This window comes from Dendrobates tinctorius, unplaced genomic scaffold, assembly GCF_039654945.1.
Source record: "Dendrobates tinctorius isolate UK_male_01 unplaced genomic scaffold, ASM3965494v1 ptg000596c, whole genome shotgun sequence".
In the NCBI taxonomy this organism is placed as follows: domain Eukaryota; kingdom Metazoa; phylum Chordata; class Amphibia; order Anura; family Dendrobatidae; genus Dendrobates; species Dendrobates tinctorius.
In genome coordinates this window covers 1-210,192 of record NW_027362252.1, presented here as the reverse complement: position 1 = coordinate 210,192, position 210,192 = coordinate 1, and the positions used below count along the sequence as shown (strand labels likewise).

Here is a 210,192-nt window from a genome sequence, read left to right as displayed (position 1 = left end):
GGCAGGCCTTCGTGGGTGGAGCCTGCCACAAAGCGGTGAAGTGCCACGCGGGAAGAGCGCGCGAGAGGAGCTGAGGCCTATAGCCCGGAGCATCGGGCCTGCGAAGCGGCCGCCGGTGACCTCCTGCAACCCCCGGCCCTGGCTAACGTTCACTAGGGGGGGAGATGTCCGCGCCACAAGTCGACGCCGCCGCCAACCCTGCGGTCCCGCCAGGAGATGCACCCGCCGCAATGGTGCCCATTATGCCGCTGTCTATGCCCTACATATCGGGAGCGGCCTGGCTACGGCAGTACTCGGGTGAGTCGCACACCCTGAGTGAGTTCAAAGAGAGACTGTGCAGCTTGTTTAAAGTTTACCCCCTGTCTGAAAGCCAGAAAGTAAATATCCTGATTGGAGAGCTAATGGGTGCCGCCCTGAGAGAAGTGAAAGCCTGGCAGGACACGGATAAAGAGACTGTTGCAAAGGTCCTGGCCAAGCTGTAGAGCACTTTTGACACCCTCACTGCTGCTGAGATTAAAATGAGGTTCTTTGGCTGCAAGCAGAAAGCACAGGACAGTATCAGAGACTATGCCCTCAATCTACAGGAGGCGCTGCGAGTGGTTAGACAAGTGGATCCTGACAGCGTAAAGGAAGAAGATAAACTGTTGAAGGAGCAGTTCATTGCAGGACTCCTGTCCAGTACCCACAGAGGACAGTTGCGCATCATAACCCTGCAAGACCCTGATCTGGACTTTACTGATTTTAAGGACAGGGCTATCCGGGTACTGCAGGCGTCCACTGACAGCCGTCCAGCGCCCCCTAGACGCCCAGCGATCACCTATCATCAGGAAGCAACATCTTTTCCTTCCATCCCTGTGGAGGCCGATGCACAGACTTTGGACAAGGACCCCACCGAGGAGCTGCGTCTACAGGTCCAGGAGTTAACCAAGGGAATGGCTGCACTCACCAAAACCAAAGACAAGATCCAGCTTGCTTCCTGTCCAGAGGCTGTCCCGTGGCTCCGGAGGAGGAGAGCCCCGCCACTTCGAGGAAGGACCAACGATCGCTATGACCAGGACGGACGTCCCATCTGTCGTCGCTGTCAGAAGGCAGGTCATTTTGCCAGGTACTGTCCTTTAAACGAGCAACCCCTGGGGAAGAGGGCCAACCCCCAGGAGTAGGATCCCCAGGCCCAAAGAACTGGAGAGCCAAGTATGTGGGAGGGAGACCAATTCTTCCTGTGGTGATTGATGGTATCCCAATGAACGCTTTGCTGGACACTGGCTCCCAGGTGACCATTATGCCGTATATTTTGTACAAGAGGTACTGGGATGATTCTGAACTCACCCATAGCCCAACTGATGAACTAACAGTAGTTGCTAGTAATGGTCATACCTTGCCACAGATTGGATGCAAGGAAATTACTGTTAAAGTGGGGCGGGTGGAGATAAAATCACAAGGACTGATAATTGTTGATATTGATCGATGTGAATGTAATCCCATGATGACTCTTGGTACAAATGTAATTAAAAACTGTCTGTCCGAGGTTATTGTCTTGTTGCAACAGGTGGCTGAGACTGCTGGTTCCGTAGAGCAAAGAGTCCTGCAGAAAGAGATCCGAGCCCTGATGCAAAGGCAACAAGTGGAACTCGCTGGTGGTGAGATTGGCAGCGTCAGAGTGAGTGATGCCTTCCCCATTGCAATATCCCCCAGATGTGAAATGTTGGTATGGTGTCGGGCAGTCATAGGTCTTAGAGGGAGAGATTACCAGGCATTGGTAGAACCAGTATACTCCGAGAGTAGGCCCACTGTCCTGACAGCCAGAGGGGTGGTTGATGTCAAAAAAGGGAGAGTACCTGTACGTCTTCTGAATTGCGGGGAAGAGGAAGCCACAATACCTCGGTACGCCACAGTTGCTAAGCTTCTCACCGTTAACAACAACTCTTTGCAGGCAGCAGAGCCTTTGGTCTCATCTGATCAGGGGGAGGACAATGGTTCTGTGAAACAGCCGGAGGAGTGGTGTCAGCAACTGCAGGTGGAAACTGACTCTACACCTTCATACCAGAGAAATCGGGTCTACAGAGTGACACAAGAGTACGAGTGGGTACTCAACAAACACCCACTAAATTTTTTGGGCAGGCAAAAGGGGTCCAACATCATATCCACACAGGAGACCATCCACCCATAAAGGAGAGGTACAGACCAATACCCCCAACACAGTACCAGTGTGCTAAGAGTACTGTATGTTGAGGGAGATGAAGGAGGCTGGGGTTATCAGAGACAGTTGTAGCCCTTGGGCAGCTCTCATTGTGTTTGTAAAGAAAAAGGATGGTACCTTGAGAATGTGTGTTGATTACAGAAAAATTAATAGCATTACACATAAAGATGCCTACCCATTACCTAGAATTGAGGAATCCTTAGCTGCACTTAAAACTGCTAATTACTTTTCCACATTGGATCTCACCAGTGGGTATTGGCAGGTTGCCGTGGCAGAGGCAGATAAAGAGAAAACCGCATTTACCACTCCCATGGGTCTCTGTGAGTTCAATTGTATGCCATTTGGGCTCTGTACTGCCCCAGGAACATTTCAACGGCTGACGGAGAGCTGCCTGGGACACATGAACTTTGAAACAGTCCTGTTGTACCTGGATGATGTCATTGTTTTCTCCAAGACCTATGAAGAGCATCTGGAACACCTGGCTGAGGTGTTTGAAGCTTTGTCCAATTTTGGCCTGAAAGTGAAGCCCTCCAAATGTCACCTCCTGAAGCCCACGGTACAATACCTCGGTCATGTGGTCAGTGCAGAAGGTGTGGCACCAGATCCTGACAATATCACAGTCATCCAGGACTGGCCAAAGCCCAGCAACCTCCACGAGGTGCGCCAATTCTTTGGACTGGTAGGCTACTACCGGAGATTCATCAAAAGCTTTACTGAGATAGCTACCCCGAAGTAAAACCTTCTGGTGGGGCAGTCCAAGAAAGGCAAGCAGAAGAATTCCACGTTTGAATGGACTGAAGAATTGGAGAAGTCCTTCACCAGACTGAAGATGGCCCTCACTGGTGATGAAGTTTTGGCCTACCCAGACTATGAGAAACCCTTTGTGCTGTACACCAATGCCAGGAAGGTGGGACTAGGAGCGGCATTGCCTCAGGTACAGAATGGAAGAGAAAGAGTGATCTCCTACGCCAGCAGGAAGTTGCGTCCCACCGAAAGGAACCCTGATAACTACAGTTCTTTCAAGTTGGAGTTCCTTGCGATAGTCTGGGCTGTAAACGAAAGATTCAAGCATTACCTAGCCTCCGCCAAGTTTACAATCTTCACGAACAACAATCCGTTGACCCACTTGGACACTGCAAAGCTAGGTGCCATGGAGCAGCGATGGATGGCTCGGTTGTCCAATTATGAGTTCACTATCAAGTACCAAGCGGGGCACAAGAATGCCAATGCTGATGCGCTGTCCAGGATGCCGAACCTACCAGATGCAGGAGAAGATCCTGAGGCTCTTGAAGAGATAGAGCTACCTCCCTTCCACAGGCCACTGGTGGCCCAACGTGCTCAAGGAGTGAAAGACAGACGGTCTGGCTTGAAGGAGGTCACCCTGAATCCTTTGCCCCACCATGACTGGGCAGAAACGCAAGATAGTGACCCAGCAGTCCGCCTGGTGAAAGAGCTGTTGATACGAGCTGACTCGCGTTCGGAGTCGGATGCTCCTGAAGAAACCCAGCAGCTGTGGAAGGAGAGAGGCCGGCTGTTTATCTATGAAGGGAAGCTGTGTCGGAGGAGTATCAATGCCCGCACACATGAGCTGGTCTGGCAGGTAATAGTCCCGAGGAGAGAGGCATCAATGGTCCTGGAAGCATACCACCAAGGAGCTGGACACTTCGGATGGAAGAAGTTGGAAACATTGCTCCGAGAGAGGTTTTACTGGGCTGGTATGAGGAAAGCCATTGAGAGGTGGTGCCGAGAGTGTGGACGATGTAACCTGCGCTGAAAGGATCGAGACAATCAGAGAGCTCCCCTGCAACCAATCATTACCAAACAACCCCTCGAGTTGGTAGCCCTGGACCATGTGAAGATGGTTCCAAGCCGGTCAGGCTACAGCTATGCTCTCACCATTGTGGACCACTACTCAAGATTCCTGGTAGTGGTACCCATCAAATATCTCACTGCCAGAACAGCAGCCAGAGCCTTCCAGCAACACTTCTGTAGGTCGCATGGGTATCCTGAGAGAGTACTCACAGATCAAGGTTCAGCTTTCGAGGCGGAAGTGTTCCATGAGTTCTGCAACTTGTATGGTTGTAAGAAGATCCAGACAACACCTTATCACCCACAGACCAATAGCATGTGCGAGAAGATGAACCAGGTAGTAATTGACCTGCTGAAAACGCTGCCCTTGGAGGAGAGGAATCTGTGGCCTGAGAAGTTGCTAGATCTGGTAGACCTCTACAATCATATTCCAGTGAACTCTACTAACTGTACTCCAGCATACCTGATGAGAGCAAGAAGGAAGAAATACACCGACACTGGATATAGTATATATAAAAATTAAATGATACACTGATCAATCATTAATAATAATCATAAAATATACCACCAGTAGAGTTGAGCGAAAAAATTCAAAAGTCGCCGACTTTTGGCAAAGTCAGGTTTCATGAAACGAAACCCGACCCTAGGATGAGGTCGGCCACGAGGTCGGCGACTTACGCGCCAAAGTCACGTTTCAAAAGTTTGTTTTGCGCTCTTTTTTAGCCAATCAGGATCCACGGACACTGTGGGCAACGTGATGACATAGGCACGGGTCACCACCATCTTTCAGAAGGGCATGCAAGTGATTGGCTTGCTTTGGTGGGCGTCACAGGGGGTATAAAAGGGCGTGCACGCCGACCGCCATCTTACTTCTGCCGATCTTAGTATAGGGAAAGGTTGCTGCTGATTCTGTAGGGAGAGCGTTAGGCAGGGAAGAAGACAAAAAAACTGCTTCTGCTGCTAGCGATTTGGCCTGCACAACACACAAGTCACTGTGTGTGCAGTGCAAGGGGAGGCTATATTGTGGTGTATCAGTGGTGTTGGTTGTTGGGCTGCCTTTTAAGGCTTCCTGACACGCTGGCATTGCTGTTTACCCACTGCTCCGCAAACTGCTTTTTTAAAAGCAATCCAATCTCCCTTATCCTCTCGTCACTTTGGTCACAGGCAGCTGTGCCATCGAGCGTGTCACATAGCGCTCAGATATCAGTGGGCCGCACACAATCCACAAGTGTCCAGTGTCCAAAAGTGTACGCAGAGATTCAAAATCTCCATTATCCTCTCGTCACTTTGGTCACAGGCAGCTGTGCCATCGAGCGTGTCACATAGCGCTCAGATATCAGTGGGCCGCACACAATCCACAAGTGTCCACTGTCCACAAGTGTACGCAGAGATTCAAAATCTCCATTATCCTCTCGTCACTTTGGTCACAGGCAGCTGTGCCATCGAGCGTGTCACATAGCGCTCAGATATCAGTGGGCCGCACACGATCCACAAGTGTCCAGTGTCCAAAAGTGTACGCAGAGATTCAAAATCTCCATTATCCTCTCGTCACTTTGGTCACAGGCAGCTGTGCCATCGAGCGTGTCACATAGCGCTCAGATATCAGTGGGCCGCACACAATCCAGAAGTGTCCAGTGTCCAAAAGTGTACGCAGAGATTCAAAATCTCCATTATCCTCTCGTCACTTTGGTCACAGGCAGCTGTGCCATCGAGCGTGTCACATAGCGCTCAGATATCAGTGGGCCGCACACAATCCACAAGTGTCCAGTGTCCAAAAGTGTACGCAGAGATTCAAAATCTCCATTATCCTCTCGTTACTTTGGTCACAGGCAGCTGTGCCATCGAGCGTGTCACATAGCGCTCAGATATCAGTGGGCCGCACACAATCCACAAGTGTCCACTGTCCACAAGTGTACGCAGAGATTCAAAATCTCCATTATCCTCTCGTCACTTTGGTCACAGGCAGCTGTGCCATCGAGCGTGTCACATAGCGCTCAGATATCAGTGGGCCGCACACAATCCACAAGTGTCCAGTGTCCAAAAGTGTACGCAGAGATTCAAAATCTCCATTATCCTCTCGTCACTTTGGTCACAGGCAGCTGTGCCATCGAGCGTGTCACATAGCGCTCAGATATCAGTGGGCCGCACACAATCCACAAGTGTCCACTGTCCACAAGTGTACGCAGAGATTCAAAATCTCCATTATCCTCTCGTCACTTTGGTCACAGGCAGCTGTGCCATCGAGCGTGTCACATAGCGCTCAGATATCAGTGGGCCGCACACAATCCACAAGTGTCCACTGTCCACAAGTGTGTGCAGAAATTCTAAAACTCCCCTGTCCTATAGACACCTTGTACCTTGTTTTACATTACTATATAGTTTGTTGGATTTTGTCTACATTTCTACCAAAAATGAGGAAGGCTGGTGGAAGAGGCCGTGGAATTGGGCGGGGGTTGGCAGCTGGTAATGATGGTGTTGGTGGTGGATCTGATGGTAGTGGCAAGAGCAAAATAGGACCGAATGCAGGAGGTGCTGACCCTGTGTCATCGTCTGGCTACATAAGGACTCGAACGCTTAGTTTTCTAGGAGTTGGCAAACCGCTTTTAAAGGCAGAGCATCAGGAAAAAGTTTTGTCTTACATTGCTGACACAGCCTCCAGCTCTATCGCCTCCTCTTCTTCAGTTGTAAAAAGTAAAAGCACTGAGTCGTCATTGGAGGCTCATGTTCATGAACCACACCTTTCCTTGTGTCCTTCACCCCAACCAAGATTGAAGGATGACGCAGGCCATACTACTGATTACTCCATGGAGCTGTTTTCACATACCATGCCTGGATTATCAAGTCAAATGGTGAATTACCCAGGCCAAGATGAATCTGACATGGAGTGCACTGATGCACAGCCGCTGATGGATGATTCTGCTGGTACATTCACTCAGAGCACTACATTGTCCTCGCAGTGTACAGAGCCAGATTTTGACCCTGATGAGACTCAGGTGCCCCTTCCCGCACACTATACCACCATACACGGTGACACAGAGAAAGGTGCACATGACATAGAAGAGGAGGTGATGGATGACCCAGTTGTTGACCCAGATTGGCATCCATTGGGGGAAGAGGGTGCTGCTTCCAATAGCTCAGATGAGGAGCATCCACAGCAGACATCGACATTGCAACATCTGTTATCTGGCAGGCCCGGAGCACTCCAAAGACAGGTTCCAAACATCAAAAGAGTTGCTGGACAGCTTGTCCAGAGGGTCAAAAGATCACAGCGTGCTAGGCCGCAAAATGTCTGCCAAAGTAGGAAGAGTGCAGTGTGGCAGTTTTTTGAACAAAATCCTCATGATCAGGCCAAGGTTATCTGTAAGAAGTGCGCAAAGACCTTTAGCCGAGGGAAAAATCTGAAAAATTTGAATACCAGTTGCATGCTTAGACATTTAACCAGCATGCACTTGCAAGCGTGGACACAACACCAAACCTCAAGTGCCACATGTGCAACTGATCACAACGAAGGTAGTCAGCAACGCTACATTGTTTCCCCCCACTGTAAGCCCACCGGTTAGCACAGCAGCAAATGTTGAGGTGTCGTTGCAAGGCCACAGCAGTCAGGGAATCCCACTGTTATATCAACGAAAGACTGATTCTAGGCCATCAGAAAGAACAACAACTCCATCACCATCATCAACCCTGTCCACCGCTACTTCCACCATATGCAGCTCTCAAGTCCAGCTCACCGTCCCAGACACTATGAGTAGGTCAAGAAAGTACTCAGTCTCTCATCCGCGTACACTGGGTTTGAACGCCCACATTGCCAAACTAATCTCGTTTGAGATGATGCCCTTTCGGTTGGTGGAAAGCACAGCTTTCCGCGAACTCATGGCCTATGCAGTACCACGCTATGACCTACCCAGTCGCCACTTCTTCTCTCGCAAAGCCATCCCAGCCCTCCACCATCATGTGAAAGACCGCATTGTCCATGCACTCAAGCAGTCAGTGAGCGGAAAGGTGCACCTCACAACTGATGCATGGTCCAGTCGGCATGGCCAGGGCCGTTACGTGTCCATCACTGCGCACTGGGTTAATGTGGTGGATGCAGGGTCCACAGGGGACAGCGGTGGTGGGACAGTGCTGCCTAGCCCACGGTATAGGAAACAGTTGGCTGTAGGCGTTCGACCCTCCTCCTCCTCCTCCTCCTCCAGAAGCGACAGCTCGTCCACAGAGCGCAGTCGTACGAGCACTCCATCTGCAGCTGCCACTGTTGCACACGATGTGTCCCCCTATCGAGCAGCTAGTGGAAAGCGTCAGCAGGCTGTGTTGCAGATGATGTGTTTGGGCGACAGACACACCGCCGAGGTGCTGGCCGAGTACTTGAAGCGACAAACTGAGTCATGGCTGGGCAGTGTACATCTTGAGGCAGGCAAGGTAGTTAGTGATAACGGCCGTAATTTTGTGGCAGCCATAGCCCTTTCAAAACTCAGCCACATACCTTGCTTGGCTCACACCTTGAACCTGGTGGTGCAGTGCTTCCTCAAAAATTATCCGGAGTTAACAGCCCTGCTCCAAAAGGTGCGAAGACTGTGTGCGCACATCCGCCGGTCGCCTGTACACTCCGTTCGTATGCAGAAGCTGCAGCGATTGCTCCACCTTCCCAACCACCGCCTCATTATCGACATTGCAACAAGGTGGAACTCCACCCTGCACATGGTGGAGTGGCTGTGCGAGCAGAGGCAGGCCATAATGCATTTGTGGGAGGATACACGGCCAGGCACTTTGAGAGCAGACATGGAGTTGACAGGCGTGCAGTGGTCGAATCTGAAAGACCTTTGTAAAGTCCTTCAGTGTTTTGAGGAATGCACACGGCTGGTAAGCGCAGACGACGCCATCCTAAGCATGAGCATCCCACTTATGCGTCTGCTCATGCAAACTTTGACGCACCTTAAGGAGCAGGCGTCTGCAGCCAATGTTGATGAGGATTAAGAGGAGGAGGGAATCCTTGATGATATTCAGCCATTGTCTGCTCAGGGACCTCTCCTGGACGAGGTGGAGGAAGAAGAGGAGGAGGAGGAGGAGGAGGATGATGGGGATGATTACTTAGGGGAGGAGGATGCATCTCGTGGGGCAAGTGAAAATGTTGGCGTGGCAAGGTCTGGTACAGGGTTTGTGCGTGACTGGAGGGATGTGGATTTGCCAGAAAGTGCTCCTCCACCCAGCACTCGCAGTGCATCATTGACACCGGGAACATTGGCCCACATGTCAGATTATGCCTTGCGGATCCTAAAAAGGGACCCCCTCATTGCCAAAATGATGAACGATGACGACTACTGGTTGGCCAGCATCCTGGATCCACGCTATAAAGGCAAATTACAAAACATCATGCCACAGGAGAACCTTGACCTAATATTGGCTAATAAACAAGCAACTCTGGTAAATCGGTTGCTTGAGGCATTCCCAGCACACAGCAGCGGTGATGGTTCTCACACGAGCCGTACGGGCCGGGGTCAGCTTGGCAGAGGTGTTCGTGGTGCACACAGCAGAAGTGGCGTTGGAGACAGGGGTTTCATGACAATGTTGTGGACTGATTTTTCAAATACCGCTCACACAACTGGCAATACTGCATCGATGGAAAGTGACAGGAGACAGCAGTTGTCAACTATGGTTACAAACTACTTTTCCTCCCATATCGATGTTCTCCCACACAGGTCATTCCCCTTTGACTATTGGGCCGCTAAACTGGACACCTGGCCTGAATTGGCACAATATGCCTTACAGGAGCTCGCTTGCCCAGCTGCAAGTGTGCTATCGGAAAGAGTCTTCAGTGCAGCTGGATCAATCCTGACAGAAAAAAGGACCCGTCTGTCAACCCAAAATGTGGATGATCTAACCTTCATTAAAATGAACCACGCATGAGTTTCCAAGGATTTTGTCCCACCTTCCCCTGATGACACATAGGGTGACAGAAAAATGGCTTGCTTTGGTCCACCTCTTCCTGGTACTTCACCTATTTCGCCTTTTGCATCAGTTGAATGTCCAACATCAACATATGCCACTTTCTAAAACTCCCTAACTGTGCTGCCTCCCCCCCCATGGCCGGGGTCACCACCTAGCGCACGACACCGTGCGAGTGCCGTTGCCCTGGACAGGTGGGTAGGCCGACTCTTGGGCGCGGGCACTGGCACAGGGTCCCTCATAGTGCAATCAAGTGTCTCTGACGGTGGTGGTGCACACCCGCCGTCAGACACACCGCTGTACTATGAGGGGCCCGGTGCCAGTACCGACGCCCACGAGTGGGCCCCCCTTGCTTGGCCAGGGCCCCAGCATTTGCAATCTTTACCTCTCCCTGCTCCTCCGCTGTGTAATCTGGGCCGTCAAATCCATACTGTGCCTGACACCGTCTGAGCCTGCCTCCTGAGACATATATTTTGAATGTGTACGCTATCCATACATGTTATCCAGGGATACGGTACCCTTTCTAACCTTTGTGCAATGACGTGCAATCCATACTGGGCCTAACACCGTCTGAGCCTGCCTCATGCTGTATAAGTTATAATCACTGCTTGGTCCTTGGATTAACTCCTTGTGAACTTTGGACTGGAACAGCGCGATCCTGAAAGCCGGACTTCTCTCCTTCCCATATATGCAATTCTAGTGACCGGCTGATTGCTGCAGTTCATCGGATCCTACCCATTTGTGCTTATGGTTGTTGTGTTTCACACAACTGAACCAGGTGAGTGGATCCATATCTGTTGAAACGTTTATATCATTGGATAAGACCCTATTGTGCGCTTCTGTCTCCCCCTTTTTTAACCTTTGTGCAATGACGTGCAATCCATACTGGGCCTAACACCGTCTGAGCCTGCCTCATGCTGTATAGACATATATTTTGAATGTGTACGCTATCCATACATGTTATCCGGGGATACGGTACCCCTTCTAACCTTTGTGCAATGACGTGCAATCCATACTGGGCCTAACACCGTCTGAGCCTGCCTCATGCTGTATAGACATATATTTTGAATGTGTACGCTATCCATACATGTTATCCGGGGATACGGTACCCCTTCTAACCTTTGTGCAATGACGTGCAATCCAAACTGGGCCTAACACCGTCTGAGCCTGCCTCATGCTGTATAGACATATATTTTGAATGTGTACGCTATCCATACATGTTATCCGGGGATACGGTACCCCTTCTAACCTTTGTGCAATGACGTGCAATCCATACTGGGCCTAACACCATCTGAGCCTGCCTCATGCTGTATAGACATATATTTTGAATGTGTACGCTATCCATACATGTTATCCGGGGATACGGTACCCTTTCTAACCTTTGTGCAATGACGTGCAATCCATACTGGGCCTAACACCGACTGAGCCTGCCTCATGCTGTATAGACATATATTTTGAATGTGTACGCTATCCATACATGTTATCCGGGGATACGGTACCCCTTCTAACCTTTGTGCAATGACGTGCAATCCATACTGGGCCTAACACCGTCTGAGCCTGCCTCATGCTGTATAGACATATATTTTGAATGTGTACGCTATCCATACATGTTATCCACGGATACGGTACCCTTTCTAACCTTTGTGCAATCACCTTCAATCCATACTGGGCGTGAGAACGGCTTGCGAGCTGTTAAGCAAGCTACAGCACCTGTCCAGACAAGTACAGGGATTCCCTAGCGAGGAGACTTATTTGATTGTTTTCTATGTTGGGACAGCAATTTTTGGGGAGCACTATACTCTGGAGAATGATAGATGGGGCCCACCATACACTGGAACATTCCAAAGGTGGACATCAGACACTGGAGCAGCATTTACAGGGCCCATTATACACTAGAGCATTAGAAATGGGGCCCATTATGTTTGGAGCATTATTTGGGCCCATAAGACAGTGGAGCTTCATCCATGGGGACCAACATATACTGTAGCATTATGTGGAGCTCATCATATACTGTTTCAAACATTATATGGGACCAATGATTTTGTATGGAGAAATAGATGGGCCTCGTCATGAGATGTAAAAAGTGTGGTATTTTTCATTGTACTATACCGCTATTTCTCTGCCGTATCGGAGCATGATGAGTTGTGGTATGTGTTAAAGGGGCGCTCTTTCGCCCAGGGCACATGAAAACCTGCAGCCAGCCCTCCCCCCCACAAATTTAGCCAAATAACCCCCATTTTTCAGTGCGTAACTTGTATTATGAAGTTAATTAAGGTTGACAAGCTTAAGTAAGAAGAATTGATGCTTTTGGCATTCAAATGGGCACTGTAGGTGTGTTTCCTGTCCTCCTCTCACTGCCGACTTTTATTCCCCATTGACTTACATTGGGTTTCGTGTTTCGGGACGACCCCGACTTTTCCCTATAATCGGACGATCTTGCTCGACCCGACTTTTGGAAAAGTCGGGTTTCACGAAACGAAACGCGACCCTAAAAAACCAAAAGTCGCTCAACTCTAACCACCAGTGTACAGTGAAATTAGTGATTACACACTAGTTAAGATAGAATAAACCAACCAACCAATCATGAGACCTATTAACCATAGAACACCAGACAGGGTGTACTTAATTAATAATATTTTTATTGTACAAGTGGTTATATAAAAACAAATTAAAAACAAAAAGTGCACGTATTGGAACGATTTAACAAAATTGTAAAATAAAATTGGACCCAATTACATATAAAATATGCATACCTCATATATTATAAAGTGACCATTTTTCAAAAGGGGTTATATAATATATAAAAACAGCAGATATATAACATTAATTATAACACATTGACAAAATAAATCACAATCATAAAAAAGTGCAGTGTGCGTTGTGCAAAATCTACTAGGTAGAAGTAACTTGACTGCCATTAGGTACTGGGATGAGATCCTCAGATACTTTGTGAGACAATATGCAGGTGCAATGGGCCCTGGGTTCCTTTTGATGCATGACAATGCTAGACCTCATGTGGCTGAAGTGTGTCAGCAGTTCCTGCATGATGAAGGCATTGATGCTATGGACTGCCCTGCCCGTTCCCCTGACCTGAATCCAGTAGAGCACATCTGGGACATCATGTCTCGTTCCATTCATCAACGCCACATTGCACCAGAGAGTATTCAGGAGTCGACTGATATTTCAATCCGGGTCTGGGAGGAGATCCCTCAGGAGAAGATCAGCCGCCTCATCAGGAGCATGCCCAGACATTGTATGGAGGTCATAGAGGCACGTGGACACCATACACACAACTCAGCATCATTTCCTTGTCTTGAGGCATTCCACTGAAGTAGGATCAGCCTGCAATTTGATTTTCCACTTTGATTTTGAGTATCATTCCAAATCCAGGGCTCCATGGGATATTCATTTTGTTTGACATTGATCATTTTTATGCTTTATTGTTCTCAAGACATTCCACTATGTAATAAATAAAGAATTGCAACTTGAATATTTCATTCAGTGATATATAGGATGTGGTATTTTAGTGTTCCCTTTATTTTTTTGAGCAGTGTATATGCAGTGACACTAAGCATATGCTCCTAACATTGGGAAACAAAAAACTTGTGAAACTGTCATGACCTCATATTATGCGGCAACTCTAATCTCAACACCTAGGGTAAGCAGGTGTATAAAGCTGAGCCCTATTGTGTATAAATATAAGTGCACAGCATTCCTTGTGGAGGAAAAAGTAAGTCAACTTTAATTACATAAAAAAACTAGTTAAAGTTCTTTAAATACATTGAGCAATTCATTTGGATAATTTCATTATTGTGACATCTCCATTTAAAGTCTTCAGCTTCGCTTTTTTTCTTCAGTAATTTTGGTTGATGAGGTTCAACTAGCATCTATAGATGTGGAAGCCCTTATATTGCAGCATCTAAAAAACATTACTTTGAGTTGAGAGTGGTGAAATATTTTTTAAAAAGAACAGGTGTAAGTTTTGCACTACACAATGCCTTGATCCTCTAATGGACTGCACTAAAGCCCCCGTCTCACATAGCGAGATCACTAGCGAGATCGCTGTTGCGTCACCGATTTTGTGACACAACAGCGATCTCGCCTGCGATCTCACTACGTGTGACACATATCGGCGATCGGGCCCCTGCTGCGATGTCGCTGATCGTGCTCGAATGTCCTGGGCCATTTTTTGATTGCTGGTGTCCCGCTAGCCAGCATGCATCGCTGTGTTTTACAGGGGCAACGATGAATGACCTCAATACTATAGGTCTGAGAGACAGAGTCCCAACGACCGTCGTATCATTCTGTATCGTTGCTGCGTCGCTGTTGAGATCTGACTGTTTGACATCTCACCAGCGACCTTGTAGCGACGCACCAGCGATCCCTACTAGGTCGCATCATTGTTGGTGCGTCGCCAAGTGTGACGGTACCCTTACACATAGCCACTTCTAGTTCTACCACCAGCTCACAGGCACTGCATTGGGAAGCCTGTATGCCTCTGTGGCGCCCCTGAGGGTCCAGTCACCACAGAGGTACTGCACCTCACCCAGAGGTGTAGTATCCCACCTTTCAGGTAAGGTGGAAACACCTGCCTGCCTCTGACACAACACTTACATCCACCATGCACTAGGGCAGCAGGTGCTCCTAATCCCTGCTGGCTAGGAAAGGGTGTTAGAAGGTGGGTGGAGCTTGGGCTCAGAGCGGGAAAATAGAAGGGAAGTTAGAATCAGTCTTCCCGTAGGGAAAGAAAGGGAAGGATGTGCATAGGCATCCTTCCCATAGGTAAAGGAGGGAAGAGATACGATTGTGCAGCAGACCCCTGGTCTGAGGGGCTGCTGGTACAGACTGAAGGAAGCTCCCTGAAGGGGAAAAGGGATTTCCCAGAGGCACGGGTGGAGGGAGTGCTCCCCGTGGGGCTCGTTCCACGCTGATGGACAACAGGTGGGGGAAAATCCAGGTTGCAGAAGGGTCTCGGCCCCTAGCCTAGTGGAGTGGACAACAGGACTCAACTAGAAAGCCAACAGCTGTGGCAACTTTAGGGGCCACAGCCAACTACCACAGTTATCTTTTCTGGAAAGGCAGCCAGATAGGATCAAGGAAACACTTTGGGTCACATTATCTGACAGGATCCTTGGCAGCTGGTCTGGGACACTGACTGTGAGGTGCTGGAAGGGAAGGAAAGTGGAAATCAGCACTATGGAGACGGCCAGGGAAGGCATATACTGACAGGGAGTTCTGGAAAGGTGTTCTCTATCTGCCTGGAGGTTGGCTGGATTCCTGACCCGGAGGACGTAGCACCAATCGGGCATCTGTGTGCACCAGAACTGTGAGTAAAGCTTTGGAACTGCATTTAGCTGTGTCTTCTGCCTTCTTCCTGCGTCACCTACTCAGCACTGCTACATCCCTTGCTTCACACTACATCATCATCTCTCTCAACATCTTCCATCTGTCCTGTGACTAAGCTCTGCCTGTGGAGAGCTACTTCAACTTTGCTGCATCACACCATTAGTCCCAGAGGATCTCCATTGCAGCGCTGGTCGCCTCTGACCAGATACCACAGGTGGCGTCACAAACTTTTTACAAAAACTCTTATTCTTTCATCCCCTATAAATATATCCCCTTTTATTGGACTCCAAGAGCCACGGACCGCCGCTGTGACACTGTCCCTTTAAGAAAGCGGTCCGGTACCGAGTACCCCACAGCCTTGTTGGGCACTCCACCTCCACTTATGCTAACCTGCTTCTGGGCTGGTGTGAGGACATGCTTATCTTCCAGAGGAAGTTTTGTTATGGTGAAGCCCCCAGATATTATTGTAGGGGTGATATATAGATGATATCTTGGAACTGTGGTCAGTAACTAAAGGATCATTAAGGCACCTGCGGGCTCCTGTACTGCGCTGGTTTCGGAACTGTCGAGTTTGCATCCCAAGTTGTCCTGGGGAAAGAATAGGGGACCGGAGAGACCTTTTCACCCGAAAGCAGGGTTCATGGCAAACAAAAAAGTGCGCCGGCGGTGACAGAGCAGGTGTGTGCGCAGCGTGCTCTGCTTGGTGTGCAGCAGCGCTACAACGTACCACGGGCAGCTTCACACGGGCACACCATCGAGACCAGCAGCGGAGGAAGGGCCGTGGACTCCGTTATGCTGAGTGACGCACACGGGCATAGGATCGGGGCCGTGTTCAGGACTGTTTGTTGTGGCGCACTTTGCCAGACAGCACACCACAGACCTCCCTCGACAATAGATTGTACGTAGCTCCCTAGACTTTGGCTGCACAAGTTTAGGGACTATTGGCTCAACAGGTAAAACTGGAGACCGCCCAATGCCGCCAGAAGATATACTGTGAGCTGTGGAATCTCCTCTGAGGATTTTGCACCAGCCGCTGCTGGGACTACGACCCTCATCGGATCCTCTGCCGCCAAGCAAGCCACGAACACGATAAGTTTATTAAGTGGACTGCTATCACATTGTTATTGTCTATTTCCCTATCATTTGCAATTTAACTGGATCCTTCCTGCGAGGAGTATCTTTACTGTTCAATTAAATTGTTAACCCTTGCTCTACTTTTCTTGCGTCACTGCATCCATCAACCTGCTTACACTAGCACAGAGCGATCACTGACTGCTCAAGCCAGTGATTCAGCTGATCCCAGTAAACAGAGCAGCTCTTCTTTCAGGCGTGACTACTGATGTCATGCTGATTGACAGCTGGCTCCCCCAATTAAGCAGCGAGGAGTCGGCTGTGAATCAGCATGATGTCAGCAGTCCTGCACTGTCAACAGAGAAGAGTAGGAAAGAAGTGGCTGCTCTGTTGACGTGACGTCAGCAGAAGCAGCTGAATCATGAAGAATGGTGCTGAGTACAACAGCCAGGTAGAATGAAGTGTAGGAGGGAGAGCCCCACTGTGTATCCGGACCGGAACCAAGGGGACTGTCACCAAGGTTCCTAGGGAGACTGTTTCTGGGAGACATAATTAGAGGACGGTCGAGAGACAGTTCTAAAAGGAGTGGGGGCGGAGCAGGTATAAAAGGAGCTGAGAACGCCAGCAGGGGGCACACGACAGAGCGGGAAAAAAGGAGCAGCAAGCCTTGGTGGCGCCAGAGAGCCAGAGCCAGAAGGAGTGGGCGATGACCAGGGAGACTCACCACGGTCAGAGAGGAGACAGCCCCGAGCAGCCTAGCAGAGGAATGCTGACTGAGCGACCGTGCTCCCGCTCCCATCACTCCAGCCCGCGGTTGCGGCTTGCCTGCCGCCACCCGTGGCCGCCAATGCCCGATTCCAGCCCACGGTTGCGGCCTGCCCGCTGCCACCCGCGGCCGCCAGTGCCCGACTCCAGCCCGCGGTTGCGGCCTAGCCGCTGCCACCTGTGGCTGCCGCTGCCCGGTCCCAGCCAGTCGTAGTTCCTTGACCCGTAGTCGGCCAGACCACGGCCTCGTAGTGATCGGTTCCGACCGAGTAGTCATTGTGTTACCTGTGTACAGGGCCGGACAGAGACTAAAATTCAGCCCTGGCATTTGAAGTTACACAGGCCCACTAGTCACATGGTGACTATATAATATCTTTGTACACTTGTAGGTTACAAGAAGTGAGAGGAGATTAACACCACTATATAACATGTAGTCACAGCTGTGCCCAGTATTTCAGCTCAGTCCTATTTATTGCTTTTAGTTGCAGTACTCCTTCCAAAGCTCTGTCCCCTTTTGTACGCACGGTGACAGAATTCCTGGCAGAACTGCTATCCATTGGGCAACCAGACCCCCTGGTCATAGCTGTGACAGACTCGGCTTCTGCTGAACCCATCTTCCTATTTAGAGTGGACCCTCTGGGCCGTGGCACCCACCCACCTAGGGCGAGATGACCTAGTGAGAACCCACCCCCTGTACAGGGAGTGTCAGGGGCAAGACCAAGGGGGTGAGCCACCACGGCAGCTGGACCAGACGGCCAGCTCAAGGAGACACTATTGAGTGTCTGACAACAGGACGGACAGGATACCAAACATAAAGTGAAGTCACACAGTTTCTTCCTCAAACGTGGATTCACACTTTATTCAGGTGCAAGGCATAACAAGGGAATCAGGTGCAGGGCACAAACAGTGAAACACGGCAGGATGCGTGCAAGGGCACGCCAAATGTTCCAGGCATAACACGTGCACGAAAACATACCAGGGTCCAGGACAGGATACGTGATAGGGATCACACAAGAGTTCCTAGAAGGGATGCATGCTAGGACACGCCAGGATCCAAGACGGGGGTGCGATGGCATCGGACTCCGGACTACTGGCAACGACCGACAGGGTCCAGGCATCAGGCTGCGGACATCAGCTCCAGACAGCAGGCCGCAGTCATCTGGTTCCGGACCTCTGGCAATGGTCGACAGGTTTCGGGAATCCGGCAGGCAAGCCAGGGTTCAAGGCCGGGTGCGTGCTTGGTGCCACGCCAGGGTTCAAGGCAGGGTGCGTGCTTGGAGCCACGCCAGGGTTCAAGGCAGGGTGCGTGCTTGGAGCCACGCCAGGGTTCAAGGCAGGGTGCGTGCTTGGAGCCACACCAGGTTTCAAGGCAGGGTGCGTGCTTGGAGACACGCCAGGTTTCAAGGCAGGGTGTATGCTTGGAGACACGCCAAAGCACAAGGTAAGATAGAGTGCATGTGTAGAGACACGCCAAGGCACAAGGCAGAGTCCTGCGCGTGCAGAGAGGCACGCCAGAATCAGGCGAGGCAGAGTCCTGCGCGTGCAGAGAGGCACGCCAGGGTCAGGCGAGGCAGAGTCCTGCGCGTGCAGAGAGGCACACCAGGGATAGGGTTCCAGGACAGGTTTATGGCCTGTGCGTACAAGAGGGCATGACAGGGGAAATGGCAAGGCCTGCGCGTACTTTTAAAGAAGCACGGGGAGGTATGCCATGGGCAGGCGAGGCCTGCGCGTGCTATAGAGAGCACGTAGAGCACAGTGCAGAAACAGCGTGAGGTGCAAGGGAGCACAGAGAGCACGGCTGGGGCAATGGCTAGCTGATCGGGCTGCGGCACTGACAGACGGGCAAGACTCCAGCAAACCCGACTGAGGCATGGCAGGCGACACAGCTGTCACTGACCGATGAGCACGGCTGAGGCACAAGCAGGCGGGCACGGCTAGGGCGGGCACGGCTGAGGAACAAACAGGAGGCTAGGAAGGCCAGGCACATGCAAAGAGCATACGAAGAAACAGAGCAAGGGAAGACAAGACGAGAAACAAGGCAGGGCTTAAGCAGAGTACAGAACCAGGAACGGAAGCATAGGCAGAAACACGTAATCAGGTCAGAGCAAGAACAGAGCTAGCAGCGGAGCATAGGCCGAAGCCCAGAGCGGGCCATGGGAGAACCTTGGGACTAGCCTAGAAACATGCAAGAGAGCATAATAGGAAAGAATCTAGCAGCGGAGCGTAGGCGAAGCCCAGAGCCGGGCCAAGCCAGAGCCTTGGGACTAGACATGGAAAGGAGCACGAAAGGAAAGAAAGGAGGGATGGTGCGTGTGCCAGGGAGCACTACAGAGCACCATAGGAGAGAGCGAGGCAGAGCAAGCAAAGACTGAGACCATAGGGAGGAACAAGGCAGAGCAAGGCAAGGTACGAAACAAGGCATAGCGAAAACAGGCAAGGCAGAGAATAACAGAAGGACTACAAGTCTAAGCAGGACAAGGACGAACATGGCACAACGGACAAACATAGACAAGACACAAGTCAAGAGACAGAATATGAGCACGGAGTGTGTGCAGAGATGCACGACATAGCAGAGTGCAAGGGCACAGAATAGAGGGAGCGCCCCACAGACCAAGCAGCCATGCAGGGACACCACACAATACTCAGGCCCTGAGCATAAGAAGGGGTGGTCTAATATAGGGCATAGCACCTCCTCTTCCGGGTCAGGACCAGGGGAGAACTTCCTAGTTCAGATGCTCCAGGATCACAGAGCACAGTCACATGATCAAGGTTTCAGACATGAGGAGATGATTGCAGAACCAGACAGTGCAGGATCTTAGGAAAGGTCACATGATCAAGGCTTCAGACATGACGAGATGATTGCAGAACCAGACAGTGCAGGATCCTAGGAAAGACATGATCAGGGATTCCAGAAATGACGAGAAGATCACAGAAGGCAAAGCAGAAACGCAGGCATCTTGCAGCTCAGCAGACATGAGGTGAGTGTGCACACTGCTCTAGGGAACAAGCAGGATAGCAGACATGAGATGCGCGTGCATCATGAGGGTCATGAGGTAAAACAGACATGGCGGACATAACAGACATGGCGAGCATGACAATAGCCGCCCCTATTATAACTCCCAACTTTTGAAGAAGGGAAAGAGGGACAAAGACTGTGGTGCGCGCAGCGTGTCGCTGCAAATTTTAGGCCACCCATTTCACAACTAGTCACATCCATGTCCACGCCCAACCGCACCCATTTAGCACTGCTGATCACACTGACTGCTACTGAGGGCACAGTGGCTGGCATTATGGGCACATTTGCTGGTACTGTGGGCACACTGACTGGTACTAAGGAAGAGAGAAAACAAAGAGAGAGAAAAAAGAAAACAGAGAGAGCAAGAGAAGAAGAAAGAACAGAGAGAGAAAGAAAGAGGGGAAAGAAAGAAAGAAAGAACAGAGAGACAGAGAGCGAGAAAGAAAGAAGTAAAGAAAGAAAGAACAGAGAGAAAGAAAGAGAGGAAAGAAAAAGAAAAAGAAAGAAAGAGGGGTAAGAAAGAACAGAGAGAGAAAGAAAAAAGAAAGATTAGAGAGAGAAAGAACAGAGAGATAGAAAGAAAATGAGGGAAAGACAGAACAGAGAATGAGAAAGAAAGAACAGAGAAAGAAAGAAACAGAGAGAAAGAAATAAAGAAAGATTCTATAAAGATACTATAGCAGCCCGGCTCCCATTGTAGTGCCCACCTGAGCCTCCCGATGCAGGACATATCATGATCCGCTCACATGGCCGGCATCCCCGATTCCAAAGCGATCCTGCTGTCTGCGCTATCGGAGGACATGGTGATGGATCTGAAGCATTCCTAGTTCCGTCACAATCTCCTCATGAAATTATCTAATTTCTGGTCAGTTTCCAGCACATCACTTCCAGTGGAGCGTCATGTGCGAGTTTTAAAATGCTCCTCGGGGATCCGCTGTGTACTCCTGTGTCCGTGGGAAAAGCCTGCTTTGCATGCCTCGTACACACTTGGCTCTGCTCCGTACATCCCGTACACACACGGCTCCACTCCGCATACCCCATACACGCGCGGCTCCGTACATCGAGTACACACACGACTCCACTCCGCGTGGCTCCGCACGCCCTGTACACTGTGCACCTCGCACACGCGCGGCTCCGCTCCGTGCACCTCGCACACGCGCGGCTCCGCTCCGTGCACCTCGCACACGCGCGGCTCCGCTTCATACACTTCGTAAACACGGCTCTGCTACATCCCCCCGGTAAACCCCTCCTCACCCCACACAGAAAATTACCCGCATCCAGCAGTGCACCATGACAACCAGCATGGCAGTCCTGCATACACAAGGCTCCTGATCATGTGACCCCTGACTCCTCCCCTCCTGTGACCTCATCACAGGTACTGTGCGCACAGATCAGGCAATTGCAGCCTGAGAATGGAGCTGCCTGCGGAGGGGTTAGAAGTGCCGTGCAGCGTCTCATCTCGTCATTGCAGGAGGGGGACCCTGCATTTGCGTGTAGTGCTGTGACGGACTCAGCTCCTGCTGAGCCCATTTTTTGAGTGGACCCTCTGGGTCGTGGTACCCACCCGCCGAGGGCGAGCTGACCTTGTGAGAATCCACCCCCTATACAGGGAGTGTCAGGGGCAAGACCAAGGGGGTGAGCCACCACGACTGCTGGGACCAGACGGCTGGCTCAGGGGGACACTATGGGAGTGTCTGATAACCAGAGACAAGCAGGAACAAGACAAGAGGTAAGTGCAAGGTATCTTCATTAAGATCTTCAGGATCACATTCAGTGCAAACATGAAAACAAGCAAAACGTGCAAGGTGCGCGCATGGGCACGCCAAGGTCCATAGCATAGTACGTGCCAGGTGGCACACCTAGGTAAAGGCACAATGGCATCGGACTCCGGACCGCTGGTGACGATCGACATGATCTAAACATCAGGCTGCGGACATCAGCTCCGGACATCAGGCCGCAGTCATCCAGCTTACGATCTCTGGCAGCGATCGGCAGGTTCCGGGCATCCGGCAGGCAAACCAGGGTTCAGGAAAGGAGGCACGACAGCTATCCAGGCATGGTGCATGTTAGGGAACACGCCAAGGTCCAAGGCTAGGTGCGTGTGTAGGGGACACGCCAGGGTTCAAGGCTAGGTGCGTGTGTAGGGGACACACCAGGGTTCAAAGCTAGGTGCAAGGCAAAACGAGACAGGGTGCATGTGTAGAGACACGCCAAAGCACAAGGTACAAGACAGAGTGCGTGTGTAGAGACACGCCAAAGCACAAGGTACAAGACAGAGTGCGTGTGTAGAGACACGCCAAGGCACAAGACAGAGTGCGTGTGTAGAGACACGCCAAGGTCAGGGTTCAAGGCAGGGTGCGTGCTAGGAGCCACGCCAGGGTTCAAGGCAGGGTGCGTGCTAGGAGCCACGCGGGACACACACCTCACTGGCCAGTGCACACGGCTGTAACGCCAGCACGAGGCACGACCTTGGCACAGGAGGCGGGCAAAGGAACCTTCGTGCTAGGAGCCACGCCAGGTTCACGGCAGGGTGCGTGCTAGGAGCCATGCCAGGGTTCAAGGCAGGGTGCATGCTAAGAGCCACGCCAGGGTTCAAGGCAGGGTGCGTGCTAGGAGCCACGCAGGAGGCACGCCACACTGGCCAGTGCACACGGCTGTACACAAACACGAGGCACTAACCACGGCACAGGAGACGGCCAAGGGGAACCCACGCCGGGGTTCAAGGCAAGGACAAGGCAAGACTAGGCAAGAAACAAGGTACGGAACACGGAGCGGAACATAGGCAGAAACAGAGCCAGGTCAGAGCGAGGACAGAGTCTAGCAGCGGAGCGTAGGCTGAAACCCAGAGCCGGGCCAATGGAGAACCTTGGGACTAGACTTGGAAATGTGCAAGAGAGCACCAGAGGACAGAGTGTGGAAAACCAGGCTGAGACAAGAACATGAGAAATACTACAAGGCTCAGAATAGCAAAGACCAGACATGGCGAAACAGGCAAGGCAGAGAACAGAGGAAGGACTACAAGTCAAAGAATAGCTAAGGCGAGACATAGCAAAACAGACTAAGACAGAGAACAGCAGAAGGACTACAAGGCAAAGACAAACATGGCACAAGAGACAACACAAGACATGGCACAAGACAAGAGACAGAATACGAGCACGGAGCGTGTGCAGAGACGCACTACAGAGCAAAGTGCAAGGGCACAGAATAGAGGGAGCAACCCCACAGACCAAGAGCCATGCAGGGAAACAACACAATAATCAGGCCCTGAACATAGGAAGGAGCGGTCTAATATAGGGCATAGCACCTCCTCTTCTGGGTCACAACCAGGGTTCAACTTCCAGTTCAGATGCTCCAGGATCACAGAGCGTAGTCACATGATCAAGGTTTCAGACATGACGAGATGATCACCGAACCAGACAGTGCAGGATCCTAGGAAGGACGCATGATCAGGGATTCTAGACATGACGAGATGATTGCAGAACCAGACAGTGCAGGACCCTAGGAAAGGTCACCTGATCAGAGTTTCAGACATGACAAGATGATTGCAGAACCAGACAGTGCAGTATCCTAGGAAAGGTCACATGATCAGAGTTTCAGACATGACGAGATGATTGCAGAACCAGACAGTGCAGGATCTTAGGAAACGTCACATGATCAAGGTTTCAGACATGACGAGAAGATCACAGAAGGCAAAGCAGAAATGCAGGCATCTTGCAGCTCAGCAGACATGAGGTGAGTGTGCACACTGCTCTAGGGAACAAGCAGGATAGCAGACACAAGGTGCGCGTGCACACCTCTCCAGGGGTTCATGAGGCAAAACAGACATGGCGGACATGGCGGACGTGACAAGTGCCCTGGAAGCAGGAACGGATCGAGCGGCCCACTACAGGCACCGGCCCTTCTGGCATTTGCCAGAAGTGCCTGATGGTCAGTCCGGCCCTACCTGTGTATTATTGTTCTGATCCCTGCGAGGATAACTGTTGTTAGCTTGTTGGTTACTCGAGATAGCTCCTATAGATATATAAATATATATGTATATAAAAGTTACCTTCTCCGTTCACTCCGGCTCCCGTCTCATCACTGCATCCCGCGTACCTGCGATTACTACAGAAGCATATAAAATTGCTATGTCCAGAGACAGACTCTGCTGAGTCCCCAGGAATTGACCAACAATATTCAAATAATACAAGTAAAGGTTCGGGGAGACGACCATATTTTGGGACAGAGTGTGATCTGACAAAGCATTGGATCACAATCAGACCAATGTTATTCTATGGGACTGTGCACATGACAGATTTTTAATCAGACATGTGCAGGGTCACATAGAATCACTGACATTTGAGTGCAGTCTGATTTTCATGAACTGCCAGAATGGAGAAGATGGAGATTTGTTGTCCATCTTCTTCACATGTGAGAAAATTAGATAACACGGTAATCAAACTCAAATCAGAATGTGATCAGAGAGTGTGATTAACATAATTGGCCCTATTCTCTTCTATGAGAGAAAATATAGTGGCGTGACCTTAGCCTAAGTGGATCTTTTGATGACAGGTCACATGAGATGAATAAAATCTTGAATCATTGTGGCATCCTTAACCCCTTCACCCCCAAGGGTGGTTTGCATGTTCATGACCGGGCCAATTTTTACAATTCTGACCACTGTACCTTTATGAGGTCATAACTCTGGAACGCTTCCATGGATCCCGGTGATTCTGACATTGTTTTCTCGTGACATATTGTACTTCATGTTAGTCGTAACATTTCATTCAAATAACTTGCGTTTATTTGTGAAAAAAATGGAAATTTGGCAAAAATTTTGAAAATTTCGCAATTTTCCAACTTTGAATTTTTATGCCCTTAAATCACAGAGATACGGCACACAAAAAACTTGATAAGTAACATTTCCCACATGTTTACTTTACATCAGCACAATTTTGGAACCAAAATTTTTTTTTGTTAGGAAGTTATAAGGGTTAAAAGTTGACCAGCGATTTCTCATTTTTACAACACCATTTTATGTTTAGGACCACATCACATTTGAAGCCACTTTGAGGGGTCTATATGATAGAAAATACCCAAAAGTGACACCATTCTAAAAACTGAACCCCTTAAGGTGCTCAAAACCACATTCAAGAAGTTTATTAACCCATTAGGTGCGTCACAGGAATTTTTTTGAATATTTAAAAAGAAATGAACATCTAACTTTTTTTCACAAAAAAAATACTTCAGGTTCAATTTTTTTTATTTTACCAAGGGTAACAGGAGAAATTGGACTGCAAAAGTTATTGTGCAATTTGTCCTGAGTACGCTGATACCTGATTTGTGGGGGGGAACGACTGTTTCGGCGCATGGCAGAGCTCAGAATGGAAGGAGCGCCGTTTGACTTTTTCAATGCAAAATTGGCTGGAATTGAGATCGGACATCATGTCACGTTTGGAGAGTCCCTGATGTACCTAAACAGTGGAAACCCCCCACAAGTGACCCCATTTTGGAAACTAGACCCCCCAAGGAACTTATCTAGATATGTGGTGAGAACTTTGAACCCACAAGGGCTTTACAGAAGTTTATAACGTACAGCGGTACAATTAAAAAATCATATTTTTTCCACAAAAATGATCTTTTCACCCCAATTTTTATTTTCCCAAGGGTAACAGGACCGTAAAAGTTATTGTGCAATTTGTCCTGAGTACGCTGATACCCCACATGTGGGGGTAAACCACTATTTGGGCGCATGGCAGAGCTCGGAAGGGAAGCAGTGCCATTTGACGTTTTTGGCTGGAATTGAGATCGGACACCATGTCGCGTTTGGAAAACCCCTGATGTACCAAAACAGTGAAAACCCCCCACAAATGACACCATTTTGGAAACTAGACCCCCTAAGGAACTTATCTAGATGTGTGGTGAGAACTTTGAACCCCCATGGGCTTCACAGAAGTTTATAACATAAAGCCATACAATTAAAAAATCATATTTTTTCCACAAAAATGATCTTTTCACCCTCAATTCTTATTTTTCCAAGGGTAACAGGACCCTAAAAGTTATTGTGCAATTTGTCCTGAGTACGCTGATACCCCACATGTGGGGGTAAACCACTATTTGGGCGCATGGCAGAGCTCGGAAGGGAAGCAGCACCATTTGACGTTTTTGGCTGGAATTGAGATCGGACACCATGTTGCGTTTGGAAAACCCCTGATGTACCAAAACAGTGGAAATCCCCCACAAATGACACCATTTTGGAAACTAGACCCCCTAAGGAACTTATCTAGATGTGTGGTGAGCACTTTGACCCCCCCAGTGCTTCACAGAAGTTTATAATGCCGGGCGTGAAAATAAATAATTCGTATTTTTTCCACAAACATGATCTTTTAGTCACCATTTTTTTATTTTCCCAAGGGTACCAGGAGAAATTGGACCCCAAAAGTTGTTGTCCAATTTGTCCTGAGTATGCTGATACCCCATATGTGGGAGAAAACTACTGTATGGGCACACGTCGGGGCTCGGAAGGGAAGTAGTGACGTTTTGGAATGCAGACTTTGATGGAATGGTCTGCGGGTGTCATGTTGCCTTTGGAGAGCCCCTAATGTACCTAAACAGTGGAAACCCCCCACAAATGACACCATTTTGTAAACTAGACCCCCCAAGGAACTTATCTAGATGTGTGGTGAGCACTTTGAACCCCCCAGTGCTTCACAGAAGTTTATAACGCCCGGGCGTGAAAATAAAAAATTCGTATTTTTTCCACAAACATGATCTTTTAGTCACCATTTTTTTATTTTCCCAAGGGTACCAGGAGAAATTGGACCCCAAAAGTTGTTGTCCAATTTGTCCTGAGTATGCTGATACCCCATATGTGGGAGAAAACTACTGTATGGGCACACGTCGGGGCTCGGAAGGGAAGTAGTGACGTTTTGGAATGCAGACTTTGATGGAATGGTCTGCGGGTGTCATGTTGCCTTTGGAGAGCCCCTAATGTACCTAAACAGTGGAAACCCCCCACAAATGACACCATTTTGTAAACTAGACCCCCCAAGGAACTTATCTAGATGTGTGGTGAGCACTTTGAACCCCCCAGTGCTTCACAGAAGTTTATAACGCCCGGGCGTGAAAATAAAAAATTCGTATTTTTTCCACAAACATGATCTTTTAGTCACCATTTTTTTATTTTCCCAAGGGTACCAGGAGAAATTGGACCCCAAAAGTTGTTGTCCAATTTGTCCTGAGTATGCTGATACCCCATATGTGGGAGAAAACTACTGTATGGGCACACGTCGGGGCTCGGAAGGGAAGTAGTGACGTTTTGGAATGCAGACTTTGATGGAATGGTCTGCGGGTGTCATGTTGCCTTTGGAGAGCCCCTAATGTACCTAAACAGTGGAAACCCCCCACAAATGACCCCATTTTGAAAACTAGACCCACTAAGGAACTTATCTAGATGTGAGGTGAGCACTTTGAACCCCCAAGGGCTTCACTGAAGTTTATAATGCCAGGGCATGAAAATAAAAAAATCGTATTTTTTCCAGAAACATGATCAATTAGTCCCCAATTTTTTCATTTTCCCAAGGGTAACAGGAGAAATTGGACCCCCAAAAGTTGTTGTCCAATTTGGCCTGAGTACGCTGACACCCCATATGTGGGAGAAAACTACTGTATGGACACGCATCGGGGCTCGGAAGGGAAGCAGTGACGTTTTGGAATGCAGACTTTGATGGAATGGTCTGCGGGTGTCATGTGCGTTTGGAGAGCCCCTGATGTACCTAAACTATTGAAACTCCCCACAATTGACCCCATTTTGGACACTAGACCCCCCACGGAACTTATCTAGATGTGTGGTGAGCACTTTGAACCCCCAAGTGCTTCACAGAAGTTTATAACACTCGGACGTGAAAATAAAAAAATCATTTTTTTCCACAAAAATAATATTTTTGCCCCCAATTTTTTATTTTCCTAAGGGTAACAGGAGAAATTGGACCCCAAAAATTGTTTTGCAATTTGTCCTGAGTAGGATGATACCCTACATGTGGGGGTAAAACACTGTTTGGGCACATGGCAGAGCTTGGAAGGGAAGGAGCACCATTTGACTTTTTCAACTCAGAATTGGCTGGAATTGAGATCAGACGCCATGTTGCATTTGGAGAGCCCCTGATGTGCCCAAACAGTGGAAACCCCCAATTATAACTCCAACCCTAACCCCAACACACCCCTAACCCTAATCTGAGCCCTAGCCCTAGCCCTAACCCTAAGGCTGTGTGCACACGCTGCGGATTTTGCTGCGGTTCCGCAGCGGTTTTGGCTGCTGCGGACCCGCAGCAGTTTCTGCTGCGGTGTACAGTACCATGATTCCCTATGGGAATCAAAAACCGCAGTGCAGACGGTGCGGAATTTTCCGCGCGGATTATCTGCGGTTTTCAATCCGCAGAAAGAATTGACATGTCGATTCTTTCTGCGGATTCTCCTGCGGTTTGCCATCTCCTCTATTGAGGAGATGAAAAACCGCAGGACAAAACCGCAGAGCAATCCGCAGGTAAAACCGCAGGTCTTTTGACCTGTGGTTTCACCTGCGGATTTTACAAAATCCGCGCGGATGAATCCGCACCTAATCCGCAGCGTGTGCACACAGCCTTACCCTAACGGGAAAATGGAGATAAATACTTTTTTTTTAGTTTTATTATTTTTCCCTAACTAAGGGGGTGATAACGGGGAGTTTGATTTACTATTTATGGCGGTTTTTATGTTTGGCGGCTGTCACATGCTAAAAGACGCTTTTTATTGTAAAATAGTTTTTGCATCACCACATTTTGAGAGCTATAATTTTTCCGTATTTTGACCCACCGAGTCATGTGAGGTCTTGTTTTTTGCGGGACGAGTTGACGTTTTTATTGGTACCATTTTCGGGCACGTGACATTTTTTGATCGCTTTTTATTCCTATTTTTGGGACGCAGAGTGAACAAAAACCAGCGTTTCATGAATTTCTTTTGGGGGGTGCGTTTACACCGTTCCGCGTGCGGCAAAATTGATAAAGCGGTTTTATTCTTCGGGTCAGTACGGTTACAGCGATACCTCATTTAGGTCGTTTTTTTATTTTTGCATCGCTTTATTCTGCGAGCTATAACTTTTTTATTTTTTCGCTGATGATGCTGTGTGGCGGCTCGTTTTTTGCGGGACAAGATGACGTTTTCAGCGGTACCATGGATATTTATATGCGTCTTTTTGATCGCGCGTTATTACACTTTTTGTTTGGCGGTATGATAATAAATCATTATTTTTTGCTTCGTTTTTTATTTTTATTTTTTAAGGGGTTCGCTAAAAGGGTTAACTAATGGGACAGTTTTATAGGGCGGGTCATTACGGACGTGGCGATACCTAATATGTGTACTTTTATTGTTTTTTTTTTTATTATTTCCAAAAAATGGATTTATTGAGGGAATTTTTTTTTTTTTTCTAATTTATTTGGCGATTTTAAATTTATTTTTACATTTTTTTTTTAATTTTTTTTTTACTTTATTACATAGTCCCAGGTGGGACATCACTGTCCTGTGACAGATCGCTGATCTGTCACATCACAGATCACTGTGACAGATCAGCAATCTGTCACAGGCATTGAAGAAGACTTCCTCTTGCCTGCGCTTTGCAGGCACTGAGGAAGCCAGCTTCCTCAGGTCCCCGAAGGCCCCCGTCGCCATCTTGGATCCGGGGGCCTGGAGGATAGGAGCCCCCCGCAGCAGCGCTGCACATTGCGCTGCCGTGGGGGGCTCAGGGAAGCACGGAGGGAGCCCCCTCCCTGCCGATGCTTCCCTTTAACTCCTGGTACACCGCGATCATGTTTGATCACGGTGTGCAAGGGGTTAACGTGTCGGGGGCGGTCCGTGACCGCCCCTGACACATAGTGCCGGGTGTCAGCTGTGATAATCAGCTGACACCCGGCCGCGATCAGCGGCGCTCACCACGTAGGCGCCGCTGATCGCGGTAGACGTACTATCCCGTCCACGGTCATTCGGGCCCGGGTACCGTGGACGGGATAGTACGTCTCATGTCAGGAAGGGGTTAAAGGGAATCTGTCACCTCATTTTTGGCCTATGAGATGCGGCTACAGCCATCGCGGTCCGGTCCGGCGCGTCCCATCTTCTAGCAATGACGTCCTCCTTCTTACTTCTTCTGTGCAGGCGTACTTCATATGCCCTTTTGAGGTGCAAAAATTAAAGATGTGTCTGACAGGATATCAGGAGTCTTCAGACCTACTGATGACTACCCATTCCTGCTAATATCTGGTTTGTCCAGTGTGGAAGGTCCCGCTGAGATGGGGCTTCTTGCCTGACAGCATGTGTGGACGCTGTGAGTAATGGCTGCAAGTGCCTGAGAGTTCCCTGGAGGGAATGAATGTCTGCAGTATGGAGAAGCAGCCATGAGAGAACCCTGACGGGGTGAGATATAACTGTGAGGCTGAAAAGCCTGCATATTGGACATTGCTAACAGAGTGAAGCTCTGTCATGGACGCTATGCCATTTATATATTGCTGGTCATGGTTTATGATGTTTAATAAACCGCATGGACTATACTGGTTTATGGAAAACCTGTGCCGGATCTGATTTTGTGGCTGCTGAGCGAGTATCCCCTACTTGAATGACAACACTACCTCACAGAGGAAAGAACAAAGACAAAAAAATCTAAATAATAAAAATATTGGAAAAAGTGAAACCAATCACAAACTAAAATGTTTCTACACTAATGCACAAAGCATGGGCAACAAACAAGGAGAATTGGAACTACTAACGCAGGAAAAGAAATATGATGTCATTGGAATCACAGAAACTTGGTGGGAAAATACACATGATTGGAATACAAGGCTAGAAGGATACAACTTATTTGCAAGAAACAGACTTGATAAACGAGGAGGAGGTGTCGCATTATTTTAGCGACACGCTAGGCAAGGTGGGAAACCCGGAGTGGACCCTCTGGACCGTGGCACCGAGGGGCCCCGGACGAGCAACCTGCTGGAACCGACACCTATACAGTGACCGCTAGGAGCAGGTCCAGGGGTTCGAATGCCACGGTAGCCGGAACCAAGAGGGGCGGCTCGGAGTGAACTACAGTAACCGAGATGGTTAGGCAGGACTGGAGCAGGACCAGGCATGGTTAGGCAGGACTGGGGTGGGACTGCAGGAACAGACAAGAGTAGGCAGGACCGGAGCAGGAACAGACACGGTTAGGCAGGACTGGAGTAGGACTGCAGGAACAGACACGGGTAGGCAGGACCAGAGCAGGAACAGACACGGTTAAGCAGGACTGGAGTAGGACTGCAGGAACAGACATGGGTACGCAGGACCGGAGCAGGAACAGACACGGTTAGGCAGGGCTGGAGCAGGACTGCAGGAACAGACACGGTTAGGCAGGGCTGGAGCAGGACTGCAAGGAAGCACAAGACAGAGTGAGGATGGAAGCCGTATACAGGGCAAACCAAGGGGACCCAGAGTGCTGATATAACATCAACGATCAGGCACCTCCACTAAGGGAGGGCGGCCTGATATTGGCGAGGATCTGCCCCCATTGGTCCGGCGGTGCTACCGGGTTAGGGCACCGTCGGAGTATAAGATCCAGCAGGGAGAGCCGGCCACAGCCTTGGGCGCATGTGCAGGAGTCGGTCAGAGAAGGACACAGCCGCCGACGTTGGAGTGAGAGGGGCTGCGGTGCTGGCAGGTAAGTATGAGAGCGCGCGGCAGGGTGCATGGTGGGGGCCATGGCATGGCGCGCGGTGGGGGCCGTGACAGTACCCTCCCCCTTAAGCCACCCCCTACTGTGATTGGCAAAAAAATCTCTTGAGAATGCGGGGAGCGTTGATGTTCTCCCGGGGCTCCCAGGATCTCTCCTCAGGACCAAAACCCCTCCAGTCAATAAGGAAAAAGGTCCTTCCTCTAACTTTTCTCATGGCGAGAATATCTCTTACCTCGAAGGTGTTGTCAGAACCCACCGGCCGAGGAGCAGGACATGGTGAGGGATGGAACTAATTTAGCACCACAGGTTTCAGGAGAGAGACGTGGAAGGTGTTCGGGATACGGAGCGAAGCAGGCAACCTCAGCTTGTAGGCGACTTCATTGATACGTTCCAGAATCTCAAAAGGACCGATGTACCAGGAACCCAGCGTGTAAGAGGGTAATTTTAACCGGATATACCTGGATGAGAGCCAGACCTTGTTCCCGATGTGAAATGGTGGGGGATCTAACCTCCTCTTGTCTGCGTGTCTCTTCATCCGCTCACTGGTCCTTTTGAGGGCCGTGTTGGTCTCGGACCAGATTTCAGAAAATTCTTGGGACAAGAAGTTGGCTGCAGGAACCTCGGAAACTGGGACTACTGGAAGAGGCATGCTAGGATGTTTGCCAAACACCACAAAAAACGGCGACTTGGTTGAGGATTCGCCGGCATGATTGTTGCAGGCGAACTCCGCTCAAGGAAGCTGATCCACCTAGTCATTTTGGTGGGCGTTGGAGAAATGATGAAGAAATGCAATCAACGACTGGTTAGTTTGCTCTACTTGCCCATTGGTCTGCGGATGGTAGGCTGAAGAGAAGTCCAGGGATATATCCAGGAGCCTGCACAGCGCTCTCCAAAACTTGGACGTAAACTGGACTCCGCGGTCGGACACAATGCGACGGGGTAGGCCGTGAAGCCTAAAAATTTGATGGACGAAGATCTTGGCTAATTCAGGCGCAGATGGAAGGCCGCTCAGAGGAATAAAATGTGCCATTTTGGAAAAGCGGTCCACTACCACTAGAATCACTGTACAGCCGGAAAAGCAGGGCAAATCGGTGATAAAGTCCATGGCAATACTTTCCCAAGGGGATGTAGGCGCCGGCAAAGGAAGCAGCAGACGTGGCATTTTATTCCTAGCGCAGGAGGAACAGGAGGCAACGAAGTCTGCTACATCTTGGCGGAGAGTTTGCCACCAATAGTGCCGGGATATGAGAGCAAGGGTCTTCTGAATTCCGGCATGGCCAGCCAATTTGGAGGAATGCCCCCACAGCAGAGCTCTTCTTTTGGCACTCTCTGGCACGAGAGTCTTGCCCGGCGGTGGAGAAAGCAAACTCAACGGAGCCACGATGATCATCTTTGTGGGCTCGATGAAGTGAGACGGTTCCTCCCTAGCCTCGGACGGCTGAAAGGCTCGGGACAGGGCATCGGCTTTGGTGTTTCTGTCTCCAGGGCGAAAATGGAGCTCAAAGTCAAAGCGAGCGAAGAACAAGGACCACCTGGCCTGTCGGGGATTAAGTCTCTGAGCGGTCTGCAGGTAAGCCAGGTTCTTGTGGTCCGAGTAAATAACAAACGGGTGGACAGCTCCCTCCAGAAGATGACGCCACTCCTCCAATGCCAACTTGATGGCCAAGAGCTCACGGTCGCCAATCGAGTAATTGCACTCAGATGCGGAGAAGGCTTTGGAAAAGAAAAGAATCCACAACGGTGTAAGCGACCAGAAGGGGTTTTTTGAGACAAAACAGCTCCAGCACCTGTCATCGAAGATGTGTCCACTTCCAGCACGAAGGGTTTGCTGCTCTCAGGACGAGACAACACTGGAGCCGTGGAAAAAGCCCGTTTTAGCGACTGGAAGGCCTTCTCAGCCTCTGGTGGCCAGGAGTTATAACTGACCCCTTACGGGTAAGGGCAGAGATCGGCTTGGAGAGTGACGAGAAGTGCGAAATAAACTGCCTGTAATAGTTGGCGAATCCGAGGAATCGCTGGATAGCCTTTATGCCGACGGGGCGGGGCCATTTAAGAATGGCGGACAGTTTCTCGGGATCCATCTGCAACCTGGCGCCGGAGACGATGTAGCCCAGAAATGGTAGTGAGGTCTGCCCGAACAGGCATTTCTCCATCTTGGCATACAAACGATTCTCCCGGAGACGCTGAAGAACCAGGCGGACAGTCCTCCTATGAGACGGAAGATCCGAGGAGAAGACAAGGATGTCATCCAAGTACACCACGACACTGGAGTACAGAAGGTCCCGGAAGACCTCATTAACAAATTCCTGAAACACAGCCGGAGCGTTGCACAGACCAAAGGGCATAACCAGGTACTCATAGTGACCGTCACGGGTGTTAAAGGCGGTCTTCCATTCATCGCCGGCCCGGATGCGGATAAGATTGTAAGCTCCCCTGAGATCCAACTTGGAGAAGATCCGTGCCCCTCTGAGGCGGTCAAACAGCTCCGGGATGAGAGGAAGAGAGTACCGATTTTTGATAGTGATGTTGTTTAAGCCCCTGTAGTCGATGCATGGGTGCAGCGAACCGTCCCTCTTCTTAACGAAGAAGAAACCGGCTCCTGCCGGAGAGGAAGACTTCCGAATAAAACCTTTGGCGAGATTCTCCTGGACGTACTCGGACATAGCTGCGGTCTCTGTGGGAGACTGTGGGTAAATCCTAACCCTAGGAGGGGTGGAACCAGGGATTAACTCGATAGGACAATCGAAAGACCGATGCGGTGGAAGGACCTCCGCCTCCTTTTTGTCAAAGACGTCCGCATAGGACCAATAGGCCGAAGGAAACCCCAAGAGTTCTAGAGGTGGGCGTGCGGAGACAATAGGATGAATAGAGCTCAGACACCGGCCTTGACATGGGTCACCCCAGCGCAAAACCTCCCCGGACGACCAGTTGAGGACCGGCTGATGAGTCAGTAGCCACGGAAGACCGAGCAGAATAGCGTGAGACAAATCGGGCAACACGTAGAAGGCCACCTTTTCCCGGTGGAGAGCACCTCCTCTGTGACCATGGAAATGGGTTTCTGTAGCGGTCTGCCGTCAACGGAGGCAATCCACCAAGCATTCTTTAGAGCAACCATGGGAATCCGATATTTATCCACCACTTCACGCCGGATGAAGTTGCCTGCAGAGCCTAAATCTACGTAGGCCACCTCGGACCCACGCCTCTCCCCTGAAAGCAAAAGAACAGATAACGTGAGGGCTTGAGAGGAATCATTATCACCTAGGGAGGCCTCTCTTACCTGGCCTAGGTGGAAGAGTGTCCCAGTCTCTCAGGGCAAGAACGGATGAAATGCGATGCTCCTCCACCATAAAGACATAGACCCTGCGCCTGTCTCTCTCTGACGTGTCTCAGCCATCCGGACCCAGTCTACCTGCATGGGCTCGGGAGGAGGAGTGTGGGCAGAACCTGCTGGTCGGGAACTAAAGGACCGATCAGTGGATGGGGCTGGCCTGCTGGCTCTCCTATCCCTAGCAGACTCCTGCATGCGCTCCTGGAACCGGAGGTCTATGCGAGTAGCCAGGGAGATGAGGTCCTCGAGAGTGGAAGGAGTATCCCGACCCGCCAATTCATCCTTTATCCTGCCCGACAGCCCACGCCAAAAGGCTCCCACCAATGCCGCATTATTCCAACCCAATACAGAAGATAATGTGCAGAACCGGATGGCATACTGACCGACCGTCAGGGCGCCCTGGTGGAGGTTGAAAAGTGACTCGGTAAGAGAGGCTACCCGTCCTGGCTCATCAAATACCTTACGAAAGGTATCCAAAAAGACCTGAATATTTAAAACCATGGGATCATCCCTCTCCCAGAGAGGATTGACCCAAGACAGGGCCTCTCCCTCCAGATGGGACATGATAAAGGCCACCTTGGCCCTATCGGAAGGATACTGGTGAGGCAGAAGCTCGAAGTGCAGGCTACATTGGTTTAAGAACCCTCTACACTGCTTGGGATCGCCACTGTATCGGGGTGGTTTGGCAAGGCGAGGAGAGGGAAACGACACGGGATCGGGGGAGCGACAGAAGCCGCAGCGGCGGACTGGAGAGCCACCAAGTGGTTGTCTACGGAGGCCATATAGGTCAGAATATGGGACTGGGCATCACGCTGCTGGCCCAGCTCCTGCTGGAGACTGGCCAGTTGGGCAGCATTCCCCAGATCGGCGGCCTGAAGGGCTGACAGACTTGACTCCATAGACTTCATTACGGACATGATCCACCCCTGGTTCTCCCGCAAAAAGAGCAACTCCTTCTGAGCGGGAGCAGAAGCACTGGCGGGATCCATGGCCTGATCGTACTGTTAGCGACACGCTAGGCAAGGTGGGAAACCCGGAGGGGACCCTCTGGACCGTGGCATCGAGGCGCCCCAGACGAGCAACCTGCTGGAACCGACACCTATACAGGGACCGTTAGGAGCAGGTCCAGGGGTTCGAATGCCACGGTAGCCGGAACCAAGAGGGGCAGCTCGGAGTGAACTACAGTAACCGAGTCGGTTAGGCAGTACTGGAGCAGGACCAGGCACGGTTAGGCAGGACTGGAGTAGGACTGCAGGAACAGACATGGGTAGGCAGGACCGGAGCAGGAACAGACACGGTTAGGCAGGACTGGAGTAGGACTGCAGGAACAGACACGGGTTGGCAGGACCAGAGCAGGAACAGACATGGTTAGGCAGGGCTGGAGCAGGACTGCAGGAACAGACACGGTTAGGCAGGTCTGGAGCAGGACTGCAAGGAAGCACAAGGCAGAGTGAGGATTGAAGCCGTATACAGGGCAAACCACGGGGACCCAGAGTGCTGATATAACATCAACGATCAGGCGCCTCCACTAAGGGAGGGCGGCCTGATATAGGCGAGGATCTGCCCCCATTGGTCCGGCGATGCTACTACCGGGTTAGGGCACCGCCGGAGTATAAGATCCAGCAGGGAGAGCCGGCCGCGGCCTAGGGCGCATGCGCAGGAGTCGCAGTAACGTCACAGGCCACAGGCCGGTCAGAGAAGTATGCCGCCGCCGCCGCTGGAGTGAGAGGGGCTGCGGTGCTGGCAGGTAAGGATGAGAGCGCGTGGCAGGGTGCGCAGTGGGGGCCGTGACACATTGTATGTTAGAAACACGTATATCTGCACAGAGATTGAAGCTTCAGAGACTGGGAGTTCTGTGGAAACTGTTTGGGTAAGAATACAAGGACAGAACAATGGAAAGGACACCATTGTAGGCATTTACTACAGGCCGCCTGTGCAAGCTGAAGATATGGATAAACTCTTTATGCATCAAATGCCTGAGTTCTCTAAACAATATGACATCGTTGTCATGGGAGATTTCAACTATCCAGACATTTGTTGGGAATCTCTCTCAGGCAAAACTAACAGGTCAAGGAAATTCTTATCCTCTCTTGCTGACAACTTTATCTTCCAAAAGGTAGGGGAGAAAACAAGGGGAACTGCTACCTTGCATCTAATCCTTATAAACAAGGAGGAAATGGTTGAGGAGGTAAAAGTGGCTGGGACCCTAGGAGGTAGCGACCATGCTATTTTAGAATTTTGGATAACTAGAGGAGGAAGACCTGTGAAGACTCAGACGTCAAGGTTAGATTTCAGAAAGGCAGATTTTATGGGATTCAGAAGGAGAATTGGAGGGATCCAATGGCTGGGTATCCTTAAGGACAAAAATATCCAGGAAGGATGTGAAATCTTGAAAAAAAAATTCTCAAAGCGCAATCGTTAACAATTCTGAAAAGAGGGAAGAATAGGAAGCATTTAAGGAAACCAGGATGGATGAACACAGAACTTAAGCACATGCTAAAAAGGAAGAAAGAAATGTTTATAAAATGGAAAGAGGGAGGCATATCTAAAGAAGAATATAATGCTGTCTGCAGAACCTGCTGGGCATGAATCAGATTATCTAAAGCTGACAATGAATTGAGGCTTGCAAGAGACGTCAAAAGCAATAATAAAGGATTTTGGGGATATGTCAAAAGTAAAAGAAATGTTGGGGATATGTCAAAAGTAAAAGAAATGTCAAAGATGCTATAGGATTTTTACAGGATGAAAATGATGAAATGGTAAGACAAGATGTTGAGAAGGCTGAACTTTTAAATTCCTATTTTGCATCTGTTTTCTCTCAGAAAGGAAATATAACATCAACTATTCTTCACTGTCCTATTAAGGGAATAGAAGAATCCAGTATATCTATAAACAGTAATATAGTGAGGAAACACTTAGCTAACCTAAATGAATTCAAGTCTCCAGGTCCAGATGAATTACACCCCAGAGTATTGAAGGAGAATGCAAAAGAAATTTTTTAACCGCTCTCCATAATCTTTGAAAATTCGTGGAGAACAGGAGAAGTTCCAGAACACTGGAGAAGAGCAAATGTTGTTCCTAGCTTCAAAAAGGGGAAGAAGGTGGACCCAGGCAACTATAGGCCGGTGAGTCTGACTTTCTATACCAGGAAAGATCTTTGAACAAATTATTAAACAACATGTATGTCAGTACCTGTTAGGAACGGCGGAACGCGCTAAATAAAATAAATAATAAAGTGCATTCGCCGCTCGGGGTCCACCATGCAGAAGGTGTTATAACTGCTGCTAAGTAATGGCAGACGTGCTATATGGCGGTATAATGCGCACAGGTTCAACTTCACCCGAAGTGCGCAAAGCGGACTCTGTTAACTCACAGAGGTGCTGTAACATAAACATACAAAAAGCTGAGCCTGTTAGTGTCACAGGCCTCAGGTAAATGCACACACGGTATCTGGTCACAGGAGCAGGACCCAAGGCAGAGGAGCTGCATCCATCTAGACCTACCGTGTGTGCGGCGTCGCTACTGCGGACGCCAAGGAGGAAGCAAAGAAGCAGGCGCAATGTCGGATGCTAGCACTGTGGATGATGGTGTAGTGACTTGAGGCTTGCCACGCGCTGGCGCTGACTCTAATCTAAGTCCCTGTACACATTCGTAATATCAGAGGGAGGGGATCTTAATGAGTCATTCGCAGGTTCATACATCCATCATCATTCACACAGTAGCAACTAGAGACTATACTAGCACCTGGTCGAACGGTCATGCTCGCTTTTTATAGCCGGGACCTTCCGGAAGCTTCCAGATCTCCGAAATGGACCAATGAGATCTAGAGCAGGACCTGGGCACATGACTCCCGATCTCCAATGGGAGATCATCTCGTGAGCATGCCCAGTAGGAGGACAGAGAGACTTAGTCTCTGGAGAGATTTGCTGCAGAGCAATCTCCTCTGCGGTAGATAAACAGTAGGAGACCGCAGAATGTGAGGCTCTGGATTCCTGCAGAGCAGATGCAGAAACCCGACGCCTAACAGTACCTGGATAAGAATGAAGTGATTAAACAGAGTCAGCATGGGTTTGTAACTAATAAGTCATGTCAGACTAACTTAATTTCCTTCCATGACAGAATCACTGATTGGGTGGATCAGGGAAATGCTGTAGATATAGCATATCTTGACTTCAGCAAAGCATTTGACAAAGTATCTCACACAATCCCTGTTAGGTGGATTCATAACTGGCTTAGTGATCAGACCCAAAGAGTGGTCATAAATGGCTGCACATCCAGTTGGAAGAATGTCTCGAGTGGAGTATTGTTCAACTTCTTTATCAACGATTTAGATGAAGGAATTGAGGGAAAACTGATTAAATTTGCTGTTGACACAAAGCTAGGAGGGATAGCTAATACTAGACAAGAGAGAGAGAAGATTCAAAAAGATATAAATAAACTGGAGCAGTGGGCAGCAACTAACAGAAAGGTTTTTAACAGGGAAAAATGCAAAGTACTACATCTGGGCAATAAAAATGAAAATAGCATATACAGAATCGGAGGAATAGGGCTAAGCAACAGCACATGTGAAAAAGACTTGGGTATACTAATAGATCACAGGCTGAATATGAGTCTACAGTGTGATTCAGCAGAAAAAAAGGCAAATGCAATTCTAGGATGTATTAACAGAAGCATACAGTCTAGCTCACGTGAAGTCATTATTGCCCTCTACTCCTCTTTGGTCAGACTTCATCTGGAACACTGTGTCCAGTTTTGGGCACCACATTTTAAAAAAGACATCAACAAACTGGAGCAAGTTCAGAAAAGAGCGACCAGAATGGTGACCGGTCTGCAAACCCTGTCTTATGAGGAAAGGTTGCAGGATTTGGGAATGTTTAGCCTGCAAAAGAGAAGACTGAGAAGGAGACTTAATAGCTGCCTACAAATATCTAAAGGGCTGTCACATTGTAGAAGGATCATCTTTATTCTCATTTGCACAAGGAAAGACTAGAAGCAATGGGATGAAACTGAATGGGAGGAGACACAGATTAGATATTAGAAAAAACTTTTTGACAGTTAGAGTGATCAATGAGTGGAACAGGCTGCCACGAGAGGTGGTGAGTTCTCCTTCAATAGAGGTCTTCAAACAGAGGCTGGACAGATATCTGTCTGGGATGATTTAGAGAATCCTGCTTTGAGCAGGGGGTTGGACCAGATGGCCCAGGAGGTCTTTTCCAACTCTACGATTCTATGAGTACTGTAGTGCGCAGGTGCCGGACTTCTCTGACCTTTTCCGGCGCCTGCGCACTGCAGTACTTTACTCTGTCCTCAATAGGGCAGATATAGTATGTCTGTCCAGGAGGCGCATCAGAAGTAAGAAGGAGGACGTCATCGCTAGAAGATGGGAGGCGCCAGACCGGACCGCGACACCCATCGGACCGGACCCCCGGGTGAGTATAATCTAACTTGTTTTTCTTATCTTTCAGGTTACATCGGGGACTTAGATAAGCCCCTGATGGCGGTGGCCGCATCTCATAGGCCTAAAATGAGGTGACAGATTCTCTTCAACCCCTTTCTGTCATGTGATGTACTATCCCGTCCATGTGCCCTGGGACTTAATTCCCAGGGATGGGATAGTACGTCACAGTGATCAGCGGCGCCCACGTGGTGAGCGCCGCTGATCGCGGCTGGGTGTCAGCTGATTATCACAGCTGACACCCAGCACAATGTGTCAGGGGCGGTCACGGACCGCCCCCGACACGTTAACCCCGCGGTGTACCGGGGGTTAAAGGGAAACATCGGCAGGGAGGGGACTCCCTCCGTGCTTCCCTGAGCCCCCCACATCAGCGCAATGTGCAGCGCTGCTGCGGGGGGCTCTTTCCCTGCAGGTCCCCGGATCCAAGATGGCGACAGGGACCTTCGGGGGCCTGCAGGGAGCTGGCTTCCTCAGTGCCTGCAAAGCGCAGGCAAGGAGGAAACCTGCACACTGCCTGTGACAGATTGCTGATCTGTCACAGTGATCTGTGATGTGACAGATCAGCGATCTCTCACAGGACAGGTATGTCCCACCTGGGACAATGTAATAAAGTAAAAAAAAAAAAAAAAGTGTAAAAATAATTTTAAAAAAATCGCTAAATAAAAAGAAAAAAAAAATATTCCCTAATAAAATCATTTTTTGGAAATAAAAAAAAAACAATAAAAGTACACATATTTGGTATCGCCGCATCCGTAACGACCCGCCCTATAAAACTGTCCCGTTAGTTAACCCCTTTAGCGAACCCCTTAAAAAATAAAAAGCGAAGCCAAAAATAATGATTTATTATCATACCGCCGAACAAAAAGTGCAATAACATGCGATCAAAAAGACGCATATAAATATTCATGGTACCACTGAAAACGTCATCTTGTCCCGCAAAAAACGAGCTGCCACACAGCGTCATCCGCAAAAAAATAAAAAGTTATAGCTCACAGAATAAAGCGATGCAAAAATAATTATTTTTTATATAAAATTGTTTTCAATGCATAAAAGCGCCAAAACATAAAAAAAGATCTAAATGAGGTATCGCTGTAACCGTACTGACCCGAAGAATAAAACCTCTTTATCAATTTTACCGCTCGCGGAACGGTGTAAACGCACCCCCCAAAAGAAATTCATGAAACGCTTGTTTTTGTTCGTTCTGCTTCCCAAAAATCGGAATAAAAAGCGATCAAAAGATGTCACGTGCCCGAACATGATACCAATATAAGCGTCAACTCGTCCCACAAAAAATAAGACCTCACATGACTCAGTGGGTCAAAATATAGAAATATTATAGCTCTCAATATGTGCTGATGCAAAAACTATTTTTACAATAAAAAGCGTCTTTTAGTGTGCTACAGCTGCCAAATATAAAAACCACCATAAATGGTAAATCAAACCCCCCGTTTTCACCCCCTTAGTTAGGGAAAAACAATAAAATTAAAAAAATGTATTTATTTCCATTTTCCCATTAGGGTTAGGGTTAGGGCTAGGGTTAGGGCTGAGATTAGGGTTAGGGGTGTGTTGGGGTTCGGGTTGGAGTTAGAATTGGGGGTTTCCACTGTTTGGGCACATCAGGTGCTCTCCAAATGCAACATGGCGTCTGATCTCAATTCCAGCCAATTCTGCGTTGAAAAAATTAAATGGTGCTCCTTCCCTTCCAAGGTCTGCCATGTGCCCAAACAGTGTTTTACCCCCACATATAGGATATCAGCGTACTCAGGACAAATTGAAAAACAACTTTTGGGGTCCAATTTCTCCTGTTACCCTTAGGAAAATAAAAAATTGGGGGCAAAAATATCATTTTTGTGAAAAAATGATTTTTTTATTTTCACGCCCGGGCGTTATAAACTTCTGTGAAGCACTTGGGGGTTCAAAGTGCTCACCACACATCTAGATAAGTTCCGTGGGGGGTCTAGTGTCCAAAATGGGATCACTTTTGGGGAGTTTCAATAGTTTAGGTACATCAGAGGCTCTCCAAACGCACATGACACCCGCAGAACATTCCATCAAAGTCTGCATTCCAAAACGTCACTTCTTCGCTTCCGAGCCCCGACGTGTGCCCATACAGTAGTTTTCTCCCACATATAAGGTATCAGTGTACTCAAGAAAAATTGGACAACAACTTTTGGGGTCCAATTTCTCCTGTTACCCTTGGGAAAATAAAAAATTGGGGACTAAATTATCATGTTTGTGGAAAAAATACGATTTTTTTATTTTCATGCCCGGGCATTATAAACTTCTGTGAAGCCCTTGGGGTTTCAAAGTGCTCACCACACATCTAGATAAGTTCCTTAGGGGGTCTAGTTTCCAAAATGGTGTCACTTTTGGGGGGTTTCCACTGTTTAGGTACATTCGGGGCTCTCCAAAGGCAACATGACACCCACAGAGCATTCCATCAAAGTCTGCATTCCAAAACGTCACTACTTCCCTTCCGAGCCCCGACGTGTGCCCATACAGTAGTTTTCTCCCACATATGGGCTATCAGCGTACTCAGGACAAATTGGACAACAAATTTTGGTGTCCAATTTCTCCTGGTACCCTTGGGAAAATAAAAAAATTGGTGACTAAAAGATCATGTTTGTGGAAAAAATACGATTTTTTAATTTTCACGCCCGGGCGTTATAAACTTCTGTGAAGCACTGGGGGGTTCAAAGTGCTCACCACACATCTAGATAAGTTCCTTGGGGGGTCCAGTTTCCAAAATGGTGTAATTTGTGGGGGGTTTTCACTGTTTTGGTACATCAGGGGCTTTCCAAACGCAACATGGTGTCCGATCTCAATTCCAGCCAAAAAGTCAAATGGCGCTGCTTCCCTTCCGAGCTCTGCCATGCGCCCAAATAGTGGTTTACCCCCACAAGTGGGGTATCAGCATACTCAGGACAAATTGCACAATAACTTTTAGGGTCCTGTTACCCTTGGAAAAATAAGAATTGAGGGTGAAAAGATCATTTTTGTGGAAAAAATATGATTTTTTAATTGTACGGCTGTATGTTATAAACTTCTGTGAAGCCCTTGGGGGTTCAAAGTTCTCACCACACATCTAGATAAGTTCCTTGGGGGGTCTAGTTTCCAACATGGTGTCATTTGTGGGGGGTTTCCACTGTTTTGGTACATCAGGGGTTTTCCAATCGTGACATGGTGTCCGATCTCAATTCCAGCCAAAAAAGTCAAATGGCGCTGCTTCCCTTCTGAGCTCTGCCATGCGCCCAAATAGTCGTTTACACCCACATATGGGGTATCAGCGTACTCATGTCAAATTTCACAATAACTTTTAGTGTCCTGTTACCCTTTGGAAAATTAAAATTGGGGGTGAAAAGATCATTTTTGTGGAAAAAATATGATTTTTTAATTGTACCGCTGTACGTTATAAACTTCTGTGAAGCCCTTCTTGGTTCAAAGTTCTCACCACATATCTAGATAAGTTCCTTGGGGGGTCTAGTTTCCAAAATGGGGTCACTTGTGGGGGGTTTCCACTGTTTAGGTACATCAGGGGCTCTCCAAACGTGACATGGCGTCCGATCTGAATTCTAGCCAATTTTGCATTGAAAAAGTCAAACGGCGCTCCTTCCCTTCTGAGCTCTGCCATGCGCCAAAACAGTGGTCCCCCCACATATCAGGTATCAGCGTACTCAGGACAAACTGCACAATAACTTTTGCAGTCCAACTTCTCCTGTTACCCTTGGTAAAATAAAAAAAATTGAAGTTAAATGTTCATTTTTTTTTTAAGTATTCAAAAAAATTCCTGTGAAGCACCTGAAGGGTTAATAAACTTCTTGAATGTGGTTTTGAGCACCTTAAGGGGTGCAATTTTTAGAATGGTGTCACTTTTGGGTATTTTCTATCATTTAGACCCCTCAAAGTGGCTTCAAATGTGATGTGGTCCGTAAAAATAAAATGGTGTTGCACAAATGAGAAATCGCTGGTCAATTTTTAACCCTTATAACTTCCTAAGAAAAAGACATTTGGGTTCCAAAATTGTGCTGATGTAAAGTAAACATGTGGAAAATGTTATTTATTAAGTTTTTTGTGTGCCGTATCTCTGTGATTTAAGGGCATAAAAATCAAAGTTGGAAAATTGCAAAATTTTCAAAATTTTTGCCAAATTTCTGTTTTTTTCACAAATAAACGCAAGTTATATGAATTAAATTTTACCACTAGCATGAAGTACAATATGTCACGAGAAAACAATTTCAGAATCACCAGGATCCATGGAAGCGTTCCAGAGTTATTACCTCATAAAGGGACAGTGGTCAGAATTGTAAAAATTGGCCCGGTCATGAACGTGCAAACCACCCTTGGGGGTTAAGGGGTTAAGGCAGACTCAATCCAATGATGTCATTTCATCATCTCCTTCAATAGAAGCTCATTCCAACCAGTCTCCTATATTGCAGTGACAAGGGGCAAAACCCCAAAACATCTGTCTGGAATTAGAGGTCTTTAGCTTTTTGAGATTCTAGTTTGGCTTTATATCCTAGGTCATGTGACCAGGCTCTTTAATAGGTCAATACTGACTTCTAGAATTGATTACTCCAAAAGGTGACATTGGGGACCCTGTTCTCTTCCTCTGTGAAAAACTATTTGCATTTTGCTTTGTTTTTACCCATTAGCCCCACTTTAATGGGTATGAACTGTGATCCCAGACATGGTCCATGGACACGAGTGACGGAGTTTATAGGTAAAGAACAAACCTTTTATTATAAACATGGGCAGAAAAAAAGGGCTGGATGCTTTCCTTAGCACATATGGAATTTTGGGTTATAGATAATTTAGTGACAAAGAATTTATAATTGGTGGAGAAAGGTTGAACTAGATGGACATAGGTCTTTTTACAACCTTTGTAACATTAGTGAAGAACTCCATCATAAATAAACAGCCCACAAAGAGGCAATATTGCATTTTCCTTTGATTACGTACAGGAGGTTGGGTGGACGTAAGAGATCATGAATATGAATAATAGAAATATAACTGACGAGAAGGAAGTCCTGCAATTCTCTACGGTTGGGTATTCACCCTCCCATGCAGGCAGCACAGAGGAGTGGCATCTCGCAGGCAGCTAAATATAGCCAGCACTACCGTGGTTTATTTTAGCATTGGTGAGGTGGGAGAGGGGATCCCACACATACTGGCTGTCATCCCCTGCACCCCTCCCCATAGATCCCCCATACAGTCAGTGCAGCTTGTCACTATCAGCAAGGACAGCGTGGGAAGCTAAGCCACCACCATGGAGCTGCTGTCATCTCTCAGCCTGGAGGACCTGGCTGTATCGTTCTCCAAATTACCTGTCTTCCCACTGTTTGATGTGGCGTATTATATTATCTCCATCCTATATCTCAAGTATGAGCCAGGTGGGTCATTTCAGCTTAAGTGTGCATGTACTGATGGCATTTACTAGCTTCACATGTCTCACGCATGTATTCTTCATACATAGTTAGCATTGCAGGGGTTAAGTGCGTTAGTCTGTGACAACTGCTAATTTGCCTTTTAAGGTATACAGAAAATATAGTAAGACAATGAATGGCTGGATTGTTGGTTGTTTCATACCAGCAGGATAAAACAAGGCTTGAGAAAAATATCTAACGTGTTCTGACCTAGCCGACACAAACGTAGTGTATGAAATCAGCCCTAAATTTGTGAATAGTAGAAACAACAGTAAGCTGACAGGTAATAATGATGTTGAAGCTGATGGTTCAAAAATTGTAGTTTTAATACTTTAGTTAAACACCAAATGAAATAACACAAAAGATAAATGTAGCATCATTATCCATAATAGCAACGTATAATATAACATAGAATACAAACATTAAAAAGCATGGGCAGGAAGTGGACTTGTGTTCACATAAACTGAATGTCAACCTGAAAAAAATAAGTTATCTAGGGTCAGCATGTATAGCCTGTATAATTAGACACACCGGGCCCATTAGCACAACCCATGTTTGGCCACCATGGACAACAGCAGTTCCCCCTCTGCTCCGAGTGCCCGCTCATCTCAGCACAGCAAGTGTTACGGTTGTGCTAGGATGGGTAGAAAAAGCTAGGACAACCTGGAGTGGACATTCTGGGTCATGGCTCCAGAGCCCCCGCGGGCGAGCTGACCAGGTGGAGCCACCCCCTATACAGGGAGTGTTAGGGGCAGGCCCACAAGGGATGAAACCGTGACAGCCGGAGCCAAAGGGGCAACTGGGTAAGCACCAGGGAGACTAGGGTAGTGAGTCAGAGAAGCAACAGAGAGGAAGTAACAGTGAACACAGAGCCTAAGAGGCACAAGGACGAGGAGCACTCGGGACTGGCGGAGACTGGAGGCTACAAGAGGAGAGACAGTAACAATGAAGATAAGGACCTAAGGTAGAACAGACAAAGGGAACAATAGGCAGGAAGCACTCAGGTTACCAGAGACGGTAGCACAGGGGAAGACACCAGAGGGGAGACAGAGACAGGGACACAGCAATAGCGAGGAGGAGGACACAGAAGCTATCAGCGACAGCACAGGCGGAGCAAACAAGGTAGGGATACCGGGCCTGGGAGATGGGTGAACGCTGGCCGAACAGACAGCGACACAGCAAAGATACACAGGCGTCTTACCTGGGAAGACGCTGGGAAGAAATAGACGGTGAGCTCCGCCATGTTGGGGGCGGAGCCACCGCGTCACAGGTTCCAGTCAGAGCATTGGGCGCAGGAGCGACGACGAGGAGGCCGGATGTCAGGAGCGGGGACGCGTCGTGGAGCGGGGGGTGCATCGGGAGGTGCGCAGGTAAGTCACGGCGCCGGTGGGGGTCATGACAGCAAGCACCATGTGCTGACATCATAGCGTCGGCTGTCAGTGTCTGTGTCATTGAGGTCAGACGCAGAGGGTGAATAATGGGAGAGGGAGGATGTCGCTCCCTGTCTCATCATTGCTTTCAACTGTATCTCCATCCAACTGACACAGTTAGGCCGGGGTCACACTGGCGAGGAATACGGCCGAGTGAGAGGCGCTAAAAGCATGCATTAGACACGGACCAATGATTCTCTATGGGGTCCCTCGCACCAGCCGTATATTTCTCATCCGTATTCTACGCTCCGTGCCAATCGCAGCATGCTGCGATTGTCAGCGTACTACGGCCGTAGTACGCCAATGCAAGTCTATGGGTGCGCAAAAAATACGCATTACACACGGACCACACATGTGACTTGCGAGAAATACGCACCCGGTGTCTTTTAGCAAAGCCGGCAATTCAGTGCGCTATACAGTAAACTAACACTGACAGTTTTAATAAAGAAATGAAAGAATAGATATATACACTTAGAATACATATAGAATATATATATATATATATATATATATATATGCATTCTATGTGTCTATATCTATTCTTTGGTTTCTTTTTTTTTTTTTTTAAACCAGTTATTTTTATTTAGGTTTCAAAAGATTTTAAACAATAAACAGTGGATATCAATATACATGTAACAATTCACATATCTTGTAGTAATACAATCAAAGCCATCCCCCCCTCCCCCCTCCCCCAATACTCCTTGTGCCGGGTATACTTGAGAGTCTTAGCAATCATATCACCGCCATCCAGGCGGACCATATTTTTTCGAAAGTTCTTTCACCATGCCTTCGCCTGTAAATGCTTTCCTCTAAATGCATTACCGTACGTGTCTGAGCAATAAATTCCCTCCTAGTGGGGGGTTCCGAATCCTTCCATTTTCGTGCTATTAGTTTGCGTGCCACATACAGCAACCTCGCTATTGCCACTTTGTAATGTTCTGAGACAGGTATCCCATCCACCTCCCCCAAAACACACAGCACTGGATTCCTGTCGAGCGTACATGCATAAGCTCTCTCAATTTTGTTGATAACGACCAGCCAGTATGCCACCAGCCACGGACACGACCATAGCATGTGTAACAGTCCGGCCTGGTCTGTGCCACATCTAGGGCAGCTAGAGTCTCCCCTCAAGCCCACCTTGAATAGGACCAGCGGTGTTTTGTATGTTCTATGTATTACATATAATTGGGAGACCCGTGCCTGCTCGCTTAGAGAGATCTTCGGGACATATTCAAGAATAGCCTCCCATTGTTCTGTTGTGAGGGTACCCACCTCCCTTTCCCATTTACTCTTTGCAGTGAGGTGATTGTCCCCCAGATAGGAGTGTAGTAGATCATGATATATGCTCGATATAACTCCCCTCGTCCCTCCCTTCATACACACAAAGTCTAATACAATGTCGCCCTGAACCGTCATGGCTCCCAATCTACACTATGCCCTCCAAGCATGTCGAAGCATATCGTATTGAAACCCCCATACCGAAGGCAAATCAAATTCCTCTCTCAATGTCTCAAAGGTCTTCAGGTCCGTTCCACTCTGCAGCTGGCACACATATCTCACTCCTTTCGCCTTCCAATTGCCCATTTGACTCAGCTTATTAAGTTCCGGCAGATGCTCATTGTCCCACACCGGTGAGTACCTAGTCAGCTCATCCACCCCTCTGATCCTTTTAATGGTGTCCCATACCTTCTGAATCATGCCTATGGTAGGATATGGTGCTCCCAGTTTCTTAAAGGTACCATCCTCTAGACCCTGGATAAGTGGGCGTCTCCCCGTCACATGTACCAGCACCCAGTGAGCTGCTCCTCCACAATCAAGCTCTCTCCATCCCCTGACATGCTGGCCCTGTACTGCCAAAGAAATAGACCCATGGATTTGGTGCGGCCAGTCCTCCCTCTTCCTTTCCTTTTTGCAGAGTTCCAAATTTAATCCGTGCCTGCTTCTTGCCCCATATCAAGGATCTGAAGATAGAATCAATGACCCGAAACCGTTTTTTTTGGCAGCCATATCGGCGAATTGTGCAAAACGTACATTAGTTGTGGCATAAGGACCATCTTAATCAGGTTAGTTCTACCCGTTACCGTTAAAGCCAATTTGCACCATGCACCTATTTTCCCTTTACATTTCTCTAGCAGAGGAACCAAATTCAGACACGTGAATCAGGACAGTGGAAGAGCTACCCATATCCCTAGGTATTTAAACTGTGAAACTAGCTGGAGTTGTTTCCCCCTCTCATCTATCTCCTCCGCTTCTATTGCTCTATCCACAGCCATGACATAAGACTTGTGCCAATTTATCTCCAGTCCCGAAATGCTCCCAAATTGTTTACTTACATCCATCGCGCACCCCAGTGTCTCTCCTGCACTTTCCAAAAACAACAGGATGTCGTCGGCATACAATGATATTTTTTCTTCCAGCTTCCCAAATTTAAATCCGACCACTCCCCTCTCAGCTCTGATCTTGGCCGCCAGGGGCTCCACTGCCACCGCGAACAATAGCGGGGACAGCGGACACCCCTGCCTTGTGCCCCTATGCAAGTCAAACATCCCGGACTGTTCTCCATTCACCTTAACTACCGCCTTTGGGGATGAGTACAATAACTTCACCCAGGCCATGAACGCGGGGCCGAATCCCATCAGTTCCATGATTTTCCATAAGTATTGCCATTCCACGCTATCAAATGCTTTCCTAGCTTCCAATGACATCACTATTCTCCTGCCACCATTATCAGCAGGCAGTTGCATATTAAGAAATAATCTTCTTAAGTTAACAGCCGTGGAGCGGTTAGGCATAAAGGCCGACTGGTCCTCGTGTATAATGGTATGCGCAACCCCGGTGAGCCGGGTGGCCAGGATCTTAGCGAGTATTTTGACATCCGTTGTCAACAACGAAATGGGCCTGTAAGACTCCGCATCCATGGGATCTTTTCCCTCCTTCGGCAGAACTACTATCACCGCTTCCTCCATTGATCTCGGCAGTGCCCCCGTCACTAAAGCCTCATCAAACACAGATTTCAATTTCAGAGCCAGCAGTTCCACTAACTCCCTGTACACCTCCCCAGGTAGACCATCAGCTCCCGGTGATTTGTTATTGGGCATATACAGTATTGCAGATTCCACCTCCTCCACACTCACAGGTTCTTCCAACCTCAACCTATCTTCCTCAGACAATTTAGGTAGTGAAATGCCTTCCAAAAAATTCTCCACATCCCCCTCTGTGTCCCGTGCTCTCGAAGTGTACAGTGCCATGTAATATGTCTTGAAGACCTCCAGTATGTCCTTTGTGTCTGTCAGAGTCTCCCCTGTTTGATCTCTCAGTTTATACACCCTGGAAGACTCCCTCTGTGCCGCAGATATCACCGCCAACAAGTGACCTACTCTCTCTCCTTCTTCAAAGAATTGGGCTTGCTGAAATGCCCTTTTCCTCTCAGTTTGCATCATGTGCAGTTTATCAACTGCCTCCTGAGCCAATTTTAGTCTATTGTGAGCTTCACTCGTTGGCAACAAAATCATGCCTGCCTCCGCTCTTGTCAGGTCATCCTTTATTTGTTGATCTGCCAATTTAGTTTTGGTCTTACACCTCGCAATCTCACTTATAAAAAGTCCCCTCGTAAACGCCTTCATGGCATCCCATACCGTTGTGGCCTCAGTACTCCCTTCATTCATTTGGAAGAAGTGCTCTAGCTCTTTGGTTATGCCACCCATGTCCACCACTTTAAGCCACGTCGGGTGAAGACGCCAACCTTCCCTCTGACCCTGAGCAGATCTCACCAGAAGCGTGAACACCATAGGACCATGATCCGAGAGAGTCCTCTGTAGGTATTCCACCTCCCCCACCATCCCGTCCATAGCGGTATCCCCCAAAGCCAGGTCTATCCTCGACAGTGTTCCATGTGTTGCCGAATGACATGAAAAAGTCCTCTTACCCTCATTTCGTACTCTCCACAGATCTACCAGCCCAAGTTCCCCTACATACTTGCCAAAGGCAGTCATCCTGTCCTGTCCAGCTTCCGTTACTGCCGGTCTTACTTTATCCCAATAATCATTCATAGTGTTGTTAACATCTCCCATAATCAACAACGGAGTCTCCCCCCATCTGCCCGTCAGTTCCAGTACTGCTTGTAGTTTCTTTTTAGAGTAAGGTGGAGGAATATATAAAGCCACTAAAATCATTTTGTGTCCGAACAATCTGCAAGCAATCCATACATACTGCCCTTCACTGTCTACATGCACTTCCAGCTCTTCATAATGTGTGTTTTTGTGTATTAGGACTGACACCCCCCTGGAGTACGAGGAATAAGTAGAATGATATGTCTTTAGCATCCAGGCTCTTGACAACCAGTGCATAGTGTCTCTAGTGAGATGTGTCTCCTGCAAGCATGCGATCATAGGTTCACAGGATTTGATATGATTCAGAACAGCCGCCCTCTTAACCTTATCAGATATACCACGTACATTCCAACTTAACATCCGAACAGTACGGTTACTCATTGTGCATTAGAAAGAACAATCCATCATCATCAAGTAACATCATTACATTGTGGTCCCAATCATACCCGGTCAAACAGCATGAAAACCCCCATCTTCGTACAAATCTGCCCCACCCACCTCCCCCCATCCCTCTCCGCTTCCCCTCCCCCCACCCTTCCCCTTTTGCAGTTGTCACTCTCTCCCCAACGTGAGAGTGGGAGCTCAAAGAACCTGAGCAACGTCTCAGTATTCTGCACTTCAACATGCGTCGTGTCCTCCTCCATCATTGGCAGCCTCTCCGCCATATTGTCAACAGTATGCATAGTCCCGAACCATTAGTCAAACAATTAACCATAATACGTAGATCCCAGTGGGGAGTTCTCCCCCTCCTCTGCGCTCCTATTTAGCAGAGTAAAGCAGCGCCACAACCCTGTCCAGTGATCAGTCTAGCAGGGTCATGTGGTCATATTGCCATTATCTTCTCTCAATTTGCTCCGGTTGCGCTCCAACCACGAAGCAGCCTCAACCGGTGACGGGAAAAAAATGACCTTTCCAAAAGCTTCCACTCTTAATTTAGCAGGATAAATTGTAGAGTATTTCAAATGCAAAGAGCGGAGCTGTTTCTTCACTTCGCCATACCGCAGTCGCAACTTTTGCACCTTGGCTGAGTAATTCGGGTATATTTCGATTCGTTTGCCCTCCAGGTTAAGATCTGTCAACTTTCCAGCCTTTCGTAAGATAGTGTCCCTGTCTCTGCAATTCAGGATTCTGGCTAGCATCGTGCGAGGTCCATCTCCCGGCACTGGGGGTCTCATGGGTACGCGATGGGCACGCTCCACCGCAAACACTCTCGACAAGTTATCAGCACCAAACTTGTCCATCAGCCAGGTTTCAATAAAGGCTGTGGAGTCAGCACCCTCAGCTCTCTCAGGGATGCCCACAATGCGCAATTGTTCCTACGTGACCGGTTTTCCAGGTCATCATTTTTATTGGCTACTACCGTGATCCTCTGTGTGTGCTGTTGTTGTGTCTTTTGCACTGAGGTTAAGTGATCTTCTGTTACACCAACTCTGTCCTCCACCTCAGTTAATCTGGCTGTAACTTTCTGCATAGGTGTTTTTATGCCTCCCATTTCTTCTTTCAGGCAATTCACCTGCTTTTTTAGAGCAGTTAAGGCAGTCTTGCAGTATAAGACAGCTTGGAATACATCCCGCAGGGTGGGCTCTGCTACATCTGCACTTTCAGCTAACTGCACAGTGTCACCATCCCCCTCTTCCTCCTGCTCCAGCTCTGCATTCAGCACAGGCATCTCCTCATCATCTTCCTCCTCATCTCTGTGCTTCTCACTCCCTCCATTTCCTTCTTCATCTGTCTCTATGCCCCTCACATACCTGGTCAGCCGGGCTGAGACTTCCAGCCTCTGTGCATAGGCTGTGTTTCTTCTTCCCGCCTCCTCCTCTCTCTCAGCACCATCTTGGACTGAGGCACAGCTGCAGGCTCCGGCATCTTTCTGCCTTTTGCGGCCCATGTCTGTCTCTGAGTCTGGCAGAATCTCGCCCCTGACTCCTGGGACCTTCAGACATCTGATCCTGGTAAAGGAATTAGCTGGTTTGGGCTCTGTGCAGGATAATTGAGGCTAATGGTGGCAGAGAAGCACAGCCACCCGACTTCTCACATCAAGAGCTAGGCCCCGCCCCTTTGGTTTCTGTTATAAACCCTGTCATAGGGCTCCATTATATGTCCATTTTGCAAGCCTGCGAGAAAATCTCGCCATACGGATGCCATACGGATTACATACGGATGCTTACATGCGCAAAATACGCGACCACACCTTGATTACGGATGACATACGGAGCACTGTTTAGGGGCCATTCATCCATATTACGCATGTAAAATACTGACCGTATTTTACGTCGGTTAGTGTGACCCCGGCCTTAAACTTGTGATGATGGGGGGCAATGTTGGCACCGGGCCCCCACTCCTGCTCAAGGGACCCATACCAGCCAGGTGGCAGTGCAGGGAGATCGAGTCTCCCTTCTATACTGCAGAGTGTAACTCTAAGGGTGTGCTGCGCACACCGATACAGTTGCAGTAGCGTAGCCCGGGTGGGCCCCTCAGAGCGTGGGTCCCGGGGCGACCACCCCCTCTGCCTATTCCCCGGTAGCTCCTCTACTGGGCTTGAGATATTAGCTTTCTGTTGTTAGACCCTGGTGTAACTGATAAACAAATGATAACTAGATGTATTTTAAGATGATAAATAAATGTATCTTTAAAAATGACTTTCTTACCCTTATAAGCATGGTTTTGTGTGTGTGTTGTGATGTAATATCTATCCACATTGCAAAACACAAATTTACATTGAGTCAGTTGTTGTAAAGCTGAGGCACTTGCATATAGTACAGTTATAAGCAATTCCCTAATATAGACATACGGTGCAGTCTACAATCACCTAGATGTTATGAATGACCTTCTAAAGAGGGCTTTGTCCATATACTGTCTCTTTTAGAAGACCACAAAGGAACACAACCTCTATTACAAGTTAGGGTTAGTAGATCATCAAAGATAGGTCCTTCATCCAGGGATTTATTCTGATGCCTTACTTGGAGATCGGTAGACATTTTTCCCCAATATAAGGAAAATTGACTTCTGTTTCATGAGGATGAGAATTTTGGCCTTCCTCTCAAGCAACATTGCAGGAATTATGGGATGAATTCATTGGACTTTTAATAATAATAATAATAATAATAATAATAATAATAACCTTTATTTGTATAGCGCCAACATATTTCGCAGCGTTTTACAGTTTAACAAGTAACAACGTTAACAATACAATAATTAATGCAAAATTAGACAACCCTGCTCGTGAGAGCTTACAATCTACAATGAGGTGGGCGAGATACAAAATACAGGTGTGTATTCACAATGATGGTCCAGCCATCTTGAGGGAGTGGGGGATAGATGGGGATAGTGAATGGGCTACACATGCACACTTTCACATAAAATGGCTCTGATTACTGAATGTGATAGGCCGCCCTGAACAAATGTGTTTTGAGGGAGCGCCTAAAACTATGCAAATTGTGGATAGTCCTAATTTCTTAGGATAGAGCATTCCAGAGGATTGGCGCAGCATGGGAGAAGTCTTGGAGTTGGGAATGGGAGGTACGGATTAGTGCGGAGGTTAGTCGAAAGTTGTTTGCAGAGCGCAGTGGTCAGTTAGGCCGATTGACAGAAATGAAGGAGGAGATGTAAGGGGGTGCCGCACTGTGGAGAGCTTTGTGGGTGAGAACAAGTACTTTGAATTGGAAACTATAATGAATGGGCAGCCAATGTAATGATTGGCGAAGAGCGGACGCGTCCGAGTACCGATTAGCCAGATGGATGACCCTGGCTAATCGGTACTCGTCGAGTAACGGTGAGACCAATTAATAGAGCGTTGCAGTAGTCCAGGTGGGAGTGGATCAAGGGTTTTTGTTGTTTCCATGGTGAGAAAAGGGTGGATTCTAGAGATGTTCTTTAGGCGTAGGTGGCAAGAGCAGGCAAGAGATTGTACATGGGATGTGAAGGAGAGATTGGGGTCAAACATAATACCAAGACAGCGCACCTGCTGTCGAGGTGTTATTATGGTGCCACCCATGGAGAAGGAAATGTCAGGTTTAGGGAGGTTAGTAGATGGCGGGAGCAGAAGAAGCTCAGTTTTGGAGAGGTTGCGTTTCAGATAGAGAGTGGACATGATGTTGGAGACTGCTGACAGACAGTCACTGGCATTCTGTAGTACAACGGGGGTAAGGTCAGGGGATGACATGTATAGTTGTGTGTCATCAGCATAAAGATGGTACTGAAAGCCAAATCTGCTGATGGTCTGCCCAATTGGGGCCGTGTAAAAAGAGAAGAGAAGGTGGCCAAGAACTAAGCCTTGAGGCACCCCCAACAGTGAGAGGAAGAGGAGATGAAGTGGAGCCAGTGAACAAAACACTGAAGGAGCGGTCAGAAAGATAGGAAGAGAACCAGGAGAGAGCAGTGTCCTTAATGCCTAGTGACTGGAGCCTAGAGAGAAGGAGACGCTATTCAACAGTGTAAAAAGTTTCAGAAAGGTCGAGAAGAATGAGCAGAGAGTGTTCACAGTTACATTTTGCTGTCAGAAGGTCATTGTTAACTTTGATGAGTGCAGTTTCAGTCGAATGTAGGGAGCGGAAGCCGCATTGTGAAGGGTCTTGGAGGGAGTGACTGATGAGTTAACAGGTAAGGCGGGAGTAGACTAGGTGTTCCAAGAGTTTTTGAAGGAGGATGGGAAAATTCCCAAGGAGAGGGAGAGATTTAAGATTGTAGTTAGGTGAGTTGTGACGACTGGAGAGAGAGACTCGAAGAGATGTGAGGGAATGGGGTCGGTAGTACATGTAGTCAGACGAGAAGAAGAGAGGAGTCTGGAGACTTCTTATTCTGCAATGGGATCAAATGTGGAGAGTGAGCTAGGGGAAATGCAGGGAGGGATGGGAGTCATAGCACTTAGTGGTTGGGAGCGGATTTCCTGACGGATGTTATCTATTTTCTCTATAAAGTGGGAGGCCAGGTCATCAGCACAAATGTCTGTGATAGGGGCTTGTGCTTTTGGCCTGAGGAGGGAGTGAAAGGTGTCAAAAAGTTTCTTGGGGTTGTTGGATAGTGAGGAGATCAGGGTGGTGAAGTAGGTCTGTTTGGCGAGGTGAAGGGCAGAGTTATAGGTTCTTAACATAAATTTGAAGTGGATGAAGTCTTCTGGAGTGCGGGTTTTCCTCCATAAGCGTTCAGCACTCCTAGAGCATTGCTGGCAAAGTCAAGTTTGCGATGTGAGCCAGGTTGTTTTACTCTGTGCTTGGAGGTTCTGAGGGTGAGGGGCGCTACTTGGTCAAGGTTGCTTCTGAGAGTGTCATTGTAGTGATGTACAGCCAGATCAGGACAGGAAAAAGAGGAGATAGGGGACAGTAATGAGTGTAGGGAGTCTGCAAGTGTATGAGGGATAATGGCTTGTAAATTTCTGAATGTGTGGTAGGTAGGCCTGTGCTGGGGTGGGCAAGGATTTGTGAGCGTGAAGGAGAGAATGTTGTGGTCAGAGAGGGGAAGCAGTGAGTTATAGGAGATTGAACAGAGTCGGACAAACACCAGGTCAAGGGTGTTACCGTTTTGTGTGTCTCAGGGGTTGAAAGCTGTGAGAGGCCGAGAGAAAAGGTTAGTGATAGAAGTTGGGATGCAGATGTGGAAGTGGGGCTGTTATTGGGGATGTTGAAGTCTCCCAGGATAAGGGTTGGGAGTTCTGAGGCCATGAAGTGCGGCAGCCAGGCTGAGTGAGCCTGGGGGCCGGTATATGACTGCTACTCTGAGGGAGAGGGGACGGAAGAGCCTGATGGTGTGGATCTCAAAAGAAGGGAATGAGAGTTTCTTGATTCTCACTGTGTATACTACAGTATGTTTCCACCATGTTGGCTGATCTTCCTGTTATTTTTAGTATACCTAAGTTATATCAAACTTAGTTTTTTGTTAAAACTTATGGCTAAAAAGTTAGCACTTAACTTGAAATATTTATGCACTGTCCTCCTACATGAAATACTAGCACTTGACATAAGATCATTAATCCCTATAGAGATGTGAAAAAATAGAAACTTGGAAGAAGAAGAAAATGTAAAATTGATATTTTGAAGAATAGAGTACTGGGTGTTCCTTTTTATTTGTTTTTCTTATGTTCAGCTTCCATTTTACTGCAAATTTTCACGTGTTTACATGAAAAATATTCAGAATTGAAAGTCCTCAGTGTTAGGCGTCAGGTTTCTGCATCTGCTCTGCAGGAATCCAGAGCCTCACATTCTGCGGTCTCCTGCTGTCTATCTACCGCAGAGGAGATTACTTTGCAGCAGATCGCTCCAGAGGCTAAGTCCCTCTGTTCTCCTACTGGGCATGCTCACGAGGCGATCTCCCATTGGAGATCGGGAGTCATGTGCCCAGGTCCTGTTCCAGATCTCATTGGTCCATCTCGGAGATCTGGAAGCTTCCAGAAGGTCCCGGCTATAAAAAGCGCGCATGACCGTTCGGCCATGCGCTAGTATAGTCTCTAGTTGCTACTGTGTGAATGATGATGGATGTATGAACCTTCGATTGACTCATTAAGATCCCCTCCCTCTGATATTACAAATTTGTACAGGGACTTAGATTAGAGTCAGCGCCAGCCCGTGGCAAGCCTCAAGCCACTACAGCATCATCCACAGAGCTAGTGTCTGACATTGCGTCTGCTTCCTTGCTTTGTCGACTAGAGGCAGTGTCCTACGCCGCGCTGCAGTTGCAGCCCTCTTTGGCGCCCACAGTAGCGATGCCACACACACGGTAGGTCTAGAGGGACGCAGCTCCTCTGTCTTGCTTCCTGCTCCTGTGACCAGATACCGTGTGTGCATTTACCTGAGACCTGTGACACTAACAGGCTCAGCCTTTTGTGTTTACCTCTGCTGACATCTCTGTGAGCAAACAGAGATTGCTTACCGCACTTGGGTGACGTTCAACTCGCATGCGCATTTCTGCCATATTGCTTGTCTGTCACTACATAGCAGCAGTGTTCATACCTACTGCACTGTGGACCCCGAGCAGCGAACGCACTTTATTATTTATTTTTATTTAGTGCGTTCCGCCGTTCCTAACACTCAGTGGGTGATGATACCTTTTAATGGCTAACTGAAAAGATGGTAACACATTGCAAGCTTTCGAGACTACGCAGGTCTCTTCATCAGGCTAGACTAATACAAAATCTTGCAATGTGTTACCTTCTTTTCAATTAGCCATTAAAAGGTATCAACCACTGAGGACTCTCAATTCTGAATATTTTTCAATCTTCTGGTTAACAAATCTTCTGGTACAAAGATATACATCTTTCACGTGTTTACATCTAATTTCTATATGAATGGATGCAAATACACAATGGTTTAAATGAGGTCAACATTTGCATATTACACTTAGTGCAGTTACTGCTGCTATATGACTAAAGCCGGAGTCACACTATCTTATGGCATCAGATACGATATGCTAATGACCCTCGGCTCCTGCCCTGCTGCGAGCAGGAGCCGAGTGTTCTGCTACTGTGCTCCGAGCCTCTCGCACAGAGAGGATTGGAGCACAGCTGCGGAGAAGGCGGAGAAATAAATTTCTCCATCTTCTCCATTGTCGGGGTCAGTGTAGATCACACAGCACTCGAATGATATCCAAGTGATGTGCGTTGTCTCACTCGCACCCATAGACTTATATGGGTGCGAGTGAGCTGAGACTCGGCCGAGTCTCGGTGCCAATTGCAGCATGCTGCATGAGAAAGTAATCGTGGATGTGATCTGTCCCCATTGATTAACACAGGGCCGAGTGCTATGCGCTGTTTTCTCACATAGTACTTGTCCATATTCCACGCCTTAGTATAGCAATAGGCACATTTATATTGGTCTATTAAACACCAGTGTATTGAGCAGTCCTGTCTTCTAAATGGACGGGTTGCTAAAATTGGTGTAACTAATAAGGCCCTATCTACATGACTGGTGTAATATTTATTTATTTTTATTTATTTTACTCATTTATATAGCGTCATTATTTCCACAACGCTTTACAGACATTATCATCGCTGTCCCCAATGGGGCTCAAAATCTAAATTCTCTATCAGTATATCTGTGTGTCATATGTGCAATATTAATGCATTCCATTGGGTACTAGGACTAAGTGGAGATCAGGAGTGTTTTTATCGTTTGTCCTCTCAATGTGGAGCTCCATTGGCTTTTCATGTGCCTGTCTGGCAAGCACAAAATGTTATTTGGGGCTTTTCTACTCCCCCAACTCACAAAATTATGGCTTTGTAAAGTGAAAACCATATATTTAGTGCTTAAAACACCACTCCAGGGTTTGTTTTTTTATTTTGCCAATTCAGTGCTAGACTGCTGGCACTAATGTACTGTATGTTTTCTGCACCTATTAATATTATTATAGGCCCCAATCTGGTAGCTTCTGACTGCAACTTCTGACTGACCTGAAGTCAGAGCTAATGGCCAATAGGTCTTAATGGGAGTCTCTGGGAGTCTTGTTCTGGCTCTCATGGATTTACATGGAGTAGTAACCTCCGGCTCATCTAGCAAATACTAGAGCAATCCAGCAGGTCACAAACTGCATGTATTTTTGCATACTGTAGAGCTTTTTAGGAGCTACTGTTCATTCTTAAAACAGGAAGACTGCAAATAGCATTATAGCTCTTATCATCCAGGGCCAATGCATTACATGGCCGTAATTAGAGGTGGACAAACCATTGGTGCCACCCACCTGTGTAGCCACACAAGGGGCCCTGGAGGTAAGGGGGCCACTACCACCTCCAAAGCCGGTGGAATTGTTCATTATGATGAGTTAATGGATTGCAAAGGGCCCATATATTGTTCTTGTTCAGGGGCCTCTTCTGCCTGTGTCCTCTTCTGGCAGTACTGAACAAAGCTGGACATCTTTGGCAGCTGACAGCCAAACACTTGTTCACCCTTTAACTATCATTTCTACTCCCCCATACATATGAGTGATAAACTCTGTGGAGCATGCATGTGTAAAGGTCGGCCTGGGACATAGTCATGGCCGAGGACACCGGGGCACCTGAGCCCTGGCCTCCCTTCACAGACACATTACATTGCTCTTTTAGTACACTTGCCACCACATTCCTGGTGCTGCTGAGGTCCACCCTCCTTTTCGTGGGGTCACCTTTGGCCTTGGATGAATGATCGGAGACACAGCCGAAGTATAATTCAAAATACAAAACTTTACTCTCAGAACTTTGCAGTACATCCAGATCCAGTACAGCATTTACAGCAGTACTCACCTCACTTCTTCCTTCCCTTACCTTCTCTGTCACATGGCTCGAGATCGGGTCATACCGTACTGTACACTTCCTCGGTATTCTCCCTGTGCAGCCTGGCTTCCTTTGAGAGTTCCCCCCCGGCCGTTTCACCCCGACTCTGAGGGTGTCTGCCCATGCTAGGAACTGCCACTTGATCAGTGCACTGCCGTCTGTCCTGCCATGTAGTTTCTTTTCCAGTAACTCCTCTAGTAACTTTTCTATCAACTTTTTTGCTATAGGTATACTGCTTGCACTTCTGCTGCAACTTCACTGCTTCTTGCTCAGGCTGTGGTGATGCTGCTTCCCACATTCTGGATGACTGGGCACTCACTTCTGTATAAACGTTGCGGCATATTTAGCTTGCCTGGGCCAGAGGCCACCCGAGCTCTATGGGCGTCCTCTCCCCCACTGTCCCTAACCAGGAAGCTTTCTTCCCTTTAGCTACTTGACCCCTCCAATCTTAACTATCTACATGCCCACTAGACTCTTCATTGTACTATATACAATTCAGTGCCCCATCTAGTGGCCCACTTACATTATTATGTTACATTAGAAGGTAGATATATATAATAGCGTGATATACACAACATAATAAGGAGATTACATTGCAGCAAAATTTAAATATACTCATATACATACATTAGCATAGGGAGCCTAAAGGGGTAAAGCTTCCAACCCCTTACACATGTGTTTTCAATAAGAAGGGTGAGAAAGCTGCTGCCAGGCAGTTCTAGCAGAGGCTTATTTCCTAGGAGAACAAATGAGTTGGGTGTTAACATCCAAACTGTGTGACCCTTATCTCCTGTAACATCATCTCAGAATTTGGAGGCACCCATACACATTTTATTGTTTGATCATACTAGCGTGACATGATAGACGTAAAACTCAGTGTATGATTGTCAGATCCCTCCAGATCCCTTAATTTGTGTTCTTGGTTACACAGCTAAAATCCCTGTGAGTGAGAATCACAGACTGGCTATCGAGGTGTGGGTACTATATCATGCCAGAGGAAGTATAGCTTCTTGTTGGAAAAATCCTAGCTCTCTGGTTGTTGGAGAGGTAATACCACGGATGATTAACTCTATATGCCTTGAGAAATATGTTTACCAAAGAAGGGGAACATATCAGAAATTTGAAGATATATGGGCACCCTGGCTGGATAGACCAAATCTAGACCCCTGACTTTAGCGTGGTCTAGATTAATCTTACAAATGTTTTGAATTATAAGCAGAGTGAGTGATTAATCTGTGACTATCTTCATAAATATATGTTATCATAAGTGACTTCACTGTTATGACGGTATGTTGTCTTTATCTATTCGCCATTGTTTATAGTGGTATCTTTGTATTCTTCTCTCAACAGCAGCAAACAGCAGCATATAGATATTGGGGTAAGAGGGGGAGGTGGGGTGGATAATGGCTGAGGTTTAATTATATTGTATTTTTGAACATGTTTAATAAAAAAAATAATATCTGATTAAAAAAAAAAGAACCTGATACATGCTACTCAATCCACTATAAACACTGCAGCGTTTCATAAAAAAACATACTGTGCTGGAGACTGGTCAAACAGGCAGGTCCTTGGCGGCTTCTCCCACTGACAGTGACTGACATGTCTCTACCTATACGTGCATGTAGGCAATGACATGTCAATCCAGGGCAGCTTGCGGGGAGAAGCCGTCGAGGACCCTCCTATCTGACTAGTCTGCTATGCGGCTCGGTCCCTGGCGGCTATTAAAAGTATGTATTTCTCTCATTGCTATGGTTTTCTCGGATAGGGCAGCATGTATAAGGTGTCAGGTTAACATTAAAAGGGTTGTCCGGTCCAAAATGTCACGCTTTGTGTGACTGCAGACATATAAATCCCCCAGTGCACGCACTGTGGGCTGCGGGGATTCACCAGTTTCAGAACCAGGACCAGAAGGTATGTATGAGTTATACATACTTCCGGCCAGTGGGCATGGCCTCTCTCCATATACAGTGCGAGCGCTAGGGTTTGATAAGTCTGCAGTCATAGAATCTTAGAATGTTAGAGCTGGAAGGGACCTCCAGGGTCATCGTGTCCAACCCCCTGCTCAGTGCAGGATTCACTAAACCATCTGAGACAGATGTCTGTCCAGCCTCTGAAGACTTCCATTAAATGAGAACTCGCCACCTCTCAAGGCAGCCTGTTCCACTCATTGATTACCCACACTGTCAAAAAGTTTTTCTAATATCTGTATCTTCTCCAACTCATTTCATTCCATTGCTTCTTATGTTTCCATGTAGAAATGAGAATAAGGATTGTCCCTCTACACGGTGACATCCCTTGAGATATTTGTAGACAGCTATTAAGTCTCCTCTTAGCCTTCTTTTTTGCAAGCTGAATATTCCCAGATCCTTTAACCGTTCCTCGTAGGACATACTTTGCAGTATACGCACCATCCTGGTAGTTCTTCTTTGAACTTTTTCAATGTCTTTTTTTAAATGTGCTGCCCAGAACTGGACTGACCAAAGAGTAGAGGGGGATAATTACTTCACATGATGTAGACTCTATGCTCCTCTTAATACATCCTGGAACTGTGTTTGCCCTTTCTTGCTGCTGCATCACACTGTTGACTCATGTGCAGTCTGTGATTTATTAGTATACCCAAGTCTTTATCACACGTGCTGTTGCATAGTTCTATTCCTCCAATTCTGTAGATGTAATTTTCATTTTTCACTGAGAGTTTTTTACACAAAGTGACTGCAGACTTATCTTTTTGGACTGGACAACCCCTTCAAGTCTAATTTGTATGGAGACCGTAACTTAGAAACATTAACATTTTCATGCTGTTTGTAGAAATAGGTGTAAAACTTAAAATTATATGTTTCAAAAATAAAGCTTTAACCTCAGGTATTAATATTACATTTTAGCTGGGCTTGAGTAACATATGATATAGTATTACAACAAAACACTGCACACTTCCACTCCTGTAAATCACTGATCATGTTAGTGGATCAGTCATGAAAGTTTGAAAACTGAGCAGTCATTGGAAAAATGTGGACTTGCCCTGTACTCACACACATGGTCTTTCAGGTTATTTTATGTCATCTGGATTTCTAGACAGGGATGCTAGTAACAAGGAAACACCTATGGCAACTTCTTAGTTGTTTAATGAATAAGGATACGGTTGTCACAGTTGATGGACTAAGCTGCTGCTGAGAGCTGCCATCCTTCTGTGCATGCCTATGATGGATCTAATAACCACATACTAGTAAGAATGAGGATCCATCATGGAGACATATAAACAGATACACAGTCCATTAAAGAGTGGTGTTCCTTCCATCAGTCACTGCTTGGATAAAGTAAGAAAAAGATCTGTTACTCATCCTCCCTTGGTCCAGCGTTGGCTCTTCACCACTGCTCGGCCCATTCTTTACAGCTACAGCTGTGACATTATGACTACAGCACACATCACTGCTGAGCTCAGTGATTGACTGCAGTGGTGATGCTCCCTTTAGTCAAGAAACTGACTTTATACAGAGATTGGAGTAACATTGGACTCTGGAAATGTGTATAACACCTGTTTTTACTATTTTAGCAAAGCACTGGCTGATGGGGTGAAAACAGCTATACTTGGAAAACCCCTTTAATACTGCCCAGCCCTTACTGAATGCAATTACAAGATGCTATAGAACTATATAGTCCATTATATTGTAACTAGAAATAGGTTCGATGCTATTGCATCGGGAGTGCGGTGAAATGAACATCCGCCGGCGGGCGACTCAGCCAATGAGCGGTGCCGCATGGCTTTGGCGGGGGGATTTGAATCCCCCGCCCCGCCGGCTGAGCCAATGAGCAGTGCCGCGCGGATTTGGCGGGGGATTCAAATTGACTGAGCGCCGTGGGTTTCAAATCCCCCGCTCTGCCGGCTGAGCCAATGAGCGGTGCCGCGCGGGATTTGAATGCATGCATGGCCCTCTCACCCCCCTATCCTGCTATGCATGGTCCTCTCACCCCCTATCCTGGTATGCATGGTCCTCTCACCCCTCTATCCTGGTACGCATGGTCCCCTTACCCCCCCAATCCTGGTATGCATGGTCCTCTCACCCCCCCATCCTGGTATGCATGGTTCTCTCACCCCCCAATCCTGATATGCATGGTCCTCTCACCCCCCAATCCTGATATGCATGGTCCCCTCACCCCCTATCCTGGTATGCATGCAACCTCTCACCCCCCTATCCTGATATGTAGGGTCCTCTCACCCCTATTAAGCTGCACACATCCGAAAAAAACATTTATACTCACCTTTCTTCCATGTGCTCCAGCACTGTGCCATTCTGCCGGAGGCCATGGGAGGAGCACCGGAGTACGCGCATGCCCATACCGCACTGTCTGGCACCCTACTGCTGAAGGCACACTGCAAATGTGTCTTCAGTAAAATTCGCATGAACGATTCCGACACCACACTCCTGCCCCGGTCTCCAGTGAGAAGAGAAGCGCTGTAGCAATGCTCCTCCCGGTCAGGTAAGTATGTGAGTAAGTAATCCCCCACCGGCTGAGCCAATGAGCGGTGCCGCACAGGATTTGAATCCCCCGCCAAGCCTCAGCCAGCGGGCGGCTCAGCCAATGAGCAGAGCTGTGCGGTTTTGGCGGGGGATTTGAATCCCGCGCCGCTTATTGGCTGAGGTCAGAGGCGCAGCTTGGTGGGGGAATCAAATCCCGCTTGCCAATGCTCATTGGCTCAGCTGGTAGGGCGGGGGATATGAATCCAAGCCACCATATCAGAATACCCATAACTTGGGTGCAGTGGCGTAACTACAAAGTTATGGGCCCCGGTGCGAACTTTGAAATGGCCTTCCCATGCCAAAATACACGCACATCTCCACTCCATACACCTCGTGCGCGTGCGGCTCCGCTCCGTCCACTTCGTATGCACGCTGCTTTGCTCCGTCCACCTCGTGCACTCGCGGCTTCTCTCCATACACCTCGTACACACGCGGCTTCTCTCTGTACACATATGGCTCCACTCACCTTGTACACACACGCTGCACTCCGTACACTTCGTATGGCTCCACTCCGTACACCTTGTACACACGTGACTGCGCTCCGCACACCCCGTACACATGCGGCTCCGCTCCATACACCTCATACACACATGGCTGCGCTCCATACACCTCGTACACACGTGGCTCTGGTCCGTACACCTCATACTCACGTTCCTGCACTCCGTACACCTCGCACACACACGGCTCCGCTCAGTACACCTCATACACATGTGGCTGTGCTCCATACACTTCATACACACATGGCTCTGCTCCGTACAGTACACCTTGTACATACAAGGCTCTGCTACATCTACCCTGTAAACCCCTCCTGACCCCTCAAATAAACTTCCCCTCATCCAGCACCATGACAACCAGCACAGCAGAGTCCTGCACATATACCAGGCCCCGATCATGTGACACTTGACTCCTCCCCTTCTGTGACCTCATCACAGGTCCTGTGCGCACAGGCCAATTGCAGCCTGGCAGCCACGGAGCTGCACAGCCAATGAGCGGCTGCAGCTCCGCGATCGGGGCCCTAAGGCTGTGTGCATAGGCTGCGGATTCTGCTGCGGTTCCGCAGCGGATATGGCCGCTGCGGACCCGCAGCAGTTTTAGCTGTGGTGTACAGTACCATTCAAATGAATGGAAAAAAAAAACGCTGTGTAGACGGTGCGGATTTTTCCACACGGTTTTCCTGCGGTTTTGAAACCGCAGAAAGAATAGACATGTCAATTCTTTCTGCGGAATCCGCTGCGGTTTCTCATCTCCACCATTGTGGAGATGGTGAAACCGCAGGGCAAAACCGCAGGCTAATCCACAGATAAACCGCAGGTCTTTTGACCTGCGGATTTATCTGCGGATTTTGCAAAATCCGCGCGGATGAATCCACAGCAAATTCCGCAGAATGTGCACACAGCCTAACACTCCAGGCCCCTATAAAAGCTGCGACCGCGGTAGATAGCCCCTGCTTGGGTGTTCCAATATGGCGGTCAGCTCTGTCACAGCTTCCGGCCGTGGTGGATTGTGGGATTGTGACAGAGCCGATTGGCAATTATATAGATTATAGAAATAGGCATATTTTTATTTGACTGAGTGAAATTCAGAGGGCAATGATTATTTATTATTAGCTTGTCTTATATATCATATTCCGCAGCACTTTTCAGACAGTAGCATCACTTTCCCCATTGGGGCTCACAATATAAATTCCCTATTAGTATGTCTTTGGAGTGTGGGAGGAAACCGGGGAGAACATACAAACTCCTTGGTGGGATTTGAACGCAGGACCCCGGTTCTGCAAAGTAACAGTGCTACCCACTGAGCCACCATGCCACCCCTATGATTAAACTTTAATGGATACAATTATGCCTCTGAGCAGCGTGGAACAGATGAGATGTGATCATTCAACTTCTGATCTGATCCACCCTGCATGTATTCACTCCGTTCACTGTTAGCAAGCAGCCTGAATGGTACAACTCCCCACCTCTGCTGGCTGCCTTTTCTGCTGCAATATATCCAAATGGTACAACTCCATACTTCAGCTTACTGTCTTCTGCTGCTTTACCATTTTGCTACATATTTTAATGTGCCTGCTAATGCTTTGGTATAAATATTATAGAAAAAACCTCGGCACACAATGCTTTGGTATAATTCATTTGTTGCACTGTATTTAATAAATACTGCTTTATATCCATGACTGGGGCCTCTCTAGATCTTATCAGGTGGAAGGTGCTATAGCATATAGATGCAGCCTGGTCTATTGCCTTTGATCATCTAACCACCCCCTGGTGTGCTGGCCCCAGCTGCCAAATTATCCCCAACCAGCTCCCACAATTCCTCTCTCCTGACCCTGTAGTGTGGCCTATATATGTAGTAGTTCCTAAGGGGAAGCACGCAGCGTGGGGTACAGCATGCAAGCATCCCATAAGCAAAGCATCACAGAAGCTAAGCATCAAGTAAACTGCAGTTATCCATGGCAGTTAATCAGGGCAGGAGTCAGGTAACCCACACTTTGCTTTCCCCTTTAACCATGTGCTTTATTTCTATCCTCCTGTGCTTCCTTGGCATCCACATTCACCACCCCATCCCCCCTCCATCACAACTCATACACATCAGCCCCTCTATACTTCCCTCTCCCATGTACAGCTCCCATGCACTCCTCACCTTCCTGAGAAACCACAGCTCATCTTGCCCAAACACATCGCAGAAAAATACTACTTACAATTCCAACAACTATTTGCTCTTTATCTTCCAGTCCTACTGATTTCAGGTGACATCTCCCCCAACCCTGGTCCACCATCTCCTGTTGTGAGTTCATTTTCCCCTTCACCATTGAGGTCTGATGAACTCCCTCTTCTGGTGAAGGAAGGTAGTGAGGCTGATTACCAAGCACCTGAGCAGGATGATGATGACTGGGTGACTGGAATTGCTGACTGGATATAAGGCAGCCGACACCCTTCTGCCTTGCTGGTGATCTCTCTGAGGGATTCTAGGAGACCAGTCTGATTCCTGCTCCTCAAAAGCTAAGTTTTCTGCTCTGCTTTTTGCATTTGTGTTTTGGTTTTGTTTTGCCTTGTTTTTCTGGATTTCTGCCATTCCCTGCTGGGGTGAGCTGAATTCCTTTTTGCTTTGTCTTCAGAAAATACCTGAGTGCTGATATAGCCTTTTTGAAGCCTAGCATCTTCACGGCTTTTTTCCCTATCAGTCTGTTGGCTTTTGTTTTGATAGGGTTTTGGCGGATTGCAGACAGCAGCTTTTCTATCCTTTCCTATTTAGTTAGCTTGGGCCCCATCATTTGCTCAGCCTATCTTTCTATCTGTGTGAGTGTTTTTTCATCTTGCTTCACCGTCATTGTATGTTGGGGGCTGCCTATTGCTTTGGGGTCTGCTCTGGGGCAGGTTAGATTTCCCTTTCTGTCTTTAGGCTATTTAGTTCTCCGGCTGTGATCGAGGGGTCTGGGGCACCGTAGGGACCCCCCACGGCTACTGCTAGTTGTTGTTGATAGGTTCAGGGGTCTGCAATCCGATAGCTGCCAACTTCTCTGGTTTTCTGGACTTAGCTAGTATTTCTGTTTTTGCCTCCTACGGTGACTCATTCATAACAATCTCCCAACCTCAACCCCTACCCTACCTCATATCGAAACCATAATAATCTTATTAATATTACTTGCACTCCCTCATCTCCATCTTTTAATTGTGCCCTCTGGAATCCACGGTCTGTTTGTAACAAGCTTCCTTTCCTGCACAACTACTTTGTGAACAACTCTCTTAATCTGTTAGCCCTCACTGACACCTGGTTTCAGGATTCTGACACTGTCTCTCCTGCTGCCGTTTCCTATGGTGGCTTACAATTCTCCCATTCCACAAGACCCACAAACAGACTTGGTGGTGGAGTCGGCATACTCCTGTCCCAACAATCCACTTTCCAGGTCATCTCCCCAGTTCCATCACTCTCATTCCCTTCTTTTGAGGTCCACACCATCAGGCTCTTCCGTCCCCTCTCCCTCAGAGTAGCGGTCCTTTACCGGCCCCCAGGCTCACTCACCCACTTCCTTGACCACTTTTCAGCCTGGCTGCCGCACTTCATGTCCTCAGAACTACCAATTCTTATCCTGGGAGACTTCAACATCCCCATTAATAGCCCTACTTCAACATCTGCATCCCAGCTTCTATCACTAACCACCTCTATAGGCCTCTCGCAGCTTTCAACCTCTGAGTGTCACGGTCCAGGTTGGATCTGACAGATTAAATGCACAAGGTAACCTTTTTTTTTCCTTTGGCTGTGTGCCAAAGGTGGTTTTGCCCCCGGTGGCCATAGGGTCATTGCACTGTGGTGATTTCAGTTGTAGTTTTCCCCCCGGTGGCCATTAGGGTCATTGCACTCTAGTTACCTTAGTTTGTGCACGTATTTATGTAACAGGTGTGATTGCTCTATAAAAGAGTATCAGGTGTGTTAATCACTGTTGGTGATAAGTTCCTCATTTGCTAGCAAGCCTGGGTAAAGAATGGAGCTGAAGGAGAGTCACGGGCAGCCCAGTCAGAGTGCTGGAGTAGCAGCTATGATGTCTGCAAGGAGGGCTGGCATGGATTGGTGGAGTGTCAGCTATGGTGTCTGCAAGGAGGGCTGTCATTGCTTGGTGGAGTGGCAGCTATGGTGTAGAGCTGCACTCAGGATGCTAGACTCAGTTGCTGAAAGCTGGACTCAAAATGTTGGACTCTTTGGCAGAAAAGCTGGACTCATTTGCTGGACTCTGTTTTGGGACGGCTGTATGCAGGTGTGGACTCTGTTTGCTCCAAGACTGCACTATGGTGCTGAGAAGATCCGTTTCTGGACAGTGCACCCAGATGTTGGACACGGTGGAGGAAAAGATGCACGCAGGTGGTGGGCTCTGTTGCTGGGAGCGTAAGCAACAGAGCAAAGCTAAGTGGTGTTCCCCTGTTTTGTCACTTTTCCTTATGTGTGTTTAGTGCAGTGGTGGGATTAGTTTCCGCACCGACCAATTCCCTAGTGAGGGTTTAGGTGCAGCGCGAGTCAGGGTTTTTAGGTTCCTGATCGGCGCCCGGTGCGGAACCAGCCTAGGGAACATTAGGAGTGTAGAGACACTGACTCAGGGGAGTGCAGGAGGTCTCCACTTCCCCGTTCCCTATTGCAGGGCCACCATTGTTATTGTTACCCAGGTTTTCCCTATTCCCTTGTCTTATTGTATTAGTTACCGGCCTGTGGGCCGCATCACATAGGACAATTACACGTGCCGCGTCCTGTTGTATCAGTTACTGGCCTGCTGGCCGTGTCACTCAGGACGGGGCATGTGACACTGAGACACACAAAGACGGTAACACCCTTGATCTGGTCTATGTCCGGCTCTGTTCAATCTCCCACCTAAATAACTCACTGCTTCCACTCTCTGACCACAAATAATTCTCTTCTTCACGCTCACAAATCCTCGCCCACCCCAGCTCACTCCTACCTACCACAGAGTCAGAAATCTACAAGCCATTAACCCTCAGACACTTTCAGACTCCCTACACTCATCACTGTTCCCAATCTCCTCTTTTTCCTGTCCTAATCTGGCTGTTCATCACTACAATGACACTCTTAGAAGTACCCTTGACCAAGTAGCTCCCCTCACCCTCAGAATCTCCAAGCACAGAGTAAAACAGCCCTGGCTCACATCGCAAACTCAACTTCTCCAGCAATGCTCTAGGAGTGCTGAACGCCTATGGAGAAAAACCCGCACACCAGAAGACTTCATCCACTTCAAATTTATGCTAAGAACCTATAACGCTGCCCTTCACCTCACCAAACAAACTTTTTGACACTTTTCATTCCCTCCTCAGGCCAAAAGCACAAGCCCCTATCACAGAAATTTGTGCTGATGACCTGGCCTCCCACTTTACAGAAAAAATTAACGTTGTTACTTATGACTTGTGTTTTGAAACTGTTAAACTGTAAAGCGATGCGGAATATGTTGGCGCTATATAAATAAATAAAGATTATTATTATTATTATTATTATTATTATAGAATCATAGAATCGTAGAGTTGGAAGGGACCTCCTGGGCCATCTGGTCCAACCCCCTGCTCAAAGCAGGATTCGCTAAATCATCCCAGTCAGATGTCTGTCCAGCCTCTGTTTGAAGACTTCCATTGAAGGAGAACTCACCACTTCTCGTGGCAGCCTGTTCCACTCATTGATCACTCTGTCAAAAAGTTTTTTCTAATATCTAATCTGTGTCTCCTCCCATTTAGTTTCATCCCATTGCTTCTAGTCTTTCCTTGTGCAAATGAGAATAAAGATGATCCTTCTACAATGTGACAGCCCTTTAGATATTTGTAGACAGCTATTAAGTCTCCTCTCAGTCTTCTCTTTTGCAAACTAAACATTCCCAAATCCTGCAATCTTTCCTCATAAGACAGGGTTTGCAGACCGGTCACCATTCTGGTCGCTCTTTTCTGAACTTGTTCCAGTTTGTTGATGTCTTTTTTAAAATGTGGTGCCCAAAACTGGACACAATATTCCAGATGAGGTCTGACCAAAGAGGAGTAGAGGGAATTAATGACTTCACGTGATCTAGACTGTATGCTTCTGTTAATACATCCTAGAATTGCATTTGCCTTTTTTGCTGCTGCATCACACTGTTGACTCATATTCAGTCTGTGATCTATTAGTATACCCAAGTCTTTTTCACATGTGCTGTTGCTTAGCCCTATTCCTCCAATTCTGTATATGCTTTTTTCATTTTTTTGCCCAGATGTAGTACTTTGCATTTTTCCTTGTTAAAAACCATTATGTTAGTTGCTGCCCACTGCTCCAGTTTATTTATATCTTTTTGAATCCTCTCTCTCTTCTCTAGTATTAGCTATCCCTCCTAGCTTTGTGTCATCAGCAAATTTAATCAGTTTACCCTCAATTCCTTAATCTAAATCGTTGATAAAGATGTTGAACAATACAGGGCCCAGGACAGAGCCCTGTGGTACCCACTTGAGACATTCTTCCAGCTGGATGTGCAGCCATTTACGACCACTCTTTGGGTCCGATCACAAAGCCAGCTATGAATCCACCTAACAGTTGCCTTGTCCATTCCATACTTAGTCATTTTTTCAATTAGGATTGTGTGAGATACTTTGTCAAATGCTTTGCTGAAGTCAAGATATACTATATCTACAGCATTTGCTTGATCCACCCAATCAGTGATTCCGTCATAGAAGGAAATTAAGTTAAGGGGGTTTTACACTAAGCGATATCGCTAGCAATATCGCTAAAACGTCACTGGTTTTGTGACGTTATAGCGATATTGCTAGCGATATCGCTATGTGTGATACTTACCAGCGACCGGCTCCCCCGCTGTCCATCGCTGATCGCGCGAGAATGTCCGGCTCCATTTCTCGTCGGGCGCTTCCTGCTGAGACTTCCTGCTGTGACGACGAGCGACGCTGGACGCGGGCGGGAGGACGCCAGGATCACTGTGTGTGAATGGTAAGTATCGTGCGCTGCGTCGCTGCTGCATCGCTGTGAGATCTTTCTGTATGAAAGCTCATTAGCGATCATTTAGCGATGCACCAGCGATCCTGACCGGGTGTGATCGCTGGTCGGATCGCTGGTGCATCGCTAAATGTAAAAGGGCCTTTAGTCTGACATGACTTATTAGTTACAAACCCATGCTGACTCTGTTTAATCACTTCATTCTTATCCAGGTACTGACATACATGTTGTTTAATAATTTGTTCAAAGATCTTTCCTGGTTTAGAAGTCAGACTCACCGGCCTATAGTTGCCTGGGTCCACCTTCTTCCCAGATGTGTACAGAGCCCAAGCCATAGTATGTGATACAGAACACTGCCTGTTGGATTCACTGATCGAGGGCCACTCTGTCTCTGACTGGCCTTTGATCGGCGTTCATTTGGTAATAATGTATTCACTAGCTTGTCATAAATGAAAGGGGTGTGTTGTAGTGTCATTTTTTGTTTAATAATGTACATAGTTGTCTGAAGTTATACACAGTAAAACAGTGAAAATTGAAATGATTTTGCTATACACTAGCAGAAGTGAATGCACATTACACCCTGGTAGCATTTCCCTCATTTATTTGCATTCATTCATAAAGTAATACCTACGCTGTGGACAAAACGGTAAGAGACGAGTGAAGACTATGCTGAAGATTCAGAAGACACAATACATTCTATTGCCTTCTTTACTGATGTACAATGCTGATTATTCCTGCTATGGCAAAGTATTTCCAAAAGGCAATTGGCAACCGATAGATGAAACTCCTCCAGGATTCATTTATGAATCACAGAAGCAAATATACATATTTTATCTTGTCATTTTATGTAATCTTTTACAGACTTTTAACACTTTTCCTTTAATTGACTTCAAGGATATGTCAATCACACAAGTCACATTATTGGGGGTCCGACTGCTGGGACTTTCAAAACTATCAAGAACAAATAGTCACTTCTTTGGTGAAATGAGTACAAGTTCTCCGACCTCTCATTGAGCTCTGTCTGCAGAATGTGTTGTAAATTCTCTCACATGGAAGTTGGATTGGGCAGCAGGGATAGACATTATTACATTGGTGCAACCTCAGTCGTCCAATCAGTAAGGGGGCCCACCTCCAAATGATGAACTCTTGGACTCCTAAGGGGCCACATATGGTTCTTGCACAGAAGTCCTCTTCTCTCTCTGTCTGCCTCTGGTGGCTGGGGTGGTAAACCATACTTATATTTGACTATGCACAGCATTTTCCACTTGTACCAACTGCCCATGATATGGCATTAATTTGCCTAAGATATAGAATTGGCCCAGATGCTAAACTATCTTATTTCTAACTACACTGTGTATTCACATGGGAACACTAATAAGATTTGGCCAAAGTGTCCCCGCCCTAGGTAGTAAATACACAATGTCAATATGTGCATAGCAGTCTAAATAACTTAAAGCTATCAACCAGAAACATTTCAGTCTGTGGCCGGGTAGATAGGAAAAGTTAAAATGCATATCTTTGTATAACTTCAGTTGTTTTTATACTGAATTGCATTTTTTTTTAAAAATAAATATAATCAATTAGGAAGACAGACATTATAAATATAAGTTATACTACAAAATCTGGTAACACTTTAATTATGAGGACCTGTGTTAAAGATTATTTATAACTTTATGCACCCTGTATTCAAATAAGAAATGGGTAAGTTTTTGCTGTAAAGAGCAGCAGTGTGCATGGGTTTCTCCTGCTCCCCAAGAGCTACCTCCCTGTCTTCTTCATTATTCTTTATTAATAGTTACTTTTATATGCTTGTTACTAGAGTTGAGCGAAACGGGTCGAAAAAATTCAAAAGTCGCGGACTTTTGGCAAAGTCGAGTTTCATGAAACGAAACCCGACCCTAGGATGAGGTCAGCCACGAGGTCGGCGACTTACGCGCCAAAGTCGGGTTTCAAAAGTTTGTTTTGCGCTCTTTTTCAGCCAATCAGGATCCACGGACACTGTGGGCAATGTGATGACATAGGCACGGGTCACCACCATCTTTCAGAAGGGCATGCAAGTGATTGGCTTGCTTTGGTGGGCGTCACAGGGGGTATAAAAGGGCGTGCACGCCGACCGCCATCTTACTTCTGCCGATCTTAGTATAGGGAGAGGTTGCTGCTGATTCTGTAGGGAGAGCGTTAGGCAGGGAAGAAGACAAAAAAACTGCTTCTGCTGCTAGCGATTTGGCCTGCACAACACACAAGTCACTGTGTGTGCAGTGCAAGGGGAGGATATATTGTGGTGTATCAGTGGTGTTGGTTGTTGGGCTGCCTTTTAAGGCTTCCTGACACGCTGGCATTGCTGTTTACCCACTGCTCCGCAAACTGCTTTTTTAAAAGCAATCCAATCTCCCTTATCCTCTCGTCACTTTGGCCACAGGCAGCGGTGCCATCGAGCGTGTCACATAGCGCTCAGATATCAGTGGGCCGCACACAATCCACAAGTGTCCACTGTCCACAAGTGTACGCAGAGATTCAAAATCTCCATTATCCTCTCGTCACTTTGGTCACAGGCAGCTGTGCCATCGAGCGTGTCACATAGCGCTCAGATATCAGTGGGCCGCACACAATCCACAAGTGTCCACTGTCCACAAGTGTACGCAGAGATTCAAAATCTCCATTATCCTCTCGTCACTTTGGTCACAGGCAGCGGTGCCATCGAGCGTGTCACATAGCGCTCAGATATCAGTGGGCCGCACACAATCCACAAGTGTCCAGTGTCCAAAAGTGTACGCAGAGATTCAAAATCTCCATTATCCTCTCGTCACTTTGGTCACAGGCAGCTGTGCCATCGAGCGTGTCACATAGCGCTCAGATATCAGTGGGCCGCACACAATCCACAAGGGTCCAGTGTCCAAAAGTGTACGCAGAGATTCAAAATCTCCATTATCCTCTCGTCACTTTGGTCACAGGCAGCTGTGCCATCGAGCGTGTCACATAGCGCTCAGATATCAGTGGGCCGCACACAATCCACAAGTGTCCAGTGTCCAAAAGTGTACGCAGAGATTCAAAATCTCCATTATCCTCTCGTCACTTTGGTCACAGGCAGCTGTGCCATCGAGCGTGTCACATAGCGCTCAGATATCAGTGGGCCGCACACAATCCACAAGTGTCCAGTGTCCACAAGTGTACGCAGAGATTCAAAATCTCCATTATCCTCTCGTCACTTTGGTCACAGGCAGCTGTGCCATCGAGCGTGTCACATAGCGCTCAGATATCAGTGGGCCGCACACAATCCACAAGTGTCCAGTGTCCAAAAGTGTACGCAGAGATTCAAAATCTCCATTATCCTCTCGTCACTTTGGTCACAGGCAGCTGTGCCATCGAGCGTGTCACATAGCGCTCAGATATCAGTGGGCCGCACACAATCCACAAGTGTCCACTGTCCACAAGTGTACGCAGAGATTCAAAATCTCCATTATCCTCTCGTCACTTTGGTCACAGGCAGCTGTGCCATCGAGCGTGTCACATAGCGCTCAGATATCAGTGAGCCGCACACAATCCACAAGTGTCCACTGTGCACAAGTGTACGCAGAGATTCAAAATCTCCATTATCCTCTCGTCACTTTGGTCACAGGCAGCTGTGCCATCGAGCGTGTCACATAGCGCTCAGATATCAGTGGGCCGCACACAATCCACAAGTGTCCACTGTCCACAAGTGTACGCAGAGATTCAAAATCTCCATTATCCTCTCGTCACTTTGGTCACAGGCAGCTGTGCCATCGAGCGTGTCACATAGCGCTCAGATATCAGTGGGCCGCACACAATCCACAAGTGTCCACTGTCCACAAGTGTACGCAGAGATTCAAAATCTCCATTATCCTCTCGTCACTTTGGTCACAGGCAGCTGTGCCATCGAGCGTGTCACATAGCGCTCAGATATCAGTGGGCCGCACACAATCCACAAGTGTCCACTGTCCAAAAGTGTACGCAGAGATTCAAAATCTCCATTATCCTCTCGTCACTTTGGTCACAGGCAGCTGTGCCATCGAGCGTGTCACATAGCGCTCAGATATCAGTGGGCCGCACACAATCCACAAGTGTCCAGTGTCCAAAAGTGTACGCAGAGATTCAAAATCTCCATTATCCTCTCGTCACTTTGGTCACAGGCAGCTGTGCCATCGAGCATGTCACATAGCGCTCAGATATCAGTGGGCCGCACACAATCCACAAGTGTCCACTGTCCAAAAGTGTACGCAGAGATTCAAAATCTCCATTATCCTCTCGTCACTTTGGTCACAGGCAGCTGTGCCATCGAGCGTGTCACATAGCGCTCAGATATCAGTGGGCCGCACACAATCCACAAGTGTCCAGTGTCCAAAAGTGTACGCAGAGATTCAAAATCTCCATTATCCTCTCGTCACTTTGGTCACAGGCAGCTGTGCCATCGAGCGTGTCACATAGCGCTCAGATATCAGTGGGCCGCACACAATCCACAAGTGTCCAGTGTCCACAAGTGTGTGCAGAAATTCTAAAACTCCCCTGTCCTATAGACACCTTGTACCTTGTTTTACATTACTATATAGTTTGTTGGATTTTGTCTACATTTCTACCAAAAATGAGGAAGGCTGGTGGAAGAGGCCGTGGAATTGGGCGGGGGTTGGCAGCTGGTAATGATGGTGTTGGTGGTGGATCTGATGGTAGTGGCAAGAGCAAAATAGGACCGAATGCAGGAGGTGCTGACCCTGCGTCATCGTCTGGCTACATAAGGACTCGAACGCTTAGTTTTCTAGGAGTTGGCAAACCGCTTTTAAAGGCAGAGCATCAGGAAAAAGTTTTGTCTTACATTGCTGACTCAGCCTCCAGCTCTATCGCCTCCTCTTCTTCAGTTGTAAAAAGTAAAAGCACTGAGTCGTCATTGGAGGCTCATGTTCATGAACCACACCTTTCCTTGTGTCCTTCACCCCAACCAAGATTGAAGGATGACGCAGGCCATACTACTGATTACTCCATGGAGCTGTTTTCACATACCATGCCTGGATTATCAAGTCAAATGGTGAATTACCCAGGCCAAGATGAATCTGACATGGAGTGCACTGATGCACAGCCGCTGATGGATGATTCTGCTGGTACATTCACTCAGAGCACTACATTGTCCTCGCAGTGTACAGAGCCAGATTTTGACCCTGATGAGACTCAGGTGCCCCTTCCCGCACACTATACCACCATACACGGTGACACAGAGAAAGGTGCACATGACATAGAAGAGGAGGTGATGGATGACCCAGTTGTTGACCCAGATTGGCATCCATTGGGGGAAGAGGGTGCTGCTTCCAATAGCTCAGATGAGGAGCATCCACAGCAGACATCGACATCGCAACAGCTGTTATCTGGCAGGCCCGGAGCACTCCAAAGACAGGTTCCAAACATCAAAAGAGTTGCTGGACAGCTTGTCCAGAGGGTCAAAAGATCACAGCGTGCTAGGCCGCAAAATGTCTGCCAAAGTAGGAAGAGTGCAGTGTGGCAGTTTTTTGAACAAAATCCTCATGATCAGGCCAAGGTTATCTGTAAGAAGTGCGCAAAGACCTTTAGCCGAGGGAAAAATCTGAAAAATTTGAATACCAGTTGCATGCTTAGACATTTAACCAGCATGCACTTGCAAGCGTGGACACAACACCAAACCTCAAGTGCCACATGTGCAACTGATCACAACGAAGGTAGTCAGCAACGCTACATTGTTTCCCCCACTGTAAGCCCACCGGTTAGCACAGCAGCAAATGTTGAGGTGTCGTTGCAAGGCCACAGCAGTCAGGGAATCCCACTGTTATATCAACGAAAGACTGATTCTAGGCCATCAGAAAGAACACCAACTCCATCACCATCATCAACCCTCTCTCAGTCCGCCCTGTTCACCGCTACTTCCACCATATGCAGCTCTCAAGTCCAGCTCACCCTCCCAGACACTATGAGTAGGTCAAGAAAGTACTCAGTCTCTCATCCGCGTACACTGGGTTTGAACGCCCACATTGCCAAACTAATCTCGTTTGAGATGATGCCCTTTCGGTTGGTGGAAAGCACAGCTTTCCGCGAACTCATGGCCTATGCAGTACCACGCTATGACCTACCCAGTCGCCACTTCTTCTCTCGCAAAGCCATCCCAGCCCTCCACCATCATGTGAAAGACCGCATTGTCCATGCACTCAAGCAGTCAGTGAGCGGAAAGGTGCACCTCACAACTGATGCATGGTCCAGTCGGCATGGCCAGGGCCGTTACGTGTCCATCACTGCGCACTGGGTTAATGTGGTGGATGCAGGGTCCACAGGGGACAGCGGTGGTGGGACAGTGCTGCCTAGCCCACAGTATAGGAAACAGTTGGCTGTAGGCGTTCGACCCTCCTCCTCCTCCTCCTCCTCCAGAAGCGACAGCTCGTCCACAGAGCGCAGTCGTACGAGCACTCCATCTGCAGCTGCCACTGTTGCACACGATGTGTCCCCCTATCGAGCAGCTTGTGGAAAGCGTCAGCAGGCTGTGTTGCAGATGATGTGTTTGGGCGACAGACACACCGCCGAGGTGCTGGCCGAGTACTTGAAGCGACAAATTGAGTCATGGCTGGGCAGTGTACATCTTGAGGCAGGCAAGGTAGTTAGTGATAACGGCCGTAATTTTGTGGCAGCCATAGCCCTTTCAAAACTCAGCCACATACCTTGCTTGGCTCACACCTTGAACCTGGTGGTGCAGTGCTTCCTCAAAAATTATCCGGAGTTAACAGCCCTGCTCCAGAAAGTGCGAAGACTGTGCGCGCACATCCGCTGGTCGCCTGTACACTCCGTTCGTATGCAGAAGCTGCAGCGATTGCTCCACCTTCCCAACCACCGCCTCATTATCGACATTGCAACAAGGCGGAACTCCACCCTGCACGTGGTGGAGCGGCTGTGCGAGCAGAGGCAGGCCATAATGCATTTGTGGGAGGATACACGGCCAGGCACTTTGAGAGCAGACATGGAGTTGACAGGCGTGCAGTGGTCGAAGCTGAAAGACCTTTGTAAAGTCCTTCAGTGTTTTGAGGAATGCACACGGCTGGTAAGCGCAGACGACGCCATCCTAAAGGCCCTTTTACATTTAGCGATGCACCAGCGATCCGACCAGCGATCCGACCCGGTCAGGATCACTGGTGCATCGCTAAATGATCGCTAGTGAGCTTTCATACAGAAAGATCTCACAGCGATGCAGCAGCGACGCAGCGCACGATACTTGCCATTCACACACAGCGATCCTGCGTCCTCCCGCCCGCCTCCACGCGTCGCTGGACGTCACAGCAGGAAGTCTCAGCAGGAAGCGCCCGACGAGAAATGGAGCTGGACATTCTCGCGCGATCAGCGATGGACAGCGGGGGAGCCGGTCGCTGGTAAGTATCACACATAGCGATATCGCTAGCAATATCGCTATAACGTCACAAAATCAGTGACGTTTTAGCGATATTGCTAGCGATATCGCTTAGTGTAAAACCCCCTTAAGCATGAGCATCCCACTTATGCGTCTGCTCATGCAAACTTTGATGCACCTTAAGGAGCAGGCGTCTGCAGCCAATGTTGATGAGGAGGAAGAGGAGGAGGGAATCCTTGATGACATTCAGCCATTGTCTGCTCAGGGACCTCTCCTGGACGAGGTAGAGGAAGAAGAGGAGGAGGAGGAGGAGGATGATGGGGATGATTACTTAGGGGAGGAGGATGCATCTCGTGGGGCAAGTGAAAATGTTGGCGTGGCAAGGTCTGGTACAGGGTTTGTGCGTGACTGGAGGGATGTGGATTTGCCAGAAAGTGCTCCTCCACCCAGCACTCGCAGTGCATCATTGACACCGGGAACATTGGCCCACATGTCAGATTATGCCTTGCGGATCCTAAAAAGGGACCCCCGCATTGCCAAAATGATGAACGATGACGACTACTGGTTGGCCAGCATCCTGGATCCATGCTATAAAGGCAAATTACAAAACATCATGCCACAGGAGAACCTTGACCTAATATTGGCTAATAAACAAGCAACTCTGGTAAATCGGTTGCTTGAGGCATTCCCAGCACACAGCAGCGGTGATGGTTCTCACACGAGCCGTACGGGCCGGGGGCAGCTTGGCAGAGGTGTTCGTGGTGCACACAGCAGAAGTGGCGTTGGAGACAGGGGTTTCATGACAATGTTGTGGACTGATTTTTCAAATACCGCTCACACAACTGGTAATACTGCATCGATGGAAAGTGACAGGAGACAGCAGTTGTCAACTATGGTTACAAACTACTTTTCCTCCCATATCGATGTTCTCCCACACAGGTCATTCCCCTTTGACTATTGGGCCGCTAAACTGGACACCTGGCCTGAATTGGCCCAATATGCCTTACAGGAGCTCGCTTGCCCAGCTGCAAGTGTGCTATCGGAAAGAGTCTTCAGTGCAGCTGGATCAATCCTGACAGAAAAAAGGACCCGTCTGTCAACCCAAAATGTGGATGATCTAACCTTCATTAAAATGAACCACGCATGGGTTTCCAAGGATTTTGTCCCACCTTCCCCTGATGACACATAGGGTGACAGAAAAATGGCTTGCTTTGGTCCACCTCTTCCTGGTACTTCACCTATTTCGCCTTTTGCATCAGTTGAATGTCCAACATCAACATATGCCACTTTCTAAAACTCCCTAACTGTGCTGCCTCCCCCCCCATGGCCGGGGTCACCACCTAGCGCACGACACCGTGCAAGTGCCGTTGCCCTGGACAGGTGGGTAGGCCGACTCTTGGGCGCGGGCACTGGCACAGGGTCCCTCATAGTGCAATCAAGTGTCTCTGACGGTGATGGTGCACACCCGCCGTCAGACACACCGCCGTACTATGAGGGGCCCAGTGCCAGTTCCGACGCCCACGAGTGGGCCCCCCTTGCTTGGCCAGGGCCCCAGCATTTGCAATCTTTACCTCTCCCTGCTCCTCCGCTGTGTAATCTGGGCCGTCAAATCCATACTGTGCCTGACACCGTCTGAGCCTGCCTCCTGAGACATATATTTTGAATGTGTACGCTATCCATACATGTTATCCGGGGATACGGTACCCTTTCTAACCTTTGTGCAATGACGTGCAATCCATACTGGGCCTAACACCGCCTGAGCCTGCCTCATGCTGTATAGACATATATTTTGAATGTGTACGCTATCCATACATGTTATCCGGGGATACGGTACCCCTTCTAACCTTTGTGCAATGACGTGCAATCCATACTGGGCCTAACACCGTCTGAGCCTGCCTCATGCTGTATAGACATATATTTTGAATGTGTACGCTATCCATACATGTTATCCGGGGATACGGTACCCCTTCTAACCTTTGTGCAATGACGTGCAATCCATACTGGGCCTAACACCGTCTGAGCCTGCCTCATGCTGTATAGACATATATTTTGAATGTGTACGCTATCCATACATGTTATCCGGGGATACGGTACCCCTTCTAACCTTTGTGCAATGACGTGCAATCCATACTGGGCCTAACACCGTCTGAGCCTGCCTCATGCTGTATAGACATATATTTTGAATGTGTACGCTATCCATACATGTTATCCGGGGATACGGTACCCCTTCTAACCTTTGTGCAATGACGTGCAATCCATACTGGGCCTAACACCGTCTGAGCCTGCCTCATGCTGTATAGACATATATTTTGAATGTGTACGCTATCCATACATGTTATCCGGGGATACGGTACCCCTTCTAACCTTTGTGCAATGACGTGCAATCCATACTGGGCCTAACACCGTCTGAGCCTGCCTCATGCTGTATAGACATATATTTTGAATGTGTACGCTATCCATACATGTTATCCAGGGATACAGTACCCCTTCTAACCTTTGTGCAATGACGTGCAATCCATACTGGGCCTAACACCGTCTGAGCCTGCCTCATGCTGTATAGACATATATTTTGAATGTGTACGCTATCCATACATGTTATCCGGGGATACGGTACCCCTTCTAACCTTTGTGCAATGACGTGCAATCCATACTGGGCCTAACACCGTCTGAGCCTGCCTCATGCTGTATAGACATATATTTTGAATGTGTACGCTATCCATACATGTTATCCGGGGATACGGTACCCCTTCTAACCTTTGTGCAATGACGTGCAATCCATACTGGGCCTAACACCGTCTGAGCCTGCCTCATGCTGTATAGACATATATTTGGAATGTGTACGCTATCCATACATGTTATCCGGGGATACGGTACCCCTTCTAACCTTTGTGCAATGACGTGCAATCCATACTGGGCCTAACACCGTCTGAGCCTGCCTCATGCTGTATAGACATATATTTTGAATGTGTACGCTATCCATACATGGTATCCGGGGATACGGTACCCCTTCTAACCTTTGTGCAATGACGTGCAATCCATACTGGGCCTAACACCGTCTGAGCCTGCCTCATGCTGTATAGACATATATTTTGAATGTGTACGCTATCCATACATGTTATCCGGGGATACGGTACCCCTTCTAACCTTTGTGCAATGACGTGCAATCCATACTGGGCCTAACACCGTCTGAGCCTGCCTCATGCTGTATAGACATATATTTTGAATGTGTACGCTATCCATACATGTTATCCGGGGATACGGTACCCCTTCTAACCTTTGTGCAATGACGTGCAATCCATACTGGGCCTAACACCGTCTGAGCCTGCCTCATGCTGTATAGACATATATTTTGAATGTGTACGCTATCCATACATGTTATCCGGGGATACGGTACCCCTTCTAACCTTTGTGCAATGACATGCAATCCATACTGGGCCTAACACCGTCTGAGCCTGCCTCATGCTGTATAGACATATATTTTGAATGTGTACGCTATCCATACATGTTATCCGGGGATACGGTACCCCTTCTAACCTTTGTGCAATGACGTGCAATCCATACTGGGCCTAACACCGTCTGAGCCTGCCTCATGCTGTATAGACATATATTTTGAATGTGTACGCTATCCATACATGTTATCCGGGGATACGGTACCCCTTCTAACCTTTGTGCAATGACGTGCAATCCATACTGGGCCTAACACCGTCTGAGACTGCCTCATGCTGTATAGACATATATTTTGAATGTGTACGCTATCAATACATGTTATCCGGGGATACGGTACCCCTTCTAACCTTTTTGCAATGACATGCAATCCATACTGGGCCTAACACCGTCTGAGCCTCCCTCATGCTGTATAGACATATATTTTGAATGTGTACGCTATCCATACATGTTATCCGGGGATACGGTACCCCTTCTAACCTTTGTGCAATGACGTGCAATCCATACTGGGCCTAACACCGTCTGAGCCTGCCTCATGCTGTATAGACATATATTTGGAATGTGTACGCTATCCATACATGTTATCCGGGGATACGGTACCCCTTCTAACCTTTGTGCAATGACGTGCAATCCATACTGGGCCTAACACCGTCTGAGCCTGCCTCATGCTGTATAGACATATATTTTGAATGTGTACGCTATCCATACATGTTATCCGGGGATACGGTACCCCTTCTAACCTTTGTGCAATCACGTGCAATCCATACTGGGCCTAACACCGTCTGAGTCTGCCTCATGCTGTATAGACATATATTTTGAATGTGTACGCTATCCATACATGTTATCCGGGGATACGGTACCCCTTCTAACCTTTGTGCAATGACGTGCAATCCATACTGGGCCTAACACCGTCTGAGCCTGCCTCATGCTGTATAGACATATATTTTGAATGTGTACGCTATCCATACATGTTATCCGGGGATACGGTACCCCTTCTAACCTTTGTGCAATGACGTGCAATCCATACTGGGCCTAACACCGTCTGAGCCTGCCTCATGCTGTATAGACATATATTTTGAATGTGTACGCTATCCATACATGTTATCCGGGGATACGGTACCCCTTCTAACCTTTGTGCAATGACGTGCAATCCATACTGGGCCTAACACCGTCTGAGCCTGCCTCATGCTGTATAGACATATATTTTGAATGTGTACGCTATCCATACATGTTATCCGGGGATACGGTACCCCTTCTAACCTTTGTGCAATGACGTGCAATCCATACTGGGCCTAACACCGTCTGAGCCTGCCTCATGCTGTATAGACATATATTTTGAATGTGTACGCTATCCATACATGTTATCCGGGGATACGGTACCCCTTCTAACCTTTGTGCAATGACGTGCAATCCATACTGGGCCTAACACCGTCTGAGCCTGCCTCATGCTGTATAGACATATATTTTGAATGTGTACGCTATCCATACATGTTATCCGGGGATACGGTACCCCTTCTAACCTTTGTGCAATGACGTGCAATCCATACTGGGCCTAACACCGTCTGAGCCTGCCTCATGCTGTATAGACATATATTTTGAATGTGTACGCTATCCATACATGTTATCCGGGGATACGGTACCCCTTCTAACCTTTGTGCAATGACGTGCAATCCATACTGGGCCTAACACCGTCTGAGCCTGCCTCATGCTGTATAGACATATATTTTGAATGTGTACGCTATCCATACATGTTATCCGGGGATACGGTACCCCTTCTAACCTTTGTGCAATGACGTGCAATCCATACTGGGCCTAACACCGTCTGAGCCTGCCTCATGCTGTATAGACATATATTTTGAATGTGTCCGCTATCCATACATGTTATCCGGGGATACGGTACCCCTTCTAACCTTTGTGCAATGACGTGCAATCCATACTGGGCCTAACACCGTCTGAGCCTGCCTCATGCTGTATAGACATATATTTTGAATGTGTACGCTATCCATACATGTTATCCGGGGATACGGTACCCCTTCTAACCTTTGTGCAATGACGTGCAATCCATACTGGGCCTAACACCGTCTGAGCCTACCTCATGCTGTATAGACATATATTTTGAATGTGTACGCTATCCATACATGTTATCCAGGGATACGGTACCCTTTCTAACCTTTGTGCAATCACGTGCAATCCATACTGGGCGTGAGAACGGCTGGCGAGCTGTTAAGCAAGCTACAGCACCTGTCCAGACAAGTACAGGGATTCCCTAGCGAGGAGACTTATTTGATTGTTTTCTATGTTGGGACAGCAATTTTTGGGGAGCACTATACTCTGGAGAATGATAGATGGGACCCACCATACACTGGAACATTCCAAAGGTGGACATCAGACACTGGAGCAGCATTTACAGGGCCCATTATACACTAGAGCAGTAGAAATGGGGCCCATTATGTTTGGAGCATTATTTGGGCCCATAAGACAGTGGAGCTTCATCCATGGGGACCAACATATACTGTAGCATTATGTGGAGCTCATCATATACTGTTTCAAACATTATATGGGACCAATGATTTTGTATGGAGAAATAGATGGGCCTCGTCATGAGATGTAAAAAGTGAGGTATTTTTCATTGTACTATACCGCTATTTCTCTGCCGTATCGGAGCATGATGAGTTGTGGTATGTGTTAAAGGGGCGCTCTTTCGCCCAGGGCACATGAAAACCTGCAGCCAGCCCTCCCCCCCCACAAATTTAGCCAAATAACCCCCATTTTTCAGTGCGTAACTTGTATTATGAAGTTAATTAAGGTTGACAAGCTTAAGTAAGAAGAATTGATGCTTTTGGCATTCAAATGGGCACTGTAGGTGTGTTTCCTGTCCTCCTCTCACTGCCGACTTTTATTCCCCATTGACTTACATTGGGTTTCGTGTTTCGGGACGACCCCGACTTTTCCCTATAATCGGACGATCTTGCTTGACCCGACTTTTGGAAAAGTCGGGTTTCACGAAACGAAACGCGACCCTAAAAAAGCAAAAGTCGCTCAACTCTACTTGTTACATTTAGATTTCGTGCCACTTTGTTCTTGTCTACTGATTCATACAGCATTTGTTTGGCTTTTTTAACTACTGCACATGTTCTTATGTTGGGGCTTATGCTCCTGGATTGTTCCCTGTATGTCATGACGTTAGGCAATCATTTTTAGGCCTGGGTCACACTTGCGAGTGCAATGTGAGAAACTAGCGCATCAATACCCAGCACTCGGGACCGGAGCGTTCAGCTGCATAGAAATACATGCAACCGCACACTTCGGTCCCGAGTGCCGGCGGTACTGCTCGGTTTTGAGGCGAGAGACTCTCGCGAGTTTCTTGCATTGCACTCGCAAGTGTGACCCCGGCCTAATGGTCTGTTCTGTACCAGTTTTAATTGTTGTATATTTGTGTGGTTTTGGGTCTTGCTATCTCAGGTACCTCTTTCAGTACCACCCCGTGTTTCTGGAGGTCCACTCTGCTTTGGCTGGAGTCTGAATGAAGGACGCTGGCTGGAATTCCTTGGTTACATGGGCGCATATAAAAGATCACCGCTTCTCCACGTATTTTCAGTCTGACAACACTTTACTCACAGGACACAGAATATATCACACAGATACAGAGGGCAGGCCAATAGAAAAGCGGCAGGCCAGGCATACATTACAATAGCCGCAGGTGGCCGGAGCCTGCCGATGTTTACTGTGGGAATTACAAAGGTGGGGGGGGGGCGGCTGGGCGCAGCCTGTGAGCTGATGCATTAGGGACATGCATCTCCCATGGAACCTATTATACATACATATAACTTCACAACATATTCTGGGTGCTGAGTGGTTCTGTAACACGTAACACGGCTCCCCTTTTCAGCGACGCGATCGGCATACACAGTCTGATCCTTAATGGATCGGTTTGGGGATGACCGAAGTTTATGGGGTTGGTACAAGTTCCGTTTGTCGACTTAGTCCATCGGTGTTGCCGTTTTGTTTGCCGGGTCTGTAGTGGATGGTGAAGTCCAGAGGTTGTAGGGCTAAACTCCACCGCAGCAATCTGGCGTTGTCTCCGGAGACCCGATTAAGGCCTCTTTCACACATCAGTTTTTTGCCTTCAGGCGCGATCCGGCTTTTTTTGGAAAAAACGGATCCGGCAAAATGCAATGCCGGATCCGGTTTTTCCCCATTGACTTGCATTAGCGCCGGATCGTGCCGGATGGCATTGCGTTTCATCCGTTTTTTGCCGGATCCGGCAACTTGTCTCATTCCGGCGTCTTGAAAAAACGTCTACTGTAACGTTTTTTGTCTCCGGCGAAAAAGCCGGAAGCGCCGGATTCGGCGCTTCCAGCTTTTTGCTACAATGAAAGTCTATGGGCGCCGGAATGCGCCGGATCCAGAAAAAGACGGATCCAGCCACCGGATCCGGTTTTTTTAAGTCTGCGCATGCTCAGATCCAATTGGCCAGCCTCCAGGAACAGAGATGGATCCAGCAAAAAAACGGATCCGTTTCTACAGTTCTCCAAAATTTATGCCGGATCCGTTTTTTCTAAAAAAAGCCGGATCCTGCCTGACGGCAAAAAACTGATGTGTGAAAGTAGCCTTAGCCAGACTAGGGGATTATGGTCCGTTAGGAGGGAAAACTGTCGTCCATACAAATATGGTTGCAACTTTTTGAGTGCCCATACTACCGCCAGGCACTCCTTCTCGATGGCCGCATAGCTTACTTCATGCGGCAGTAGTTTCCGACTCAGGTAAGCTACCGGGTGTTCTTGGCCGTCCGGCCTGACTTGGCTCAGTACTGCCCCCAATCCAAACATAGAAGCATCTGTGTGAACAAGGAAACGTTTAGTTGGATCGGGTGCGGCCAATACAGGGGTATTGGTCAGGGCGTCCTTTAGGTGGCGGAAGGCTTCCTCACACTCTGGGGTCCAGGATTCCTGGCGGGGGAGGTTCTTATGGGTCAGATCAGTGAGGGGCTTGGCTACGCTGCTGTAATTGGGAACGAACTTCCTGTAATACCCCGCTGTCCCTAGAAACGCCATGACCTGGGTTTTAGTGCGTGGGGTGGGCCATTTGGCTATGGCCTCAATCTTGGCTGGTTCTGGTCGCTGTTTCCCACTTCCCTAAATACTGAACCTCTGCTTTGCCCACGTGACACTAGTTTGGGTTCAGGGTGATTCTGGCCTGGTGGATCCTGTCCAATACTGTCTCTAGGTGATTTAGATGTTCTTCCCATGTCGCACTGTAGATGGCGATGTTGTCCAGGTAGGCACAAGCATAGTCCTGGAGACCATCCAGAAGCTGGTCAGCCAGCCTTTGGAAAGTCGCCGGGGCATTCTTCATCCCGAATGGCATAACTCGAAACTGGAATAAGCCGAACGGGGTGACAAATGCCGACTTGGGAATAGCGTCAGGACTAAGGGGAATCTGCCAGTAGCCTTTGCATAGGTCGATGGTGGTCAAATACTTTGCCCCTGCCAGCCGGTCTAACAACTCATCCACACGCGGCACGGGATATGCATCCCTCACTGTTTTCTCATTGAGCTTACGATAGTCTACACAAAACCGTGTAGTCCCATCCTTCTTGGGCACTAACACTACGGGGGGATGCCCAGGGACTATCTGACTCTTCAATGACCCCTAAACGCAACATCTCTTGTATCTCTTGTCGCATCCCCTCTGGTACAGACTCAGGGACGCGGAAGGGGTTTTGTCGCAGGGGGGTCTGATCCTGGGTCTCAACCTTGTGTTGTGCCAGGCAAGTGTACCCTGGTCTCCCCGAAAACATCCTCTGTCGCTGCCTCAACAACTCCTCCACCTGCTGTCTCTCCCGGGGGCCTAGGTCTTCACCCAAGTGTGCCTGGTCCCATGTTTTAGACTGAGTCCTTTCCCCAAAGACATCCGGCAAGGGAAGTCCGGCTAAATCCTCTGCTTCAGGTGCACAGATGGCCACTACCTCTTCAGGGCGCTCCTGGTAGGGCTTCAGCATATTCACGTGGAACATGCGGATAACCCTGGGGTCGTCACAATCGGCGACATTATAGGTTGTGTCAGCTATTTTCCCCACTACCTGGTAGGGCCCCTGCCATGCAGCTTGGAACTCTTGTGCTTAATGGGCTCTAACACCAGGACCTTCTGTCCTATTTCCAAGGTGCGCTCTCTGGCCCTTCGATCGTACCACACGCGCTGGCGCCGCTGGTCGCCTGCATGTTCTCACGTACAGCCTGGGTCAGCTCCTGTAGGCGGTCCCGGAATTCCAGCACATAGGGTACAATAGGTACCCCTTCTATGAGGCTCTCCCCTTCCCAGTGTTCTAGCACTAAGTCTAAGGGTCCCCTTACCCGTCTCCCGTATACCAGCTCGAACGGGGAGAACCCCGTGGATTCTTTGGGCACCTCCCGATAAGCAAACAGGAGGTGTGGCAAGAATTTCTCCCAGTCCCTGTAAGTCCTGGTAAAAGTCCCAATGAGCTGTTTTAATGTCCCGTTAAAGCGTTCACACAACCCATTGGTTTGCGGTTGGTACGGGGCGCTTCTAATGGACTTTACGCCGCACAGCTTCCACAGTTGGTTGGTCACCTCTGCTGTAAACTGGGTACCCTGGTCCGAGATAATCTCCCAGGGAAATCCAACCCGTGAGAAAACCTGGAGCAGGGCGGCCGCCACCGTCTCTGCCAGTATGTTAGGTAACGCAACCGCCTCTGGATACCGTGTGGCATAATCTACCACGTCAATATATACCTTTTCCCGGACGGACTGGGTTTGGCTAATGGCCCTATCAGATCGACCGCTACTCGGCTAAATGGTTCCTCCACAATGGGGAGGGGGCGTAATTTGGCCTTGCATCGATCCCCCCTCTTGCCAATGTGCTGGCAACTGTCACAGGTCTGGCAGTACTGACGAACATCATAGGTTACCCCCGGCCAAAAGAAGTTTTGTGTCAGACGATGCCTTGTGCGACTGACGCCGAAGTGCCCGGCAAAGGGTATGTCATGAGAGATTCGCAGTAACTCCTGCCTATACTTCTTGGGAACTACCAGCTGTCGTTTTATAGTGGAGCTTGGCCCTGTGTGGTGCTGCTCTGTGATCCGGTAGAGGAGTCCCTACTTCCATACAAACTGTTCCCCTTCCAGTACCCCTCTCCCCTCCTGTGCCTTCCCACAATATCCCTCCAATGAAGGATCCTCAAGTAACTCCCTTTTAAATTCATCTGGGGTGGCCCAAGAAATGTGTCTGGCTATGGGAATACGTGTAGGGCTGGGATGTCTTACCTGGGCCTCCTCTGAGTGTGATTCCGCCTCCGCAGCTCGAGCTTGTCTCCGGGTGGTCACAGGATATGTCTCAGCCAGAGGGGCAACCAATAATGCAGACAACATGGGCCCCAAGTCGTTTCCCAGCAAGACGTCTGCAGGCAAATCCTCCATCAAGCCGACCTCAACAAGGCCATCCCCGACTCCCCAGTTCAGGTGAATCCTGGCAGTGGGCAGTCGATGTATAGCTCCCCCTGCTACACGGACTGCCACTGTCCGGTCTGTCTTCTCTTGGTCCCGTACGAGATGAGGCTTCAAAAGGGTCAAAGTTGCCCCGGAATCTCTTAGTCCCTGCATACGTTTCCCATTAACCCACAGGACCTGTCGATGCTGTTGTCGATTATCTGCCCGGGCTGCCTGCACGGAGTCTAATTCATGCAGCACTTCCTCCATCTCTTCCACCCCTTGGTTAGTCGTAGCCCCCAATGCCGGGTCAGCTTCGCCTTGGTAGCAGTGTACAGCAGCCCGGCTGAAGGTAGCTGTTCCCGCCTTTGGCCACTGGGGATGCTGAGTCCGGTTGGGACATTGTCTTTGCAGGTGGCCCAGCTGACGGCAGGTGTGGCATCGCGCCCCAGGGGGACTGTGGTAGGCCGGGTTTCTAGCTGGTCCCCCTACAATCTTCGGTGGTTTGGGGCCCTCCAGGTCCATGGGCGGGCCCCTAGTAACCATCTTTGATCTGGACAACTGAGGCCTCCTGGCATCATGATGTTCATCGGCCAGACGAGCGGCTTCCTCCAGAGTCGTTGGCCGCCTGTCCCGAAGCCATTCCTGTGTCTCGGGGGTTAGTCCATTAAAGAATCGTTCTAACAAGAAGAGCTGGAGGACGTCCTCCTTGGTGGTTGCTTGGCTCCCTTGCACCCACTGTAGCAGTGACCGCCATAATTTACAGGCCCATTCAGCGTGGGTATCGGTTACGCGTTTTATAAGTCCACGGAACTTTTGGCGGTATGCCTCTGGTGTCAGCGCATACCAGGCCAAGATCACTTCTTTGATCCGCTCATAGTCCATACAGTCCTCATCAGGTACCGTGGGATAGGCGTCCGCTGCCCGGCCTGTCAGCTTGCTGGCCAGAATCTGAACCCGTTCCTCTGGCTTTACTTGATGAAGGGCACACTGCCGCTCAAAGTCCTGCAGAAAGCCATCAATGTCTTCCTCTGCCTCCCCCAACTGTCGGAAGGCATTATACTGGATCTTTTTGTGGCTTACTGTTGAAGGTACCTGGTCGAAGGCCAGAGCTCCCCCTGCTCGCTGACTCTGCTCTCTCCGCTCTGCCATCTCCATCTTGGCCAGCTCCACTTTGGTCCGCTCTGCCATCTCCATCTTGGCTAGCTCTATCCTGGTCCACTCGGCCATCTTTTCCTTCAGATCAGTACGCACATCAGCCATCACCTCTCGTATCTCTACTGAAGGGTTCGGGCCATAGAACGCCAGTTTGTTCTTTACCTCCCTCTGGAATTCAGTCTCCTCCACGTTCACATTGGGGGGCGCTGCACTGTCGTGTTCCATGATGGCTGCTATCAAATCCGCTTTTGTTTTGTTGCTGGCAATCAACCCTCGGGCTTCCACCAGATCTTTTAATGTAGTCCTCTTTAACTTCTGGTAGTTGTTTTCCATTCATTCCTTTCCTCCTGTAGAAGGGGTATCATATCCCGCTGGCTGCCACCAGTGTAACGGGGTCTTGCTATCTCAGGTACCTCTTTCAGTACCACCCCGTGTTTCCGGAGGTCCACTCTGCTTTGGCTGGAGTCTGAATGAAGGACGCTGGCTGGAATTCCTTGGTTACATGGGCGCATATAAAAGATCACTGCTTCTCCACGTATTTCCAGTCTGACAACACTTTACTCACAGGACACAGAATATATCACACAGATACAGAGGGCAGGCCAATAGAAAAGCGGCAGGCCAGACATACATTACAATAGCCGCAGGTGGCCGGAGCCTGCCGATGTTTACTGTGGGAATTACAAAGGTGGGGGGGCGGCTGGGCGCAGCCTGTGAGCTGATGCATTAGGGACATGCGTCTCCCATGGAACCTATTATACATACATATAACTGCACAACATATTCTGGGTGCTGAGTGGTTCCGTAACACGTAGCATAAATTATACTACAAAATCTGGTAACACTTTAATTATGAGGACCCGTGTTAAAGATTATTTATAACTCTATGCACCCTGTATTCAATAAGAAATGGGTAAGTTTTTGCTGTAAAGAGCAGCAGTGTGCATGGGTTTCTCCTGCTCCCCAAGAGCTACCTCCCTGTCTTCTTCATTATTCTTTATTAATAGTTACTTTTATGTGCTTGTTACATTTAGATTTCGTGCCACTTTGTTCTTGTCTACTGATTCATACAGCATTTGTTTGGCTTTTTTAACTACTGCACATGTTCTTATGTTGGGGCATATGCTCCTGGATTGTTCCTTGTATGTCATGACGTTAGGCAATCATTTTTAGGCCTGGGTCACACTTGCGAGTGCAATGCGAGAAACTAGCGCATCAATACCCAGCACTCGGGACCGGAGCGTTCAGCTGCATAGAAATACATGCAGCTGCACACTCCGGTCCTGAGTGCCGGCGGCACTGCTCGGTTTTGAGGCGAGAGACTCGTGCGAGTTTCTCGCATTGCACTTGCAAGTGTGACCCCGGCCTAATGGTCTGTTCTGTACCAGTTTTAATTGTTGTATATTTGTGTGGTTTTGGATTTAGATGAATAATTTATTTGAACTAAACTATAAGTTATACCAATTGTCGGGAGATGTTTTATCTATTATTCGCAAAATCTAAAATGTAGGTCCTTGGTTAATCATTTGCGTTTTGTCTTGTGGTATTCATTGCTGCTTTTATGCTAAATTCTTCAAAATATCGCAAGAGGGTTAATGAAATCAAGGATGATTCTTTCTTGTCTTTTGAATTTTTGGGCATGTTTTTAGAGTAAAAAGGCAAAAGACTTTTTAAAATGCCAAGTGCGCAAAATTTTGCACCATTTTGAAAAGTTGCAAATTGTGAATTGGGATAAAAAAAGTGAATATGGAAAACCACGGCTACATTATAAAGGAGCTGGAGGAAGTTGTCAGCTCACCCTGTGCAGCATAGACTAGACCAGTGGAAAGCCAGCATCCAAAAGTAGTAAAATTGCTTGATACTTTATTTAGCTTCTTTAAAAACTTCCACCATTGTCACGAACACATTGTCACAAAAATAAAAAAGCAGCCAAAAACAAGTAAAGGTAAATGAAATTAAAGTCACCTATTTGCTCCAGAAAAAAAGGCAAAACTTCTAACTTATTATAGCTTAGTATGTGAAAACTGTGAAACAGTATTGTCAGTATCTTTAAATAATGTTAGGGAGTCATTTCTATTGAAAACATCAATTTTTACTGGAAATTCTCTTTAGGGTATGTGCACACGGTGCGGATTCTGCTGCGGTTCCGCAGCGCTTCTGCACCTGCGGGTCCGCAGCAGATTCTGCTGCGTTGTACAGTACCTTTATTTCCTATGGAAATAAAAAAAAAAGCTGTGCACATGCTGCGGATTTTTCCGCGCGGTTTTGCTGCGGTTTACACTCCGCAGCATGTCAATTGTTTGGTGCAGAAACGCTGCAGTTTTACACCTCATCCATTATGAGGTGTAAAACCGCAGATCTAAACCGCAGATAAACCGCAGGACTTTTGTCCTGTGGATTTACCTGCGGTTTTCTCTACAAAATCCGCACACCAAAAAAACTACGTGTGCACATAGCTTAAATATGTACACTATTACATAAAATGTTCCTGTGCTGAAATAATCTTATAAATGTGCCCCTGCTGTGTACTGTGTAATGGCCGTGTCTGATTGTGCAGAGACATGGTGTGTTCATGCCATATCTCCTGGGCAGAGGAGGATGCAAAAGAGTACACAGACAGGACAGCATGGGATCACCACTGATTCTTTTTGAAGTAAAACATTGCTTAACAACAGGCAAGGACATGCTTTACCGCTGACTGTCTGCAGAGGTCACATGAAATAGCAATGTCACATTACTCTTAGTAAGCACCGACATTGCAGGAATAAGGCAAGAGGTGAAAAAAGATTAATTTGATTATCTTTGGGGCCCTGAAGTGGCTAAGTAGGGGTTGTCCAGTAATGGACAACTCCTTTAGCACTGAACTTTGACAATCAGAGTAAAGACGGCTTCACACATGTTATTTCTCTCATGATCCAGATCCATGATCTATCCATCAAAACAATTGATAGACATAAAACAGAAGCTTGTGTGAAACCGGCCTCAGGGTATGTGCACACTTTGCATTTCTGTCGTTTTTTTCTGCAAAGTTTTGTCGCAATACCTAAATGATTTCCTAGTCTCAGCAAAGTCAATGAGTTTTCAGAAATCTCCTGCACACGTTGCTTATTTGTGACTCGCAGATTTGGTGCAGATTCAAATCTGCAGTTTGTCAATTCTTTCAGCGTTTTTACTGCCAATTTCATACTTATAAGTTTGGGAAAGATCTGCAATAAAAACTAATGTAAGAAGCGCTGCAAAGAGGTGTGTATTTTACCCAGCAACATCAGGAGACCGCGGCAAGCCTGTGTACTAGTGATCCATGCTGGGACTGATTTGCATGAATATCTGCATGATTCCTTAGAGTTACATTTTAAAGTAAATGAACCCATTCTTCAAATGTTTTGACACGCTATAGAGACATAATAAGACAGGCGGAAAACTAGTTTGAATGGTTAAAAGAGCACATTTTAGTTCTTACAAAAACTGGTAATAGAGTAGTTCATTACATAATACAAAAGAGACAGACAGGTAACAGTTGCTGGTAAAAAATAGACATATGAGGTAGTTAGCATAGTATATCAACTGGGCAAGCATGGAAACTCCCAAAGTGGTGACATTTGGTCAAAAATACCCACAATGTTAATAATATATAAGTAATATTTATAATTCAAGGAAAGACCACCTTACCCATTAGTGGGATCAGCCTGACTGGTTACCAAATAGAGATTGATGTCCCCAACGCGCGTTTCACTTGTTACATGCCCTGCTTTCTCAGGAGAGTTGGTAACAACAGTACCTTCTAGGACGTTTATGTATCCATGGTAGTCATCACGTGGCGTCTGCCCGTCATGGGTTTGTCAGATGCTTCAAACAGTCGCTGTGCATCTGGCTGCAGAAGCTCTCTGCATTTGGCATTGAAGATGCCTTCTTAATCCTTCTGACTTTTGGACCTAGTGGCAAACTCCCTCCTGCTCTAATTGACACACCTGGACCTGGATGTTTATAGACTCTCTGTCTTATTCAGGGAGTCGCTGGTGATGTTCACATTTTCCCTTGTGAAGGCTTGGAGCTATTGCAGTCGACTTACTTCCTCTCTGGTGCTGTTGGAGGACGTTTGGTGTTACCTTTCTGAGTTTGCTCAAGCTAAGTTGCTTCCCTCTTGTTTGTCTCCCTTCTTCTCTTAAGTGTACAGTGGGGACTGACCAGTGCATTCCCCTCTTCCCTATTCAGGGCCTAGCTCTAAGGATATACAGGGTTTAGGTTTGTGCTCGGCGATTGGTGTGGAACCAATATAGGGACGGTAGGGAAGGCAGGGTGCGATTAGATCTGCCTAGGGGTCTCCACTCCCCCATTTCCTAGTGTTTGGGCTTCCTTTCTGTTATGAGCTCATTTTCTCGTTCACCTTTGATGTCCGATGAACTCCCTCTGCTGGTGAAAGGAGGTGGTAAAACTGATTTGGATGGGAGAGACCTGTCACCTGAACAGGTGGATTGCAATTGGACATCTGGAATCTCTGAGTGGATATAAGGCAGCCGACACCCTGTAGGGTTGCTGTTGATTTCTCTGCTCTGAGCTCTGGCCTCCAGTTCAGTTCCTTCCTTCTAAAGCTAAGTTTTTGCTCTGTTATTGTTCCATGAGATTTTGTCTGATTTGCTTAGTTTTGTGTTCAGCCAGCCCCGGCAGGGGCTTTGCTGAATTTCCATTTTTGTCCCTGATCGGTTAATTCTCTTTTGCTCTGTCTTCAGAATATATCGGAGTGCTGATATAGGGATTTCGAAGTCTAGTGACTTTAGGGCCGTTTTTCCTATCAGATGTGTTGGGACATTTTTGGTAGGGTTTTTGCGGATTGCAGCCAGCATCTTTTCTGTTCTTTCCTATCTAGTTAGTTGGACCCCATTGTTTGCTCTGCCTGTCTTTCTGTCTGTGTCTGTGTTTTCATCTGTTTTCACCGTTAATACATGTTGGGGGCTGTCTATTGCATTGGGGTCTGCTCTGGGGCAGTTTAGATTTCCCCTTTCTTTCTTTAGGCTTATTTAGTTCTCTGGCTGTGACGAGGTGTCTAGGACCACTGTAGGAACACTCCACGGCTACTGTTAGTTGTTGTGAATAGGATCAGGGGTCTGCAATCCGCTAGCTACCAACCTCTCCGGTTTTCTGGACTTAGCTTGTATTTTTGTTTTTTCCTCCTCCGGTGACTCATTCATAACAGAATCACCAGCCATACTGCAGATTCTAGGGTACTCAATAGCAGGAAAGAATTGTAAAAAAAAAAAAAAAAAAAGTGTCAGAATTTTTTTTTTCTATGTATATTTTTTCCTCTTTTTTCTCTGGGGCCGTAGGAGGAATTTTTTTTTTCTTAATGGAGATTAAGCAATTGTCTGATCGTGTGGAGCAGCTCGCTGCTGAAGTGCGGGGAATTTCCGCCTATCTTGCTCATTCACATGCTGCTGAACCAAAAATTCCTACTCCTGATGTGTTTTTTGGGGATCGGTCTAAATTTTTGAATTTTAAGAATAATTGTAAATTATTTCTTGCCTTGAAGTCTAACTCATCGGGGAGCTCTGTGCAGCAGGTTAAAATTGTCATCTCTTTGCTGCGTGGCGATCCCCAGGATTGGGCGTTTTCTTTGACACCTGAAGATCCTATTCTAACTAATGTGGATGCATTTTTTCAAGCCTTGGGGTTGTTGTATGATGAACCTAATGCTATTGATCAAGCTGAGAAAGCCCTGTTGGCATTGAGCCAGGGTCAGGATTCTGCAGAGTCATACTGTCAAAAATTCCGAAAGTGGGCGGTCCTTACTGGAATGATGGTGCCTTGGCAGCTCTCTTTCGGAAGGGTTTGTCAGAAACCGTAAAAGATACTATGGTGGGATTTCCTGTTCCCTCTGATCTTGACGATTCTATGTCATTAGCCATTCAGGTTGATCGGCGTTTACGTGAACGTAAAATTACACGAGAAATGTTGCCACCTGTTGAACAAATGTCTGAACCTGTGCAATGTGATAGAGTTTTGTCTAGGGCGCAACGACAGGAGTTCAGAAGGCGTAATAAGCTGTGTTTTTTCTGTGGAGATGCCTCTCATATTATTTCTGTCTGCCCTAAAACGAGAGAAACGTTTTGCACACACATTTGCTGTGGGTGGTGTTAAACCTAAGTTTCTTCTGGCAATTACTCTGATCTGCTCCCTGTCCACATTTTCCGCTACGGCTTTTGTGGATTCAGGAGCGGCTCTGAACCTGATGGACTTGGATTTTGCTAAACGTTGTGGGTTTCCTATGACACCTCTGCGGACGCCTATCCCTTTGAGGGGTATTAATGCTACTCCTTTGGTGAAGAATAAACCTCAGTTTTGGACCCAGGTGGTAATGTGGGTCGCACCAGACCATCAAGAAAATTGCAGATTTTTGGTGTTGCAAAATTTGCATGATACCATTGTTCTGGGATTTCCCTGGTTGCAAATCCATAATCCAGTTTTGGATTGGAAATCTGTGTCTGTGGTGAGTTGGGGTTGTCGGTGTGCTCTTAGTGACGCTCCCGTTTTCTCCACCTCTCCCCAGTTGCATGATGTTCCTGACTATTTGGCTGATTTTTATGATGTATTTAGTGAGAATAAGTCTGCGTCTTTGCCTCCTCATAGGAGTTATGTGCAATTGAGTTGAGCCCTGGGTGTAAATTTCCCAAGGGTCGACTTTTCAATTTATCTGTACCCGAGCACGAGGCTATGCGACCTTATATTAAGGAGTCATTGGAGAAGGGTCATATTAGACCATCCTCTTCATCTTTGGGTGCTGGTTTTTTTTTCGTGGCCAAGAAAGATGGTTCATTAAGGCCTTGTATTGACTATCGCTCCCTCAACAAAATTACTGTTAAATATCAGTATCCATTACCCCTGATTTCTGATCTATTCTCCAGAGTTAAAGGTGCTTGCTGGTTTACCAAGCTTGACCTTAGGGGGCGTATAATCTTATTCGCATTAAGCATGGGGATGAATGGAAGACGGCGTTTAATACTCCGGAGGGACATTTTGAGTACCTGGTGATGCCTTTTGGGCTCACTAATGCCCCTTCTGTCTTCCAGTGCTTCATGAATATTTTCCGGGACTTTGTGGATACATTTTTGATCATCTATCTGGATGATATTTTGATCTTTTCCAGGGATTGGGACTCTCATGTGGAACATGTTCGGAGCTGTTTTGTCCCAAAAAGATCCTGTAACATCTAAAATGAATCCCTGTGCTTTCTTTTCCCGAAAGTTCTCCCCATCCGAACGCAACTATGATGTGGGGAATCGGGAACTGTTAGCCATGAAATGGGCATTTGAGGAGTGGAGACATTGGTTGGAGGGAGCTAAACATCAAGTCGTGGTCCTTACTGACCACAACAATTTGATTTACCTTGAGTCGACCAAATGCTTGAATCCTAGACAGGCTAGGTGGGCCTTGTTTTTCACACGTTTTGATTTTGTGGTCTCTTTTCTTCCTGGCACTAAGAATGTCAAGGCAGACGCCCTCTCTAGGAGTTTCTTTGCTGATTCTCCTATTGTGACCCAGCCTGCTACCATCTTAGGTGAGGGGGTAGTTCTTTCTGCCATCTCGCCCGATTTGAGACGTGCTCTGGAAGAATTTCAGGAGGACAAACCTGAGCGTTGTCCCATTGGAAAATTGTAAGTTCCTGACCAGTGAAGGAAGAGAGTGATGTCTGAAGTTCATTGCTCCGCATTGGCTGGTCATCCAGGTATTTTTGGCACTAGAGATTTGGTGAGTCGGTCTTTTTGGTGGCCCGCCTTATCTCGTGATGTCAGGAATTTTGTGCAGTCCTGTGGGACTTGCTCCCGGTCTAAACCTTGTTCTCGCTCTAGTGGGTTGTTGATGCCTTTGCCGGTGCCCAGGAGGCCATGGACCCATATTTCAATGGATTTTATTTCTGATCTGCCTGTCTCTCAGAGAATGACTGTAATCTGGGTGATTTGTGATAGATTCTCTAAGATGGTCCATCTTGTACCACTCCCTAAGTTGCTCCTCCGGTGACTCATTCATAACACCTTCCCCTCTTCCCCACGTGTTTCACTTAGTCTTCACACACTGTGTGTGACATCGCCATGTAATCCGCTGCCAGCCAATGAGATTGTGGGATGCGGCCCATGTGAGCCAAGTCACACGCATCAACCAAGCACCACCCAGCCATCAAGTCAGCAATGCTCACGCCCAGGAGCGCAGCTGGTAGCCTCCCGGACATGGGCAAAGAGACAACACTTGGATGCCGTGAGACACAGAGATACGTAGCAGTGAAACAAGCACACTGATTCCATCTGGGATTCAAAGCAAAGGTACAGAGGTACAGAAAAAAAACATAAAAACAATGAGTGACACAGAACAGATACAACCTATCCAAATAGCGTTAAAATATAAGAGCATTATCAAAGCATTATAATACATATCCATGTAAGTAATCTGTTCATGAGGGCTACAATCTGTTTTCCGTAGTATAAGGTCAATCTAAAAGAACCCAGAAGAGATTATTACTGGTCAACAACCTGGAAGCAAAAGAAAAATAGCTAAAAACAATTGATTATAATATAAAACAGCAAAACGTGGAGAGTAAAGAAATAGTCAAAAGAAAAATAAATAAATAAATCCGTAAACAAGCAATTATAAAAAGGACGCAAAGCTGAGTGATGCACTTAATCCTATAGGAGTCATAGTACCCAAAGTAACAGCCCACGTCGTCTCATGTTGAGCAAGAAGTTTAATTATGTTACACCCCACTTTCAGTGTTTATTACATCAATACTTATCATAACGGATTGTGGATCACAATCATGAAAAATTAAAAAATGCAGAGGAATGGTCTTCAATTTGGAAACATCCGCCACTGTCGTGGCCACACCAGTGTCCCTCACATGCTTACGTATCCTGACTCTTAGGTCTCTTATAATGCTCGTTTAACCATTCAAACTCTGAGTTTTCCTCCTGTCTTATTATGCCTTTTTGGAGTGGTTTTACCCTTTCTTGTGGAACTTTTGGACCACACATTGTGGCATAATCCACACATATAATGGACTTGGGCAAATGCTTATGTCTAATACCATGGAGACATATCTGACTGTACCACCGCCAATACACATGAGAGCTCTATTTTACAATTGAATACCGCATAAAAATAATTATAACTAATAGCTGCCATTTTCATTAGTGACAATCATTCTATATTCACCTATCAGTCCATAATTCCCAATTTCCCGTTTGCATTTTCTACTCTCTCATTCTATTAATGCCTCAGACCCTAACAGGTGTCCCCCCGCCTCTGCTCCTCTGGTGACCTATTGACTATATTTAGTTCTGTATCACAGATCAGCTGTCTGTCATCCAATATCACCCCGCACACTGACATTACACTTGGAGGCTATTCATTAACAGTTCTGCTGCTGGTGCAACACTCCTTTCAGATATTGTGAAGTTGTTTTCGTCTCAGTGGGAAACAAATGACAAGTTTGTTGACAGCGATTACGTTTTCTAAATGTAATTCAGTAAATGCATTTTATTTGTAACAAGTATACATAGTACTAGATAGTTTGCAACAGGTATTTTATCAGTTATTGTCTAATAAGTCTGTAAGGGGGCATAAGCCTTAAAGTGCACTTTCTCTGCATGATTATTGGGAGCAAGCAATGCTCCAATAATCGCACTGTGTAAATAGACTGCCAATCATCTTATGAATGAGTGAAACGCTCCTTCATTGGGTGAAATTGTCTTTTGACTGGCCAAAAATAATATCAGTCTCAGTAGCTCAGCAAACTGTTTACACAGGGCATGTCCTGCTGAGACCAATGACAGCCTATTTGCCCAGGACGATCTATTATTATTATTATTATTATTATTATTATTATTATTATCCATTATGGGCACCTTGTAAATGTGGTTGATCTGTCTTAACAGACTATTAAACAACTACTGATCATCAAACGTGTAGCCAAATGGCTGCCGTTTCGGCTGCAGATTGTAAAGTGTAAACTGGCACTTAGGCTAGGGACACACTGCATTTATTTCCACTGTTGGGCTGAGTAGGTATATGCCTGACAGTGGCCACAGTCAGTATGGATGCCTAAACATTCTTCATCCATAGGGACCCATTATATAAAATGTATACTGTATTCTGATACAGTTAAAGAGGTGATATGCAAATACGTCCTGGCCAGATGCAACCTAAGTTTGCCCTTTATATGTTGAATGGGGGCCTATAGGAATATTAATGTATACATATGGAAAAGTCCTAGACATATAGTTCAGGCTCGATTCACTGACACTGTATGCCATCACCTTACCTTTTCTTTTTAGTGATGATACTGTTTGCTTATATGACTGTTTTTCAGGCAGTGACCCAGCAAAGTTCAAAACAAAACGGCTCTTTAATGTTCAACTCACCAAACACAGCACACGATATCCTCCGGATCGCAGCCGGGAACAAGACAGTCCACCTCTGGTTCGCAGCCAGGCACATATTCTCTGGATTACAGTCACTAAACACACCAGTCCCCCTCCTGAGACCAGTTGCCATAGGCGACTGCACCGCCATGTTAATGTTCTACTCACAGCACTACACAGCACGCGGTATCCTCCAGATCGCAGCCAGGACCCATTTCCTTCAGTTTACAATCACTAAACACGCCAGTCCACCTCTAACCAGTTGCCATGGGTGACTGCACCGCTGTGTACGCTGTGGGTGTCAGGCTATTCAGCTGCCTTGGCTGTTTGGCTCCTCTGGGCTGTGTTGCCTCACACAGGTGGAGCTCTGCAGAACCTTCTGCTCTGTGCTTCTCCAAACACCAGACTGACACTGACTCTGAACCTAACACACCCAAACCTTTCACTGTAGGGTTTTTTAACTAGCAACCTGTGGCCTTGGGCCACGTGGAAAACCTGGCCCAGGAATGAAACGGCCTGCACCACTACCATCAGTAGTCTGTTTCAAAGCAAAAAAAAACAGAGCAAGTTTTCCCTAAATCTGCCTTGGACAACCAACATGTCCAAGACCTATACTCACTTTAGTCTGCATTGCAACCACAGCTACGCCTGTGACTGCAATGCCCTCTCATGGCCTCAATATACCTTTGTGCGCTTCCTGGGAGGAACCTACAGTGACCCTCACATGTAAGGCCAGACACTGCCTCACAGCTGCCATACCAAAAGAGATCAGAAAAAAATCATATACGGGAGCCTGCAGCAGGAAATGAGTCTGCGTGTGGCTGAAGCCATGCACAAGGCACAGGTCCTTGGTTAATTAGGAGAAAATAGAGCTTGGTCTTAGTCATAGAGCAATAGCAAGAGATGGGACCTGATAACAAATAGTGTTGCATCTGCAGAGAGGCATGTTATCTGTGAAATGGTTGTGGAAGACCCCAATCCAGCTTCTGTGAGATGTGCCTGAATAGAAGGAAAATTATGTCAGATGATGACAGCCACCATTAGGACAGCAGGCTGCAGTGTGTGAGGAAGACTTTTGAGATCCAAAAGTATTGGTGAAAAGTGAGCGATCAGTTGTTCTGTGGGCAGTAAAGTGTCAGGTTTGTTACTGCCCTCTATCTCCGGTGAACTGGTGGAAACTAGAGGGAAGAGTGTTAGCAAAATGAGTTCTTACAAGATAAGCCAAGTGGTTAAAAAGTAATCCCTCCTCCTTATGTGCAGTGGAAGGCTCAAGTATTGCACAATTTACAGCAAGTTACAGGTATCTGGAACAAGTTAGTTGGTCTGTCAGGAAACATCTATCTGCCTGTTGGAGCCTGTGAGGATAAAGTTGCTTTAGGTGCAGTACTATTGCAATTTCTGCTGTGCTGGGCTGTACAAATACAATTGTATTGCTTCTATTGCTACCAACAAGGACGAAGAATGAGACACTGCTGAACTCTTGGTGGTCTGGAAAGTTACTTTCTTTGCGCAGAGTGTTGAGTGATCTGCATGCTTTTAGCCATGGTATTTGTGAGTAACTTCTGTGAAAGGTTTTGGCCTAAATGTCATGAGGACCCATGGATGATAGAGATGGGCGACCCTGAACATAAATGTTCGGCGTTCAAACCGAACAGTTACTGTTCAGGCTTAAAAGCTGAGTGCAAGAAAATAGGGGGGGAAGCCAGCACTGCTTAAGGTTAGAACGCATAAATTGGAGTGCATATGCACATAATGTCTAGCTGTATTCAAAAATGAGATATTTAGCAAAAAAATTGATCAATTCAATTGAGCCACCCCGCCGCGCCAAGGCAATCTCATATGGGGGGTCCTACTCTATATATTTTTAATAAATGCTGTGCCATTACGGCCTCCTAAATACATTTAGAGCATGACCACATCAAGTGCAATCTGTACCTGAACATTACTGGATCGCTCCCATGAAGCCAGATGGAGCAAGTGCAGATGAAGGCCAACCAGGTCTGAACACAGACATATCAGGAATGGCCTCCACACATTGCCTGACCAGCAAACATAGATGAAGGGCGATGTTGGTCCAGACACAGGTGCACAATTAAATAAAGCTTGGGGCAGGGTGCTTCATCTGGCTTCATGGGAGCGATCCAGTAATGTTCAGGTACAGATTGCACTTGATGTGGTCATGCTCTAAATGTATTTAGGAGGCCGTAATGGCACAGCATTTATTAAAAATATATAGAGTAGGACCCCCCATATGAGATTGCCTTGGCGCGGCGGGGTGGCTCAATTGAATTGATCAATTTTTTTGCTAAATATCTCATTTTTGAATACAGCTAGACATTATGTGCATATGCACTCCAATTTATGCGTCCTAACCTTAAGCAGTGCTGGCTTCCCCCCCTATTTTCTTGTTGTTGGTTTGTGGCTCACCACCACTGCTGCCGTGCACGCTTGGTTATGTCCGCCATAATTTTTCTGTGTTCATTGTGATGGATTAGGCTGCTGTGCACACACACGGCAGCCCCACCCTGCCCCAAGCTTTATTTAATTGTGCACCTGTGTCTGGACCAACATCGCCCTTCATCTATGTTTGCTGGTCAGGCAATGTGTGGAGGCCATTCCTGATATGTCTGTGTTCAGACCTGGTTGGCCTTCATCTGCACTTGCTTCATCTGGCTTCATGGGAGCGATCCAGTAATGTTCAGGTACAGATTGCACTTGATGTGGTCATGCTCTAAATGTATTTAGGAGGCCGTAATGGCACAGCATTTATTAAAAATATATAGAGTAGGACCCCCCATATGAGATTGCCTTGGCGCGGCGGGGTGGCTCAATTGAATTGATCAATTTTTTTGCTAAATATCTCATTTTTGAATACAGCTAGACATTATGTGCATATGCACTCCAATTTATGCGTCCTAACCTTAAGCAGTGCTGGCTTCCCCCCCTATTTTCTTAAAAGCTGAGTGCAGTGTTTGGGTTAAGTCTGTGGTAGCATAGAGGAGAGTGAAAGAGAGAGATCAATGGGTTTCGGATTCTGGTGGAAGTTCAGGTACTGTTCTAGTACCCAAACCAAACTTTCTTAAAAGTTCGGGTCAGATACCAGAGACTGAACTTCTACCGGTCTGCTCATCCCTACCCATGGATACAATTTTATGAAGTGGGTTGTGTGACCTGCAAGAAAAGCCTAGACAGGGCAACCTATAACAGGGAGTTAGGAAAACCAGAGAATAAAGGAGTACTAGGTGATATTAATTTTAAAATAGTATATCAATATTATTCAGTAGAAAAACTCATATGTAAAAAATCAAACAGTAACATGGTAACTATAGTGCACCAAGACAATATAGGCAGGAAAGGGAAAACCCCCCTAATTGCATGCCACCGTTAAATATAAGGAGCCAAGGCCAAGTGACCAATGGGTATAAATAATACCACTAGCGACATGGTAAAAATTCCACCATGATCGCCGAAAATAAGGCTTACCAGAGTAATAGGGGCATCAGAGAGGTGATCCCAGGGCCAGATGTCCACTCCGACGTGCGTTTCGCTGGCACAATGCCGCTTTCTCAAGGGGATGGTGTGTTATGAGAATAGGACCTTAAAATAGCCCATGTGATTTGTCACATGGAACCGGATGGCCAGTAGGAGAAGGTAAAATTGCGCTTGCGTGGTGAGTGAACCAGGTCCTCAGAGCTGCACAGGCATCATGTCTCAAGGCGCACGCGCGGGATGAGAGTCAGCCCGAGCACGTCAGGGACATAGACATACCCAGCAGCATAGGGAAATGGGAGCACAGCACCGCGGATGCACACAAACACAACGGCCATCCCGGGCAAACAAGCGGCAGCACCAAAGTAATATGTGATAGTACATATAACTAATTGATACAATAATTCATACCGTCCAATAAATCACAATGGTATAAACCATACAAAAAACCCCAAGGCTGTAGGTTGGCACATTATATATTGAACAAGTAATAAAACATTAACTCATCAATAACCTGGGTCGCCCTCCCAGGGCTGTGGGGTACTCAGTACCGGGCCGGTGTCAGGGGGATGTGTCACAGCAGCAGTGACCCGGACCGTGGCCCTGGGCGCCCAAGTCAATGGCGGAATGTATATGTAGTTAATGGAATGGAATAGTTCGTGATGCCACCTGTGGTGCTCGGCAAGGGAGGTGTTAAGCCGACGCTGCAGACAGATCCTCTGGGACAGATGGTAGGATGCAGCAGTGATGGTATAGCCCTCCACAGGCAGGGCTGATGTCCCAGGGCAGTGTAGTTGTAATGGTTGTGGAAAGGCGCAGGCAGTGTAAAGGATGGTACCCAGATGTAGCGGTGCTGAATGGGTTGGCGTAAGAATGAATGGAGGACACCGAGGCTTGCAGTTCCAAAGCTTTGCTCACAGTCTGCGGTACACAAGGCTGCCTGCCTCAGGGCCGTGTCCTCCGGGTCAGAGACTCAGCCAACCTCCAGGCCAGATGGAAAGCTCCTCTCCAACACTCCGCCAACATGTACCTTTCCTGAACGACTCCTCTATTGCGCCTTAAGGTGTGAAGATCCATACAACCTCGGGACCGGGCCCCGGCCTTGCACTGAGAACCTATAGGCAGGGTTCCTCTTCCAACCCACATCTCCTCTCTGTTCTCCTACTACTTCGTTCCGTACTGATCCTTCTCTCTCTTATGGAAGCTTAGGTTGCAGTTCTACGTCTTTCTCCTTCTGTTCCTTTCCCATGCCAGCTGGCTAAGATCACTGAGGCAGCTGCAGCACTCCTTCCTCCATCCCTTCTTCCAGGGATCCCCACTCCTCCTGAGTGGCTTCCTTCCTCACCGACCTTCTGGCAGACTGAACCCCTAATCCTACACTTTCCCTCTCTTTTATATATCTAAACTCCACCCACCTCCCAGCACATCCAGTGTTCCATGCAGGGAACCACCAGAGGTGCTCTGCTACTCTCTAAGCACTGAGCCGCAATGTGGTTGTGCAGAACTACTCTGTTGTGTGGGGTGCGAGTGTTGGAGTGTGGAAAGGAGTTCCCACCTTACCTGGATGGTGGGGCACTACACCTTAGGAGAAGGTGCAGTACCTCTGTGGCGACTGAGCCTCAGGGGCGCCACAAACCCATTATCATATACAATTTGACGGGTAAGTAAAACCACAAAGATCATCAAGTACAATGATGGGAATTTTTCCATAACAAGTAGAAGGCCAATTGGGATGTAGAAGTCTGGTCCCTCATATAAAGAATGGTCTTAGAATCACTGAAAAACAAGTGTGAGATAAAAATGATAAAAAATAATAAAAAAAATTCAAATGCAAGGACATCAAGTAGCGATGGAAGCCCAACATATAGACCAGAAAAATACATCATAAAAAGGAGGTAAAGCTCAGATGTTCATTTAGGCCTTTGGGGGACATAGAGTCAAGCATCACTATCCACCTTGCTTCCATCTGAGCAAGAATCTTCTTGTTATTACTCCCTCTAATGCCCAGATGGAGAATATCAATACCACGGATCTTAAGTGACGCATCCTCACAATTATGGTGGGCTTTGAAATGACGAGGGATTGTTTTCAGATCCGAGGGATCTGAGGTGGTCCTAGCCGCACCAATGTCCGGTACGTTTTCACGTACACGCATGCAAAGCTCCCTGTTGGTCAGGCCAACGTATATCCTGGGGCAGCCACAAGTGGCATAGTAAGTGACATTGGTACTGCCACAAGATATACGGTGGCGAATCTCAAAGGTACGTAAACCATCAGAAGACATAAAATTGGTGCTTCGCTGGACATTGGCGCATGCGAGGCAATGTCCACATGGTACAATGTCTGGGGTGGGGCCATGAGAACCAAAAGGTCTTCTTTTGGTAGGGACATAATGACTCTTGACTAGTAAGTCACTCAAATTCTTAGAACGTCTGTAATTCATGGAGGGGAGATCACCCAGAGTGACTCCCAGGGATGGCTCAGTTTTGAGAATATCCCAAAGTTTGATTAAAATCTGACGCATTTTGGACCATTTATGATTGTACGTGGCAATAAAGCAAACTGGTCCATCAGCCCCAGCGTTCCGATTGCCCTTTTTGGTATGTAAAAGGGTATTGCGGGGAGTTCTCCTTGCTTGATCATATCAATGTTTGATGCTCCTGCCGCTGTAGCCCCGGGCCCTAAAACGTTGTTTCAAATCTGAAGCCTGGGCCTCAAATTGAATATCAGAGGAGCAGATCGACCTCATCCTGAGGAACTGTCCGACCGGGACAGCCCTAATGGTGGCAGGATGGAGTGCTGATTCCACATGAATCAAAGAATTTACTGCCGTAGGTTTCCTGAAGACATCTGTCCGGATCTGACGTGAAGGGTCGACCTCCAGAGAGATGACCAGGAAATCTACCCTAGTATCACTATAGTTATAGGTAAGGCGGATATTTAGAGAATTATGATTCAGTTGTTTCATAAAATCCTCGAGCTGGTGCACCGTCCCATCCCACAACAACAAGATGTCATCAATATAATGAAGCCAGCACAGCACATGGGAAGCAGCCGGCAAGCCCCCGATGCCAAAGAGGGATCTCTCCCAGGTGCTCAGGTAGAGATTGGCGTACGCGAGAGCACAGGCCGTACCCATGGCTGTGCCACGCTTCTGTAAGTAAAAAATGTCTTTAAAGACAAAAACGTTGTGGGACAGAACATAGTGCAAGCAGCTCAAGGATTAGCTCAACACAAAGGGCCGTCCTGGTCGGAGAACCCCAGGAAGAGGCACACTGCATCCAAACCATGGGTATGATCGATGCAAGTATAGAGAGACTCCATGTCCGCAGTAACCAAAAGGACATTGTTATCCACAAGGATGTCATCAACCCGTGCCAGGACATCCATCGTGTCAAGGACAAAAGAAGGTAAAGCTTCCACAATTGGTTTTAAATAAAAGTCAATGAACTTACATACCACGTCACAGGATTAAACAATAACTTCATATAGGTGTTTGAATCCCTGAGCTGCCGAAAGGCCTCCCATTCATACATATCACTTGGCCAGATGACGATGTTCCCTCCCTTGTCTGCAGATTTAAAGACAACGTCAGGGAGTGCCTGTAACTGCAAAATCGCCTGACGCTGTCTAGAAGTTAGATTGTCGTATCTCCTTTTAGTTGACAATTTCTTAAAATCCTCGACTAGTTTGGTGAAAATCTCTATCGCTGGAATAAGAGTTAAGGAAGGGAACCTAGTCAATCTGGGCAAAAGTGAAGATGGAAACCTACTTGCCTGAGGTGTTGTTTGTTCATCAAACAGGTCTTCAAGGTTGTGCAAGGCTTCCATCTCGATTTCACTCATGAGCACAAACGCTTGACCACGATTGTGAAGTTTTCTGAGCAGAAGCTTTCATGAAAAAAGCTGTAAATCCTTTAAAGCTGTAAAGAAATTATATTGATAAATGGGAGAAAAAGAAAGACCTCTGCTCAGAACCTCAGCCTGTGCGTCAGTGAGCACATGTTGGGAGAGGTTCAGTACCTGTAATCCACCCTGGGATCCAGTCTGGGCAGACCTCCCACCAGACACCTTGTTCTTTGCTGATTGTCGTGTCGTAATGCATTGATTCGTGGAGTCATTAGTCAATAAGCCTTCATTTTGAGAAGGTTTAAATGATTCTCCATCAAAAGATTTATTAGAGCACATTTTTTAAATAAATTTTTATCATTTTTGTCTCACAATTGTTTTTCAGTGATTCTAGGGCCTTTCTTTGTATGTGAGACCGGTCTTCTACATCCCAAGTGGCCTACTTGTCACGGAAAAATTCCCATCTTTGTACTTGATGATCGTTGTGGTTTTACTTACCTGTCAAATTGTATATGATAATGGGTTATTGATGGGTTAATGTTTTATAACTTGTTCAATATATAATGTGCCAGCCTACAGCCTTGGTTTTTTTTGTATGGTTTATACCATTGTGATGTATTGCACGGTATGATTTATTGTATCAATTATTTATTATATGTACTATCACATATCACTCTGGTGCCACTTGTTTGCCCGGGATGGCCGCTGTGTTTGTGCGCATCCGCGGTGCTGTGCTCCCGTTTCCCCTTGCTGCTGGGCATCTCTATGTCCCTGACGTGCGCCGGGCTGCCTCTCATCCCGCGCGTGCGCCTTGAGACATGACGCCTGTGCAGCTCTGAGGACCTGGTTCACGCACTGCGCATGCGCCATTTTACCTTTTCCTACTGGTCATCCCATCCCATGTGACACATCACATGGGCTATTTTAAGGTCCTATTCTCATAAAACACCATCCCCTTGAGAAAGTGGCATTGTACCAGCGAAACGTGCGTCGGTGTGGACATCTGGCCCTGGGATCACCTCCCTAATGCCCCTACTACTCTGGTAAGCCTTATTTTCGGCGATCATGGTGGAATTTTTACCATGTCGCTAGCGGTATTATTTATACCCATTGGTCACTTGGCCTTGGCTCCTTATATTTAATGGTGGCATGCATTTAGGGGTGTTTTTCCCTTTCCTGCCTGTATTGTCTTGGTGCACTATAGTTACCATGTTACTGTTTGATTTTTTACATATGTGTTTTTCTACTGAATAAAATTGATATACTATTTTAAAATTAATATCACCTAGTACTCCTTTTTTCTCTGGTTTTCCTATGTTTTTTGGAGTTGGTGTGGTTTGTTTGTAGGGAGATTCATCACTGGGTCTTCTCTTCCCTGGCATTAATATGCAACTGGGTTTGCTATTAACTATAACAGGGAGTTGCCTACTTAGGATCCACAGCCACAATGAATGATGGAAACTTTGGACATAATCTGACACTTGGTTGACTTTAATTTCAGTGCACAGGGACCGGACTGTACACTGGGGGTCTTCTCCGCCCTGTTTGTGAAATCTCAGCAGTGACCTATCATTCGCAGACCAGAGGCATGCGGAGGGGCTGGGAAATCACAGACAGGGAGGAGAAGGCCCAGTGCATTGTCCGGCCTCTGTGCACCGAAATCTAATTAGCAGAAAACTTCAAATAATGACTAAAGAAGAACAACAAAGTGGATTTATTCACCAAAGGTATCAATGTAATCACTCAGTATTACAGCGCCATTACTGCCATATCTTTACTTTATATTACAAAATCGTGCTGACTGGATGTCCATAATTTTGGAAACCATCAATTATATTGCGACAGCCATTTTTTTTATTTCTTGCATCCAAAAATGTATCATCTGTAGCATGCTCTCAATCTGTACACTACTGCAATGAAAATTTGCAACAGATCATAATGACCCATCCCAGAGTTTTGGCTTAAAAGGATACTGCACATGAAACTGTATCAACTTGTATCAAACTTGTCTCTTTTGGGTATGTCTGCTGAGTAAGCACTTCTTATTAGTTGAATCTAGCTTTTCCATGAACCCATCTTACTCCTTCACCATGTTTACATATGCCCTCACAGTGTTTGCTCCATTAATCCTCACTCTCCTTCGCTATCCCCAAACCCCAGCACCTTCTAACCAAATATTCATCTCGCCTTCCCTCTTGCCTCCCCACCTGACCTCCTATGCTGACCTGTTCGTCAACCTCAAATCTGTCCTAATGAAACATAAAACAAGCTGTCCACTCTCCTTCGCTCACCTGCTCTCCCTTTCTCTGCTTCTCCTCACTGCTGGCGACATATCTCCCAATCCTGGACCCCCACAGCTCATACCCAACCCATTACTACCCCTTCCTACTGCTCCCTAGCTAATAAAAACTACCGCAATCTTTCCAACTTAAAACCTGTGCCATTGACACCCTACCCCCGCTCCCTCTCTCGGGAGCACTTTGGAATGCCCGATACATCTGCAATTAGCTCCATGTGATTCATGACTTCTTTCTCTCTCGCAATCTTGCCTTCCTCGGCCTCACAGAAACATGGCTGACACCCTCTGACACTGCCTCCGCTGCTGCGCTGTGTTACGGCGGCTGTTATGAATGGGTCACCTAGGAGGATAGCAGGCCCAGGCTAAGCCACAGAAACCAGAGAAGTTGGTAACTAAGCAGATTGCAGACCCCTGACCCTGTCCACACAACTAGCAGTGGCAGTGGAGCATACCTACAATGATCCTAGACGCCTTGGCACAGCAGGAGAGCTAACTAAGCCTAAAGCAAGAAAGGGGGAATCTAAACTGCCCGGAGCAGACCCCAAAGGAATAGATAGCCCCCAAACATATATTGTCAGTGAGACAAGATGAAAACACAAACACAGGCAGAAAAATAGACTGAGCAAATGATGGGGCCCACACTGACTAGACAGGACAGGAAAGGAAAGGCACTGTCTGCAATCACGCAAAAGACCCTGCAAAAAGTCCAACACGTCTGATGCACAAAAAACACTGAAGTCACACGACTTTGTCCCCACTATATCAGCACTCTAGTATATTCTGAAAGCAAAGCAAAAAGAGACCAATATAACAGGGGACAAAACAAACTGGCACATGCTTACCGACAAAAGAAGACTGCTGCCTCACTCCAGCTCTCGGCTGCAGCCTACTTGCAGCCATCCGTGGCCGACGTCGCCTCACTCCAGCTCGCGGCTATGGCCTCCTCGCTACTGCCCGCAGCCACCGCCGCTTCACTCCCAACCATGGCGGTGTGCTATGAATGGGTCACCGAGGAGGATAGCAGGCCAGCCTAAGCCACAGAAAACCAGAGAGGTTGGTAACTATGCGGATGCAGACCCCTGATCCTGTCCACACAACTAGCAGTAGCCGTGGAGTGTACCTACGATGATCCTAGATACCTCGGCACAGCTGGAGAGCTCACTAAGCCTAAAGCAAGAAAGGGGAAATCTAACTGCCCCGGAGCAGACCCCAAAGGAATAGAGAGCCCCAAACATATATTGTTGGTGAAACAAGATGAAAACACAAACGCAGGCAGAAAAATAGACTGAACAAATGATGGGGCCCACACTGACTAGACAGGACAGGAAAGGAAAGACACTGTCTGCAATCATGCAAAAAACCCTGCAAAAAGTCCAACACGTCTGATGCACAAAAACACTGAAGTCGCACGACTTTTCCCCCACTATATCAGCACTCTAGTATATTCTGAAAGCAAAGCAAAAAGAGACCAATATAACAGGGGGCAAAACAAACTGGCATATGCAGTAGCATATGAGCGGTGATTCAGCACAGCCCCAGCCGGAGCTGGCTGACCCGCACAAAGCAGAGATAGACAAAACCAGATCAAATGCAAACAGAATAGCAAATGAACCACTTAGCTGAACCATGCAGGGAAAGAGCAGGAGATATCAGACCTCAGAAGGCACAGGAAGAAAATCACCAGCAGGGATAGAGGGAGTAAGCTGTCTTAAATCCCAATCAGAAACCCCAGATCTCCAATCGTCTTCCTCATTATCAGGTGGCAAGCCTCTGTCAATCAGATCAGCTCCACTACCTCAAGTAACCACCCGAGGGAGTCCAGAAAGAGAACTCGCAACCCCTCTGTCAATCTGACCAGCTCCACTACCTTCAGTAATCACCAGAGGGAAGCCAGAGAGAGAATTCACAATAGGCGGCCTCCACTTCACCCACACTCCTCGCCCTGGCAATAGACATGGTAGAGGAGTGCGTCTTCTCCTTTCTTCCAACTGCACCTTTAACCCAATCCCACCTCTTCCCTCCCTAATCCTCCCCTCTTTTGAAGTCCACTCTGTCCGCATCTACTCTCCCTCCAACCTCCAAGTGGCCATCATATACCGACCTCCAGGCCCGACCACTGCCTTCATTGACCAATTCTCTACCTGGCTTCTTCATTTTCTTTCAACTGACATCCCCACTATCATCATGGGTGACTTCAACATCCCCACTGATACCCTTCAGTCAGCAGACTCCAAACTCCTGTCCCTTACTTCATCCTTTGGACTTACCCAGTGGTCCTCCTCAGCCACCCACACAGACGGACACACATTAGACCTGGTCTTCACCCGCCTCTGCTCTTTTTCTAACTTCACCACCTCCCCTCTCCCTCTATCCAACCAACCACCATCTACTCACTTTCTCATCCCTGTCCTCCTCTCCTGGCACCCATGTTCAGCAACATGTGTACCCCCGCAGAAACCTCGCACACCTAGACACCGACACGCTCTCTGACTCTATTCTACCACTGGCATCCATATCCTCACTCCAAGACACATACAGTGCCACTTTCGCATCAGCTCTTGACACGGTCGCCCCTCTCGTTTATGGCAGAACGCGAAGTATCAACAGACAACTCTGGCACAAGAACACCACTAAAAAGCTCCAGCAAGTGTCCAGGATTGCAGAGCGGCGCTGGAAGAAAACAAATTCGCAAGACGACTTCACCGCATTCAAACAGTCAACACTCGCTATCAAATCTGCGCTCACCTCTGCTAAACAAGCCTACTTCACAACCCTCGTATCTTCCCTATCTTACAACCCCAAACAGTTATTCAAAACTTTTAACTCCCTCCCCCCCACCACCACTGCCCCCTCCAACCTCCCTCATCTTTGCTGAGGACTTTGCCACACACTTCAAAAATAAGATCGACCAAACAAGGCAAGTCTTCATCATTAAACCACCACAACCCCTTTGTATACCAGACCAATGCCCAAACCCCATAACCGCACTCTCCAACATCACTGAAGGGGAGCTTAATTGTCTCTTCTCCAAATCGCACCTCACAACCAGTGCACTCGACCCCATCCCATCCCATCTCCTCCCCAACCTCACCACCACACTTATCCCATCCCTAACCCACCTCTTTAACTTATCACTAACGTTCGGTACCTTCCCTTCTGCTTTCAAACATGCCACAATCACGCCTATCCTTAAAACGCCAACCCTCGACCCAACCGCTAAGTCCAGCTACCGCCCAATATCGTTGCTCCCATTCGTTTGCAAACTTCTGGAGCAGCACGTCCACGCTGAACTTTCCTCCGACCTATCATCTAACTTGCTCTTTGACAATCTACAATCTGATTTCTGCCCCCATCACTCCACTGAGACAGCCCTGACCAAAATTACTAACGACCTACTTACAGCCAAATCAAATGGACAATACTCTATACTCCTGCTTCTAGACCTGTCCTCTGCATTTGACACAGTTGACCACTGCCTCCTACTACAGATCCTCTCCTCCTTTGGCATCAAAGACCTTGCCCTATCCTAGATATCCTCATACCTTTCCAACCGCACATTCAGCATCTCCCACTCCCACACCACCTCCTTATCCCACCCTCTCTCTGTTGGAGTCCCCCAAGGCTCTGTTTTAGGACCCCTACTCTTCTCAATCTATACACTTGGTCTGGGGCAACTCATAAAGTCCCACGGATTCCAGTACCACCTTTATGCTGATGACACTCAGATCTACCTCTCTGGCCCAGACATCACCTATCTGCTGTCCAGAATCCCAGAACGTCTATCAGCCACATCCTCCTTCTTCTACTCTCGCTTTCTCAAGCTCAATGTGGACAAATCTGAACTCATACTCTGTCCTCCATCTCACAGATTTTCCTTACCCGACCTAGCTATAATAATTAATGACATTTTGCTTTCTACAGTACCGGAAGCCCGCCTCATCGGAGTTTCCTTTGACTCTGCCCTGTCCTTCAAACTGCACATCCAAGCTCTTTCTACCTCCTGTCGCCTCCAGCTCAAAAATATTTCCAGAATCCATCCATTCCTCAACCCTCAATCTACTATAATGCTTGTGCATGCCCTCATCATCTCCCGCCTCGACTACTGCAACATCCTTTTCTGCGGTCTCCCTGCTCACACCCTCGCACCTCTCCAGTTCATCCTTAACTCTGCTGCCTGACTAATTCATCTTTCTCCTCGCTACTCCTCCGCTTCTCCCCTCTGCAAATCTCTTCACTGGCTCCCATTTAGCGTATCCAGTTCAAATTACTAATACTGACCTACAAGGCCATCTATGACCTGTCTCCCCCATATGTCTCTGAACTAATCTCCTGATACCTTCCCTCACGTAATCTCCGGTCCTCCCAAGACCTCCTTCTCTCCTCCACACTTATTCGCTCCTCACCCAACCACCTCCAAGACTTCTCCCGAATTGCCCGTATCCTCTGGAATTCTTTTCCCCAACAAGTCCGACTATCAACCACATTTGGATCCTTCAGACGGAACCTGAAAACTCAACTCTTCAAGAAAGCCTACAGTCTGCAATGACCCCGCTACCTCCTTCTCTCTCACCACTACCGGAGATATCACCTCAACCAACACCGGAACTACTGAAACCCACCAACCTACTGTCTCCTTCCCCACCATCCTGTAGCATGTAAACCCGAAAGGGCAGGGTCCTCTTCCCTCTGTATCAGTCTGTCATTGTTAGTTTGTTTCCTGTACAGTTGTAGCCAAAGGTATTGACACCTCTGCAATTCTGTCAGATAATACTCAGTTTCTTCCTGAAAATGATTGCAAACACAAATTCTTTGGTATTATTATCTTCATTTAATTTGTCTGTCTTAAATGAAAAAACACAAAAGAGAATGAAGCAAAAAGCAAAACATTGATCATTTCACACAAAACTCCAAAAATGGGCCAGACAAAAGTATTGGCACCCTCAGTCTAATACTTGGTTGCACAACCTTTAGCCAAAATAACTGCGACCAACCGCTTCCGGTAACCATCAATGAGTTTCTTACAATGCTCTGCTGGAATTTTAGACCATTCTTCTTTGGCACACTGCTCCAGGTCCCTGATATTTGAAGGGTGCCTTCTCCAAACTGCCATCTTTAGATCTCTCCACAGGTGTTCTATGGGATTCAGGTCTGGACTCATTGCTGGCCACCTTAGAAGTCTCCAGTGTTTTCTCTCAAACCATTTTCTAGTACTTTTTGAAGTGTGTTTTGGGTCATTGTCCTGCTGGAAGACCCATGACCTAAGAGGGAGACCCAGCTTTCTCACACTACATTATGCTGCAAAATTTGTTGGTAGTCTTCAGACATCATAATGCCATGCACACGGTCAAGCAGTCCAGTGCCAGAGGCAGCAAAGCAACCGCAAAACATCAGGGAACCTCCGCCATGTTTGACTGTAGGGAAGGTGTTCTTTTCTTTGAATGCCTCTTTTTTTCTCCTGTAAACTCTATGTTGATGCCTTTGCCCAAAAAGCTCTACTTTTGTCTCATCTGACCAGAGAACATTCTTCCAAAACGTTTTAGGCTTTTTCAGGTAAGTTTTGGCAAACTCCAGCCTGGCTTTTTTATGTCTCGGGGTAAAAAGTGGGGTCTTCCTGGGTCTCCTACCATACAGTCCCTTTTCATTCAGACGCCGAAGGATAGTACGGGTTGACACTGTTTTACCCTCAGACTGCAGGGCAGCTTGAACTTGTTTGGATGTTAGTCGAGGTACTTTATCCAACATCCGCACAATCTTGCGTTGAAATCTCTTGTCAATTTTTCTTTTCCGTCCAAATCTAGGGAGGTTAGCCACAGTGCCATGGGCTTTAAACTTCTTGATGACACTGCGTACGGTAGACACAGGAACATTCAGGTCTTTGGAGATGGACTTGTAGTCTTGAGATTGCTCATGCTTCCTCACAATTTGGTTTCTCAAGTCCTCAGACAGTTCTTTGGTCTTCTTTCTTTTCTCTATGCTCAATGTGGTACACACAAGGACACAGGACAGAGGTTGAGTCAACTTTAATCCATGTCAACTGGCTGCAAGTGTGATTTAGTTATTGCCAACACATGTTAGGTGTTACAGGTGCTGTTAATTACACAAATTAGAGAAGCATCACATGATTTTTCGAACAGTGCCAATACTTTTGTCCACCCTCTTTTTTATGTTTGGTGTGGAATTATATCCAATTTGGCTTTAGGACAATTCTTTTTGTGTTTTTTCATTTAAGACAAATTAAATGAAGATAATAATACCAAAGAATTTGTGTTTGCAATCATTTTCCGGAAGAAACTGAGTATTATCTGACAGAATTGCAGGGGTGTCAATACTTTTGGCCACAACTGTAAGTGATATCTGTAATTTGCATGTAACCCTTTCTAATGTACAGCACCATGGAATCAATGGTGCTATATAAATAAATAATAATAATCAATATGCACAAAATAATCTGACTGTAAAGCTGATTTAATGACCAATTCTTCACTGTTTTTTGTTCTAAGAAAGGCATGATAATAAGTGGCATTTGTACTTACTGTAAATAATCAGCTAAGTGTGTCATGGACTTGAAATAAATGTGTCATGCTTCAGTATCATTTATATATTAATAACAGTCCTCTTCCTCACACACAGGTGCTGTGGCCCTTTCTAGACGTAGTCCTGTAGCCTCCTGGTTGTGTGCCATGCTCTACTGCTTTGGCAGCTACATTCTTGCAGATGTTTTGCTTGGAGATTCTCCTATAGATTACTTCAGTAACAATGCCAATATACTTTTAGCTTCTGCTGTCTGGTAAGTATTTCTGTGCTACAGAATATGCTTCTGTATCTGAGTAATATCAATGATAGAAAAAGAAAACAAATTCAATGAATATACTGTACATGAGTATGACTTCTTAAGTAAAGTGTCAGGTAAATGTAGAAATCACAGGAACGTGGGATGCAGTGACGGACAGGAGGCAGAGCAAGGATTTAGGCTACTTTCACACTTGCGTTTTTTGCGCTGTGTGCGCAGTGCAAATGCACATAAAAAACGCATCATGCATTTTTAATGCGTTTTCTTGTTTTTTTGTGCATGGTTTTTGCCTAAAAATGCATGTGTTTTTAAACGCTGTCGTGCGCATGAACATGCGCATGTCAGCGCTTCCATAGACTTTAATGTGTTTTTGGGTGAATTCCGTGCGCATTGTGTGCGCATGCATTTTTTGAGACAGGTCGGATGCACAAAAAAATGCAACAGGTTGCATTTTGTGCGCCTGGGCGCACACTACAAAAAACGCTTGGGCATACAAACGCATGACAATGTGCACCCATGTTAAATATAGGAAAAAAATGCATGTGCATGTTAGCGCAAAAACGCAGCGCAAAAAAACGCAAGTGTGAAACCAGCCTAACAGGTTTATTTACAGGGGAATACTCCACACAGGGAGGTAAAGGGTCAAACAGTATAAATGGCAAAATGAAGTACAACGGTTCAAATAACGACAGTTCAGTAGCAAGCATATCAGGAAGTCCTAACACTGCAGCTCCTGCTGCGAAATCAATAGAGCCGGCAATGGCGGGTGCAGCGTTTTCTCCAGGATGGTACTGTAATTGTTGGTCCGTCTTCCGGCGGCAGTAGTCGGTCTCTGGTACCTTCCACTGCCCCTAGTCCATATACTGATGTGGCTAACAAAGGCACGGGCCACAGTCCTGTACGAGCCCAACATGACTCCTTTACTATCTTATCTGGTGAAGTTAGGTCACAAGGGTCAAGGCAACTAACAGCTGGCAATGTCAGGGTGCAAGTGTCAGTCTCATATGCGGTCCTTCTTGGGCAGCGCATGTGCAGTACTCACAGTCACATAGTGTACGGCACCTGGTTCTCTGGACACACACTGCACGTCCTGCTTTCCCTGGTCCCCCCTCTTGACGGCGTACATTGGCAGACGTTGGTCTGCGTGCCGCTGGTACTCCCAGGACAAAGCACTCCTCTCTTTGGTTGCTACAACACCCGGCTCGGCTTTGCTCTGCTGGCACGGCTCTGTTCTGCTGGCATGGCTCTCTCTGCAGGCAACCAGGGCTCCTTTTATATGGCCCGTCACCACACTGGTACCCTCTGGTGGGGGAAGCAGGGCGCACCACTCACCGCTCTGCACTGCACTCCGCTGATGCCAGACTCCCCTGCTTTATGCTCATATTTTTCCGACACTGAGCACCTTTTTCAGGTTCTCCCCACCCTCCTGGGTTCAGAGGTTGGTCCGGCTCACTCAGGCTTCCCCCCAGGAACAGAGGATGCTGCCCTTTTAGCTCTGGACCCGGAACGCAGGTATCCGCAATCTCATCAACCTCCTTACATAAACATCATGCCATATTTATGCATCCGTGTGTCATGGTCCGAACATGGAATGTTATCCACGAACAGGCCACGGATCCTGACCGAAACTTGACAGCCTCGAGTCATAGACATACATTAGGCTTTCGAGTTCAGGTCAGAAGTGTTAGGCATCGGATTCCTGACACTGCACAGCGGGAATCCAGAGCCAGACATCCAGCGGTCTCCCATTCTCCTCCGACCGCTCTGGGTGCTACTCAGCAATCACGGCAAGCCAGGCGTGCTGCTCAGACTTGCTCTGACAGCCTGGATGTTGCTGCCACCTCTGGTGCAGCAATGGTAGCACAACCTGTTCTGCAGGGAACCGCTCCAGAGGCTAAGTCCTCATGCTGTGCTACTGGGCATGGCCGCAAAGTGACCTCTCACTGGAGAGCAGGGGTCACATGCTCAGGTCCTGCATCGGATCTGATTGGTCATTTCCAGGGTCCTGGAAGGTCCCGGAAGCGCATGGCTATAAAAAGCCCGCATGGCGGCTCGGCCATGCGCTAGTGTAGCATATTATGCTGTGTGTGTATGGTGATGGATGCATGGACTGGTGACTGACTTATTATGAAACCCCTTCCCTCTGGTAATATGAATGGTGACAGAGTGTTGGTTAGTCAGCTCCAGATTGTGGCAAGCTACACGCCACTGAGCCTCCTGCACTGCCCACTAGCGTCCGACGGTGCTCGGTCTTCCGGCGCCGTTGTTCAGTGGCTTTAGTTATTGCCGCGCTGCGGTAGCAGTGTCCCTTGGCGGTTGCGGCTGCAACGCCACCCGCTGAGCTTCCTGTGAAGCTAACAGGGCCAGCATCTTTATATTTATTACTGCCACGCGACTCTGTGTCTGAACAGAGCCGCTCTTAGCGTTCGGGTGACGTTAACCCGAGCGCAGTACTTCACCTTCTGGTGCATCTGCCATTGTCCAGCAGCGGTCTTACCATCTACCGCACGGTGGACCCCGGGCGGCGAGCTCACCTTCTATTATTTATATCTGGTGCGTTCCGCCGACCCTAACAAGAAGACTAGCCGACAGACCATGTGTAAAGCAGGTAAAAGGATGCAGAAACACAAAGGTGCAGAACAAGGGTTAACAAGGGTATGGTTTACACAAAAAGGGGTTCTTCTCGCAGGGAGCCAACAAGGGGTTAAACAACATTAACAGTGTAAGGGTTATTTTCACTGAACAATTTTTTTATCATGTTCAACTTATGGTGACTCCGCTGTCCTTTACATGCTTGCAGTCCGATAGGTAATGGGATGAGGGCGGTGCTGTGTCTTCAGGCTTCCCCACCCAATACACTGGGCCGCTTCTGGTGGCAGCGGGCGGTCACTGGTTTTGCCCGCTGAGCCCCTAGTCCTTTGAACTGCAGAGCCGAAGAGTGAAGCTCTACACAAATCTCTACTCTGTATGTGCTTTCCTGTGCACCCGCCAATACCTGGATGCCCGCACTGCAATGCTTCACTTGGTGCCCGACTCTCAGCACACCCGCTGGTACCTTGATAGCTGCACTGCAACGCTCTGCCCGATGCGCATCTCCCTGCACGCCTGCTGGTACTTGTGAGTCTTTACTGTGCCCATCCTGGATCTGTGCTCTGCAGCCAGGAGTCTTTCCCCACACACTCCCGCTCGGCGTGCTCTGACCTGCACGCTCCCTGGGTCCTCACTGCACCCAACCCTAATCACTGCCACGCGGACTATTTCTGCTCATGGTGCAGTGCAGGTCCTCTCTCACTCAGCGGGAAGCCCTCTCTTTTCCAGCACAATCCTACTTATACTCCCCTGACTCACCACACCCCCTCTCTGCAGGTTGTGGGTCTCCACCCTCCTCAATTTTCTTCCCCCCTGCAACAGGAGGTTCGGCCCCAACAGTTCTGGACCCGGTCTTCAGCAGCAATTGCAGCCTGGTTCTCTCATCCTTTGCAGTTTCTCCTGGATTTCCTCCTGAACTGTTACTGTACACTCTCACTGACTCTCTTATATGCAGCTTCTATACAGCACTGCATGAGGGAGACACTGCATTATCTCTACAATGCACACTTGATGGTGTGATCACCAAACCTTTTTACATGCAACCTCCCTCTATTCTAGTGTTTTTATTCTGATGTTCTCTGTTAGGGCAGGTGAAAACGACCATTTTCTCCACATCCAAGAAAATCAGTCTGTGATCAGAGTTTGATCAGAGTTTCATTAGAATGTGATCCAATTCTGTCAGAGACGGAGAGAAAAAAAAAGTTACTCTACCTTCTCTATCACGCCGCACTCGTTTGCAATCCAAGATAGATTTTTTTCCACTGACCCATAGAGTCACATGGGTGGGTGACATCTGATTCTCAGAGGCAAACCGCACATGCTTTGCTTGTTTTTCTTCGGACCACTTGCTCCCAGAAAAAAATAGGACATTTGCACAGCTCCATAGAATAACATTGGGATGATGTTACACCGCTCCGCCATACTCACCCAACCTCTGCTCCCATGCCGCAGTCGGCCTCCGCTCTCACACCGCAGCCTCTCTCCATCCTACGGCCGCGGCGGTCACCTGAGACGGGCCCACGACCGATGCCTTCCCTGCATGCTATGCGCATGCGCCATAGGCCGCGGCCGCGCCTCCTTCCTGCTTCTTATGATCCGGCTGTGCCCTGACCCGGAAGCACCTTTGGACCAATGGCTGACCAGATGGGGCCATATCAGGCCGCTTCCCCCTGAGGGAGGCACCTGATCGTTGTGTTTCCTAGCACTCTGGCCTTGCTTCATCGTGTGCTCTCTGCTCCTGCAGTTCCGTTCTCGGCTGCTCCCCACAGCAGCCTCTCAGTTCTGCTACCTGTGTTCCTTGTTCTCGTCCGCAGTCCAGCCTCCAGTGTTCCTGCTGTCCTGCTCCAGTCCTGCCTCCAGTGTTCCTGCCATCCTACTCCAGTCCTGTCTCCAGTGTTCCTGCCGTCCTACTCCAGTCCTGTCTCCAGTGTTCCTGCGGTCCTACTCCAGTCCTGTCTCCAGTGTTCCTGTCGTCCTACTCCAGTCCTGCCTCCAGTGCTCCTGCTGTCCTGCTCCAGTCCATCTTCCAGTGTTCCTGCTGTCCTACTCCAGTCCTGCCTTCAGAGTCCTTGCTGTCCTACTCCAGTCCAGTCTCCAGTGTTCCTACTCCTGTCATTCCTACTCGTTCCAGTCTTCTGTCTCTCTTCATTCCAGCCTCCTGGTTCCAGTCTTGTTCTGTTATTCTTTACTCCAGTCTCAGTCTTACTCCGGTCCATCCTGAGCCGCCCCTCTCGGTACCGACTACCGTGGTACTCGAAACCCTGGGCCTGCACCTAACGGTCCCTGTATAGGGGTTGGTTCCATCTGGCAGCTCGCCTGGGGTCCATCGATGCCACGGTCCAGAGGGTCCACTCCCGGAGGTTCCTTCTCCAGACTACCCATGCTAACAGATGAGTGCTATGCATTAAACCATGGATAGCACTCGTCTGAGTTATACGGTCGTCTGTATGAGCATATGTAGGTAGGTGAGCCGACTGGGGGGTGGTCCTCTTTCCGCCGCAAACAGACTGAGACAGAGACTGATGTGCGTCCAACAGGTTCTCTTTATTGGCCGTACCTTTGACGACTGCAGCACCACACAGCAGCTGCATGACAAACTCCGCACACAGGCCCGGGTACCTTTCACTTTCTTCCTTTTCCTGTTTGACGTCCCTTGAGGCTCTTTCACTGTGGCTGCCCTAAGCCTACCACCACAGTGTTTCACTTGTCTGAGTCCATCCATTTGTGGTACCCCAGGCTGTCTCTGTTCTGCGGCTCCTCCTGTCAGGGCCACCCCCTGACTGTCTTCCTCCTGTCAGGGCCACCCCCTGACTGTCTTCCTCCTCAGTCCCTGCTGGAGCTTATCCTCTGTCCAACTCCTCCCTCCGCCTCTTCTTCCTCTAAGCTCCTCTCCCTGGACTGACTGTTCTGGAACTCTCTGCAACTATTTATTCCCCTCCCTGGGAATACCCCCTCTAGAGCTCCTGTAAATCTGCCCCCCATGACTTTGCGGTTTCGTAGCCTTAAGCTGCTGTTAAGCCCTGTCCTCACTGCTCCCTGCTCCTATCTTGTGGCCAAACTGCAGTACTACACCTTCTTCTGTTTCTGCTGTCGTTGGTCTCCCCATAGTGGCCAGACCCAGTACTCCACCATCCCTCACAATCTCCAGCTGTCCCCCACCTATATATACAGCAGTCCATGTCCAGCACATTGTACAGTAACCCTCCTGCTGCAGACAAGTCCATAGGTCGGTCCACTTCCCCTACACATACACGTCGGACGATTGCTATCTGATGTTTTATATAATTGATCCGATTCCCTTGCACGAGAGAATCTACACTCATGTAACCCCCGGCCTTAGGGCTCATACTTACTTGCGAGAGACTCGCATGATTCTCGTGCGAGTCTCTCGCATGAAAATCTGGCACTGCCGCCGGCACTCGCACCGGAGCGTGCGGCTACATATATTTCTACAGTGCCGGCGGCAGTGCCAGGTTTTCATGCGAGAGACACGCACGAGAATCGTGCGAGTCTCTCGCAAGTGAGTATGAGCCCTTACTCAGAATTTGTGATTCTAAACTTATGGGTTCATTAATTAATAGACCAATTAATAGACCAATTAGGGTATATTCAAACATGCCTATTTGTTGCAGACATTTTTGCAACTACAAATACGTTCCATTCACCTCAATAGGACTATTTTTGCAACAACCATATTGATTTCCGCAAATCCCAGGAATTTCAGCAAACCAACTCTATTGTGTGTGAATATAGCCTTATCCTCCTGCCATACTATTACAGTGTGGCATGGGCGCCAGAGCTCATTCTGTGCCATGGACAGCTGTATATCAATAGTGACTGCAGCATTTAGGTGGTTAACAGAGGGTTGGTTCTCCCTCTGTCACCCTATTGACCCCACAACCCTCTTGGAAAATGTACTTGTGGTGCTGATGGGTTTCGGCATCATCTGGAATTGCTGTTTTTGTTCATCCTGCCTTGCAAGAAGCTAAATAAAAAGTAATCAACATATGATTACGTTTTACAAAATAGTACTAATAAAAATGACAGTTCGTCCTACAACAAAACAAGCAATCAAATCGCTTTGTTTAAAGAATTTAAAAACTTATGGTTGTCAGAGTATGGTGATAAAAAAGCTAGTTTATGTAAACAATTTTTATTTTTCTAAAAATAGTCAATTATAGATAATTCATATAAAATTGGTTTCATAGTTGTTTTACTGAGATCCTGAACAAAAATATCAAATAGAAAAAGATAAGAATGGCACATGCATTCTTGAATAAAATCTTCAAGCTTTATTAAGTATCCATTACATAAAAAACAAAGACTGGTGAATGCATGAGCACTGTGACACGTTTCTGGCACACAGTGTACCCTTAGTCATAGAGTAATGCCAGAAGGACATGGACACAAATATATAAAAGCACACCATTGCCAGAACAGGTAAAACCAACTAATAAATCATCTGAATCATTAAATTGGATACTAAGAATGGTTGGAACAATAGGAAGGACACAATGTTTATTTATTGATGGCTTCAAATGTTTCTACATTTTCCATTCTTCTGTATTCATTATTTTTTTTGTAATTTTGAATATATATATATATATATATATATAAGTATTTTTATTTGCATGATTAGGTAGTTGTGCCTGTTCTGGCAATGGTGTGTTTTTATATATTTGTGTCCACACCCTTCTGGCATTACTCTGTGACGAAGGGTGCATTGTGCTCCAGAAACGTGTCAGAGTGACTATGCTTTTAGGCTATGTGCACATGGTGCAGAATCACCTGCGGGTTTTTCCGCGCGGAACCGCAGGTAAAACCGCAGGTAAAGTGTCCTGCGGTTTGGTCTGCGGTTTTGCCCTGCGGTTTCACACCTCTGCTATGTTAAAGGTGTGAAACCGCTGCAGAAACCGCCCAAAAAATTGACATGCTGCGGTTTGTAAACCGCAGCAAAACCGTGCGGAAAAAAACGCACCGTGAGCACAGCGTTTTTGAAAACCCATAGGGTTTCATTGTACTGTACTTGGTCTGCGGAACTGCTGCGTTTCTGCAGGGCCAAAACCGCTGCGGAAACGCAGCAGAATCCGCAACGTGTGCACATAGCCTTAGTCTTTGTTTTTTATGTAATTCATACTTACTGTAATAAAGCTTGAAGATTTTGTGCCATCCTTACCTTTTTCTATTTGATGCTTTTCTTTGAGTGACATGTGACAAAATAAAACAGAGGTCATTCATTTAATAGTACGATGAGCGATACACTCATTTCTTTATCTGCAGAACAAATATAGCTTTTTATTTATATCACCCAAAAAAACAAATTCTGAAAACTTTCTGAAAATTGCATTGTTTGCCATTTTCCTAAGAAAGGAGTTGGTAGTGGTCAGATCCCTGGGAACCTCACAAATACTGAGAACATGGCTGTGAAATGCCCATTCTCAGTGGGACTGCAAAAGATAGCCAAGCACAGCTCTGAGCTATTCCCCACAGTCTGATAGAGAATGGGACATGATCAGGCTCCATGCCATTTTAACTGGACATCTCAGAGCTCTTGAGATTGGTGCAGATCCCTGGAGTCAGGTGCTCACAATCTGGATAGGTGATAACATTAATGGATGGAATAAACCTTCAAAGAGGTTGTCTATTCTTTGACAAATTAGGGTCAAAGGTGGAAATGCTGTAAAATATCTACATAAATATTGGTTTTTCCATAAAGCCTGGTTTTTCAATAAACAAACAGACAGGTAAATAACACATTTATTATTTTACTGCATTTCCTACCTTTTCCATAATTTTGTATAAGAACTTAGAACTCCTTCCATAAAAGTTATTGAATTAAATAGTTATAAATTTCATATGAAATTCACTTTTGTTTTTGAACAACCTCTTTATGACTCTCTGAAGACAGGAATGAAAAAAAAAGAAGAAGAAACAAAAAAAAACCCTGCCATGTCACAAAGGCAAAAATAGCGTAAACATAGAAGTGAGTCTGTCCCCGTATAGATAATGAAGCAGTGTTGTGGAAGTGGCTCTTTGATCCCTTTTGAAGGTACTTCAATGCCATTTGTGGTTGTTCAATTTACTTGGCAGTACATGGAGGTAGAAAGCAGGAACACTGTCTCTTTAAGTCTTCAGTTGGTTTATTATATAGCAGCATAAATCAACAAGAAGGGGAAAGAAAGCAAAGCCCTTCAGGCAAAAACAGGAAAACAACAAAGAAAACAAAATGCTGTAACAGAGTCCATACGTTTGCGGGTAACATCCTGCTCTGGAGCAACATAAGTTCAGTCTTTCCTCCTCAGGACACAAAGCCATTGGAGAATCGTCTCTCCAGTCTTGCTGAGCAAAGACTGCCTCTGGAGCCCAGCTATTTAAGCCCCAGACCATGTGACTCCCCCGTTTGACTGAACACGTGACTGTGACATTACACAGTTCCTGTCAGCACACGGCGGTGACTGCTCTGCAGGTGGAGACAAGGTGGACATCCTCCCACCCACTCTATGTGTGTCCACATAAAAGCTAGCCCATTTATGCAACTTAGCTAAATCTTCAAAACACTTAATGTGCTGGAAGAAAATACTCTGGATTTCACATCACTAATGCCATTAAGAGTAGTGACACATATCTCCCCTTCAGTACTTTACCAGTGACTTTGTCACACAGTGTAGAGAGTATCAGTAGAAACTCAAGTTTATTCACTAAAGAGAGTGAAGCAAGAAATACCATTGGTGGAGAACCCCTTTAAATGCTTCTCTGTTGTTATAATTGAAGAGCTCTTAATATTGATGTCTACAGTTATAAAATGACAGATTTTCTAATTTTTACAGGTACCTCATGTTTTTCTGCCCCCTGAATCTCTTCTACAAGTGTGTCAGCTTTTTACCAGTGAAACTTGTCTTTGTTGGTATGAAAGAAGTAGTCCGTGTACGCAAAATTGCCATTGGAATTCACCATGCCCATCACCACTACCACCATGGCTGGGTTGTCATGGTACTTATTGGATGGGTAAAAGGTAAGCATTCAAGTGTTAAAAAGGATAATCAGGGCTAGAGTCATAACAATTTTTACATATATATCTACTTTCTTAGATGTTATAAAGGTATGTGAGAACATTTTGAAAATGCGTTACTGGGGGTTTCCGGACCTATAGTAATAAGTTATAAAAAAAGGGCCCTACAGAGAACGCTACATCTCCTCATGAATGAAACTGTTAGGGCAGAGTGTCACACCTTGGACTTGCACTGATAATATTTTGGAAAGGTCTCTTTGATGCTTTTTATTTGATCCATGTTTTCATTAACATTAATGGTAAAAATAATGAAAAGTTGGGTACAGCATCTTATCAGCTTACTCTACTCTACTTGGCAAAAATCTGGCAGAACAGGGCAGATATTGCCAATTATATTACCACCAAAGAGTCTTAGAAAAAATGGTTTCCATTCTTGAGAGACCTCCTAATGCATCAAGGATACTAACTGTAGGTGCAGGTAAAGTATTCTTTAACTTGTGTCTGCAAATTATTTATCCTGGACTTTGGGGAAAAGAACTTACCAGCAGATAGCTGCTAAATGGCTGACTGTTCTGTCCTGCGATGATATGATCCAGCTTAGAGCGGTCAGGTACTGATCTTGCTTTCAGTGATGTCATGTCGACAGCGCAGCTTCTTCTCTTCTGTAGTACTCTGTCGAAGGGGCCTCACTGCTGATACCATGGGGCTTGACAGCAAGCATGATATTGATAGTGATGCCCCATCAACAGAGCAGACCGGTACTGTACTGTTGATGTGAAATCAAATGAAGCCGTGAAATCGCCACATGAGCGGAAACACATTGTTCCAGGGCAGAACAAGCAAGTAAATTCTTAGCACCATAGTCAAAAAAACTCAAATCCCGGATAATCCCTTTTAAAAAACTAAAATCAGTTTGCCTTTCCACTAGTAAGTGACACTTCCTATTTCTTTTTTTCTGATGAACCTCTGATCAGGACCTAAAGGGAGATCTCTGGAATTCTAAAAATACAAATATCTAAAAGAAATGTAATTATAAATACATTCCTAAATACTTTTAATAAGCAAATCCCAATTGTTTTGGCTAGGGTGATTATCAATTTAAAATTAAAGTGGCCGCTGCTTTTTTACACTGACAGAAACTTTTCCTAGAATGCTAATAGGACAGAAGCTTAGCTGCTGTGACCTTGAGAGAACAAGGCAGGGTATAGCCAGTATTAGATAAGAAACAGGTTGGACAGCAGTGTGGGAAAGACCTTCTTATCTCAGCACCCCAGCTATTTCCAATATATGATCAGAAAGACATTGGGGAAAGCAGTGTGAGCAGCCTTTTTTTCCTTAGCACTCCTGGTATCTCCAGTATTAGATCAGCAACTCAGGGTGGATAGCTATGTGATTATCTTCTTTTTACTTCAGCAGCCCTGGCATCTCCAGTACTAGATAAGAAAAACAGGATGGATATCAGTATGAGCAACCTTTTATTACCTCACCACTCCTGGTATCTATAGTATTAGATCACAAAGACATGGTGGACAGCACTGAGTGGCCTCTTTTTACCTCAGCACCTCCAGTATATGCTCAAAAATACAGGGTGTGCAGCAGTGTGAGCAGCCTCTTCTTACCTCAGCACTTCTGGTATCTCTAGTATAAGCTCAAAAACACATGGTGGACAGGAGTGTGAGCAGCCTCTTCTTACCTCAGTCCCACTGATATCTCCAGTTTTAGATTAGACATTGTGGATAGCAGTGTGAGAAGTCTAAGTGAGAACTAACAACAGCACGTGTGAAAAAGACTTGGGTAAATTAATAGATCACAGACTGCACATGAGTCAGCAGTGTGATGCAGCAGCAAAATCGGCAAACACAGTTCTTGGATGTATTAAGAGAAGCATAGTGTAATGGTCAATGTGTGACTGGACACAGCGCCTCCAGCAGGGCGAATTTATGACACACGTGACCCTGGATACAGCGCCTCCAGCGGGGCGAATTTAAATAATACCGGGACGTGCAGCCGGACACACTGCCTCCAGCTGGCGAATTTAAAAAGTACACGTAAAACTGGATACCCCGCCTCCAGCTGGCGAATTTAAATAATAAGGGGAAACACAGGAACAATTACAGTGGTGGGCCCTGTAATAGGAAATAGAGACGTGGAGACCTCCTGAGCTCCCCTGAGGCAGCGTCCCTACACTCCTTACGTTCCCTATACAGGCTCCTCACCTGTCGCCGCACGCGAACCTTATGCCCTGACTCGCCCTGAACCTAGTCCCTCGCTAGGGCATTGGCCGGTGCGGAAACTAATCCCACCACTGCACTAGATCACACATAAGGAAAGTCACAAACAGGGGAAATAGAAAACTTAGCTCTCTCTGTGCAAATGCTCCAGCACAGAGTCCAGCAACCGACTGCAGCCTTCCTCCTGAATAGCTGCCACCAAGTTCAGTCAGCGCTGCAAAGAACTCCCTTCTGTGACTCCTTCCACACCAGGACTCAGACTGAGCTGAGCAATCTCTCCAGCTCCTTCCACCACCAAGGTTGGTTGCAAATGAACAACTATCACCAACAGTGATTGCACCCCCCTTGCACACCTTTATAGGGTGTCACACCAGATACACGATTAAGTGCACAAAAACCTAAAGTGCAATATCAAAACCACCACCGGGGACAGTCAAGACACCTTGGAACTTTCCAAAGTAAAAAAAGTTCACCCAGTGATTTTAATACCGCCAGATCCAACACTGGATCATGACAGTACCCCCTCCTTAATGAGGGGCCTCTGGACCCTCAAGACCAACCCTCATTAGGGAAACACCTACAGCGGGGACGCCCAGACCCTGAGTTCACTCCACCACTACCTGACACTTCAGGTTTATGACAAACGCACCGCTGGTATTGGCAATAAAGTTCATTTTGGAGGCACCACTCATCTCCACAGCGCCGACCTGGGGAACGAGTTTATGTATGTGTATGTTTGTTTGTTATGAGCTGATCAGGCTCCACAACACACTTCCACAAGATGTTTTTTGGTGGCACACATACACGCTCGTTCACACACAACGTTTATTGCACACATTCGTTTGTCATAAAATAGGTGAACTAATTCTGGACCTGATAACAGAGGCGTCCCCCTGTGTCACCACACTCACACCCCCGCACTACACCATAGGGTACACCACCCTCCAACCCTTTCCACCACGAGGTCTGCCTCTCACAGGGTTTGGTAGCGGCGAGGGCTGAAACTTGCCCCTACTCTCCCGCCGCACAATCGCTGCTCTCACAGGAGAGGAAGGGGTCCCCTGAAGAGAGACGGCAGAGACAGTAGTCCCAAGGCAGCAGCCCTCACACGACTGCCCCCAGCTAATTACTTCCCTTGCTCGCCAATCTATCCCCGGGTTGTGTTTTTTTAGCCAAGGGAAGCCTAAAACGATAGGTGCTGGCATTCCCTCCAAGACGTAGCATGACAAGGACTCCTCATGACGTCCTATACGCAGATGGATGTTTTCTACGACTTGGGTAAGGCTCCCCTGGCTCAGTGGAACAGAGTTAATGGCCTGGACGCTTATAGGTTGGGCCAGCGTCCTACACTTCAGGCCATGAGTCTGGACAAAACGAGCATCCACCAGACTGACTCCTGCTCCGCTGTCCACAAGCACCGGTACTACCTCCGGTACCCCGCCAGCCAACACTTCCGCTGACATAATACCTTGGGAGGGCAAAATGGAGGAAATGTACATTCCCTGGTTGTCTTCCTCCAAACGACCAGGGGTCTGCGGCTTCCGAGATGACACAGATATTTTGGCACGTAATGGGCACGCCTTAAGGAAATGACCAATCTGCCCACAGGAAAAACATGCCAACCCCACTCCCTGAACCGTAGGCAGGCCTGAACACAACCCAACACCTCCTACTTGCATAGGTTCGTCCGGAGACTTGGCACGCCCTGGGCAGGCTCCCATGAAATGGCCCGGCTTCCCACAGGAAAAGCATACCCCCCCACCACGGCGAACCCCAGGCAACCCCCTATTTGTACCAACAACCCCGGGCTGCCTGGGTTCCACCAACCGTACCGGGGGGTCCTCCCCCCCGGAGGGGACTACAGGGGGCACATTTTGTATATGTCTTTCCCTAAGGCGTCTATCCACCCGGATGGCGAGGGACATGGCGGCCTCCAGCGACCTGGGGGCGGCGTACTGCACCAGAGTGTCCTGCAACTTTGGAGACAGACCCTGCACAAATTGACTCCTAAGTGCAGGGTCATTCCAATGAGTGTTAGTGGCCCATCTCCTAAACTCAGAGCAGTACTCCTCAGCAACCCGGGCTCCCTGTTTACACCTACGGAGTCGGGATTCCGCCAGAGAGACGCCATCAGGATCCCCATACACAAGCGCCAAAGCCGCAAAAAACTCGTCCACGGACTCTAAAGATGGTGAATCGTCCGGCAGGGAGAAGGCCCAGGATTGGGGATCCCCCTTCAAAAGGGACATAATGATTCCCACCCGTTGCTCTTCGCTCCCTGAAGAACGAGGGCGCAGCCTGAAATATAATTTACAGGCTTGCTGAAATACCAAGAATTGATCTCTCCCTCCAGAAAACCGGTCTGGGAGAGATATCTTGGGTTCTGGCTGAGCCTGTGCCTGAATCAAACCTCCAAAACCCACCAACAGCTGCAGTTGCTGCACCATCTCACCGCGCAGCCCCCTAATCTCTTCAGTAAAGGTTTGCAGTACCTGGGTAAAGGTTTGCATTAGGTCCATGGCTCAGCAGAAGAAAAAAAAAAAAAAAAGCTTTATGGGTTGGTGATAATGTAATGGTCAACGTGTGACTGGACACAGCGCCTCCAGCAGGGCGAATTTATGACACACGTGACCCTGGATACAGCGCCTCCAGCGGGGCGAATTTAAATAATACCGGGACGTGCAGCCGGACACACTGCCTCCAGCTGGTGAATTTAAAAAGTACACGTAAAACTGGATACCCCCCCTCCAGCTGGCGAATTTAAATAATAAGGGGAAACACAGGAACAATTACAGTGGTGGGCCCTGTAATAGGAAATAGGGACGTGGAGACCTCCTGAGCTCCCCTGAGGCAGCGTCCCTACACACCTTACGTTCCCTATACAGGCTCCTCACTGAGCAATCTCTCCAGCTCCTTCCACCACCAAGGTTGGTTGCAAATGAACAACTATCACCAACAGTGATTGCACCCCCCTTGCACACCTTTATAGTGTGTCACACCAGATACATGATTAAGTGCACAAAAACCTAAAGTGCAATATCAAAACCACCACCGGGGACAGTCAAGACACCTTGGAACTTTCCAAAGTAAAAAAAGTTCACCCAGTGATTTTAATACCGCCAGATCCAACACTGGATCATGACACATAGAGCCTAGATCATGTGAAGTAATTATCCCCTTCTACTCCTCCTTGGTCAGGCCGCATCTGGAATACTGTGTCCAGTTCTGGGCACCACATTTTAAAAAAGATATTGAAAAACTGGAGCAAGTTCAGAGAAGAACTACCAGGATAGTGAGCGGACTATAAAGTATGTCCTACGAGGAACAATCACTGATTGTGGAAACCTCACATGAGACCTCAAGCAGCTTGGACTGCATGCCTCTCCACTCTTCCTCCAGACTTTGGGATCTTGATTTCCAAGGTCTAGTGTGAAGTATCCACAATCAATGATGTTTCGGGAGCCATGTCATCTGCTGGAGTAGGTCCACTGTGTTTTATCAATACCAACGTCAGCGCAGCCGTCTACCAGGAAATTTTAGAGCACTTCATGCTTCCAACTGCAGACAAGCTTTTAGGAGATGGACATTTCATTCTCAAGCAGGACTTGGCACCTGTCCACACTGCCAAAAGAACCAATTCCTGGTTTAAAAACAACAGTATCACTGTGTTGATTGGCCAGCAAACTCATCTAACCTTAACCCCAGTAGGCCAACATTTCGAATTTTAAAACAATTTTTTCTAGCTGGTGTTATAAAGTATTATAATTTACTGAGATAATGACATTTGGGTTTTCATTAGCTGTAAGCCATAATCATTAACTTTAACTGAAATAAACACTTGAAGTAAATCACTCTGTTTGTAATGACTCTATCTAATATATGAGCTTCACTTTTTGTATTGAAGAACTGAAATAAATTAACTTTTTGTTGATATTCTAATTTTGTGAGATGCACCTGTATCTGTGTGACCAGCACCCTATACATACCTTATCTGTGTGCATTTACAGTCATGGCCAAAAGTGCTGGCACCCTTGAAATTATTCCAGAAAATTAGGTATTTCTCTAAAAAAATTATTGCAATTACACATGTTTTGTTACCCACATGTTTATTTCCTTTGTGTATATTGGAACAACACAAAAAAAAACAGACAAATTGGACATAATTTCACACAAAACCCCAAAAAATGGCCAAGCAAAATTGTTGGCACGTTTCCAAAATTGCAGGTAAACAACTTTGTTTCAAACATGTGATGCTCATTCAAATTGACCTGTGGCAAGTAACAAGTGAAAATCTCACCTGAAACCAGATAAATACAATCTTTGCATTGTGTATGCCACACTAAACATGGAGAGCAGAAAGAACTGTCTGTAGACTTGAGAACCAAAATTGTTGAAAAATAACAACAATCTCAAGGTTACAAGTCCATCTCCAGAAATCTTGATGTTCCTGTCACCATGGTGCACAACGTAATCAAGAACTTTATAACCCGTGTCACTATAGCTATTCACCCTGGACGTGGACGGCAGAGAAAAAAAGATGGAAGGTTGCAATAAAGGGTAATCCAGATGATGGATAAGCAGCTCCAATCAAGTTCCAAAGAAATTTGAGCTGTCCTGAAAATTACCAAAGGACTTTGGGTCACAATGTAGTGCCTAGTGTCAGAAAGCTGGGTTTGCATCCTAGGTAATGGGTCTTCCAGCAGGACAATGACCCCAAACATACTTCAAGAAGCAAAAAAGCCAAGAAGCCAGCACTGCCTATGGTCAGTACGCAATGCATAAAGTGCACATGCACATATTAGTTTCTAACTGTACTTTAAAATGAGACATTTAGCAAACAATTGATCAATTCACCCTGCCACGCCAAGGCATTCTCATATGGGGAAGTCCTACTCTACGTTTTTTATATTTGCTGTGCCATTACAGCCTCCTAAATGTATTAAAAGCAAGACTGTATAAAATGCAAACGTACCCGAAGCATTTCTGAATCACTCCCGTGGTGCCAGAAGGGCAAGCACAGATAAAGGACGACCAGGTCCGGACATGGGCATTTCAAATCTGACCTCCACTCTGCCAAACCAGCAACCATAGATGAAGGGTGAAACAGGCCCAAACAAAGGTGCATAATCAAATAGAGCCTGGAGGAGGGTAGGCCTGCTGTATATGTGTACAGCAACCTAGATCAATCACAATAAAGACAGAATGGCATGCATTACCAAGCACGCACGGCAAAAAGTGGGGGTCAGCCACAAACCAATAACAAATAAAAAAGCCAAGAAGCCAGCGCTGCCTATGGTCATCACTCAATGCATAAAGTGCTCATGCACATATTAGTTTCTAACTGTACTTTAAAATGAGACATTTAGCAAACAATTGATCAATTCTTTGAGCCACCCCGCCACGCCAAGGCATTCTTATATAGGGCAGTCCTACTCTACGTTTTTTATATTTGCTGTTCCATTACGGCCTCCTAAATGTATTAAAAGCAAGACTGTATAAAATGCAAACGTACCCGAAGCATTTCTGAATCACTCCCGTGGCTCCAGAAGGGCAAGCGCAGATTACCCTAGACAGCGCTGGCTTCTTGGCGTTTTTGTTTGTTATTTGGTTTGTGGCTGAACCCCACTTTTAGCCGTGCGTGTTTGGTGATGCACACCATTCTATCTGTCTTTATTGTGATTAATCTAGGCTGCTGTACACACATACAGCAGCCCTACCCTCCCTCAGGCTCTATTTGATATTGCACCTGTTCTGGGCCTGTTTCACCCTTCATCTATGGTTGCTGGTTGGGCAGTGTGGAGGTCAGATCTGAAATGTCCATGTCCGGACCTGGTCGGCCTTTATCTGCGCTTGCCCTTCTGGCTCCACAGGAGTGATTCAGAAATGCTTTGGGTACAGTCTTGCTTTTAATACATTTAGGAGGCTGTACTGGCACAGTGAATATGAAAATGTAGAGTAGGACTGCCCCATATGAGAATGCCTTGACATGGCGGGGTGGCTCAAACAATTGATCAATTGTTTGCTAAATGTCTTATTTTAAAGTACAGTTAGAAACTAATATGTGGATGTGCACTTAATGTATTGCGTGCTGACCATAGGCAGTGCTGGCTTCTTGGCTTTTTTGTTTGATACTTCAAGAAGCACTCAGAAATGGATATAAACAAAGCAATGGAGAGTTCTGAAGTGGCTAGCATTGAGTCCGGATGTAAATCCCATTAAACACCTGTGGAGAGATCTTAAAATTGTTGTTGGGTGAAGACACCCTTTAAATATGAGAGACCTGGAGCAGTTTACAAAAGAAGAGTGGTCCAAAATTCCAGTTGATTGGTGTAAAGGCCCTGTCACACTAAGTGATATCGCTAGCAATATCGCTGTAATGTCACTGGTTTTGTGACGTAGCAGCGATATTGCTAGCGATATCGCTATGTCTGATACTTACATCCGACCGGCTCCCCCGCTGATTTTTGCTGATCGCGCGAGAACGTCCGGGACCGTTTCTCGTCGTCAGCTTCCTGCTGGGCTTCCTGTGGCGCCGACGAGCGACGCTTGGACGTGGGCGGGAGGACATCAGGATTGCCTCATCTGACAGGTATGTAGCGACCCCCGTCCGCTGCTATGTCGCTGGTGAGATATGCCTGTGTGGCAGCTCACTAGCGACCACTTAGCGATCCTGACTGCGTCATATCGCTGGTCGGGATCGCTGGTGCATCGCTAAGTGTGACAGTACCTTAAGAAGCTTGTTGATGGGTATAGGAAGCGATTGATTGCAGTTATTTATTACAATGAGTATACAACTATTACAATATTAAGCTGAGGGTGCCAACAATTTTGTCTGGCCCATTTTGGGGATTTTGTGTGAAGCTATGTGCAATTTGCCTTTTTTCTCAGTATTCTTTTGTGTTGTTGTTCTAGTACACACAAAGGAAATAAACATATATACAACAAAACTTGTGTAATTGCAATAATAATTTTCTTGGAGAAATACTTCATTTTCTGGAACAATTTCAAAGGTGCCAACACTTTTGGCCATGACTGTTGTAGTGCAGCGGAGTTGGTGCAGTGTGACAGACAGGCAGTGACCCAGGAAAAGTTCGGAACAAGTCTTTTAACGTCCAAAAAAACTTACAGTGGAACTCAGAAGGTATACTCCGGATCGCAGCCGGGAAAACAAGATAGTCTGTAACCGGGACCAGTTGCTGTAGGCGACTGCACCGCCTTGTACGTTGAAGGGAGCCAGGCCTTTTGGGCTCTGCTAGGCTCTGTGCTGCTTCACATAGGTTGAGCTCTGTAGAGTCTTCTGCTCTGCACGCTTGCAAAACCAAACTGACACACCCAACCCTCTGCTTCAGGGGTTTTTACAAGGAACCTGTGGCCGTAGGCCACATGGAATACCCAGCCGGGAAGGAAACGGACTGCCCCACTGCCATCCTGTAGTCCATTTAAAAAATAAAAGCCCATGGCAGGTTTTCTTAAATCTGCTTTGGACAAATAGCTTGCCCAAGACCAACACTTTTAGTTTGCATTGCAATCACAGCTATGCCTGTGACTGCAATGCAGTCCCGTGGCCTCAATATGCTACTGTGCGCATCCTGGGGGACACATAGCGAACCTCGTATATGACACAGGTCACTGCCTCACATACCCCCCTCTGTTCAAACTTGTGGGGTTGAACATTTGTCACCTTACAGTGGGCCCGTGACAGGGCATACGCATTTCCCTGTGACTTCCTCGCCCGATGTTCCACTGAGAAACTAAAGTTTTGTAAGGACAGCAACCATTGGATGATTCGAGCATTCCTCTCTTTTGCATTTCTCATCCAGATGAGGAGTGAGTGGTCCGTTACTAAATGAAACAAACGCCTGAGCAAATAGTAGCGTAGGGACTCCAAGGCCCACTTAATCGCCAAGTACTCCTTCTCCACTTCGCTATAATTTTTCTCTGCCATGGTCAGTTTCCTACTCAAGTAAGTGATTGGGTGTTAATCCCCGTTCACCTCTTGCGACAGCACCGCTCCTAGGCCTACCTCTGAGGCATCAGTTTGCACGATGAAGATTTTCTTGACGTTGGGGCTGATGAGGACCGGCTGTCCACACAACACTGACTTCAGGGACTGGAATGCTTCCTCCACTTGAGGATTCCACTGGACCATCACCAACTTCTTACTTTTTAACAGGTCAGATAGGGGTGCCGTTTTCCCAGCAAAATCGGGTATTAACCAAGTACCCAATGATGCCAAGGAATGCCCTCACCTCTTTGGTATTTAACAGCTTGGGCCAGTTTTGAATTATCTCGATCTTGTTTACGTGGGGTTTGATAACCCCGCGGCTGATCATGTAACCTAAGTACCAGGATTCCGTGAGTCCTATCGCATATTTCTTTGGGTTCACTGTTAGCCTCACGATTCTGAGAAACTCCAGCACTGCTTGTACCTGAGACAGGTTGGTATTCCAATCTACGCTAAAGATGACTGTGTCATCTAAATATGCCGACGTGTATTTCCCATGGGGCACTAACACTATGTTCATCAGCCTCTGGAATGTGGCCGGAGCCCCATGTAATCCAAAAGGTAAGACGACACATTGATAGAGACCCTCTGGCTTTATAAAAGTGGTCTTTTCTTTCGCCAATTCTGTTAATGGGACCTGCCAGTACCCTTTGGTGAGATTGAGCATGATGAAGTACTGGGCCTCCCCCAGTCTCTCAATTAGCTCGTCTTCCCGGGGCATTGGATAGAGGTCAAATTTTTATACCTCATTTAATTTTCTGAAGTCATTACAGAATCGTAACAATCCATCTGGCTTTGGAATTAGCACAATGGGTTCTGATTAGCCCCAACAGAGGATTGTGGACTTTTCCCAGTCTCCTGGATTGGTGGTGCCCGTCGTGACAGCTGAATCATAGAATCATAGAATCGTAGAGTTGGAAGGGACCTCCTGGGCCATCTGGTCCAACCCCCTGCTCAAAGCAGGATTCGCTAAATCATCCCAGTCAGATGTCTGTCCAGCCTCTGTTTGAAGACTTCCATTGAAGGAAAACTCACCACTTCTCGTGGCAGCCTGTTCCACTCATTGATCACTCTAACTGTCAAAAAGTTTTTTCTAATATCTAATCAAATGTGCTTTGAGAATTTCATTTTTCAAGATTTCCCATCCTTCCTGGACATTTTTGTCTTTAAGGATATCAAGCCATTGGATCCCTCCAATTCTCTTTCTGAATCCCTTAAAATCTGCCTTTCTGAAATCTATCCTTGATGTCTGAGTCGTCACAGGTCTTCCGCCTCTAGTTATCCAAAATTCTAAAATAGCATGGTCGCTACCTCCTAGGGTCCCAGCCACTTTTCCCTCCTCAACCATTTCCTCCCTGTTTATAAGGATTAGATCCAAGGTAGCAGTTCCCCTTGTTTTCTCCCCTACCTTTTGGAAGATAAAGTTGAAGTGAAGCAGTGTCCCGTATAAAGTCCTGAGTGGCCGTATACCACTTAACCAGTCCAACCACCTGGTTCAGAGTGCTCAGGTCCCCCTTGTCCCACCCAACGCTGTATACCTGCTGGCAGAGCCCTCCCCAGCCGGTCGACCACCACCCTCTCTACCATCTGGAACGGGGTTAAGGTCTCAGGCTGGAGCCATTTTTTTACCAGCTGCAACAAGTCATAGGCCTGAGACCTGGCAGGAAAATACTACAAAAGACCATTGGAATACCCATTGTGCACATACATAAGTGTTAACCCCCAGTCGGGCAAGGATCTCACCTTTCAATTTCCCATAGTCCAGGACATCGTCCTGACTGTGGTCCAGGTAGGCTTTCTGGGCATCTCCTGTCAGGAAGGGGGCCACCACTTCAGCCCACTGGGAACACGCCAAGCTCTTACGCTCTGCAGTGAGCTTGAAGATGGTGAGGAAGGCCTCCATGTCGTCATCAGGACCTATGTTCCTCAGCGCTGACCAGACTTTGTGCCATGCCTCTGAATGGACTGTTGTCACTGTGGAGGACATCTCACGTAGAGCCACAATCTGTTGCAGAATCAAATTGTTGGTTTGCTGCTGCTGCTAAAACTCCTGCAACTTCCGCTTGAGAGACAGCCAACTGTCTTAGTTTTTCCTCCATCTTGTCAGCAGGCAGCAGGCTTTGGCTCCAGCGTTGCAGGCCTGATCACCGACATGCAGCACTCTTTGAAGTATGCCTCAGTTCACACTGCCCGCATTTTCCAACCAAATGTAGTGCAGCGGGTTTGGTGCAGTGTGACAGACAGGCAGTGGCATTGACCCAGGAAAAGTTCAAAACAAAGTCTTTTAATGTCCAAAGAAAATTTTCACTGGAACTCAGAAGGTATTCTCTGGATCACATCCGGGAAAACAAGATGGTCCGTAGCCAGTTGGCGTAGGCGAATGCACCGCTGTGTATGCTGAGGAGTGCCAGGCCTTTTGGGCTCTGCTAGGTTCTGTGTTGCTTTACACAGGTTGAGCTCTGCAGAGTCTTCTGCTCTGAACGCTTGCAAAACTAAACTGACACACCCAATCCTCTGCTGCAGGGGTTTTTACAAGGAACCTGTGGCCGTAGGCCATATAGAAAACCCGGCCTGGAAGGAAACGGACAGCCCCACTACCATCCTATAGTCCATTTAAAAAATAAAAGCTCATGGCAAGTTTTCTTAAATCTGTCTTGAACAAATAGCTTGTCCAAGACCAACATTTACTTTTAGTTTACATTACAATCACAGCTATGCTTGTGACTGCAGTCCACTTCCACTGCCTCAATATGCTACTGTGTGCATTCTGGGGGACATATAGCGATCCTCATATATGACACCGGTCGCTGCCTCACACTGTATAATACTAGGCAACTACCCCACCATGAATAGTAGGTGTGTGAGTGATTGTATCATCAGTATTTTACACAGTATTGTATCAAAATGCACATCACAGTGCACATTGTATCATTGCACAAGATGCGCCAATTTTGGCGCTTAACTTTGCTCTTACCACTTTCCCTGGTGTGGTTGCCAGTTGAGTGATCATTGGAGGGGTTGATGTCATCTTTATATTGGCAAGTGAATATAAGCCAAGAGGTTAGTAATAGAGAGGTGTCTATAAGACGGCTCCATTACTAACCCCATAGTGATATTATAAAAAAACACACATCCAGAATAAAGTCCTTTATATGAAATAATTACACAGACTGCTTTATTGAATCCAAATTAAATCATACTCACAACATCGATCAATCAACTGAAGCCATGGTCTCCTGTACCAAAAATAAAATAAACAAAAATATTCCTTACCTGTCTGCGGAGAAGATAATCCATAATGTCCCACAATGATCCAGATGACTTTGAGAGCAGTCACTGATAGTTACACAGCAGTTACACTCTCAAGGACAGCCGACTACACACTGACAGGAGCATGTAATCTCTCCTGCAGTGTGCAGCACTGAGCTGCAATGAGAGAGGTCACACGAGTTCATCAGCTAATGAGCCCTGGTGATCTCACATATGGCACCACCGCTACATGAGAACGTGGTGCCATAAGTGAGATCACCGGAGCTCATCAGCTGATGAACTCTTGTGACCTCTCTCATGGAAGATCAACACTATACACTGTGGGAGAGATGACGCTCAGTGTATCGCCGACTGCCGTTTAGAGTAGTCACATCTCCCAATGTGACTCTTCTATGAGTGAGATCTCTGTAGGACACCCTGGATTACGTGGACTACAGAGGACAGTAGAGTATATGATTGTTTATTATTTTTGACTGTTTACAGGAGACATTGGCATTGGGGGATTTGGATTTAGGTGAGGATAATTTTTTTATTTGAAAATGTATTTAATTATTTTACATGTTTTGTCTTTTTTTTCTTTTTTTTAAGTTTGAGCACAGGCGCCGGCTGATGGGAGACTACTTCTCCCATCAGCAGATCCTGCTATCACTGTTATCAGTGATAGCAGACGTAGCCTGATGGGAGTAGTAGTGTCTCATCAGCCGACGCCTGCTGACCTGCAGAAAGCTTTTTACTACGAATCATACTCACAGCTGCGGGGTCATGCTGACATCTGACAGTATAACCCCGCAGCACTCTGTCGACTGTAACAATCTACCAGCAGTAACATTACCGCCGATCAGAACTGTCGCGCTGGTGTTTCTCATGCTGTCACACAGAAGACAGAGTGAGAAACATCATAAGAAGCCCGTAAAAATGCAAGCAAAAACTCACCAAATCCGCAAACATTTTTATACTTACTTTTATGCTGCTGATTTGACTGATTCAATTGAAGACAAAGGGGTGAAAGCTGCTAAAAATTCGCACAAAGAATTGACATGCTGCAGAAAAAAAACGTACTGCAAATACTCAAAAATTACTGATCATTCTCATTGAATTAGCTGGTATAAAGATTCCATAGCATTTTTGAACCATTTCCGCTGCAAAAACACACAAAAAACTCACTGTGTGCACACAAAGTTAGACTGCCAGGTCACATCTAATGATTGTCAGTGAGACTTATGTTTTTATCTGCAATCTAACACGACACAGCAGATTTTTGGCCACAGGTCAAAAGTCACATGTGACTTTGCCACCAATGACATCAATGCAAATTCCTTGCAACCACGAATTATCTGCATACTGTATACAATTTGTACAGCCTAAGCGCAGCTCTAAAATAGTTGTGTGACAGCAAATTGAAGACATGTGATACAAATGTTTTTGCTCAAATGACCTGTCTGAGATTCGCTGTGACACGACACATGTTTGCATGTAGCCCCAAACTTAGACATTTTCTACTTTCAGCTTTGCTTGGGACAGAATAAAAATGCATTAGTAGTTTATTCATGTTCTACATAATCCTACATAATCCTGAATTAAAACTTAAGTACAAGACTACTCAGAGAAGGGGTAAAGAGTTGTTTTTCTTTCTCATTCTAGGTACATTTGATTAACCTCTTAACGACTGCTGATACGCCTTTTAATGGCAGCAGTTAAGGGTACTTATTCCTCAGAGCCACTGTCATGATCCATTTTTGGATCTGTGGCAGATCTGGATTCTCACATATAAACATTTTTCCTTTCTGGCCATCGGGGGTTACTGTCTGTTTTTTCCCCCGGTGGCCGCTGGTGTAATTACGTTGCAGGTGAGTTTGCTGATGCAGGTGGTGACCACACCCACCTTCCTTTAAAAGGTCACCTTATGCATCAGCTACCTGTTGGTTATACAGGAGGTTGCGGGTGCAGTGGTGCTTCAGGTGAATGCTGTTATCTCGTGCCTTACTCTGCTGTGCGGTGCATTGCTGCAGAGAAAGCTAAGTGTCGTATTTTTGTTACCCTGTTCCTTTTGTTGTCTGTCTATTCTTACCTTGTGTTGTATTAGTGCAGTGGTGGGACCAGTGTCTTCACTTGCCAATTCCCTACTTAGGGATAGGTGCAGGGCAAGTGAGGGCTAAGGTATTCTGCTCGGCGACAGGTTGAAAAAACTTGTATAGGGACGTTAGTAAGAACAGGGCACATCCTCAGGAGAGTGCAGGAGGTGTTCATTTACCCGTTCCCTATAACAGGGCCCACAGTTGTAATTGTTTCCCCGGTATTCCCTTGTTTGTTTTACCGTTTAGTGACCGACCGATTGTTGGGTCATGTCACACAGGGCCAGTCATGAAGTGACAGCCGCTTTTTAATGGCACTGAGAAATAAAGTTATAGCGCCCCCCCCAGCGTTGGAAATTCTCAGAGGTCTTGGCTACTGGGGGTAGCTGAGACCCTGGAGAACATGATTTGGGTCGATTTTTACTGACCCCAATGTTGCGATCACCGTTATTCACGGAATAACGGCGACCGCAAAAAAATAAAAATTGTCTAATTTCCCAATTAATTTCTCTCTCCTCTGATATGATCTAGCACATCAGATGAGAGAGAAATTGGGTCCCCCAAGCACCCCCCCAGTACCTTCGGTGTCCCTGAACCCTCCTGCATCCCACGGTCCTTTCCCCCAGGCGTCGACAACTTATTCCGGGAATAAAATGGCACCCGGCAACAATATGAAATTTTCCCTATTGGTTCATTTTGATTACTGTGATAGACCCTATCACAGTGATCAAAATAAAAAAAAGTAAATCAAACCCCCCTTTATCACCCCCTTAGGTAAAAATAATAAAATTAAAGAAATGTATTTATTTCCATTTTTCAATTAGGATTAGGGTTGGGGCTATTGTTAGGGTTAGAGTTGGGCTAGCGTTAGGGTGGGGCTAGGGTTAGAGTTGGGGCTAGGGTTACGGTTGGGCTAAGGTTAGGGTTGAGACTACGGTTAGGTTTGGGGCTAGGGTTGTGTTGGGGTTAGGGTTGTGGTTAGGGTTATGGTTGTGACTATGGTTGGGATTACATTTAGGGTTGGGATTAGGGTTAAGGGTTTGTTAAGGTAGGGTTGTGTTAGGGTTATGGTTAGGGTTAGGATTAGGGTTAGGGGTGTGTTGGGGTTAGGGTTGTGGTTAGGAATATGGTTGTGGCTATGGCTTGGATTACGGTTAGGGTTGGGATTAGGGTTAGGGGTGTGTTAAGGTTAGGTGTTATAAATGGGCACCGAGGAGGATAGGAGGCCCAAGCTAAGCCATAGAAAACCAGAGAGGTTGGTAACTAAGTGGATGCAGACCCCTGATCCTGTCCACACAACTAGCAGCAGCCGTGGATCGTACCTACGATGATCCTAGATGCCTCGGCACAGCCGGAGAGCTAACTAAGCCTAAAGCAAGAAAGGGGAAATCTAAACTGCCCCGGAGCAGACCCCAAAGGAATAGATAGCCCCCAAACATATATTTTCGGTGAGACAAGATGAAAACACAAGCGTAGGCAGAAAAATAGACTGAACAAACGATGGGGCGCACACTGATTAGATAGGACAGGAAAGGAAAGACACTGTCTGCAATCACGCAAAAAACCCTGCAAAAAGTCCAACACTTCTGATGCACAAAAACACTGAAGTCGCACGACCTCGCCCCCACTATTTCAGCACTCTGGTATATTCTGAAAGCAAAGCAAAAAGTGTCACGTGTCCCGTCCTGTGTGACACGGCCAGCAGGCCAGTAACTAATACAACAGGACACGGCACGTGTAATTGTCCAGTGTGACGCTGCCCGCAGGCCGGAAACTAATACAACAAGACACAGGGGATAGGAAAACATATACAACAGTGGGCCCTGCGATAGGGAACGGGGATGTGGAGGCCTCCTGCACTCCCCTGAGTCAGTGTCCCTAACACTCCTAATGTTCCCTATACAGGCTCCTCACCTGTCGCCGATCAGGATACCTGTCACCCTAGCACACCCTACACCTATTCCTTACTAAGGAGCTGGGTGGCGCAGGCACTGGCCCCATCGCTGTACTAACACCATTATGAGGAAAAGTGACAAACAGGGAAACACTTAGCTTTGCTCTGATGCACTTGCTCCAGGCAACAGAGTCAAACACCTGAGTGCATCTTCCTCCCACCGTGTCCAACACCTGGGTGCAGCTGTCCAGCACCTGAGTGCAGCTGTCCAGCAATGGAGTCCAGCACCTGAGTGCAGCTCTACACCATAGCTGCCACTCCACCAAGCTTTGCAAGAATTCTACACTGACACCATAGCTGCCACTCCACCATGCTTTACATGAACTCCTCGCTGACACCATAACTGCCACTCCAGGACTCTGACTGAGCTGTCCTGGACTCTCCTCAGCTCCTTCCTTCACCCAGCATGGTTGGAAAAGACCAACAATATCACCAACGTAGTGAGCACAACTGACACACCTTTATTGAGTAAACACACCTGTTAGTGATTCCCGTGCAATTACACTAACCACCACCGGGGGCAAAACTATCTCTAAAAACACCAGTGCAATGACCATACTGGCCACCAGGGGCAAAACTATCTCTAAGCACAAAGCTTAGAGAGAGGAAAAAAAAAGGTTACTAGTGCTTTTATCTGACATGATCCCACATGGATCATGACAAAAAGAGACCAATATAACGGGAAAAAACAAACTGGCACATGCAGTAACACATGGGCGTTGATTCAGCACAGCCCCAGCCGGAGCTAGCTGACCCGCACAAAGACAGACAAAACCAGATCAAATGCAAACAGAATAGCAAATGAACCACTTAGCTGAAAATGCAGGGAAAGAGCAGGAGACATCAGACCTCAGAAGGCACAGGAAGAAAATCACCAGCAGGGATAGAGGGAGTCAGCTGTCTTAAATCCCAATCAGAAACCCCAGATCTCCAATCGTCTTCCTCATCATCAGGTGGCAAGCCTCTGTCAATCAGATCAGCTCCACTACCTCCAGTAACCACCCGAGGGAGTCCAGAAAGAGAACTCGCAACCCCTCTGTCAATCTGACCAGCTCCACTACCTTCAGTAATCACCAGAGGGAAGCCAGAGAGAGAATTCACAACAGTTAGGGTTGTGTTAGGGTTATGGTTAGGATTGGGATTAGGGTTAGCTGTGTGTTGGGGTTAGGGCTGTGGTTTGGGTTATGATTAGGGTCGGGATTAGGGTTAGGGGTGTGTTGGGGTTAGGTTAGAAGTTAGAATTGGGGGATTCCACTGTTTAGGTACATCAGGGGGTCTCCAATCGTGACATGGCGCCCACCATTGATTCCAGCCAATTTTGTGCTCAAAAAGTCAAACGGTGCTGAGCCCTGCTATGTGCCCAAACAGTAGCTTTCCCTCACATATGGGGTATAGGCGTACTCATAAGAAATTTCACAACAAATTTTATGGTCCATTTTCTCCTGATACCCTTGTGAAAGTAAAAAAAATTGGTTCCAAAGTTATTTTTTTGTGAAAAAAGTAAAATGTTCATTTTTTCCTTCCACATTGCTTTAGTTCTCGTGAAGCACCTAAAGGGTTAAAAGGGTTAACAGCTTGTAGAATAATGTGGGAGGCAGCAACACATGCGAAATCACTGTATCCTATACATACTGTACACGGTGATATTTATCTTACGGAGACTGAGTGTCTCCGCAAGATAAATAGACATGCTGCGGTCTGTAAAGACGTGCCGCATGTGCGTATATGTAGGCCTGCCACCTGCGTCTTTGAAAACATAGTGGAGATGAGATTTCATAAAATCCCATCCACTATGCTGTAACATCTGGCCACTGCGGATTGGACGCTACAACTGTACGCAGCATCCAATCCGCAACAAGTACTGAACGCGGAAACATACCCTAAAGGTCCTACAGTTATGGCAGGCATATTTCTGGCATTAGGGAAAACGTAACACATTGACTTATATCACTGGGCGGTCACAAAAGTGCCAAATTACAATCTGACAGATGGACGACACAATATACCATGTTTCCTGTGTATGAAGAGCTAAAATCATAATAGGAAATATGACAATAATATCTCCCTCCTGGGACCTCCACAGGCGAATATATCCTCAAAGTTGGAGATCTCTTAATTTTTGGGACCCTAACCACATCCTATGAGCAGCCCCCATATGAGCTCCCCGAAGAGAGATATGTGGGCCTGCTATTTTTCCAATAAAAGCAGATTTTGAGTTTTTGTCATTGTCAGTGTTGGAAGACACAGTTCGTTGTGGTGCTATACCTCAAAATGTCCATCAACCTCATCAGCTCTTACTGCTGTATATCATCCTATCTACTGACCGTATACCATTTCTAAAATCTTAATTTCTACACGTTTTAATGATCTGCATTTGAACTGCCAAATCCAAACTTACCATGAGTCTGACCGAAACTCAACTGACTTATATGCATATACGAGGCTGGTAAGTTTAGGTCATGAAAACCGTGGACAGTTTGGATTTCAGGTTCTGTGATATGGCAGTGAAAGTTGGATGTATGAATGAAGCAGAATGCAGACTACAATTACCATCTGTGTTTTGGCTTCTGCTTGTATTAGGAACAAAAACACCCTATTGGCTCCATCATATTGCATATACCAATAAGGTCTAATGGACTCCATTGTCACATACTTGGTTTAGCTCGAGTTCCTTTGTGTGTCTGATGTTTTGACACATTGAATAATGCTGCATGTGATGGATCTGCTGCCGGACACTATGACTACAATGTGAACACCGCTGAAGGTATCTGTGTAGTTAATGTGTTCGATTCAGTTGTATACCGCACAGATGCATGTAGTGAATACAGGGAAGTTGAGGAAACCAAGTGCGCTGCTAACATTGTTACCCACTTCCTACAGAGCTTTTGGCACATATATAATGGAACATATTTTATTCTCGTTAATATTAGGTTTATTATAGTAGATTACATAATGCGTACTCATGGTCTTTTTTGTACATTTGTTATAAAGATAACATGTGAGTTTTCTCTCATAGGTTCTGGTGTAGCATTGATGTCTAATGTGGAACAGCTCTTACGTGGTGTTTGGAAGCCAGAGACCAATGAAATTCTTCACATGTCCTTGTGAGTGCACAGCTTAATACAGTTGCATATATTTTCATTGATACCAATAATATTTTGTGGCGCTACATACCTACAGTGGCATGTAGAAGTTTGGACACTCCTGGTCAAAATTACTGTTATTGTGGACAATTAAGCAGTTCAACATGAAATGATCTCTAAAAGACCTACAGTTAAAAATCACACATTTCCTTTGTATTTTAGGCAAAAAAAATAAAATTATATAGTTATCTTTTGCATTTAAAACATCACAAAATTACATTCCTTCATGGAAAATTCTTCCAGTTTTGTGAGATTCCTGGGTTGTCTTGCATGCACTGCTATTTTGAGGTCCAGCCACAGAATTTTAATGATCTTCAGATCAAGGGACTGTGAGGGACATTTTATAACCTTGAGCTTGTGCCTTTTGAGGTAGTCTATTGTGGATTTTGATGTAAGTTTAGGATCATTATGTTGATGCATGCCACTCAGTATATGAAGACGATACGAAATCTTTTCTTCACACAGAACCACTTCTCTTCATGCAATGCTTCATTAACATATATGAAAGTCTCTTCACAGATAACTTCTCTTCATTCACAGTGTCCTAACCTGAACAGAACTGTACCTTGCTCATGCAGTGAGGTGGGGGTAGTGGAATGAGTGCGATGCTGTAGCTCTCTCACTTCTATCTTGAGGTAATAAAGATGCTCCTGGCTGTCCTAACTGCTTCTATGATTACAGCAATCGCTTCTCAGGAAGAACTGGTCTATACAGCTTGTCTGATTTCAGTCTGAAAGGACACTCTCTAGCACACACCATAGGGCCCCGTCACACATAGCGACTCACCAGCGATCCCGACAACGATATGAACTTGTCAGGATCGCTGGTTTGTCGCTACATGATCGCTGGTGAGCTACCAAACAGGCAGCTTCACCAGCGATCAGGACAGCGACACGTGGGTAACAAGCGACGCACGTCGCTTAGTTACCCACTGTGTACCTTAGTTACCAGCGCGCTGGTGCAGAGAGCTGGTAACCAAGGTACACATCAGGTTTCTAAGCGCGGTGCTTAGAAACCCGATGTGTACTTTGGTTACCAGCTCCCTGCACCAGCGCGCTGGTAAATAAGGTACACATTGAGTTTATAAGCGCTGCGCGGCACTTAAAACCCGGTCTTTACCTTGGTTACCAGCTCCAGCTCGCTGATCGCTGGTCTCCCGCCTGCCACACGCAGCGATGCGTGCTGGCCAGCGGGAGACCAGCGATCAAAAAAAGGTCCTGGCCATTCGAGGCAATCGGCGATACCCGGCAGGGGGGTCGGTCGCTGATGTGTCACACACAGCAATCTCGCTGGTGAGATCGCTGTTTCGTCACAAAACTTGTGACTCAGCAGCGATCTCGCTAGCGAGATCGCTGTGTGTGACAGGGGCTTTACTCTTGGACACAATAACAACTTTCCCAATATCCCCTGGGGCTGAACTAACCATATCCCCTTGGGCTGAACTAACCACTCCCTATCTGCAATAAACATTTTTACCTCTATAGTTTTTGGATGATTCTAAATCAACAGTGCAGCTTCTATCTGTTACACTCTTTCCTCCTAATTTAATGTCATCCCCAACATTTATCTTTCTAGTTCCTCTAACCAACTACTAGGAGCTATTCTAGCTTAAATGTCCTTTTGGAAAAGGTGGTGAAAGTCATGTAACTCTTTGTGTCTGTTAAACATTGTTCATTTAGCATTCAATTTTAAAATGTTAACAACAATCTTATCTTAATTAACTCTTGCTTGTAGATCTCCTGCAAGAAAAAATAAAAAATTAAAGAATCAGCATCTCTTCAGCTGGTGCTTTTCATCCTTCTTCAACCAGCTAAGGCTAACTAGTCTCAAGCACTTTTATCATTCTTTGTTATTACAATGTCTTTTAGTTTAAAGGCCCCGTCTCACATAGCGAGATCGCTAGCGAGATCGCTGAAGCGTCACCGATTTTGTGATGCAACAGAGATCTCGCTATGTGACATATAGCGGTGACCGGCCCCCCCGCTGGATATCGCTGATCGTGCTCGAATGTCCTGGGGCATTTTCTCATCGTCGGCGTCCCACTGGCCAGCACGCTTCGCTGTGTTTAACGCCAATGAGCGACCTCGTTGGCGACGCAGAACTCAGGGACGCAGGCGACAATCGTCAGAAAAGCTGCTGTGTGACAAGGTACCTATGACCGCCAAGGTCGTTATACGGATTGCCGTAGGATTGCTGCGTTGTTGAAGATATCTGCCTGTTTGGCAGCTTACGAGCAACCATGTAGCGATGCACCAGCGATCCTTACCAGGTCGAATCATTGTCGGGATCGCTGGTGCGTCGCTATGTGAAACCGGACCCTAAGTTAACGCAAAAAGTCTATTCACGCAGGTAAAGTCTTTTGTAAAGTACATCACTGGAAGATACCGCTCAGGATGGCTTACTTGGTCTGTAGGCTGCAATACCTGTTTCAATTCAACAGTCCATGGTACTTTACTCTGTTCACCTAGTTTTTCACAGGTCAGCATCACTGGTATTCTTACTACTTGAGTCAAAGTCCTCTTGCAGGGTTGTTCCTCTGATACTACTGATTATTCCATTACAGGGGTTTCTTCCTTCGCATTCATTTCCAGTACTTACTCCGTAGATTTTAGTTCTTCTGTTGGACCATCCATTTCTGGATGGTCTGGTGATTCCTCTAACCTTAGGTCCCTATCGATATCTTCGGCAACTGGTGATGATCATTAGATCTGAAATCTGAAATGAACCTCGATTGTGTTTCTTGGTACAAACTCTAGAGCTTCAGGGCTAAATTCACTTTCATGAGGATGGTATGTTTCACTTTTTGCGGTATGTGAAGTACAAACACCTGGTCTTCTTCATCTGGACTCTCAAGTCACTGTACACTTTAGAAGCTTTGGTCTGTGGTAGTCTCTTACTTGGTTTTGGTCGACATTGATCCACCTCTGGAATGTCTTGCGGTGGGAGGTAATCACAAGTTAGTAGCGAGTTCAGATGTACTATTCTTTTTTTGTTGTCCCCTGTTTCCAGTCTGATTTCGCAAACTGGGCTATCGTCGGACTCACTCTTGATGACCACATGCACATTGCCCAGTACGAGCAAACTTTTCCTGGACCACCTTTCTCATATACTTTTTTGACTAGCACACGAATTCCAGATATCAGTTCCACTGCATGACATTTCCGATCAGAGTATTCTTTGAAACAAGAGTTTTGCCCTTCTGTGACCACTTTTGATGCTATATTGTATGCTTCTGCCATACATTCTTCCCATTTTCGAACATAATTAGAGGACATCTTGTAAGTCTCTGAAACTGGAGGATCAAACATTATATCAATTGGTGGTCTTAGAGATCAACCAAACAACAGGAAGAATGGTGAATAACCCGTTGCTTCGCTCTTGGTACAATTGTAGGCATGCACTACTTTTGATACTTTTGATACAGAACTATTACGATCCTACTTCTCGTCGGCTGTTAAAGTTCTTAACATCGACAGTGACATATAGTTGAAACTTTCCACTTGTCCATTGCCTTCGGAATGATCGGGTGAAATGTGAGATCTCTGGATCCTACAGTATTTCCCTAACGTGGCAAAGAGCTGGTTCTCAAATTCTCTTCCCTGGTCTTGGTGTAGTGTTGTTGGGAACCAAAACTTCAGAGTGAAATAATTTAAAATCTTCTCTCACTCTGTCTTACCAGACTTATTGGTGGTAGCATATGCTTGAGCAAATTAAGTTAAATGATCCATCACCACTAAGATGTATTCATATCCACCTTTGCGATTCTTGAGATGCAGAAAGTCTATTGAAACCATCTTAAATGGGTAGGTCATTTGGATTTTGCCCATAGGTACTCGGGTTGGTGTGTTAGGATACTTGTCTTTCAAACAACCACACTCTCTGGTCACTAACCTTTCGATATCTCTTTGCATGTAAGGCCAGAAGAAACGTTAACAAAGCAGACTTGTAGTCCTTTCTACTCCTAGATGTCCCATTTCTTGTGGAGTTCTTTGGAAATCAACCAATGATATATTCCAGGTGGTACTAACTATTCATTCTGTTCTATTTTGCAATACAGGATACCATCTGCACTGAGGTAGAGCTTTGCTTATTTTAAACAATACATCTATCTAATGCTGGTGACTCAGTAACTCTCTCTCGCTTCCTCTGGAACCAATTTTGTTCCACAAGGTAGAATATTGCCAATTATTTCATCTTCCCATTGTTCTTTTCAAATTGTTTCTTTTGATAACTGTTGAATGGACATGGGTTGATCTGGTTCCTGTGCTTTCACGATAGTTTCCAGCATCTTCGGACACCACAGCGGTGTGCATTCTTCATGCTGGACTTGTACAGCTTGGGTGGTGCTCATAATAGCTTCTAGAATTACTTCTTCGGAGCACTCTTGCATGAACTCTTCAGGCTCTAATGGCACTCTCAACAATCCGTCTGCACCCGCATTGCTAGTTCAGCCACCCCTCTCTGACATGTAGCCATCAGCTTGGCTGTAGTGAGGACGTAAGTCAGAGGGTTGTTGTCAGTATACCTCAAACTCTTTGCTGAATAGAGATAATCTCTAAATCATTCACAGATAACCCATTTCAATGCCAGAAACTATAGCTTTCCAGAATGTAGATGGTAATTCTTCTCAGCATCTGTCTGTGCTCTGGAACCATAGCCGATGACTCTCAATTCACCATCTTGATGCTGCTACAGGGCAGCTCCAAGTCCCACATGATAAGCGTCACAATGCAGGACAAATGGTTGGTGGAAGTCCGGATATCCCATTTTTTTCCAAAGTAATCCAAAGTTGCACTTTTGCTTACCTTTTTTGGAGGTACAATTTGGCCTTATATACATTGATACTTACTTAGTGGGTGCCAGTGCATGACAACTTCCTTTTCCACATGGACAATACACTATTTGTTCTCAATTAAAATAGTATATGAATTTCTGTTCCTCTGGACATTGGTTTATTACTGCATGGGTGTGCCCTTGTTTTTATTATTTTAGAATTATTTTGCATTATTCCGTCTTTTCTTGTTATTGCCTGTACGCTAATAAATATATATGCATTTTTTCACCATCTGTTTGCATTTTGGATTTCATGGTCGAATTTGTTACTTGCTTTTCTCTTGTTGTAAATACCGACTGTCCTCTTGGCCGATATATATGTAGTCTGGTCCCCCTTCCCTGTGGATAAGCATACAGTCTATACTACTAATATGTAACTACCTATAGCTACCACACTTACGGTACATACCCCGTTCCCTTGTTCCTCATTTTACGGCCATAACTGGAGCGATTTCCACTGGGCCTATGGTGTATCCATCTCCCAGGAGTCAAGTTTGTCTTTTTAACAGTTCACACTTCTTTGGAGTTAGCTTGACTTCACGTTGGAGTACAGTCCTCACGTGTTCAACATGATCGGCGAAGGCCTTGCTATGTACCACATTTCATCTAGGTACGACTGGCAGATATCATCCCTTAACCTTGTGCTTATCATAAGCACAGTCTCACCTTTAATGAGACCCTCGGGAAATTCTGATGAGTCTCCTCTGGAATTTTCTGCCAGGTTCCACTCGAACTCCACACCCCACTCCCACCATGCTGTTGGCAGGGATGATGATTGGATGCAGGCCTAACTTTGTCTCTTTCATGTCCATTGTGTTCTGTGCTTTACTTATGTTACATCCTCCATCACTCATGTCCTTGATCTATGTTCCTTGACAACCTAACTGATTACATTGTAACCCAGGATATGTTCTTCAACCACATTCTGATCACTCTTGACAAGAAAGGTTACCAATAACTCAATGACGTTGCTGTTCTTCGTGGCGCTGAGTTGAAATGTCACTTCCATTCATCCTATGAAAGGGATTTTGGTCTGAGTGACAGCTTTGCCATAGAGATCCACAGGTACTAAGATGTGTTCCTGTGAGATGTTAATAAGTCGGTGGAACAGTTCTGAATTACTAACTTCTTTATAGTGCCCCTTTAAACTAATCTTCAGTTGTGGTAATGTCAAGTGACTTTTCATTTTTAACATAATTCGGAGGTTCAGTCCTGGACTGATAGCTTGGACCACCCCCTCGACGATCTCGTCTGGCTGGTAGCCTTTCTGCAATCCTGTGGCAATCTGGTACAACAAGTTTGTAATAGACAGTTTCTCCTTCTATTCATATTTCTCAATCTGTCCAAGGATCTTATGGTGATTTGCAGTGTTAGAGCCGTCTTCCTTCCTGGTTTATCTAACCCGGGTGGGCTTGAGGTTCTGCCAAAATCTGCTACTAGTTCAGGGGTTTTAATTCCTGAACAGCTGCTCTCAAAGTGATAAATTGCGCATTCAATTCCTGTAGCTCTGTCTGTGGAAGGTGTTTCCTTCTCTTGATGATTGGCACCTCTCCTCCATCCTTCATCCTCAACCTGGTTATTATCTGTATTAATTCCTGAAGGATTGTACCCATGACATCCTTATCTTCTTTCTCTCCTAACTTATCCATCTGTTTGTTAATGGCTGTTAAGAAATGTCTGCAGTTGCATGCCTAAAGGCCCCGTCACACTAAGCGATATCGCTAGCAATATCGCTGTAACGTCACTGGTTTTTGTGATGAAGCAGCGATATCGCTATGTCTGATACTTACCTCCGACCGGCTCCCCCGCTGATTATCGCTGACCGCGCGAGAACGTCCTGGACCGTTTCTCATCGTCAGCTTCCTGCGGCGCCGATGAGCTAAGCGTGGTCGCGGGCGGGAGGACGTCCTCGCCTGACAGGTAAGTAGCGACCCCCGACCGCTATGTCGCTGGTGAGATCTGCCTGTGTGGCAGCCCACTAGCAACCACTTAGTGATGCACCAGCGATCCTTACCGCGTCATATCGCTGGTCGGGATTGCTGGTGCATCGCTAAGTGTGACAGTACCTTTAGAGATCTGTTCCTCTGCCATCTTTCCATGTCCTGCTACTGCACTCAATTACTCAAAGGTTAACTGCAGAAGCAACTCACTATCATTGTTAATTTGTATTTCCACATATATAGCTGCTCGTTCTGTTATTGTGCTTTTACAATGCTGGTCCTCTTTAATTGATGTAATAGAGTTGAGTTGAGGTGCTGTGCTGCTGTATATTTCAATAGCTGTGCCTCTGCTCAATTACAGTCTTACTACTGCTCAGGATTCCCCGTATGGGCCACCAATGTTGCATTGCCGCCACTCAGTATATGAAGGAGATACAAAGGAAACACGAGTTTTCTTTGGAATCCTGGGGAAATCTTACTCAGGGCGACCATTCATAATTCTTCACAGTAGAGGGGAGATAACAGTTTACAGGTACACAAGGGTTTTATTCTAGCTTCTTTTCATCACACAGAATCACATCTCTTCATGCAATGCTTCATAAACATATATGAAAGTTTCTTCACAGAAAACTTCTCTTCACACACAGTGTCTTAACCTAGGCACAACTGTACCTTGCTCATGCAGTGAGGTGGCGGGAGGAGATGAGTCGGGTGCTGTATGTCACGATCCATTTTTGGATCTGTGTCAGAGTCTGGACTCTTATATAAACCTTTCTCCTTTCTGGCCATCGGGGATTAATATGGGTTTTTGCCCCCAGTGGCTGCTGGTGTTTCCACAAGTTTAGTGAGTCTGCTGCTGTGTTCCCCCCACCACCGGTGGCCACTGGTGTTACTACATGTTTAATCAGTCAGCAGTTGAGACCAATCTCTCCTTCCTATAAAGGGTCATCAGGTGCTGAACTCTCTGTTGGTAATACTGGTCATTTGCTAACCAACCTTGGTGAATACTGGACCTACCTGGTGCAGAGGGGGTTCAGCTTATCTGGAGCAGTGGTGTTGCTGCTGGATGCTGATCGAGTGCCTTTCTATGCTGCTTGGAGCATTGGCAGCAGATAAAGCTAAGTTTTGGTTTTTAGTTGCTTTAACCCCATGGTGTCTGTTTTATCTTTTCCTTTCGTGTTATTGGTGCAGTTCACTTTATTCCCTCTTTCACCTCCTGGGGAGGGGGTTGGCGGTTTAGCTCAGGGCTAAACAGGAGATAGGGACAGGTCAGGGACTTGGGCCTCACTACCTTCAAGTGTTCCCCCAAGTTAAGGAAAGTCAGGGCACCTCCTTAGCCTGAGGGGCAGTTCAGGGGCCCAGGTTCGACGTCTCCTGTTTTCCCTCTACTGCCCCGTGACACTGTAGTTTTTTTACTTCTATCTTGAGGTAATAAAGATGCTCCTGGCTGTCCTGACTGCTTCTATGATTAGAGCAATCACTTTCCAGGAAGAACTGGTTTATGCAGCTTGTCTAATTTCAGTCTGACAGGAGACTCTCTAGCACACACCTTATTCTTGGATGTCCAGAACACAATAACAACTTTCCCAGTATCCTCTGGATCTGAGCTAACTGCTCCTTGTCTGCTATAACCATATTAACCCCTAGAGTTGCTAGATGGTTCTAAATTAACAGTGCAACTTCTATCTGTCACAATTATCCATATGTAGAAGCCATCCTATTTTCAACTTCAGCTTTTTTACAGATGGTGTTATGATTGCATCAACAATTTGTTGAAATTTCATTGAATCCATTCTTCTTTCTACCCATGAAATGTTCCCCGTGCCATTGGCTGCAACACATCCCCAAAGCATGATTGATCCACCTCCATACTTAATGATTGGCAAGATGTTCATTTCCTGAAATTCTGTGCTCTTTTTTTCTCCACACATACCTTTTATTATTGTTTAGATGTTCTTTTGCTTAATTCTGATGCTGAATTTTGATTACTCTTCCATGAAAGCCATATTTGTACATGTGTCTGTGACAGTAGAACAATGTGCCACAACTCCAGAGACTGCTAAATCTTTTGGAGTCAAGCAGGGGGTTATGATTAGCCTCTCAAGCAATCCTACGAGCAGCTCTTATTGAAAATTTGCTTGATTTTCCAGATGTTATCTTGACCTTCACTGTTCCTGTTAACTGCTGTTTCTTAATTACATTTTGAACTGAGAAAAGGGCAAATTGAAAACACTTTGCTATATTCTTATGACCTTCTCCTGCTTTGTGGGCCTCCACGATTTTCATTTTCAGAGTGTTAGGCAGCTGCTTAAAAGAACCCATGGCTGTTGTCTTTTGGCACAAGGTTAGAGGAGGCTGGGTTTTTATAAAGCTGAGGAAATTTTCATCACCCGGCCTTTCCTAATGATGATAGTGAACAAGCCATAACCCTAACAGGCTAATTTAGGTCTGAAACCTTGGTCAAAGTTACCTGAGCACAGGGCTGCCACTAGGAATTTCGGGACCCCATACTGGCAAAATTTTCAGGGCCCCCTTGAACCGCCGCCCAGGCTCCACCCCTCGAACTCTCCACAGTCCCACCGCTCTCTTGTGAAAACTCCACTTCTCACCAATCACACAATACTAGTTCCCATCTTCAGATCACATACATAGCCAGCAGGTCATGTTTTGGCCAAAAGATTTTTTAAATCAGCCACCACAACAAGGTAGACTCTTTTGACCGGGCCCTACTCTACTCTAACCTAATAAACATTTGTTAAAATATCCAATACAATTTAGGTATATTTTTATTTATTGTTCAATTTTTAAAATGACCAATAATATCACATCCAAAGGGACAAATACCACCGCACCATGACCAGACACCATATTACCATCACATTGTGACCAATAATACCACATACAAGGAACAATTACCACCATGTCCAGACCACATATTACCACCACATGGTGACCTATAATACCACATACAAGGAACAAATACCACCACACCATGACCAGACCACATATTACCACCACAGTGACAGAATAATAGCACATACAAAGGACAAATACCACCACACCATGCCCAGACCACATATTACCACCACATGGTGACTGAATACTACAATACTGATCATTAATAAAAAATAACACTATCACCATAAGTTCCATTATACACCGGAGATCTGTACTTAGCATGCAGTGTCTATGTATAGGTAATACAGTGATCACCTGTAACATTATACACAGGAGCTCAGTATATAGTGTCAGTGTACAGGTAATACAGTGATCACAGGTGACATTATGCACAGGACCTCTGTATATAGTGTATAGTGTCAGTGTACAGGTAACACACTGACTCATCAGTGACGTCTCTAGGTGAAGTCCTTCAGCTTCACTTTTCATCTTTCATCCAGCAAAGACCACCATCACGTCTTCCAGCCAGGGCTCGTCACTGCAGGAAATAGCACAATTATCTAGAGCACCGCTTGCAGAACACATTACTTAATTTGAAGAAAAAAAGGTGATAGTTTCGCTCTGCACAGTAACAGGATCTCCCCCCCATTTAAAACAGTATCCTCAAAAAAACAAAATAAATACATCACTGCAGTAATAATATCCCTTAATTAGCCCCTATGGTAATAATATCCTCCATCCTGGCCCCGTGTATCTCATTTCTGGCTCCAGCCATATGTTCTCTCATCCTGCCCTCATGAGTATTCATTCTGCCCCCATATGATCTCCCGATCCTGCCCCATCTGTCCCATGATCCTGCCGTCCCATCTGTCTCCATCCTGCCCCATGATCCTGCACCATGTGTCTCGGCATCCTGCCCCCTCCTGTGTCTCGGCATCCTGCCCCCTCCTGTGTCTCGGCATCCTGCCCCCTCCTGTGTCTCGGCATCCTGCCCCCTCCTGTGTCTCTGCATCCTGCCCCCTCCTGTGTCTCGCATCCTGCCCCCTCCTGTGTCTCGCATCCTGCCCCCTGTGTCTTGCATCCTGCCCCCTCCTGTGTCTCGCATCCTGCGCCCTCCTGTATCTCACTTTCTGCCCCGTGTCCATTCTGCCCCCTCCTGTGTCTCACATTTTGCCCCGTGTCCATTCTGCCCCTCCTGTGTCTCACATTTTGCCCATTGTCCATTCTGCCCCTCCTGTGTCTCACATTCTGCCCCCTCCTGTGTCTCACATTCTGCTCCCAGCTTGCTGCTTTCAATAAAAAAAAACCTCCTTACCTTGCTGCATTCCTGTGGCGAAGCTCACTACGCGCAGTTCAACCGCGCACTCACCGGCGAATGACAATGACGTCATACCCCGGGCGACGTGCGCGCTGACATCAGCTGTCAGCCTCCAATTGGCTGGTGTCTTTTAACTATTGACGTGCAGGCCCGGGCCCACACGTTAATAGAGTTTAACTGCCGCTAGGGCCCAGTGAGCTGATGAGACAGGGCCCGATGCAGGCCCCCTCTGCCCACCGGGCCCCATACGTCAGTCAGGGCAGTAATGCCCTGATGGCGGCCCTGCCTGAGCACACACATCTTCAAGGGTGCCCAAACTTTTGCATCGGCCCATTTTCCTTTTTGTAATTTTTAAAATGTAAACGATGACAATATACAGTATTTTTTCCTAAAATAGAAAGGAAATGTGTCACCTTTAACATTAGGCCTTTTAGAGATCATTTCATCTTCAACTTTTCATTAACTTTTCGTTAAATGCAGCACCATAACGCAATATGAACCTAGCCTATCACTAATTTTGACCAGGGGTGGCCAAACTTTTACATGCCACTGTAAGAGCTGATTTGTGTAAATACTCTCCTAAATTTATCATATGCTCACCACTTCTATCAGTCTATGTTGTACATTTTAATATAAATAATCATATGGAGAAATGTATTATACAGTATGTAGTCTTTGTGACAGTTTTGCACTTTACAAAAAAGAAAAGATTTTTATATTGCTCTGTCCATTTTGCTGAAAACTAAATGGTGGGCCAAGGTAGTAGAAGACAGTGACTTCAATACACGACAGATTTTATATGATTCAACCCAGAAACTAGCCTAAATTATCACCTGGCAGAAATGATGGCTTAACTGCTAATGTATAAAAACAAATGCCAAATGGATGTCATATGGATTACAATACAGACGAAATATCATTCTTTTTTTCGGGGCTCTTTCACACTGCCTTATACATCGGATGAGTACTATTCAATTTTTTTTATTGGATAGCACTCGAACAAATTATATTTATCTTTGGGCAATGCTGAAGCACATTTTTATTCACTGGCAGAATCTGTCAGTTAAAAAAATTGCATCATGTTGCGATTTCAATTTGAAATCGGATGCCACTCGCCCAGTCAAGTCTATGGATGTGTAGAAAAAAATCGGACTGCATTCGGATGACATCTGAGTGCAGTCTGATTTCCACAGACTCACACAATAGTGAAGATGAAGACATCTTGTTCTCCATCTTCTCCTAAGTCATCTATAGGTCACAGACGTATAAACTGAAAATACTGATCTTCCATATATTTACATTAAACGGTGGTAATTTTTAGACAATTTTGTGTATTATTCTATTTTCTTGAGATCTAATATACCCTTTTTTCCCCTTTACAGCCCAACCAAGGCCAGTCTGTATGGTGCCATCTTGTTCACTCTGCAACAATCACACTGGTTACCTATTTCCAAAGCGTACCTCATCTTTTTCTTTACACTCTTCATGGCTACTTGCAAGGTATGAATCTATCTTCTGAATGAATATATAAAATATATAATTTTTACTTAGCGGGAATCAGTCAGCAGGTTTTTGCTATGTGATCTGAAGACAGTATGCTGTAGGGGTTAAAACACAGATTTCAGTGATGCCTCTCTTATCAAGCTCTGTCCTGTTGTTTACTTGCAATGATTATTTTAGCACCAAAAGCTTATCATTGGTGGGAAACAGAAGAGCGTGCCTGATAGTCCGACTCTGCCCCCATCTGTGATAATCAGCTCACTGTCTATAGTGTGGACGGAGTTAGCTTACTCAGCTCCGCTGCATTGCTAAATCTAAAAACTCTGATTGTGTCAGAACAGCTGCACCCAGGAATCTAAGGGCTACATCTCTGGATTCAGGGTCTATTTGTCTACATTATGCTGCTCTCTGATGAGGTAGCAAAAATCAACTAACGGATTCATTTGTTTACCCAAAAAAGAGCACTGTATATTGATAATTTAGAATTTCATTTTGATAATCTTTTTCCTTATGCTACTTACGGATATTATAGGATAATCCTTTAATCGTCCCACCATGGGGAAATTAGGCAACAAGGTTCTCCTACTGCACAGGGGGAATCTCAAGCCATGTGCTCTGCGGTCTCCCATTCTTCTACGGCTGCAGAGGTTCCTGCTCAGCAGAGACGTCGGTCCCAGCGTCTTGCCCAGGCTAACGTTAGGCATCTGGTTGCTACGCCACGCTCAACTATTGTACCATGCATGAGTCAGCGGCGAGCAGACACTCCTGGGACTAAGACCTGCTTTTCACCTACTGAACATGCCTGTGGGACGACCTCATTGGAGGTCGGAGGTCACATGCTCAGGTCCTATTTCAGCTTGGATTGGGCCATCAGGAAGGTCCTGGAAGGCTGCGTCTATAAAAGGATCGCACGACCGCACAGCCGTGCGCTAATATAGAAAAAAATTATACCATGTGGAGTATGCATGTATGAATGTCTCTGTTGAATGACTCATTAAGAAACCCCTACCCTTGGTACGCATGTGTTGTGCAGCCTAGCCTGTTAAGCGCCCAGGCCTAGGTGTAGGTATAAGCAGAGTCAGAGACTGGCATCAGTGTCCACCGGTGGCTCTACACGCCACGGTGAACTTGCTCGACACTCCACCATAGTCAGCATCTATAGTGGCGTCCGCAGGTGCGACGCCGCGTGCTCAGAAGGTCTAGAGGGACTCTGACCCCGGGTCCTTGGGGCAGAGTTCTGTGACCGCATTCTGTGAGCTCCCTTGCCGAGCTCTCTGAGTTCTAACAGACTCCAGCATTTATCTTCCGTGGTAGTGCGGCTCTGTGACGTAACAGAGTCCGCTCCAGTACACATCGGGTGACTATTAACCCGCGTGTGTTCTTCTTTTATACCGCCATATAGCATCCGCCATTACCAAGCAGCAGTTTACCACCTCTGCACGGTGGACCCCGGGCTGCGAACGCACTGTACTATCATCTTTCTTATTTGGTGCGTTCCGCCAGCCCTAACATTCCTCCTTTTTATTTACAGGTGCTTATCACAAAATTAGAATATCATCAAAAAGTTAATTTCAGTTCTTCAATACAAAATGAAACTCATATATTATATAGTCATTACACACAGAGTGATCTATATCAAGTGTTTATTTTTGTTAATGTTGATGATTTATGGCTTACAGCCAATGAAAACCCAAAAGTCATTATCTCAGTAAATGAGAATATTTTATAAAACCAGCTTGAAAAATGATTTTAAAATCCGAAATGTTGCCCTACTGAAAGGTATGTTCAGTAAGTGCACTATGTACTTGGTTGGGCCTCCTTTTGCGTCAATACTGCATCAATGCGGCGTGGCATGGAGGCAGTCAGCCTGTGGCACTGCTGAGGTGTTATGGAAGCCCAGGTTGCTTTTGATACATTGTTGGGTCTGGTGTCTCATCTTCCTCTTGACAATACCCATAGATTCTCTATGAGGTTAAGGTCAGGTGAGTTTGCTGGCTGATCAAGCACAGTAATATTATTGTTTTTAAACCAGGTATTGGTACTTTTGGCAGTGTGGACAGGTGCCAAGTCCTGCTGGAGAATGACATTTCCATCTCCAAAAACTTTGTTAGCAGAGAGAAGCATGAAGTGCTCTAAAATTTCCTGGTAGACAGCTGCACTGACTGGTCTTGATAAAACACAGTGGACCTACACCAGCAGATGACATGGCTCCCCAAACCATCACTGATTGTGGATATGTCACACTAGACCTCAACCAGCTTGGATTGTGGCCTCTCCTCTCATCCTCCAGACTCTGGGACCTTGATATCCAAATGAAATGCAAAATTTACTTTCAGCTGGAAACAACCTTGGACCACTGACGACAGTCCAGTTCTTTTTCTCCTTGGCCCAGGTAAGACACTTCTAGTGTTGTCTATTGGTCATGAGTGGCTTGACGTAAGGAATGCGACACTTGTAGCCCATGTGCTGGATATGTCTGTGGTGGCTTCCTGAAGCAATGACTCCAGCAGCAGTCCACTCCTTGTGAATGACCCCCACATTTTGAATGGCCTTTTCTTAACAATCCTTTCAAGGCTGCTGCTATCCTGGTTGCTTGTGCACCTTTGTCTACCACACTTTTTCCTTCCTCTCAACTTTCCATTAATATGCTTGGAAACAGCACTCTGTGACCAGCCAGCGACTTTAACAATGACCTTTTGTGGCTTACCCTCCTTGTGGAGTGTGTCAATGACTGCCTTCTAGGCATCTGTCAAGTCAGCAGTCTTCCCCATGATTGTGGAGCCTACTGAAACTGGCTAAGAATCCTTTGCAGTTGTTTTTTGTTAATTTTTCTAGTTTACTGAGATAATGACTTTTGGGCATTCATTGGCTGTAAGCCATAATCATCAACATTAAAAGAAATAAACACTTGAAATAGATCACTCTGTGTGTAATGACTCTATATAATATATGAGTTTCACTTTTTGTATTTAAGAACTAAAATAAATTAACTTTTTGATGATATTCTAATTTTGTGACAAGCACCTGTATTTCTTTCTTTTTTTTTTTTAAGGAAGGAATGTCCTGATGAAATAATTCCTCTAAATGGTTAGTCCCCCAATGTTTAATGTATCCAATTGGTTAGACCCCAAATGATCCGAAGATCTGAGTTTTAGATTCCTGAGTGCGGAGCTCTGCAGCCAATCTTGAATTTAATGGATTTGCTCATGCTCGGCCTCCACTCCATTTATTGTCTGTGGGGATACCCTCAGATCCACCCATTCTCAATAAATGGAGAGGAGGCTGCACACGTGCACCTCTGCTTCACTGAGGATGAGGCTGCAAAGCCCTGTTCTCATGGTTCTGGTGCCCTACTCCGGGTCACTGGGGATCGGCAAGGTATCTTATCTTATTGATGGAGGATAACATTTTTTGGGGGAATAATCTTTTAAAGTTGTACTTTTTACAGGTAAAAATATTATTTTCTTGATGTTGTTATTAAATTCTGATATAAATCTGCTAGAAAAGTAGATGGATCTTGGATGGGATATGGCTAAGGGCACCCAACAAATTCATCATAATTTTACACTATAAACACGGCTTGTTTTACGACAGAAATATGCATCAAATTCATTACCGAGGTGTATGGCTCTTAATACATTTTCCGCATATTACTCTCGCGCTCACTTTATTACAGCTGGCAAAATGCCAGTTTTAATGAATCAGGGGCTTTATTACTACAAAAGTGTCACTAGGACTCTGGTTCTTCTATGTAGTATTGCAAAAATATCAGTTATCTTTAGGGAGAACCAGTCAGGAAAAATGTCTACTTATAAGTAAAGGTATGGCTACATAGGTGCTCTCACGCTGAGTAAATTGATACATGTGGTGTAAAAATCTGCCTTGCCATTGCCAAGAAATCCAGCATTGAAGTTCTATGCAAAAGAGATGCAAGTGCACAGGCCCTCCATGCCTTGTGTTATTTGTACAGCATAAGTAATATTTTATGGATCTCGGATATTTTCTGCATTGATAATAGGGGTTCAGCTAACAAACTTATAATTATTAGTTTAATATATTCTGTATCATTGTATATTTCTTCTTCCCCTCCTATGCAGATCTACATGACAGCCACCCATTCTCATGGATCACCCTTTGCCCTTCTGGAGAACTGCATCTGCCCTATCCTTTTTGGCTCTGCAAATGGTGACAATAATGGCCATGACGATCACCACCATCACCACCACCATCATGATGACCATGAAGTGTCCCATGCAAGTGCAAAATCCAAAGAAGAGCTAAATGAGGGTACTCGCAAGAGAAAAGTGAAAAAGGCCGAATGAGAGTAGAAAGGGTCTTAATTGGGTCACCAAGACTAACAATCCATGTGTTGTAAAATGCAGTCTATTAATTAGGATTTTTTAGTGTAATCTGAATGGGCATCCTGCAAGATGGATAGTGGATTTTTGCCTGAAATGACAATTATCTATTAACATTGTATTTAATGCACCAGCTGAATGACAAAGGAACATTTTATTGACATATAATCCTTTATGTATCAGCTAAGCCACCTCACAGTGCGGAGATCACAAGTTGAATACAACAGAATTGATCCGGGGTTTAGCAATATCCATGAATCCACAATCCAGATATGGCATCAAATTTAATATGCAGATCATTACTAATTTTTTAAAAAGCCATTGAAATATTTTCAGTATTTTTTCTCACATCCTTTTTATAATTTTTCTTTTAAAAATTCTATTTTGTGAAAAAAAAAGAATTTACTATATTTATTAAAATATACAGAATTAATAGCAGAATATTTTTAAATGTGGATTTTTAACATGACATATTCTGATAAATCACGAATTTGTATACAGCTTCATAGTTCTAACGAAGTCTTACAAGTGAATACATTTAATACCTTTTGGCCTTGTACATTTATTTTAGAAATTTTTGTAAATGTCCAGTATTTACCAGCTCAAAATGATTAAAAAAATGTAAAGACCGAATATTGATTGAGCTCTGATTAAAACATTGCAAGACATATATCTTTACATGAGAGAACGAAAACTTAAAGATAGCAATTTAAATCATTCCGTCAGAGAACCGTGTAAGAGTTTGCTCAACTGGCATATATCCTATTATGTGAGAGAATCGGGCCGATTATACTAAGAACACTCAGCTCAAACTCTGCCAGAGTTTTCATGGGAGAAAATGGCAGCGCAGGTGCAGAGAAGATGGAGAACCTAATTTCCCCATCTTCTCCATTCTCTGTGTAATTGGACTGCACTCGGATGACATCTGTGTAATGGCTGTGTCTGACCGTACAGGAACATGGTCTGATCATACCACAGCTCCTGGGATGTGGAGTACGCACAAGAGTATAAAGACAGAGCAGCATGGAATGACAGCTTATTCTTTCTGTGAGGTAAAACATTACAGTGATAAGTTTTGATTCACAGAAAGCAGCATATGTGATCCTCTGCTGTCCTGTCTGTATACTCTTTTGCTTCCTCCCCTGCCCAGGAGCTGTGGTATGATCAGACCATCCGTCACAGTCAGACCCAGCCATTACACAGTACATAGCAGGGGCACATTTATAAGATTATCTCAGCACAGGAACATTTATATTTAACACATAAAATTGTGGATTTTATTTTTATTCCAATATATGTTAATTAAAGGGAACCTGTCAGCAGGATTGTGCACAGTAACCTACATACACTTTCAGGTCGGCGCCGTTATACTGATTATAATGATACCTTGTTTGATGAAATCCGTCTTGTTGTTGTTGTTTAATCTTTATTATCAGTTTTGAGGTAATGCTATTCTCGCGTTCCGGGGCGGCCTGTGGGGGGTTTTCATGTGTTGTTCTGCTTAGGTATTCATCAGTATGGCCTATGACAGGTCATTGATTCCTCAGTGATCTGTGCCAAAAAAAAATATCCCCTTCTGTAGGCAGGGAACGGCGACGGCGCCTGAGTTGCACCATGATCGCATCCATAATGTGCATATAAGTATTCTTTTTGATTGTATCCATAGATTCCTAAAAAAAAAAAAATCAGTTTGAAAATGGTGCCGGCAGCGCCGTCTTGCTAGAGATAAGAAAAAAGGCTCCTCGAAGACGGTGTCGCCAACGCCTGCATGGTAGCATCTATTGGATCAAAGATAGCTGCTATTGTGCAGACGCCAGCTGATCCATCATGCTAGAGAAAAGAAATGTCGCCAATAAGATGGCGTCACCAACGCCTGCAAGGTAGCATCTATCGGCGATTCAATAGATGCTGCTGCGCAGGCGCCAATGGTGCCATCTTGGAAGAGGCAGTGTGACGGGGTTACCTCGACAGTGTGGAGCCAGAAGACCACAACATCTGATTGTTCCTATTCCGGCGCCGAGAAGAAGCACTTCTCTTTCACTTTAACAGTGTTTATTTCTTCTGACAGAACAGGGGTTAATCAGCCATGTTGGAAATCTCAAGCTGGCAGCTGAGATCAGTTGGCCACTCCTTTCCCCTTTATAATCTGGGCTCTGATTCAAATCCTTGTCAGAGCTACCATTTGCTGCAACGCTTCCGGAGGGAGAGTTGTTCATATGAGAAGGAATGTTGGAGGAGTTATCTGTGACTATTGCTTGTTTCTTAAGTGTGGTAATTCCCTATCCTTCTCTATTTTGGTTTATTCCCCTACCTCCATGCCCTGATGCATTCCTCTGTTAAATGTGAGCAAATATTTTGTATGTCTGGAGTTTTCTGTTAACCCTTGTTTGTGTTGCCTTGTTTATCGGGTTGGTGTACTATGGTGCACAGTAGCGCACCTCGTCCCTTGGTCCGGGAAGAGAACAAACGCAGGACTGACTCAGGAGATAAGGCAAGGTTAGTGGCCCCAGCATCTTCACCTTCAGAAGTATTCCCGGAAATAGGGTGATCTAGGGCACCCCGTAGTGGTAGGGACAATGAAGGAACTCCTAGTCTCAGGTCACCCGACAGCTGTGTCGTGACAGGCAATTTTTTTTTCTCTAGCAAGATGGCGCCTGCACAGTTGCAGCTATTGGAGCGCTATTTTCAAACTGATTTTTTTTGCACATTATGGGTGTGATCATGCTGCAGAAGGGGATTTTTTTTGTTGTAATTTATATAATATTCATTATGTAAACTACGGTGCAGGTCACTGAGGGATTGAATGGGAGGAGACAAAGATTAGATATTATAAAAAACTTTTTGACAGTTAGGATGATCAATGAGTGGAATAGGCTGCCACAAGACGTGGAGAGTTCTCCTTCGATGGAAGTCTTCAAACAGAGGCTAGACAGACATCTGTCTGGGATGATTTAGTGAATCCTACTTTGATCAGGGGGTTGGACCAGATGACCCAGGAGGTCCTTTCCAACTACGATTCTATGATTTTATGACCTGTCAGAAGCCATACAGATGAATACCTAACCAGAACACCACATGAAGACCCCCCTACAGGCCGCCTCAGAGCGCGAGCATATCATTATCTCAAAATTGAAAATAAAGATTAAACAACAACTACAAGGCGGATTTCATCAACCAAAGTATCATTTTAATCACTATAATGGCACCAACCTGCTGAGAGGTTTCCTTTAAAATGTACTGTGCTTCTTCTTGGGAAAAACCCCTTTCAGCACTGCAGACTATTAGCAGGTGATGACAGGCTTTAGCACTCACGCTTCCCTCAGACGGAAAATCTTTTTTAATAAAATCTCATCAGACAATATTAATTAGTTAAAAATAAACATATCATATTTGCATTTACAGTAAACAGATTGTGCCATCAGGATCCTATGTCTGTTGTCTATATACTTTTTATTAAAATCTTTATATTATCATCATTAATTATAAAGCAAAAGATATTAAATCATGAAGAGGATTGATTATATGGTTAGGAATTTATTTTTCATTCCTTCTTCTTATGCTACAGATTCCTGGAGAAGATCCAAATAAACCAAGCCCTGGTATACTTATTCTGCGCTCTTTGAGCTGTTTTCGCTCCTATCTCATCACGTCCTATATTCTATGAAACAAACCATTGGCTTATCTGTTATGAATGAGTCACCGTAGGAGGCAAAAGCAGAAATACAAGCTAAGTCCAGAAAACCAGAGACGTTGGCAACTATCAGATTGCAGACCCCTGAACCTGAACACAACTAGCTGTAGCCGTGGGGGATTCCTACGATGCCCTAGACCCCTCGATCACAGCCAGAGAATTACATAGGCCTAAAGAAAGAAAGGGGAAATCTAAACTGCCCCAGAGCAGACCCCAAAGCATTAGGCAGCCCCCAACATATAATGACAGTGAAGCAAGATGAAAATACTAACACAGACAGAAAGATAGACTGAGCAAAGACGGGGCGCAAAACTACCTAGATAGGAAAGGACAGGAAGGCTGCTGTCTGCAATCTGCCAAAACCCTATCAAAGACATAAGCCAACAAGCTGATATGAAAAAGGCCCTGAAGCAGCTAGGCTTCAAAAACTAAATCAGCACTCAGGTATTTTCAGAAGACAGAGCTAAATGAATTCAGCACACCCCAGCAGGGAATGGCAGAAATCCAGAAAAACAAAGCAAAACAAAGTCAAAGCACAAAAGCAAAAGGCCGAGCAGCAAACTTAGCTTTAGAGGAGCAGGAATTCAGACTGGTCTCCAAGGATCCCACAGAGAAATCACCCGCAGGGCAGAAGGGCGTCGGCAGCCTTATATCCAGTCAGTAACTCCACTCAGCCAGTCATCATCATCAGCCTCAGGTGTTTGATAATCAGGCTCACTACCTTTCTTTACCAGAAGAGGGAGTTCCTCGGGCATCAGTAATGAAGGGGAAAATGAACTCACAACACTTATCCCTGTTTTAGCGGTATAGAGCATGAATGCATGTTCAGGTGGCATGAATTAGATGTCGATGATTATTGATTTTTTTAACCTCATATCTGCACATGGGTCAAAGGGTCCTTTTCTCTAAGCTTCAGGGCATGGGTGCAAATGCAACCTCTGCATACACTGTAGTTAATAGCTACACCCTTGATCATGTCCAGTAAAGGATGGTTTCATCTAACTAGGTGTGCTAATTCACAGGACCATTGGTATTGGCAGGGATGGAATTCAGGGAGTTCTCTATTCGATGGAACTGCTTGTTTTCAACTGAATGTGCTTTCGTCTTTTTGCACCTCAATCGTGAACAGCCACCAGCCAATCATAGGCCGGTATCTGATGTCAGCGCACACATTGCCGGCGTATGATGTCATTGCAATGTGCTGGAATGTCTGCGCCGCATGTACTGTGGCCAGGTAAGTAGAAACTTTTTTTTGTGAAAAGCCACAATATGGGGGGCAGGGAGACATGATGTGGGGCCAGGAGGATGGAGACATGATAGATGTAGGGCCAGGAGACTTGATGGAGGCATGATGGATATGTGGCCAGGAGACACAATGGAGACATGATGGAAGGGGTCATGAGGATGCAGACATGATAGATGTGGGGACAGGAGGATGGAGACATGATAGATGTGGGGACAGGAGCATGGAGACATGATGGATGTGAGGCAAGGAGGATGGAGAGATGATGGATGTTGGACCAGGAGGATGAAGACATAATGTGGAGCCAGGAGACAGGATTGAGACATGATGGATTTATGACCAGAAGACACGATGAAGACATGATGGATGTGGGTTCAGGAGACACAATCAAGACATGATAGATGTGGGGCCAGGAGGATGGAGACATGATGAATGTTGGGTCATGAGGCTGGAGACATGATAAATGTGGGGCCAGCAGGATGGAGACATGATTGATGTGGGACCAGGAGACATGGTGGAGACATGATGAATGTGTGGCCAGGAGGATGGAGACATGATGAATGTTGGACCAGGAGGCAGGAGACATGATAAATGTGGGGCCAGCAGGATGGAGACATGATGGATGCGGGACCAGGAGACATGGTGGAGACATGTTGGATGTGTGGCCAGAAGGATGGAGATATGATGGATTTGGAGAAAGTAGGATGGAGACATGATGGATTTGGGGCCATGATGATGGAGACATGAATGGATGTGGGGCCAGGAGGATGGAGACATGATGGATTTGAGGCCAGGAGGATGGAGACATGGTTGATATGGGGCCAGGTGGATAGAGACATGATTGATATAGGACAAGGTGGATAGAGACATGATGGTGAGGTCTAGGAGGATGGAGACATATGGGGACCAGATTGGAGGATATTGGGGCCCAGGATGATGGAAATGGTTACATAAAGTGACCAGGATGGGGGAAGTTATTACAGGAAGGGGCCCATGATGAAGGACCTTATTACAGAAAGGTGCCAGGATGAAGGACTTTATTACAGAAAAAGTGCAAGGATGGAGGACCTTATAACTGTAGGGGCTAATTAAGGAATATACTGCTGTGATTTTTTTTTTAGTGTACTGTTTTCAATTGGGGGGGTCCTGGTACTGTGCATGGTGGTACTATGTCACTTTTATTCTTCATGTTGTGAAGTTTAGAAGTCAGGGGAAAAAGTGGGGAATGTGCTCTAGAAGTGATCAGCTATAGCTGACTGGTTATTTTCTGCAGAGACGAGTCCTGGCTGGAAGAAGTAATGGTCGTCTGTGCTGGATGAAGAGGAAAAGTGAAGATGATTGACTTCAACTACAGACATTACTGGTAAGTCAGTGTTTTACCTGTGCACTTACACTGTACACTATACAGTATATACAGAGTGCCTGTGTATAATGTCACTGTAATCCCTGTATTACCCATACACTATAGAATATATATAGATAGCTTCTGTGTATAATGTCACTGGTGATCACTGTATTACCTGTACACTAACACTATATACAGAGCTCCTGTGTAACAGAGAATGAATGGAGCAGTGGTTTGACATCCAACCTACCATTCCATTTTGTTATGGAGTTCATTGGATAAAAGTTCCTTGTCAAGAATAAAAATTCCCAAATCCACTGATCGGTGCGAGTCCAAGAGTTGTGACATCCAACAATCAGCAAGTTAGTACTGTACCTATCCTCTGGACAGGTGATGATAACTTATTTTCACTGGGCAATCCCTTTAGTTTTAAGGTATGTTCACACTGGGCGATTTTGAGTGTTTTGTTATGCTAATTTTCAGCTGCTTTTTACAGTACCAGCAAAGCCTATGAGATTTCAGAAATTTCATGCACACACATTGGTTTTTTGTGTCATCATTTTTTTTTTGCTTTGCTGCGTTTTTTGGACATAGAGCATGTCACTTCTTTCAGCGTTTTTGCAGCATTTTTCATCCATTGACATGAATGTGTGTTGAAAAAACGCTGCAAAAATGCAGCAAAAACGCAGGTATCATTATTTGCAGCGTTTTTCTGCAGAAAAGTTATGGACATTAGTGTGGCGCCCCTGAAAGGGTGTTGGGAGGTGGGCGGAGCTTAGGTAGAGAGCGGAAGAACTGTAGGATGTGAGGAGAATTCCCTCAGAGGGAGGGAAGGTGACAGGATGTGTCTGGAGCAGCTCCGGTCAGTGGGAGCTGCTGGACGGAATAGCTTGAAAGGAAGCTCCACCCAATACAAGGACAATTGAAGATTGAAGATACCCCGGCTGGGACAGTATCTGCCATACTCCAGTGATAATTACCATTTCTGTAACTAATAAAAGTGTTAGTATGACTGTAACTACTATGCCATGTTTTAGGAAAGTATATAACTGATAGTGTATAGGAGTATTATAATACTGATAGGCTTGAAAGCACTTTTTGGTAGAATATCTTATAAGAGTAGTATTGTCTAATAAATAAGAGTCTTGTTTCGCTTATAAGGTGTTTCAAGCAGGTGGCGAACCAGAGATGGCGGTTGTCACCAAAAAGCAGTTAGATATATAGAATAATATTAGTAATATTAAGGTAGCGTGTTGGATTATGTTAGGCAACGTTTAAGTAAAAGTGCCTCTCCTTGGGAGAAGATGTTTAGTCATAATTGTTGACAGATCTGTCGAAAAATAATTTATGTATGTTCCCCTGTAACATCTTGTACTTTATTTCAGCCTGCGGACATGTTGGGTTTAACGGGGGGAATGTGGCACCCCTGCGGGTTCAGTCGCCACAGAGGTACTGCACCTCACCCAGAGGTGTGGTATGCCATGACCAGGTAAGATGGAGACACCTGACCACCTTCCACACCTGCATCCCACACACACGTAGAACAGCAGAGAACCCTCTATGGCCCCTGCTTTGTTCACAAAGGGTGTTGGGGGTGGGCAGAGCTTAGGTTGAGAGTGGGAGAATTGTAGGATGTGAAGAGAGTTCCCTGTTATGAATGAGTCACCGTAGGAGGCAAAAACAGAAATACTAGCTAAGTCGGATTGCAGACCCCTGAACCTAACAACAACAACTAGCAGTAGCCGTGGGGGGTTCCTACGGTGCCCTAGACCCCTCGATCACAGCCGGAAAACTACATAGCCTAAAGACAGAAAGGGAAATCTAAACTGCCCCAGAGCAGACCCCAAAGCAATAGGCAGCCCCCAACATATAATGAGGGTGAAGCAAGATGGTCTGGGGCAATCCGCATTACCACCTGGGTCCAAAACTGAGGTTTATTTTTCGCCAAAGGAGTAGCATCAATCCCCCTCAAAGGGATAGGCGTCCGCAGAGGTGTCATCGGAAATCCACAACGTTTAGCAAAATCCAAGTCCATTAGATTCAGGGCTGCTCCCGAATCCACAAAAGCCTTGGCGGAAAATGTGGACAGGGAGCAGATCAGAGTAATTGCCAGAAGAAACTTAGGTTGAACACCACCCACAGAAAACGTGTGTGCAAAACGTTTCTCTTGTTTAGGACAGACAGAAATAATATGCGAGGCATCTCCACAAAAAAAACACAGCTTATTACGCTTTCTGAACTCCTGACGTTGCTCCCTGGACAAAACTCTATCACATTGCATAGGTTCAGACACTTGTTCAACAGGTGGCAACACCTCTCGTGCAGTCCTGCGTTCACGTAAACGAGTAGGAATCTTTGGTTCAGCAGCATGTGAATGAGCAAGGTAGGCGGAAATTCCCCGCACTTCAGCAGCGAGCTGCTCCACACGATCAGACAATTGCTTTATCTCCATTGAGAGAAAAAAAAATTCCCCCTACGGCCTCAGAGATATAGAGGAAAAAATATACACACTTTTTTTTTTTTCAATTCTTTCCTGCTATTGATTACCCTAGAATCTGCGGTATGGCGGGTGATTCTGTTATGAATGAGTCACCGTAGGAGGCAAAAACAGAAATACTAGCTAAGTCCAGAAAACCAGAGAAGTTGGCAGCTATCGGATTGCAGACCCCTGAACCTAACAACAACAACTAGCAGTAGCCTTGGGGGGTTCCTACGGTGCCCTAGACCCCTCGATCACAGCCGGAGAACTACATAGCCTAAAGACAGAAAGGGAAATCTAAACTGCCCCAGAGCCGACCCCAAAGCAATAGGCAGCCCCCAACATATAATGACGGTGAAGCAAGATGAAAAAACACTCACACAGATATAAAGATAGGCTGAGCAAATGATGGGGCCCAAGCTAACTAAATAGGACAGAATAGAAAAGCTGCTGTCTGCAATCCGCCAAAACCCTCTCAAAAACAAGAGCCAACAGACTGATAGGGAAAAAAGCCCTGAAGACGCTAGGCTTCAAAAAGACTATATCAGTACTCAGGTATTATCTGAAGACAGAGCAAAAAGGAATTCAGCTCACCCAGCAGGGAAGGGAGAAATCCAGAAAAACAAGGCAAAACAAAACCAAAACACAAATGCAAAAATTAGAGCAGAAAACTTAGTTTTTGTGGAGCAGGAATCAGACTGGTCTCCAAGAATCCCTCAGAGTAATCACCCGCAAGGCAGAAGGGTGCCGGCTGCCTTATATCCAGTCAGCAATCCCAGTCACCCAGTCATCATCATTCTGCTCAGGTGCTTTGTAATCAGCCTCACTACCTTCCTTCACCAGAAGAGGGAGTTCATCAGACCTCAATGGTGAAGGGGAAAATGAACTCACAACAGTTCCCTCAGAGGGAGGGAAGGTGACAGGATGTGTCTGGAGCAGCTCCTGTCAGTAGGAGCTGCTGGACGGAATAGCTTGACAGGAAGCTCCCTGAATAGAAAAGGCGTTCTTCTAGAGGCACGGGTGGAGAGTGCTCCCCGTGGGGCTCGTTCCACGCTGACGGACGTCAGGTGGGGGAAGAATCCAGATCGCAGAAGGGTATCAGCCCCTAGCCTAGTGGAGTGTACATCGGGACTTAACTAGCAAGCTGACAGCTGTAGCCACTTTATGGGCTACAGCCAATTACCACAGTTATCTTCGCCGGAAAGGCAGCTACATAGGATCAAGGAAATGCCTGAGTCACGTTATTCGACAGGAGCAGCGGCAGCTGGCCTGGGACACTGACTGTGAGGTGCTGGAAAGGAAGGAAAGTGGAAAGCAGCATTGTGGAGACGGCCAGGGAAGGTACATACTGACAGGGAGTGCTGGAATGTGTACTTCATTTACCTGGGAGTTGGCGGGACCTCTCAGCTGAAGAATACAGCTTGGGATTACATTCAACTGCGTCATCTGTCTTCTTCCTGCGTCATCAACCCAGCACTGCTACAACCTTCACTCCACACTACATCACCATCTCTAAATCTCTCTGAACTGCCCTGGGACTCTAGCTCTACCTGTGGAGAGCTGATACATCTCAGCTGCACCATACCAACGGTCCCAGAGGATCTACACTGCAGCACTGGTCGTGTCTGACCAGAATACCACTGGTGGCGTCACGAACTTATATATATCTACACATTAACTTTATTCAATCCACCTATTTTACATGAACGCCGAGGGCCACGGACCGGGTCACTGCCACTGTGACACATCCCTTTAAGACACTGGCCCCGTACCGAGTAACCCACGGCCCCTGGGGCGCTTCATTAGCATGGACAAAGAGACACAAAAAAGGCACCATAAACACACCAAAACGCACCTAAACCTGCGTTTTTGCAGCAGCTTCTTTCCTGCCAAGAAGATCAGGTTTTGCTGCAGAAAAAGCAGCAAAAATGCCCAGTGTGAACTTACTCTTAGAAAGAATTCTGGTGCATTTCAATTGGAAATTCTCCCATTGCATTTGAAAAAGCTCAGTTTTGTCCTATAGGTTTGCATATACCTTAAAATAACTCTGCCAGTAAATGATATACAGAGTGTTACATTCAGTGCAGGAGCTTAGGGGGTGCTGCATAACATAACGTCATGGCTGAAAGTGTTAGCATCCTTGAAATTGTTCCAGAAAATGAAGTATTTTGCTCCAGAAAATTATTACAATCACACGTTTTGTTATTTTCTTTGCGTATATTGGAACAACACAAAGGAAAACGGAGAAAAGGGCAAATTAGACATAATATCACACAAAACTCCAAAAATGGGCCAGACAAAATAGTTGGTACCCTCAATTTAATATTTGGTTGCACACTAGTGATGATCGAATAGTGAAATATTCAGATTTGGGAAAATCGTCACAAATAATTTCTAATATCAGTGTATTCGTAACGAATAACGAATCCAATGCAAGTCAATGGGATGGCCGAAATTTTTTCTGCTGGACCCAACAGGTCTGGGGGCCTGAGAAAAAATCTGAAATGGATGGGAAAGTGCTAAAACTTTCCTAACGTTCCCTATACAGGCTCTTCACCTGTCGCCGAGCAGGATACCTGAATGCCTCACTATCCCTGCACCTATCCCTTGCTAGGGAACTGGATAGTGGGAACACTGGTCCCACCGCTGCACTAATACACACGAAGGAAAAAGGGGAAAACACCAAAACTTATCTTTCTTTGCTGCAGTCACCAGGCAGCAGAGTGCAGCACCAGATCAGCTTTCAGCAGTGGCTCGACACCTCAGAGCCAGCTGCTACTTTCACCACCTTTCTCTGCTGCAGACAATGGGCAGGCAGAGTTCAGCACCAGTTTCAGCAGTGGCTCGACATCTCAGAGCCCGCTGCTCACTTCACCATGGTTGGAATCCAAAAAGAAACTGCTATCACCAACACCTGCTGATACAACATGTGACCTTATATAGCCAAGGGAGTGGTCACATTAGCAGAGAAACCAACAGACATGCAATATCATTTATGGCCATCGGGGGCAAAAACCCATATTAAGCTCCCAGGCCTGAAAGGAAAAAAAAAGGTTTACATGAGGGAATCCCGAATCTGACACAGATCCAAAAATTGGACTGTGACAGATAATAGGTCAAGGGTGCGATGTTCCCCTGTATGGCAATTTTTTTCTGAAATTCCTTCAGACAAAACAACTGTGATTTGCATCATCTACCAACTCAAGCTAAGAAGAGAAAAAACAGTGCCAACCTGAGGACCATCAGCATGCAAAAGCACATGGCAGCCAAGCACCCCAGTTGGTGGGTCGAACACCTGGGCACAAAATCTTTGATGGTGAAACCACTGCCCCTTCCCCTGTGTTACGGCCTTCCTAATCTGCTGTCCGTGAAGAAGGAGCTGATGCCTCCTACAGTTGCACAGACACAACAGTCAGCAACCACGTCCAGTTCGTTGTCCCAGTGCATCATTCACTTGTCCCTGCCCCAGACAGTTAACAGAAAGCAGAAATATCAACCCACCCACCCACAGGCCAAAACGCTAAACACCCTCATAGCCAGATTGGTAGCCCTGGAAATGTTGCCATTTCGACTTGTGGGAATTGAATCTTTCCACAACCTCTTTGTGGTGGCAGCTCCACGATACTCAATTACGATCCGACACTTTTTTCCCAGTGTGACGTCAACGCGTTACATAAGCAGTTGCGCTCAGCGTCGGACTGGCCCACCGGAGAACCGGAGGATTCTCTGGTGGGCCCTGGCATCTGGTCGGCTCTGGCACCTGCTAGCATACAGGGCCAGCAGTTGCCTAGGGCCCCCACTGCTCCTGGGGCCCCCAGCCAGTGGTGTTTCGCTAATAGCAGCACACAACGCAGCTGCTATGGTGGCCCATGCCAGCGGAGCAGCAGCGGGTGACAGGAGGCTGGAGCCCCTGTCCCAGCTGCTAAAGAGAAATGAATATTCACTGCTTCCCACGCCCACATGGGCGTGGGAAGCAGTGAATATCATTTTGACTTTAGCGGTCTCCACTCCCCCCGTGCCCCATCCCCCAGCCTAGGCAGCCGGTGCCGCCCTCAATTGAAATGGAAGAGAGAGTCTCTCTCCCATCAGTCCCCTCTGCTTCTTCTGACTCACAGCCGATGCGCGATGACATCACTTCATCGCGCATCCGACTGTGTGTCTGGCAGACGGGGCAACTCTTGAGACTGAAGTTGGCATCAGCATTGGAGTGAGTGGGAGAGGTGAGCATTGTGCTATTTTTTTATATCTCTATCTCTATATCTCTAGCTATCTATCTATCTATCTATCTATCTATCTCTATCTCTATATCTCTATCTATCTATATCTCTATATCTATCTATCTCTATATCTCTCTATCTATCTGTCTTTATCTTACATATAGAGATAGATAGATATAGAGATAGATAGATATAGATAGATGTATACATAGATAGATATAGAAATAGGTATAGATAAATTTAGAGATAGAGAGATAGATAGATACAGAGATTGATAGATAGATATAGAGATAGATAGATATAGAGATATATATAGAGACAGATAGATTGATAGATAGATAGATAGAGATAGAGACAGATAGATATAGAGATAGATATAGAGATATATAGATAGATATAGAAATAGATAGATAGATATATAGATAGATAGATATAGAAATAGAGATAGATAGATAGATAGATATAGAGATAGATAGATAGATATAGAGATAGATAGATAGATAGATATAGAAATAGATGATAGATAGACATAGAGATAGATAGATAGATAGATATAGATAGACTATCAATATCTATCGCTATCTCTATCTATCTATCTATCTATCTATCTCTATCTATCTCTAATCTAATATCTATTTATCTATATAACTATCTATCCATAGATCTATCTATTTATCCCATATCTATCTATCTATCTATCTATCTATCTATCTATCTATCTATCTATCTATTTATCCCTATATCTATCCATCTCTGTATCTATCTCTTTATCCATTACCTATCTTCTATCTATCTATCTATCTATCTATCTATCTATCTATCTATCCATCTATCCATAGATCTATCTATTTATCCCATATGTATTGTAGGGATTCGTTCCGGTAGGCTGCAGTAACGAGGCAACACACAGGCTTAAAGTCCAATTTCAGTGGTTTAATGTTACGTTGCAAACAGCAGATTAACAGAAAATAAGGAAAAACATAAATATACTTGAGCTTGGAGAACCACTGGTCCCAGACTCACCCCTTGCACGGGACGGGCTTAACTAAGCAGCTGCCAGGTCCGCGGCATCCGCCAGGTGCCATTCCCAGGGTTGTTGAGAGTCTTGCTGCTATAGTCCTGCAACATGAGGATCCTGTACACAAGTTCAGGCTAAAGCCCCCATCACACACAGCGAGATCGCTAGCGAGATCACTGCTGAGTCACAAGTTTTGTGACACAACAGCGATCTCACCAGTGATCTCGCTGTGTGTGACAGGTATCAGCGACCGGCCCCCCGCCGGGTATCGCTGATCGATCTGGAAAGCCCTGGACATTTTTTAGATCGTTGGTCTCCCGCTGGCCAGCATGCATCGCTGCGTGTGGCAGGTGGGAGACCAGCGATCAGCGAGCTGGAGATGGTATCCAAGGTAAACCGCGGGTTTCTAAGCGCGGCGCTTAGAAACCCGCTGTGTACCTTAGATACCACAGTGCTGGTGCTGGGAGCTGGTATCGAAGGTAAACAGCGGGTTTCTAAGCACCTAGTTTACCTTGGATACCAGCTCCCTGTACCAGCACGCTGGTATCTAAAATACACAGCAGGTAACTAAGCAACGTGCACGCTTGTTACTCGAGTCGTCGCTGTCCTGATCGCTGCTGAGATCTGCCTGTTTGGCAGCTCACCAGCGATCATGTAGCGACACACCAGCGATCCTGACAAGGTCATATCGTTGTCGGGATCGCTGGTGCATCGCTATGTGTGATGGGGGCCTTAGTCCAGCCAAGTTCCTGTAACTTCCAGACACACACTCACCATGTGCCAAACACCAACCTCCATTACATAGCCCATAACCCCTCCTACAAGTGAGATAAACATCACATGGGCTGATCATGTGACCATGACATCATTGCAGGTCCTGTCTTTAGGGAAAAACCCGGCCAAACATTAACCAGCTGGGAGAAATGTATCTCCCATCCAGTAAAACACCCTTTACTGTACCACATACCTCCCTTCTATGTTCAACCCTAAGGGGGTGGACACATGACATACAGTGAACTCTGGACAGGGCATCTGCATTCCCCTGTAGTCTGCCTGCCCGATGCTCTACTGAAAATTTAAAATTTTGCAGGGACAGGAACCACCTGGTGACTTGGGCATTCCTCTCCTTAGCTTGACTCATCCACGTAAGAGGGGAAGGATCTGTCACCGAAATGTTCTCCCCAGCAAATAGTAGCGCAATGACTCCAGTGCCCACTTGATGGCCAGGCACTCTCTCTCCACAATACTGTACCTGGTTTCAGCTGGGGTAAGTGGGTCACCCACCCAGGGCTGTGGGGTACTCGGTACTGGGCCGGTGTCAGGGAAATATGTCACAGCAGCGGTGACCCGGTCCGTGGCCCTGGGCGCCCAATATCAATGGCGGTAGTGTTTGTTTGTAATGTAAAGTTTGTGACGCCACCCGTGGTATTTGGCAAGTGAGATGTTAGCCAACGCTGCGTGCAGATCCTCTGGGGCTGATGGTGTGTTGCAGCTTAGATGGTGTAGCTCCCCACAGGTGAAGCTGTAACCCCAGGGCAGTGTATAAGTGATGGGCACAGGGATGTAGCAGTGCCGACAGGTTAGGAAGCAGACTCAACACAGCGGGGTGCAATTTCAATACCTTTACTTGGTAACTGCAGTCCAGGGTCCTGATTACAGATGGTATTGAGCAGGCCAGCCTGGAAGCAACTCAGGAATTCTCTCTCACAGACGGGCTGTGCAGTCTCCTTAATAGCGCTGTGTGTGTGAAGTACTCCAGTCCTTAGTTACTCTGAAGTTCCTCCTGTCAGATGTTCCTAGAACTCTCCTTGCATGGCAGACAGCTGTAGCCTCTCTCTCTGGGACTCCTCTCACTCTCTGAATCCCCGGCTCTCTATCCGTTTCGCTGTTGTGCCTCAAGTCTTTGGTGGGAGCAGGGCATCTACAGCCTCCTACTCCTCGGGTGTCTGTGGCAGGGCCGTTAGTACCCGTACCACCGTGGAGACCCGACTCCAGTTCTGTGCGCTCTCAAGCTGAGGGAGCTCGCCTGGTGCAGCTCAACCTCCAGCTTCGTATTCTCCCATCTGCACACTTCACCCTCCGCAGACTAACTAACTCTACTTCCTCCTGGCCCTCAGGGATCACTCCTTCCCTCAAACCTGGGTCAGAGCTCCCCCTGCTGGTCAAGAGTGGAACTGTGTTGTATGCATGGATTGACTGTGAGAGAGTCCCGTCATTGCCTACAAGCCTGGCATTACCGTCCCCTGGAGGAAGGCAAGGCCAGTTTGGCGACCGTACTCCTTGAGGCGCCACATTCCCCCTAGTGAAAGTCAGCACTCCTGAGCTGAACAAAAGAAAACATAGATAACATATAAACATTTGAACAATAATATTTGTACAAGATTTGAAAAAGGAAAAATGTACAAAAACCAAGTGTTTCCAAAAATGGTCCTATGATGGTAAGACCAGCATCAATATCCATGGTCCATTCCTGGGCAAATGGTGAATAGATATAAATAAAGTTTTTGACCACACACAAGTCCAGTGGTTCAGTGTCCATAAAAATCAAGGGAACTCTTACAGATTACAAGTAGGTACAAAAGCTTGAAAAACAGTTACATATTTGCATTTCAACAGTTTCAACATTTACATTTACTTTATATACGGTATCTAACTGGTGGTATTCCCTGTGTGGGACGAGTGGATCTGCGTAACCCTAGTGTAGCCAAACTAGGTAGCATTCTCTTACCGACTCTTAGATTCACCAGGGGCATAACAGGTTCACCACTGGCAGGGCGAGGGTTCTCTGGCTCCACTGCTGGTGTGGCTTCTGCTACCTGATTCTCCTGATCCTCTCGAGTCACGTCCTCCTGTGCTTCCACTTGGGGGAATAACAACACTGGTACAACGACTGCATCATTAATTCTAGTCCAATTCTCAGGGAACTCTCCAAGCACTGTGCTGACCTTCTCTTCTGCCTCCACAGGTTGGATGTCTTCTGACTCTTCTGCTCTTGCTTTCAACTGGTCAGGGCATAACTTCAAATGGTGCCTGGATACCACTGCTGAGGTATTTCCTCCATCTTTACTCACAAGGCATACTTTAGCGTTATTAAAGTTTGAGGGAAGAATGGTATAAGGTTCGGCCTCCCACTGATCATCCAGCTTGTGCAACCTCCTCTTCCTTTTGAGGACTACTTCTCCCGGCGAAAAGGGGACAGCAGGTGCATTCTGATTGTAAAGCTTCTCCTGCCTTTGTCTTGCCTGGGCCAGACTCTTCTCCACACACTCCTGTACTCTTCTGTACTGCTGCTGCCTCTCTTTGTTCCAGTCAGCATCTGGTGGCGTTACTTCAGGCGTCAGGACTCCCATGTCCAAGTCAATAGGCAGCTTACCAGGCCTTGCTCTCATCAGGTACGTTGGAGTACAGTTGATAGAGTTCACTGGGATATGATTGTAGAGGTCTACCAGATCTGGCAACTTCTCAGGCCACAGATTCCTCTCCTCCAAGGGCAGCGTCTTCAGCAGGTCAATCACTACCTGGTTCATCTTCTCGCACATGCCATTGGTCTGTGGGTGATAAGGTGTTGTCCGGATCTTCTTACAACCATGCAAGTTGCAGAACTCATGGAACACTTTTGCCTCGAAAGCTGGACCTTGATCTGTGAGTACTCTTTCAGGATACCCATGCGGCCTACAAAAGTGTTGTTGGAAGACTCTGGCTGCTGTTCTGGCAGTGAGATCTTTGACGGGTATCACTACCAGGAATCTTGAGTAGTGGTCCACAATGGTGAGAGCATAGCTGTAGCCCGACCGGCTCGGAACCAGCTTCACATGGTCCAGGGCTACCAACTCAAGGGGTTGTTTGGTGATGATGGGTTGCAGGGGAGCTCTCTGGCTGTCTCGATCCTTTCTGCGCAGGTTACATCGTCCACACTCCCGGCACCACCTCTCAATGGCTTTCCTCATACCAGCCCAGTAAAACCTCTCTCGGAGCAATGCTTCCAACTTCTTCCATCCGAAGTGTCCAGCTCCTTGGTGGTATGCTTCCAGGACCATTGATGTCTCTCTCTTCGGGACTATTACCTGCCAGACCAGCTCACGTGTGCGGGCATTGATACTCCTCCGACACAGCTTCCCTTCATAAATAAATAGCCGGCCTCTCTCCTTCCACAGCTGCTGGGTTTCTTCAGGAGCATCCGACTTCGGACGTGAGTCAGCTCGTATCAACAGCTCTTTCACCAGGCGGACTGCTTGGTCACTATCTTGTGTTTCTGCCCAGTCATGGTGGGGCAAAGGATTCAGGGTGACCTCCTTCAAGCCAGACCGTCTATCTCTCACTCCTTGAGCACGTTGGGCCGCCAGTGGCCTGTGGAAGGGAGGTAGCTCTATCTCTTCAAGAGCCTCAGGATCTTCTCCTGCATCTGGTAGGTTCGGCATCCTGGACAGCGCATCAGCATTGGCATTCTTGTGCCCCGCTTGGTACTTGATAGTGAACTCATAATTGGACAACCGAGCCATCCATCGCTGCTCCAGGGCACCTAGCTTTGCAGTGTCCAAGTGGGTCAACGGATTGTTGTCCATGAAGATTGTAAACTTGGCGGAGGCTAGGTAATGCTTGAATCTTTCGGTGGCAGCCCAGACTATCGCAAGGAACTCCAACTTGAAAGAACTGTATTGAAGACCAAAAAAGAAGACCATAGAGGTCAAAAAGCAGAATCAAGGGTGGACGTGATTATGGTAGGGGGGAAGGATATATGTATCTGTCAAGAGTTATCAATAAAATCTCAAAAATAAATATCCTTCACAAATTCATAACCATAAATATAGATGTATAGTGACATTACTCCTTGAAACAATGGAGGCTCACAATAAGTAATTAGCATAAGAAAAGCAATTTTTTATTTAAACATTATGCATAAATAGTGACGACATGAGAGCAAAAAAGACATGGGACAGTGAAAAATATGGATAGGGTTATCATGAATAACCAAGACAAGGAGGAAATATATGTCCTATACATACAGCAATGTGCTGACGCACAGCAAATAAATGCACAAAATGTTCACAAAAAAGTACAGGCTCAAATAGCTAATTGTACATATAAAAGCCAGCGACCTGTAAAAAGGACATATGTCTCCCTATACAAGGTATATGAAAAAGGAAGGGAAACTGTCTCACACTGCCTAACATAATCACTGCAGCCACTCTCAATGGGGTAGAGTGCTCCCCTTTAACATGTCTGACATAGCTGTTGTATGAAACACATAGGTAAATAAAATAACAGCTATGTCATACGTAATATAACATAGGTAGCATAGGTAGGAGCAGATGAGTCGGTATACTCATATATTAAATACCTTCGGTCATGGTGTAGCAGAGAGTGGGTGCAGCAGGCACATGTGGGACACCGGGAGCCTCGACGCGCGTTTTGCCTATGGCTTGAAAGAACTGTAGTTATCAGGGTTCCTTTCAGTGGGACGCAACTTCCTGCTGGCGTAGGAGATCACTCTTTCTCTCCCATTCTGTACCTGAGACAGTACCGCTCCTAGTCCCACATTGCTGGCATCTGCATACAGCACAAAGGGTTTCTCATAGTCTGGGTAGGCCAAAACTTCATCACCAGTAAGGGCCATCTTCAATCTGGTGAAGGACTTCTCCAATTCAAACGTGGAATTCTTCTGCTTGCCTTTCTTGGACTGTCCCACCAGAAGGTTTTGCATCGGGGTAGCTATCTCAGTAAAGCTTTTGATGAATCTCCGGTAGTAGCTGTTATACTGTTAGAGTGTTAGAGTGTTAGCGACTCCTGGAGTGGACCCTCTGGGTCGCGGCACCAACCCTCCCAGGGCGAGCTAGCCTAGTGAGGACCGCCCCCTATACAGGGAGTGTCAGGAGCAAGCCCCAGGGGATACGATACCACGGCTGCTGGCACCAGGCGGCCGGCTCACAGGAGATACGAGACTGTGTGACTGGAGGGTGCAGGATACTAGGGAACACAGGAGAGTACACGGGAGTGCGCTGAGTACAGGGTAGTGCTAGACGGGTACACGTGGGCGCATAAGGCGTGTAGCAAGTAACAGAACACAGGAATAGAGTGAATGCCAGGAGGCACGGCGGAGCAAGAAACAAGGGACAGGATACGAGAGGATGTGCCAGGAGGCACAACTGAGCATGAAGCAACAAGGGTTCAGAGCAAGTGCTAGGAGCACCACAGAATAGCAGACAGAGCAGAGGACCTGAGAACAGCGCACAGCCAGGCTGGGACACAGCTGACCCAGCCAGGAAGCACAACAATAATCAGGCACCTCCCCTAGGGGGAGGTCGTCTGATATAGCACATGACTACTACTGGTTCCGGGTCAGGACCTGGCCCGAAAGCACATGACCACTAGTGGTTCCGGGTCAGGTCCTCCAATACCATAGAGAGGACCGAGCCCTATGCAGCACTGACAGGAACGCGCAAGCGCAAACGTGACATGGAGGAGGAGACCCGGGGACGAGAGTTGCGCGTGCGCACCCGACGGGGACCCCTGAGGGACCGCCGTACCGGAGGGAGTGACGTCGGGGCCGAAGCCCCGCCTCCTGGTGAGCGCGGCATAACAGTACCCCCTCCTTTAAGCCCCCTCTCTCTGGAACTGGAAAATAGCACCTTGACACTAGGAGCGGGATCCAGACACTTCCTAACTGCATGAGGACCAATGAGATCCAGAGTCTCAATACGAGAAAATTCGGTCTCCTGCCATACCCTGGAGAACTCCACGGACAGAGAGTCGGAGGCAGGTATCCCCGAGACAGGTCGAACCGGCAGAGGCACACAGACATGCTTGGAGGCCAAAGTGGTGATGCAGTCATTGGAAGTCAATTCATCCTTAGGAGGCGAGCTGTCGGAGGATGGTTGCTTGGGAAGTCTCTTCTTGGCACACGATGGGCAAGCAGCCACGAAGTCTTTGACGTCCTGAGCAATAGACGGCCACCAGTAATCGTGGGATAAACGGGAGAGTGTCCTCTTGGCACCAACATGACCGGCAGCCTGAGAAGAATGTCCCCAGGATAACACACCTTTACGGTTACCTTTAGACACAAAGGTCTCCCCTGGACGCTGGGGCGTCAACTTGACGGAAGCCACGGTAATTACCTTGGGACGGTCACTTGACGGAGGTGGAGACTGACTCTCAGCCCCCCTGTTGATAATGTCACAAGTCACAGACCGGTTGCTTGAATGATGTGGAGACTGACTCTCAGCCTCCCTCTCGACAATGTCACAAGTCACAGACGGAATGCTTGACGGATGTGGAGACTGACTCTCAGCCTCCTTCTCGACAATGTCACAAGTCACAGACGGAATGCTTGACGGATGTGGAGACTGACTCTCAGCCTCCTTCTCGACAATGTCACAAGTCACAGACGGGATGGTGGACGGCCGACCTATAACCGTCGAAGACGAGCAAGCAGGGTTCTTCGGATGAATGAACAGCAGGCAACTCTTTTGACAGGACGGTCCCCAACGGAGTATATCACCAGATTGCCAGTCCAGGGTCGGCCCATGAATACGTAACCAAGGAAGTCCAAGAAGAAGGGTATGAGGCGAAGTCGGCAATACGTAGAAGGAGATCCGCTCCCGATGACATGTGCCAATCTGCAACTCAACTTCCTCAGTGACCTGGTTAACGGTGTCCTGCAAGGGCTTATCGTCGACCGGAACTACTGACCTAGGAGACTCCAGGGATCTGACAGGGATGCGAAACTTCTTAACTGCCTCGAGACTAATAAAGTTACCCACTGCGCCAGAGTCCACAATAGCTTTCACAGTAAAAGTCTCGAAACCAAAATTCAGGGAGACAGGCACGGTCAGGGGTAGAGAGGAATCACATACACTTGGGGAGACCTCACTTAACAGTCCCAGGTGGAGAGACTTCCCCGGTCTCTTGGGACATGAGCGTAGAAAGTGGGAGGCATCCCCACAATAGAAACAGAGCCCTTGTGCCTGCCTTTTCACACGACGCCATTGAGCTATCTGGAGGCGATCCACCTGCATAGGCTCAGGTAACGGATCTGCCGCAGATAACTCGGGTAACGGATGAGAAAAACTGCGAGTGGACGAAGAGAGGCGAGAGGACCCTCTCTCTGGCTGACTCGCGGGTGCGCTCCTGGAAGCGCAAATCAATGCGTGTCGCGAGAGAGATAAGATCCTCCAAATTGGTAGGGGTATCTCGGCCCGCCAGTTCGTCTTTGATCCGACCGGACAGACCACGCCAAAAGGCCCCTACGAGGGCATCATTATTCCAACCTAGCTCAGAGGACAAAGTGCGAAAACATATCGCGTATTGTCCAACCGATAGAGAACCTTGACGAAGATTAAAGAGGGACTCGGTGGTGGAAGCAAGGCGACCCGGCTCATCGAACACCTTACGGAAAGTGTCCAAAAAGATGGAAAGCTGAGCGACGAGCGGGTCATTACGCTCCCAAAGGGGATTCACCCACGCAAGCGCCTTACCCTCTAAGTGAGAAACAATAAATGCTATTTTAGCACGATCGGTGGGGTAATGCTGCGGCAAAAACTCAAAATGCAAACAACACTGGTTCAAGAATCCGCGACACAACACAGGGTCACCACTATACCGGGGTGGCTTGCATAGGCGCAGAAGTGAGTGTGGAAGCATGGCCTGGGCAGATTGTATGGAAAGGAGCCGATTATCTACCGACGCTATATAGTTGAGAATCTGAGCCTGGGAGTCGCGTTGCTGCGCAAGTTCCTGCTGGAGACTAGCCAACTGGGCAGCATTCCCAGGCTCAGAGGACTGAGAGGCAGATAAACCTGACTCCATGGACTTGAGAAATGCCATAATCCTAATCTGGTTTTCCCGGAGGAACGTCAGCTCCTTTTGGACGGAAGCCGCAGTACCAGCGGAGTCCATGGCCTGATTATACTGTTATACTGTTAGAGTGTTAGAGTGTTAGCGACTCCTGGAGTGGACCCTCTGGGTCGCGGCACCAACCCTCCCAGGGCGAGCTAGCCTAGTGAGGACCACCCCCTATACAGGGAGTGTCAGGAGCAAGCCCCAGGGGATACGATACCACGACTGCTGGCACCAGGCGGCCGGCTCACAGGAGATACGAGACTGTGTGACTGGAGGGTGCAGGATACTAGGGAACACAGAAGAGTACACGGGAGTGCGCTGAGTACAGGGTAGTGCTAGACGGGTACACGTGGGCGCATAAGGCGTGTAGCAAGTAACAGAACACAGGAATAGAGTGAATGCCAGGAGGCACAGCGGAGCAAGAAACAAGGGACAGGATACGAGAGGATGTGCCAGGAGGCACAACTGAGCATGAAGCAACAAGGGTTCAGAGCAAGTGCTAGGAGCACCACAGAATAGCAGACAGAGCAGAGGACCTGAGAACAGCGCACAGCCAGGCTGGGACACAGCTGACCCAGCCAGGAAGCACAACAATAATCAGGCACCTCCCCTAGGGGGAGGTTGTCTGATATAGCACATGACTACTACTGGTTCCGGGTCAGGACCTGGCCCGAAAGCACATGACCACTAGTGGTTCCGGGTCAGGTCCTCCAATACCATAGAGAGGACCGAGCCCTATGCAGCACTGACAGGAACGCGCAAGCGCAAACGTGACATGGAGGAGGAGACCCGGGGACGAGAGTTGCGCGTGCGCACCCGACGGGGACCCCTGAGGGACCGCCGTACCGGAGGGAGTGACGTCGGGGCCGAAGCCCCGCCTCCTGGTGAGCGCGGCATAACAGTAGCCTACCAGTCCAAGGAATTGGCGTACCTCGTGGAGGTTGCAGGGCTTTGGCCAGTCCCGGATGACTGTGATCTTGTCAGGATCTGGTGCCACACCTTCTGCACTGACCACATGACCGAGGTATTGTACCTTGGGCTTCAGGAGGTGACATTTGGAGGGCTTCACTTTCAGGCCAAAATTGGACAAAGCTTCAAACACTTCAGCCAGGTGTTCCAGATGCTCCTCATAGGTCTTGGAGAAAACAATGACATCATCCAGGTACAACAGGACTGTTTCAAAGTTCATGTGTCCCAGGCAGCACTCCATCAGCCGTTGAAATGTTCCTGGAGCAGTACAGAGACCAAATGGCATATAATTGAACTCACAGAGACCCATGGGAGTGGTAAATGCGGTTTTCTCTTTATCTGCCTCTGCCACAGGAACCTGCCAATACCCACTGGTGAGATCCAAGGTGGAAAAGTAATTATCAGTTTTGAGTGCAGCTAAGGATTCCTCAACCCTAGGTAATGGGTAGGCAGCAGTGACGACTCCTGGAGTGGACCCTCAGGGTCGTGACACGAAACATCCCAGGGTGAGCTGTCCTAGTGAAGACCACCCCCTATACAGGGAGTGTCAGGGGCAAGCCCCGGGGGGTGAGGCACCACGACTGCTGGCACCAAGCGGCCGGCTCACAGGAGACACGAGTGGGTGAGTGTGTCTGCAGGAACGTGTAAAGCGTGGACAAGGGAACACGTGGTATACAGAGACTTCGTACGTCCGGGTGTGAGTGAAGCAGGATGCGTGCTAGGAGCACGTCAGAGCACTGAGTCAGGCAGCAGGTGTGCCAGGAGGTGTAACAGAGTACAGGGGAAGAGTCTTGAGGAGATCATTTGCATATTCCCAGTGCCTTCTGGGATAAGTGAAGAGTCTCCACGAGCTCAACGATCACTGGGTTTTGGCCGTTGCAGCTGAAAAGAGGAAATCGGAAAACCAGGGGAAGAGTCTTGAGGAGATCATTTGCATATTCCCAGTGCCTTCTGGGATAAGTGAAGAGTCTCTGCGAGCTCAACGATCACTTGGTTTTGGCCGTTGCAGCTGAAAAGAGGAAATCGGAAAACCGCGCGCCAATATTTTGGCTCATCTTTCATCGTTTTTAAGAAATCTCAATATGGAAGAGGCCAGGAGCCATTTGGTGAGCTGCATTTCTTGCTACATGTTCACAGACTTACCAGTGGAAAAGCCAAACTTCACATGCCACAAATACAAGCTTGTGTCCCTGTTGGAGGAAAAGTTGCAAAGTCTCGAAGAGAGGTTAGCTACATTGAAGATCATTAAGGAAGGTGAAGAGTTCTTGGACAGAGCAGAATTATCTCTTTATGTTACAGAAAGAGAAGAAATTCGAAGTGCACCTGAAGAAACAGAGGAATGGAGACATGTGACCCAGAGAAGCAGGAGGATCAGGAGGCAGTCAGCACCCATACTGCTCAGGAACCAGTACCAGGCTCTCACGCAGGAAAATGATGAAGAAATACATCAGGATAAGACTTTGCCAACAAACAGCAACCTTGTACGCCTTCAGAGTCCTCCTGGATGGAGAAAGAAAAATGTTGTGAAGAAGAAACGGAGAGTGGTGGTCATGGGGGATTCCCTGTTGAGAGGAACAGAGGCCGCTATCTGCAGACCGGATATAACTTCAAGAGAAATGTGCTGTCTTCCAGGTGCAAAAATTAAAGATGTGTCTGACAGGATATCAGGACTCTTCAGACCTACAGATGACTACCCATTCCTGCTACTACATGTGGGGACAAATGACACCGCAAGAAATGACCTGGAAACCATCTGCAGAGACTTTGAAGACTTAGGCAAGAAAGTGAAAGAACTGGGAGCGCAGGTGGTCTTCTCTTCCATCCTCCCAGTGGATGGCCATGGAACAAGGAGGTGGAATAAGATTCTGCAGGTGAACAACTGGCTACATCGATGGTGCCGTCAGCAAAGATTTGGATTTCTGGATCACGGAGTGAATTACTTATACGATGGACTACTTGCTAGAGATGGGGTGCACCTTACGAAGACTGGAAAGCATGTATTTGGAAGTCACCTTGCTACACTTGTAAGGAGAGCTTTAAACTAGAACAACATGGGAAGGGAAGCAAAAGACCAGAAAAAGCCATACACCTGACAAATGCTATTGAGAACTCTGCTATTAGAAGTGGAAAGGAAGAACAAAGACGAAAGAATCTAATTAATAAAAATATTGGAGAAAGAGAAACCAATCACAAACTAAAATGTTTCTATACTAATGCACAAAGCATGGGCAACAAACAAGGAGAATTGGAACTACTAACACAGGAAAAGAAATATGATGTCATTGGAATCACTGAAACTTGGTGGGACAATACACATGATTGGAATACAAGACTAGAAGGATACAACTTATTTGCAAGAAACAGACTTGATAAACGAGGAGGAGGTGTCGCATTGTATGTTAGAAACGCGTATATCTGCACAGAGATTGAAGCTTCAGAGACTGGGAGTTCTGTGGAAACTGTTTGGGTAAGAATACAAGGACAGAACAATGGAAAGGACACCATTGTAGGCATTTACTACAGGCCGCCTGTGCAAGCTGAAGATATGGATGAACTCTTTATGCATCAAATGGCCAAGTTCTCCAAAAAATATGACATAGTTGTCATGGGAGATTTCAACTATCCAGACATTTGTTGGGAATCTCTCTCAGGCAAAACTAACAGGTCAAGGAAATTCTTATCCTCTCTTGCTGACAACTTTATCTTCCAAAAGGTAGGGGAGAAAACAAGGGGAACTGCTACCTTGGATCTAATCCTTTTAAACAGGGAGGAAATGGTTGAGGAGGTAAAAGTGGCTGGGACCCTAGGAGGTAGCGACCATGCTATTTTAAAATTTTGGATAACTAGAGGCGGAAGACCTGTGAAGACTCAGACGTCAAGGTTAGATTTCAGAAAGGCAGATTTTAAGGGATTCAGAAAGAGAATTGGAGGGATCCAATGGCTGGATATCCTTAAAGACAAAAATGACCAGGAAGGATGGGAAATCTTGAAAAATGAAATTCTCAAAGCACAGTTGTTATCAATTCCGAAAAGAGGAAAGAATAGGAAGCATTTAAGGAAACCAGGATGGATGAACACAGAACTTAAGCACGTGCTAAAAAGGAAGAAAAAAATGTTTATAAAATGGAAAGAGGGAGGCATATCTAAAGAAGAATATAATGCTGTCTGCAGAACATGCAGGGCACACATCAGATTAGCTAAAGCTGAAAATGAATTGAGGCTTGCAAGAGATGTCAAAAGCAATAATAAAGGATTTTGGGGATATGTCAAAAGTAAAAGAAAAGTCAAAGATGCTGTAGGATTTTTACAGGATGAAAATGATGAAATGGTAAGACAGGATGTTGAGAAGGCTGAACTTTTAAATTCCTATTTTGCATCTGTTTTCTCTCAGAAAGGAAATGTAACATAAACTGTTCTTCACTGTCCTATTAAGGGAATAGAAGAATCCAGGATATCTATAAACAGAAAGATAGTGAGGAAACACTTAGCTAACCTAAATGAATTCAAGTCTCCAGGTCCAGATGAATTACACCCCAGAGTACTGAAGGAGATAGCAGAAGAAATTTTTGAACCCCTCTCCATAATCTTTGAAAATTCTTGGAGAACAGGAGAAGTGCCAGAAGACTGGAGAAGAGCAAATGTTGTTCCTATCTTCAAAAAGGGGAAGAAGGTGGACCCAGGCAACTATAGGCCGGTGAGTCTGACTTCTATACCAGGAAAGATCTTTGAACAAATCATTAAACAACATGTATGTCAGTACCTGGATAAGAATGAAGTGATTAAACAGAGTGAGCATGGGTTTGTAACTAATAAGTCATGTCAGACTAACTTAATTTCCTTCTATGACGGAATCACTGATTGGGTGGATCAAGGAAATGCTGTAGATATAGTATATCTTGACTTCAGCAAAGCATTTGACAAAGTCTCTCATACAATCCTTATTGAAAAAATGACTAAGTATGGAATGGACAAGGCAACTCTTAGGTGGATTCATAACTGGCTTAGTGATCGGACCCAAAGAGTGGTCGTAAATGGCTGCACATCCAGTTGGAAGAATGTCTCAAGTGGGGTACCACAGGGCTCTGTCCTGGGCCCTGTATTGTTCAACATCTTTATCAACGATTTAGATGAAGGAATTGAGGGTAAACTGATTAAATTTGCTGATGACACAAAGCTAGGAGGGATAGCTAATACTAGAGAAGAGAGAGAGGATTCAAAAAGATATAAATAAACTGGAGAAGTGGGCAGCAACTAACAGAATGGTTTTTAACAGGGAGAAATGCAAAGTACTACATCTGGGCAATAAAAATGAAAAAAGCATATACAGAATGGGAGGAATAGGGCTAAGTGACAGCACATGTGAAAAAGACTTGGGTATACTAACAGATCACAGACTGAATATGAGTCAACAGTGTGATGCAGCAGCAAAAAAGGCAAATGCAATTCTAGGATGTATTAACAGAAGCATACAGTCTAGATCACGTGAAGTCATTATTTCCCTCTACTCCTCTTTGGTCAGACCTCATCTGGAATATTGTGTCCAGTTTTGGGCACCACATTTTAAAAAAGACATCAACAAACTGGAGCAAGTTCAGAAAAGAGCGACCAGAATGGTGACCGGTCTGCAAACCCTGTCTTATGAGGAAAGGTTGCAGGATTTGGGAATGTTTAGTTTGCAAAAGAGAAGACTGAGAGGAGACTTAATAGCTGTCTACAAATATCTAAAGGGCTGTCACATTGTAGAAGGATCAACTTTATTCTCATTTACACAAGGAAAGACTAGAAGCAATGGGATGAAACTGAATGGGAGGAGACACAGATTAGATATTAGAAAAAACTTTTTGACAGTTAGAGTGATCAATGAGTGGAACAGGCTGCCACGAGAAGTGGTGAGTTCTCCTTCAATGGAAGTCTTCAAACAGAGGCTGGACAGACATCTGTCTGGGATGATTTAGCGAATCCTGCTTTGAGCAGGGGGTTGGACCAGATGGCCCAGGAGGTCCCTTCCAACTCTACGATTCTATGATACTATGAGGCGCAGGGTGTGTGCCAGAGGGCACAACTGAGCATAAGACAGAGCGCAGGATTGGTACCTGTGCCAGGAGGCACAACAGAGTAAGAGACTGAGTACAGGATCAGAGCATGTGCCAGGAGGCACAACTGAGTATAAGACAGAGCACAGGATCAGAGCATGTGCCAGGAGACACAACCGAGTATGAGACAGAGTACAGGGTCAGAGCATGTGCCAGGAGGCACAACTGAGTATGAGACAGAGTACAGGGTCAGAGCGTGTGCCAGGAGGCACAACCAAGTACAAGGCAGAGTGCAGGTTCAGAGCGTGTGCCAAGAGGCACAACAGAGTGCAAGGCAGGGGACCTGAATACAGCGACAGCCAGGCAGGGACACGGCAGACCAAGCCAGGAAGCACAACAATAATCAGGCACTTCCCCTAGGAAGAGGTAGCTTGATATAGCACATGATCACGAGAGCTTCCTGGGTCAAGTCCTCCAGTACCATAGAGAGGACTGACCTGGAGACCGAACTGAGAAAAGCACGCAAGCGCAGACATAACATGGAGGTGACAGGAACCTAGGAACGAGAGGTGCACGTGCACACCCGGCGGGACCCCCGGAATGACCGCGGCTCCGGAAGAGATGACATCGGGACTGAGGTCCCGCCCCCAGGTGAGCGCGGCGTGACAGCATCTTTATGTGTAATGCTATTAATTTTTTTGTAATCAACACACATTCTCATGGTACCATCCTTTTTCTTTACAAACACAATGGGAGCTGCCCAGGGGCTACAACTGTCTCTGATAACCCCAGACTCCTTCATCTCCCTCAACATACTCTTAGCACACTGGTACTGTGTTGGGGGTATTGGTCTGTACCTCTCCTTTATGGGTGGATGGTCTACTGTGGGTATATGATGTTGGACCCCTTTTGCCTGCCCAAAATCTAGTGGGTGTTCAATCAACCACCCCTCTGGCTGTCAGGACAGTGGGCCTACTCTCGGAGTATACTGATTCTATCAATGCCTGGTAATCTCTCCCTCTAAGACCTATGGCTGCCCGACACCATACGAACATTTCACATTTGGGGGGTATTGCAATGGGGAAGGCATCACTCACTCTGATGCTGCCAATCTCACCATCGGCGAGTTCCACTTGTTGCCTTTGTATCAGGGCTCGGATCTCCTTCTGCAGGACTCTTTGCTCTCCGGAACCAGCAGTCTCAGCCACCTGTTGCAACAAGACAATAACCTCGGACAGACAGTTTTCAATTACATTTGTACCAAGAGTCATCATGGGATTACATTCACGTCGATCAATATCAACAATTATCAATCCTTGTGATTTTAGCTCCACCCGCCCCAGTTTAACAGTAATTTCCTTGCATCCAATCTGTGGCAAGGTATGACCATTACTAGCAACTACTGTTAGTTCATCAGTTGGGCTACGGGTGAGTTCAGAATCAGCCCAGTACCTCTTGTACAAAATATACGGCATAGTGGTCACCTGGGAGCCTGTGTCCAGCAAAGCGTTCATTGAGATACCATCAATCACCACAGGAAGGATTGGTCTCCCTCCAACATACTTGGCTCTCCAGTTCTTTGGGCCTGGGGATCCTACTCCTGGGGGTTGGCCCTCTGCCCCTGGGGTTGCTCGTTTAAAGGACAGTACCTGGCAAAATGACCTGCCTTCTGACAGCGACGACAGATGGGACGTCCGTCCTGGTCATAGCGATCGTTGGTCCTTCCTCGAAGTGGTGGGGTTCTCTTCCTCCGGAGCCACGGGACATCCTCTGGACAGGAAGCAAGCTGGATCTTGTCTTTGGAGGACACCTGTAGGGACTGCACGGTTTTGGTGAGTGCAGCCATTCCCTTGGTCAACTCCTGGACCTGTAGACGCAGCTCCTCGGTGGGGTCCTTGTCCAAAGTCTGTGCATCGGCCTCCACAGGGATGGAAGGAAAAGATGTTGCTTCCTGATAATAGGTGATCGCTGGGCATCTAGGGGGCGCTGGACGGCTGTCAGTGGACTCCTGCAGTACCCGGATAGCCCTGTCCTTAAATTCAGCAAAGTCCAGATCAGGGTCTTGCAGGGTTATAATGCACAACTGTCCTCTGTGGGTACTGGACAGGAATCCTGCAATGAACTGCTCTTTCAACAGTTTATCTTCTTCCTTTACGCTGTGAGGATCCATTTGTTTAACTGCTTGCAGCGCCTCCTGCAGACTGAGAGAGTAGTCTCTGATACTGTCCTGTGCCCTCTGCTTGCAGCCAAAGAACCTCATTTTAATCTCAGCAGCAGTGTGGGTGTCAAAAGTGCTCTTCAGTTTGGCCAGGACTTTTACAACAGTCTCTTTATCCGTGTCCTGCCAGGCTTTCACTTCTCTCAGCACGGCACCCGTTAACTGTCCAATCAGGATATTTACTTTCTGGCTTTCAGACAGGGGGCAAACTTTGAACAAGCTGCACAGTCTTTCTTTGAACTCACTCAGGGTGTGTGACTCACCCGAGTACTGCGGCAGCCAGGCCGCTCCCGTTATGTAGGGCATAGACAGCGGCATAATGGGCACCACTGCGGCGGGTGCATCTCCTGGCGGGACCGCGGGGTTGGCGGCGGCGTCCGCCGTGGTGTCGACTTGTGGCGTGGACATCTTCTCCCCCCCAGTGAACGTTGCAATAGGGAACGGGGATGTGGAGACCTCCTGCACTCCCCTGAGGCAGTGTCCCTGAACACTCCTAATGTTCCCTATACAGGCTCTTCACCTGTCATCGACCAGGATACCTGAATCCCTCACTATCCCTGCAGCTATCCCTTGCTAGGAAACTAGATAGTGGGAACACTGGTCCTACCGCTGCACTAATACACACGAAGGAAAAAGCGGAAAACACCAAAAGACTTATCTTTCTCTGCTGCAGTCACCAGGCAGCAGAGATCTACCCAGATCAGTTTTCAGCAGTGGCTCGACATCTCAGAGCCAGCTACTACTTTCACCATCTTTCTCTGCTGCAGTCACCAGGCAGCAAAGTTCATCACCGGATTAATTTTCAGCAATGGCTCGACACCTCAGAGCCAGCCGCCACCTTCACCTCTTTCTCTGCTGCAAACACCGGGCAGGCAGAGTTCAGCACCAGTTTCAGCAGTGGCTCGACACCTCAGAGCCCGCTGCTAACTTCACCAGGTTTGAGCAGCTGGCTCTGAGGTGTTTAACTTTCTCTGCCTCGTTTTGGGATCTGTGTTGCTATTTCAGTCCGCTGCGGCCTGCAGGTAGCCTCAGTTAAAGTCCCTGCCCCCAGGCTTGAGCAGCTGACCCCGTTACACCCTGGTTTGTCCTCTGCCCATTTTCTCCTGCTTTCCCGTTTGTCTTAGTGCTTGCTCCCCTTGCTTTGACTTCTTGGTATGTGACCTGGCTTGCCCTCTGACCTGTCTGACTGTCTTACGTCTCTGTTAGATAACTACCAGCTGTTTCTGACTTCTTTGGCTTGTACTTGACCACGTGTATTGTGTTTCCCTCTGGTACTGGGTCGCCCGCGGCTCGCCCAGGGCAGTGGGTTACTCGGTACCGGGCCAGTGTAAGGGGAAATGATGTGTCACAGCAGTGGTGACCTGGTCCATGGCCCTGGGCCCCAATATCAATGGCGGTGGTGTTTGTTTATAATGTAAAGTTCGTGACGCCACCCGTGGTATTTGGCAAGTGAGATGTTAGCCAATGCTGCGTGCAGATCCTCTGGGGCTGATGGTGTGTTGCAGCTTAGATGGTGTAGCTCCCCACAGGTGAAGCTGTAACCCCAGGGCAGTGTATAAGTGATGGGCACAGGGATGTAGCAGTGCCGACAGGTTAGGAAGCAGACACAACACAGTGGGGTGCAATTTCAGTACCTTTACTTGGTAACTGCAGTCCAGGGTCCTGATTACAGATGGTATTGAGCGGCTAGCCTGGAAGCAACTCAGGAATTCTCTCTCACAGACGGGCTGTGCAGTCTCCTTAATAGCGCTGTGTGTGTGAAGTACTCTGGTCCTTAGTTACTCTGAAGTTCCTCCTGTCAGATGTTCCTAGAACTCTCCTTGCACGGCAGACAGCTGTAGCCTCTCTCTCTGGGACTCCTCTCACTCTCTGAATCCCCGGCTATCTATCCGTTTTGCTGTTGTGCCTCAAGTCTTTGCTGGGAGCAGGGCATCTACAGCCTCCTACTCCTCGGGTGTCTGTGGCAGGGCCATTAGTACCCATACCACCGTGGAGACCCGACTCCAGTTCTGTGCGCTCTCAAGCTGAGGGAGCTCGCCTGGTGCAGCTCAACCTCCAGCTTCGTATTTTCCCATCTGCACACTTCACCCTCCACAGACTAACTAACTCTACTTCCTCCTGGCCCTCAGGGATCACTCCTCCCCTCAAACCTGGGTCAGAGCTCCCCCTGCTGGTCAAGAGTGGAACTGTGTTGTATGCATGGATTGACTGTGAGAGAGTCCCATCATTGCCTCCAAGCCTGGCATTACCCTCCCCTGGAGGAAGGCAAGGCCAGTGAGGCGACCGTACTCCTGGGGGCACCACATTCCCCCCTAGTGAAAGTCAGCACTCCTGAGCTGAACAAAAGAAAACATAGATAATATATAAACATTTGAACAATAATATTTGTGCAAGATTTAAAAAAGGAAAAATGTACAAAAACCAAGAGCTCAAAAATGGTCCTATGATGATAAGTCCAGCATCAATGTCCATGGTCCATTCCTGGGCAAATGGTAAATAGTTATAAATAAAGTTTTTGACCACACACAAGTCCAGTGGTTCAGTGTCCATAAAAATCAAAGGGAACTCTTACAGATTACCTGTAGGTACAAAAGCTTGAAAAACAGTTACATATTTACATTTCAACAGTTTCAACATTTACATTTACTTTAGATGCGGTATCTAACTGGTATCTGACTGGTGGCATTCCCTGTGTGGTACGAGTAGATCTACGTAACACTGGTGCTGTAGTGTGTGAGGTACTGGGTACACTACTAGGGATTCTACATGGCACAGAGATATGTGATTATCTAGTGACTCTTGGACTCCCCAGGGGTACAACAGGTTCACCACTGGCAGGGCGAGTGGCTCCACTGCTGGCGTGGCTTCTGCTACCTGATTCTCCTGATCCTCTCGAGTCACGTCCTCCTGTGCTTCCACTTGGGGGAATAACAATGTCACACTACTAGTGGAGACGACTGGACACCAGTGGCTAGGTCAAAGAGACTGCAGACACAATGGGTTGCGCAAGCAATATTGTATTAGTGATCTGAATGCAATATAGCATATAAGTCCAGATAAATGTTCAGTCAATCTGATAAATGGTAATAGCAGAGTTGATACTCTGCGACACAGCATTCAAAGTCACTGAGCAATGAGTGCACAAGACACAGACTCTTGCAGAGCGGAGGAACACACTAGCTGGCTGGAGTTCTTACTTCACCGCAGGTGTAGTCAGGCAGAGGTTCCTGAAGTCAAGTGTTCAGCAATCACTTGGTCAGCAGGCAGGGATCCAGACGTGCAGGTCGATGGAGGACTCCGCTGTTAAGAGAGGACCAACAGGGATAGTAAGTTCAGGCTTGGGACTGCAGAGGCACAAAGTCCAAAACATAATACACAAGCAATGAAACAGAACAGGTGCTGGCTTTATATACAGCTTTGGCAGGAAGCAAGATGGCCGACGTGAAACATCAAGATCCATGTTAACTAAGGGCAAGTCTAAGGGCAAGAAAAACAGATCCTAGGACTAGATACTGACATTACTCATACCTCAAGAACGGCCTCCGGATGACCCTAAACCAGGCTTGCCAGGGTACCTTTGATGGAACAGCTCAATCAGTCGGGAGGCGTTAATATTATCCACGGGTTCCCAGGAATTCTCCTCTGAGGAATAGCCTTGCCATTTAATCAAATACTGCAGTCGATTTCTGTAGATTCTTGAATCCAGAATCCTCTCAATGATGAACTGCTCTTGACCATCCACAAGAACGGGATCAGGAGGAGGAGATGAACGTCCTGGAAAAGGATTTGGTACTACAGTTTTTAGTAAAGAAGTATGAAAGACAGGATGTATCTTCAGCGTTCTTGGGAGTTTTAAGTGACATGCAACAGCACCTACCAGGCCACTGATCTTATAAGGATGATGTACTTCTGTCCCAACTTAGGGGAAGGGATCATCATCTTTAAATTCTTCGTAGATAACCAGACTAAATCTCCTACCTTAAATGTTGGTGTTGGTTTGCGAAATCTGTCAGCTCCATTCTTGTACCTCTCTTGTGCGGAACCCAAAGTCTCTTTCAGAAGTTCAAGGTTCTGTTGAAGTGAAGAGATCCTGTCGGCAACTGCTGGTAAAGATGTATCTACCGGTAATCTGCGAAGAATGCTAGGGTGATATCCCAGGTTAGCGTAGAATGGAGACTGCTTGGTGGAGGCACTCTGGGAGTTGTTATAAAAAAATTCAGCCAATGGGAGTAGCCTTACCCAATCATCTTGCAAATGGCAAATGTAGCAGCGAAGATATTGCTCTAGTGTTTGGTTGGTACATTCTGTCTGCCCGTTGGACTGTGGGTGGAAAGCAGAAGATAAGTTAACTTCTATGCCTAATGCTGAACAAAAGCTTCGCCAAAACCTTGAAGTAAATTGAACTCCACGGTCAGAAACAACTTCATCCGGAACCCCGTGCAGGCGAAAGATGTTCTGGATAATTAGGTCAGCAGTGTCCTTCGCAGAGGGTAAACCGGAACAAGGGATGAAATGGGCCGCCTTGGTCAGGCGATCGACCACCACCAAAATCATGCTCTTTTCCTCGGAAAGGGGCAGTTCTACAATAAAGTCCATAGAAATGGATCCCCATGGGCGAAACGGCACCGGCAAAGGCTGTAACAGACTAGTAGGGGAGGCACGTGGAACCTTGAATTTGGCACATACCTCACAAGATGAAGCGTACTTCTGGACATCCTTCCATAAACCTGGCCACCAGAAGAAGCGAGATAAGAATTCTTGAGTCTTCTGAATTCCTCTGTGCCCTGCAACCTTAGAATCATGAACCAATCTCAACACTCTTAACCTCACGGCTTCAGGAATGTAGAGGCGCCTGTTATGATGAGTCACCGAAGGAGGAAAAAACAAAATACCAGCTAAGTCCAGAAAAACCAGTGAGGTTGGCAGCTATCGGATTGCAGACCCCTGGACCTATCCACAACAACTAGCAGTAGCCGTGGGGGGTTCCTACGGTGCCCTAGACCCCTCGATCACAGCCGGAGAACTACATAGCTTAAAGACAGAAAGGGGAAAAACTAAACTGCCCCAGAGCAGACCCCAAAGCAATAGGCAGCCCCCAACATATAATGACGGTGAAGCAAGATGAAAACACTAACACAGATAGAAAGATAGGTTGAGCAAATGATGGGGCCCAAGCTAACTACATAGGACAGGATAGGAAAGCTGCTGTCTGCCATCCGCAAAAACCCTATCAAAATGAGCCAACCGACTGATAGGAAAAACAGGCCCTGAAGTCGCTAGGCTTCAAAAGACTATATCAGCACTCAGGTATATTCTGAAGACAGAGCAAAAGATCAACAGATCAGAGACAAAAATGGAATTCAGCTCACCCCTGGCCAGGGATGGCAGAACTCCCAAAAAACAAGGCAAAACAAAAACAAAACTGAAGAGTACAAAGCAGAGCAGAAAAACTTAGCTTTGAGATGCAGGAATCAGACTGGTCTCCAAGAATCCAGCAGGAAAATCACCAGCCAGGAAGAAGGGCGTCGGCAGCCTTATATCCAGTCCTCAATTCCAGCCACCCAGTCATCATCTAGCTGCCCAGGTGTTTGGTAATCAGCCTCACTACCTTCCTTCACCAGAGGAGAGAGTTCATCAGACCTCAATGGTGAAGGGAAAAATGAACTCACAACAGGCGCCATTCCTGGGTCCAAACTCCATTCCTAAAAAGAAGGCTTACCTCATCAGATGGCTGAGACAGGAAAAGATCAGAGTTGTAAGCTTCTTTGATGACCTGCAACAAATCTTGATTATGTATGACTCCTACAAAATTGCAATCAAGAAGTATGGTCTTTGGTGGAGCATCTGGAACAGCATCAATGGAGCACATCCGGGATAGAGCATCTGCTTTTCCATTGCGAGAACCTGGTCTATAAGAGATTGTAAAATTGAATTGATTAAGGAAAAGACTCCAGAGGGCCTGCCGTGGGGTCAGTCATCTTGCTGACCTGATGAACTCAAGGTTGCGGTGATCCGTTAGGACCATGATCGGCTGTGAAGCTCCTTGCAGAAGATGTCTCCACTCCTTGAAGGCGGCAATGATAGCCAGTAATTCCTTATTTCCTACATCGTAGTTCTTTTCGGCAGGAGACAGTCGCTTGGAAAGAAAAGCACAAGGATGAAGTAAATTCTTCTCACCTGTTCTTTGGGACAGTATCGCCCCGGTGGCACAGTTTGAGGCATCTACTTCAATAATGAAGGCGAGTTCCGGGTCAGGGTGGATCAGTACTGGTGCTGACGTGAACTCGGTCTTGAGCCGAGAGAATGCTTCTTGGGCTTGAAGGGACCAAATAAATGCTGTCTTTTTCTGTATCAACTGGGTGATGGGCGAGACGATGTCAGAGAAGTTCTTGATGAAACGTCTGTAGAAGTTAGCAAATCCGATGAAGCGTTGGACCTCTTTGACGTTCTTGGGGATTGGCCACTCCTGAATCGCCTTGATCTTGCTGTTATCCATACTCAGACCCTGTGGAGAAATTACATAACCTAAGAATTGGATCTCCGACATGTGAAATTCGCGTTTCCCCAGCTTGATGTACAGATGGTGTTCCCTCAACCGCTGCAAGACAGTTTTGACATGTTGCTGATGTTCCTCCATGGAGCTAGAAAAAATCAGAATGTCATCCAAATAGATTACGACAAAAAGATAAAGAATGTCTCTGAAAATATAATTTACTAGATGTTGGAAAGTTGCTGGGGCATTGCAAAGTCCAAATGGCATGACCAAATACTCAAAGTGTCCATATCGAGACCTAAATGCTGTTTTCCATTCGTCCCCAGGTCTTATACGGACTAGATTGTATGCCCCGTGTAGGTCCAATTTTGAAAAGACCTTGGCCTGACGAACTCTCTCGAGAAGCTCCGGAATTAATGGCAGGGGGTAGCGGTTCTTGATGGTTACCTTGTTAATTTCCCGGTAATCAACACAGAGCCTGAGGGATCCATTTTTTTTTTAACGAAAAAGATGGGTGCACCGGCTGGAGAGGATGAGGGCATATAAACCCCTTAGCCAGGTTCTCGTCGATATATTCTTTGAGAGTCTTGAGCTCAGGACCGGACAATGGATAAATATTACCAAAAGGAATGGTAGCAGCAGGCAGAAGCTCGATTGGGCAGTCATAAGAGTGGTGTGGTGGTAATTTATTTGCATTCTTTTTATCACACACATCCAAAAATTCTTTATAAACTGCCGGTAACCTTAGGTCCGATGATGGGTTGCCCGGAGATGGATCAATCGATTTCTCAGAAGCTACCTCTTTAGCTGGGAAGCGCATTCTCTTAGTCTCCCAGTCAATGATGGGATTTTGAGCCTGCAACCAGGGTAAACCCAAGATAATAGGGAAATGTGGAGAGGAAATTAGAAAGAAGGGAAATTTCTCCTGGTGATCATCTCCCATGAGGACCTTCAGTGGTTCAGTCTGCTGGTCTACGCGCCCCGAGGTCAAAGGGGACCCATCCACAGTCTCCATCAGAATTGAAGATACTCTTCTCTGTGATCGGATTCCATATTCCTTAGCAAAAGAAGTGTCCATGAAGTTACCGCTAGCCCCAGAGTCTATCATGGCGGAACTGTTCACCCAACGGGAGTCAATCCAGATCTTGATAGGAAGGAAACAATGTGAATCTTTTTTCTTTTTGCAAGGGTATGAAACCGCAGAAGATAGAATAACAGCATTAATGTGTAGTATCGTTTCGGATGTAACAGAGTTCATATCTGAAAAGTAATAATCAGGAACGGTTGCTGCAATTTCGGGTGGCCCTGATTCGGAAGTCATGGAGTATGATTCAGAGAAGTCGCGTTCTACCACGGCTGCGGTTGTCCTGCGAGAACGATTGGGGCAGTTGATAATAAAATGTCCTGACTTCCCACAGTAAAAACATAAATTCTCCTTAAAGCGAAATTCCTTCCGTTCGTCACTTACTCGACTTCGTAGGGAATTTACTTGCATCGGCTCAGGTGCGGACTCCTGAGGACTTGGGTCCGGATTCTCCTTAGGAAGGAAAGGAAGAAGCGATTTATTGCTGTGGTTCATCTCAGACCACCTTTCTAGTTTTCGTTCGGAGATGCGAGCGTCTAGGCGAATACAGTGATTGATGAAATCACCTAGAGCAGTGGGAGCCTCCGCACATGCAAGCTCATCCTTGATAGAACTGGACAAACCCTTCTTAAATATTGAGTACTTTGCAGCACTATTCCAGGTGGTATCCTGAGCCCACCTTCTAAAATCCATAGCATACTCAGTCACTGGGCTTTTACCTTGACGCAAATTCAGCAGGGCCGTCTCAGCTGTAAGGCCACGGTTAGGATCGTCCAACATCTGCCCCATGGTGGCGATAAACATATTGAAGTCGTTCAGACATGCATCCTGTGATTCTATCAGTGGGTTTGCCCAGGCAAGAGCCTTATTAGTCAGCAACATGATGATATTCAATACTTTGGATCGGTCCGTAGGAAACTGTGTGACATGTGCAGCAAAGTATAAACGACACTGGTTCAGAAACCCACGGTATTTGTCTCGGTCGCCACCAAACCTAAATGGCGGTAGTTTGGGGATGGTAGGAACAGGAGCCTGAGATTGTGCCTCCAGAGCCGCAACTCGGCCACGCAATTCCTGAAGGGTCTGACTGAGCACTTGTATATCGTATTTAGTCTGCCCCTCTAGGCCTTCTATTCTGTTCTTCCATGTCTGCACTTCAGTGTGTACAGTGGCAGTGATATTATTTAGCTTCTTAACACGCACTTCTAAAGTCTCTGACCCAGCGGCATCCATTTTTTAGTGCTTGTGTATCCTATCACGCTACTAGTGGAGACGACTGGACACCAGTGGCCAGGTCAAAGAGACTGCAGACACAATGGGTTGCGCAAGCAATATTGTATTAGTGATCTGAATGCAATATAGCATATAAGTCAAGATAAATGTTCAGTCAATCTGATAAATGGTAATAGCAGAGTTGATACTCTGCGACACAGCATTCAAAGTCACTGAGCAATGAGTGCACAAGACATAGACTCTTGCAGAGCGGAGGAACACACTAGCTGGCTGGAGTTCTTACTTCACCGCAGGTGTAGTCATTCAGAGGTTCCTGAAGTCAAGTGTTCAGCAATCACTCAATCAGCAGGCAGGGATCCAGACGTGCAGGTCGACGGAGGACTCCGCCGTTAAGAGAGGACCAACAGGGATAGTAAGTCCAGGCTTGGGACTGCAGAGGCACAAAGTCCAAAACATAATACACAAGCAATGAAGCAGAACAGGTGCTGGCTTTATATACAGCTTTGGCAGGAAGCAAGATGGCCGACGTGAAACATCAAGATCCATGTTAACTAAGGGCAAGTCTAAGGGCAAGAAAAACTGATCCTAGGACTAGATACTGACAAACAACACTGGTACCACGATTGCATCATTAATTCTAGTCCAATTTGCAGGGAACTCCCCGAGCACTGTGCTGACCTTCTCTTCTGCCTCTAAATATTGGATGTCCTCTGACTCTTCTGCTCTTGCTTTCAACTGGTCAGGGCATAGCTTAAAATGGTCCCTGGATACCGCTGCTGAGGTATTTCCTCCATCTTTACTCACAAGGCATACTTTAGCGTTATCAAAGTTTGAGGGCAGAATGGTATAAGGTTCGGCCTCCCACTGATCATCCAGCTTGTGCAACCTCCTCTTCCTTTTGAGGACTACGTCTCCCGGCGAAAAGGGGACAGCAGGTGCATTCTGATTGTAAAGCTTCTCCTGCCTTTGCCTTGCCTGGGCCAGACTCTTCTCCATACACTCCTGTACCCTTCTGTACTGCTGCTGCCTCTCCTTGTCCCAGTCAGCATCTGGTGACATTACTGCAGGCGTCAGGACTCCCATGTCCAAGTCAGTAGGCAGCTTACCAGGCCTTGCTCTCATCAGGTATGCTGGAGTACAGTTGGTAGAGTTCACTGGAATATGATTGTAGAGGTCTACCAGATCTGGCAACTTCTCAGGCCACAGATTCCTCTCCTCCAAGGGCAGCCTTTTGAGCAGGTCAATCACTACCTGGTTCATCTTCTCGCACATGCCATTGGTCTGTGGGTGATAAGGTGTTGTCCGGATCTTCTTACAACCATACAAGTTGCAGAACTCATGGAACACTTCCGCCTCGAAAGCTGGACCTTGATCTGTGAGGACAGCCAAGCCATCCATCGCTGCTCCAGGGCACCTAGCTTTGCAGTGTTCAAGTGGGTCAACGGATTGTTGTCCGTGAAGATTGTAAACTTGGCAGAGGCTAGGTAATGCTTGAATCTTTCGGTGACAGCCCAGACTATCTCAAGGAACTCCAACTTGAAAGAACTGTAGTTATCAGGGTTCTTTTCGGTGGGACGCAACTTCCTGCTGGCATAGGAGATCACTCTCTCTTCCATTCTGTACCTGAGACAGTACCGCTCCTAGTCCCACATTGCTGGCATCGGTGTACAGCACAAAGGGTTTCTCATAGTCTGGATAGGCCAAAACTTCATCACCAGTGAGGGCCATCTTCAATCTGGTGAAGGACTTCTCCAATTCTTCAGTCCATTCAAACGTGGAATTCTTCTGCTTGCCTTTCTTGGACTGCCCCACCAGAAGGTTCTGCATCGGGGTAGCCATCTCAGTAAAGTTTTTGATGAATCTCCGGTAGTAGCCTACCAGTCCAAGGAATTGGCGTACCTCATGGAGGTTGCTGGGCTTCGGCCAGTCCCGGATGACTGTGATCTTGTCAGGATCTGGTGCCACACCTTCTGTACTGACCACATGACCAAGGTACTGTACCTTGGGCTTCAGGATGTGACAAATGGAGGGCTTCACTTTCAGGCCAAAATTGGACAAAGCTTCAAACACTTCAGCCAGTTGTTCCAGATGATCTTCATGGGTCTTGGAGAAAACAATGACATCATCCAGGTACAACAGGACTGTTTCAAAGTTTATGTGTCCCAGGCAGCACTTCATCAGCCGTTGAAATGTTCCTGGAGCAGTACAGAGCCCAAATGGCATATAATTGATCTCACAGAGACCCATTGGAGTGGTAAATGCGGTTTTCTCTTTATCTGCCTCTGCCACGGGAACCTGCCAATACCCACTGGTGAGATCCAATGTGGAAAAGTAATTAGCAGTTTTAAGTGCAGCTAGGGATTCCTCAATCCTAGGTAATGGGTAGGCATCTTTATGTGTAATGCTATTAATTTTTCTGTAATCAACACACATTCTCATGGTACCATCCTTTTTCTTTACAAACACAATGGGCGCTGCCAAGGCCTACAACTGTCTCTGATAACCCCAGCCTCCTTCATCTCCCTCAACATACTCTTAGCACACTGGTACTGTGTTGGGGGTATTGGTCTGTACCTCTCCTGTATGGGTGGATGGTCTCCTGTGGGGATATGATGTTGGACCCCTTTTGCCTGCCCAAAATCTAGTGGGTGTTTGCTGAATACCCGCTCGTACTCTTGTGTCACTCTGTAGACCGCATTTCTCTGGTATGAAGGTGTAGAGTCAGTTCCCACCTGCAGTTGCTGACACCACTCCTCTGGCTGTTTCACAGAACCATTGTCCTCCCCCTGATCGGATGAGACCAAAGGCTCTGCTGCCTGCAAAGAGTTGTTGTTAACGGTGAGCAGCTTAGCAACTGTGGCGTATCGAGGTATTGTGGCTTCCTCTTCCCCGCAATTCAGAAGACGTACAGGTACTCTCCCTTTTTTTACATCAACCACCCTTCTGGCTGTCAGGACAGTGGGCCTACTCTCGGAGTATACTGGTTCTACCAATGCCTGGTAATTGTGGCGCCCCCAGGAGTACGGTCGCCACACTGGCTTTGCCTTCCTCCAGGGGAGGGTAATGCCAGGCTTGGAGGCAATGATGGAACTCTCCCACAGTCAATCCATGCATACAACACAGTTCCACTCCTGACCAGCAGGGGGAGCTCTGACCCAGGTTTGAGGGGAGGAGTGATCCCTGAGGGCCAGGAGGAAGTAGAGTTAGTCTGCGGAGGGTGAAGTGTGCAGACGGGAGAATACGAAGCTGGAGGTTGAGCTGCACCAGGCGAGCTCCCTCAGCTTGAGAGCACACAGAACTGGAGTCGGGTCTCCACGGTGGTATGGGTACTAACGGCCCTGCCACAGACACCCGAGGAGTAGGAGGCTGTAGATGCCCTGCTCCCAACAAAGACTTGAGGCACAACAGCGAAACGGAAAGAGAGCCGGGGATTCAGAGAGTGAGAGGAGTCCCAGAGAGAGAGGCTACAGCTGTCTGCCATGCAAGGAGAGTTCTAGGAACATCTGACAGGAGGAACTTCAGAGTAATTAAGGACTGGAGTACTTCACACACACAGCGCTATTAAGGAGACTGCACAGCCCGTCTGTAAGAGAGAATTTCTGAGTTTCTTCCAGGCTAGCCTGCTCAATACCATCTGTGATCAGGACCCTGGACTGCAGTTACCAAGTAAAGGTACTGAAATTGCACCCCGCTGTGTTGTGTCTGCTTCCTAACCTGTCGGCACTGCTACATCCCTGTGCCCATCAATTATACACTGCGCTGGGGTTACAGCTTCACTTGTGGGGAGCTACACCATCTAAGCTGCAACACACCATCAGCCCCAGAGGATCTGCACGCAGCATTGGCTAACATCTCACTTGCCAAATACCACGGGTGGCGTCACAAACTTTACATTACAAACAAACACCACTGCCATTGATATTGGGTGCCCAGGGCCACGGACCGGGTCACCGCTGCTGTGACACATCATCCCCCTTACACCGGCCCGGTACTGAGTACCCCACAGCCCTGGGTGAAGTGAGGGCGACCCAATTTTAGCGTCACGAACAGGATTACGGAGCCCGGTATCCCCGGGTCCTGTGTGCCATAGACTGTGTTAAAAAGACTGTGTGAAATTTGGTGCCAGTTGCCGCCATTGCCGCGCTGCTTGGCGCGCGCGGGAAGAAAAGA

At 46.9% G+C, this 210,192-nt stretch overlaps 1 protein-coding gene across 1 annotated transcript; it reads left to right on the top strand.

The window, feature by feature from the left end:
- The first annotated feature begins 45,714 nt into the window (after positions 1-45,714).
- LOC141078785 (trimeric intracellular cation channel type A) lies at positions 45,715-169,269 on the top strand. The gene is made up of 6 exons (XM_073565223.1): positions 45,715-46,027; positions 118,885-119,041; positions 128,461-128,645; positions 149,191-149,278; positions 161,689-161,806; positions 165,904-169,269. The coding sequence occupies exons 1-6, from the start codon at positions 45,904-45,906 to the stop codon at positions 166,126-166,128; spliced, it is 897 nt and encodes a 298-aa protein (XP_073421324.1). The 5' UTR covers positions 45,715-45,903; the 3' UTR covers positions 166,129-169,269.
- Positions 169,270-210,192: the final 40,923 nt, after the last annotated feature.

What these genes read in the sequence shown, in the direction of transcription:
- LOC141078785 (XM_073565223.1), top strand. Translation starts at nt 45,904, where the DNA reads ATGGAGCTGCTGTCATCTCTCAGCCTGGAGGACCTGGCTGTATCGTTC. An exon ending in ATATCTCAAGTATGAGCCAG is followed by an intron (nt 46,028 to 118,884) that starts GTGGGTCATTTC and finishes CCTCACACACAG; the next exon opens with GTGCTGTGGCCCTTTCTAGA. An exon ending in ACTTATTGGATGGGTAAAAG is followed by an intron (nt 128,646 to 149,190) that starts GTAAGCATTCAA and finishes TTTCTCTCATAG; the next exon opens with GTTCTGGTGTAGCATTGATG.